Here is a 248372-nt window from a genome sequence, read left to right on the forward strand (position 1 = left end):
GGAGAGCATTACAGTAGTCCAGCCTGTTCCATATAAGCATGCATCAGTCTCTCTGTGTCACTCAGAGAGAGAAATGGTCGCACTTTAGTAATATTTTAATGAGCTTTAAAGTTCAGATCTGAGTCAAAGACCACACCAAGGTTTCTTGTTGGCTTGGGGTAAGTCAAAGAGAATTTAATTTTGCAACCAGTTTCTGTCTCTGAGCTTTAGAACCTTTGACTAAATTTCAGTTTTATCCTGGTTGAGCTGTAAAAAGCTTTGTGACATCCAGACATTAATATCTAAATTGAAAAAGGGAATCAATTGGTCCTTTGTCGTCATGGCCACATAAAGTTGTGTGTCATCGACATAACTATAGACAGCGATGCCATGTCTCCTGATGACGTCACCGAGGGGTAACATATATTGATTAAAAAGATGTGGCACTAAAATCAATCCTTGGGAAACCCCACAGGTTATTTTGGAGGTTTTGAGGAGTTATTATTAATTGCAACAAATACCTTTCTGACATACAGATAAGAGGAAAGCCAGTTAAAAACAGTTCCTGACAGCCCAATGTGATCCCTCAGTCTAATTAAAAGAATATTGTGATAAACTGTATCAAAAAAATTACATCAAGTAGTACCAACACTGAAGGTTTATTGGCATCTAGATGTATTTAATATTTTACTTAAAAATGGATGATTGGTCTGTAATTGCTCTGAGGGATCAAGGGTACTTTTTTTTAAAGAGACTTCATAAGTGCAGTCTTTAATGCTGTGGGGAATATGCCTCGTTGCATCGAGTGATAAATTGTAAGGACCTCCTCAGACACTGAATAAAAAAATAATTTTTTAAAAGGAGGTTGGGATTGGGTAAAGGGAGGACTTCATTGTTGTTATTACTTCACCATTGCCATTTCAGCATAAACCAGGCAAAAACTGTCCAGCAGGCGTTCACACTGTATGCTGGGTGTTTCTTCAGCTGTCACGGCATTGTGGAGTTGACAGATATTAGACCTGATGTTGGCTTCTCTTTGAAGTGGTCCGCAAATTCATCACATTTAGAAGCGATAAGATGGTTGCTATGGTCTGTAACAGGGTTAATGAGGTGATCGATGGTGTTAAAAAGCACTCTGAGGTTGCTTATGTTAGAAATTTTCAGGTTAGAAAAATATAATTGCCTGGCAGTCTGCATTGCTTTATTATAGATTTTTAATTTTTCTGACAAAATCTCTTTATGCACATGTAACTTATTTAAATATCATTGTTGGAGATCTTTTGGAATTTTATATAAATAAGACTGAACATTTATGAGGCCAATATGTTTTTCTAAGTAGTTATGCTGTAAGATGTTGGTGGATATACATCATTTTTGTTTGTTGTTGATTAATGTGTCCAATGTGAGTAATCCCATAAGGGATGGGTAAAGTTCTGTGTGCCTAATGCACACATTTATATTTATTTATTCATATTTATGGAAGTATACTGTACACTTAAAGTGTACAGGAGTAGTTTAAAATTCAAAGTTCACTCAGTCCAATGAAAATGTCTAAATTTAAAATTCAGGCTGCACTGCAAGGCAATGAATACTATGCATTTATCTGTTTTTCTGTATACTGTACATATAGGAATTTTGGTGTTTTGCTGATTAATGTGTCTAAATAACCCTAAATATGTCTAAATACCCTTGTCCAGTCAGGGTTGGTCAATTTAAATTACTGGACAAGAAAAAAAAAAGTTCATTATCATTTTATATTTTATTAATTCATTAATTTGACAATGAAGTCTGTACATTGTTTGGAAAATGTGTTTGTTTCTTATTGTGCGTTTTGTAATTTGGAGGAACATATTTTAAGTTGTCTTTGTAGCTATTGAACTCACAACTAAATCTTTATATTCGTCAACAGCATGGAGTTAAAATTGCTCATTTTAAGCGTGTGATTGACATGAACTGAGTAGACACTAAAAGGCCCAATATGGATTTTGAATGTCTGAGCACTCCAGCTCCACCCATTATGTGACCTTGTGAGTGGGACAAACAATCATTGCGCTCAGCTGAGAGGTACTGGTAAGGAGTGTGGGATGTGTGAGCTGATCTTGTCTGAATAGCTAAATAGCCCACTCACACAGCCCTCATTACATGCCGCATCTTGAAAGGGCAGAAAGGGCAAACCGATCATAAAGAGCAGTGATTATGACAGAGGGAGAGGGAGAGGGATGAGATACTCACTTAAAAACCATCAGTGTCAGCAGGCTAGGGAGGACAAGACAGAGGGGAGGCAATGATGATGAACAGCTACAACCAAGAGATCTTTTTCTAAGCCCTGTTATGGTCAAATAACTAAATCTGCATTGTAAAACCTTGAAAAACTTTTAAAATGTGCAAATGTAAACCACTTTATTGTCAACTGGGAGGGAATTTATCTCATGTTTATTTGATATTTTTGCTCCTAACCCCCTTCTTTTGGGTGAAAGCTTTTGATAGTCAGTGATCCATATTCCGCACAGTGAAATATTCTTCGACGGTTGCTGGCCTTTTTAAACTATCCACAGTAAGCGCAGAAATTAAGTGCAAAGTGCTGCACTGGCATAATATTACAGAATGTCAACAAATCCTGCCAAATGCATAAAGCGCGAGCCCTGTCTCTTTGTGTCAGTGAAGAGTGTCACGCTTAACTTAAGTTCAAAAATTCACTAAGAGCCAAAGCCAAGCAGAATAACTAAAAGATGATTCACTTGAACATTTTCAGGCTTTTGTTTCTTTTTTTCTTTGTCTCACCATGGACATGTTCTCCTCTTAAGGGAATTGATATTCAGACAGGAATGTCAGAATATCAATGGCCCTTACTAATGCAACTCAACATTTCTCATTTGGGATGTTGTCCTGTCTTAAAAATGTGGTTTTTTTTTCTGCAGTGATAGCAATCATGTCATTATTGTCCTAGAATACAAAGCAACTAGTGCTGCTTTTTCTTGTTTACAAAGCATCTTAAATTTGTGACACATTTTGGAATTTGAGTTCAATGGGCACTTTACAAAGAAACTACAAAGAAGCTACAATAATATCTCTGATGTCTTTACATTATCTCATCCAAAAAATCATAATTGCTTCTACAGATGCATGCTAATTTCCAGAATGAATAAAATGTCGAAAACAAAACATTATCAAGACTATAATATTTAGTAAAACACACCACTGGAAAAGCAGAGTATTTAGGTCTTATACTTCCTTTAAGGGTTTAATTAAAACAGAAATCAATTCAAAGAATAAAAGCCAACACACTAAAAACCAGACTTAAATCTTGAAGTAGATATCAAACCATTGCCATAAATCATAAAGCTGTGATACCATTATGTTTTCCTTCAACACTTTGACAATAGATAACATAAGATTAATATTTTATATGTTGCATTTCTGCTCACTGTGGGTGTTTGGTTTGAGTGTAATTGACATTTTTATGACACTGAATTCCAGCCAAAAAACACGAGTTAAAATATGTACATCTTCTTCATACTTTCTGGTTATTTTCCCTGGTTGTACACTCTTAGTGGCCCTCTGGGTAATAATAATGTTGCACGTCCCATCTTTTCTTCCCTTTGCTCCCCTCCCCTGAGGAAAATGAGCGAATGTGGCGGTAGAGCAACTAATTTGAGGCTTCCCTCAATAATCTATCGTCAATTTCCCCTCAGAGGGCTGCAAGTCATCAAGAATACCAGAGACGGCGAGCCACAGCTCCCAACAGGGCTCACAGCTAGGAGCTGACACCCTAAGCCTGCCTGGACCACACTGTCGATCTCTGTTTGTCTGCCATTCCCCTTTTCCTTTTCATTTCTGTCTGAGGTGTCTCTCACTTTCTCTGTTTCCACTCGCTGTGTTACTTTCACTCTTTGCTTGCCCTTTGTTGTTCTCCCTGTGTCTCTTTGCTTCTACTCTCCCTGCCTCTCCCTCTCTGTGCGTCTTCTCCTCTCTGACCTGCCTGTTAACCACATATCACAGCTGTGGGTTCAAAAGAGAATTCAGCACTGTCCTCCTCACTGCAGGGCCCTCTTCAAAATTCATTGAGACAATGACAGTGAGGTTCTGCCCATCTCATTAATGTGACTAGCTGGACAGCATAGCAGATTCCACAAGCATCCGAAAGGTTTTGCTTCTCCGTCTGTCTGTCTCATACTTTCTCTCTCACACACACAGAGCCTGGACACTTTAATGACCCTTTCTCTGACTGAATGCAAGAAAGCCTTTAAGGAAAGCAGACATGGCCAAGCACCAACTTACTAGGTTTGACCTCTGTGTGAATATATGTATATGATGCACTGAGGCCAAAAGTACAGGCAGTGCATACTAGAATAAGAGCACATCAGTGCATACAAATTCTGAAAGTAGCTTTTCAGCTTTGTAACAGTGTTGTGATTCTTCTCAAAGCTAGAGTTTAGACTCTGTTTTATGATATGTTTACATATAGATTTATGTGGCATTAGCTAGCCAGAGAACAGTTTTTTTTATCTGACAGAATACCAAATGAGTGAGAGAGATGGGGAATTAATGCACTTAACTGCTGAGTCAACAAGCAAGGAATCTAGCAGCTTAGTCACACAGACAGCAAGCAGACTGCTTGACAGGGAAATTAAAATAGGCAAGAAAGTCGCTACGAAGACCTGAGAGTGACGGAGATCGGACAAAGGGAGAAAGTGCAAGAGATGGGCAGAGGAGGGGACGGTCGTTGCCACCCTGTGCTCAGCATATCTTTTGATATGACAGACGGCAAACATAATTAGTCATCATTTTCTGTGCTAACCCTCAGAGTTCACAATGTCACAGCTATGCATATGTATGAGCCTGAGCCCTTCCTTTCATCCTTCCATTTGCTACCAAAGAGTTTGGACAGATTATGACCCAGTAAACATTTTTCACTCCAGAAGAAGAGCAGGGAAGACTTTCTCCCACTGGTGACTGCCATACCTCAGCATCACCCACAATAACTTTCACTTTCCTACCATAAAATCCATAACAGCCCAAGAACATAAGATTGTCAAAGCTTGGCTTATGTCTGCTCTGAATGTCAGTGCTGGAGAGTGAATCAATACAGCGACAGGAGCTGCCACATCTTAGCTATCTCTCTCCCCCAGATGTCTGTCAGCCACACTCAGCTGGAGGCCCTCCATTAATGTGCTGTGGAATAACATAGTCAGTGGGTCTCCATGCTTGGAGACAGGTGCATCAAACAGAGCTTGTGAAGTGTTGGGTCTACGAGTGTGTGATGCTCCAGCAGGTTTTGCAGCAGTTCCCTGGATGGAAATAACCAGCTCGGATCAAAGCAGGTGAAACATAATATTATGATATCATATGAGAGAAGCACTCATGGGGATGATTGAATTGTTAATCTTGTATGCATATGAGCGGATGCATGGAGAAACATTGGTGGACTTCTCAGAACATCTATACAGCACAGATCATGTTCATTAAGGGGTTTAGCTGCACTGCAGAGGGAGGCGGTTATGGAGGCTTTCTTGTATTCCCACAATGGAAAACTAATGCTGACAAACTCTCAACTTCAACAGCATCTGAAACGCTGGCTTCAATAGATAGGCTCTGTTTTATTTCAGGCTTCAGTATCACAAACAGCATGGCTCACTGCACTGGGGAGCATGGGATTCATAACCCAAACAAAACCAAACATTGCACCTGATAAACACACAAACGCGCACGGACACCCACAAACACGCACATCCCCACACACACAAACAGTCATAAACACAGTGGCAAGGCCAACAGAGGCTGGGAAAGTGCTTAGATGTGCATATGAGAGAGTAAGAGAAGCCAGATTCCTTCACTAGCCTCTCAGCACACGCTGTGCCACTTTCGTCACCAAAGGGGGACTGGGTCATGCTTTAAAACTTTTAGCTGCTCCTCTCTCGCTTTTTATTCCCTTTACAAACCTCCAGCACATCAGCACCCTCCTTGCCTGTGACCTCAAAGAGGCAGCAGGATGCCTCTCACCTTGCCTTTTTCTCTGAAAGCGATATCTTCACATGGACACGAAGATGTGCAGAGACAGACGGAGCTGTATTGGCCAGTCTCTGAACTCATGGAACATAAACTAAACATGATTGTTGCACATAAAGCTACAGGCACACTATGAGAGATAACGTCTTTTTTGAGTGTTTTCATGTGTGGATGCATGCTCGAGATCCCAGGTAGGGCATGAAAAATGCATGCAGGTGTGATGGTTGGAAATGTCAATAGAGAAATCAAAGCAATCAGGATGGTTCTCGAAGGGGATGTTGGTGTGATAAATCATGTTGTTCCTGACGGAGGAGGAGGAGGAGGGTGAGGCAGGCATGGCTGGAAGAGGGGTGCGCATGGCAAGGTGCAGTGTGCTCAACCATATGCCTTAGGGAAAAGCTCGAAGATGCACTTTATTCAAGGGTGTGATTCAGAGTGTGACTCTTGATGCAAAGTCATTTGTGACACAGTGACCTTTGCAGGGCCCCGTTCTCTCTGTAAGTTATTTCTTTGATTTAAGCCTTGTGTTACTGCCTCTCTCTCTTGGGAAATGATGACAGATACACCCATGGCCTCGAGATTAGCTCAATAGGACGTTATTGCCTACATCAGAAAAGCTGCTACACTGCAAGATCATTGATGGATGATAGCTCCTAAAATGGTTTTCCGGGCGAAATGATATCCAAATGCATTTTTTAGTAGCGAAAATGTTTTCTGTTGCTGCTGTTTCTGCACAGGGACACATGATGATTAAACGTCTTGGTTTTCATCACATAATATAGCTGGAAATAGCAGTTGGTTGTTTACCACACTGCCACTTCCCATTGCCAACTGAAGTATTACTTAAATAATGCAATGACCGCAAGCAGATGTGAATGTCATCTCAATAGCTAATACCTACAGTTCAAACTCCCAAGGCAGCCAGCCCTTCACCCTTAAAGGCTGGTGAATAACTAAGGCACAGTATCATTCTCCATGTGGATGCATGTGGATGAGAGAAAGAAAAGGAAGGAGTTATCTGAGGCTCCATTAACCTTGTTTGTGTAGAGGCACCTCCACTATCCTAAGCCCACATTGCGTGGGGAACCTCAGGGGACCCTCCACTAATTAACCTTGTGGAGACACCCTCAGTAGAGGGAGGCTGGGGCCAGAATAATAAGGAGGCCTTTGCCAGGCCATTAGCAGGAAGATTAACACATCCAACTTTAAAGTAGCTTTTTGACACAAAACCAATATTTGTCTGGACTGGCTTGGTCCGGGGTTTGACACAACTGAATTCTAAGTGACACGTGTGTTTCAGCCCCTCACAAAGCTCGGTCATCACACAGCCTTTTTCATGGCAGCTCTATTATGAGAAGGTATGGTGTTTATCTGAACATCTGTAAATAGAACATACATTATAAAGATGTATTTTTATTACATATCCTTGAACAACTCATTCTGTAACACATTTATTTTACAGTAGAGTTTGAGGCAAGAGGAGACTGCATAGCGTCTCTGTGCTCTTTGGTGCCAAAAGTGTGACAGTAATATGGTGCACATTTGGTGTATCAAGTCACAGGTGCATGGAGCTCACTATAGCATTCACTGGGGGAAGGCGGGGAAAAACCTTGATTTATTACAGTCTAACACAAGACTAACTTAGATTCATTAATTCTCCTGACCTGCGTATCAGGACTGTGGGAAGAAACCATCATGAACACTGGGAAAACATGTAATCACAAACTGGGAAACAAACCGAGGAGGGAATGTGTTGCTGTGAGATGTTATGGCTTACTACTAAGCACCATATGGCATAGGGCTGGGTTCTGTGCTGAAACATTTTCCCCGAAATGAATGAATGCATCTTTCATCAGCCTAATTTGCACATATTCCAATGTGGTATTATATAAATTGCATTTCTCAAGTGGGGTCTGTTGGAAACAGCACATCTCTTTAATTTAAATCCCTGAGTCTGGGTCCACATAGTCCACATTCCAATTGCAGCCCATGTGCATCTCCAGAGTGGATTGTATGTATTCAACTACGCAAGGACTATGTGGAGATGGTTAGGTTGGAAAGGGCTCTTGAATTTGAATTACTTCACAGAGAAAATACATATCTGTATACATACAAGGCAACACCAATAATTTCTGAAAACTTAAAAAAGGAAGTGGAATAAAAAGTTTTTTTTTCTCCACAGATCCAGTTATTCTCTCACCTTATATTGAATGATGCTCTCTCACCCTTTTAACACTCTTTGTATTAACAGGGTAAAAACTACACCTAAATCAATCATCCTTTCCTTTATCATTATTGAGACTCTAACATGATATGCATTTCAGGTAATATTGTCCAACCCTTTCATGAATGAAAATGACAAAATGTTCTATTATGTACAGTCATGCAGATGAATACAGGAAAAGCCGATAAAATAGATCCCTCGAAGATTTGAAAACTGCTAGCATAAACATGCATGTCTGCAAGCAGGTGAAAGTTAAGATCTTTGTCTGGTTTTATCTCAGATTGCTTGACATGCTGGATTTGTGCCAGTAGTTGCGTAATAAAAAATGCATACAAAGGTGAATGTGGCTCTGTCTCACCAGCTTTTTATCAGGACATGCCATCACATAACTTGTTCTGTGTATGATCCGATTCAGCCTTTATCTTTTTCTTTATTTCCCTTCCCTACAGTGTGTTTTACTCTAACCTTATCTGCAAAACACACCTGCACAATGTTTGGGTGTTTGCCACATCCCTATCTTGCATCCCTTCACTAAACTTTACAGCAAAATAAGGAAGTTTTGCACTTCTACCCAAGAGAAAAACAACAGAAATCAAAAAAATCCAAGACAGCATTTCGAGACTTCAAAAGAAAAGGACACAATGCATTTCAATCTCTTTCTTACTAACTCCCCCATGCCATTTTTTTTTATTCAACCTACACCCACAGGGAAAGAAATGTCATATCTGAAAGGTGACTGGCTGTTAGTCACACTTCAAAAGGAGCACTGAGGAGGTGGTCAAGGCTGAAAGCTGTAAAAATTATCACTTCTTAACCCCTCATTGATTTGGACGTATTTTATTGTGTTATGCAGCGTTGTGAATTCCTAAGGAAATGGTGCCGGAGTAACTTTGTACGCTGGAGCCGGGCGACAGCATGGTGCGTGCTCAGAGACCTTCTGGGCTTCATGCATAATGCTCTTTGTGTTTCCTGGGAAGGATGGACGAGTGACAGGGAGGACTGAGTCCCCTCCAGAATCTCAAATGGATTACGCTCACTTTCTCCCCCTTCTCATCTAGCTCTCTCCCTCTCTCTTTCATGTGATTCGCTGGAAACAGCCAACATCATTGATGTGGCCTTTTCCTGTGTGTGGCATGAGAACAAAAGAATTGCGCTTCCTTAGCATGCTATTGCTGTTCTTTCTCCCACTCTTTTCTCTGTTCATCCTCTTTTCTCCCTCCGATCTGTTCTTCTACCTTTCTTTTATCTCTCATTTTGAATGATTTATTTTGCAAGGATGTCTTACCTGTGCTCTAAGAGTCTTACGTGTGACTTCAAAAGTTTTCAGATTCATTTCAGTTATTTCCATTACAGTCATATTACAGTTATATTTCACATATGAAATTTGTCTGTTTTGTACATAATACCACTTATTTCTTTTCTAGCAGCCAGCCAGATATACATTCTTGTATAAGCAACACACCTTGAATAGAAAGGGGGTCGTCCTGCATTATAGTGAAATTAAATGAACTTGACATGTATAGCCAGAACTTCCAAATTCATTAGAAAACCCTGGTTCCTATTACAGTGGTCATACCATATTTCTGAATTTCATTATGCTGTGTTTCATTACATAACAGCACAGCACCCATTAGCCTGTTGCACCCACATTTATAACTCCATGAATTATGAATCAGTTTCCTTTCATCACAGTTGGAACGCTCTCCCTGATGTGCAAATTACACTCAGGAAAACAACCACAGCAGAGTTAGTTCACAGAATCCCAACCTCCAAACCAGTCTGCCTGGACTGCTGACGTAGCACAGAAAAACTTTAAAGTCACATGGTTCATTGTCTACAACAACATTGCATTGACCTCATTGGACACATTACTTGAACCCCTTCCCCTATATGTATGTAGTATACAATAGATTTAAGACAACACAATCTGGTTTTAACATTCTGTGGTTTGCTCTTTGACTGACATTAAGTAGGAGCTAATAGATAACTGCAGCCCCAACGTGCCCCTGGAGGAGGCCCTCGGGGCTGAGGATGTATTGACAGCAGATGTATACTCACAGCATTGCCCTGTCCACACAATTCCTCAAAGCCTGAGACTCCCTGTAGTGCTTTATAATGTTCTCAGATATCCAGGTCAGCCACTAGCTACATTCACACTCCATACAAGCCCATGAGCAGAGATTAGTGAAACATAAATCAGGGAAGCGAGAGAGGAATGGGCCCCTGGCGTAATGCAGAGGCTATTATGAACTCAAATGTGCACTCTTTTCAATAAAAACATAAAGTATGATCTGGCTTCAGGAGAGTCGAAAGACACTTACAAGAACATTAACAAGAGGTGTTCTCTGAGGTTAGGACACGGTTACAAGACCAGTTCTGATTCAGCTCAATGTAGTGTCAAGTTCAAATTTATAAGAGTGCCACGAAAGTGCCACGACGAATACAGCATCATTTAATTCCTATGACCCTGTGGCGACAATAAGAAAGATGTAGAAGATTTTTTTTAAAAAGCACACTGAATTGCATTTAAGCACTTCATAATATATTGAATTGATTTGATGTATTACTAATGTATGTACAACTAATGATAAACCTAAGATTAATTGTTCCTTATGTGTGAAGAGAATTGACTATTTGATTGATGGACTTGGTACTAGGAATGAGCCTATGAGAATATTAGTGGGGAAAGGTTTTACTGTACACATCCAATGTAGCCACACAAACACACATCTCAAAGTAAAAATAAGATGGTACACAAAGATCGAGGTGCTGGAGGAGTACATTTTTGTCCTGAAAAGTAAATTTGTCATAGATGCAACATAACAGGCACATAATGGGTTTTCTTCAGACCTAGAGGCACACCCTTTTATCCACTGTACAGGTACAAAGAAGCTTTGATGGTTAAAAGTACAGATTTCCTAACATTTCAGCATGAACTAAAGGTACAGTTACTGTAGTCAGTTAGATAGCACAGCCTGGATGGTGCAGGGGAACAAAGCACTCACCCACCACCGCAGAGACCTGAGATTCAACCCCAGGCAGCAGCGCTTATGGACTGGCCCCATCAAACTCAATCAGTTGGTGGGAAGTCACTGAGGGATCATGACCTATAGTCGCAGCAGTAGCAACTCCTACTGATTGCTCTGTACACACTGACTTCTTCTGTATTCACCCTGCCCAGGCCAAGAAAAAGGGCAATGACATTGGACAAATCTGCAAAACCCCAGATTATGTTCAATAACAACGTTTTACGCCCATTTAATTGTTTTTAATTCTCGCTTTTTACAGTATCCGAATATGGCAACTGTTTTATGGTTAAGGGTAGGAAAAGATAATGGTTATGGCAAATGAACAATGGTTTTGGTATGGTTTGGGTTAGACGACTAAAACACTTGGTTAAAGGTGGGGTATGCGATTCTAATCCAATACACTTTTTGTCAAATTCAATGAATATCTCCTCACGGTCTGCTAACTGCCTGTTCGGTGTGTGAGCCGAAAAAAAATCTGGTGTTTGTACACAGCATTAGTACTGTAAATGGGAAACAAACAAAGTGGCTTGGACCGGCCACACAACAGTATTCCAGCCATTCGGCAACAGGTGGCGTTCTTGCTCGTGCACAGTACATGGCGCGGTAAATCTGGCACATGCATGCTAGCATGTAATCACATTGTCAAGAAGGAGAGATGGCAGAAAACAGCCAAAGAGGAGAAGGTCAGAATAACAAAAATTGAAAAAGAAGTTTTATTATCAGTCAAATTGCACCACCATGGTGCTTCCAAAATTAAGATTCATGGGATTTTTAGACCAAAATGTTATAATTAACTTTCATGAACTGAAAACACAATGCGAAAGGGTCAACGTTCTTAGACGAAAATACAGACAGCACCCAAAAACAGGTTCACTGCTAGTTAAATGTACACAGTGCAGTGGATACGCATCTCCTCTATCCTGATTGACAAGTCGCCGTGGTAACGACCCTAGTGATTCAGACCAAAAACTCATTAGGAAACCGTTTACTGAGGCAATAAATCAAGTGAGAAGTAGGGTCATTTTCTCACAGACTTCTATACAATCAGACTTCTTTCTGCAACCAGTGGCGTCTCCACTGATGGCCATCAGAAAGAATACAGGTTTAAGGCACTTCTGCATTGGCTTCACTTTTCAGACCCGGAGGTTTGCTAGCACAGTGGGATTATTTGGATTTATGCATAATTTGAAATGCTATGCTAAGTAACATTACCTTCCTTGTTAGTTTAGCTAAACCTATGGCCCTGTCTTCTGTCACTGGCCCTGTCTTCTGTCAACTAACTCTAGTTATTACTCCATTGTGTTTTGGATGCTGTGATTGTGTGCTTGCATGTCGTTCATTTGACATTTTATATTATAATATTTGTTTTGCCACTCTGGATTCCAGCGTATTATCGAGTTGTTAGTTAGTGTAGTTTCCTTAGCATGAATTTGTTTGGCTGTTGAGTTCAAATATAAACAGTCTTTCTCCAGAACCGCTTACCCCACCTTTAAGGTTTGGGAATGATCTTGGTTATGGTAAATAAACTATGGTTTAGGTATGGTTCAGGTTAGGGAAAGACAGTAGTTACAGTTGATAAAACTGTGAACATTAGTCGCAGATTTGTGATGGGATTGGAACTCGAGTCTCCTGCATGAAAGTCAGACATAAAGATCATTATACTTCCTACATTAACACTGACTTGTTGCACTGGACCTATATTGCGAGGTGAGGAATTGTTTAATATGAAAATAGTTCCTAGGAATACCGGGCTGAATGAAATATAGGAATAAATGGGAAAAGGTGGGACAATTATTTTTTTCATTATTGCCTAATGTGACAGGTTCTGTTTAAAGGAACATTTTGTCCCTTGCGGTACATAATTATACTTTTCCAGGTATAAATAGTAAGCTTATAAAAATTACTTGCAGGAAAGGCTACCTTATGTATAAGGTTGCTCCAGCGACCATCTTTTGGTACAATTTTGCTGCACTTTTTTCTATGACAGTGTATAATCCAATCCTTGATTCATATCAATAGACCCTTTGTATTAAATAACTATGTCAGATTTGCCATCATTCAGACATTTTCACAGCCGAGCGTACAATCTCTATTTTATCCATGATGCAGGGCGAGATGGATGCTGATGTGTGCTCACAGAATCTCATCAGACGTGTCGTTCCACCTCAGCACTGCTCGTCTCTCTCCTTTAGCATTGCTCTGATTAGGCCTCCAAATTGGATTCAAGTGTGGTTCTAGCATTTTTATGTTGTTTTGTGTTTGTGCATCCTCCCCTACCCCTCCCACTCACGCTCCACCTCTCACTCTGCCTCAATTTTTCAGCTTTCTTTATTTGAACAAACTCAGCTTTCGTTACACCGAAGGACTGGCATTTCAGTAGACTGTGCCATTGTAAGACTATGCCATGCATTTCAGATGATGTGACAACAGAAATTTTCTACCATTGTGTGGGATAATATAGAGACATTTTTTCTTTGTTAGATTTGCAGTTCAGAAGTGAGGTCCTGTGAAGCCAATGAGTCCATAATTCTTACCCTACAATGTGTGATCATGGCAAATGAATGTGTGACACAGGTTACTGTACTATACAATATCAAACAATATCTCATTACTTAATCTATATGAACCCTCCTGTAATTAATATAAAATGCATCTGAGGCGACCTAAGGAAGATGCTACAGTGGTAAAATGTTTTAGAGCACAGGGCCTGTAGGGTAATATCAAATTAAAAGCAGCACATAAGTGCTGTTTTTATTTTTATTTTCCTTCCATTGGGCACAGAGAGTCTCATGTGTTACTTTCAAGGTGTCTGGGCATTCATAATTCATAACAGCATAGTGGTTCGATGATTCAACTCTTCACCATGTAGCTTAAAACTCTGCGAACACCTTGGTATACCTCATTGTTATGGACAGAACAGACCGGAGACACTGTGAAGAAACAGAGATCTTTATTGCAAACAATGGAAATGTGATGATGATAATGCTACCGTCCTTTGGCTGGGAGACGAGGAGCTCTGGGGTAGTTACACACTGGAGAGTGGAGACACATGGGCCCGGGATCTGGAGCGACACTCACGGAAGACTGGAGATGGTCGGAACTGGGATCGGGGCTCTGGAGTTGAGTAGGCATATAGCTGAGACATAGATGAGTCCGTGGCGTAATGGAGGCAGGCGAAAGAGTTCTGTCCTTCACTCAAACGAGACCAGACCCTGACTGAGGTGAGGGATGGTGTTTTATAGGGGAGTGGAGTGAAGATTAGGTGCAGGTGTGTAATGAGTGGCAGGTGACTGAGATTAGTGCTCAGATGAGGGAGTGCGATGTGTGTGGTTAATGACAGGTGAGTGTGACTACTGGCTGGTGAGAACATGACACTCATACATCAACATAAATCAAATATTCACTTGCTCCTTGTTGTTAGGACTATTATCTCACTGTTGTCCTTTCAAAAACAGAATGAATTAAGAAATGGCAAAATGGCATAGGCGTAATCCCTTCGTTAATATACAATGTAAGTATGACTGAAATGATCCCCTGCCATGTACACACCCCCACACCAATACAAAGCTTCCACAAATCAGAATGTTTCAAAACCTCTGATGGTTGCTAAATCTAGCACTTAATGCCTTTATTTTAGTCATATGCACCAGGTCTCCCACGTACAGATACTTTATTAAACTTGTATTTTTTTGGGCAGCTGCCAATCCACAGCCCACTGCTTGGAGAGGCACAGGAAAAAGATTCTATTGTTTTTCGAGGAGGGAGAGCCTGGAGGTAGGTGATGAGTGGGGTCACCGCCTGAACAAGCCAAGTGTGCTGTCATGTTGCCCTCGCCTCCACCACTCTGCTTCCATTGCACGTTTCTCCTGCTCCAGTACAGAGCACACACATATACGCAGCCACAAATTCTTGAATATATGAATCCTCATGCAGCACATACAAACAAATGTGCACAGAGACACGCTTCTCTGAATGCGAGCACCCTTACAAAGCAAAACAGTAGAGTTCTAAACCCAGTGGCTTTAGATTCATGTTTATCATGAAGTATGGATTATGTATATGTTGTTTATGACATTGATGATGTGAAGTGTTTATTTTGCAGATTTACCAAGAAAGTGCAAGAAATCAATGCACTTTATTTGACTGTATACTTTTAGTTTGGGTTTTTCAACCTTTGGCTCAAGACTCCATGTGTGGACACTTAATATGAAGATTGCATTGCTGGAGATTTCTAAACGTGGGTGTAACTATGTGAGGCAAATACTAAATTTTGTTGCAGCACAAATGCATCCAACGTGAATGGAAAGATTAAAATCTAGGAGAACAGGTGTAGATTCACTCTAGCAGCAGCAGATAACAGGAAAATCCTCCGTCAGTCTGGTACATCTGCCTGGGATTTTGAAGCTGCTGGCTCTAAAGACCTCTTTGCCTTTCTGGACTATAAGGTGCTTCCATCGATTTTCTGGTCGGAGAAAGATCTTCAGTTTGAAGATTTTATGGATGACAGCGACGATGCTGAGCTTCCTGAATCTGACCAGCATGCTCACAGAAATCATCTTGTTCCCCTGCAGCGGTGCGATAAATAAATAGTGAAATATGTGAATAAAATCGACATCCTCACGCAGCAGCACAAGTTGGCAGCAACATGACTGCTTGTATGCCTGTTAGCAGGTAGGTCCTTCCTCTCTGCAGGAAAAAAAATAGCTTATTGTTTGGTTGAATATTTTGGCCCACAACATCGCCCACACCATGGATTGTGTCTTGGCTTGGACCACTGTCTGTATAAGACAGCCATGATGGTTCTGGAACTTCCCTACCTTCCCTTCCTGCTCACAGCCCCCTGTGCTTCGGTGGCCTTTGGTGGTTTGGATTTGTGCCACTCAGTGTTTCTAGCGAACAGAGGACAGACCATGGCATCATGTTGTTCAAACACACTATTGAGTATGAACCCCCTAAAAGGGCTGGAAGCCATTACTTTGTCACGAGAAGAGCTGATAACTGAAACATCCTACCCCACCTGGAGGGTTGGAAGGATCACTATGCTCAGTGTATGTGTCTTTGTGACAACAGATGTCAGCTATTTTGTCCTTGACCCCATCTGCTATGATGTCACCAAGCAGAAGCATGTCAACAGCTGGCTTTTGTTAATAATTTGTGCTTTTCCTCATCGTTTGCCACCAATCATAATTCCTCTTCTACTGCACACTTAAATGCTAGTTCTATGAGCAGAGTTAAAGGAGCCGTCCACAGATTGTACACATGAAGATATGTTTATTCTTGCTGAGGAGTACTAATTAGCCTATGAAAATAAGTTGTTTAATGTCTTCTGTAGTTCTGGAGGGAGCTTTCAAAAGTTTGGGAAAATAACCCTGGTGATGTAATCAGGGTTTTTTGGGGGGGGGGTAATTTAGTTGTAAGGGTATTTTAAGCCATTGTTTGTGCTTGAGGCTGATGACAGTAGACTTTTTGTAAGAACATTCTGTGTTGAATTAAACAATAATAAACAATTAAAATTATTTCTATGCAAAATTTCTCTCCTTCAACCCACCTATCTCAGACATATGCCAGTCAGCCATTAAACGCACAACATAAGTAATCTAACACTATAAAAAAAACATGCATTAAAACTGGCATTAAAGGTAGAATACAATCTTGAACAGAATCCGAAATGTGAAGCTGAGCAAATAAAATTGACAATGGTGATAATAATTTGAAACATTTAATACCACTTAGAGATCATAAAAAACAATGAATTGCACCACAGTAGCGCTTCCAAAATTAAGATTCATGGGAGACCACCTCATATTTAATGTTTTTTAATCATGTTTACTGATTGCTGGTGCAGAATTCTCCAGGTGTGTAATTGTAATTCTGTGGCTCTTCCAGGTCCTGAAGGAGGGAGTGTTCAACTCTGAACAGAATCTATTTCATGTCTAATAAACACCTGCCGCGAGATTTGATAAAAACCCTCTCAGCTAAACCTTTCTAATTAAGAGGCATTGCCTTTTGCTGCTCCAATTCTGGCTCCCATTAATTTCTTCACAGTTCTGTGTGTCAGCCGTTGGTCAGTGGTTGTGGAAACTGCGCCTTCCTGCTCTCAGAGCACATTTCCTGCCCATGACAGCTCCTCTCGGGGGAGTGACACTCATTCTAGTCTAGTGTGGAGTGAGAGCAGAACCCAGAATACACTTCTCACAAAGTAGTAAAGCAGACTATACACCAGGGCCGAAGAGACTAGTGCCTCACCTTTACTTGACCTTGTATGGACTATAAGTTGCTCTCAGTAGGCAGTGGCCAGTTGCTGCACAGTGAGAGCTACAACACAGTCATGGCAGCCCCTCAGCAGCAGACACTGGACAGCTCTGATACAGACAATGACACACATGTCCCCTCAGGGCGGCTGAATGATATTACATGTTGGGTTCAGATACAGGTGGCAGTCTGTTATAAATAACTAAATCATCATAATACAGTAGTTGTTTAAGCACTGAGCTGTAAATAAATGTAACGTCATGGACGTACAGCAATTAAGGGAGTCATTAATCACAGCCAGACATCACCTATATGACACCATAACCGGCAAAATAAATTGTCAACGAATTGCCCAAAGATCAGAGGCGTTTATACAATAGAAATGTAATTTTGAGAGTTTCTGCATGCCACGTGAATGCCCTTTTTGACTTTCAAAAGAGAGAGCTTCAGGCAAAGGTAATTCATGCCAGAAAAGAAAAGAAAGAAACCTTTGTGCAGGCAAGAGAAAGTATTCTGTGACTCACAGCCTACTTTCCCCCGCTGTCACACACAAAAAGGGCTTTTTTTTACTGGGGCACAAATAACTCCACAAATATTCTATATTCCATAACTGGCTTGTTATGTATGAGCTACACATCATGATTGATTGTGTAAAATGATCAGCACTAGGTTTTCATTCATTCAGTCTTTCTCTGCTGATTCAGTGTCATCAGAGCTCTTTATCAGTATGCTTTTGGCAAAGAGCAGATTTAAAGGTTGCCAGTCCATCACAGTGCACATACTCACAATGAAATTCACACCTGTTGATGCATAAATGCAGGAGGAGCATGAAAACTTCAGCAGTGCTGCCCACTCAGCCTCTGCACAACATTCTCTGCTTTCATGAAATCAGATACATACATTAACGTTCTGCAGACATGCAGATTGTTGCTTGGTTACATCTGTAGAGATGTTTAGGCTTCGATACAGTCTTGTTGAGCCACTAACATGCTTTCTATGGAGAATTAATATGGAGGATTATGTGACAACAGGCAATGTGACTGATAGAATGCAAATAAAACTGCTATGTATGGAGCGCTGTGCTAAGAACTTGTATGTTATACTTTAAATGGGAGAAAGATTCTCTCTTGCTTGGCCTTTTTTTTTAGGTGTAAATCTCCTCTACTTGTGCCTGAGGTGTGGAACCTAGAATTTAAATGTTCAGAGACAAAAAGAGAGGCAAAACATTTCACAAGGTTGTAGAAGAAAGTCAGGATCCTCCAGGCGCTTGGTAATGTTCTGACCCCAATGTAAATCCATCAGTGCCATTTTGCTAATGAACTGATCTATGATTTACACTGTCAGTGGAGCTCATTTCCTGCCGCCGCTTCTTGCAAAATGCTGACAGCGCCTCTCTGAATTCGGCAGACCTTTTGTGTTATTGTGAGTAAGCTGATTTGTGTTATTCATCTTAAATCCCTGATCCAGTCTGGTTGTCAGTTGATAACTTTGGGTCACTGCATACACAAGGAGAAGAAATACTTTGGGCATAAAGTTTTATTACATAAAACCAGTTACTGAGCTACTCTGGGTGTGTGGTGTTTCCACACAGATCTTGTACTTATGTAAATAATTCATGATACATAATCGAGATGCCTTATGCAGCACATATTTACAATAACAACATGCATACAGCGGTTTTTCCAACTTTTACCTTAGTATTATTACAATTGATTAACTGACTATTAACGCTAAAAACAACAAAAGAATGCATAATTCCATAATAAAAAAAAAATCCCTGTGAGCTCCTTGGTCTCTGCTCATGTGATCACAAGGTGTCATGGGAAAAGGTAAGAGCTGTGGGACATCTGTGGGATAAAGTGAACATCCTGAGGTTTAATGAGGCTTAATGTTGCAGATGTCTGTCTCCTGCTGAGTGATGCCAACCTCACACAACCACCACTTTTTAGCAAGATGGGATTAACCAGTGAGGAAAAAAGGAAAATAGGAATGGAAATGGTAAATAAATATACCAGAAAGCATAGGTTTTCTGTTTCTTTTTTGAGCACTGCACAACTCCATCCACAAAATAATATCAGGCTTACATACAAAACTGATACTGACATCACAGCATTAAAACATTCTTAACGCACACAACTCCAATCACAGCTTGGATTTCCCATCCTAATGACTGAAAATGAAATGTCCCTCAGTTTTCTCTAACAGTGCCTCTCATAAGGTGTATTTAGAAGGAGAGCAAAGCAAATTTTCACCTCACTTTAAGCAAATTTAAATTAGCTGTAGCGATGCTGTTTATTACGATTAACGTTGTTCCTCAGCCCTAGATATCTTGTTAAAGGTACAGTTCATCCCAAAGTCAAAAATACATATTTTTCCTTACCTGTAGTGCTATTTATCCATCTAGATCGGTAGAGAGAAAATAGTTCCTACATGAAACTGCTCACAACAAATCTGTGGATTAACTTGAATAACCATGTCATGATTTCTGGAAAGAGACGTTGCTGTTGAGTTTTTCAAATGTGTTTTTTTGGCGCTTTGAGCACTACAAGCCATCTAGTGCCATCTAATTTCATTATATTCAAAAAAGGCAGACATATCTACAGCTGATAGCTCCAGAACTTGTCAACTCACACCAAAACAATCTAGATGGATAAATAGCACTTCAGGTAAGAGGAAAAATAAGTATTTTTGATTTTGGGGTGAGCTGTCCCTTTAAGCTCTGAATAAAGCCCAGTTATCGGTGTGTTGTGTTTACTGCACTGAAGAGGAATAAATCTCATTCAAGTACAAGTCCTTTTCTGCCAGGGCTTATGGCTTGCTATGACAACTAGCAGCTTTGTGTGAGAGGCACAGACTGGGGCTACAGTAGCCAGTCTTCTGCTTTTTATACTTGGCAGGGCAACTACTACCACAGTCAGGGCCCTATGACATCACGGTTAGCGAGGGGCCAGAGAATTTGGCTGAAACTGAATTTTCAAATCCAAGCAGACACATACAATCTAATTTTGAGCAGAAAAAGCAGTTATCACACACATTGTGTGTATTGTTTGAATAATATGCCAACAAGAATCTATGTGATTATGTGCACAGGGCAAACAAAAAAATTGAATGGAGGTCCTCTTTAAAAATGTAAAATGAAATGGGTAAATCAAAGCAAAAACAACATGGGGCAATGAGTCACTGCTTTAAACCTGATGGTATTTATCTCTGACTGTCATCACACTCAAAAAATGTAGAGCTGAGAAGGAGCACATTAAAAGGAGAAAAACCCTGGAGGAAAATGCAGCTAAATGCTCCAAAATTACAGATATCATCACGAGCAAGGGACATGTTTAGCATAAAAAAACAAACTTGCTAGCAGGGCTTCCCGTATGTAATAATATCACAGCTACCCTTCCCGAGTTGATTCTTTGTTTTAAAAAAAAATATATAAATGGAATCTACACTTAATCATGCTACATAGGAAAGCAGGAGATGCTTATGCAAGGAAATCATTTTGAAAATAAAGACCTGTATATTCATTTCTCTCAGGTGGAAGTTCCTGGCTTGACTTATTATCCCAGTCCGGCCCTGGCAAACACTGTAACCATTTTTAGACAACAGAGATTAATGCTAAAAAAATGGAAAATTACTTTAAAAGAGAGTGTTGGTAAATATTGTGGATATAGACAAAACTAAATTATGATGAGGTAAGTACCGGCGGTGAAAGTAAGTATTGTTGAACTTAAAATCATAAGGGTTCCAATTTCTAAAAGTGCTGTAGTTGATGCCAATTTGTCTTAGAATATGGAAAGTAAAACCCAGGAACACGCTTCATTTTTTTCAGAAAGTTGAAAGAATGAAAGATTGCATTGAGTTACAGAAGCTAGTGGAACAGACCAGCCCAGACGTGACGTCATGACTTCGGCTCTCTATAGGAACAATGGACAACACTACGAAAAGACCCAATTTGTAATAAACCAGAATTATCCTTTAAGTTTGACTGCAAGAGGATTTGTGTTTGCTCCCTATCATGTTTGCTATTAGAGCCTGCATGCCTCCCACATGTTCCATTAAATACTTTTTTTCCCAGATATACACTTTGTAATTCATCTTCAACATATTTTTGAGTGGCAAGTACAAGCTCAGGGCCAATATTAATAATTCCAATTCCCCACTCTCCCAAGGCAAAGAGAGAGAGACTGTCCTCAGGTCTGATTTTTGAGGCATTTCTCATTGATTGTTTTCACCCACAGAAACACTGTGATGAAAGTTAATGATGTATGCCTGGTCTTCCTACAACACTATTAATAATTTTACCGTGGGTGGCGAGGTCATGGTGTGAAATGGCACTGCTCCAGTTTGTTTGAGTGATTTCCCTAATAGACAGGCAGCGATGTGAATTGGAATATACTGTATATGTGTGGATCGCTGTGGCGATTGCATAACCCAGACAGACAGATCAGTGACGGGGGAACGAGGGAATCCTAACTAAATTTGGGGATAATGGCAGATGCTCTGCTGTCTGCCAAATGGCTCCTGAGAGACCTGTCTAGGAGGGTGGAAGAAGGGTCTGGGTGAGTGTTGAGACATGGTGTCTGATGACATGTCTTTTGCATGTTGTGAGAGTGATTCAGGTAGCTATTCTCACCTTTGCCTCGGCCTACTGTCCTGTCACTTTCAACCTCAGTGCACCTCCAGCTGCAGCACCATCATGGCTACCTTCACACACTCACAGCCAGACGCAGTAAGACACGGCTCCGTGTTGCTCGTCAGAGAGCCTCAGGGATAAATGCTCCTGAGTGTTGACAATGACTGTAATTTTATGAAGAGGGCGAGGAGCTGTGTCTCTTTATTCAGCTAACATGATTACAGACCTTCTCTTTGCCTGTGTGTGCACACAGTGTAATCTAAAAGCAACACCTGGGCCATTAGGCGTTGCAAAGACGGCATGCCAGAGTACTGGCACACCCCCAAAATGAATTAAGGTGGACTATTCAGGTCTGTACTGACCTTGGGGAGATGTGCATACTGGTTTCTGCTCTCGGAGAATCAAGCTGAATACAGTCTTTTGTTACCGAGTCACTGTGAAATGTGTAATGTATGTTAATCCATCTGGGATTGGGAAGAGGAGAGCCAGGTTCTGAAGGGACAAAATGATGGTGTTAAAAGAGAAGGAGAGAGGGAAGAGGAGGTATAGAGAGCAGAGAAGGAAAGGGAATTGGTACAACAGGACAGTGAAGGAGACCAGTCGAGAGAGAAAGAGACGTTGAGAAAATGATGGAAAGGTGACAGGCACAGGCAGAAACAGGCAGACAGACACAGCCAACAGAGGGAACAGATAGAGAGAGCCAGGATAGACAGGTGGAAAGACAAGGGCACATTCACACTGCAACTGAAAAGCCTCCTGATTCTGATTTTTGTCACACGTCATGAGTAACACAGATTTGATATTTTCTAGTCAACGTGATGCAAAGAGCAGCATGACATCTCTTTTTTTTCTGGTCTGAACCTGTCGACCACATAAAATCAGGTTCTGATGCATGTGACAGACACGCAACTTGACAGCACTGCCGTGACGATAAGTAACGTGTGTAATTCACTTGAGACACAAGATATGTAACTTTTAAAAGAGTAAAGAGCACATTCATACTTTTAAATGAAAAGTTAAATTCATATGCAATAGAACGCATCCTGACTGAATTACACAGAGGACTTTTGCTGCTAAAAGCCCGGTCAATCAATTCATTCCCCTGGTGTGTTCAGTGGTGGTGAACTTTGACATGCAAATTTGTGCTGCTGATCAACTGCAAGCTGTCTTGACAGTGCTGACCTTTGAGGGAACAGTGGGCCAGAGAGTCCAAAATAAAGGATGCTGTTGTAGCATATTATCTGTGTTGCACCATCCACTTTTTATCTAACCATCCTCTGTTGGAATATAAACTGCTCCACAAAAAAGGAATGGTTTGGACACAGTTATGAGAAAGGAGTCAATGGTACAAATACATGTTTTGAATAAACTGTGCGAACTTATTGTCCTGTTAGTGACCGAGCTAACAATACAGATAGAGCGATGTTGTGACTGACTAGCATGTTCCTTGCTAGGTAGCGTGTTAGCGGTTAACTCGCGGCTACAGTAGTTTACCTACCAACTCTGCGAATAGTTCCTACATCACCAAGCTTATAGAACCACATATTTTGGCAAGACGCGTACATTTTTTCAGGTGTGACTGCGACTCTAAACTGGATTTACAGTTTTGCATTAAGGGGTTACGGAGGTTATACACATAGCTGCCATATATGGTGTGTGCTTCCTCAAAAATGTAACTACACCAAGGGGTTATGACTGCTACAGGTATACCAGGTGGAGACAGCAAGAACTGTGATTGGTCACCATGGATTGCTTGTGTTTACTCCTAAAAGTTTTCGATACCAGTCGAGATTGTTGAGAGAAGTTGAAGAAATACTGAAGAAAAGTGGTTATCACCGCTATCACAGTGAATTGAAGAGTGTAAACATGGATATTGCACGTCAGTTGTCTCTTCAGAAATGAGACAATAGACAAAATGGAAGTTACCTGATGTAACGCGAGTTACATAGTCAGCTCTACACTTTTTAAGTGTCATTTAAGGGCACAGATGAAAATTAAAGGGCATAGGTATTTTCTTAAAGAAATAACATTATGCATCTCTTTTTTAAACATTAAACATATGCATAAGACGCAGGGACAAACTGACTTAACTAGGAGATTAAGCATTTTGAAACAGATGTGCTTGAGACTTAACTAAGGACAGGAATGCATTGTGCTTCATTAATGAATCCCTTTTCAAACAGCACATTATCTACTAATTCTTTTTAGGCTTTTGAAATTAGGGTTGGGGTCCCATCTGAATCCAGTATTGAATCCTCTTATTTAATCGGAATCTTTTCAAACCTCTTAGTGAACCTATTTATGTTAATGTTAGTGTTTAAAAGTTACTAAAATTATTAATAATTAAAACTCAAAAAATCCAGCTGAAATCTGTAGGTAGAGAAGACAAATAGTTTTGAGTGGAACCCTAATTAATGTTCACAACCTGTAGCTACAACCCGAAAATGTGATAAGATAGAATTAATTCAACTATCATACAGATTTTATATATCTTCTGGCGTGAGCAACCCCAATTTGGATGAACATTTTGTATCTTTACTGATTTCAAGAATTGAACTTCTCTGAAAGTTGGCCTCTGAGCCATAAACAGCCCTGTCCAGAGAACTAATAAGCTTTAGCCCAGTAACTTCCTCTGTCCCATGACCTTTGCCAGACTCGAGGCCACTAATGGAAAGTTGAATGACAATCTCTCGATTTACGGCAGGTCTGCTTGTCAAACTAATCCGATGTCCTGTTGCGATATAAGTCACACTATGGTGCAAAACTCACACAGGTATGTTGAGAGTGAAGCTAAGCCAGTTTATTAGCTTATGACCCTCACTGACTTGGTAAACTGAAACTCAACACTCCAATGGACTACGTTCTGGACTTCATCAATGACTTAAAAGAACAGAGAAATGACTTTGCCCTACAGAATCAAACTGTATTAACTAATATGTTGCGTTTAACCGACAGTATAGGAAGAATGTGAACCTTAATGTTTTCATGCTGATGCAGTCAAAGAACAATGAACCCTGAAATAACAAGGACTGTTTCTTTATATGAACAATGAAGTGTGTATGATATTGTTTCCAAAGTATGGCTTGCTATTTTGTGTAAGGACACAAAACAATTTTTCAGCGAACATGTGTGATAACGTCGGATACAGTTTCATTATTGTAAGTCCTTGCTTGCAACCCTAATGACATATGTCAAAGAATATTTTAAATTGATTTCTTGTTGTCGTAACCTTAATATTAATCAGTTAACATTACTTGATGTCACATATTAGCCTACTATTATGTGTTAATGTTAGCCTCATTCTACCCTCACTACAGTTCTTGTAGCCTCAGTGGTGTTTAAACTCTTTACAATAGTTAATGAAACAGGAAATATAAATATGCATTTACACCACAAATTAATTTATTATAGAAAATGTAAGTGGGATGCTGAATCTGGCAGATATCTGGCAGACAAAAGACATCCTGAGATTCAAAGATTACTGATATATATGTTCATTTAACTTGTGTGATTTTATTTGACTAATTAATTTACTGTTTACTGTTACAGATATATACATGTATAAACCTATATATAGAGACACGTGCATGTATTAATAATTCCTACTAATAATCTCCCATGACTTTCCAAAACTTCTCAGTTGCTGAACAGTGCCTAGTTTATTCATCCTAGTTTGTCCATATAGTGATTGCCATGTGTTTACACTAGATAAGACCACCTACCAAAATTATCATTCACTGCATCATATGGTGTCAAATGGTCATTCATTCACTTATTACACATGTGTGTTCATAGCATTCATTCATGGTTGCATTTATCCATTCATTTGTGTGTCTAGTAGTTATTAGTTAGTAGTTAAACTAACATTTATAAAACTTTCGTTATTGTGTGATTGTGTGTATGAAATATTCCAGTCACTGTCCCAACGAGAGAACTCTGTAGCAACTTCAGATCGAGAAAAAATTTAGTATTAATTAATGTATTAATTATTATAAATGACGATCAAGATCTTCTCCTGCTAAAAGAATGGTGCCCCGTTTTAAAATTAATTTAACATAAGCTAGATTGTGTTATTTAATATGAACGCTGATTTCATTCTGATAGCTGGAAGTGAGTATAAATTTGCTCCTTCCTCTAACCACAATTAAGGTCATTCAGTGACAGCTGATATGACCTGCCGTTTTTCACTTTAACTGGTGAAAGTGACGATCAGCCCCAGCAAAACCAATTAGCTGCTACCAGAATGTTTTGTACACTGAGTGCCAGGCCTAGGGATATTCTGACACCCAGGAATTATATGGAATATATTAAAAGCAATGTCAATATATAAACTCAAAATACTGAGTTTGTATATTGACTTGTTTTTGATATTATAATATTTCCCTGGAAACAAATCCAAATAAAATAAATAATATTCCTGACATCTCAGCCAGTAAGTCTACACAAATTTGCTCAGTTTTTAGATATCTGACAAATTAGGCTACATACAGTTAGCTTTTGTTTTAGCTTGTTCATAGCCATTTGCTATTAGCTTAATGAGTGTGCTGTGGCTAAAACATACCGGCGGTGAATGTGAATGACAGTCTGCAGGCAAAGCGGTTGAAAACATGTCTTTTCTGCAAGTTTATATGCGTGTTTAATGGGTGCTTTGCTAAAATACTCTTATTGGCTTTTTACTTGCAAAGGTTTAATTGCACTTACAGCCACGAGCATAGTTGTTGTTAACTCGAGTAAAACATTATCTTTCACTTCCTTCCGCCGCTGCATCTCTCTGTGTGTGTGTGTGTGTGTGTGTGTGTGGAGGAGCTCAGCCCTGCCCTCCGGCAAACACCGACACAGAGCAGAGGAGAGAAACGCAGAGGAGAGGCTGCATGTGCGATCATAAATTACACCAAAAACATATTTTCCGATCGAATATCTCACTCACTGGTTTCTTCAAGTAGCCTACTGATAAAATGCTCTGGGTTCTTTTATTTAGAAGCACCGGGTTTTGAGGGGCATCTAGGAACTCAGAGTCCTTCACACCGGTGCGCACTTTCACATTTGCACACTCATGCATATGCGAGTGGAATGCTTCTACTGTAGAGCCCTGGTAGTTACTGTGCGTAGGCCACCGTTGCTGTATTATCAAAGTAAATGGAAGAATGTAAACACATTTAGAGTTTGGAATATAATTAAAGCATGATACGACCTGATCACATACGATACATACATTTAGTGTTTCTGTGGCACTTTCAAGGGGTGAAATCCGACACTGAACTATAAATCAAAACCTACACCGTATGTATCTAAGGTGGGACTCCAGTTAAATCCTTCTTTTGGTCTGGTATGACCAGTAGTTCATGGTGGCTAATGTAAGCAAACTTTATTGCTGTGAAACTGACATAACTGGGTTAGTTAACTGACTTAATGTCTGGTCTCTACTTTGCTGCTGCAGTATGTTTCAGCATTTACAGTTATCCTTTGCCACAAGAGTGACTGCAGTTCAACAAGGATTACATAGGCTCTCTTTCACGTAGAGGACCATGAGATAGATCAAAGGAAATGAAAGTCATATAGCTGGCCTGCAGTAGGATTAGTACAACTGATGCAATGACTTTTGACAGTGATACTGTATATCCCAGAATTGATGTGAGCAGCTTTTCCAGAAACAACCAAATGTGAGCAGTGTTGGTGTGAACGCAGACACAAAGAGCCGATGGAAACACAGCTAAGGTTCCAGTCATGTCGCTCAGCTCATGCCAGCCCTTCCTGTCTCCACCTATTGAATGGGAGAGTGAGAGGCGCCTGGGCTGCACCAGCAGCTGTGGGATCAGGTGGCTCTTCTTCCCAGGGCCCAGGCCATACGATCCTGTTCTGCCGTCCTTCCTCCCTCGTCTCTCCCACAACTGATCAGCATGCACGCTGTCGCACGCTGTCCGCCTGCCAAAAAGAGTGAGGGAGAGGATTCTCTGTGATCTACGGCTGCCATGATGACTTTGAGGAGCCCAGTTGTTACCTCCCATTCTCTCTCACCTCACCCTCTTCCCCACAGTTGTAATCCTGGAGCTATCAGCGCGCGGAGAGTTATGCTCTGACCAGGGAGAGGGCATTTTGTCATAGAGATGAAAAGTGGGGAAAAAGAATGTGGGCAGCGGAGCCCTATAAACTTGTTTTATTGCATTGCAGAGAGGCGCTTCCGTGGAGCACATGCTTTTAATTAATGATACCCCCACCTGACCCTGCACTACTTTGTGCTGTACATCCAATAGCTGGAGTGCCATGAGCCTCAAGCAGAGAACTGCTTGGCACTGCATGGACTTGGTGCATCCACCCCTGAACTGAACAAATGAAGCACAATTTATGGCAGCAATATTTGCCTATTATTCTGAGTATGATCATCCCTTTAGTTGTAATGAGTTATCAAAACTTTCAGTGTAGAAGCGTTACCATGCTCGGGAAATTGCTTTTTATTCGAAAAGGGAAGTGCAGTGAAATTAAGGCTTTTGACCTTGATTTATATGATTTATCTGATTCAATTTCTTTTATTACCTGTAACCTGTCTGATGTTATCATTCTTTACACGAACAGTACTTTATTATCATAAACTAATACTTTTGACAATACAGTGTGGAATGCATTGTGAATGCATAGCTGCTTGTCAGAGAGGATGAGAACAATACATGGGATTCAGGTAGGGAAAGTGCAGGCTAACATCAAAGCCATCACACAAAAGACAGGAAGACCGGCCACATGAAAGATTGATGAGGCACTTAAAACTAAGATTAAAAAAGTATAGGGGAAAACAAAAAGGAATCTTTTATAACTCATCATAAACAACAGAGGGCCTTCGCTTTCACAAGAGAGCTCCTGAAATATAGATTACTAGATTTGCGACCTGGAATGACCGGCGTGCTGTACCAAGTCTGTCGCTCTCAGCTGTGATGGTCCTTGATAGTGGGTCATGTATTATGGATGCTACAGCACAAAGAAGTAGGAAGAGTTCCCTGCCCTCCACTGTTTTATTAATCCTCCAACATTTGATCTTAGACCTTTGACCTGGGATGTTTTTGTCAGATGTATAAACAACCAAAAAGATATGACGAATAGGAGGTATTTGCTTTGAATTGATGTCAGCAGCAATCGTTCTGTCCTTCCCAGTGGTGCAGCAAAAGCTTTTCAAACAATTAGAAAAGTTGGTCATTGATTGGATGCGTATGAGTCTCTGTTGGCATAAGACAGAGGCTTTATTGCTGCAGGGGGCTTATTTTAAAGTGTTCAGACAGTTTGGTGCCTGGCGTGTGAAATGTGGGATATCAATTTTGAAATCAGAGTCTTTCTCTTTCTTTCTTTCTTTCTTTCTTTCTTTCTTTCTTTCTTTCTTTCTTTCTTTCTTTCTTTCTTTCTTTCTTTCTTTCTTTCTTTCTTTCTTTCTTTCTTTCTTTCTTTCTTTCTTTCTTCTCTCTCTCTCTCTCTCTCACACACACACACACACACACACACACACAAACACACTGACAGATGTAGGCAGGCCTAGATCTGTACCTTGGACTCAAATTGTTTGCTTATCAGGCTTACCACTCCTAGTCTGTTGGAAGCAAATTGTTGTAAATGTTGTAACACAGAAGCAACCGTTTCCCAGGCAAAATCCAGAGGTTATCGAGGATTTCTAGTCAGCCTAGAAAAATAGCTCTAGGGATGGCAATGTGGGTGTGTCGGTCGGTCCACCACTTTGGTCCAGACCGAAATATCTCAACATCTACAAGAAGGATTAGCACAGACTTTTGTACAGACATTTGTGGTTCCCAGCAGATGAATCCTAATGATTCTGGTGATCCCCTGACTTTTCCTCTAGTGCCACCCTGTGGTCACTATTGGATGGATTGGCAATACATTTGGTACGAACATTCATGTTAGCCTCAGGGTGAATTGAAATTACTTTGTGATCCTTCAAGATTCCATATAGCGCCATCATCAGGTCAGAATTTAAATTTGTCTCATACTTTAGTTTATGACCAAAAACCTGCAAAACTAATTGTGACATTCCCATCAGCCTCAGCTGTACTATTGCTAATTAGCAAATATTAGCATGCATACTAACATGCTAAACTAATACGGTGAACATGGTAAACATTATACCTACTAAGTATCAGCATGCTAGCATTGTCATTGTGAGCATGTTATCAAGATGACATTAGCATTTAGCTCAAAGCACAGCTGTGCACAAGTACAGCTTCACAGAGCATGGCTATAGACGCTTAGTCTTGTTTATTGCTGCCCCCACTTTACCCCTCACCGTCAGGTCTTAACCATCTAATTACTCACAAAAATAACTACATAATTGCTTTCATTTAGCTTAAAATACTTATTAAGCTATTTATTTCCGTATTTTCATTTTAGTTATCTAAATGTATATATAATTTCTCTGCGAAGCTGTATTTAAATGTGCTCTATAAATAAGTAAAAAGACTTGAAGTCAGCTTTACAAAATTATTAGCTACATTATTAGATTCATCTTGAGAACCCAACACACAGAAAAAGATCTATACTAAATATTTATATGCACGGCATGTCATGGTCCGGCTTTGCCTCTCCCTCATCCCTAGTGTTTCCAGCTGTTCTCCCCCTTCCCTTGTGTGTCCTGTTTGTCCCCTGTTGATTTCTGTCTGTATTGGGGTGTGTGTGTGTGTGTGTGTGTGTGTGATCTGGTCTAGGCGTGGCCTTCATTCCCTCCCTCCTACAAACCTGCAACCAACTACCAATCAAGCCTTGCAGTCAAGCCTCCTGCACACCAGCTATCCATCCAATGATCCAGTTCCAGCAGTATATAACCCCGGCTCTCCTCTCCAGTCTATGTATACCATGTAAGTGGTATGGACATATGGTCAAGGCTTTGTCCTGGTCTGTCCTTGTGTCTTTGAGTACCCTGGTGACCTTTGTTTCTCCTTGTACCTCAGGATCATACTCACCTGTGTACCGTCTGCCTACGAACCTGCCTGCCAGTCTGTCTGCCTGGATTTACGCTCTTCTGTGTATTTGTTTGCCAATAACCTGCCTGCCTACCCGCCTAGACTCCGTGTCAACTCAAGACTGCCTGCTAAAACAGAAAATACCACTGTAAGATCTCAGTCTACCCTCAAGCAACTCTGCTATCTGTGAGTGAAATAAACTGTGTGAACGTTTGAGTCCTCGTCTGGGTCCTGGGCTTTCTTAAAACACTACACAGCATTAACAAAATTGCATTTTTTGTTCTTATTCATTTATTTATTTTTTATGTCCTGATTTTAAGTTCATGGTACATTTCAGATGACTTGACACTGATGGAAATACATCACTGTACATATCCATACAGTGTCCACTGACTAGTGTGTCCTGACAAGTTGGCATCACACTGTAGGCATGTAAATCCCCTTAAGGGTGGAATTAGTCATGTTAATAACAACTTTTTAATTCCATCAGATGGTAGAGAGAGGGAGATCGAAAAGCAGTTATCCAAAAGCCAAAGCTGGAATGAAGATCATGTATTTTTAATGCCCTCATGGTAAGATCAGACATTGAAAAGGGCTAAACATCTCTGGGATATTTAGTTCCTCTAAAAGCCACAAATGAAATGAACAAATGTTCAGGGTTATGAAGTAAACAGCGGTGGTAGCAACATCGGTGTACAGTGGCGACTCTGGAGGGAGGGAAGTTTGGCTGGATGTGACCTTTTTTAGATGGTTTTCATATCACCCAACAGGGCTCTGCTCATGTGGGGCTGTTTCCAAAGGCTATGCTTTACAATAGAAAGTGTTTAAAAGCATACAAGAACACTAGACATACTTATGGTTTTTAATGTTGATCTTTAGGCACTACATGCATCATACACTCCAGGTCGTGAGGGAATAAAGCGGCATTCATTGTGTTTTCAATATAAATATTATTTGAACTAGTGGCAGGTGTTTAGAGAACCTAAAAAATGAAGAAATATGTTGAGGTTGTACAAAGCTTTACCCAGTGTGCTGTAGTTCTGTCGCTTTAAGGTTCTGTCTACAGAAAGATGCCCATGAATAATAACAAATTCTGAATTGAACTGTACAACAATTTCTTTTCACTCATGTTCTTTTAAATGTCGTGTGTGTGTGTGTGTGTGAGACCAAGGAACAGTGTCCTCAAGATTAAAAGTGAAACGTGGCTAGGTTTAATATTTAATATATTGAAAACAAGGAAGGAATAAGGACATAGATATTATGTTTTTTTTTTCTTCTTTAAATATTTTCTTGGACTGAAAGACTGAGTAACTGCTGCAGTGGTTCTCATAGCTGTGAATATACGAATGCTGAAACTATAATGTACATGGAAACCATACAGTAGGTCTCATTACATTATAAGTTGTAACAGATTAAAGTGATATTCCACCTAAAATGTATCTTTTGAGTGTGACACACTCAACCACTGTACATTTGAAAGGTGAATCTAAAACTTTTTAACGTCATAGAAGACCTGCATAGAAAGCATGTGGCCAGCTTGTGGTCATGTCAGTTACAATAAATTACAATAGTGACACATTTTCATTGCAGAAAAACTATGGATGTAGGTGATTCTGCATGTGTGTGTACAGTGTGTATGTATATATATATATATATATATATATATATATGTGAATGTGTCTTTATAATTGCACATACACGTGTGAGACTAAACAATCCTATATAATCTTAGCGATCAAGTTGTTCCATAGTCGACAAGACGGAACATCTCCAGCCTGTAATTTTACTGTTTTCTTTGTCAGATACATATGTGATCACTTTGTCCTAGATGAAACGATTTCAAACAGTTTCTAAGCCACTGGGCTTGTAAGTTCTCCATCAGCATGAGCACAAATGTATAACCTTTTAAACAAAGGCTCACTTGCTCTGCCTCAGGCTAGACTTGCCAGTTTGCTTTCTTGTCAATTGGCAGAAAGGAAACGTACATAAGAGAGAAGTGTGCATAGATGAAGAAGAACATTTGTGACAAGTCAAAACTCTGACAGACAGACGCTGAGAAGCTTATAGCATTCTATTTACATGTCTGGAATACACATTTACACATCAAACACTTGCTCAGTTTATTTAAAAGCCATGTGCTTTCATAAGATGTCTCTTGTTGCCAGCAGAAAAGGAAATGAAAGCAGGAATTGTTTCTTGTAAGCATATTTGCACACAGAATGTGCACAAAAAAACACAGTAACACAAAAGAAAGTCCACATGAACAGGAGCTAAATGTGCCCAGTAATATGCATATGAAGATATGCACACAAACACAATGAGCTAGACTTGACAACAACAAACAAACAAACAAATATTTAGCTTTGATACCAGATATTCACACCAACATCTAGCCAAAGTCATTCCATCTCATTGCTTCATATCTGCCAACTGCTGTTGGCTTGGAGACTGATTCCAATAGACGGAAACTTTAGTTGCACACAAATACAAGCAAATACTGTTGTATTTTACTTTGCTGTTGTAGGATAAAAGTCTAAATCAAACATAGTTTTTCAGTAGGGCTTAGGGATTTTTTTAACCTATATTTTTTGTTCTTCATTAATATGTTTTAAAAAGCTAGTGGTTACTCACTTGAAAGCATGTAGGCATGTCTGTTAAGCAGATGGAGCATCTGTATTTGAGCATCTCAAGCCTTTAATTTTGCTTTCAACTGCATATGGTTAAATGGCAGATGAGCACCGCATTCTTGCCTATCACACATTTTCTGAAAACGCTGATACTTCATGTTCTGTGGATAGGCTTTTTAAACTTAACATGCTTGTTAGACAACATGTTTAAAATTCCTATTCATTTTCTAATAAAGCTTAAGTTTGATGGAAGAGGACCAGGTCATTGCATGAAAACGTTCAAGCAAGTCCTCCAAATTAAATGACATTTGTAACTGCATTTTAGAGCAACATTTGTCAAAGTCTGGCGTTTTGTTGACCCTCTATCCACCCTGACCTCCTCCCAACAAAGATTTGTAGGGAGGTCTCTAAAATAACGCCATACGATTTCCTCCTTTGCTCCCAACGGACAAGAATCAGAATTTCCACGGTCGCTAGGGGGCTTTGTCACTTCAATGTAAATGTAAAAATTATGTTGTTTTGCCGCACTTGCTGAAACAATTGATTCTGTCGTTTTTCTTGAGAGGAAAGTCTGAAATGTTTATTTGTGCCTTAGGTATGCATTTGTTGGGCAAGTTAACACCAGCTGAGAATCTTGTTTTTGTTGCTGTGGTGATGTGGTCGTGACATCGCCATCGGGTGTGGTTCCATGTGCCACATTTGTTTATTAATTAATGCATGAAGTCATGTTAATACAAACAACAAGTGTTCCTTGAATCCAACTAGGAATTTTAGCAAATTGAAATGAATTACACAGTGGGGTACATTATTATTTATTTTTTTTTACAGATGATCTGATTTGGTGGATTAGTCTTGTTTTACAGCTGTTTCTGGAGCTGGAGAATGTATATCGCATCATTACCTAACACTACTAACAACTGCAAAACAATGTTTTGTCTATTAGACCATTCTATAGCACAAATAGGATTTGTAAAACCACACATTTCTTTTAGCATACAGTACATTTCAAAGGCAATAGGTTTGGAAGCTTTGTGTATCTTTCATCCATGTGTCTCTGCTCTCCTCTCTGATATTGATTTCACTCCTGAGGCAAAATTGTTTTGGCACAGCATTCTTCAGCCGTGGACTAGAGTGAAGAAGTGTGAAAGCTTGTTTTGTAGCATGATGCTTTTGTTATTTTAACCCTAGTTAGTGCTTCACAGTGTAATGTGGTCTGAATTGCTGGTATTTAAAGACAGAGTGGCAAAGTATTTCCAAAAACATCATTGTAGACATGACAGGCCTGTACATACAAGTCATACTGGATCCAAAGTTGACAAAAGTAACCGCGTTTAAAAGCCTGAATGATGTTAGCCAGAGGGAATAACTACGGTCTCTCATTGTTTGTGTGCATGAGCTTATATTTAGTCTTCTATTATAGATCAATATGTTTTTCATGGAGCTGAGCAGCGCATATCACTGTATGGGCAAACAAAAATAATCCAATGTAATGTGTGTGTCAATGTAATGAATCATCTCTCTGACATTTAGCAACCTTAACCTCCAGCCTTTAACCGTAAGGAGCACAACAAAGCTCAGTGAGATAATGTTCTCCTCATGCATCGCTGCGTTCAAATCATGGGAGAAAAATCTTTGTGACTAACTACAGATCCATCTTCTAATGGTATTCATGTATGTTAATAACTGGAAAACATGCCTGGCGGCCATCGATCCTGAGCCAGTGGGCCCGGAGGCAGAAATGTCTTTATTGTATTTCACCTAAACAGCCCTTTCATCTTACTTACAGTATTGACAGGGAGAGAGAATGAGACATAGAAAGACAGAGACAGAGAAGCACTTACTCTAGCCTAATTTTTTCCTGATCACTTTATCCACTTTCTTCTTAAGCACATCTGTATTCAAGAGGACATTATGTGTGACTGTCCCCTCATAAACAATGGCGATATTAATAAGTTGTAACACCACAATTCATTCGCACAAAGAGATAAAACATTTTAGTTGTGACAGTCTTATATAAAACACAGAGAGAAGGTAGAGGGAGAGAGAGCAAATAGAGTTTTTATTGCAACGCATCCAAATATATCCAGGCAATGTGTTACCAAATATGCAGGACCTATTTATGTCAGTGAGCATCAGTGCATCCCACTTACAGACAGAAAGTGCTGCTTCGACTCCTCAGCACAGCCAGGCAAACAACGCATGTCACGGACATAGAGGAGACCGCCTTATTCTTTAGGGAGCTGCAGCCGCCTTTTAACCCCGATTATATGGCCAGATTACACCCCTAAATCGGATCTTCATTTCCAAGGCCAGAAGACACTAATGTGTAATGACCAACTCAAATGACCCATGACTGAGCTCGGAGGAAACAAGCCTCAGGGGCAGACAAGATTCTACTGAGTAGTCCTTATAGTTTGAGCCATTCAGTTATTTCCCACTTACTATAATGATGACTATGGGAAAGTGGAATCAAAGTTTGGTAAGACTTCCAATGTCTATGTGTAGTACGGTGTTATCACATTTTGCTTAAAGATAGTGTTGCACAGGGAGAGGGGCGGGGGCACGGGAGAGATAGCGAGATTGGGAGATGGAGGATGGAGATTGTGCTACATGCAAACTTTGTCTAGTTCCTCACAGGTGTGAAAGAGAATAGCAGCAGAAGGAGCAGAATGCAGAGACGTCAGGCTGTGCTGCTCGATGCTAACCGCTGTTGGCAATGAGGGGGCTTGACTCCTCCCACTCCGGGGCTGGGTGCCTCCAAGGAGGCTGCCGGTGATTGAAATGGAAATTCAGGAAGTAATGCTTCAGAGGGAGGAAGTGTGTCGCTCTCCCTGCCAGTCAGGCTGTCTGTTCATCCTGCGGTGCTTTATTACTGTCACTTTCCGTTCGCATTAACCCATAATCATTCATGGCACATAATCGCTTTCAGTATGTTCAGCTCCGAAATGCACGCGCAAGCTCCAAAGTTTAAAGGGTTGCAGAGAATTTTCCACAGCTTTTTAAAATGTTCTATCAAGAGAAGCAAAAGTTCTTGTTTCCTTTTATCAAACTATTAGATAATACTGAAATAGTTGACCAGAATTGTGTCATAACTGCCCAGATTAATTAAATGAATCAATTTCATTTGAATACAGTTTAATAAGATTTCCTGTTGATCCTAATAGCAACTATAATCATCCTCTAGCCAGCCTCAAAGAAAGCCTATAAATGTTTACAACATACTATTAAGTCATTTATTGAAGACTATAAACTTGTAAATATATTGTAACCTGACTGAAGCTGCTAATAAATAATGACTCTCAAGCTACTCAAGACAAATCTGTTTATATATTTATGTTTGGTTATGGCTACTGGCAAATTACACATATTAAATATCAACAGCACAGCATCTCTTTTCCTATTCATGCCTACTTCTGTCATTTCTATGTTGGTAAAAGGCAAGACATCAAAATCTTTAAATCTTTGATTTATGCAGCCCTAACCCTTCAGAGAACAAAGCAGCCCTGGGCTAGCAAGTGGTTTGACAGTGCAGCCTCAATACAACGTATTCAGTCTGTGTGTGTGAAAAGGTCATTAATGATGGGCACGGACTCCTCTGGTCCAAACGCCGATATCTCTTTATAGGGCAAACAGGCCTGAGCCAGTCCCTGCTGTGCTTCTCTGTCAAACCCTGGTGTGTGTCACTTTCCAAACAATACCAAACAAAATCACACACGTCGCCCCTCATCTATTTTGTTATAAAAGACCAGAAGCCTGCAAGCACTAAAGAGGGGGAGGAAAAGGGTAAATTATATGCAAAGTGAGTGGAGTAGGGGGCGTTTGGTTCACTAAGTTGCAACCTTGTTTCCATAGTGAACAATATCCCTCCCTGTTTGAAGAGCAGTGGTGGACAGGCAGGAGAGGATTGGTGCTACCCAGTAAGTGCAGTTTTGGTCATTAATAAGTGAAACAAGAGTCCACAGCCATGCTAGCGCCTCTGTGAGGTTGTACTGTGCTGTGCTTTGAGCTAAATGCGAATATCAGGATGCTAACATGCTAACAATGACAACGCGAACTTGCTGATTCTAAGCAGATATAATATTTACCATAGTTATGTTTATTGCCATGCCACCATTTGTCAATTAGCACTTAACACAAAGTACACCTGAGGATGATGGGAATGTCATTAGTTTTGCGGGTATTTGGTCATAAACCAAAGTATTGGACAAATTATCATTTTAAATTATACTTTTTGGGGTATTAATGTTTTTATTAGATGGGGAAACCAGAGAGAGAGAGATGCAATGAAAAGCCCCAGCCAGACTCGACCCAGGGTCGTTGCGGTTCATGGTCGGCCACTGGGGCACCCCACAAATGAAAATTTTGAACTGATGATACCGCTAGATAAAAAGTTAAGGGATCATTACAATTAATCCTTAGGGGGACATGAATATCTGTACCAGATTTTATGACAATCCATTAAATGGTATCGAGGTATTTCATTCAAAACCACAAGTGAGAAAGTGCTTAGAGAGCTGTAAATATCAGTGGAGCTGAATCCACTGAAAATGACACCCTCCTCTCTTTTCAAGTTGAAAAAGTTTCACTGACTTCACATTACCATGCATCCATTGCCACACTTCCCCTTTTTTATTCTCCTCTCACCTCTGCTCTTTTAAAGTTTAGTAGTAGTAGTGTTTTCTTACTATTTCTTACTTTTCTCATCTGTGGCTGCTACTGTCCATTTTTACCCAGCAAGCATGGATTTTGTTATTTGCAGGTGAAGGGGATGTCTGAAAGTTTAGACTGCTATGATACATATTCCTATAATTATAACAGCATTTAAATTGCTGTATTTCAGGTCATTTCAAGTCTTAATGACACTTTAAATTATAGTGACAGAACTGCTGTTGAAACAACAGTAGATGTTTAACAGAACTTAGAGCCTCACGCAGAGGCTCACATTTGGAGAGAAAAAGTCAGGGGATCATGTTCGATGATGAGAAAATAATTATTGAAAGAATATGAAAACGCAGAACAGTGCTGAGCTGAGGTGAGAGGAGAACAAAAAATGTGCTGTGTGGCAATGAATGCGTAGTAATGTTTCATGTTTGTTTAAAGTCCAAGACACACTATTCATGCTGTCTTATTGGATTGCTGTTTGACTGGAGTGTCTGGATTTCCTCTTGAATGAAAAGTGACATTTCATTACGAAGATGCCAGCTGTCAACATCCGCTATCATGTTGTTCCTGTTGCAGTTATTGCTGCTGTGGATACTGCAACTTTTATTGCTGTTGTTGTTCATTATGGAGATGATAATGATGATGCTGATTAGTGATGGATTTGCTAGCTGGGGTGGTGATGGGTGACGGTAATAGTGACAATAATGACATTTGATCATACATGACCTAATAACATGACAATACCGTGGTTGTTGATTCAATTAACAATCTTTGACATTTTCATGTCAGAAAATGTCTGTTCGCTGCTCTATTGCTGATTTAAAAAACAAAATGGTGACTGAACATATAGCTGTGTTAATTGAACAGTGATAGAACAAGAAAATGACACCATCTGCAGAAACTAAAGCTGTTTGAGTGACAAGCTCTCAGTAGAGAGCTAAACAAAAAAAAAAAAAATCACAGCAAAAGTTTATCTCACCATAATAAATAAATTATGCAATAAATTATTAGTAATACTTTGCAAAGCAATACTTTGTTGCAGTGTTTCCTTCATCATCTTCCATACAGTTGTTTACTTCAAAGTTGATTGCACATTTTGTTAAACTTTTTTATACAAGTTAAATAAATGAATAAATGAATAACAGAACAGAAAATATCAGAACAGACACAGATGTAGGGTAGAAGAGGGGGCATTGGGATTGGGGATGGGGGAGGAGTACCTGTTTATTGCAAATCTTGTCTGAGATATATCTTATTCCATTTTTTTGTGTTATCTCTGATTGTAAAGGTTACTTTTTCCATGTCCAAAATGTGTTCTATTGTTGATAGCCATGAATTTAGCTTTGGTGGATTTGGCTGTTTCCATGTCCTTGTCACCTGCTTTATGGTCGTCATGCGCAGTATGTTAAAGAGATGCATATCAGCCGATTTTTACCTTTCCTAGTAAATTAATACCCAAAGTGTTTTCCAGTTTCAGAGGTCAAGAATATACTTTAGGGTTTTCCTAACCTCTTCCCAAATCAATACTGGACATGTGAATAATGTATTTGTATTTGCTACTGTACTTGTTTCCCACATCCTCTCCAGCAACTAATCACTGCTAATGGATAACATTTTGCATACTTAGAAGGCGTAATAAAATATCTCATGCTCACTTTCCAAACAAATTCCCTCCAATATTTTATAGATAATTGAAAATTTTTCTTTAGCTTTATTTCAATTTTGAATTAAGTATTGTATTAAATAAAATTTTGATTTTCTAGTTTCTAGTTTTCTAGTTTCATAAGATAGCTTCTCACCTGTAAATACTTAAAGAAATGTTTTTGGTCTAACTCATGTTTGAAGGCTATCATTTTCAAATGAATTTATTATATGTTTTGTAAGTTGTGAAAGTATGTTACTAACCCCTTACCAGCCCAGCAATCTAAGATTTTATCAGATCTGTTTGGAATAAAATCAGGGTCGTGTGCCATTTCTCTGAGATATACACATTCACTGTTTATTTTTAGGGTTTTGCATATACGTTTTCAGTTTGTTACTATATCTGAAATACATTGGCTCTGCCCTGTATGTTATTTTCCCATTCATCCACTTCATTATTGAGAGAATTTGTGTTGCATGAAAATTATTCTGTAAATTTGGAACAACTAACCCTCCTTCTTCTTTCTGTTGTAGTAAGGCTTTAAATTTGAGTCTTCTGTCATTCCAGATAAAATTTGAAATAATTATATTCCATATATTAAAATGCAGTCTTGGTATTGGTAATGCTTGAAATAAAAATAAAAATTGTGGGAGAACCGTAATTTTTATTGTTTCTGCTCTACTTAGTATTCCGTCTGGTATTAATCTCCATCTGTTCAGATTCTGTCTTATTTTACTTTCTAAAACACAGTAATTATTCTCACATAATTCATCTAAAATTCCTACTAATATTGATGCCCAAGTATTTTCTTTTCTTTGTGTCCCATTTAAGTTCATAACCATCTTTCAAAGCTTGGCTAACTTGTTATCCTATTTTTAGTGATTGGCATTTGTTCTTATTTAATTTATATCCTGAGACTTTACCATATTCTTCAGTTGTTTTCATTCATTTATGCACTGATTCCAGTGCAAATAAAGTGCTAATTTATAAGTTTCTTTTCCTAACTGTATTCCTTTAATATCTACATTTTGTCTGTTTGTAACTGCTACCGCTGACACTTCAATGTATATAGCAGGAGTTTTAATCTATAGTCTTAATTTGATTTATATCCACTGCTTATCCAGTGCTTGGCTTTTTCATGAATTTCTTCCTAATATTGTGAGTTTATTAGCACACACACCAATAAACTGTTTTAGTTTTTTTTTTTTTTAAGCTGCCAAGATCACTGAATGGAATGTGACACCCCCAAAATAAGCAATCACGCAACAGCAATTTTCACAGGAGCTGAAATTAATTAGCAAAAAGGCTAAAAGAGGGGTGATGGTGAGATCAACCTAAAGTACAGAGGCGGAGGGCGGGTCGGGTTACAGATATAGCATCCAGTGAAGAACGAGACAAGGCAGCGGTGAGGGGAAAGCTGAGGGATAGGAAAATCAGCATTTCAATTACATGAAAGCAATTGTTTTTTATCTTGAGTGCAAGTTAATGAAACTAATTAGTCTTTGCAGCATGAACCCTCTGGCACGTCAGATAATCGCCAGAGGCTTAGATAGTGCCAGTCAATTTTTAGCTTACTGCAGTAGAGGAGAAAAACAAACAGGGCCTTATCTCTCTAGCAGGCATTACACCTGGGGTTTACATCAACTTCAAGACCTCTTTTCACCTTTCCAGGTTACTGGCCATTTACATGAGGTATCCACAACATAACACTTCTTTCAACTACAAGCCTTAGGGTCCTTAGAACAACTTAATTAGCATTTGATTGAGAACTCCACCAGGAAATTTGAATATCTATCTGGAAAAATACATAGCAGTCCTTGGGAAGCCAAGACTTCTATCTGCTTTACAAAAGTGTATGCATTGCTATGCAGCACAGGTAGACAGACCTGCACATTGCTATATCACAATAAGTGTATTAAAAATTTCACTGAAAGCCTGAACTACCTGGGAGTGAAGACACCTGCAGTGGGCTTGTTTCTGTGACTCATAGTGTCTGCGAAGACAGTGAATCAGAATCAGACAAGGCTGTAGTGCTGTGAAGGAGTGTGGAATTCACAGCATACACAAGGATAGACATATTATGTTCAGGCTTCATCTTGGAATTCTCTCAAATATGTCACTACCTTTCAAAGGGTGCTATATAAATCAAAAGTGCTTTTCAGTAAAAACAGAGAGTAAAAGTAAATAAAATCCAAAACATGAAATATAAAACAAATTTAAATAATTTAAACAATTACAACAAATACCATCAAGCAAGAAAAAGCCATAATAATAAAAGTGAGTTTTAAGGGAAGTGAGGAAATAAAAGCATGGATGACCTTTTCTAGATCTGTAGATAAAAGGAAATGACCTGATCTTGGTTAAATGTCTCAGTTGGATAAAGCAGGACTGCACCTTTTGGTTTAGTTGCAGCACATTAAACAGGTGTTGTATTCAAAGAGGGAAAGTGTTAATGATGGAGATGCAAAGACTGCGCACAAGGCCAAAGTGTTCCAGATGAGCTAGCAGAAACACAAGCAGAAATCTAAAGGTCTCTGGTGATGGTGTTTGGTCAACAGGCCTTGGGAGCAACACATAGAAGAGAAAGCGCAGGCCACTTCACATGTTAGACAGTATGAGCTGTGTGAGCTGTCCGTGGTGCTGAACTCAAACTGCAACATATAATAGCAGTTGGTGGAGAGCGGTCCATGGTACTGTACTATGATGCACAGAAGCCCTCTCATTGACAACTGAAACGATAACCCTTTTGTGTGACATTTAACCTGAACTTTAAATGTTCAAAGCATATTCATAAAACTAATAATTTACGATTCATGAATAATTAATCTCCTTTGTTGCAACCTAAGTTCATCTGGATTGTTATCCACGTGTTTCGATGTGACTGTTTAAGCATGTTAAATATGCTTCTAGCAAATATTTTATGCATTTGGTTTAATTTTAAAATTGATGCCTGCAGAGAAGTTGTTCAAAGCTAAGCAGACAAAAAAGGCCCTGAGTGATCCAAGGAGATTTAGAAATTAACTGAAAAGGTCAGAACTTTGTGGCGTTGCACTGTTAGATTGCTCGCACATTGATCTGACAAAGCATCACCTTGTGTTTCTTGTTTTAATACCAACTATTGATTGACTGACCTTCATCTATATAAATGGACACTACACTCAATGTGGCCAGCATGGATTATTTCCACTTATATGTGTTTGTCAAAGCTTAGAACCCCCGCCTTGCCAATCAATAGTCAGAACTGCATGGGGATCTTTCGATCCACATCAGAAAGTAATGAAAAACAATATTAGGTGCATTGGCTTCAGTCATATTGTGGAGTGCATGAGGGAAACAGTTCTGTTTTGCAACACTTTTTATATAATAATGCATCATTTAAATTTTTGCAGTTTTTTCTCATCAAGAGAGATTTGAGCAATAGTCAAAACCTGTATTCAATTATTAGCCATGTACTAACTTGCAAAACAATGTATGACAGTAATTACATTAATATGTTTCAAATATTGATAACAAATTTAAGAAAGGTGTATCTCTCAGTATTTGAGGTTGATTCATGGCCTACAGTGCAATTGCTTAAAATGCCCTGCTTTGATTGGACGAATTTATGGAAGCTTAACTACAGCCAGTAAAAACTGAGTACTTATTGAAGGGAACTACATAAAAACTTACAGGGTGAAGTTAGTGAAGATATTTGGCTCTGGTATCCAGTACATGGGAACCCAGAATCTAGAGGGAGATATAAGTTTGATGGTGAAGTACAGAAGCTCCAACTAGGTCAGAACTATTCCTGGTCTCCCACCATATGCTGAAAGGTGCTCCAGTATACTGGCATTTGTGAGTGGAAGAATATCAATCTAGCTGCAAATTCATCAGCTGGCACTATGGGTATACAAACCTCGGGGTGTTTACTGCAGTGCAGCCAGTGTCCAGTAGCTGGGCGGCCATCCAGTTCTCTAATACTGGGCCAGGCTAAAACCCAGTCCCACAAAAAAGAGAGAGATAGCCAGCATGCATATACCAGAGGCTAGCTATTTTATATATTCTTTAAAGCTGCTATCTAAAAACAAGGTGCCAGCTTAGTCAGAGCTTATTCCAGATGAATACATCAGATGAACAGTATCAGAAACATGTACTAAAATCTGTGAAATCTGAAAACGATTTCACCTTCATCTCTGGACTCGATTCATGTTCAAACCTGACATTAACCTAAAACCGCTGCCGCTGCTCCATCTCTCATAGCCTTCAGCTTTGAAACACACATTCACACACAAAAAAGGATTGGATCGGATGAGATTGGATGAGTCTATAAATGATATTCTGGAGTCGAGGGCCACACTGTGAACCACAACCAGGTTGCGTACAGAAGGCATGAAGAGGCGGCAAATGCATTTTTATTTTTTAAATACCAGGCAGTAACTTTGTACAACATTTTGCAACTGCGTAGGTACATCTCGTGAATACATTGTGGTTTTCTACTATTAGTTATTTCTGAGTGCTGAAAAGCATGCACAGAGTATAACGTACTGCATTTTGCATTTAAAGGAAAGAAAAAGTTTGTCATTTTGGGAAATACACTCATTCACTTTCTTGCCGAGATATAAATGAGAACATAATACGCCATGTCTGTACATTAAATATCAAGCTACCACCAGCAGTCAACTTAGCTTAGCACAAAGACTGGAAACAGGGAGAAACAGCTAGCCTGAACAGAGCCGTCCAAAGGTAACAAAATCACTGCTCCCGACCAAGAAATTGTCCGTTAACCATTTGTAAAATTGTGATTTGTCGTTTTTACACTTTGGTTTTTGTACAGATTAAATAAACGAGATATAACATGTTAATTAGTAAACTTTAGAGGTGCTGGTAGGTGGATATTGTTACCTGGACAGAGCCAGACTGTTTCCCCCTGTTTCTAGTCTTTGTGCTAAGATAAATTAGCCGGCTGCTAGCTGGAGCTTAAGAGTGGTATCTTCCAACCCGTTCTCATTCCCAGGTCGTCAAATACTGACGTTCTGTCAAGCCCTTTGGCGTCTCATACAGATGTCCATTCATCCAAAATTAACCTGATACGACGCTGTGAGCATCAGTCCCATTGGAGAACCGAGGACCTGCTGCCTGTATTTTCCTCACTGTTAATTCCCATGTTATGGTTTTCTTTCAATGATCCTCAACATTTCTCCAAACAAAAACATGAGTGTCCTTGGCTAGTGAAGGCAGGGAACACACCCAAGTTAAGTTTTTTTCCAACTTTCATTAAGTTTAAAAGAAAAGAACATGGAGTCTTAATCCATAATGAGGAACAGGAAAGGAAAACGTGCATGAGAAATGATATCAAAGTATGAATTAAATTGTGCAATAAATATGTCTACACTAGCCTAAATCAATGATAAGATGTGCTGTCCCAATCACCCAAATTTTACAAAAAAAGAAACAGGTTTTGGGTCAGTTTACACAAAAGGGCATGCCACGCCTCAGTGGAAAATTATATAACCTTCTTTCCTCCTCAAATCGGTAACATCTTCACCACAGAAATGTATCATGTGTTGGGCTAATTCTTTCAATTTATGGCAAGAAAGCTAACACAAGGTGGAAATTCAAAAACTGTCCCAATCACTGTTAATGCACCCTAACTCTTGGCAAGAAAGTTGAATAAGCGTATTTCCCAAAATGTCAAAGTTTTCTTTTTTAAAATGAGATGAAGAACAGCAACATAAGTTGAGACTTCATTGTCACTCAGACATCATTTGTGACACAATGAATGCAACACTGACTTATTACTCATGTACAACGCTACCTTTGTAACTACATGTACAGAAGAACATGCCACCATCACAGAAACTAACCATCCCTATCAACTTATTGTTTTTTCTCTTGGTATCTCTGAGATGTGTCCAGGATCTTTAATTAAGTCTGCAGTGTCAGGAGGGGATGTCCATATTACTCCTCTGACATTTCAGCTCCACTGATATGGAAACCAGAAGTGCACAGATTCCATTAAGTGTGCAGGGTGCGTGGCACGGGGCACCCGCGGGATTCCTAAAGTGGCATTTCCTCGGCCTGTCATATCCTCTCTGCGGGTAATGAAATCAGTTTGGCTCCTTCACTCCTACCTCAGCACTGTCTGATATATTGTAGAGTTTTAGTGGAAAGGGGGGGGGGGTAAAGTTCAGCAGGTACAGTGATGAGGACAAAAAAGTTAGAATTTTAAATTTATGTTGCTGTTTTTGAATCAAACACTCAAAGTAGTGATAGAAACTATGATTAGATAAAATAGAAGCAATTTCTTAATTAATGAGGTGTTTCCACCAAAGAAATGTATCTGTCTCATATTTTACAGTCTTGTTTATTTCCATACAAGATTATATTCAAAGCCCTACTTCTAACCAGACTCCCACAAAGTGCAGCACACCTGACTGAGCTCTCCATCATTCCCTTTTCCAGCCCAACTGCCTCATTAGAGAAATGTTTTCCTCACAGGTTCTATTAAAGGATAACATCGCCCGATTTCAGCTCAATTTAGAAATCATTAGATCCTCACTGCCAGGGTTTTAATATTTCCAGTGGAGAATCTTTCACAAGTACAGTTCTAAAATGCCTAAAACACGCATGGTTAGTGTTCCTAAGTAGGAAAAGTCTGATGCATCATAGTATCAAATCTGATCCCACAGAGACCTGTTTAATGTTTCTGAAAGGAGCATTGTCTTTGTGTGTAAAGTCCCGACCATTAAATGAACCCTAACAACACCATCCTGAGACTAGAGGGCTGTGTCAGCCAAGCTGTCAGAGGAGCAGCTGGATTCTTTCTGAGCTGAATCTCTTGAAGACAATTGAACACTTTGTGTGCTGCCTCACCGGAATGAAGCTTGAAGTGGGATTATCTGGTTATCTGCTATCTGCAATGACTGACTCTGCAGTCAAAAAACAAAAAAACAAAAATAGAACTGATGATAGCACAGAAAAATACAGAAGAAAGATTTTTTTGGGCTGCCACTAAATAGCTAAGCTAAGGAGAGGGTGCTTTGGGGTGTGTAAAGCTGAATTCCTTCAATCGTTCCCTGGAAATAAAACAAAACACCTGGTGCTAATTGCTCAAAGGCAACAACAGCACAAAATGATATGCACTCTTCAAGGCCACAAGGACACCTCCTTGTCATCATAAAGTAACAAAAGCCTTAGTTCAAGTGTAGAGGATTGTATAACTATGGCTTCAATTTGCAACAAATTGTTTTGCATCTTCTAAGTGTGTCTTTGGCATGTTTACATGCGAAGACCTTGCATAGCAGGTCAATAAAGGATGTCAACCTCATGAACTTGCTACTTCAAACATTCTCTACAAGGTGAGCATAAATCCATGACTCTGTCCTGTTTTTACATGGAGAAGCTCTGGCTAGGTTAAAAAATGGGCTGCCGGTTCAGCGTCCTAAATTTCACTGGGCCTTGACAGGTTGATGCCATATTTACTGTGTGAAATATAATGCAATGAGATGTGGCTATTAGAATGGCTGTAGCTCTTTTTGATCAGAGCCCTCTGCAGCACAGAGCTGTCAGCGGAGTTCCATGAGTTTTTTATTGGGTCAGAGATGCACAGCTCATCAGGGAGCTGGGGCAGCAGATAGATGGATCCTATGGGCTTCATGTACACGAGTCCGACACAGACAAGCTCAATAGGTCTGGATGTTTCTGCAGTGTTGCTTTACTTAATGTTTAACAACCCTTTACAGCGTGAAAACGGGTAATGAACACACACTAAACTTGTTTTCCCTCCTGTCAGATCTTTTGGAGTGCTTAAACGAGACATTTACATGTAAAACATTTGTGGCCTTGGAATTATAAGGTTCTATCTGCATTTAGAGTGGTTTTGAGATGTTGAGCTTCAAAGCTTTCACATAGCAAAACTGATACACAGCAAAGTTGACTTTTATTTGTGAAAATAGCAGCATGCTAAATATATATAAAAATCCTATCACATTTTTTAGAGCAGTTGTTTTGCAGATATAATCTTCTAATACTGAGAATTAATTTTTTGCTTGGAATCTGCTGAGGGAGGACAAAAATCCTGCTACAACAGTAGACAGTTTAGTCTTACTTTGTTTTAATGCACAAAATCAAAGAATTAATTGCTGAATGAAGTTATGATATTTTGGAAGGGACAGCAATTCAGCAACATAATTTAAACATTAAAACATTTAGCTGAATGAAAGACATTTCACTGGCAGATTTAAATTGACAATACAGTTCCTAAAGTTTCTCTATCAATTTCTGCTGATGCTTTATCTTTATTTTACATTATTTTTCTGTTTGCTGCTTCCCCTCTGTCTGCTGTTGGCTGTTTGTCTTTTCACTGCTCTTCTGGTCTCTACTTTTCTGCTTAGACATGCTAGAGTTGTCACTGTTAAGAGTATGAATGTAATCCCTGCCATCAGTTTTTGTCTACTCAAGTACACAAGTTACAAGCAAAAACCCCAGTTAACCTCCAGTTAATGTCAAGTTTAAAAATTGATAATAACATTAATTCTTTCTAACAAACATTAGCATGAGCAGTTAATTTTAGCAAGCTATCTTTCAACCATGATAGCTCATTTTAAAAATAAACTTCAAGGCAACTTAGTTGGCATCTGTAACAGTGTCATTTATAATGTCTGTAATAAAATCATCAGTTGTGAGGTTTCAAAACGTAAGATTTCACACAAGTTCATGATCTTTTCAGCACCTTTAACCTCAGTCACAGAGCAGTGAGGTGACACAGTAAAGAGGCGGAACCTGATTGGTCCCCCCGTGTACATTCTGAGCACTGATTGGTGCTTTGAAGATATAACCTTTTCTTTTTTCAATAATGTTAAACTGAAAATAAACCTACACAAATTGTTAATAACTTCAAAAAACAGTTTCATGTAAATAACTCCTTTTAGATAAAAACGTCAAATATAACCATATAATTCTAAGGTAATGAATTGAAAAGTCTTTAAAAGTCAAGCAGAAGTGTAAACACACCTGCAAACATATGCTGTATATGCATATACTGTTTTTTTATGCAGGTCACCACATGACAGACAGCAGCACGTTCCATTTCTTTGGGGATATTAGCCAGAGGGGAATAACAACATAGGCTGAACCAAATAACAATGAAATAACCGGCAAGTTCTCCAGCCCAGATCCAGCTCCATTGTGCCAGCTGACATTGACAGAAGCCCCGAGCCTTCCTATAAGAGAAGCCTCTAATATCTTGGAGCCTGCTGATGACTGTGCCCTTTCTTCCCCTTTTCCCCATTGTGTCCAATCCACAGATTCGATTTACAGGCCTTTAAAAATGATTCAAACTTTTACTGCACTGCTCACTGAACATCACGCCGCTGAAATGAAATATAGGAGGAACAAGGCAGACATATTTTATTTGAAAGTTTTACTCACCTCTAATGTCACAGTTGGTACACAGTGCGGGCTCAGACTTTCATTGTTTTAGTTTTTAAGCTCCATTTCACTAAGGCTGTTAAAATTCATTTTACTATTTTTACAGGGAAATGGGCAGTCTGACTTTTAAAGGACACTGATAGTAGATGAAAAGTTTTGAATGAAGAAAAGTCTTTTGATCATTTCCCTCGCTTTCTCCTTTCTCCAGATTAAGTGGATGAAAAAACAAAGCCACAGCAGTCCCTTTGTCTCAGCAGGAAATAGAGTAAGGCCTGAAATAGTTTAATTTGTGACAAGATGCCAATAGCACATAATTATGATGCATTTATTTGCTGTACTGGAGGTGAGGGAAGTGGAGGAAAATGGTTTGAAAGTTACCTGTAATGACATGCTACATTATGTATGCTGTATTTAAGATAATTATTCAGACCTCACGTTGCGTACATATACAGCAGACGATATTCATCCTTGCCCAGGGGCACTGCATTATATATACAGTACAGTAGGCTAGTATTGCATGAATGTATAGGGAGAAAGAGGTGCGAGTTGGTTGGTAAACTGCAGGTAGTGAGCAGTAAACACATTTCATCGCCTCTCATCGTAGCGTTGCAGTGAACTCATTGATCTGCTCACATGTAGAGGAGGGGCAGCTACTGTAAATCACACTTGGGAAATCATCTTTGACCTGAAATGTCACCAGTGGATTTCCACGTGTAAAATGGCCAGGGGAAATGAATGCTAAGGGAGGAGGACAGCCTTGAGAGGGTTGTCAGCATGGACTTCCTGGATTAGTGTTTGGGGATGGTGGTGCGGAGTGACTGAAGCTGTGTTTGTGGGTACGGGAAGTTAATTAATTAAAAACGCTTGTAATGCACCCTGCGCCGTCTCATAATGCCAATGCTGATGCGATGTAGTGAAAGAGGAGGTTATCTGAGCAGACCATGCCCAGAAACTCATTTCATTAGGCCGGCATACTCAATGCCTCTGTATCTTTTCTCTCTTACTGTTATTATCTGCATCTTCTGAAAATGCTGGACCATGTTTCTTAACAGTCTCCAACCTCCACCACTTAAGATTCATCCCATTAATGTCCAGAGCAGTCAATTTACCAGCTTGGTTTAATAGATGAGTCAGGAGGCAGGACTTAGCGGGAGATTGGAGCTGATTACGCCCGTGTTCTGTTCATTTGCACAGACCCCAGTTAATTGACTCCTGAGCAACGATCCATTGGACACACACTATCTGTTGCCAACCTCTTCCTGACCTGACTCATGACAGGGAACAAAAGAGCAGCGCTTGTTTAAACCAACTGGGTGTTTTTTGTCTGTGTATGTCATGTGGCATGTGCGCAGGTTATTTGTTTGTGTGTAAAACGGGGAGAAAGAAAGAGAAGAAGAGACAGAGATGTATTTATCTGCTGCAGAGATAATGTGCAGGAAGAGTAACAGGAAGAAGCAAGAGAAAAGTGAGAGGTAAGATTGATGTACAGTAGATAGCAGAATGTGCTTAATATGAGTCAGCAATTGATTCATAGCTCTATATAAAATGAGAAAGTATGCAATGAACATGTCTAATTCTCCGACGACACATAGACAGCTGCAGACTCTTATCTTACCAGTCATTGCACAAAATGTGATGGACATGCAGATAAAACACACGCACCATATATCGCACCATACTTTTCCATCTGAAGGTGCTTTCACACCTGTAGTTCATTTGGTCCATACCAAGGGCGAAAAAGGACACCTTGTTGACTTTTTGTTCTGGTCCAGTTCATGTTCACACATTTGCTTTTTACGAACTAACCAAGAGGGGTAAACATGAAGTTATTTTGACTGTCGGGTAACTCATTTATTGACTATCTGTCTGAACTCTTCTTCAGTTTCTGATGTATCAGGGAAAATCCCTGCACTCGTGCTGAAACGCATATGTATTTCCTTGGTTACAAAATGATCCTGTTGAATTATAGGCTACACATGGCTTTGGAAAAGTTCGGGACTCAAGCACTGCACATGAGGTTAATAGCTCATCATTTACGTCTGAGTTATCAGATTGGCTTTCACAGGCTTTTAATTAGCTTTTAATGAAGAAGTATGTACTGTGCATTGCGGCTGAGCTGACAATGGTGCTCTCAGTCACTAGTAAGGGGAGCTCCATTGCTAAAAGTTACTGGTTTGTTTAACGATAATGGTGATTCAGTATAACCAGTTCAGTTTAAAGATTTGCTGTTAAAGATTTGTTCATACATGTACTGAACACCTCCACAGTACACCTCCACCTAAATGAACTGCACTAAAAGGGCAAACGCTTTGTTTTAACAGAACCAAACAGGTTAGGTGTGAAAGCAATCAGTGTGTAAAACACACACACATCTTTTCTGTCAACACCAGCAACGAGTTGTCAAACCACACCTGGTAGAAAATTCATGCTGCTGCAACTCTGCCGTGTGCTGTAGTTTTCACTCTCACTATCAATCTGAAAGCATATCGTACAGCATTGACAGTGTTGTGTGACTATCTGGGATTTGAGAGACTGAGCTCAGCAGACCCTTGCTTAAATTTCTGCCAGGGGTCAAAGGTGACATATGAGCTTGTGACAGGTGAAGCAGGCACTTGTCAGCAGCTGTGCCACAGAAACAGAAGTAACCATGGCAACCCAGCATGAACATGTCAACTCTGGAAGCCTGAACAGGCAATGTTCCTCCTCTATCATTATTCTGCTATTAATATGCCAGCTGGAGAAAGTGCCACACACTACACTGCAAAACAACCAAAACAATAACAATAACACATCTTGTAGAGTGATACTGAACGATGCTGGAATCTATGTAGTTGTGCTGAGTCTAAATATTTTCCACTACTTTTGAACATGAAGCATGTATCTGGATCCAGTGCAGCCGCTTAGTGACTCACAATTTTGGAAGCAGGGCATTGGATTTCACTCATAAATGTTTTAAAATCCAGCAATATTTATGATCATCCACTTTTATGGCTAATCTATAGTAGAACCATTAGGCATGCATTAGTGAGCGGAGTATATTTGACCTAATCCTGGTCCTCACTGAGAAGTCAATAGCCTGCATTAAGCCTGCCTAAATAAAAACTATGGCCTGGCAATGTTTTTGCACCAGTCACTTGAGTACCACTTTCAAGACCCTCTCCCTCCACCTCCTGCTAATTGGGACATTCATAACTCGAACATGATCCCTCTGTGACTATTTTAAACCTCAGGGACACAAAGGAAGAGGCAGGGGAGGGGGAATGAGAGACAGACTAAGAGAGAGAGAGAAACAAAAAGAGGTAAAAACAGACAGATGTATTACTACGTATTACCTCTCCTTCAAATGACTTTTATATTTATGACTTTAAATATTATTTGAGCTACAGCTGGATTCTTAAAATGCTCCGAATGGGCTTATCAAATTTGTGTTTTGATAATTACATCAAAGTAAGGAGCAAATGTATAAAAACTGGATTAGTGGCGCCATGGCAGCTTCTATGAAAACAGCCTAATAGGCAATTCGGCGTCCTACTGAGTGCACTTCTAAGGTACAAACTAAGATGTGACTGTTACTGTCTGCAAATGCTACAGTGTTCCTTTTTTTGCTACTTACGTCTGAGTCACGCACAACCGCTGAATTTAACAAAAGGTCCAATCAAAGCATTCACAAAAAAGGACAAAATCTTCTCTACTAACTCCAGATTTTCACTCTTGAGAAGAAAGAGAAGTCTGTTGGCGTGGTTCCACCTTCTCCGCTTTGACAGCTGGCTGGTACAAACCAATGCTGCTGCAATATTGTAGCTTTGGGCGTATGTGCTGTGTTTGTGAGATAAATGGCGACATGTGGAAGACTCTCCACAACACTCCACTTTCTTTGTCACCTAGTCAAACTCTCAGGCTGCTCTGGATCAGCTGTCTGGCTGAGGTGAATGGAGACATGACGGGTGGGACGGCTGTCAGGAACTGTTCCCAGAAGCCGTCGGCCACTGCGGCTTATCACACCCTCAAGTGTGTTATATCTCTGCTCCTCTCATCACGCCCAGGGATCTACTGAGAAGTACAAAGAAAAACCTTCAGCAAAAATGATAGCCTCAGTTCAACCAAGATGTGTCACATGGCTGTCTCCCAAGAAAATGCACCAGATAGGTTTCAGTTATGGCAACATTGTCAAAGCAGGCTAATGAGAAGAGGCATGTTAAACTGCTTAAAATGCAAATGCCCTTTGCATTTTCCCAAGAGCTTTTAAGTGGTTTGAGACGTTACATGTCTACAATTTGAATCCAATTTATAGACATACTGACCCATGAAAATCACATGCAAATGGAGGATCAGTCGTGCCCAGGTTAAGTGAGCGATCTTGGTAGCGGGTAAGAACTTTACGGCTCACAAATAGCAAATGGAAGGCTGGATGAGGCCCACTTGAGTCCCTCTTTCTCTCTCTCTCTCTTACTCTTCTTCCTCAATAACCCAGCCCCGACATGAATATAAATGGAGACCGATGAAGAGCAGGGACCGGGTGCCGGTGAATGGCTTTCTGCTCGGCCTCCAACAGCAGCGCACCCCTAATGGGTTCAGCCTGACTGGATTCAATCATGTCCCCTGATACCCTCTGAAGAGGATGCAAATTGTCAGTCAGACCCCTCTCCGCTCCCTTCATGCTCCCCCATCTTTTGCTGCTGTCTTCACCTCGTTCCCAGTGATCATCTTGCCATCATTCACCTTGCTCTTACTTCCCATTTTCTCTTCTTACAGCCTTTTACATATTAGCCCTCCACCTCCTGCTTTCCTGTTCAGTCTGTCTCGATCTGCTCCGAAGATATTGACATGAATTTCATCCAGGTTGAATAATATAATGAATGCAGAGAAGGTCATATGCATGCAAAATTCAAGGGAAATATTGCTTATCTAGGATGCATGTTTGAGTGTTTGTGCTGCATGTATGAGTCTGTGGCATTTAAAAAAAAAAACATCCCTCCGCTCTAATAATGGGAAGATAAACAGAAGATTTCACATGAGAATTTCTATTATTTCCATTCAAGAGAGAGGAGTAACCGGTCCACTGACTCAAGAAACACTGGGCAGCCCAGTAAAAATGAAAGAGGATAATTATGTTTTTGTTTAATCCAACCATTTTAGGCAAACAGCAATAGCTAGGAGGAGATGACATGTTTTGATTTGTAAAGGTTAATGTATTTATTGGTTTGCCTCATAATGCAATCATATTTCATTAGCTTCATGTAAAAGCAATCAGACTGTGAAAGCTCTTGCTGGGAGGCAGGCACAATGAGGAGAAAATTAAAAATATTTCCACACTGGATGACAACTTAATCCGCCCTGTGGGCTACAGGTGCACCCTGCTTCCCTTCAAAATGGAGGGACTTCTTCATGAGTCACATTAGTTTGTGCTACACAAGGAATAGGCATGCTGGGGTGTCCTTATGGCCTAATGGTCTAAGACGAATACCATCTGACCGAAACTTGGTTGGATTCCAGCTAGGGCCTTTGTTTCCAACAAGTCATCATACCCAAAGACCAAAATAGGTAATTTCTCACTGTCTTTCAAAATAACGCAAATGTGTATTTTCTGATCTCACGCCACTATGGTTAAGGTTAGGATAAGTTAAGGCAACTAAAACTACATAGTTAAGGTTTTGGAAAAATGTAGGGTCATAGCTTTTTTCCCAAAAAAAGTGTTATTCTTATCTTTTTCTAAAATTCTTGTGAGCTACTGCAATAATATTTTTTACAAGGAATTAAGAAAATTATTCAAAACTTTATTGTGACGGATATTACATGTGGCTTGAATAACAAATGTTGAATCTTTTGGAATGATCCCTAGTTTTATCCCTCACTGTCCACAGTGATTACCATGTTTTTTAATGATTATTATTCAAAATGTCTGACTGACCAATAGGTTTAAGATGAAAGTGTATGGCGTTTCAATGCATAGCAATGATTGACGTTGAGGTTATATGTATTCTGAGCAGAGTCAGTGATTGGTGTTTGTATTCACCTGTTAACTCTATGTGATTTCATTCTGGGTGAAGTCACAGTGATTAGCGATTACATTCACCTGTTAACTTACCTGACCTACATAAGTAGGGATTGTATCCATGCATTTGTACGCACTGATGAATTCCGGACAGCTTAAAACGTTTTGTGTATTGCCAGACGGATGATTAAGTAAACTTACTGAATGACGAGACGGTGTAGTCCCTCATTCGTCCAGGAGTGTTCCATCGTAGAAAAGGTTTCAGTCGTAGTCATCTGGACACTGTTTTCAGAATCAAGACGTTTCGGCTCCCATCTCCCATGTTTCTTTGGCCCTGCCCTCAGGGAGGAGTCTTCCTGAGTGTCTGCTGTTTACCCTGCCTAGTTTCACCTGAAACTGACCTTCTTTTATTTCCATGATGGCCCAGTAATCAGGCCTATTGTTGTAAGAAACACAGAGTAGCTTAAATTTCTGAGTTCTCAGACCATCTTTACAATTGAGAATGACTTCCGGATGGGAGCCGAAACGTCTTGATTCTGAAAACAGTGTCCAGATGACTACGACTGAAACCTTTACTGAATGAAATATTTCTGAGTACGACCCTCTTTCTTTGTATGGGTCATAGCTTTAAAAAAAATAAACATTGAGTTGTCACAGTCAAACACTTTGTACGGCCACCATCCATGCATACTGACCTCCTCCCTAAAGGTGCGTTCAGGTAAAAAGCGAAACAGATTTTAGATATGACTGCATATAAAGTCAATGGAAAGAGAGTGGGTGCGAACATATTGAGGTGAAACACATCCGTGCTACTTGAAAATGTTTCAACTTGGGAATGAAAAATGTGTGATTATCTTGAGGCTTTCTGGCTCTACTTCATTAACAAACAGATGAGAGGAAAAGGAGAAAGACTAAATAGAAAACAGCAGAACGATAGTTCCTGGTACGTTCTGAGAGCAGAAAGACATCAAACTGATAACTGCAGCTAACGTACAGTTATTTCACTCGAATAAAGAGACTGCACAAACAGTCCAGCAGTCAAATTTGAAAGCAAAAATGTCCATGTTTTCTTTTCACGCTCTTCTTATGCGGTGGTTGGCGAACCAGCTTAGAGGTGCATATTGTTGCTTCATAGCTGCTCCAAATATATAGCAGAGACACTGAGGGATAGCTCCCACAGTGGAAACGGTATTGCCAAATCTCTACCAGTGGACACATTTTTACCGTCGCACAGTACATACACTGTCATATCGCCCAACCCTAGTTTCTATCATTTCACAGCTCACACTGTCAGAATCATTCACTAACATTTGAAACAAAGCTCATATGGAACAAGATGGTGCTGACATGATTAATGACATGGGTGATGTACTGCAATTAGCTGTGATGAACTGCAGGACTCTTTGGATACTCTGTAAATAATTGATTTTAAAAGGAAACATCAGATGTAGGCATTCCAAAACTACAAGCATCAGTGTCACTAGGTGATGTATGGAAACCCAGTTAAGAGCCCATTTCCCTCCCATTCCACCGGGATTGGAGAGGCCTCAGTAAATAACCACCACATTGCCAGAGGGGGAAAGGCAGAGAGTGGAGACGTGTTGAGAGGAGAAAATCTCCCGTACTCTCACCACCTTTCTTTCTCTCTCTACTTCATGCTTACGCTACTTCATGCATTAATTCTTTCTGGTTTCTCTCTCAACCTCCCCCCCGTCTATATGTCTCAATCTCCTTTGCTTTCTTTCCCTCTCAATCCTGCTTCTTTCATTCCTGTGTGCATGGCGGACGAGTGCTGAAAGGAAGGTGGAATTGGATGCCTCCCTCGCAGAGCTTTCCTTTGAGACTTGTAGGAGATTTGGTTTTGCTGGAGTGAGTCGTTACAGCTCACTGGCTCATCATCATCCCAAACATCAACTGTCTGTCATGGTCAGCTACGGCCCTTAAGAGTTGAACGCATTCAGGACAGCAAACATGCTTCTATCACGCCATTCAGTACATGTACTTGTGATATTACACATGATGATTCATCTAGGACATACTATAGATGTTCGTCATTGATGGTTGTCATTTCCTGTTTTGATTGAAGGGATGAACACACCATTGCAATGCTCCTCAGGGCTGTACTCAGGTCCTGGATTAAATTGCAGTCGTTTATCTAGATTTGGAGAGTCACTCCAACAGATGTGTGCTCTATAATGCTGCTTTCAAGTATGGCTGAGTCATTCCTAGTGCCTCTCAATAAAGAGTCTCCAACTCCAGTGAATCGTATTGGAAAATCCAATCCTTTGTGGGTGGAACTCTGGGTGTTTGGCATTCAGTAGCGGCTGAATTTTTCCTCAGGGCTTCACCACCGCTTTTGACAGATCATAATTGTCAGCAAAGGGAAAATGTTGAACACCCTTGTCTCATGGCTGATGAAAAAGGTTACTCCTCCATATTACACTAACCTGCTGAGTCACCAGTACATTCGGCGGCAGCGGTGGAGGCTGACAGCTCAGTTGTCCATTTCCCCCTTTTTCTTCCCCATCTCTCCACAGCAAAGCAACAGAGGGTTTAATCCCTTCCCACAGGTTGAAACCATCTCCTCTCTTATCTCCCTCTCTTTCTGCTTCTCTTTGAGTGACGGACAGGCAGCTTGAGCCGTTATGGAAGGCAGCCAGACAGGTCAAAGGTGACTGAGCGGAATAATCCCTTTATGAAACCCTCCTCCCCCACTGAAATAAAGCTGGCGTGAGGAAGGTCAGCGTGTAGGCTCTGTCCCTCCTCAGCATCAGCCAAAGATTGTACTGCTCTATTCACTCTCTTACCTTGAGAAGCACACAGCTGGCTTATCGTATTGGAATTGGCTGTGCAGTATGAATGCAGCAGAAGAGAGAAGCCAGATGAATGTTTGAATGGGGCTCGATTGTTAATGCCTGTTTCACTCTATCTGCCGCCAGCTTTTCTCTATCCTTTATCTCTTGTTTCTCTCTCTCTTACTTTTATCTCAGTCCATTCTTCTGCACATTCCCTAACTCTATGTGCAGGGAATTGAATCCGTCTCCTGTCTGTGATCTGTGTGTTTTTAAGATGACCTGAGTAGTGAGTCTTGCTCAAAGGGATCATGCCTTTTTGTATAGGTCAGCTTAGGATCAAATGTTCTACTGTAACACTGTGTCCAGATGAATACAGTAAAAAAATCTGTTGAGGAAACACTCCAGTGACTCTGAAGCTTGTCTAAGTCACCTTTAATGTTTGTTTTTGTTTTGCTTATACATTTCTAAATGCAGGTCGTAATCAAAATGGCAGATGGAAATAAAGACAAATTGTGTTGCTTTAAAGCTGCACTAATCAATAATATTATATTAAAAATGGAATAAATGTGTAATGTGAAGGGGTCACTTGTAATGATGAACCCACAGAGAACTATCACACAGTGTGTTGGCATCTTTCAGCTTGTTGTTGTGTTGGTTGTACGGCCGCAACTTTACAGTTTTGCTTTACTCTTACTGCTATCATCAACGCTGTTTCCAGCAGCAGGCAGCTGTTTTCAAAAAAAGGTCTAATAAATCCACCGTATGCTAGCTGCCCAGTACCAAATGGAGGACAAAGTTAGTGACTAGCTGATGAACAAAGTGGATTATTTACCAGCTAAAGACCCAGATACGTATTGTTACTCTGGCACATTTACTTTGTTTTTGTTTTTTTATGTGTCAGTATTGATCAATGTGCATTGTTCCCTACAAAATAAAAAAACATTTTCTCCTGTTCATCATGTGACAATGTTATCTAAAGGTTGAGTTCAGTTAATAAAAACAGCAAAGGTTAAGTGTATAGTTTGGCTGTGGCAACTAAGGTTAGGTCACTGAAAAATGAGAACAAGGTTTTGGTCATCGCTAAATAAGAAAGCTTGAAGGTAAAAACTAAAACTTAACTCAGCAGATGTTAGGTCAAGTCTAGTCATGTCTTTTTTATGAAATCCTTTTGTGGTAAAATTCATTTATTTTACTTTTCACAACTTTTGGTTCACTCTCACCACAGACACAGCAGACATCTGTTTTCAGTGGAAAAGCTCTGACGAACCAACTGTACACTAACCTGCCCAGTACCAAACATCAGAAAAACAAAGTTAGTGACTAGCTGGTGAACACAGTGCAGCATTTAACTGCTAAAGAGCCAGATATTTCTTTCAGGAGTTGTTGGAGACAAAAACACAATAAAACAGAGAGAATTCAAATGATTGGTAATGCTGGTCCATGTCTGTTAGATGTGTAAATAGGTAACTGTTTGCTTACATAACAACTTTATGAGGTGTTAATATGTTGCTATCTTGTTTACAGGTTATTGCAATGCCCACCAGGTGGCCAAAAAAAAAAAATTCATGCAGGTTTAAAAATCGTAGTTGGCTGTGAAAATAATGTAAATTGCATTTTTTTGCAGGGTAACTTAATATGGATGTTTACAAGGTACAGAGAATTCTCCCAAAAAGTCTCACTGACTCATTTTTTATTTGGTTAAGGTTGTTAAGATTTGAAATTTGATTCAGGTGCATATGGTAGCTCTAAACTCTAGTCTTGTCACTACACAGTCCCAATCTGTATTATCAAGCAGTCAAATTAATCACTCTCTCTTTTTCACACTGGCTCCTTGATTAATTTCTGACATCAGTTAACTAGTGTTGAGGAACATTGACAGCTGTCATTCTGAGGAGGCCTTGAGCACTTACATATCTATTACTTTTCCAATTTGAAAAGTGAAAAGAAGTGGGTTCCATTTTTGTTTGTCTCCTTGTTCTCATCAGCATCACTCTCTTTATCACGCTTTTTTCTCTCAGCGAGTCCCCTGTCTCATCAGTTTAATAGTGGTGTATTGAGCAAAGCATTTCCACAGGTGGTCTCCTTGGGCCAGAACCCAACCCCACTGTCCCTGGTCCAATTACAGCAAGAAGGAGAGGACATTTTTATTGGTCTGTGAGGGGACATTTCCATGGCTGCCATCGTCTCCAGGAGTAGAGTCGTCTAGCGCTCAATTACTCCTACATCCTGAACCGGCAAGGGAAGGAAAACGTCCCCTGCTGAGAACTGCAGAGTCCCAGCGCATTACCAACACAGAATTTCTGACCTACTTCAAACACAAAAACCTCACAACTTAGTTTCACTGCTAACTCCTGTATATGATTGAATATGTGGGGAGTATTATTCCCCTGCAGTTTGGTAGAGAGTCACCAGCACACAGACTCTTTAATAACATACTATTCCATAAAACACATAAAAAAAACATTTAAAGTAATTTCAATAAGTTTAAGTGCAAAGATGCCATAAGAAATAAATTATGCAAGATACACATTAATATCAAGTGAAAGCCAATTTAATAACAATAATATCTATCATTTGTAAAGGATTTTACGAAAAACAAAGTAGGCCTTCAAAAGCAATTTATATTCAAACAAACCAAAAAAAAAAAAAACCTGAATCCATGCCAGTGGATGTTTTGTATGCAGATGATCTGGTTATATTTCCTCCCTGCAGTGCTGTTTCTCAACAGTACGAGTGTACAGTATGTATGCAAAATGGTGCTGACTTCGATTTAGTTCCAAAAAGAAAAATGTAATGATAACAGACAAAAGAACATAAAATTTATTTTTCTTGAATTCTTTTTAAATTCAGATGGTCTTAATGGTCCAGTGTGTAACATTTAGGAGTGTGTTTTCATTACCTTAGAATAAGCTGTTTTTATCTACAGAGGGAGTGGGTCCCCTTCCACGGAGGTTGCCATGTTGCACCGCCATCTTTCTATAGTAGTCCAGAACGGACAAACCAATCACTGGCTCTAGGTAGGGCCTTTCGCCTTTTTCGCGGCCACCGTAGTTTCTCCTACACGCTTGGAACGGGACGATGATCGAAGCGGTATTCAAATAGCTGCAAACTGCAATTTCAACACTAGATGCCACTAAATCTACATATTGGCCCTTTAAAGTGAGCAGTGAATTCAGATGTCTTGGGTAAGCAATTCACAAATGATTTACTGAATGACAACTACTGAGTGCACCACTTGTGAATTTCAATGTTCTCATTTGATGTAAAAATCTCATGGCTTTCTAGATGCTGCTAGGTATAAAAAGAGCAGAGACTGACAGGTGCTGATTTGTTTGCCAAGTTTTATAGTGTTAGTCATATGTTCATCAGCATAAATATGCCCACATGCCAGACAGTAATAAGCAACCTCATATATAAATGCATGAGCAGATAGAGAACAGCATAATTGGTGTTAGCAAAAAGTACCTAAAGTACACACATTATATGTCTGAGATGTGGTGATGCTGATGCAGGAATGTATTTGTACATTTAAAGAATATGTGACAATGTTTTGGAGTTTTGTGTTGTATGTTATATTTTATTCATAATGGTATCTATGATGGTGGGATGCAAACTGCGATCTTTGGTGTTGAAGTTAGATGCTTTCTACTCCTATCCATACAACCTGACCTCACTCCCTAAAGACCTTTTACAGTGGGATAACCAGTAGGTGATATGAGGAGGGGATGCCATCCCCCTTGTTAGCAAAATGGCCAAAATGAATCCCCCTTGTTACCTAGTTGACCTTCCCCAAATAAAATATGTTAGTCTAGTCTGCCTGACTCATTGATCCTTTATCTGACTGAGGTTTGTGCAAGTTGGACTCTATGGCCCCAACCACGGCTCTGAAATATCAGTAGCCAAACTGTAATTTGTATTGATAAATCCATGCCGCTGTGTGTGGTGCTGAAGTAGCAGACGGATTTATAATTGCTCCTTTTTCTCTCAGTCTCGCCTTTCTGTCAGTTTCGTCTTAGATCTCTAATATTCTGTAAACTATATAGGCTACTATAAATACTCAATTCTATTCTATATATATATATATATATATATATATATACTTGTAGCCTATATACTCTTGTCTTTATTGAGTTTAAGGAGGTTATTAGATATCCAACATTTAAAATCCGCCAGGCAGCTTTACAGGCAAGTGAACTTTTGGTGTTATCCAATTTAATTTACAAATATATTTGCATGTGGACATTTTAGCAGTGGATGGACATTTGACTATGGATTATTTGGCTAAGTAGTAGCATACAAATACAAAATTGTAGAGGACTTAGGTCAGAACCAAGAGAAACTCCACAATTCAGAGTGTCAGTTGAGGATATAACATTATATATATAACATTCAAGTGCCCTTTAGAGAGATATCAATGACTTGAGAGCGGTGTCTGAGACTCCTTTCAAGGCTCAAAATACTGTGATCAGCCATAAAAGCAAAACCCAGGTCAAGTTGAAATAAAACAGTCCCCTCACCAGCATCAGTAGCATGGAGGAGATCATTAGTGAACTAGCCCAGACGCCAAATGAGGTCAGGATCTGGCAGAGAATGACCACTGGCAACTATGTGTATATATATATATATATATGCCCTGTACTAATGGGATGATAAGGGGCAGCTGTACTGACAGATGATTGGGTCAGGTGACGGCTAGGAATAGAAGATGGTATGCGAACTGCCCATCCATCTAACCCAACCTCCTCCTTAAGACTTAATACAATGATATAATGTCTTCCACCTTTACTTAACATAAATATAGACACCAGTGAATTAAAAATAGTCCAATTATAAAGGAGTGAAGTGTGTCAATGACTAATTGACTTGAATTTGCCTCTTGATGAAAATGAGAAAGAAAAAAAAATATTTGTTTATGGCTATGAAACAACAATTTGCTTTTGTGGAACTGTGTGTATCACTTCCTCTTAGAGTTTGTACAGACATGTTAGCATTTATTCTCACAGGATCTGCTGACAGAATAGAAAAGCTGAAGGTAAAGCCTGAGAAGTTTATGTGTGGAGAACTGTATATCCACTAACCTTGCCTTTTACACTTAAAATTCCAATGTTACAAATTGACAATATCCTCCAGCCAGGTTCCCTCAGTAATGAACACCTGTGAGCAAAAGCAGAAAAAGGACGCTCTGATAAATGTAAAATAAATTATTTCTACAGATCAGGCTCCTTCATTTCATTAATCATCTTCTTCCCTTCACCATCCACCACTGAGCAAGAGATGCCGCTGCATACTTCTTCCAAATGAATTTTCTCTACCTGCCTTAATCTTTCCTTCTTTTTTGCTATTTTCTTTCACTCCTTCTGTCTCTGCCTCCCTGTGTCACTCAACCTATCTCTCTGATAGATTATAGAGTGAGTGTCTATGGAGAGTAGGTTTACTAACACAACAACTCCCCTCATCAGATGAAGAAATGTGTGGTTTGCTCCAGTGAGAAATGTTGAGATGTAGGAATAATAGTGGATAAGGTCTCACTTTTTACAGGAAAGCAGAAAGCTGCTGGGGGGGCTTTAAAATGGTATTTTGGTACTGCTAGCGGGTGCATATTGAAGCTTGTTGGCTGCACTGGAAGGAAGAATTTTATTAGCCACAGGGAGAAACAGACAGAAAGAGAACGACAGAATGAGAAAGAAAGACGGAGAGCGAGAGAGTGATATTGGCAAACGCTGCTGTCTAACAGGGCTGCCCAGATCCAAACACAGAGTTGGCCAGTGATTGGTCGGTTGTGGTTAGGTCTTGGCACTGGCTGCAGCGACAGCTGTTTGGAAATGATGGAAGCCCCTGAGAAGGGAGACAGGGAAGAGCGGGACCACGACAACAATCCAGAATTACTGTGAAATTCTGTTGTCCCAGTCCATTCTCCCAACACAGCTCAGACTGACGCAAAATTAAAAAATAGGAGACTGCAACAAATCAACAAAAGGAAACAAATTAAGATAAAATGGGAGACTTGTGTTGGTACTGCACGTTGCTGAAAGGAATATGTAGTAATTGGATGCCTTCAATCTTAAGTTCTCCTCTGAGGCTTGTTTGTGGGCCCGTTTGATTTCACGCCTTCATCTCAGTCCAATGGGACAGATCATAAAAACATTAAGCGCTGAAGACAAAATGAAATTCAAGTGTGCATGCTATTAATGCTCCTTACAAAAGGAAACATCAACAACTAAGCACAAATACAAATAAGCCTATTTATTGCTAATCAAGCCATTTTGTGCAAATATAGCTTGACAGTGTAGAAACACTAATCAATGTGGTAATTACTCTGGAGTTCCTGCTTAATGTGAATCTGGTCACTTAACATGTGGTGTGCTTTACCCAACAGAGATCCAGATGGCAGCTTCACTGCTGATAACAGCATTCCCATTAGATTATTACAGAACTATGTGAATAGAAAGGCACAGTCCAAAGGCAAAAACACATCAACACAGGGCTAAAAACACATCCCGGAACAACTACCACACTGCTCCTATTTTTTTGCCCAGTTTTCAGCCATAAGAGGAGGTTTCTGTTAACAGCTACTATTTTACCTACTCAGGTACTCACATCACCCTTCGAGTAATCCAACAGATAAGTTTATCCGGATATTCATCATCAAGTTAATTAGTCTGTACTCCCCCACAGCACCAAAACTATCCTCACTGTCTGCCAGCTTATTTAGCCCTTCAGCTGTGCATTGTTGTGAGTAGCACAGGGTTCATTTTCTGTGAAATGTCAGACTGTGAGTGAGTCAGCCATGGCAGGTGCGTGGGATTGGCATATACTGTAAATCTCTTGTTAACAGTATAATGAGTTAAAGGGGAGCTCCTCCGTATGGAAGGAAATGTGTTGGAGGAAAACATACTCCACACAAACAAGACTTTCACCTGCCTGCATGGCTTAGGCACAGTGGATACACACACATGCATAAACAAGGACAGTGGATGGCTTTCATTCGGAGCCAGCAGATTCACTTTGTGAGCGAGTGACAGAAGGATGCTCACAGGGTCTTTCCGGCTGCCGCTGCCGATGCAAGTTTATTTCGGTGGTGGGAAACATCCAAAAGGGGCAGACCGTAAAAATGAATCCCCACTCATCACCACAAAAACAGGTAGAAAGAGTACAGCCAGTTCATTATAGATAATATGGTGATTGCAGAGCCCTGATGAGACACTCTGCCTTCTATTAAAAGTGCTGTGCTCGGAGCATATTTCAGTCTCACCCCTCAAATGCTGGAAGGCGATGACTAAAAGTGACACATTCATTCATCCTCCCTCCACACCCTCACACACATACATGTGCACATGGGTAGACTCAGACACATTCAGAGTGAGCTGAAGGCTATATACTTGCATGTCTCCTGACGTTGTGGATGGGAGGTTAAGATGTAAAGAGGGATGGGTTGATAAAGCATGCTTCATTTGCTGATGAAGTCTTGATGCAGAAGTGGGCAGTCTTGCTTTAAGACATGTGATCTCTCTCAGCTCTCTCTCTCTCTCTTTCCAGCTGGGCTACATTGTAATACACACACACACACACACACGCACGCTTGCTCACACACACACACACACACACACACACACACACACACGCTCTGCCTCTCTGACACAGACTCTCTACTTAGTGCGTTGGAGAGAGGACTGAGGCTCACACTATCAGCACAGCTTCTCAATGGGGGGACGCAGCCAAGAGCAGACAGAGCAGTCATTCCACTGGAGCCTTCCGCTGCACGCGTGAGAAGGAGACGACAAGTGAGGAGGGTAAATTCATCACAACATAGGAGTTCTACTGACGGAGAAGAGAGACAGTCTGAAGGAAGGAGAGGACAAGAGATTTGCTTGTATGTGGCTGATACAGCAGTGACATGATCAGCTTTCCATCCCTCAGATCCTGGCCAGTTTGTGACTTAGACCCCTGGGTGTTTTGCTTTTGGTGACTGTGTTGTCACGGATTTCAAAAGGAACTGAGCAGCGGGGGTCCAGAGGAGAGAATACTGAGGAAAAAGAACAGCATTTTAGCCCCTTTTGTGTGGTGTTCGGCTTACCTGGTACTGGAATTTCGGACGGGAATCCTTGGCTTCAAAGTATGGATGGATTTAAAGCAGAGGAGTGAGTCTGCTGGGCAGGCAGGCAGTGATTCTGACTGAGCTCCTTTCCTCCTGAACGCACTGTTCAGGTAAGGGTGTGGGACTTTCGAGGAATACCTCTGGTGTTGGGGGACGGGATGGGTGGGGTGGGGTGGGGCTTGATTTACTAGGACAACTTTATCTTAGGATACACTTCCCACAAAACACTGCTTATTGAAAAATGTCGAGTAAAGATGATGTGACTGTATGCAAGTAGTGAAATATGAAAAACAGCTTCTACTAAAAAACATCCTGTGCATCATAATACACATATTCTTTTTGACCAATATGTTATATACCTTTCAAACATGTTAAATGGGGCAAATATGTTGCATCCCTCACTAGTGTCCATACTGAAATACATACTTTAAGTGCATGGTATTTAACACAATTCTGTTTAAGATGTATTTATCAGACAGGGACCTGTATCATCTCGATCATCCTGAGTGGTTTACTCCCTTTTGTATGACACGCAGACACATAGCCTATGTTTTTGGGAGTCATCGCCGAAGTTGTCTCCACAGCAGCAAAAGTGCAGGCTGCGAGAAACAAAACGAGTCTAATTTTGTTAAATCAACGCTGCACGCAGGTGCATCAGTACCTTGTGCGCCTGCAGGCGAGTGTGCCGTTTCTACACCTCGACCGCATTTACTGTCTCACGCAGGACTTGCCAATTACGCATAGACGAGCTGTGCTCTCTCGTTTTACGTGACACTACAAAACTGAAAGTAAACTGCTTTTAATGTCTTTCCTTTTCGCATGGAAAACAAGATGGATAGCCTAACGGCATTTATAAAAAATGCTCTCGCGCTGAGAAATGAGGCTACAACCGCCAGAGCCAGAGTTTGGTTCTGTTTTCTTGAAAGCCGCTTTATTTCCCTCTGAAGTTCCTTTAAAATGATGCCCATGCTTGTTGGTTTTATTTAAAGTCTGCCGTGCGTCTTCCCCTCTGGTAAAACGCTGCTGGAAAGAACCACATTTTATTTTCGGCAAGAAAGCCTTCCGATGACCGGGAGGAGCTCAGAGTCTCTATGCAATATGCAGTTAACCATGCAAGCGCAACGATTCTTTTGAACATGCAGCCAGCTTGACGAACAGAAATACTGTGTGGTTTAAAAAAAAAGAGGAAAACACACCCGTGGGACCAGTTCACATTTCCACAAAACCGAGGATTATGGTGGATTTAGTGCAGGGGTGGGGATTTACAATGTGCTGTTAATAATTATATGCTTAATTTTCGCTGAATATCAAGCAGTCTCAATGTCACTGCGGGCACAGAACACACGGGCAACATTTAGTAGCCTAATGGCTTTTGTGGTCTAGTTGGAGCAAACAAGCAAGCAGCGGCTTTGGTGCTTTCAGGAAACAACGTATTGGATCAGGCCTGCTTCCATGGCACTTACTTCAGGCATTTGAAACATTTCTGTCTATACAGACTCCATATTTAAATGTGAAATTTCCTCGGTTTGAAGTTCATGTTGAAAAGACTCCCTGGGGCTCATAGTCTGCTTTATATTCTCTTGTGTATTAAGATATGGGAGAATCAAGATATTAAAGGAGTATTAGATTCACACTGTCACATTAGAGAGTCAGATTCACTCAGAAAGTCTGCGCCTAAAAATGACACATGAAAAAAACAAATGCAGTCAGGGCCTGTGATGTCTGTGATATCTGAGTGATACAGTGAGCGATTTTGGCGAAATATAATCATCTCAAAACTGATGGTCAGTCCAAGGATTATTCATTTTTCCAAACAGCCATCAACAGTCTCACTGAATAGGATGTAGTTGGCAGGGAGCCTAAACACACCAAGCCACAGTTTGCTTTAGAGGAGGTGGGGCTGATGCTTTTAAATTTCCCACTGCTGGATCCTGAATGGAGAGAAGCTCGAATAACACCTGGAAAGGAGGAGAGCCTCATTATTCAATAAGGGCTAAGGCGTGTCTCCATATGCTGGCCCTCACCAGCCATTAGGCAGTCGCTGAACAAATCTGCAAGAAGGCTGTTCGTGCTTAGAAACTGAAATTGATGAACTTTTAGAATATTCAAGGCTTCAGTGTTGCTGCTATTGTTGTTAATGGAACTGTAGTTTTCATGACATAGGTCACTATAAAATTATAACAGTCTAACAAAGAGATTGCAGCAGGTTATTTTCCTTTTTCTGCATCTCTTTATTTATTTTTGTGCGGCACAAGTCCTTTTCAGACTACAGCAGGTTTGGAAAAGACAGATATTGACAAGTTTAACTGTTTGATCATTTGTTTGAGTCTTTTGTCTGCAGGGTTTTTTCCTTGAAGCCTCTATCTTCTCTTTTTATTTTCATTCCGAGTGTTATAAGAAAATACCCACGCACATACCGTTGAATAAATCATACTAGTAGACATATTGGTCTAAATATTTCTAGGTGATATCAGAGTATATCAGAAGACATGTCAGTATACTTCTTTGTTTCTTTTCTTTGGCACATTAAAGTAAACACAATGTGTGTGTTGTGAATATTTATGGAGGTACAACTGTGACACCACTCTGTCCCTGTTTCCCTGTTGTTTCTCCCCTGCTGTGTGCCGTCCTGCAGACTCGGCCTTACCATGTCCTGGTTGTTGGCCATGTGGATTAGCCTCGGCTTCCTGCTGTTGTGCCAGGCCACACTCTACCAGACCATCCAGCAGCACCATGTGGCCCGGCCCGGTCGCACCGACATTCTCACCCTGGGTACGTGCACCTCTTTGTCAGATTTCGGCTTCACAGCACAGTGTTACAGTGCGAGACGCTGCTATCTCGATGGGGCAGGAGTTCTCAGCTTTGGCTGTTTTAAAAGCAACAGCAAGAGACTGCTGCAGTATGTCAGAATGATTTGCCACGGTACAGTACTGTAAACCGTACTCACAGTCATACAGGATCAGTATAAGGATAAGGGGAAGACTACTAATTATGCTTCTAATTGCATGTTATGTACTTATATGTAGTCATACTATCTACCCGTATCTATTTTGTGCTATTTATGGACGAAATATGTAGACTGTATATATTGTTCTTTGGCTGAGCTGCACAATTCTGTTTCAATCTGAATATTGAAACCTTGTTAGACAAAGAGCATCTTCAGTAGGGAGATGACTTGTGTGTGAGGTTAGGAATTCTTGACTACTACACCCTGAATCTTGCTGGCAGACTGTTACGAGTAGGACAAGCTGTAGGCAATAATCCCTATTACTGTGCTGGTAACCAAGGGAGCTTTGATCACTGTGGCTTAGATGGAAATGACAATTATGTTTCCCTCTTTTGCACTGGAAACGTATGGCAATTAAACCCGACACCTTCTGCACCGTAGGGGTAAAAGGGGAGGTTAGACGCTGAGGCGGATCTAATTCTCTGATTATGGAAAGCTTACCAGCATTGCTTATGGTTTATATGGGAGTGTTACGGGGGAAGGCAAAAGTTTTCTAGAGCAAAGCAAAGGCTTTCTTTAAGCTTCTAACAATGAGTGTGACTCCCATGATGAACCCTTGTACAGAGTGGTGCTGTCTCCAGAAGCCAAGCGGCTGTTAAACATTGATGCTATCTTCTGCTTGGTTCCCTTTGTGTGTGTGTTGCATTGCCAAGCAAAAACACAGTAATTGAAGCACAGCAAGAGGGGGGGGAATCCAGCATAGAATTCTCCATGCTTGTGTTGAACATTGGTGACTTTAAGCAGCATGTCGGAAAATTGGCTTACTTTTGCTGTGGAACAGCTGACACATGAAAATCCTGGCTATGATAGATAGAAAGTTCTCAAAGTATCCCGGTCCCGTTAATTGGAACAAGAGCGTGAGGGATGAGCGACAGAGAGCTCTGAATGAATTTTTAAAAGCTGGATTCCAGTTTTTCTGGCTTTTTTTTTTTCTTTTTGACTGGTTGGCAAGTCGAGCTTGGTGCCAAAGATGTACAAGGAAGTGCAAGGCTCAGTAAGTGTCTCTTGAATAATGCAGTGGTCCCAAAGGGGAAGGGAAAAGAATTAGAACCCCCCCACCCCCCACCCCCCAAACACCACCCCCGGCGTAGATCTAGAAGAGTCATCCAGGCAAAGGATAGTTATGGCTGAGAGTTTTCTGGAAGCTTTCCTGTCAGACGGATTAACTCACACACTTAATGCATACGACACTGAGGAGGGCATGGACACGCTCACACAAAATTCACACACCATTTTCTCACTGAGGCCGTTATGGTGTGGCATTTTCATGGGTCCTCTGGGGATACTGGAGCTGTGTTCAGGACACATCAGGTCTGAGAGGATGCAAGCTTACACTGTAGAGATGGATGATAAACACCCTCTGTTGATTTGATCTTTTTAAGTCTCAGATTTCATTTACATTATTAGACTGATTTAGGCTGAGCCACTCAATTTTGAATAACGTCACCTTGCGGTAATCAAAAGAGAGATGTTTTACAGTACAACAGCATTCACACTGAGGTTGATAGTCTGTTACAGTGTTATTTAAACACAAGTACTCTCCAGAAAACTTTTGAAATCAAACAAACTGTGATGGATGACAGCCATAATTGGTGCTGACAATCATAATCTCAGGATATGTTATGATAGTTTGCTATCCTCATCAGTAGGCTTCCCAGGGATAATGGTCTATCACAACTGGGCGCTCGAAGAGCACACATCTCTGTCTGTTTTTAGTTTTTTTCTGCTGCTCTGCAACTGTACAATTTACTGTATATCATGTTTTTTTAAGAGGATTAAGCTGACATCAATCTTACTCAGCCGTGGAGTGGCGTTAACCGATCTAACCAGAACTGCTCTCTTAGAATTGAAATGCTATGATGAATATTTGAATTAGAATTGATTTTATAATTTGAGAAGCTCTCTGGTTTCATTGAGGCCAGAACCCTCAGATATAAATAGATATGGCTATGTAGGACGTAGCAAAAAAAGAGATGTCTTGCCTTGAAAAATCCATTGGCTTTCATGTGTTGCTGTTTTCCATAATCAAATAATGTTTCTGTGTTTCTAAAAGATGATGAAAATATGTGTGATATACTGTCTGCCATACAGAAAATTAAGTTGTTAATGAAGCATGAGATATACATGATTCAAAATGTCTGTTCTGATAAACAGATTAATAGAAATAGACTCACACATGCCATCCATTTGCTGAGGTTATTGATTCATTATCTTTAAAATAGCTTGATGACAAGACAGGTGAAGCTGCTTTCCTGTACTTTTCAATGTGGCATGCTTTGCTACTGTATTGTCTTTTGGAAAGTTAGCCAAGTATTGAAGTGAAATAGGGGGTTGGTATTTTGTAAGAAACCATGTCCTAAAATACATTTTTGTGGATCTTGGCATGCAGCCCGACTGACTGTCTGAGAGACTGAGTGGTAGAGAAACTCACAAGCCATCCCACATAGACAAAGATACACAGACAAGGGGCTGTGTGGGTATCTGAGGGGAAGTGAAGGTCACGTTGAACTAGGTACAAATGTAATCCTCCAGCCTGTTGAAGCATCTAACAATGTTTGAGAAATCAGCTTATCTGCCTTCTGCAACAGTGAGCTGACTACTACAAGAAAAAAGTGACTACTGAGACAAAGTTTCAAGATCACATTTATTAGGTTTTTTTTCCGTATGTTTCCGTGACAAATCAGCATAGTCACCGCTGAGGCGAAGATTGAGTAACGAGTTGCCTGACTGCTTCGTCACCTGCTCAGGAAGCGGCGCCGCTCTCTTTCCCATGAGCCTCTGCTTCACATAGCCTCCCCTGCGTCCTGCTAGTGCGGCTGAAGATTGATGGCGGCCTGATTCTGGGCAGCCAATTCTGGTCTCTCAAGAAATAATCCACTACATTGACAGATGAGCTGAATATGACATGACACACACAAGCCCAGCTCTGCACTATCCCCGCCTGCCAACACAGCGAGCCGAAGTGCTCACTGCCAAGACTGCTGCTGAACAAACCAGGCCACTCTTGACAGCACGTAGTATTGGACTCCATCACAAGTCAGTAAAAGTGTAACCAATTTACATTGTCAGTGCATTGCTGGCAGACGTTACTGTAGATTTGGTGTCTTCTAAAGTTAAAATGAAAGTGCTCCCTTATGTGTTGTCTGCTCAGTGTATTACAGTATTGTCATTAATTTACGCTTAGCAGGTACTGTTTCTATTTACCCTTGTTCAGCTGAAGTATGCATACAGTAGCCACGTTCATAATGTATCAATACCCAGAGGGGCAGTCTGAATATAACAACACTTTAGCTGCTGCTTTGTTTTATTATGACTCTGACAGGGCAGTTTAAGAGAGTCTCAGATCTAATAGAACAACATGATTCCTGTTCCAGGTGCAGCTGTAAAACTACCTCCACAAGCCTGTTACGCTTTGATAGCAGTCTGTTGCTGACATTATGTTTGACCATTTTTTTTTGTCAGCCATGATGACAAGGCAGTACAGTGTATGTGTGCACTATTACAGAACTGTACTTCACATACTATTAAACCTCGTATTATGTAAGTTATCAAAGGCTGAAATGAAATGTAATTCAACTGTGAGTGGCAGCTATAGGCACGCTGATTTTGCGTGTACAAGAAATATGTTGCACATGACTGCACAAAAAGGGTTATGGGATAACTGAAAAGGCTGATAACTAATGCAGTGTTGCTGCTGTTATGTTTTCATCCATTGTTTTGTAATTGCTTGTAAAGTATAATCACAGATGATTGGAAGGCATTTTAATGAGCACATTGTTCAATGTGCCATAAAGCTCTCTCAGTGTAGAAAAACTCTTTGAGGTGGAAAAAAAACATGTGATTACTTTGATTAGCCAAGCCGCATCATATGATCAAACTAGAGCAAGGATGTGTTTGGTAAATTAAGAAATGCATGTGTGGTTTTAAGAACACAACCTGTCTAAATACTCAACCCGTTCTTATTCCCAGGTCGTCAAATACAGACGCTTTGTCACGCCCTTTGGCGTCTCAGATGTATGAGATGCACCAGACTTTCAACTAACTCCAACTGTATCCGCGGCAATATTAGACTCTCAGAGCAACTGCTCTGGCCGTCCATCCACGAACCGAGGACCGCGGCCGCCCGGAAGTATTTTCCTCACTGTTAATCCCATGTTAAGGTTTTCTTTTAATGATATCCTCAACATTTCTCAACACAAGCCTGGCGCGTCTCATACAGATGCTAAAGGGTACCTTGTGCGTCTGTATAGAGACAGAGCGCAATTAAGTCCCACCCACACTGGAGGGGAAAACAATTCATCGCTCTCCATTGACTTTGTATTGCGTGAAAGTGCCTCCTTGTTGCTTTCGTCTGCTAGCAAACAACAGAAAAATGCCTAAAAGCTGCTGTGTGGTGGGATTCACTACCAACAGGGTAAAGAACCCAGAACTAAGTTTTTATAAGCTGCTAAACCGAAAAACTGAGCTTTTAAGAAGACAAAAGTGGATACAGGCAACAAGACATGAGGCATCAGCAGGAAGAATGGGAAAACTGTGGGATCCTGACACATTCTGACATCCCTACGTGTGCAGCATGCATTATTTTCAAATTGTAGAGGTTGAATCTAAATAAGCTATGCAAGGCCTGGTTTTGATCTTTGTTGGGTTAAATGATGTTCTTACCTGGTGATTAGATCAAATAGTTATAAATATCAAAGTATTTCACTTCTGGCCATTCAGTGGGATCATTTCTCCAAGAAAAGCAAGGTAAGGAGAAGGGACACTGAGACAGACAATACTGAGTTTGTCAATATACCTTTTCCTCTCTGGTAGGGTGCTAAAATAATTCTTTGACATATTGAAATCTAATTTTGTTAGCATTTTGTGCATATTGTGGCACTGATTGTTTTCCCCTCCGGTGGGCATGGTTTTCAGAGTATGACGCGCTGCGCTCTGTCTCTATGAGACGCTAAGGGGCGTGACAGAGCATCGGTATTTGACGACCTGGGAATGAGAAGTGGTTGAAATACTGTAGTGCTCAACTTTAACTTTATGTGTGTATTGAAGCTCTAAGGACTGGGGTTTTCTGGAGAGTGGAGAATCTGACAAGAAACAGGGTGTTGAAATAAACCTTGAACTTGATTTAGGATAGCTGTCTTTTGGTAAATGAGGACACTGTAGAAGTCTGGAAGTCCCACATACACACAGTATGAATTGATTTTTTTCTTTTTTACTTTCTTTCCATTGCCGAACGGATGGCTGCTTCAGAAGACTGATGATTTTTCTGGCAGTGTTTGGGAATGTTAAGAAATTAGCTTAACTGGCTCACAAACTGAATGCACCGTTTTCAACTCATTTCCATAGTTCTCAGACTCATTTCAATAGCTCAGTGTTTGCTGTAATCTTGCTACTTCGCTTCTTCTGTGGAGGTGTAAGAGCTTTTATGAACAGCAGATCCATCCATACTAACAGCTTTCCATATAGTCTCTCTGTGTTTTTGTTTTGCCATTAAATGAGCTTTATTTACATCCCCATTAAACTGTGGGGACTAATTAGTATGAGAATTGATGGTGAAAGAAAATTACATTTGTCCCCTTAATCATATTTTTGTAAAGTGGATGAAAAGGAATTGTTTGATCTGGCTGGCAGCATTGGCTCATGTGGAAATACAACAACATACAGTATAAACCACATTCACATGTATACACAAACACACACACACACACACACACACAAACACATCCAATCCACTTACTGTCCAAGGTTGTGTAATAAAAATGATGTGGTTGCAGTAGGCATGTTTTCATCCATGCTATTTTGTTTGACCAAATCATCACTTGTGAATCATGTAAACCACCTCTTTAAGAGCTAAAGTAAACTATATGGTGATGGAAATTGTAAATTATATATATGACACAAATTTAATTAGAAACATAAATTTTTTGAACATGGCATCTACAAATCCTGTCTTTTGCCAACAAAGGAACTAAAATCTTATAATAAACCTCCACTTGGGATTATAATTGCTTTGAAAACTGTGAGCTTAGGTAGTAAGCTCATCGGCGCTCTGTGAGCTCACTTTCTATCACACAGCATGCCCTTCGCGGAAATGAAAGCAACCTTTCTAAAAACTAGGCAATAACTGCCTGATCATTGAGGTGCCGAGCAGCACTCTCTCCGCGCCCGGCCTCTTCCCCCAGCCCTCCATCCTCTTGCCCCCCCCCATCTCCTCGTCTCTATCGGCCCCTCAGACGATTTGTCATGGATCAGATGAGACAATTTGTCATGGATTAGTGCACTTAAATGTCTGTGTGATAGTGGAAGCAGTCACTGGAAAAGCTTAGGAATCCTATTACATTGCGTTTTATGGCCGGCGAGAGGAGAGGGAGGAGTAGAGGTTGAATTGGCACTTTCTGTGGCCTGTGTGCCATTTCTTGACTTTTTCCTCCACACATAATCAGATATTCACTTAGAGGTGAGCTCCACTGATGTGTCTAAACTGGGAAAGTAGACCCGAAGATATATGTTCTTTCTTGGTTCACCACTTTCACATATGTTGCCATTTAAAGCTTTCCGTTCTCACACAGCACATAAGCAGTTTACAACGATTACAGTGGTAGATGTACCACTCAAAATTCATAATCATTTTTGAAATAATTGGTCCTTGATTTCACACAGAAGTAAGCTAAACAAAAGCAGGCTTCGTATTTCGAGATGACTATCTTGAATTTTGTTGGCTGAAATGACAACTGTTGCTAGCTGATTTAATCAGCTGTAGCTAGCTAGCATAAGCTAATTCTAAAAAGCTAGAGTTGGTTGAAAATTTCATCACAAGTTGACTTTTTAAAGTTTCCGGATGATTTGTTTTAAAACAAGAAACCTTAAATATGCTGTTGTTACTCTAATACTAGCATTTTAGCTCCACCACAGTGGATGTTCCAGTCCTGAACAGGTATTTTTCTAATATTACCTCTAACCCAACAAAAAAATTAGCTACTGACATGCCCCTTGCCTTTGGAAATAATGCTAGGTTACTACTGTAGGTAGTTAGCTGGGCATGCTAATGCAGTTTACGTTAGAGCAGAAAAACACACACTTTAATCCATTTCTTATACTTTTGCTCTTGTTTTTCTGGTTTTGTTAACACCACTGTCCAAACTCCTTAGATACAGAGTACAGCTCTTATTAGACCGCCATGCACACTGCTTCTCTATGTGGAGAAATTTATGACGGGCTTGTCCTGCCTAGTTACAGTTGCTAAGCTGTGATTGGGGGCGTGGTTTAACGGTCAATTGGGATGTTTGCCTTTTCAAGATTGTGATAGTAAAAACTTTCCCCCTAACTGTACGCACTAATTTCACTATATTAGTGATACATTTGTAGCCAAATATGAGCAGTCTGTATTTTGACTATGAATGACTCACTGAGAAATAATCTATGTTTCTCTCACTGTTTCATATTCTGTCTTGGCAGAACAGATTCTGATTCACCTGTGGCAATACTGCCGTGTCATTAGTATTTATTTACTCAGCGGCCTTTCTCATCTCAAGCCTTAAACTGCATGTACTCTGGTGCATTTTCTCCCTCCTTAAATTAGATTAGATGTTTGTAGATTAGATCTTATTCTTCTCTGATGTCAGATGGTACAGGTGAAATTTAACACAGGTCGCTCATTCCCCCAATTATTTCCAGTAATCAGAATCAGAAATACTTTATTGATCTCCGAGGGGAAACTCTTTTGTTACAGCTGCTCACTATCACGTCAATGCACACAGGAATAGAAGTACTAAGCAAATCAAAATATAATACAGGTAAGATAAATTAAGTACAAAGTGGATATAAGTATAAAAGCTCAAATAAGTGTAAGTACCAAAGTGGATTTAGAGGTTGATAGGTTGATAAGTATGTACGGTATAATAATACAATGTAATAATAGAATTAATAAGTAATAATGAGTACTGTCAAATTAAGTTAAGTGTATGGAACTTAAATGGAAGAATATGAAAATAGAAAAACCAGTCACACAATCAAGGTGTGTTCAAACAAGCCATTTGTCTAGCAGTACCTTGAGATACACGTCCGTGTTTTACCGGTAGTCTATTTTCAGCTTTTAAATAGTCCTCTGTGCACTTTTTTCTGTCACGTTTTCCAACCCCTTGCAGCACATCCATTTTATTTATATTAAACAGAGTAGCAGAAAGTTACTGTATCATAGATCATTACAACCTTTATTTATACAATATCTTATGCAGCTTCTCTATCACCTTTAGGCCCCTCAAGCCCTTTAGTAGCGTCTCGCTGCAGTGAAATGGCTTGCTTATGTTAATGAAGCAAAGAGACACACTGCCAGGTAATTGTGATGCAGCAGAGCTACTTCGTGGCATCATTTAGAACCACTGCGGGGGACAAATGTTACTCATTGAGTGTTTTGTTTGCAGAGGACTTACTTTGCCCCAGCAACTCATTTACCCAGTGGCAGTCAAATTATGTTGTCTTAACCATACTACTAATTTACTTTCTAAATCGCTTCACACTGCTGCACTTTTTTTTTGTTGCAATCAATTTTGTAGAACACTTTAGTCAGATATATAAAATCGATTATTTTTGGCATTGATTTTTAATCACAGTTTATTTGATGTTATTTATATTTATTTTATTGATCCACGAGGGGAAACTCTTTTGCTACAGCAGCTCACTATCACGTCAGTGCACACAGGAATAGAAGTACTAAGCAAAAAATATAATACACTATAATACAGGTCAGATAAATTAGTACCAAGTGGGTATAAGTATAAAATTAAAATAAGTGTAAAGTACAAAGTAAATTTACCGGTTGATGATAAGTATGTACGTATAATACAATGTAATATTACAAGTAGTAAGTAATAGGGCATGAACTGTCAAGTTAAGTGTAGCCTATTAAGATTATAATGAGACGGTGGATATTGCACAGCAGTAATAGAAGTATGAATAAATATCAATAAATAGGGAATTTTAAACTGAAAAGAGTATATTGCACAGCAGTATTAACACAGAATATTGCACAATTATTTCAAGTATTTCAGTGATGTTAATGATCAATGTCCAGTTTAATGACTTAAGGAGTTAAAGAGTTTGATGGCCCCAGGCAGGAATGACTTCCTGTGGCACTCTGTGGTGCATTTTGGGGGGATGAGTCTTCCGCTGAAGGTACTCCTTTGTTTGACCAGCACGTCATGGAGTGGGTGGGAGACACTGTCCAAGAAGGCATGTAGTTTGGCCAGCATCCTCCTCTCTGACACCACCGACAGAGAGTCCAGCTCCACCCCCACAATGTCACTAGCCTTATGGATCAGTTTGTTGAGTCTGAGTCCGCTACCCTCAGCTAACAGACTCAACAAACTGATCCGAACTGAAATGTGAATAGACAACCAACAGGATCCAAAGAAAACATGCATATTGTCTTTGCTATATAGCTGGTTATTTCAGAGTGCCCAGAGCAAGTGTTTTAGCTATGCTTTTATCTTCTCTGGCTTCTCTTCTGACATGTTGAAAGATACACACATAGAATCACTGAATTTCAACTTTTGCCTCTGGATTGTTTACAGCGTTGTTCATTGACATTTTAGCCTCTGAAATATTTATAGATAAAGATCTGTATTTCTACTTTAAAGCGGCTATACTAAATATTTGAATATTAACAATGGATCACATGACTACGATCATACAAAAAGGGTCGCTTGTAGTGACAAACCCACAGACAATTAATACCTGACTGCAGTTTCCCTCAGCTCTACAGACTTTATAGCGACTTTCAGCTCACTGTTTTGGTTTTCCAGCCCACGACTTTACTGTTTTGGTTCAGTGTCAGGGCTCTCATAGCAATGTTTTTGGCCACAGTAGGTAGCTGTTTTCAGCGAAAAAGCTCTGATGAACCCACTTTAAGCTATCTGCCCAGCACCAAACAGCAGACAAACAAAGTCAGCTACTAGCTAGTCAACATATAGGAGCATTTAACAGCTAAAGAGCCAGATATTTCCTTCAGGAGTTGTTGGAGACCAAAAATGTAGCTAAAAGGATGCTGGATATAAATAGGAAACAGTTTGCTAACAAATTCGCAATATCAACTTAAAAGGTTATAATATATCAGCTGTGTGTTTACAGCTTGTTTCTGCTGTCCCTAAGTGGCCAAAATCACTTAATGCAGGTTTAAAGTTCATGTCTTTTTTTCTCCCATCATGTTACCCCTCTAAATGTACACACAACTCACTTACATACACTCACAAAATGTGTGAAAACCACATCATCTTTGCACCTTCTGTGTTTCAGAATTGTTTTCACACTCCTAATAACATGAAATTTGAGATGCACATATTCAATTTGTTGCCAAGGTGACTTGCTTTCTCAGTTGGGCCCATTGACTCATTCATTCGAGCCCTGACAGGGGACAAAAATGGATTATGGGGTTTGAAATTATGGAAACAGAAATCCTCTTGCTTGAATATGTCCCCACTTGTCAAACGAATGATTGAAAGTCTGTCTAAATTGCCCACCTGCGGTGCTCTGTCAGCATTAGCTGAGGTCTATTTGTCTTGTCTGATGTGTCTGGATGCATCTATGCGGCCGCTGTGCCAAGGCAGCACCGTATTGTCTTATCACAGCATTATCTGACAGCAGACGCTCTAATAATGGAACTTAGGTTGAGATGTCACAGTTACCTGTTCATCACTGCTACACAGAATACGACACATGAGAAGGACACAGCCAAATACCAGAATAAATAGACAGGATATCTTGTTGTGGTTTGTGTATCTTGTATTAAATGTGCCAGTCACTTGTACTGTATACGGCGAGAATGGTGACGGACTGTTGAAAATGTAGGAGGACAATTAGTATCCACTGGCCCTGCAATGTATCTTCATTTGCCACAGTATCTCCAGCACATGTCAGGTTCACTGAACATGGCTCAATGCCCTCATACCTTCCCGCTCTGTGCCTGTTGGCCAGGAGAGTGAGAGAATGAAAGATGAGGTGGCACCTGCATGTGTCTGTCTGTAGCCTAATGACCCAGAGGAGCTTTCTCTCACACACACACACACACACTGTCGCTCTCCTCAATTGTATGCTCTTTATCTTAGTTGTTGTCCGAACACCTCGTCTGCCTATTAGCTGCGCAGCTCATCTGCCTCAGGTCTTATCTCAATCTTAAGCTTTTACTCACAAACTCCTCTATATGTCAGTTTCCTCTATGGACTTGCCAAAAAAGACACGTTTAACTTCAATTATCTTGGGAAACTGAACAATGTTGGCAGTGTGTATTTGCAAGGAAATATTATTAAAAGCTCAGTCAGCCAGGCAGCCTATGTAGGATTTTCTCTTCCTCATCTCACAACCCAGAGGTTTAAGTGGTATGAGCTACTGAGCTTTTCCAACAAAAAGACCTTTTGACCTGCTTTCTGTAAGTTTTGTGAGTTGAGTTTAAATGAGGATTAATGCCTACTCTAAGGAACTTGTTCAGCCTTTCCCCTGAAGGCATCAATGAAAGTATGAAGATGGCATACATGTGTACAAAATAAGAGTGCTATTGGAACTGAGCTAATAGAACTGAATACCTTTTCACATGCCGTCTTTGATCATAACATCTTTGTCCTAGTGGATTTCAGCCCTCTCCCAAGGCATAAAATGCAAGGCACACATGCATGCTAAATAAAGAGAGCTGGAACTGTGCTGATGTATAACTGGATCCCTCACCTCATATTTTATCATAATATTTTCTTCTCTGTCCTGGTGGAGTTGAATCTGCATCAAGGCCTGTGAGCTTAGGCTCCTTCATGAAAGACAAACAAAAACATCAGTTTTTATAATCTTGCCGCTGAGCTTTTACATTCATAGGACATTCAGGCTAAGTCTGGGTGCAAAATTATTTCATCCCTCGCGGGGAGCTGCAATAGCATGTCTGTGCCCAACATTGGCCCTAAAGCAAACTGTGCAGGTTAATGCATGTTGTCCATACCACAGCAAATGTAAAAGCAGAAAAAATAATGCACTGGACATTCATGTTTAATCTCAAAATGCTGCTTTATTTTTCTTTTCTTACAAGCCACCCCCACCCCTCCCCCAATTGATGGCCTACGTTTCTGTAAATGTGTGACTTGGTGTTAGCGTGTAATGAATGAGCTGAGCCAGTGTGCTCTGCTCTTGTCAGGATCATGGGCTTTAGTTTCGCTCTCAACAGATGCAAAGAAGCGCAGTAACAGTGTGATGTTTCGCTGAAGAGGGAAGTACCTCTGGCTCACTTACTGTATGTTAGCTTTTAGTATTACATTCCACCTCTTCCCCTGTTTTGCTGAGTGCAAGCCTCGCATAGAGCTGCGCTCATATCTCGACACGACTCCCCCTCTTCTCTTAGGTACAATCAAAGTGTAAGTCTTTGATTTAACCATGAATAAAATAAAGAAATGTTTTGTGATACATTCTGTGGAGTGAGCATCACCTCTGTCTAGCTTGGATGCTACACTTTTTCTCTTTTTTACAGAGTGCATGTCAGGCAGAGAGCTGGCAGAAAGAGACAAAGCTGGCTCTGCCTCAGCACTCATATAAGTCACAGTCACTAGTATTATTCATTCATTATCTTAATCACTTATGTCATACGTCCACACATTTTATCTTCTGTCTGATTGCAGGATTGATGATGATAATTCCCTCCACATGACAGAGCATCACCTTAACATGAAACGTGGCTTTAGCAGGAGTTGCTGCTTCTCTGAGTTTGTTGGGATACAGAGGAGCTGTGCGCTTCCTGTCAGGGCAGTCACACCAGACCGGGTCTCTGTGCAGCAGCATGTTGTTGGAGTGATGTTATTACAGTTTTGGATGATTCACATGAGAGGGCAGGCAGGCAGACAGCATCGCAATTTTTTTCTCGGCTCTTCAGCAAATGAGAAATGTCACCCAGCCACAGCTGCAGCTGGGGCTGGCTTGAGGGGGTACATATTCAAAGAGCTATGACTATTTGTTCCACTGGTGTAATGTAGTTGGCGATATACACCGGAGGGCAGAGGAATACACGCTAAGAAGGGTTGGTGGTAAAGGAATACTTTTTTAGTGAAGAGGAAGAGGGAGGGCAGAGTGGTGAAGAATATGGAAACCCCTGAACAAGGCTCATTAGGGGCTGGAATGGATGTTTCTGACAGGTTGCTCTCTGCTCTGACATTGTGACATCCACCCTACCCTACTGTGTGTGTGTGTTGTGTATGTGCGTGAAGCTGTTTGTTCATCACAACATTGTGTCTTGGGTTGAGATCTACAAATAGAAAAGATATCATTTCCACTCAGGCACCCACTGAGGTGCAATAGTGTTATCACATTTTCAACCTTGAACCTTCTGTTTGATTGCACCGTAGCCTTTTGATAAATTGGTGTTAGATATGTGTCATACAGCTTCCAGGCCATAGAACACTGTCAGCCATCCTTACTTCTGTTGTCTTTTCTTACAGTAGAATAGCAGTGTCATTTACAGGAACATCCCATTTCCTGCTGTTTGTGTCTAGTTTATTTTACCTAAATAATTTTACAGTGCATGCCACATTCTAATGCTGTGTCATTATTGTTATTTACTTATCTGAAATTGCTTTCACAGGACAAACTTTACAATGTCAAATCAATCTTGAAATGAACTGCTGTTCTGGCTCAAGACGCATCAAATATAGATAAAAGGTTGTGGGAATAAAGTTTATGGCAGCATGTTTAAGAAGGGTTATTGATTGTGGAGACCATGTCCTTCTGTGAGAGACTGAAAGCACAGTGTAATGCAATCATCAAAGATGTCAATAGTCAGTGTATGCTTCTGATCTGGTCTGACCCCAACTATTAGGGCCAGGATGAGGTCAGATTTATCTTAATTCTCTCCTGTTTTTTCAAGCTGAGTTTCATCTTATTTATTTTTCTTATTTCACTTGTCTTTATTAATCAGAGCAATGCAGTTAGGGAGTTATTCTATTGTAAAAAAAAAATACTTAGGTTTTGGACTGCTGGTGGGATAATTCAAGAAATTTGAAGACGTCACCCTGGGGTCTGTGAAATTAATAAGAATATTGTTCCCTATATTCTGACATTTTAATAAATAAAAGAATCTGCAGATTAATTGAATTTATTGAAAATAAAATTTAGATGCAGCCCTAATTGGCCTATATTTAGTAGTAACTCTTAATGTTTAACTCAATTGCCCTTTGTATCACTGCTTGAGCCTTTTTAAGTGTAAAAAATCTCAACCAAAGCACAATATCCAAACATATGACACACTAACCTATTGAGCAAGACGTTTAATTGTATCAGTGTCGCTAAATGGTACATGGAACCATCCTTTCAGTATCAAGAAGTCAACAGTTTGTGTGATAAATGTTTCACCTACCACCGCCAGAATAGGATGAAGATCCCTGGAATTAACTCGAGTACCACTTCAGCACTGAATCAATGAGGGGAGATTTTCTGGAGCCTGAGGAGATGAAAGCCCCACAGTTGTGCCTAACAGACGTTATCCAACACCAGCGCTGGAGACGAGGGGCCGTCTTTCTCACTCTTTCGCATGCCAGAGGTGCGGTGTGCTAATGTTAGTAGTATTGGTGATATTGGATGGTGAATACGAGCCCCTCGTAAGGTCTTATAGGCTCTCGTGAACACGCCATCTCATCCTGAGGTGAATTGGATGAGGAGTGAGTACAGATCTCGTAAGTCCCCTCTAGGAGTCATGGCTCTCTCTGCAAGGGCACTCATAATAGGTGTCTTACACATGGGACAGCAGCGATAAAACAGCCTCATTCCTTTTCATGAGGAAGAGGGGATTATGTCTTAAAGGAGGAATGTGGCTCTCGTACTGTACAAGTGAAGGATACAAAACAACACCAGAGGCATAAATTGTTGGTTTAACATTAGTAATAGTGTAAAACATTTAATTACTTGCTAATCTTGCCAATCTCTTATTGTTAGTCAGGCAGAATGCTTGTGCCTATGCTTTGTGGCTGAATACAAGAGTGAAGACAATTAAATTCATGTTTTTTGTGGATGTGTGGTCCTGTTCAAGCCTTGCTGGCAGTTTGGAGAAGGCAGCAATGTGTTTGACCAGTGAGAAAATTTGGCCGATCAATCTCACGTCCGCTGTCCAACAACTAGACTGCCATCAATCATCGGTCACCCGTTACATCGCATTCCCAGCAAGATGCTAGTTGCCATCTCATAACATTTTCCTGCAGACGATTGCATGTCTGGCTGGATTCACCTGTTTGTGTATACTTGTGAGAAAGAGGGGGAAAAGAGAATGAGCTTATGTGAATTCAAAAGAACGAGATAGTGTCTGTCTGAGCCAGCCAACCAGCTTGCTGGGTTGCTGTTGCTGAAGCCTGGCCTGACAGAAGGCATCCATTTGATCAGGGAGATGCTGTAAAGGTGGGCCAGGAGCGGCTAAGAGAGGCTGTTCAGAATGGGTCTTAAATATGTTGTATGCAGGCCATACTTCCAGTCTGCCAGGCAGTTAAAACTTTAACCTTTTGAAAAGCTTACCTTCTTTTCCCCTACCGCTCCACTGATGTGTTGGCTGATGTGCCAGATCATTATCAGGACTGTCTCAGAGCTCACAGTGTGTATATTCATCAGTGTTTGCATGTGGACATGCCTGTGTGTATGTCCACACTTCAAAGGTAATTCTAGTGTTATTCAATCTTTATACTATTATCCACAAGACCTCTATGAGACCAAAATCACCAATGAATTTAATCTGAGATTTGTCTATGTAGCCACAACCTGATGTACATATGTTATGGCTCCATGCCATAACATATATTGTCCATCAAGACTAAGAGTCTACAGCCAGTAGCTAGTGGCTCTCTGAGGCTATACTTAGGCACAGCAGTGCTTTGGCATAAATGCTAACATCAGAATGCTAACATGCTGATGTGTAGCAGGTGTTTACCATGTTCACCATCTTAGTGTAGTGTGTTAGCATGCTAATATTTGCTAATTAGAACTCAACACAAAGTATAGCTGAGGCTGATGGGAATGTCACTAGTTTTGCAGGTATTTGATCACAAACCAAAGTAGTGGACAAAATGAAATTTTTACCCGACGGTGGCGTTATATGAAACCTTTCGTGATCTGACGGGGAACATGAACGTGTGTACCAAATTTCACTGAAAACCAAAAATTGTCAATTCATGGTGGCGCTAGATGCAAAGTCAGTAGATTTCATCCTCTGGTCACCATGAAACTTCATGGCAATCCATTCAACTTTTTTAAAGATATTTCAGTCTGGACCAAAGTGGTGGATGGACCGACCGACTGACATTGCCATCCCTAGAGCTACATCGCTAGCACGGCTAAAAAGTATTAACGTTGGAGAAAATAGCAAGAAACAGCTAGATTTTGAAAGTATCCAACCGAAAAAATCACACCCACCACCTTCAGGTCTCCGTCCAAAGCCACTCCCCCAAAACACATTTTCAGAGACAAGTAGGTAGGCCACCCATTTATGTCATTCGAGTCGAATGAAATGATTGGATGGGCTTAATATGGGCCTGTGACAGCCACAGATACTGGATTTAAACAAAAATATTCAGAGTATTTGATTTATTGATAGCTGTCGGGATGTAAAGAGAATATAACGAAAAAAGCTTCTGAAATACATTACCTACCCTAGCTTTAAAAGTGCATAACATAGCCATACTTTTCGACTGGTTAATCGAAGTACTGTAGCTGCCAGATGTTACTGAGCATGCTTGATGACGTGGTTTTGTTTTTATTACTGCTGATAAGAATAAACTATGCCGGCAGTGCTCATTGTAATAAAGAAATATGTCAACCATATTCAACAGAATGGCTTTTTTATGTGTTCTTAATATTACTTGGATGACGGTAATGGTGTAGTCCCTCATTCGTCCCGGAGTGTTCCATCGTAGAAAAGGTTTCAGTCGTAATCATCTGGACACTGTTTTCAGAATCAAGACGTTTCGGCTCCCATTCGGAAGTCATTCTCAATTGTGAAAATGGTCTGAGAACTCAGAAATGTAGTGATTTGATTTGTTTTTGGATACTTGCAGTAAAGCTGCTGTGTATAATAAAATCCTCATACTGTGCTTTATTGATGTATGTAGATTAACTTGCAATGGCTTCCGGATGGGAACGTCTTGATTCTGAAAACAGTTTCCAGATGACTACGACTGAAACCTTTTCTACGATTACTTGGATGATAATAGAGTTGTATGGCATGGTGTCATGGGTTATATCAGACTGTGGCTGTACCGACAACACATATTAGTCGGTATATTTCACTGTTTTGGTCTTTTCATGGAATTTGTTGACAATAATAAAAAGATAAAGTAACGCTATCCTTATCCTTTAAATGTGGGAATGTACTACTGTATGTGATAAAATAGCTCATGCTGGGCTCCAACCTACTTCTATGATTGATAAAAACAGATTTAAAGAGAACTATACAACCTTGTTTTCACTATTTTCCAGCACTACAACGTATGAGACAATGTCCAGCTGCTTTTAAAGGTGTTAGATTTGAATGGGAATATCTTTCTGCTGCATTGTCAAAATAGTTAGTTTTACTTAAGTCCAACACAGAACTTGCTAACTACACACAGTGTTCTTTTTCCTTGTACGCACATTTGGTATTAAATAAAAGGCGACATCTTAAGCACAGTGTGTTTAATTTTATCATGAGCCCTGTGATTGTCTCCCCTTCTTTTTCTCACAGATACTTGTCACGGGGCGGAGACATTTTCAGGATCACATTCGGCCCTTATCTCGTCACACTTGCAAATCCATTTTTAAAAGGTTAGACATTAATGGCAAGAATCCCCTCCTTCCGCCTCCTCCTCTCCCTCCCACTTCTCAGATATGAGATTACACATTTCACCCTGAGCAACAGACAGAAACTAATCCATGGCCCATGTGAGATATTAGGCCTATGCTCGCCGTGTGGCTGACAGCTCTGCAGGGCCACGTTTTGATATTGGGCATTTAACAGCCCACTGTAAAAATCCAGCTTCAGTTAGACACTGAACCACACACAGATGCACACACACTCCCACACACTTGCTTTTGCACCATCCATGTGTTTAAATGAAGACAGAAAAATACACAAATGTGCAAGCACATGCTTGAACTTTCACACACACTGACCCAACGCAGATGTTTCAACACTATGTAGCGTAATTTCGAGTATAGCAAATGTTAAATAGCAAGATAAGCATTGGGCCTATCAGAGTAAGTGTGATACGTATCCCATTAAGTACCCTATGGCTTCCACTTGCTCTCTGAATCAGTGGATCCTAAGTGGAGAAATTAATATTTAATGCCTCTGGTAGAGTGCCACAGACACTTCCTGGGTGATTGCATCAAAGAAGTAGGTATGACAGTTTCAAACCAATCTTTTGCATTTAAATTGCAACCTTGAATCCTTGAATTGGCTTATCGAAATCTTGAGATACATTTATAATCGCACAGTTTTTTTTTTTTTTTGCGCACAGATGACTGCATATATTTACCTACAGTACAGTACAGTACATGCATACATTATTCACACTTGCATGTCTCCTATTCTTCATGTGACATTGAATGGTTGGGCCTGTTGAAAAATTACAGAAACCTGAAACAAAGACTTGTTTGCCTGCTTTAAATAGCTCTGCAATCGGCAAAATTCACAGACAGTTTGAGGTGTAATGACGAAGAAGGGTCATGTTGATAGGAAATGTTGTCAATGAACCGCAGTAGAAATGTTTATGAAAACTGTTTAAAACTATGTTTAAATGAAAGACAGACTGGATTGCAGTTTTAAGAGCCAGGGGGGAATTTACTCAGCATTCATCATGCATGTCCAATTCATTAGCATCTAGCGCTTTATAAGGGTATCATAAATTTCAGATCTGAATTTTACATCAAGAACTTAGCCTTATTAATAAATTACCACCACACGATTTAGATTAGTGCAGGGTGTTAAAACATAGCATGTCTTTACGTTGGCTCAGGACATGAGCACTTGCGTGACACTACGTGTGGATGTGTGATTTTTGTGATAAACCAAGGGTCTGACGTTGAATTATTTAGTTATTTATAATTTTTCAGCCATGTTTTTAGTTTGACACGGATGTAAACAAGGCTTGTTGACACGGCTCAAGCCTCAAAACAGAAACAGAAAAAATGTGAAATTTAAGCATGCACATTTTTTTTCCTCTCACCATCTTTTCCCCTTATCACATGCTTACTTAGAGCAGCATGTAAAGCCTGCATATTAAAAGTACCAAGCTCTTCCTCTTTCCTGAGCTTAGATTAAAAGCTGTTCGCTAGATGTACAAGATCATATTAGTGGCACGTCTGTGGTCTTGTTTCCTTGAGACCCCGTCATTCAGTACCACATTGATTGAGATTAAAGTGTCTTTTGTCTCTTTAAAGAACAGCAAACTCCCTGCACAGCCCTGTGTAGAGCATAGAATAGATGCCAGTTGATAGACAGCCAATTTTCTATTGTGCTTCTGTTGTGAATACAGCCGTGAGCTCTGGACCACGTTAATGAGTTACTGTATGTGTGTTTGAGACACGAGCTAAAACCGAGCCAACACAATTCACAGAGTTGCAAAAGCGTGTGGGGAGTAGGGGCTGTCAGCTTGTGTGCTTAGACCCTCCATTCACACCAGTCTGCTGGTCTAAATCCAATTCATCAGCCCTTAATGGACTACACAAATTGTCTCTCTAGGATCTTAGTGGATGGACTAAGCAGGGATAGAGTGGCAGCATATGGCACATGTGTGTTGAGCACAGCATAAAGAGGCAAGGGCTGCAGAATTTTGTCATTAACATGTAAAAACATCAACGTTTTTGTATCCATAATTCAATTTAAATGTGTGTTTTTTTATTTTCTCAGAAAGAAGGGAGTTCCAGGCAGCTCAGAAGAATTATTGGCTTAGAAATCAAACCGTCACTCTGGAGAGTCTTTAATTCACACTGAGCAACAAAGCTAAACCTCACAAAATCAATTAGTGTCAATTAGTTTCCCAAACTGACATTTTCCTGAAGGTCTCAAGAAAAGTGTGTCTGCATTGTGCTGCACGTTTTAACTTGTGCAATTGTCACACTTTCCATTTCAATCACAGTTTGGACGAGCTGTGTGTGATACCGTGGTTGTGTGGCTGAATGTCACTGCACACATTTCCAGTGTACATGCACCTGCAACTAAAATTACAGATGGCATATTTTGATAGCAATGAGCGTCTGTCACAGAGCAATGTTCAGTGGCCGGTGGATTCAGCTGTGAGCGGTGTGGTAGAGATGTGAGAGCTATCCTTTCTGCTAAAATCCATTTGCTCCCCCATTTCCCTGCATTTGAACATGATCACACAGCTCACAGGGCTCAACAGCAGCAACAACAACAACACTAGTAAATTGTCAGTCATTTACTCAGGGGCAGCAACACTTATAGGCACTCCACCGGGCCTTTGATCCCATTTGTGAATGGTGTGTGTTTATGTATGTGTGTATGAATATAATACATACCAAGAAATAAGTTTTACTTTTCAGGAAGAGTCCAGGTTTCTCCTGAAATGGCACATAATAATAGAACTTTAAAACAGGAGCATTTACTGTAGAAATTTTGTTGAAAACACACCTTTAACTCTTTCTCCCCCACAATGTTTCTTTTTTGTTTCTCTGCTTGGTTTGTCCGCACTCTCTCCAGCTGTCAAATTACCACCTCTCTGACTTGTTTCACTACAATTGATTACTTAGTACAATTTGGGAAGAAGAGTAACACAGGTGGTAGACTGTCTCACTTTATCTGTTTTACTTCCCTCTGTGTTTTAAATGGAAAGGAGAGTGGGAGAGAATGAACCCATCTGCACCAAAATGACTCATCAGTCCCTTTCCAAGGTTGATAACATCTCTAACAATCTGGGAGCGCAAACAGTCCCCCAGCTACTACTGCTACAACATCATCCGTTGTCAGACAACATGCAGCAAAATCCAGACTGGACCACCTGTCAACACATAAGCTCAGCAAGGAAGCTGTTTTGCTTCCTGAGAAAACACCTCAGCTAATATTGGAAAATGTGAAGTTGAGAAGTTGAACTCACATGTAAAGTTGGATAATCTATTATTTTGACCCTGTCATTGGGCCTAATCATAATTTTGTATTGTTCTGAATTTGTTCCAGCTACTGTGTTATGAGAATCAGTCTGGGATCAGTGAGTTTTTCTCTTCAAGTGAGCTTTCCCTTCTATCCCTTCTTTGAATGAGGGACTCCTCTCCTCTTCTCTGCACTCTTGCATGCGGCTCTCCTGACCTTACTTCACGCTCCGCTTGGCAGGAACACTTAAAGACTTCTCTCCGTCCATCGCTACACTCTCTCTCCCTCTCTCACACCTTCACTTTCCCCAGCCCTGACATAACTGAGGGGATCGACTCTTCATGATTTTTTAATATCTCCCACATCTTGGGACTCCGTTACCGAGGTGGAGTGTTTTGTGTGATCCGTGTTTTCCAGACTGTACATCTTGTTTTAATCAGGATATCATCTCCCCACTCAGGTGTGCCCTCTCCTTTTCGCTTTCCCTCTATCAATTTAGTCTTGCGCTTTTCCTTCCACCTCTCCCTTTCCCTGAAGTGTGAGCATGTTATTCACTTCCCTGTGAGAGGACTCCCCAGGGCAAAGGTAGAGAGAACGTTTATGGCGGGAAAAGGGAAGAGGGAGCGGTTTGACTCAGAGGTCAGTTACGTGATGCAGAGTGAAGGGTAAGGCCAGGGCGGTGCACATTGATCGAGCTGAGCAAATCCTTTCCCGAAATATACATTTTTCATTGCCAAATCACAACTTCTGTTTTATTTGTCATCCTATTATCCACCCTTAAAGAAACTTTGACACTTGTGAACAAAAGCTTAGGCTTAGGAGGCTAAAAGTAAAGTGTGATGTTTTAGTTTATGTTCACACTATGGTGCTGTAACACCTCACTTAGAGGTGCAAGGCTGTCATATTAGCTCTGTGCCAACCATTCAGAGGCGCAGTAAACAAACTAACTTTGTTCCAAGTTATATTATAAGGCATGATGTTGCAGTGACAGCTCAAGCTAAAACTTGTTTGTGGATTTTGGTTTTCACACTTTTTTCTGTAGTAGTAGCTTAGATTTGAGCTTTTTGTGGATTCACTTTGAGGTAAATATTGTCATTTTAGGGATCAGAGTGGCAAATCGTGGACAGTATAGTCTATTAGGCTTTTTACCTCTCCGGGTCTCTTAGCGCTTTGGTGTGGGTTGGATCAAAAGCGCTCATCAGATCAGAAGGATGCCAGAGCAGGCTCGAACCCACATTGCAAAGGTCACAGTTCACTCCATTATTCATCAAGTTGCCATGCTAAAGCCTGGGGAGTGTTAAGAAAGAAAGGAGGAGGAGAGAGACATCGAGAGATTGATTTAGAGAGGCATCCCCCTTTCTATACCTGTCCTCCCACAGATACCCCTGCCAAAAGTCCTCCTTCGTTATTCCAAAAGCTCCAGCTCTCTTGTGGATAAGGAACAAAGGATAGAGGCAAAATGAATGAGGGAGCAGCAAAAAGAGAGAGGCAGAAGAGGGACAGCACCTCCCTCTTCTGGGGCCTGACACACTACTTAAAAGACCCCTTTCCTTGATTTAGCCATCTCTCCTGTCTCCCACCGCTACCACTCCTTTGAGATAGGATACCAAAACAGAAAGATGCCCGTAACTCCCCAAATATGACACCCACAATGCCACCTTGATGTCCACAGCTCCAAACACCACTTTGCTCCAAGACCCTCAACCACTGGCCAAGATGAATAGAGTTGCCTAGAACTGAGAGAATATTCATTTGGTAGGCTCCCCTGAAATGCTCGAGCCTTTCCCCAGCACCAGCAGCAGCTTGGCACCCAACAATCATTGTGTCATCTCACCCCTTTCAGTACCTGTTATTCTCTGTAAAGGATAGAAAAGAGCTGAAAACACAAAGCTGGAGATGGGGTGAAAAAAATAACACATTCACAATTTCCCTGTGAAATCTAAATACGTCTTGGGCCCTTGTTGTACATTCTGTTCAGCTATTGTATTCCCCGCAGAGCATATATGCTGTAGCTGTTCCGGGTTGTTTAATTTATTTATTTATTTTTTATGCGTGGACTTAGCATTGGCCTTCAGCAAAGCTCTCGCTAAACAGTGACCAGCCTCTCTAGAGATCTTGACGTCCTCGCTACCCAAGGGAATGTCTCAGGAAAGGAGCATGAGAGGTGAAATCTATAACTTAACACATATCACTTTTTTCCTATCCTCCCCCGCTATCTCTCCTATCCTATTAACACACACACACATACACACCACCTCCGCAGAACAATGAGAGAATTCTGTGATCCCCAGTTGTGCAAAAAAAAGCTCACTCCCCCACTCAACTTTTTTTTTTTTTTTTTTTAATAGCAGCATACAGTATCAGCAGAATTACTGCGGCTCGGCTTCGACGCTGCAGCAGCCTTGCTAGAGTATGTCAAGCCCAGAGGGGTTTATGGCTTTGATCTAACGCACAATACCCAGTGTGTGAGGGGAAAAAGTGTGCGCGCACACACACCCGTACGCAAACGAGCGCACGGCTCACCCGCAAATGCTCCTACAAACACATACACCTCTACAGACACACACAAGTGAGCACACACATCCCCTTTGATATGGTTCCAGGCTTTTAGTGGGTGATTAGGAGAGGCGACCCAGCTAAGGTCTATAGTGATAGGAGGAAGCAGGAGCCCGCTGCTCTTTATTTAGAGGAAACCAATACTCTGTCTGTAGATAGAGGAGTAATTATGCTCAAGGGTTGAGGGGAGAGAGGAGTGAGCATTTTGGAGTAGAAGCCAATGAGGGGAGGAGGATTGGGGTGAGGATGACGAAGACTGCGCTGGGGGGTTGATTTCAGATTCCCTGCTGTGTCACCCCCACAGACAGCAATTAAAATTCCTCCAGAGGAATTTAAATGTGTGTTTATTGTATATGTATACGTGTGTTTGTGTGTGTGTGTGCGTGTGTGTGTGTGTGTGAGGCTAAGCATATGTGCATTTACCTATGGTGCAGGGTGCGGTTTTGCATGAATTCATCCAGTGCTGCATAAATGCAGTCAAGGCTGCCACTGCGGTGCATGTACACATGCGTGAGAGTGTGCATACGCCTGTTTACTGAATCCACTCCAACACTTGTTGGTGGTCTAAGGGTTATGAAATATTAATGCCCCCTCTCTCTTAATGATTCATAAATTGTATTCCGATACTCGCCACTCTGCTTCTCCTCGCTACTTTCCACTCCCTATAATTGGACTGTTGGTTTGGTTAAGAAGAAAAAAAAGAGGGACAGAGTGTGGAGTGTGGAGCATGAGATGAAAATCAAGTTTTCCTCCCTCCTCACACATTTCAGCAAGCCGCATGCAAGCGCTGAGGGATCATAATGTCAGTAAATAGTATTCATGAACAAATGCTCTCCCAGGGAATGTGTTTTTAGCATTCACACCAGCACTGAACCGCGCTGTGTATTTGGCTGGAAAAACCACTGCAGACTGCCAGTGACACCTTACAAAACAGACAGGAAACGAGGGAATGCTTTATTTACTGTAATAAACCCTCCATTATAAGGAGAAAGTTCACTTTTTTTCTGTCTCTCTCTCTCCTCACATTAAGATATGGCGAGGCCTCACTCTAATGTGTGCTAATCTAAAAGAAACAGATTCACATTATGTTTGTTTTATTTATTTATTACTCAGCATCGATCGGAGCCGCAAAATCACCACTCAGGACTAAATGAAAAGAAAATAACCTTCTCACTCTATAGCTTATTTATCTGCTGTTTCTCTCGGTTTCCCAGCCTTGAACTTGTTCTCTTTTTGATTCAGTAACACTTTATATGATTGCAACTTTAATATTAGGATAGGAGAAAATCTCCAGTGGGAAGAGATTGGCTACTTTAGATGCTCTTTCTCTCCACCTAACTCTGTCTTTATGTGTTTAGGTGTCATACCCACACCTAAACACACATACAGGGGCATAACTGGCTCATCTGCAGGACCAGCTGGATGTCTGCTTACAATAATAGGTGAAGTAATAAACCGTAGAGGTCTCAGTGTAACTCAGAGCTGATTGGCTTTAGATGGTGACATCCACACTCAGTGCGAGCATACATTTGTGCTTTAGATGTGCTTTAGATGAGCTTTAACGTAATCTCCCTCATTACACACACACACACACACACACACACACACACACACACACACACAAACGTAATGAGGGATAAGCTGCTAAGGCTTTTGTAACAGGTGGCAGTTGCCATTCTTGTAGAAGTAGAAGAAAATAAACAAACATAAATTCAGCATGAAAAAACAGATGACCGTGACTTGCACAGTCACAGACCTCCTTGTAGATAAGCTACAAAGACATATACAAAGTCTTACATGTGAATGTTCAGTCATGCTCACCTTAGTGCAATGATTCCTCAAGAATTATCAGTACAGCTGTAATTCCCTGCTATATCTCTCTCATGAATAGAGAATGCTCTGAATACTACTATTATTATCAATATTCAGTCAATCATTTACACACTAGAATGTAACTGGATCTTACCATTCATACATCTAATTTATAGAAGACACTGCAAAACGCAATTGCATCTAATTGTGATTTTTGGAAAAAGAGAGCATCTGAACAATCATCCCAAAGATTTTGCAAGAAGCACTCAATAAACCAGGGCCACCTGGCTCCTCAATCACACCCCAAGCTCTACTGACTACAGCAAAGGTCAGTTCCTCTGAGAATCTATCGAAATGACTGGCTCTAGATATCTTTGCCGGTGACAGGAGCCTCTTTTTTCCTTTGCCTGAACCCACACTGACCAATGACTAATGAAGATTGATCCAGTATATTATGGACGTAACAACTTCCAGGAGCTAATAAATCCTGCCAGTGCTGTTGTACAGACAGACAGAGCCAAAGGGACACAGAGACAGGTAGGAAATAGGGAAGAAAATGCAGAAAAAGCGAGCTGTTGGGTTGCTGGTGCGGCCTTTTTCCCTCCTCATGCTGCTGATATTTTCCTTGGGATAACCTGAAGCTATGTGGGTCAAAGGTCAGGACTGTGGTGATCTGTGATGTAAGACCATTATAGTACTTGTTGTAGGGTTGGAAATGTTAAAAAAAAAAATCATAAAGAAAAAAAATTACGGAAGGAAACGTTGACATGGTCTGGTGAGTGCATATGGCATCCACACACGTGATCGCTATAATGAGCATATCACCAGTCCGTCGGCACTGATGGACTGGTGATATGCTCATTATAGGCTCGGAGTGGAGTGGCCTCCCACTTGTTCAGTGCTTTCATGTATTTCACCCAAATTTCACCCACGCACAAGCAAGACAATATAACATGGAAGGAAAAGCACAAGTGTCCACTGTCGCGAGGTAACGTTAACAACTGAGCATATAACATACGATTTCTTTCTCTGTGTATTTAACACACAGCTGAATAGGGAAGTTAAGACAAGATTCTCTCCAGGACTGTGTACACACATGGAGCTGGACAGAGCCATGCGCTCACAAAGCCATCTTCTTCATTTACACAGTATGGTCTTTTTTAATTTATTTCATTATAATTATTTTTAATGAGGCTAAGACAGAAAATAGATAGCTAGCAGGAAAAGCTTTTAATCACTGGGACAAACGTAAAGGTTGTCTGGCCACCAGCATGATGCAACATGGTGACATTTTTATCATCTATTCTTACGCAAGCTGTTACTGAATACAGTAGGTACAGTGCAATTTTTTATTGAGATAACTTACCAAAACCTCACTTTTCTTCACAACTCTCATCTCATCCTTTTCTCTCTTTTTTTTTTTTTGCACTGCCGTCTGTGCTTTCAAGTGTACAACACAGATAACACACAAGTCATTAACTGCCCCCACATTTTCCATCTTTTCCTCCCAAAATGAGACACAATGCGTTCTGAGGCATGCAACCATCTCCCTTCTTTTCCATCCAAGTGATGTATTAAAGCCAGCAGCGACCCCCCCCCTTCATCTTTCCACCCACTCTGGGGGTATGTTGTGATGGGTGGAGACGTGCTCAAGGCCCCCAGGCCCTCCCACATCTGGAGCCTGCCACTACCGCTCTGTTACAGCAGGCTCGTGAGCTGCAGTGATGACCACCACCCTCCTCCCGTGTCCCTGTCGCTGCCATCTCCTCTGGGTGGGTGGGGGTACACCTCCGCCAGCTGACATGGATGCTGTGCATGTTTATGTATGTGTTGATTCTAATAATGTTCAGTTCATTTATGTGCCAGGCTAGACGGTGGTGGACCACCATAATGCGACTTGCACTCTGACTTGCCTGTCTGCTACATTTCTGCACTGCCAACACAGGCAGAATTGACGGAGCATTGTCTGAGCATTGTCTTGTTTATTCACTCGCCTCAGGGTGTTCCAACACAAGCTGCTGCATAGACTGTAAATGCCTTCCCTGCCGTTCCTGTCGCTGCCTCCCACCTCCACCCATGTCAATATGTCATATTTATAGTATACACTGCACAGCATAATAGCAAGTGCTAGCTTTTGATTAGGTTGATGTCTCACGATAATGCACTTTGATGCTATGTATAGAGGGGGAATCGAAAAGGACCAGCCTCCCAAGACTCCCTTCACCACCAAACGCAGTCTGGACTGATGTTTCGCTCCATGTTTAAGATAGCAGAGGAGAGGGAGGGAGAGGAGAGCAGAGTGGAAAGGAGAGGTGAGGAGCAGAGAGGAGTGGAAACCTAATAGTGAGGGATGGTTCCGTGACGCGGCCCTACAGAGAGAGATAGCCCTCCATCTCACTTATCTCCTGTTTGCTCAATTTCCTCTGTGTACGACAGTGCACCTGGGGTCTGGCTGCAGCCTCCCAATGCTCCTCAGCAGCAGCCCCAGCGAGATAATAGCCAATCCCGCTCTCCCCACTCCCAAATCAGACAGGGCCAAAAGACCTTGTGCTTTGTTTAAGATTTTCCAATGAACAAACCCATGTCCCTGTGGCTGCAAGCCATTACAAAGCCAGACAGACTTATATCAGACTCCTTTTTGCCCAGCTAATAGCACAAAGAAAAAAATGAAAGCTCTGGTCACAGACAGAGGTCGTGTCAACTAAAAGGGGCTATTTGGCTATTGTGTGCTACGGGATGATTACTTCATAGATGATAAAGAAAAGTATTCCACTATGATTACCTTGTCAATAATCTAAGTCAATAATCCACATAGTCACCTCAAATCAGAGCATTACTTACAGTATGATTGGCTGTTAATGAGCGTGAATTGTGTGAGCGACACAACGCTCTGATAGCAGCGATAGCAAATCACTCTGTATACACAGTTGCAGAGCTGCCACTAATGCTTTGATGTCCTCTACCATTATCCTCCCACTCGACACTTTGTCTTCTTTGTGTTTGCTGAAGGAGTCAGATGCAATTATCAGATGGCTCTTGCGGCTGTGTCAATCAGTCTCCCGTCTCCTAGATACCTCATTCCTCTTTCAACTTAGACGTCATATCTGTCATTATTAAAACACAACAACTGCCTTTAATGACAAAGTAGCCACACTTCTCAGTTCGAGGCTCTCAAATTCATGTAATTGCTGAGGACCTCTAAGTTTATAAAAGACAAAAAATATAGCTGGTAATTGGATATTTTTTGTAGCATGTATGTCCAGAGCAGATGTGAATAAGTGAAGTGATTGCCAAGCATGAATTCTGAATTTGTTTTCTTTCTAGAAATGTTCAGCAACCAGTTTCGTCACATTTTATCCGTATTTGCAACACTAGCGTGGATCATTTTATTGGTAGATGTAAAACGATGATGCCTATTATGCCCGTTGGCCTTCCTGTGGCGTACCAGGCTGATACTTTGTGTAGACAGATCTGTATTTTACAGTGTCCGGGAGTGTCTCGGCCTCACTGCAGAAGAGATAGACCAAACACATAGACCGATATAGCATACGGTAACATCCCCAGAGTGCACTCTTTCTGGTCAAAGAGGAAAAGAACCGCAGGTTAGGAAATCCAAACCCTCAAAAACCCAAGCACAAATCAATGAGCAGAGCTGCCTGTAAGGAGTGCGCAAACCAAACAGCCTTCGACTTCCCGATTGCCGCACTATCAACATTTCATGTTGATGTGACGGGATAGGCAGCACGCTGGGAAAACCACTTGGGCCCCGTCCGTCATGGTCGAGACATACGAGCTGCTAAGGGGCCCTTAGAGATGAAAATACAGATATTACCTACACTCACTCAGGCGCACACGCATATGCAAACTGCACACTGGCACCCAAACACACATTCACATATACAGTCATGCTCACTCACACATATAATGAGCAACAGAGCTATCAGAGCTTGTAAGCTGCAAATCCATTTGATATGAGAAATCCGAACAGAACAACAGGATAATCAGCACCCTGATACGCAGCTCCTCTTTCACTGTTCTACAGTACTTCCACTTTTCTTCTTTTAATGTCTCCTGTTTCTGCACTCTAAAATGCCAAATCATTGCTAACCTACTTAACCCAGCACCTCCAGAAAGGGGGAGAGATTACAGCAGACTTTTATCCCTCAAGTAAAAACCACACTTGCCAGGGAGAGGATCGAGCGGGGTGGTTCTTTCTTAATAGGCCCCTCTCTAACTAATGCTCTTAAATGATAGATTAAACAAGGAGACTCTTGGTGGTACAGAGGGTGGTGGGGAGATCCAAGAGATCCGTGAGTGAAATCAGAATGAGAGACACATGATGAGGGAGAGGGAGAGAGATAAAAGCAGGAGTAGGAAATGCAGTCGGCTGGAGTTGAGTCTCAACACAGCAAGTCATTCATCACACAAATTCTAAATAATGCAGGTTTAGAGACACAAACCTCTTATAATGTTAACTGAAATGCTTTACCACATGTGGTCCACTTGCTAATCAATTACAGCTTATGGGATGAACCAACAAGCCAGGTTGGGTATAATGGGGGACAGTTTAAGCCTTTTATGGTACAGTGGATGTGGTTCTTTAAAGGTAAACCCTCAGTTTCAGAGTCATTAAGTCATTAAGAAGGAAGCGAAAGGATCTAGTAAGTTAGACACAATCAAACCAGGGATCATAAAGAAACAGATGGTGCTAGGCGGCCTGTTTACGCTACTAGTCTTAACTGCTGGGTCATTAAACACACCCACACCGGTACACTCACAATCACTCACATTAGCATGACTCAGACAAGAGAATTGAGCAATGTCAAGAGAAAGTCAAGAATGCTTGTTAGCGTTAATGGAATGCCTGCCGCTATTGTAAAATGCAGCACCATATTATTTAATGTTTTTTTCCTGCCATTGCTAAGACTCAGTTTAGAGATGCTGCAGTCACTGCTCTTGTCTCTTTACGACAGCCATGAGGTGTAAGTTAACTTTTTCCGTTGAAGAGAGGCACTTAACATTGATGTGTGCATGCTGAGATATTTGCTGGTTCATTTACTTGCAAGTGGACACGCTGTGCTCTCTCTCGTGTGATGTTGCGCATGTGTGCGTGTCTGTGTGTGCGCGCCTGTGCACAGATGCATATTCATCTTGTACGTTTTTGCATGCTGATGCATGCATCTTTGTAACTGCAACGTTTCAGTGCAGTACTCTGGTTACAAACACTTCCCTCCAACCTCCTAAAGCTTCTCATTCACTCTACGATATTCTGTCTGCGCCTCCCAGCTCATTAAACATGCCGGACTCTTTTGCCTCACAAGTACCGTTATCTAAGAGATGAGCAAACACACAAATAATGACTCATCCACATGTAATTATATCAGATTATTGTCACATTACAGTCATTGCATTTGATCGTCAACCTCCTCATTATCACATGTAATCTATGCAAAACCCCCATAACTGTCCTCCTGCTTTTACTTCTAGAAGGCATGTGCTTTCACACAATGTTAAATACAATTAGATATAATTGATGATGTTTCATGAAGACCCTCTCCACTCAAGAGCAGCCTGATGATTACTTACTCAGATGCATATTTCTTACAACGCCTGGCCACTGTGCCTGAATGTCACAATTTCTTAGTCAGTCTAGTAGTCACACTGACAATCCTCATACTCAGAAAATGTTCAAATAACTCTTGATTATGAAGAGAGGATACTATGAATTTTCTGATTCCATTATGCTAAGAGGAATCCTGTCAGAGACAAGGAAGCTCTTGTGTGATTTGCTTTTTGAATGATTGTCTAGGGTGAGCAAAATATTATTGGATATCATGGTAAAACAGAAAATTGTTGATGGAAAGAGAGACAGGCCAGAGAAAATAGAGAGTGCTGAGACAAGAGCATGTAGTCTGTTTCAGAACAACTGATACTGATATTGATCAAATGTTTCCTTGCCTATGTCAGATAAAAGACAGCACTGGATCTGAATTTAAACATGAATCATCCTGCGTGTGCAACCTACTTCTGACCCTCCACGTATTCAACATCAAAACTATAAATTATCAACATCTAAACTTTACTTATATGCTGGGTCAAGAGGTAACAATATATCATTTTATACTTCACAAAAAGGTGTAAAAATACATTGACTTTGCTTTGCTTGTGTAGTAATTGGCTCAGTTAAAAATAATACTTTGGCAACCAAAAGTGTTATTAATCCCTTTTATGGTTTTTAAAAGGACATATGTGCCTCAGAGGGCAGACTGCAGCTTTTGTGATAGTTAAAATCTATTAGACAGTCAGGCCTTGGAAGTGTAATTAGGCAGCTACCTGGCAAAATTCTCTCTGATGCCAAAGTTTTCAAAGCCCACCTTGCTTCAAAGCAAAGGACCCCTGAAGAAAGGAATCAATTAATTCATTATTTATTATTTACTGACTATACACCAGAATAAACAAAATCTTTTTTAAGCACCTAATGTAACCTCTAAGCTAGGCTCCTCAGAGAGTAAACAATGGCTGGTTTTAGCCCTCCATTTCTGCATCCAGTCTCTGCATTTCCATTCCATTGTGTTTGCTGCTTGCTGCACTCTGCAAGCTAGAAATGTTAAAAACATGTGCTGCAAAGCAAAGAACAATGTCTGCTGCTTGCAATTATATGACTTATTCATATGTATGTGAAAGGAAGAGAGGTATTGGAAGACGATAGATGGAAAGCAAAAAAGAGACAAGTGAAAAAAAAAATTAAGTGACTGAGACTTGGCACCACAGTCACAAATGGCAGCTTTGACTCTGACTCACCTTTGGGCAAGGGCCTGGTGGACATCTGGTGATGCAAATGTTGAGTGACAGCCCGTTGGCTAATGGAAGCTAAACAAAGAGTCCCCTTCATATGCTTGATGACCAGACAGAAACCAAAATCTTCCTTCCTCACCATGCATTCTCTGTCACACAAATATTTATATTTTTACAAAAAAAGGCACTCTCATTTCAGTGTGCTATGCATTGTAGCACATAACCGCTATAAATAAGCAATAAATTAGTTTTTCTTAATATTTTTAAACCTATCCGGGCATAGATGTTACTGTAGCAAACCTTTCTATGTGCAAATAATGAGGTTGTTTAATATTATTATTGTGATGTCAACATGATAAATGTGTTTTTGTTTAAGTTTAGAAATATTAGATGTTCCACTGGCCATCTTAAATGTTTGTGGTATTAGAACGTAATAAAACAATCTGGGAAATAACAAGTCGAAAAAACAAAATTAAACAGCAGCAGAGCAGAGCCAATCAGTGTCTTTCGAGGTGAAGCAAACTTTGCCTTTTGACTTTGCAATAAGTAAAGTCAAGTGAAGTCTTTTAACTCAATCAGCCATCTCTCAGCACATATTTCTAAGTCTGTTTGAAGATTTGGCTGAATTAAGTCATATGCAACAAGCAGCAAGCAAATGTGTGCAAGATTAAAGGCACATACACAATACTCAGACTTTGCTGATCACTTTGCATTCAGAAAGGATGAGGATACACAAGAGATTTGCTCATATCACTGTGCACTTCTGTGGGGAACTCCAACTTTTATTTCACACTGTAATTTAATGCTAAAGAGAGTATCAACATGCCGTCACAAGTATATGTTCTAAAGCCAGCAGGATTTGACATGATTGCTATCAGCTCTCACTGTAGAGGAGCTGCAGTAGTAGACACTGAGGAGTAAATCACTCTGTGTAGATGATTCACAGATGATAGATAAAGTATTCAACATCTCAGGGAGAGTGTTATTATTGTAAATAATGACCCTATCAACCTCCCACATTATGTACAAAACCTGTTCTTCAAACATTACAGCACAACCGATGTTGTAATTCAACATCAGTTGTGCTGTCACACTGCACCATTAATTAGCTAGAATCTTTTTTTCTGCCACACTACACCATTATCCCACAGGGTCTTCACCCGCTGAATTGCCAAGCTAGAAACAGAGCAAAATCCAGGGACACACAAGTTGAATGCAAACATGTGAAAATAACTCTTTATTTACTTGATCCTGGACGTCAGTCAGATTCTCATCCTTGCATCATCAGTTGTTAAGCAAGTGTGTTTTAATTGTTGCCCTTAGATGCTGAGAACCATGCAATGCTATGCAGTGCTGCAGATTCTATGCCCAAGGGTTGAGGGTTGCCATGGAGACAGATATCTGGACTACCTAAGTTATGATTTATAAAAACACCCTCAGGTATAGCCTAGATACTTGAGTCTCTCGGAGGAAGACACTGCTCGGCCACACAAAGTGTCTGGACCGTCAGGAATTAATTTTAAAGGCAGAATGAGTAGGATTTTCCTAAAAAACAATGTATAGACTCACAAAAATAATCCCTCTCAATCATCACTTATGACCCACTAGAAGTGTGTGGCGGTGTCTGTATCTGCAGAGAGAGTATCTGCCCTCTGCCTGTATTTTCGTATTTTGCTGTGTTCAGGACGTTTCTGGGCGTCAGCCTTTGGGCAGTGGATGTGTAGCCCTCAGCCAATAACAGCGCACAGGGTGTTACAGGGAGCTACGAAAATGGCGGACACAGCACCGAAAAACCCCTACAAATACAAGGAGGTGAAACGCCAAGCGGACAAAGCTCGTTCCAAAACGAGAGTGAATCTGGAGTTGGCTTTCACCCACTGGCGAGCACTGAAGGAGAGGATGGGGATGAAGAGTGACGCGGAGTCGGCCTGTTTTCTGTTGGACAGGTAGGAGCTGGCGGTTAGCTTAGTTGGCTTGCTAAAGTATTGGTGCTTCCATTACAACAAATGTAATGTTCCAAAAATAGTAGCTAGTAGTGTACGTACAAGTAGTGTACATACACACTAAGTCCTACTATCAACCAATGAAAAAAACTTTACGTTTTGAGAAAATAAACCCTGAGGTCTGTAGTGCTGAGTTAGAAAATATCACTGGTTCGGGCGGGCGGGTCGAACGAAAGTAACAAAGCAGCGTTCTGAGTAGGTAGTAAGTTATTAATAACTTACAGAAACATAGCGTTCATTCCACCTTCTCTTCCCCTCTCTCTCTCTCTCTCTTAAACACACACACGCGGTGCTGGATTCCAGCAGCAAGTGCATCCAGTGAGCGCGCTTTCAGCCCAGCAGGTGTGCTCGTTTCGAAGCACGTCGAAAAAGGTTAAATCCTGGAACTGTGGACTACTTTGTTTTTCTACACAGAGCAGCCAAACGCAAGGCTAAAAAAGATAGTATAGACCTACCCACGTAGGCTACTATTTTGTTAAAATTCACTGTTTATTTAGCCTAGATCTTCCCATGTGGGCGTGGGAGAAAGAGAGCACACTGGACAGCTTCCCAGCTGCTCCCAGCAGCAGGATCAGCAACTTGAAGAGCGCAGCAGCGCTCAGTCCTGACAAGTGTGCTACTATAATACATAAAGTTGCCGGTTTGCGGGTCGGGTCAGGTTTGGGTGGTTGATTAAAGCATATTTTTTTGGCAGTGCGGATTGGTCTTCATAACGGGTCAGGTGGGTGCGGGTATTAAAAAACCCTGACCAGTGCATCACTTCCACGTCGGTTACCGCGGAGTTGGCTCAGGGGCTGTAACCCAAGTGAACTGGAATCATTACGACCTCTTGGACCTGGCTCTGCAGAAATAAAGCTCAATGCTCAGAGCTGAGGAAAAGGAGGTCAGGGGCCAAATGGTGGCTGGGGAATGGGTCAGTGATTACAGTAAAAGGCCCGGTCGCTCATCGATCCCTCGGCTCAGGCTGGGGCGGGTGAACAACTGGTGCTCTTACAGACACTCAGAGACAAAAATGGAGCTGATGCAATGAAACAGGAAGAGATGGGGGCCAAGGAGAGGCCAGGGACACTGAGAAGCAGAGGCACGCACTATGAAGTCTTTCCAAATGAGAGTAGGAAGTACCATGTCAGCGAGAGTTGTGCAGAGACAACACGAAATGTGTGAAGTGAACCTGAACTGAGCACCCCTGGAGAAATGCTCTGTTCTTGGTCTAATCGTAAACAAAACAAAAAAAACAAAAAACTTAAATTCACTGCATTCAATTTGCTTCTTGTAATATTTGTGTACAAATGCACACTCTATGAATATAAGCTCTACCTTGACATGCAAAATACTTTTGACTGCACCAAAACTTTAATTACTTTCAAACATGGCTGTGATTATCTAGCTGGCAACCATTTCTTACTAAGAATCACAGACTAATGTAGTCCAGTAATCACAGCGAGTAGGGCCTATTCAAAAGCTAATTGCCTATTAGGATCAACTTGTTGCCTTGGCTTTTCCTATCCCGGTTATGAGGCTGAGGACTAAAGGGCCTGAGAAAAATATGAGGCGATGTTTTCAAACTTCAGAGAGAAGCTGTCAAGCTGTAATGGAAAATGCCAAATTCTGCAATGATGGTTTTACACAGCCAGCGCAACAGAAAATATTTATAAAGTTCGAGCTACTCCATCATGCTCTATGTGAAAAGACTCTAATAGAACAAAAGTACTTTTTCTAAAATGCTTACGCTAAAATAAACATCAATATTGTTTAATATGCACTTGAATGCATATACATACACACTGAAAAAATAAGCAATATGAAATATGCTGTTGGTTAAGAAGAATTTGTTTTATTTAAGTTATTATGTCTTTTTCATATTTGCTCATTCTGCAGTTCTCTCTGGTTTATACCATCTATATACACTAAAACAAAGAGTATAGTTAAAGTCACACGCATGTACACACAAAGTGGACAATCTCATCAAATTGTCCACCCACTCCCCCAGCCAGCCCCACTTCTTCTCTGCACTATCATTTTCCTTTCCAAGCCCTCTTCATCCCAGTCCCCATGCAGCCCTCACAGTCATTTTACCCCCACTGAGTTAATCAGAGGTGGAGGTAACAGCAGTATGCCTTCAGAGTATACACTATAATCTGCCTAAACACACACATGCTGCACACACACACACACACACACACACACACACACACACACACACACACACACACACACACACACTGCACCTGTACTTGTATAGGTTATAATCAGGTTGCTTGGCTCTCTCCTGGTGTGAGTAGAAGAGAGCCCTGGACCAGGGAGCAACAATCGGAGACTGTATTGGACTGATGATGGTCTGAGTGGTAATCAGTACCTGATGGTACTTACAGTAAGGGGCCCACTCAGCGCCTCGGCTCCTGGCCCCTACACCCCAGTGCCAGATACATATCATACCCCCCAACCACATCCATCATAAAAATGCAAATTGATGTATTTCGTGCTTCATACGCCTCCTTTTTTCATTTTACACCCTGAGATATCTCTGCAGTTTGATGCGATGTCACTTAAGGACAAGAAAATGATTCTGGAAACTGTAGATTACCATGCCTGTCGAATGATAGTGTATAAAAACAGCTACTACCAATGTTTCATCCCAGTGCCCAGAACGCAACATGAGTTTGAGCCAGAGCCACCCCCAATTGAATGCTCATGGGGATACTATATATAGAAACCATTTTCCATATTTCCTTTCATCAACACTAGGGCCATTGTCCAGCACATCATTTTCTCATCATGCAAATTGGCAGAAACTTTAGTACCATTTGCGTTGTTCATCTTTTTGGCAGAGACAGCCTGTTCACTTGATGGGACAACGTCACAAAGCTAACTGGAGATCTTTGCTTGTTTATTTGACTTCTGTACAATGCATTGTAGTGGAAACTGAAATATATAAAAATGAGAGATGAGACTGTGTGTGAGTTGATCTGCTGATGCATATTTATGAACTTAATGGCGCAATTTCATGTAAAGAGTGGAAGAGGAATATTCTTGAGTCTAAATTCAAATGGAAATATTATGTCCTGCTGGGTAAAAACTGTCTTTGTGAGATGAATAGTAACACAACTGCAAAAAATCTAACTTGAACAATTATTATAAACCACACAAGTCTGCTGCCCCTCATTGTTTCTGGGTGGGGGATACTCTTAACTTATAAATGTGTAAATAACTCTTGCTTCAGCTTAAACAATAATTCCACAATACTTATATATTCAATATGAGGAAAGAAGACAAACTCCAGCCAAACTGCCAGAGGCAGTGAAAAGTGTTTGCATAGTCTGGATGCTGTTGAGAAAATATAAATAAATTACTAAGTATAAATAAAGAAGTAGCTGATAAAAATAGTTTGATAGGGATGAGAATACAACAAGCGAAGAGCGAGTGAGAGAAGTGTATGTGCTATTGGCAGGATGCGGTACAGTGCAGGAGGACACAAAAAGGGGGTGAGGTGGTAGAAACAAAGAGGTAGAGGAGCCCGTAGCTTTCTAATAGATCAGATCTACTGCCATTAACTGCACCTGTGCTGTCACCATCATTTCTCTTTAAACCTATAAGGATGGAAAATGTAGCCAAGAATTCTGGCTGACAGAATCTCTGTTTTGTTGCTCACTAAAGCTTTGAGGCTGTGTTCTTTGGGCACTCTTTAGGTAGCATATTAACTGTAAACAAGTCGCACTAAATGTTAAAACATAAGGCAAAGGTATTGTTAAGAAGAACTTAAATTTGTCCTTTTTTTGGCCCTTCCGCTCCAGCAGTGCTCTAACAATGGTTCAGTCAGTTCAGGCCTGGGTCATGCAGGTTGGTTACCTGCTGAACATTCAGAATTTTTCTATTGTTTGTTTTAGTGAAAGTTTTGCTCCAGTTCTCGTTGTCATACATTAAATATGTTTTAACTAAATTTGTTGATACTGGCCAAGAAGTGGTGTAGTATTGAGAGTATCTTAAGTAAAAAATAGCAATGACACAGTGAAAAAACTATTTTGTTGGCCATGCATTCCAAATTTGACCCAAGTAAAAGTACATAAGTATTACCATCAAGTGTATCATAGGTAAAAGCACTTGTTATGCAAAATGGCACCATTCATAGTGTTATGTATACATTATTGGACAATTACCAGTGATACATTCACATGTGCTATACTTTATAGAAGTATAAAGTAGCATAAAATACAATTACCCCTACATTTGTACATAAGTAGTACTTGAGTAAAGTAAAGGCTGCATCTCTTTTCCCATAAGTAAGTGTGGCATAGTTACTGGGCATTTCTTTGGACTGATCATTGTATTAGTTTCAGTTATTTTAGATTTTGACATTAAGTGCAGCACAAGTTGTCTATACCTTTTTCAGTAGGACCCTATGCGGCTGGCTTTTTAATATCTAAAGATGTCAATAGCAAACATAGTAAAAGCCCTTTGACCAAGAGCAAAACTTTATTCAGACTCATGTCTTGGACTATATTGCTATTCCCCACTGCAGAACATACTTTTTTACAAATGCCAGTCTCAAAAAATGTTGGATCAAAATCTTAAGTGAGATTTTTTTTCCCCCAGCAAGTATTTTTTTTTTTTTACATGGGTAAAGTTGCCACAGACATCCAGACTTTCAGTGCTAGAAATTCCAGCATAGAAAAGAACTCAAGGGGGAGAAAAATGTCTCCAGGCATATTTTGTGAGGTGAATGATAAAATGATGCCCACAGGAAACAACATAGTTGCATAGTGAGCAAAAATTACACTTAAATTCAACCAAAGTTGTATTTCCCTGCTGTTTTCTTCCCTAGGCACTTGTCTGACACTTAATCCACAGTGATGTGTGTGTCTTTGAACATATTTCCACTCCTGCATGGCTCTCCCGATCTCCAACCACTAAAAGACTTGTGGGTATTTTTTTTTGTTACATGACCATAAAGGAGAGCAGCATTTCTTTCTCCATGTCTTCACTCTTAATTACTTGAGATCACTCATCTCATTTCTAAAAGCATCTATTTGCAGCACAAAGACAACAGCAGAGCTAATGCTCTTATTGTAGCGATGGAGGAGAGAGAGAGGAGGAGGAGTGTGTGCGTGTATGTGGTATGTCAAGTCAAATTGTTTTTACATTTCATCTTGTTGGCTCCTTATCTATTCAACTGTTTATCTGCAACTCTGCTGGGGTATGTGCAAGCTCCTGGCATGTGTCTATGTGTATGTTTGTGAGCAGCAACTGCCAAAGTAAGGAGGCAGGCATCTTGCTGTGTCAGGGGCTGTAGGGGAATGTTCAAACCCCAGTCAGCGGGGGACTGTGTGTGAAATACAGATGTTAGAAATGGCTCGACTGTTTGCCTATTGTTATCCCTGCTCTTTGGCTAAGAGAAGAACAGTCTTGGGTTTTGACATGACAAGGGAGAAACAGAATGATAAATTGTCCCACCAGCTTTCATCCAACCCACCGCCCCCACTCTTCCTCCTGCACCGCCGCCCCACCCTGCTGTAGATAGCATTAAAACAAACAGCAGATGACAAAGTAATACACAGACAGCTACACAATGAGCAGAGGAGATAGGAGTCCCCACCCTTTTGTCTCATCAGCTGCCACACAGGAAAACAGGGCATCAGTTAATAAGGCAAAAAGAGGGTTTCAACAGTTTTTTTAATGGGTTATTCCAGGGGGCTGAATGGGAGAAAGTAGACTGACAGTTAGAAACAAAGAAATGTAAGCACGGTTATGTGTATAGAGCTAGGAATATGCACGCTTTATGATGAAATTAAGACATTAGAGTTGTGTAGAGTGGAGCACTGTGTAAAATAATCATGTATTCTGAGATTTATGCTCCTCATGATAATGATTTTTACAACACGTTTTCCACTAGTGTTATATATACATACTAATTAGCCAGAAGAACAAAGAAGTCAACTCTCTGATCTCTCTCGAATGCTGACGATGGGCAGTTTGGCTACAGAAGTAATTAGTAGTAATTAAGTCCAGCATATAAGATGCTCAACAAAGTAAATTGTAATGTTCCTCTGTGAAATGAGGTCTGTTTAAAAAAAAAATAATGAAAAAGCTAGACACAAAGACCACAGATTAAAGTTTCAGACACATTTTTATCGGATATACGTCACTGTTTGAACTGCTTGTGTGGCCTCTGTGCAGACTCACACTGCATAAAAGAGGAGATAACAAAACAAAAATGTTTGGCAATAAAAATAGCATAGAACAGAAAGCCTCTTGGCTAATTAAAGACCTGGCACATAATGAGAACACAGTTAGGTGTTAGTCTGAAGGTGGGGATGCCAATACACTAATTAATCTGCAGAGACCATTGACATGGTTGTGGCCAATGTTGCTAATAAATCCATGAATTTTCAGGCAAACTGATATTAACATATGCAAAATGCTCTTATAGTGTGCCATACTTTAAGTATAAAGTAGTTGCTAAACTTTGCGTGAAAATTAGAGGTAGTCCTGATACTTTTAACTCCACATGCCCATAACCCATATCCGTCACATGCATTGCGCACACAACAATAATCCTAACACACAAAACTGTCAACCCACCATCTACCTCCTCAAAGGAAAAGGAAAAGATCTAAATTTCTCCACCCTGAGCTGCAGGAGCACTCAGGCTGATGTGTAACATTAATTTCTCATGATGTCAGTCAGCTTTCATCAGTGTTAAACTTTAGCATACCCACCAGATGACTGTCCGGGACAGACGTGGGAAGACACCGGAGGGCTATGTGAGAAGATGACTGTCCCCTCTGCTCTGGTGGTGGCATAACCCCCCCACTCCACCCCAGTCTGAACTGCCACTGCAAAAAAAGAAAAAAATAGAGTTGAAACTTATACATTTTAATCTTCTGCTGGATGCCTTCCCCTCTCTGTGTGGTCATGTTTCCCAGAATGCCTTCACTGGCTTTCCAATTACAGTAGAGAACAAAACAGGAGATGGGAACAAGAGTGTGGAATGGAAACACACACTGCCTGGGTGTGTGTGGGTATGAGTTGGTGTAGGTGTGTGTCTGGGCTGTGTGGTTGGTGCTATATAAAGGTTTTTTTTACTGGTATCCATGTGCAGTATTTAGATACATTATTATATAAAACAGTGATGTAAAGTCTTATGTAAATCCTAACAGTGATAATTGATTATGCTCTTCATTTAAACTGTGATCATCTTAGAACATACACTATTGCATGTAAAGACTGGAATGATGGTTGTAAAAATGTACATTTTATGAGGTTTAAAGTTAATCAGGATTCTGTGAGGGAATTAAGGCTTTTCCACACTGCTTTTCACTGTGTGCAAGACAGTGATGTCTGAATATTCAACAGATGTTCAGTAAGTGTGATGAAGCATATGAGCTGACTGCCATTATGCAGTGAAAGCACTCTGTTCACTCTCTTCTAGGTTCAATCATAATAGGTTTTATTCCTGCGCAGATTGAAGAGTTGGGGCAACAGTGACACAGAATTTGACCTTGTGCTGTAGATAGGCGATAGCTCCCACAGGAACGGAGCAAAGCTGTGTTATAGCAATGTGGTAGATGGAACTTAAGATGCTGTCTGCAGAGCTTAGCAGCTTCCTCTCCTCGCAGTGTTTGTGGGCAGAGCAGCGTTTCCATCCATCATGCATCACCTTTCCATGATAGCATAGCTTCCACAGCCTGCTAGTTTTACATTATGTATTGTGAGCCAAGTGGTCGTATGCAGGCTTATTGCCACTAAAGGAACAGCCAGCGCCTCTCTTACTAAAAGGATTTTTTCCCCGTCTGTCTCACTTGTTTGCCTTTTTGCATTTCTATGAAGAGGAAGAGGCTTTTAATGTAGCACATGCTGGTGGTAGAGAAAGACCTTCACTTTTCTAGTTTATCATTGCTTCAACAAATCCAATTGGCCATGGCTAGACAGGAGCAGAAATATGCCTCTGCGTTATCTTACAGTACTTTGAGCTCTGAACTTCAATGATTTTTTCTTTTTGGGTTGTGTGGGAGAATGTGCTTTCATCTACCACAGTGATATTATTGGTTTATTAAGAGCCTTGAATAATCCTTGAAATCATTCCCAAATGCTCTGTCCCCAAAAAATGGGAGGAAGGTAAAAAATGTAAAACAGTTATTCTATTTTTCAGATGGTGGATTTTGTGATACCCTCAGTCCACAGTCGCAAAACCATCAATGAGCAATGCATAGTGGGAAAAAAAACTCTTTGTTTGTTTCAGGCTGCTGTCAAAGAAGTCTTTACTGTGGCACAGTGGAAAAGAATATCGCCTCACACAGTTTCAATGAATGACTCAGTAAAACGTGGTTCACCACGTAATGTATAAATATTCAGTCAACGTGCACTCCCCATAGGGATCTATGTGGACTATCAATATGATGGATTAGTCTTTGCCTAATGGTGAAAAAAAATAATTACTCAAAGCAATAATTACACTAGCCCCATGCTGAATTACACAGCACACAGCCAGTAGATAAGATTTTATTGTAGAAGTGCTGAAGTGAATAACATTATACTTGAAGGACAAGTAGAGACGAACAAGCTTCATATTACAGATATTTTTCTGCCTCTTTTATTTCTTCATCATATTTCAGCTCCCCACGAGGAAATGCACTGTGGAAACTATGGAATCCTTTGGTTTCCCCGTCTCCCTGTTGAAGTCAATGGTTTCCCTGACTGTAGAGGGCCAAATGTTATGAGCACAAATCATCCATCCTGTAATTAGAGCTGGATCTCATATGTGGCAAGCATTAATTTGGTCAAAGTTGTCAGCAGGCAGTTATGGCTGTTGGATAATTGAGTGAAAATGTGAGTGATTTCTGAATGCCATGCCACATTATTACAACCTCTTACACTACATTCCTCTGGTGTGCTGCTGGACTGTCCTGCATATTATTGGTCACCTCTCTTGTGTTTTTGTACAATACACAAACACACACTCAGTGTTCTGTTGTTGATATGTTTATTAAATCACTGAAGTCAACAACACTAGCAGATTCAGCAGTTTAATAAGCCCGTTAATGGGAGAGAAAGCGATTTGATTATGACTTTCCAACTGTGGTGCTTTGGACCTCTGAATGAGCCTGTGTGTTCACGTATGCATGCAAGTTCATCATATGGTGGAGATAAGCCTGTAGCTTGTGAAGAAACAAGCAGTGCTCCAGTAATTAATTTATCATTGAGTGACAGTTAAGCTGTGGGGCAGAAGCTCGCCTGCCGGTGATAAACAGATAGGACTTGATTTATGTAGAAGTCCAGGGCATGTGCACTTATCTGTGTGTGTTTCTCGGTCTGCTCGTTTCATTTTGGCTGACATGCATGTGCGCGTGCTTATACATAATGCAGTCACTACAGCTGCTGCCTCTAGCTGTGTTTTTATTTATATTCTTAAGGTCTTTGGAGTCTTCCGAAAGTTGTTTCATAGTGAGGAGATCCATCAAGCCGATGCAGGAAAAACAAGAGAGGAGCAGAGGTCAATTGTGAGTGCGGTGCACATCAGAGGAAACAATGGTTGCTGAATTATTGAGTCCTTCCTGTCCCATCAGCCATATGTCCTAAGTCTAATGGGTTTTTTCTCTAAAAGGCAGTGTGAGAGAAAGGAAGGAATTTACTTTCCTTTTTTTCTGAGGTAAAACAAAACAAAACTGGGCTTTCCTCCTTAAGACAGGAGTCTCCTGCCTCAGCTTGTTTAAAAACGCTGCATTCAAAACAAACTCTTTCACTTTCTCTTTCTCTTTGGGTCATCACATTGCTTCAAACTAATTACATTTTACATTTTGACTGCATTATTTATTCAGAGTAACAGTGCCTGAACTGGTCTGAAATATTTTTGTGAAACACCCATTACGCGTGGGGATGAGGGTTAGGAGGGAGAGGGTGTTTTCATATACACATATGTATTGAAAAAGAGGCATTGACTGACCAGCCGTCTGACTGGCGCTGTCTGCAGCCATAGAGGAATCTGTCTGCCAGCTTCTTCGATTAATCCACACTTCCCCGGGCTGCTTAGATTTAACTCTCATCACAGTGCTATCAGTCGATATGAACTCACAAAGATACACACATGTTTGCACGCCCACATCAGAAATGTGTCCAGTGACGCAGACAGACAGTTGGTAGATACACGGTCACACACACACACACACACAGCCTTCACACCTTTCCGGAGCATGTGTGCTCCTGTGGGTTTTATTGGGTGGGCCGCCATCCAGCCATGAGTTCAGGAATCTGGTCTGTCAGCTGGCAGTCAGGACTCAGCAGGTGTCTCCTTAGCACAAAAGCGAAGTCAAGGGCCAATAAACAACCACAGCAGGAGAACCCAGAGCCAAATCAATATCTAGACCATGCATTCTCCCTGCACTAGCAGCAAGATCTTCTTAATCACATAAAAAACTTTGCTGTACATTCACACGCACCTCTGCCTCAGCGACATGGAAGTGACATGCCGTGGGCTGCAAATGTCTTCTCTGGAAACCACGGCGTCAGTCGGTACACTCGCCCAAACCTACAGTTGTTGTCCCCCTGTGTCTGTTTGGGCGTGATTGCTGTCAGGTCATTCAAATCAACACATGGGAAAAAGCAGCCCTTTTTCCTGCTCTTCTCTTCTCCCAGTATTAGCTGTTCATCTAATTCGCTGAACCGGTAATATTTTATCTGGTAGCATGCAATGTTCTCAAATGGAAAGTGTTTACGTCTTGTGGGTTGAATGCCAACTTGCAAAATCTGCAATTCTTCCATGACTGGAAATGAGTGGAATAGATACATCCAAATACGTTGGGGAGTCAGCTGGCTGGATGAAGTTTGACTGAGCTTTGAATGACTCACAATGAACTCAGATGCACTCAGGCCTGTGGTTACTATGCTGGTGGTGTTGAAAATAACTCTTTTAGCTCTCTGCATGTTAACTCTTTTGTGGACTATAAAGTGTGGTTAGACTCGTAGCACAATAAACCTAGCACCTATGAGAACAAGATATCAGATAAATCAAACAGTAACAATGGCTTTAAATAAGGCATGGGGATTGTTATGTAACCTCTCTCATAGTCATCCAGCAATTACAGGGCTAACTAATGTTTTACAGCACAGTATGCTTGGAAATATAAAATGAGAATCAGGGTGCAAAATGTGTATCCAGTTCATAGGGCTACTGATTGATTTCTACTCCATTTCCAGTTTATTTTAACACAACCTCAAAGACTGATTTCTTTCATGGCATAAACAGCATGAATTCATTAAACCTGTTCTTAATTTAATAGCAAGAATATAACAGCACATTACAATTTGCCTCTTCCTCAGGCCATTGTTGCAACTGGACAAATAATTTTACAGCCTTTATTGAGGTTATCTCCCTCCCGCACAGCTTTTAAATCTCACACATTAGTTGGTTTTACTGTGGCTGGAAATGTACTCTTTTTTTCCCTTCCTGTGGCATATGTTGTTAAATCATAACATATTCATAATACATAGCTGTAACAGCAATATGTGCCATCTCATGATAGCTTTGATTGATTCTTGTATGTCGTTAATAACGTTATGTTGAGAACGGAACAAAAAAGGCTTAATGACGTGGGCATTCTAAAAGGCAATAGTTTGGGCACATTTTGGATTTATTAACTAATAATTAGCTTTGCACGATGAACATTATGTATTTTGTGAATACACTGTATGTTCTTTTTGTACAGCGTTGTAGATTACAATGGGTCTCCCTGGTCCTAGCCCTGATGCATAGTGTTCTCCACTACTGGGGGCATAATGTTACTACCCCCTACTCCAGAACACGTAGACGAGTGGGAAAGGAGCGGCCCTGGCCCTCCAACAAACATTTTTGGCCTCCACGTGAGGAGAGGTATGCACACCGGGGCTACAGTGCCTAATTTTGCCCCAGGCTCTTTGAAAAGTGCATAGTGCTGAAATGATGTGTAATAAAATAACATAATCTACTTAATTTAAATGAAGTGCCCCTTAGATTAATACACAGTTTTCCACAGCTTTGGCCTTTTTGACCAGAGTAGATTTATTTCAAAAACATTTCATTCAGCCATAAATGAAACAGACCATTTTTTATTATATGTGGAGAATCTATCAATCACATCTGCAATCTAGCTGTGCAACACAGAAAATATGAGTAATTTTTTGCCAAATGAGTATTAACATAAGCTGCTGTTACTCTGTTTTTATTCTGCAATTTATTAATGGATGAAATGACATCTGCTCTTGGATACAATCCTAAAACAAACAGTTTTACACATAAATGTTATTTTTAAATGAATTAAAAGGGGGAAAGAAAGACCTGCGTTTCCACTATACCTGTAACCCCCCCTCCCCATAAAAGATGCTGGAAAAAAACGGACCCATGGTTTGACCTGATTGCTCATACAGGCAGAGGACTGACATTCTTCCAAATGTTTGCAGCAAACTTTTTAAATACAAAGTTGCTTATTCTCACACACATTTCTCTGCTTTTTTTCTGTTTGACAGTGACCTTCATCAAGACCACTTAGCTTATCTGCCACTTACGTTTCATATTGCAGTTCAGTAGACATTAGTTAATGGTTTAGCACACTGGAGCACTGGAGTAGGAGCTTGAAAATAGTGCCCCCTTTCATTAAATGGACAGTCAATTTTGAATTGGGAATCAATTCTAAATCGAATCCTGACACCAAGAAACAGAATCAAATCGGGAGATTCTCAAAGCTGTCCACCCCTACTGATTAGCCTACTTCCTGCTTACCTGAACTCTCAAAGCTTCACAGGAACAGAGATGCTTACTCGTGACTGGCTATTTTTTTTGTTGAAATATTTTTTGCATATTGGTTGATCCTTGTGTTCAGCTCACTCAATGAGCCGATAAACATTTACATTTAGTTGCAGTTTCTGACATGACAGTGATTTAATCCTAAAAATATCGCTGAACATCAACTTTTTTAGACAACAGATACATTTAATTAGTTTAATTATTTGTTGGATTACTAAACACTGGAAAAAGATTGCAGTCAAATATCTGGGACTGACCATTTTGTTTTGAGTAATCAAATTCTTTTACTGTTCAATTTTAAGCAATAGATCATTTGTAACATTAGAATTGTTATTAGTACAATGATTCATTATTTCATGGTAACGGATTTACATTGTACCTGGCTTGTTGTAATTAGTAAATAATCAACATTATTGTCCTCTTAAACAACGGCTAATTTTTTAAAGTGAAATCAAAAAATGTTTGACACTCTTTTAACCTGGAAAGATTAATCACTGACGACATTTTTCAACATTTAAGTCTCTGTGTCAGTGTCTTACACACTGTAACGCCTCCCTGATTAAATTTTCAGTGTCAACTCCATCCTTTTAGATTAGAACCGCTTGTTAAAAACTCCTAACTGTGCACATAACATCACAGAAGGCTTTAGTTCCTAAATGCAATGCTATGCAGAATGTATATTTTATATTTATATACAGTATTTATGGGTGAGAAAATGCTTTGTGGATATGAGCCAAGAACTTCTAAGATGGCTTTTCCTAGAACAGAGAGGGAGAAAAAACAGGGGATCCCTGTGTGGGATCTGTTTTACACATCATTTAACTGAGAAATTGTGTTTCTTTTTCAACATATCTCGGCAGCCATTAGTGAGGATTTGCCCCCGCTTGCTAGAAGTTTTGGTACTCCGGCATTACAGCCACACGGCTAACTGCCGTTATCACGACTTGGGATCCACCAGAGCCTGAACAATTACAAGGGTCCGTGTTCTTGTGAATATGTGTCACATTAAATCTGCTCTGACAGGAAGGAAGGAGGGAAGTGAGGACAGAAATGCTGTAGGGATTAATGTTAAGCTCGGAAGCCCATTTCTTCAAGGCATTAGCTGCTTGGTGGAGCGCTGAGGGCCTGACAGGGAACTATGACACGGCGCGTTGAGCCATTTGGGAGTGTTACAACTGAACACTCACATGTTTTCTTGGACACCAAGTGTGTGTGAGTGTAAACTACTGCACAGTTCACACACCTAACAATTTTACCTCAGAGAGAACACATACTGTAGGTCTGAAGTACTCAGAGGACTGCTGTGCGTCGACACACACGACCGATTTCGGTAGCGTTAGCATGTAGGACAAACCTTCAAAAGTTGAATTTTCAATCCAAAAAAATGTGTAACAAATTCATTATCATAACAGAGTATGGGATTTTAATAATTGGGAGAAGACATATTGTCAAAGACCCCAGGCCACCAAACATAGAGGAAAAATAGAGGTTGATAAATGATGCAGAAATGCATCAACCCACACCCGTCTGTGTTGTATGTAAATAAGTTTGGCCTACAGGTTTGGTCTATTTGCAGGGACGGAGCTCTAAAAACAGGCCAGAGGATTTCAGATTGGTGTTTTAACGGTGTGACCTTTGAGTGAGTTGAATACATGCAGACAGCAGCGTGGAGCCTGATGAATAGCTTGGGTCTTTTCCCAGCTGGGAGAGCAGATGCTGAGAGGAGAAACAGAACATGTTTTTCTATCCTCCTGCACTCTCTTTTTCTCCCTGCTTCTAATCTTATACAGTATTAGAGATGTGGGGAGGGGGTGGGTGGTTGTTTTGGGTGGGTGGGGGGGTATGGGGGTGTCTTGCTCAGGAGATGACACACTATTAACTCTCCTGGCGTTAATCTTAATGCCTCATGCTAGAGGACTATACACAATCCATTTTAATGCAATTAGCTCTTGCCAGGAAGGATGAGTTATTCAATGGGAGCATAATTGCATCCTCAAGTTTTTACACTGGTTCATTCCAGGGATGTAATTACTTTCATACATTGTTTAACACATGGCGCCACTGACACATAAAGTATGTACACACACTGAGGCACTCATGCAGACACATATACAGTCATATGAAATTAAGTTGACATGTAATACATCACACAATTTTACCTGATTATTCATTGTAGAAAAGTAGAATTGCCCAGCATCAGGTTTCATCAGTGTAGAATTCCCAAGCAGCAGACCCAGACGCACCGGGTCTGGAGATTGATGGGCTGGCTTTGGATGTGTCACCCTGAGGGGGACAACTGTGTCTTCCTGCTATCCTACAAAGCCACCTAGCTGCTTTGTATTAAAATCAGGATGACAAAAGCTCCAAACATTACCCTTTGATATTTCAGAGGTAGATAAAGTAGGATGCACAATACACATGCTGGCATTTTTCTTCCTCAGTCTGTTTACCCCTTCCTCTCTCTTGCCATCATCACTCTTTTTGGCTTTAAAAGTCTGTTTTGTCTAAAGTATTTCCAAGAGACTTGGCAATGGCAACACATCCTCCTACCCCACCCAGCTCTTTTTCCTGTGAGTTTTCTGTATATTTTTCTTTTTTTCTGTTTTAAAGTTTGTTATAGTTAATTGATTAGGTGTTTGTTTACAGTATGATAGCTATATGTGACAGATGGAAAATTTCAAATGAAACTGTAGCACGATTAGTTCATGTTTGAAGCTCAGAGTCGATGTCTCTCTCCCTTAAGGATAATAGACTTTGAAAACATACGGACATTGCAAGATGATGACATCTAGTTGAGAGCTATTGCATGGATACACAGCACAAAGAGTGGCTTCTCAAAACTTGATAAATTCTCTTGCTGCTCACGGTGAATAGCTTAAACACTAAGTCCCTGTTCCCTCTCCCTCTAATTGTGGTATATTACACAGAAGGCGAAGATGGAAGGCTTACAGCATTGTCCCTGCAAGGCCAGTGCTTAACCAGTGATGTCTGTGTAAATAAAGGTTCTGTGTAAATGGGGGGGGGGCAGGCATAAGCCCAATGAGCTGCCGCAAGGGAGATTGTTCCTCTGCTCCAAGTCTATAAATAATGGAGATGAAAGGGGAACTAGGCCTACAAATGATGTCAAGTGGCCCTGGGCAGCCCACGGGCCCCTGTCAGAGCCACAGGGAAACAGGCCCTATGTCCACCCATGACTCCAGTCTCATGCCTCCAGTTAAATTTGGCAAGACAACAATGTTCAGTCGTTAACAATGAGGGAGCTGATCAATTGTTATGCAACAGTTTAAATTTTCCTTTCCTTCTCCTACCTCTGCATTTTATTGAGCTAATACACAGCTGTGGCAAGAGACCAGAAGAACTTACTGCTGATGTAAAAGCTGGTAGCATTTGTTTTGGCATCCTGGAGCCACATTTGGCCTAAAGAGTTAACAATTATGCATGCTGCAATTAAATCTTTATTATATTAGTACTTAAAAAAGCACATAATCTTGAAGTTACTCAGACGGCCTTGGAATGGTAATTTCTCCCAGGTCCTGAAAAGGATGTTTTCACTCAAACCCCACTTCTCTGACATGGCTGTCGAAGGTCGGGCCCCACCGTGCTCCTGTGATGAACCATGTGCCCTTCACGGTGGCTCCCTCCCATGTCCCCATGCAGTCCGCGACGGCAGCAGGAACAGCATATCCAGACGCACTGACCCCTCATCTGTGTAGCAAATCGCTGACAAGCCGCTTTTTCAGGCAAACTCAACATATTTCCTGGTGTTGCCTGAGACCCTTGGAGGGCTTTGCCGATCCCCCACCCCCTGCAGCACATATGACCTTGACTGCAGAACCTGGAAGCTCTCTGGTATACAGACAGATGTCAGAGCTATCACTACAGAACTGCAGGCAGAGGTCACTGATGATGAGAGGGATGCACACGAAAACCCCTAACCATGTGAGGCACAGTATGACTGACACCTGCACACCTTCAGCCTTCAGGTAGCTGGATCTGTCATCCCACACACAGACATGACCCCTTTCCTGCCGTGTACCACACACCAACTACAGTGGACCGCACATACAGTGTATGAATGTGTACACATAGTTCAACCTCAGCCATCCGACAGTGCCTCATTGCCTTAATCCTAGACTGGCCTGCTCTTACAGCCATGTTTTTCACCCTTTCTCTTCTCCAGTAACTGCCAGGATTATTTAGATATGTTTTACCTCTAAGCTGAATGGATGCTGTGTGAATGCATCCACATGCAGTAAGTGTGCTAATGCGAGTGTGAGCATGGAAACATCTTTTCTGCCTATTATTTTATTCGGCTGCCGTTGCATTTCACACTGAAAATTGGCACAGAGGCCCAACATGAGGAGAAAAATTTACATGGCTGCTAGTGTAATTCTACATAATAACCCTCACCGTAACCTGCTTCACTGGAGAAAACTGACGCCCAGCCAGCGCTAGTGTGTCTATTATCGTGCTCTCGCCATGCTCAGGCACGTCTCGTGATGCAGACATCCCGCCAACTCATTTATAAATGATCTGAGAGTATGATACAGCCCTAGGAAAAAAAAAATAGAAAAACGTGTAGCTGTCCAAGTGAATTTCACTGACATGGTGCTTTATATAGAGCAGACTGGACTTCAGAGTGGAGAGCACGAGAGAGTGAATTCTGTTTGGTGTTGAACTCCACTGTTGTACCTTCAGGCTACAGTCGTGGACACACAAGTCCTACTGTGACATCCATTTCATTGACTTGGTGCTGCAGTATTTACCAGTCTTTTCCAGCACACTGTGTTAAACACACCTTTTCCCAGTTATTGTCTCCCTCACCAATCCTGGAACATATAAAGCATTTTCTGAAGATGACTGGGAGTTGACTTTCACCATTTCTGCTTTTAAACCTCTTCTTAAAACATTATTTTAAAAAGCTTTCTCTGTGAATTTTATTTTATTTCATCTTATTTATTAATATTTCATTATTATTGTTTTATTCTTTTTGATCTTTTTGTGAAGCACTTTGTAACATTGTTAAGAAAAGTGCTATATAAATAAATAAAGTTTATTATTATTATTATTATTATTTCCCTATAAATATTTCATTCTAGTAGCTGTGTTAATTTACAGCAGCACATGTTTGCATAATGATACTGCTGTTAGCACGAGCCATCTCTGGAGTAACTATCTGGAAGGGGAACGCTGTACTTGTGTTTTTCTCTGCATGTCCCAGGGAGGCATGTTGGGAATGTGACAGTGGCATCTCTTGTAAAACTGCTAACCCATAGCTCCAGATTTGGTAACTATATTAATAAACAAGCTGATACCCACATTAGCAGATCAACAGCACCAGAATAGAACAGAATGACAGAATGATGAGCATGGGAGTGGAAACAAGGCAAGCTTCAAGTCTCTGATGAAAATATATTGGTTATTGGTATCAGCAAGCTCTTAAGCATGCTAGAACCAAATACTTTTCCATCATCATTGCAATGAACTAGCATTTTTCCTTTATAATGTTTTAAACTCATCACATCTATTCCCTGTTGACCTGCTTATTACCAACAGTATCCATCTCGCCCCTCCTTTAACCAGGATGCACAGTGTCCCTGATGAAAACAGCAGAAACCAATATTATCTGTTGCCTGAACCACAAAGAAAGAAGATAAGAACTGAAGTTATGGACCTACAGTTCCAGCTCTATTGGCCACTCAGCAGCAGCAGCAGCAGTTTACAAGTGCTGTTGAAGGCATGCTGATCTGCACCATCAACAGGCAAGCAAAGTTACAGCTGTTGCAAATTTGACACCACCTTGAGGCAGAGTGTTACAAATGACTTCTTTTTATACCTGTTTTTCTTGTTATTGTGTGTGCATGCTTGTGTGTGAATAAGACTTAATACTAATTCCCATAGTGAATTACTTTTTTAAAAATGTCTTTATTCTCTGCCTGTGTGTGCTATGTGATGTTATCTCATCTAATCCTACTGTGCCTGCTCCAAAAGCCAACAGAGATAAGTGTCATTCCAAAAAGTTTATTTTGTACATGAAAATAGTTTGTCACGCAGCTGACATCCGGAGCAAAAGTTTTCCTATAGTAGAGCTGACATGACAGGTGGAAAACGGCTGTATTGAAATTGAAAAACTTCAATTGAGAGAATTGAAATTTGTTAAATTCATAAAAGAAAACAGTGCTATCTGTGATCCAAGCAGCTCATTCATTCAGCAGTTTTTATTGATAGTTAGCCAATAGGTCTGTTGTATTTGAACCATTCCAGTTTTATTGTTATATAAAACATTTACAGAAAATTCTCTTTATACCTAGATGTCAGTGTGGAGACTGTCCTCCAAAGAAAAACGACAGCATCAGTTGTTTCAGCAAGTTCCCCCAAACAACATATTTGTATGTTCAAGTGACAAAGCCTCCTAGCAGCTGTAGTAATTATGTCGGGAGCAAAGGAAGAAGCAAGGTGATGTTATTATAGAGCTACAAAGTAGATAAGGTCAGGATGGATGGGTCAACAAAACATCAGACTTTAACAAGGGAGGCCACTGTTTGTTTCCCGTTTCCAACCGACAGTCAGCGCTGGTCTCTTCTAACCACAACCACCATCATTCCCAGACCTTAACCAAGTGGTTATTATTGTAACCATGACGACGAAGCTCTACTAACCTTAACAAAGTAGTCATTTTAACCCAAACCACGATGTCTCCCTAAATGTAAGCAGGTCGTTTTTGTGCCTAAACCTAACACAAACCTTGTCAGATCATAAAACAGATTTATTTTTCAACAGTGATTTTTAAAGATTTTGGAAGGCACAGAAAAATTATGTTGTCCTGCCGACAGGGGCACCATATCAGAAAACACTTCTAATCAGACAATGCTTGTGTCGTTCTAAAGGGCACGGACAAACGACGTATTTTGTAGTTTAATTTGGAGGACTTGTTGCAGTGTGTCTTTCAGAGTAGAATGACTCTACCATGAAATAACTACAATGAAATTGTGTAGATGAGAATGCACCAGATTACTTTGTTACAGTGGCTCTGTATGGTGCATGCATGTCAGCAGAGAAGAGGGAACCTGTACTGGTACCAAAGCATATTCGTGCTATTTACAATTAAGGTCATTCTAAATTTGCAAACCTCTCTACAACCTGCTTGCAATGAAGCTGTCCTCTGTTCATTTTTGACAAGGCGATGTACCCCAGGGTAAAGCCAGGCACATTAACCTTGCCCATCCTCCTGGAGCACCTGCTGCAGGGTACCCTCCATCAAGGCTGCCCTTCCACCAGAGGTGTGACAGGTCCTCTGTCATACTTCAGCCTCACAACTCAGTGCTGAAGATGGATGGGTGTGAGCCCAGGTGAACTGCAGTGGGCCCATTCTGCCATTGTGCTGGTGGTTGCCAGCCCACCAGCTGACCAGGCTGGAGCTGACAGCTACCTGGCCCAGGCACAAAGCTGGATTAGGCAGGAGAGAGCAGCCAACACCCTTCTGGTACTAGGACCACAGGCCTTATGACAATTACTCAGCAGATCTGATTCTGAGAAAAATCAAGCCCAACTACAACATCTATTAACAGTGTAAGCTTGCGCCAGCTGGCATATATAGAGGTTGTGTAAACAGTCACTTTAAATACCCAAGGTGACTCCAAGGTGTTACCCCACTGCCTACTGTTGTCCGAGGGGGGATGCTGGGTAATGAGCTGACGTGATTGATCAGAGGTTGTTAAGGGACATCAGCTGGAGTCTAGCCAGTAATGCCCACCAGTCAGTATGGGACCACCATCAGAGGGCAGCTGTGATCGGACACAAGCTACAGGGATGTCCTGCATCACGCTGCTCACTACATCAGACCTCCAGAGCAAAAGGATCGGCGAAATCTCACATACTGTTTTTCTTTCTTTTCTTTTTTTTTGTTTGTTTTCAGGGGCTGGTCAATGCTGTATAATCACAAAATTTTGGCTGTGATGTGTTCAGATACTTCTGTGTTAGTGTCTATGTTTTTGTATGTGTAGGCAGCGTATTGTGGTGTTAAGCTTCCCATTTAGCAGAATAATTATATATTGTGATAATTGCATGGAGCCACAGATAATACCAGCTGTGGAGAATGTTAGAGGAGAAACACATTTTTTTCTGTTTTCTTGGTCAGCTCTCTGCTGCCTTCTTTTTGCGCCATTTTGTTTTCCCCCTGTTGTTTTCACACTTTTATTGTGTGTGTCTCTCAGGAGTCTGTGTTCATAGGCACACTAAGATTGCCTCTAAATGGACCGCTGGTCCCTCTTGGTAGGAGATAGAGTAGCCATTATTCAGGCCCTGGCCTCCTCCCAGCTTGCCTGGTCACCCATCCCCAGCTGAGTGACAATGAGGCTGGGCCGCAAAGGAGGCTCAGGGAGGCGAATATGACAGGGAGCAGGCGGCTGTAAATATGGATGGAGGTGCTGCTGGGGAAGTGTAGGTGGTGTTTGGTTAGAGAGGAGGAGGAGGGGAGCCACAGAAGCCTGGATCCAAGGACCATTGCTCGCCTGTCAGCGAGGTGGCAGAGCGGACAGACTGCCTCTGTGCTGAGCTCTCCTCACTCAAGAACCCAGTAACGCTTAAACACCATGGAACGTCCAAAAACGTTACTGCTCAGTGACTGCTCAGCACAGAACTACACATCTAAAACGCGACTTGGCCCAGGATCTCAACAGAGTGAAGTGTAACTAATATAGGAGATAATAAATAAATGTGGTCTCAACCTATTTCAAAACTCAAGCACTGTTAAAATGTCTGCCTTTGTTGGAATTTTGCGATACAAAAAGCAGTTCAAATAATCCTTGCCTTCACACTGAATATTTAGATTAAATATTGTTCTCATAAAAATCACTCATCTGTGGGTTAATGTTACTGTTGTAACCCACCAGAAAGGCACATCATGCTAATGATTAATTTTCCTTTTGAAGGAAATTGATAATACACTGCCTTGGATCCAGACGTATTGATGAAAAAGGTTCATGGCTGATGATGTGGGTTTTAACAATGACAACAAAATTACAATTCATGTCTCACCACCTTGGCTTTGGTTACAGTCTTTGTGGATATTGTGGGGAACTCTTTGTGGCTGTTATTAGAGCTTTATTCTGTGTTGAGCAAATTGAGGATATATCTGGGATCTGTAGTTGATCTGAGCTCCCAAGACTCCAACTGCAAACCCAGCAATTATTGCCACAAGTGAATCTTTCCTTTGAGGGAAATGCAGTCACTAGGCTCAATTCACAGGGAGCTGATACTATATACTGTGTGTGTGAGTGCATCCATGGGTTCACTGAAGGGTTTCTTTGCTTCTTTTTTTCTGTATGATGCTTTTCTTCTTAAAGGTTAATTGAATCTGTTGACCCCAGAAATACTTCTTTTTTTCCATTCAGGAAAAACACATATTATTCTCACTTCCAGCAAAGAGCAAAAATAGTCAAACTCAAAGCGATATGCCAACATTTTCTAGCCATACCAGAGTGGCATTTAGCGTTGTGTTGTCTTCAAAAGCTAGCAAAACGAGGTATGTATCTTTTTTATTTATCATTCACCGAGTTATCCAATACTGTGTAGCACAAAGAAAATGCACAAAACCTTCCTCATGCAACCCCACACGTAACTGTGTACAGCAGGTAGAAACATTTCCATGAGAACATTGGGTTTCCCTGAATTATGCTCCTCTCATCCCTACCATCGATCAGCATCTCTGTGTGACGGCAAGAAATCACATCATATTACTAGCCCTTCACTAATGTCGTTAGCGGATATTGTTCTGAGGCGAAGTGTGGACTTGCCCAATGTGATTAGGCCCTATGATGAATTTGCCCTGTTGTTTGGAGACTGTTAACTGACTAGAATGATTGACCTGAACCAAGAGCCTTCTGGGCATTTATTGATGTTCCCCGAGTGTTATTCCTTTAATGACTGCACTATGATCATTGCCAGCTTTACGGCTTGAAGGAAGTCAAGTTAAGTTAGCAAAGTTAGACTAAATGGAGTTTTAGAGGTTCATGGTCACAAAGCAGGGTTACTGTGCACACATGTGGTTTGACAGTGGTTACCGCAGTAAGTGTTCATTCCCTGGATTTCTGTTTTAAGTGAATGTTTATGATGACTGTAAGGGCTTTCAGATAGGTAAAGGAGAGCCAAATGCCTGGAGGGCTGTTTTTGTACCTCTGAGGATGTTGGGTCTCTCTTGGGTTGAGGCCTGGCATTTTTAGCTAAGACGGAGTTGTCAGGGTACACCATGAGTCCTCTAGGTTTATTTTCAGCAGCCTCAAGAGGTACACAAAAGAGGAGAGATCAGAGGCTTGAGAATTACCTAGAGTTTCTGAGATTCGCCAGCAACCATCCTTTTCCCTTACCTTTTTCAACAGTATATCTCCCAGTATATGACGTTATGTTTATGTGTGTGTGTGTGTGTATGTACATACTCTTGCAATAGCCTATGCCCTGTGTAGGTTGAAATGTAGTCTGTCAATCAGTGGGTATCTGTGCACTCAAGCAGTCCCAAGAGTCAGACCCTTACCTGTTAAATTGACTCCCCCAGGCCATTTTTAAGAGTGCTGGGGAATGTGAAGAAACATACAGCAGAACCATAACAACACTTCCGAACAGAAGATGGGTAGCAAGCATATCACCCACTCACCTGCTCACCTGCTCACAGTCTGCCCAACCAAGGATGGTTCAAAACAGCTGGGGTTCATGGCAAAATGAACACAGGTTTTCGCTGGAAAAAACAAGGCTAGACACTATTCACGTGTCTCAGTCTCTCAGCAAATGAACAATTTGCTCTGGTTGCTTGCTGTTTGTGGTTCGAGTCCGGCCGGGGACATTTGTTGCTATCTCTCTCTCTTCATTTCCTGTTATTTCTCTGCTGTCTTCTCGCTTATAATCGCATAAAATGCCCCAAAACACTTTTTCAGCTCATTTAAAGCAATAGTAACATTTATTATTCTTGCCACCGGTTTTGTCAGCCTTTGTAGGTAGACACAGGGAACTGCTTGATGCTATGTTTTCAGCTGTTCAGATTTTGGACTGACTACTGCAGTCCACTATTAATTAAGAGCCAGACAAGAACTCTGTTTATTCCATCTTCTCTGTTCTTTACATATTCCACTCCATGTGCCATCTGCACACATATGAAATGTCACTTTGTATAAAGCTGTCAAAAGCAAATCTGTATTGTAAAATGACTCATAGTCTCAGTTATCATCCATAATGCCTTTTTTATGTTAGCAATAATTGTCTGATGAGTTGTGAATTTGTTTTAATTGATTTTTTTTGCCAGCAATGATAACTGGTTGCTTGAGTTATTTACTTGTACACCTACAAGGTACTGTTTGATTTCTCTTCTTTAATACAATAGATATGTTACCTTTACAGTGTGCATGTGTGACAGCTGGTTTCTGCCATAGATAGCACACCACACATGTTTTCTCATTCCCCCTTTCTTTCCATGCTAAAAGCATTGCTTGTTAGCAGGAGAGACAAAGGAAAAAAGGAAATGCAAGAAAAAAGGGGGGGTGACTTATTGCTAGCTAAAATTTCATGTTTTCTCATTCACAATGAGTCACTACATTACAATATTTTGGCAATTATCTCTTGTGTTGCAAGTAGCCTTGTAAAAGCAACAAATCCTGTATCCTGATCCCTCTGTACCTAGGTGACAGGAAAAAGCAAGACTCTTCTGAAACATGGCACAGAGCATCAGAAAAACAGGCCATGCATTTGTTCCTTCAATATTAGGCCATATCCTTTTGAAACCATCTTCATTTTCTGTAATATGCTGCCCTGAAACAAAGACCTATAACCTTCCTCTTTAGAGTAAACAAACCTCATGCTTAATAATTCCCATATCCTCTCATTATCTTACTCTATTGAAAGTTTTATTGCATATACAATAATCAGTATTTTTTATATTCCAAGGTTAATAGAACACTTTTTATATGCATGGAAAATAAGATAGAGGATGTCTTAATTATATATTATAATTATTTATATGTGTGACAGCACTGCCCACATGCCTATCAGAGTGTGTCTGGCCCATTTGTTGCATGTAAGCCTGCCTATCATGTCCATGTGGTTGTGGTGACCTCCAATCCCCCCTCCATCCCACCACCCCTCCACCCACACACACACCGACAGACCACGACCACCACACAACACCCCAGATGTAAAGTTGCCAGCCAGCAAAGGAGAGAAGGCTGATTGTGGTACATGTTGATTTGAAAACAGCCATGAGCCATGAGCCGACTGATACTGCCCACACAGTGCAATAAGCTCCTGCCTACAGGTGCACGATCATTTAAGGCGGCACATTGTTATGATACAGTGGGAAAAGGAAACAAATACGCTGTACGTGCATGAAAAACCGCGTGAGACCAGTGAATAAGCTTAAACTGTCGTGACAGCCTTTACATTAAGTCTTGCATTAAACAGGAGGACAAAATGAGATAATTGAATACAAGCCATCAAAGTGCAGAAGCAAATTATTATTTATCACTTGTATCCTCAGTGTTTAAATGTGCATTAGTAAACATTGTCCAACTCAAGACACAGGCCATTGCAAAAATCATTGAATATGACATTTGTTATATATTCATGAATATATTACACATGATGAATGCATGTATGCCTAATAATGTTATTCGATTACAATGTATCATAGATGCTGTCATTTTTCTTATATCCTATGTTCCAGAAAATATAAATCTTAGAGTTACAGTCAGAGTGTTTTTGCATTTTGCTCCGTCGCTTTCAATTGTTGCACACACAGCAGGAAGATTATGGCTACTTTAACAATGTAGGGATTGGAGAATCCATGAATACTTAATAAGTGTCTGGTAAAAAAATGATGTAATGGTGATGTAAGCCACTGAAAGCCATTAGTCAGAAAAGTTAAACCTGAACCATTTTTTCTGCTCCAGTTCACCTTTTGGTAATATCCTTCTGAATCTTCTTTGTGCTTCAGTGGTATCGGTACATATAACATAGTGAATGCGTGGTTTAATTTGTGCTTGTCTGTGTTTGTGTCAGGAATACTTAAGTGGTTTAGCATGAAAACAAATGCAGACTGTCGAGATTTGATTATTCTATATGATGGACCAGGAAAAGGGCCTTATGGTATTCACTTTGAAAGTCTGTTCAACACTGATATCAGCCTTTCAACTGTTGGAATAAAACATTGCAGGTCCCTCGCTCAGTAGCCCTGAGCTCCGCCATACGTTTGCATACAAGGATCTGAGCCTTAGTGAAGCTGACAATATCACTTCATGACTCACTGTACGCACAGTGGCAATCCTTTGATCCCCATCACTTTGAGTGTTGGATGTGAGACACACGTACAATGGGAGGCATTTGGCCCCCACCACAGGGGATGCTGTGGTGAAAAGTAACTAAGTACATTGACTTAAGTACAATTTTGAGGTACTACTTAAATTTTCTGCTACTTTATACTTCTACTCCACTACAATGTTGTACTTTGTACTCCACTACATTTATTTGATAAATTAAGTCACTAGTGACTTTGCAGATTCGGATTAATAATACAAAATATAATCAACAAATAAATAATGACGTATTAATTACCCCCACCTTTGCCAGCTGTAACATTAAAGTGATGTTCTTATTAATGCATCAATAATTATAATCCAATAATATAATATATATAATATATTTTGATGCTAATACTTATGTACTTGTACTTCAGTAAAATTTTGAATGCATGACTTTTACTTGTAGCAAAGTATTCCACTGCGGCTTTGCTACTTTTACTGAAGTAATAGATCTGAGTACTTCTTCCAATTAGGGCAGGAAGCATTTAGTGATTCATGCAACATTTGACACATCCCAGTGGATCTCCCCTTCCCATCCTTTTTTCTCTTTCTCTCACTCTCTCTGTTCCCTTTCTTTCAATCAGTCCCTCTGTGTATGCGTATGTCTCTTACAGGCAGATGAGAATGAGACTCCTCCATCCTGTTCAACTCCATTAAGCAGCCAGTGTGCCTCAGTTCACCACAAATCATAATCTGCTCATGGAGAGAGGAACTATTTAGCATGGATGGGACTTGACGCCAGAGAGTCACATTGAGTTTAAGTGTGTGTGTGTGTGTGTGTGTGTGTGTGTGTGTGTGTGTGTGTGTGTTTGAGAGAGAGAGAGAGAGAGAGAGAGAGAGAGTCAAATTGAATTGTTTGCATGTCACACCTAACACACATCACACCTACACTCATGTCACCTCTTGTGCCAAACATGTATGGCTATCACTATCTCGCTGCAGATGTGACATTTCTTGGCACATGGGTGACTGCTTTTTCAATCTTTTCCACTCCAAAGTCAAAACACAGAGTGTGTCGGGGCTTCCTTCTCACCTTAGAAGATGGGGGGATGGGGGGTCAGATCAAGACCTTTGTCTGTGCAGACCTCACAGTGGGATACTGCAAGAGTTGTCAGCCACCACTGCAACACGTTATATTGATAAATCTTGCCCGAATTCAGATTTGACAGGCCAGCGTGTCACTGCAGCAAAAAAGTACTCCCCACATCTCCCAAGTCAACAAGATGGATCTATTGCTGTGCTGCTTTAGTCAAAAGTGTTCATGTGATTTCTGTGTTTTTGGAAGCTTGTCGCAGAATTTTTGTTGCTGGTAACAAGAATTGAGAGTGATTGACAGAGATGGTAGAAACGTACAGAAGAAAGAGATTGAAGGAAATACGGAAGCCAATGAACTGATTATATGTTGCTGTCTGTTTTCTCTTTCTTGCTCTTACCGTCTTTCTCTCTTCCACCCTCTCTAAGGCCATTATTAGCATGCATGAGTCTTCCGTTCCTCAGTGCTCTTGGGGAGGCTCTCACCCGGCCAGTTCATATTTAGTCTCCTGAATGAAACATTCATAACTCAGGTATGTGGTCTTAAAAACAATGAGTGCTGCTGCTTCTGAAAAAGCCTGCATCAATCACAAGCCTGGAGAAGCCAAGCATGAGATAAAAACAAGCGCCCTTGTCAAAGCAATTTGGGCTCACCCTGGGGGTGGCGTGGGGGTCACGGGCACACGGGTTCCGCAGTAGGATCCACAGGAACTAACAACATAATTTGCATTTTCCGGGACCACCCATGTCTCAGTGGGATTATTATTTTTGCCTTTCAGATGGTGTATCTCTTAAATACACAGAGTCATACAGTAGTACAGATTCATGTTAGCTCTGCCTGGTTTATTTTAAGCCTCCTTCAGTTGTGTAACCTATCTCTCAGCCCCCGCTATTTTTCTAAACACATTAGTGCTGAATTATGGGTATGCATCATGTAATTACTGAAGAAATGCCCACAGAAAAGGCTCTCCCAAGAGACTCAACCGTTGTTATTGTTGTTATTATTATCATCATTAGTGCTATCAGCTTGTCTGCAGAATAAATATTCTGGCTCTCAATTGTAGGACAATTGCTGATTAATCCAGTACAAACACGGCCTTGCAATTTGTGCCTCAAGAACAAGCACATAGAGTTCCTCTGCTCAGTAACCCCTTCTATCTCACACCACATTGCCCCTTCTCCCACTCCTTTGTCCTCTCCAGTGCTGTTGAATCTCTAATTAAACCACTAACAGGAGAAAAAGGGAGCACCCTGGGATGCTCTGATCACCCAGTAATAAACCTCTATGGGAAACTAACCCCCCTGGTGTCCAGTATACATAAAAACCTCAGTGAATACATGCAGATACTGGTGCTTTCAGAAAGTGGTGAACGGTGAACTCACTGCAGGCCTTTCCTTTCTCCTTGGTAGCTCTCTTTCAGTTTTGAAATATCAGAGACAGCTGCCACACACTTTAGCATGCAATGCAGGCGCTTTTTGGCTGTCTAAAGGCTCCCCAGCGCTGGAGAGAAGGCAGAGCCTCAAGGTCTCCTCTGCCAATGAAGAAAGGGAACAGGTGAAAACAGAAAAAGGAAATTAGTAACAGTCTGCTCAGCCACACACACGCATTGGCAATTGCCGTGTCCCAGAAGAATACACACATTCTCCAAAATGTTTGGCTTAAAAACACAATTTTGAACAAAGTGAAGCAAAACTAGGGTTATATGTACATACTTGAAACTTGTTTGGTAAAGTGCCAGCTGGTGTATGCAGCAGAGCTCGTCCTCCATTGAAAATGTGGTCCAAATGAGATCTGCTGCACAGCTTCAATCAGAAGTGAGGGTAAGGACAATGTAAAAATAGTGTTGGCAGTAGGCAAAATACACTCAAATGTGGAAGGATAGGTTTGGATTTTTTCAAGTCCGTCGTAATACAACACTAACATGCCACATGTCCTGTATGTTTAAGGAGTAAATGGATGCTGTAATTGTTCCTCTTCTCCATACTGGCCATGTAGCCATCCCTCCCTATAATATGACCAGTGGGTATCTTCCAAAGTTACTGTCTTTTTAGCACCAAATTCCTTATTTCTGTTTCCCCTGACAGTGTTTCTTTGCAACACCTGCAATAAACCTACACACAGCCTCATATTAGCTTTAGCTAAACTTCAGAATGTATTTTTGTGCTGAACGAGAACTGTGGATTTTGTCCCTTATTTGTTACAGTCAGATCTGGAGGCTGGCGTTTAAACCCACAATGATTGATTTTTTGGCCACTTGGGAGCAGGGGAGACAAGCTGAAAACAAGTTACGTTTTGTTTTGTTTTTTGCCTTTATTTGATAGTGGTAGTAGAGATACAGACAGGAAATGGGGGAAGTGAGAGAGGGGCATGACATGCAACAAAGGTTCCCCAGCCGGGAGTCAAACCATGGACGTTGCAGTTATGTGGTATGCGCCTACACATCCAGCAGACGCAGCCCGACATTAGCATCCATTTGTCATGTTTCTGACCACCTGGTGAATGTAAGTCAAATATTCTCTCCTTTTAGCTCAGTTTTTGGTTTCTAACAACTCCTGAGGGAAATACCTGACTCTTGAATGGCTGATGATGTCACTATGTTCACCAGCTAGCCTCTAACTTCGTATGTCTGCCGTTTGGCGGTGTACATGTAGCGTAAAGGAAGTTTTTAGAGCTTTTTCACATAAAAAAAAGGTGTCTGCTGCATCTGAAAAAGACGCTAAATTATATTCCTGGAAGTGTTGAGAATTCTTTAAAACACCATTTAGACAATCATGTAGGGAGATAAAAATTACAGAACATAGTAAATGAACAGTTAAATTAATCAACGTAATGTGGAAAATTTAAATATTTTTAGTTTTTTTGGTATAAAGTCAATCTTTTCTTTGCAGAGTGGGGTTGCAAGAGGGGATGTTTGATGTATTTCTAAAATCCTGGCTACGGCCATGTTTACAGTGTAGTTGCATTAGGAAGAGATCACTCCACAGCCAGCTCGTAGGAGGAATGATTATGACGACGATAACTTTTTCAACGTACATATGACATGAAAGAATTGTATTAAGATATTGAAAATATCTAAAATTATCCTATAAGGCCTTTAAGGAACTACCATGTATTATTTTTAGCCAACAAAGTCATTAATATGCATGTTTTCATTTATACAATATATGTCATAAATAAATACGCCCACCTTGTGTTGGCTGTTATTTTCAGAGCCTAAATATACAAAATCTTAGTCAGCATCATTGACCGTTGCTATTTTCCTGTTTCCATGTGGGTTGCATTCATGATGCAGGCGGATGTCACCTTAGAATGAGTGTAGGTGTTCAAGTGTTGGTGTTATTGAAAGAGGAGAGAGAGAGAAACAGACAGGGTCCAGTTGTGACAAAAGTGAGTCAGTCAAAGGAAACGGGGCTGGTTGCTGCCTTCCTTCCTCCTCCTCCTCCTCCTCCTCCTCCTCCTCCTCCTCCTCCTCCTCCTCCTCCTCCTCCTCTCTCGCTCTCTATAACTCTGTGGGGATATAGCTATTGTGCATTTCCTCTCTTGTTTGGCAGGTAGTTTTGCCTGATAAATGAGCAGCATTTGAATCGAACAAACAGCAAAGGAAATTGCCTTCAACAGTAAAACAGTTTCCTTATCCTTCTCTTCACTCCACCTTCACTCCTTTTTTTCTTTTAACTTTCTTTTAGCATCTTTGATAGGAACAGTTGAACAGGATAGGTGACTGTTTTTGGTGGTGCTAGAGAGTGTAGAGTGTAGGGGGGCATCTTTATGTCTGGCAAAATGGAAATGTTGAGAACTGGCACTCACATACTGTACCTGCTCCCAACAGAAGAAAGCTGTAAAAGCCCTGCTCCTACTGATGCCAGAAACAGGCTCATTTTCTCACTGAGATGAAGTAAAAAGAAATGTCTTTCAACCTGCATCCGCTTTTCTATGCTGAGAACAAGGGAAGCTTTCAGTTTAAGTGGAGTATTCAGGAGAAAGGGGGAGTGAGAGAGAAACAGACAGGGAGGAAGAGGGAAAGTGAACTAGGCAGCGAGCTTGGTTTCATCACTCATGTGTTGTGAGACTGTCCCACTGCTTTGGCTCAGCGATGCCAACTGCTCGGAGGAAAGCATCCTGCTGAGTGCTGTCTATTGGCTGCCACTCAGCAGAAGATTTGAGGCAACATAAAATGGACCATTTTGCATAATGCTAACTTCATTTCTGCTGGGGAAATTTTCTAAACTTCTCTGCTCTATATTGAAGTCAAGAAAACCTGCCACACTGTGTCATGACCCTATTTCTTTTATACTGTGTGTCAGCTTTTCTTGCTCCCAATGTGGTTTTCTTTTGTTAACCACTCACTTTTCTGCAAAAAGGAGCCACATGTGATGTGTTTTACCGAACAGGACTTGGTCAAAACCTAGTATATGGCTGGACCGTGTATGGTCAATGTGCGATATTCTGGCCATATTGTTATAAGGGATAGTCAGTGGTAGTGTCTATAACGTGAATTCCTGGACATTAAATGTTCATCTGCAATTTTCTGTAGTGGTCCCAGTAGTATCTGTGTGTACCGAAGTAGCATATCACATGACATGGTTAAGCTACGTTTGAGTCAAAAAATGTTATAAATGCAGTTGCAAGAACAATACTTTCCACGTATATCTTAAGATGTTTGATTTGAAAGAGAACGTATTCTAATTATCTAACCCTCCCTGCTCTTTCATTCGCTTCTATCTGCGGGATGTGTCGTTTTTCTATGACTCACTCTGTATGGAGTGATTGTCATTTGGGGTGCTTTAACTGCGCGCTCTCCCTCATGCCTCTGTGCTCTTGGAGAGCTTTCTCTCCTGCTCTGCTCTCTGCTGGACTGTTACAGTTACAGTGCATAACCATCGTCTCCGCTTCTCACAGCAGCAGGTTTTAGGTTGTTTTACAGTTTCATTCCCTCATGGTGAATATCAGGTATTGTACTGTCTCTGTGCCACCTGTGCGCATATTGTAATGCGAGGGATGAACCCACTAGCGATAGCCTCAGAGGGCTATGACTATACTCATAGAATCTGGACTTGCGGTACGTTATGTAACTAACATTCGCGCCTCTTCATTTTGAAAGAACAACGGGGAAAGTCCAACACTCGACCGACCAATGGAGTAATTTCCTCGCTAAGTCAGTCACAGATGGACTTTTGCATTTATAGGGCTGGCATTCGCTTTTTTGCAATCCATCCAAAAAGCCTTAGTGTTTCTCTAAGAAGTGTTTGTGTGCACGTAACCATTTGTGTGTAACTGTGTGTGTGTGTGTGTGTGTGTCTGTGTGTATACACTAATTGCCCCAGTGAAAGAGCAATTCCTTTGCAGCCAGAGCTTATCCCTTCAACATGACCCCTAAGTCAGAACTAAAAGGGTCACCAACACGAGACCTTCATTATGCCACAGCCCTATGCAAATCAACCGCACTGAAAAACGCCAGTGTTTCAAAAAAAAATAAAAACCCTTTCTGAAAAGGTTAGATGGGGCCCGTCCGCCTGTCTCTGAGTCGTCCTTTTTCAAGGTGAGCTCCCCAGCACCATCATAATTGAAAATTAAGTATTTGCCGCGGTATAATTAAATGGTGACTTTTGAACTCAAATGAGACCTCAAATGCATATTAAGAGATTAGGGGGCTCGGATCTATTCACACACACATGCTCACACACGCAGACATGCACAGTCAAACACGCACGCATACAATGACGAGGTAACAAACGGTGACAGCTTCTTAATTATCACCCTGCCCAAGTCGTTAAAGCACAGCCTCCTACATCACCTTTCAATTTCTACAGCCCATAAGTTCAGAGAATATCTCATTTATTTTTAATTAATTATCAGATAGCACCATAAAGGCGGTGGTAATGGTGAAGGAGAGGGCTAGACGGCTCTTCAGGGGCTAATTCAGTGGCTTAATTTGTGAACTTTGGGTTTTGTGTGAGGAGGAATCAAAAAAGTTGTTACTCTGTGTGTTACTCTTATGAAAGAGATATCTATTTAAAGCACTCTATTTTTGTTAACATGTGGACAAACAGTTGAAACTACACCATGGATATTTTTGCATCTAGTAGACACATGTACAAAGGGTCCCTGCATAGCAGCTTAATTGAAACAGATTAGTCATGGTAAGGCTTCTGGACCATCTTTTGAAAGTGCTCACCAAGTAATATTATTTTCATTTACTGACCACTTGCTACCTAATGTCTCAGTTCCAATTATCTCACTCTCCAGAAAACTGTGAAATACTATTATTACTTTCACTATTATAGATTCCTAATGAGTCATAAATTAAAGTGGACGATATTTTGATATGTGGAACAGAGAGAAAAATGCCGAAAGCCTTTTCCCATTTCAACAAATGGAATCATCAATGGAGTTTGATTAGTATAAAATTTTAGCAATGTTAATATAAATATGATTAATGATTATGGATGTAGGTATTTTTATTATCCATTAGTTTGATCGGGCTCACTTGAATTCCACTTCATTCCCCTTTTATTGCCGTCTATTTTATTCTATTCTTTTTCAAATCGTGATTGCCCCAGTTAAGTTTTGCAAAGATCTCTTCAATGCATATCAGTTGACAGGGTGAGGATGTCACACCATCTATAAAGTGAAAATGATTCTCACTGATACTGTATGTTCTATTTCCTCTGCTGTTGATGTAGTGTTTTAAGTTGTGTCAAATGGCTGATAGACTTCAGTCTAGTAATAGCATCACTTAACTGGGATCAGCACAAAACCATAAACTCACATCAATCACTTTACACAAACTGCGAGGGGATTGTTATGCATGATGCTTTGAGCTCAGCAGTGGTTTAAATTGATTAGCAGCCAGTGTCTCCTACTTAGCCAGAGAGGTCTGCTTTTAAAAAAAAATAACAACAGCTCTTAATCTTGGCCCCGAACGAGCAAAGAGCAAAGGCAATCAATAGCATTAGAATGTAGTTCCTACTCCCACTTATCTTGGTCTCATTCTGTAATACAAAGAGTAGAGAGAACAGGAGCCTTGAAAAGGCTTGGTGCATAATTCAAGCCAAATGTCAGCAAGCTATACGGTGATGTCAGGAAATGTGCTTTGGTCCACAGCTGCTCAGAGAACCCTTAGCGCAGCACAAGACCAGCCGTTCAACCGAATATGCCAACTTGGTGCTTCAACCAGAGACTGAGTAAAATCTTTTGATTTCGACTGGATTTTGGACTTAAGTGTTTTTCCTGCGGCTCAACCTTATTCACTGACTGCATGGGAAATATTTCAATGACATATTACACTTCATTTTGTATCTCTCGCCTCTGTCCACTGCTGTATAGCCGCTTGCGCACCAGGGATAAATCACTTCCCAGCCAGCTTATTACATGAAATGAAGGAATTCATCATGGTGACAGTCGGCCGTTGCAAGGCGTTCACTGTGATTTATCTGGGAGAAATTGATTGATTCATTAACACTGAATGAACAGTGCTTTGCGGTGGGGGAAGCGCGGCGAACCTTGCCGCATGCCACTGTATGTGTTGAAGGAACACGTCTCCAGTATGGAGGTCTTAGCTAGTGTCCCCTGTACCAGCACACAGGGGCTCCTATGTTTCCAGCTCAGCTCATTACCTGGCCAGTGTAGTCAGTGGCCCAGAGCTGGGAGCCGGGACTTTGTCGCAAAGAACAGAGTGTACCTAATTAGTTCATCCATATGCCTTCCAACATAATGGAGAATGCCTTAAGTTATTCTGATTTAATAGAGCTTTTGCTCAGAGACACTGCAAAATATAGTGCACAGGACTGAATTACTTCTGATAGCATGGCTGCTGCAAGACATATTCTGAGATGCCTTTTACAGTACAGTACAGTATGTGCACTGATCAACAGTAAAGCTTTGCTTGAGTGAACTGAGAAATGCCTATGTGGTTAACTTTCTATGTGTCCTTCAAGGAATGTGTGCGAAGTGCAGAACACTTTGTGTAGTTTCCAAGGCTACAGTGTACCAAAAGTGCATGATGGGAATGATGTGTTTAACATTGTTTAAGGAGAGATTTGACAGATGATTTTATGATGGCTAAAGTTCAGGGATTTTCATGCCTCCCTGTTGGCTCCCCTCTTGGATTGTCTGTTATGTCAGTGCTGCAGGAAGCTTTAGTCCCTCCTTCCATTTAATTGCATTAATGAGAATAATCTAATGGTTTCCTCAAGTTTCGATCTAAGGTAGTGATATTGGCCCAATTCCAATCCGGACCCTACACCCTCCCACTGGAGTGCACTCTCTGTGGAGTCACATTTGCTGCTGTGGAGGGTCTCTTAATTAAGGGGGAGGGGAAATACACTGGCAAGCTTTGGGACGCCCTCGCCTTTCGCCGGCAGAAACAGGAACATTCGTCAGCATGGTGTCCAATCAACATTTTTCAGATATTGTAATTAAATCTAAAAGATAATCTTATACACAGCATTGACAAAGATGTAGCCTAGGTGTATGGGCAATGACATGGCGCACTCATTCATGGCATAGTAAGCTTGTGAAAGGAAAAATGATTAATTGAATAAATAAAAACTAACTCCCACTCTTCTTTGGCCACGTTTCTTTTTTGGTTGAACATTTTTTTGTTTGCCATTCTTAATCTGATTAGGGCCTTGATTTTTTCGACAGTCCAATACAAAACACAGGCAATGAAGTCAAATAATTAAAATCTAGTCTTCTGTTATTCACGCAAACTGCATCTGGAATAATAGACCACACTTCTTTTGTGAAAAACTAGTATATACTGGTTTTTGTCATGGGTATATGACAAAAAGTCTGTATAGAGCTTCTTCTGCCTGGAATATGCTCCCCACCATCAGATGGATCAAAAACTCTCTTTCTTTCAAAAAGTCACTAAAACAAAAATTGATGAATCTCACATAGATGTTATTTGGATATGCTGTTTTGGAACCTTTTGTTCGTTTTTATTATTATTAATTTTTTGGTGCTGTGTGTTTGTGCTACTTATTTGAAGCACAAATGATTTTCACTTATTATTTATATTTGGCTTATATTGTAGTTTCTTGTCTTATTGATACTGTGATTTTAAATTGTTGTCTTTTTTATTGTTTTGTGTGGACCCCAGGCAGAGTAGTGGGGGCTGACCCATTTTCACTGTCATGTTTATCCTCCTAAAAGAGTTGCAAATAAATACAGTGGAAAAGTTTTGTTAAACTGTGTCCTCTAAGAAAAGTTTTAGTTAAATGTTGAGACAAGGTCAGGGAGAGACCTAGTCTTGATGAAGAAAGGAGAAAAAAAGGATGATGTGCCTTGTGATGAGTTATATGAAGAGACACAACAGTATGGTGAGCTTGCTGGCTGACAACCTGTTCCATCTGTCTTTTTATCCGACTTCCTGTTCCTCCGTCTCTTTTCATCCTTTTCATCCTTTTCATCTGCCGATCTCGTAGTGCTGCAACTGAGGCTTATTTTCATTATAGATTAATCTATTGATTATTTTTAGGATTAACTAATACATCACTTAGTTAAATCAATTGGTTAAATGTTAAGTCTGTAAAATATAAAAAAAATAAATGACAAATTGATCCAGATACCAAATTCCAAAATTATATCCTTAAATTCCATATTTTGCTAAGTCATTTAACAATATGAAAACGAGAAAAGCAGCATCTTCACATTTAATGTTTATTGTAATATGATGCATTTTGAGAATTTTGGGGGGGCACATAAACTCATTTGGACAGGCATTGCCCCCCTTATTTTCATAGCTATGGCCATCATTTCTGTTGGCCATGACAACATTGTATTAATCAAAATAAGATCTGAGAACACAGTGACATCATTACAACAAAGTAAGACAGGGAGAGAGACACATTATTACCAATAGAAATCAAAATGACGACAAATAAGATACAGGCCATTTGAAACTAGAATTTCCCTTTACAGGATTAGTTAAATATCAAAATTTGTCATCTTGTTCCTTCCTCCTACAGGTTCCTCTGTAAAAGATGGTGCTGTGCTGCAATGCACTGAGAGTAGGCACTGTACATTCCGAGTGAGAGCCTCTAGGGTTCTCAGGTTAGAAACTAGACCCAAGAATACGCCACAGTCTGTGTCTCACCCTGTTCCTCCGTCTTATCGAAGCTCCAGCTGATGCCAACAGAGGTGTGTAGGCCAGAGAGGGTGTGCAAAGCTGTGCTCGTGACGTCAACAAAAAGCTGCACTATTCTCTGGAGGCCACATGCCAAATTTGAAGGTGATTAATTAAATTCCAAAGAGAGCAGGCGGGTCTGAAGACATTTCTATTTTGAATGGAGTTGGCATCTGCCTCAGCCACAGCAACTCTGAGAATGAAAGATAGGAGACCTTTTAAACACATTTAAACAAGCTGCCATTGTATGCAGCTGAATGAGTCTGTCTGGTTTAAATCATACAGCAGTTTACTGTTATAAAATGCCATCAGTTGTGAAAATGGATAAATAATGGAGCTCTTCCAGAAAAGTCAATGGATATTAACATAGGAGTGTCATAGTACAGTAACTACTGGGGATTTACTCTCCTCTTCATCAACCATCTGTTGCTGAGCATTGAGATCTGCACTCTAATTTGATTTGTGTGTGAGAAACAGCTGGCAAATATTGTTATTGCATTTTCTTCCGTTTAGAGTGCATAGGTGTTGACAGATCAGAGCAATAATGTGAAAATTAATGTACAAATTAACCCATGATGAAATTAATCCAAAACACACTTTTTTGCAACAGTGTCAAGCAAAAGACAACCAGTACAATTCCATTACTTGCCATTTAGAAACATTTACTTGTGCCGTGCTGAATGCCTCCTTTGTATGACAGACTTAATTGCAATAATTACCACAACTCATAAGAGTAATTTTAGTCTAATTTGTGTGTGTGTGTGTGTGTGTGTGTTTCATGTTCTTATATCCCAGTGGGGACTTTAACCCGAATGCACAAAACTCATGGGGACTTGTGTCACCGTGGGGACAAAAATTGAGGTCCCCACGAGTAGAGACTGCTTTTTGAGGGTTAAGACTTGGTTTAAGGCTACAGGTTACAATTGGGTTAGGTTTAGGGTAAGGGTAAGGGTTAAGGTTAGGCATTTAGTTGTGATGGTTAATGTTGGGGTAAGGGGCTAGGGAAAACATTATGTCAATGACTGTCCCCCACGGGGATAGTGAAACAAAACGTGTGTGTGTGTGTGTGTGAGAGAGAGACACACAGAGAGGAGTTGATGAGTCTCTAACAAGCGGCTTCATCAGAGTGAGGAATGAGCTGCCAAGCTGGATCTTTCTTTTGACCTACCTTGAAGAGCGATGGATGGATGGATGGATGGGTGGATGGATGGATGGAGGGACACAGAACAGAGAGAAATAGGGAGAGCATCTACTGAAGTGCTTTGCAGAGGCTCCTTTCTTCATTGCCTGTCAAGGCAGCCTGTCTGTCTGCCAGGAGACGATCACTTATCTCCTAGCTCTGCTCCCACAGTCACGATTTGGAGCACCACCAGTACACAGGCAATGACCAGGGAAATGATGCAGGGGATATGACGGATAAAGAGGATACACACGGTGACTGCTGCTTTTGGCACCATGCCAGCCATATCTCTTCCTAAGTTGATGTGTTAAAGGGGGTGGGGGTGGGGGTGGGGGTTGAAAGTACAATCCACAGATGAAAGGTAGATACCCAACACAGTCTCACGGCAGTTCATGAAATTGTCACAAAATGTATCTATACGATTTATGTACATGGACACGAATTTTCCATTTTTTTTCGTGACACTCTAATGTATTTCAATTGGAATTATCTTTCATGCCTGCACCACGTTTTTTTTCCGGTAAAGTTTGCAGTAATAAATATGAATAAATATAAATATAACAATTGAGAATGACTTCCGGATGGGAGCCGAAACATCTTGATTCTGAAAACAGTGTCCAGATGACTACGACTGAAACCTTTTCTACGATAGAACACTCCTGGACGAATGAGGGACTACACCGTAGTAATAAATATGCAACATCCGGTTAGACTTTTAAATAAAGCTTGCTGAGAAACATTTCAGATGACGGTCACAGTTTGGTTTGTTTAGGAATACACCATAGTTTGGGTTAAAATAAATACTTAAAACAATCAACGTTGACTAATTTGGTTAGGTTTAGGCACTGAAATTACCTGGCTTGGGTTAGAATAAATAAATTCAATGTTGACTGTTGAGTTCACACTGGAATCAAACCCCGGTCTCCTATGTCAAAATCCTGTGTTTGACCCATCCACCAACCTCCTCCCTGCGTGGACCTTGTCGCTCTATATACTATGTTCGTCCTTATTAGTTTGAAAGTCATGCTGAGTGTCATGAAAAAAATGGAAAATTCGTGTCCATGCACAAATTTATAGTTTAGATTAGATAAAATTTTATGACTATTTCACAAACTGCCGTGAGACTGGGTTGAGATACCAGCATGGGAAAGTAGTTAGGGTGGACCTTTATGTACCTGAAAATTTTGTTTAACCTTATTTTTCTCCTGGATAAAATATTCACGAAATGTCAACACAATTCAGTTTTTCCAATGTATTTATTTTTCTTTGAAGGGAGATTTTCTCTGGTTGTTTTCTTGCTCTCTCCCTCCTCTTCTCTCTCTTTCTCCATCATAAAGCTCAGTGCATGCATTGCTCTAGCATTAGTATGCGCACTGAGTTCAGTCACACTTTGATGTGCAGCCACATGATTTCACAGTCCACCCTGGTGGCACAGATCAAATTTACAGGTATGTAGAGGCAAGACTGATGAGGAGATTCAGGTTTTCATTTCATCTCTACTTAAGGGTTTCACAGTTACAAGACAATATAATGCCCAAGGTACATGCACTGTATGTGAATATTGGGTGTTACTGTTGATACAAGACTCTAAAAATGTAATCATTTGACCATTTTGTCACCATAATTTTGCATAAGCGAGTTTTGAGGCAACAGAAAAATGCACTGAAAACTATTTTTAAACATTGAATTAATTCTATCTCTGTGTAAGTCCTCTTATAAGAGAGCATGACCTTGAGAATCAGCATGGACATGAGTTCAAAACAAAGTCATGATTCTAATCTTTATAATTAATGGGTACATGAGCCTGTCATTCATTACGGCTGATATTTAATCTCGTAGATGGAGGATAGTTTCTGTGACTGAATCATGGCGTATTTCAATTCATGATTGATTCCCTTCTGCAGAGGATTGCTGTGGAAGATGAAGTAATCACTCTCAGTCAAAAAAGAAAAGAGTGAAAGTTAGTGCTTTTTCTTTTCACAAAGCTCCAGCATTCAGCAAGTCAATTCAGTGTGTTTCCAATGTTACAACATTTGGTAAGAAGCCACAGGAAGCTTAAAAACATTTGATTGCATTATTATTTCTGCAAACAGAGAAAACATGTGATTCATATAAAACCACTCTTAATAAACACACCAGAATTCACCAGAATATGAAAGTATTGATTCGAAGAGATGTAAAGAGTGGGGAAAGTTTGTTGTTGTCTTCATCTCTGCGGGGATGTGAGATGGTGGCTTGTTAATGATAAACTCGTCAATCATTTTTGTAATGAATCATCTCACATATTGTTGCTTGGTTCGTGGTTCATTTTTCTCTGTTGTGGCCTCAACAATAGAAACAGATGAGACTGAGACTCTTCTCCCACTTGTGTTACCACATCAAGATGTTATCTCCAGCTTAAAAGCTTATCAAGCCGACAGTAATGATACTGAGTGACTGAATTGTGTGTTTTGATGGATATCGCTGTGAGTAATCTGATGCCAAATTGTGTTCCACTACTCATATTGTTCCGATTTTAGAGTCTGCAAACAACTACCATCCCCGTCTCCTCTCATTCTTACTGCCACCAACCCGCCCCCCCACCCATCTCTAGTCTCGCTTATAGTCATTTGTCATAGCTATGATTCATTCCCACAGGTAGAGAAATAGGTTGAAAATCCATTTTAGTGCTCTGTGACACATAAATAGATTATCATTGTCCGATGTCTATTTGGCCCCTAGTTAATCTGTTGCATATTGTGTACTGTGCTGTATTTTCAATAGTTTCCATTCTGCTCTCTGGTAGAACTGAGCAACTGTCTCTAAAGGTATCTGCAATGTTTTATGAGGGGGATAATTAGCCTCTACAGTGAAGAAACAGAACAGAATTAACAGTAAAGATTCCTTTTATCAAATCATTTTCCACACAATCGTTGGCTACGATTACATTTAATCATGTGTTGGGAACGTATGGAAAGGGTCCCCTCTTTATGATGCCTCTTTTATTGGAAAATAACTAGTTGGTATGATGTGTCGTCCGGCCACTTTGGAAAGCAAAAGTGTTTATACTGTACCTGTTCCAAATGGCCACACTTGAAGGCAGGGTGAAAAGACGGCTGAGAGGGGCAAGACACACTAATTGTATAAATAAGGGGATAACGTCCCACATTTTCAGACAATCTCTCCTGGAAGGCATTCATAGTGTTGCACTTATTTGCACACACAAAATGTGACAGAAATAGTTGGCTAAAGAATGAAATAAGAGCTTTAGAGAGCAGTTGAAACCCTACTTTCTCACCTCTGCACACCTGGTCAGTTACGGAAAGTCTATATATATATAGTCATTTTAATGGAAAATCAATTTATAAACTTTGCCAACCCTGGTTCAAAGTATACACCGTATGTGAAATGGCAAAAGTAAGAGTTAAATATTTATTTTCAGACAAATGTCCTCCAATGAAATTAGGGGAACCTAATGACAAATGGTGGTTATCTTAGTGAAATAATCCTTGTGGCCTTTGTTTTATCCATTTTTAATCTAATAATGAAAAAATGGGATTCATGTGATTTTTTTGTGTATGACATATCGTCTAATAGACAGGTATGAAAAAATGGCTGTTGCCTGATCAATTTAAATAAAATTTCTTCAGTCATGCTTCTCAATAGTCCACAACACACCCTTGTACAGAGAGCAAGGTCAGCCACTAAATGCCACATCTGACATCATTACTCTGCATTGTCAAACAGGAGCGTGTGTTTAGCATATTGATTTTCCTCCCTTTTACTCTTGCTTAGATTGATCATCACGTGGAAGTTGGTCTTCGGGAAAGTGATCAATGCTCTGTCATGCAATTATCATTTTACAAATGTGTCATTTAAAAGCCAATATCCATTTTAATAAGGTGCTTAGTGGAAAACTCTTTGTCATGTACATGTCAGGCAATGAGACTGGACTTAAATAGAGAATATAGGCAGTGAATAGTAGAACATGTGCAAAAGCTGTTACCTTTCGTTAATAGATCCTTGGCATTTGACATAGCATGCTGTACATGCTTGAGACTACTTTGGCTTAAATGCTCCTCAACCACTTGCATGGCAAAACAGGATCACTTTTCACAGGTTTCTACCTACATTTGCACTAACAGTCTGGAGTTATGTGTTTGTACAGCATGTGTGCATTTAAAATGCTGTTTGTGCATGCAAGTGTTTACAATAAAATAAATAATAAATCAGAGCGAACATTAACAGACAGACGTGAGCTGTGGCCAACTGCCTTAATGCTTAAAGGCAGCATTACAACATGCAAACATATTATATTATTATTATATTATATTAAGTATATAAACATTTATTGCATATGGGTCCCAGTTATGCACAATCATGCATCTCCCTGATTGTTCGGCTTTAGAGAAAGTGGGCAGATTATTAGCAAAGTGCCCTTTCTCTACATGCACTACTCTGGGAATGTTTGCATGCATCCATAATTTGATGGTAAGTGCCTGCTGATGCATTATGCATATTAGATAATGCATTGTGTGTAATCCAGGCAGACCTCACCTGAACCAAGAGCAACATGTCATTCCAGACGCCACACGTAGAAGCCCCGGTAAGGCGTGATTGCTGGTTGAGACAGCCACCATGTTCTCTGCATCACACCTCCTCCAATGTGTCATTCTGTGTCACACAATATTCAAAATAGACCTTCGACCAGACAGAAGCTCTAATGTATCATACGCAACAATCCTATATAGCATTTTAAAACTTTATTTTTAGCCATTTTCAGAACATTTTCCTTTCTTTGTCTTTTTTTTTTTTTTAGAAGAGGTGAACTAAAACTCATGGTCTGTATTCAGGCCATTTTCCAGGGCTCACAGCATCCAATTGTTTTCTACCAAGGAATGTCACTTTTTGAAGGCTGTTGTATGGTGCCGTTCAAAAAGGCAGTTTTGTGATTTTGAATGGACAATTTAGTTTCTCATTTCACCATCCGACTCTCATTTAGAGCGAGCAGTGACCTGTGTCATATGGACATTGGACAGAGGTCAGACACCGCCAACTGTACTGCAGGGTGCAGTAAAACACGGAGTGGTGCGGCCACACCTGCATGCTTGGATCTGATGGTTGTGTTGCTTTGTAATGACACAAGAGTGTACAGACACACAGACACACAGCAGAAGAGAGGAATAAAGTAAGAAAAAAGGAAGTGATAAATAGAAGTTTGCTGACTTTATGTAATGCATCTCTTTTGTTGGGATTCAGGTAGAGCAGGTTTGGATATTAGCAAAATATCAAATATATTTATGAATATTTATGAAATTATTAATATTATCAAAATGAGTGTGTGTGAGTGTGTGTGTGTGTGTGTGTGTGTTGGGGGGCAATAGAGAGGAGGCAATCCAAAATGGCGGGCAGGCACGCCAAAATGGAGGACACACTCTATTTGTCCTCAAGATGAAGCGTAGCTAGTTATGCTACCACGCTATCTGTGCTGTTTGAGATATATGTGTAGGTGTGTATATGTACGTGTAAATGTGTGTGGGTTAGTGAAGAGGAGAAAGAAAGAAAAGCACACAAAGTAAGGTAAAAGAGATCTCAAATGCCGTGGTAAGACACAATACCTTTCCCTTTTTCACACAGGAACCCGGCAGCGAACCTATATTCAACAGCCGTGTCACTGGGCTTTGGTTTGATAAAGCACAGTTATTTGCTTCCACAGTGGCTAAAACTAACACAGATAGCAGTCCAACAGCGTGGTACCGACACAAAAATGAAACGTACTAGGCACGAAAACACCGCCTGTTACTTTCCACAATTCACAACAATGAAGCTTAGATAAAATAACACACAGTTATAAACTCTGTCTCTGCCCACACAAGCCTCTTACTTGAGATCACACTTGATAGTGATTTAATGCGTCAGTCCGTTTGGATTATCCTGCGGAGTCCTTGCAGCCTGGGATGCTGACGTGGCCAGGGCGCTGTGCTGTCGGCGGGTTCAGCAGCGAAGTTGATCCTCAGTAGGCAGCAGAGGAATACAGCTGAGTCGACTTTTAGTGGGACTTCCTGCGCTCCGGTGATGGCTCGTCCAGTTGGAATCCAGGGTTTGGATTCAAGCTTAAATCTTTCACACAGGTATGACTTAACGGACCTGAGGGGGTTTGGCGCTTTTTATACTAGTTCAGGCTTTTTGTTTCACATGCAGGCCTCTGTTCTTTGTTCTCCACACGTGGTGAGGCCCAACACTTTATATGACTGTGACGGCATATATAGTAAATTCTGTACAATACTGTTTCTGGCACAGCACTACACTATTTTTGGCTTCATATTTCTGTCATGGAAATAGGAAAAGTGGGGTGTAAGTGAAGGGACACAAGCCATCTCTCCCCTTTACTACAGGTTTTTATTTTGATACTACATTTAAAATGCAATGAAACCCTTCTCCATACAAAATATAACTATAATTGACTACAAAATATAACTGTCATGCACATAAAAGAGTATCCAACAAAGTTATCCTTACACCTGAAAGACTCCAGAAGTAGGTTACATCCTGCATATATTTACCATAATCACCCCCTTTTTCCATTCATCTCGAAGGTAACTTCTGAGAACTTTTAATGTGTTTTCTCCAAAGCTGTGTTTTGGGGGTTTACCTGTCAGCAAATAGTTTTCATCGCTTTTCTGAACAACCATGTGGGTAATAAAAGCTTGAATTGACATTTAAGCTATAATGGTTGTCGACAGCCCCTGTAGTGCCCCTCCCTTCACTGGGCATGAGCTTGGCAGTGGGTCTTCTTGCAGCAGGCTGAGTCCATGACACGGAGAGTTATATATGCCAGGGCATTACAGAACCCTTCTTAATCCGGTTTGTCACGCTGCTCCCTCTGGACTGAGGTAATTTCATGGTGCTGAACTGGTATTGATAGAGCATTGGTAAATGAGGCACGCAGCAATCGTTAACTTTAATAACCATAAAGATGTGAGCATTGGAGTCATACAGGCCCTCGAGAGGAAACCCATACAGGTGATTAAGAATCGACCAGGGCCGTGGCCAGCAGCACCTCGCATCTCTTATTTGTACTAATGGAATTACCTGTTAAATATGTCAAGACTATTACCACCAATGGTGCAATTGCTGCGTTATACTTTTCCTATTCAGTAAACTGGAGCCGTGTCACCAAACTAAGATTTTTCTTTTTAATCTCTCTTTTTTTCCTGGCTTTCTCCTCATTTATCAAATCCATTCACAGTAGGTTTCTACAGTTGGATACACTGTAGTAGAGCAGCATTCAGTATTCTGTAGGACTTTAGCTAGATTCAGAAGTGAGCCATACCAGCAGAGGGGAAAAAAACAACATTGATTCGTGTGACTCCAGTATAGCTGGGTCAGTGGTTCCTGTCAGTCAGCTTGAGCTCTGGAGTGTCTTTCCCCCCCCTCAGGTTTGTGGTAGCTCCAGGCACTATAGCTGCTATGTCCACTTGTTTGTCTACTCCCAACACTGTGGGTGATGCTGCCTGAAGAGGAAAGTGAAATCCAGGCCACAGAAGGGTCAGTGAGAAACCAGCCTAAAGCCTTCACACTGGCTGAGGTCAGAGAAACCATACGGATTACTGCAACAAGGTGCTGATGGGCACTTGATAAATGAATCTACTCCAGCTCCTGATGCATCAGTGAGACATGGGTCAAGAGGTTTTTAGATTGGATAAGCAATGGTTAACAATGCCTGGGATTCATTTGTTTGTTATTCTTGGAGACAGCACTGTAAAATGTCCCAAAGCTGGCATCCCTCACACTTCTTCTTTAGAAGTGTTTAGTGGTGAATGGTGCAAGCCTTCCTCCTTGAGGCTACCTTTTATTATTCATTGGCGAGAGTCAGCTCGCTGTGAAAGGGCTTCAGAGTGAGAACAAGTGCCTGGGGATCAAGCCTTAGTGGACGATTTACTCTCCAAGGCCAGGAGAACTTCAGTGCCGCAAAGAAGTACTTCATGTCCAAACCATAAGAGGAATGGTGCCTTTTATGCTTTTACCAACAATGGGATCTTTCTCATGTGGAATACACACAGTCAGTGTCCATGTTAACACCTCCAGTCAATGACATGCCTAACAGCATAGTTTTAATGTGGCACATACACAGAAATATGCACTATGCATGCAGTCTGTCTGTGCTTTTCTCTTATCTTGCTACTTCACACATCTCCTCCATACACCATCAGGTGTGATTCAGAGAGCATTAGCACCGCAGAAGTGATATACTCCATTATGAAAACATAGTAGTGTGTTCTAATTCTACTCCTCCCAGGGATTTCTCTTCACATACAATTCATTTAAACTGGTCCTATTACAGAAGTAGAGGAATTTGAGCAGTAAATGAGGGTTGTGTAATTTATGATAAAAATATATAAACTGTATCACTTGCCAAGAGGAAGGACATGAAAAGTTGTTCCCTGGCACTTCCTCTAAGGCCTCTATTTGGAATCCACTCGGCGATGCTTTGTAACATTTTTAAACATTATGCTAAGTAATCAGGGGGAGTGTTCATGAAGTTCCAACTTGATGCTTAAGTAATGAAAAGCTCAATTCTGATGAGCATCATTAAACATATATGCAGTGGGACAGCTGGCCCACAGCCAGTTTGATGCCTTTGCTTGCTTCTTGAAACAGATCATTAATATCCTTCTTTTTTCTTCCCTCAAATCTGAAAAACATAAAACTAATCGGGACAAACAGAATAGAGCTTTTTTAATGTTGGACATATCTGACAACTTTTCAATCAGATTAATTTTATTATGTTTAAATCTGTGCATCACAAGTCATAAAAAGGGTAATTTTCCATTATGCATGATTTCACAGAAAGAAAAGTTGACAGAAAAAAACAACTCAGTAACAATCTGCTGCTTAAAGAAACTTTGCAGGGGTTTGAACTGACTTATCTGGCGCACAGTACAAAGTAAATTTGTTCACTTGTAAAAATGCATTTGGAGACTGTGAGAGTCTCAATTTGTCCTCCAAATGTGCATCATTTTCAGCAATAATTTGAAATGCAGCGCTCACTCTGCTTCTTGAATAAGAACTGAGTGTCACATTTACATTTCTTAGCTTTACACGTCTACATTTATTTACTGACAATGGGAACCGTAATTCTTGTTGCCACCTGAGATGTAAATTGACAATTAGAAGTACTAAGACAGTCGATAGCTGTCAGTTACACAGAAGCACTAGGAACAACAACAAGCCCACAAAAAAGGAGGAATTGTGAAGAAAGATGGACTGTGGTTGATGCAGCAGCTGCTTGTCTGGCAAAACAAAACAGGCACTCCAGCATGCACGCGGAAACGACTCATTTTCACCCGAGTGTGCACTGATTAAGTTGTTATGACGAGTCCTTGAGAGGCTTAAGTTTTCCCGGCTGCTGTGTTCCTTCCCTCGGCCATATGTCATTACTTAATAAGTGTAGCAGTGAGAGAAGCAGAGAGAGTGAGAGTGTAAAAAAGAGAGAGAGGAGGTGACAGAAATGCTTGCGGTGAGCCAATGATTACTGAGTGGCCAAAAGCCTTATAGTTGTTGACGCTGAAGCTGAGCCAAGGTGAGGTGGGATTTATTTATTTTTTTGTAATTGACGTTGTCACGACACCTGCATTTCTCTCTGTGTTAAAAAATTGCCAAATGCAGTGAGATCACAAGGCAGTCAGTTCAGTAAAGAACATTCTTTGTCATTCAGAGTATAAAAAGAAACTGTCACTTTCATTCCTGTGAGCCTGGAGTCTTTGGGTGAATAAACTGTCATGGGTTTGTTACTAACTAACGTTGAGTTTATGCACAGAATCATAGGTTGTGTGTTGTAGCTCTTCATGGTGACCCATCTATCTGCATGGATTTTATGGCACATTTTCACACTAGTTCTGTTAGGAAAGTTTCCCTTAGATACTTTTAATCCAAGGAGAAGAGAGTTCTCATCCTTAAAGCCTTTTCTCTCGTAAAAGTGAAATGTGAAATAATAAATACCATTAAAGCATAATGTAAATCCCACATTTGTTTAGCTTGTCTCTCAATCACATACTCGCACACTCTCCTGTCAGGCTCTTGGAAGCGGTCAAAATTATTTTCTCCGTCAATTAGTGTTTTTCCGACTGTCTTTTTGAGCTCCTCGTTATCTTTGACAGCAGTAATTCTCAGCTGCTTGACAGATGATTCGGTCCACGGTCCGTTTCTGTAGTAAAGACGTCGGGAGATGCTTTGGACTCATTTTCACACGTCATGAAATTATTTTCACCATGGCAGCAAAACACAAGCCTTCAGAAACTCCTATAGGTTAAACTGGGCTAACGAAACACTTTTAGGGCTGACTAACTCTAAAAGTCACACAATAAACGGACTAAAAGACGCTAGGCTTGCATCATCAAGGCTATAAAAAACCCATAATGCAACACTCTCTGTAGGAGTCGGTGTTACAGCAGCACTCTCTCCATTCAGAAAGAATATCTGATGTTCAACATAATTGTCTAGTCTTGAATTGAAAGACCCCCGCTTTTTCAGAAAAAGATCTTGTATATTCGGACCAATACGGTACATTTATGTAAGTGTAAAAAGTCATGCAGATGTGTACCTTTGCATTTTTGCTTTTTTTAAAGTGTCTGTAAATTTACAGACAAATACTCTAATATGAAGTATGGCTTTTTATCTTGAGCTCTCATTCCTTCTCCCCTGATCTATCTCCACATTTTACAACCATACCTCATTAACAGCTCCTAATTGGCCGTTGGGCTAAGCTGAAAACAATGAAGCATTGATTTCCTTAAACATAATCACCTCATCCAGTCATTTAATGGCTGCTGTCACTGTGGGCCGCCAAGAGAAAAATGACCAGTCAGTGGTCCCATCGATGCCCTTCACCTCCCCTCACCAAAGGCTAGAGTGCACAGCCACCCACTCCATCTTAGCAGGTTGGTTTAACCCCTTTAGCTGCTTGACAGGCTCCAAGCACTACATCCATCACAACCTGCAGTCATGTCTCAAGTTGTTGTGATCCCATATTGCACAGTAATGCACACACAGTTAGCGTTGAGCACTTGAGCGTTTCAGCAGTATATATGTATATTATGGAATACCAAAAAAATATCACATGCATAAATACACACACAAACTCATATGGGCACAGTCACAGCTCAGACAGATAATGGATGGTCATTTACCCCACTGGCTACCTGAATGGGATTATGCGTAGTCCAAGTGGCCATTTGTCGTCTAAGTGGCTCTCATGACTGGCCCAGTAGAGTCATCGGGAAGCCATTTACGCTGCTCTCTCCTCCACATACCAGATGGTTCATAGTGATCACGCCTAATGTCCACCTGGCTGATGGCTGGACCTCACCCCCTGGCTAAAACACACGCAAGCATTGTGCTTATGTGTGTGTGTGTGTGTGTGTGTGTGTGTCAGGGATAATCCCGAACTATGATGGCAATAATCAAAATAATATGTTCTGTCCAACTTACTTGTATTCAGTCAGATGTCTAAAAGTAAGACATACACAACAAACACAACAATATTCCACTGAAAGATCACTTTTGTCCTCCAAATCAGCATTTTTACAAGCTTAAGCCCCACCAACCTTGTATTCTTTAGATTACTGATTTTAAAAATCGTACCATATTTTTGTACAATAGATTGTTGAATGTGCCATAAGGCCAACAATCAGTTTTCAAAAATCATCTGGCTATGACTCAATAGGTTATTATTGTTCTGTTTTTGTTTTGAGTTTTTTGATTATTATAACTTCAGAAGAAATCTTGATTTATAATTGAAGTGTAATGTAATTTACAGTTTTCGTAATCCTGCTTGGGCAAATTCTTACCTCATGCTGAAACAGGTGTCAAGCTGAATCCTCCCAACTCCTGTCCAATGTTAAAGTCATATTGTGCAGCCTTCCCTTTGTGGTTGGCTTCCTTCTAAACAACAGTAAGCCTACAATGAGGAACCTGACTTGTGATTCATTTATTGCCCAGTCATGTGTTCAAAAGGTTTAGACTACTTCCTCTACAACTTTTGGATTGGAGCATGGCTTTAGTTCAGCAGAGGAAGTTGCACTCAAATCAGCTGATTGGCGTCACAATTTCATTCATGTACATGTGTCATTTGTCCTTAAACTGGCTACCAGCTGACTCGTAACATCCAATTCCATTCATACAAGTTTATCTTTATAAACTTTATAAACAGTTCTCAATATGACTATACCCTCGAACACTCCTTGCTGCCACAACTTTTATGTTATTTTAGCTTTGGTATTGTTAACTCTTATGTATGTACTGTATGTTTACAGCTATGCCTGATTATGTACTATATATGTGTTACAGGAAATTAGTTCTCCCAGCATCTCATTTGCAATAAATGGTCAATTTGTAGACTTTGAATATTTGATACGCAAACTTGCTTTCGTAACTTAAGTCTCACTGAAGAAATTAATCGAAATGTCACAGATCAGGAAAAGTCACGTCACATTTAAACAAGTGATATGAATATGGGGGGGTTGCCTTTTGTTGTCCCGTGTCAGATGTGCTGGTAACACCTCTGTTGTGTTAACCTGCAAATCCGGCTTTGAAGCTAGCTGAGGGGATTCAACACAATTCAGTATTCTGTGATGCAACGCAAAGTCCTCACTTATTCAGAGATCTCCTTTGACTTGAAAGCAAGTCTGCAGGTCAGGAAGCTGTCAGTAAAATATTCAACAAGCCAACACATTGTGGGGTTTGGGGTTTTAGCACACTCAAGGGATTTTTCTCCTCACTTTTATAGTCTGTGTTCTGCCTCCTCCTGCCCAGAAATATCTAAAAACAAGCGCCGAGAGAGTGACATTAATACTGCACGACAGCACGGTCCAGCAGGACTGCAAATGTTTGCCTTTTAATCCAGGACTCGGCGGCCTTTGGTCTGGCCACGGCAGACATTGATGAGAATGGGAGAAGAAAACTGTTGCCAAACTTGTCGAGGCTGCTGGGAACTCAGTTCCGTAATTCATGACCCGAGCCATTTCAAACATTTGCACAGCCAACCCAGCCAGAAAAACACACACTGGTTGTTGTCATGCCAGTGGAAGCAAATGCATCTTTCACCGCAGCAGGATGTTCTCTTTAAAACTTGGTACGGCCGAGTAAAATGAGGCACAAACAAGATGAAATGTGGTATTTGGTTGTCTCCCCTTTTTTTGCACTCTATCAATTCTGTGGATTGGAGAGGATAAGTTCAACCCTCCTCTCCTCTCCTCTCCTCTCCTCTCCTCTGTCCGGGGATGAGCTCCAGTTTAATTGTTGGACGCTGGTGTCTGTTGCGGTGGCTGTCAAGGGAAGATAAAGAGTTTTTCCTGGGGCGTAAGGAAAGGGGAGAGCGGTGATGGAGGGCCTCGCTGCTGCAGCTCTGCTGGCTGCATTAGCCCCACGCTTTATAATTGTGTGAAGGGGGCACTTCCAGTGGCTCCCTCATTACTCACTGGCATGGCCAGTCCCTGGCAGCCAGACACACCTTGTCCTCTAGCTCTCTCTCTCTCTGCCTGTCTCACTCATTTCAGGATGTCCCTCAGCTCCATCACCCCCTCTCCCTCCCCTGGGCAATCCTCCCTATTGTTATTTTGACCCACTACCGCCATTGGCGCATATCGCCTTCTCTTTTCACTGAATTCTTTTGACATCCTCCTTTGTCAAACTGGGACCTATTGTATAGCATTTGCTCTGACTGATGTCACCTATGCTTTGGAGTTAATGCTTTAGTGTCGTATAGCCTAAGACTGTGTTGGCTCAGTCATGGGACTCAAAGGTGTCAGCCATCTAAGTCTATGACTGAAGCCTATGACTACCAGGTCTACACTGGAGAAGATCACACAGCAGATTCATCCCTTTTTAATCATATTGACAACATATGGAAGATATCAAGGATGCAAAGGCAGGCACATTAATACATAGCGAGTGGATGATGTGATCTTCATCATGGGCTGATTGGTATGGAGTGAGGACAGCCAGCACTGAGTGAGAGGCAATTAGAGGACATAATTGAGATGCCTCAAGGGCCAATTTGTTACACATACTTACAGTGTAAGTGCCCAATGATTGTACTGCAGCGTGCCTCAAATGATATGATGTGAGATAGCCGAGTTTCCCTAAGCCTATCTTTCATTAACATTATTGTTGCTTATTTGGATTTTTGATGTTGATAAAAACACATGTATAGTCAGTTAATAAAACGTTACAGGACCTTTCTATGTGGTTGCTTCAGTTAATTTTCAGTGACATGTTTCCTGTACTGTACCTTTGTGTCTGTCTATCTGTCTGCAGAGGGAGGTACGTGTGAGGTGATTGCCGCCCACCGATGCTGTAACAAGAATCGTATTGAGGAGCGTTCTCAGACAGTCAAGTGCTCCTGTTTACCGGGGAAAGTGGCCGGGACGACACGCAACAAACCCTCCTGTGTGGATGGTGAGGAAGTCTTATGTTTTTAACATTGTGCTGCTGCTGACTACTTATTACTGAAGGATCTTGTAGGGAAAAAGTCCTTGTCTTTTTGAAAAATGTTGTACCCAGCCCAGTATCCCTAGGAATTATGTACAAATTACATCCAACATGCCAACATTCAGGCAGAAAGTAACAGTATTGAGGCCTGCGTGGTTGATGGGTTTGTAGCGTGTTTGACTTTCATGCAGGAGGCCGGAGTTTGCCTCTTGTCACAGATCTGCAATCAGCATTTACGTTTTTATTAACTATAATCATGATCTTTTCCTAAGTGTTTTTGTTGCCAAATCTTAAACACATTTTAGCTGCCATAACTACAATCTTTCTGTAACCTTAACCATAACGTAATTGCCATGTGTTTGTTATTGCCATATTACTGAAAGCAAGAATTTTAAAGACATTGGCATTGGATGTAAAAAGAGAACTGTAGTTTAATCCAAGGTTTATCCAGGGTTTTGCGGAATCATCCAATATTGACGTTCTTTTCTGCCAATAGAGTTGGTTTTTCCAGTAGTCAGTAGTTCTACAGTGCTTAAGTTTCCTCATAAGAACACTTTGCATATTTCTGGTATAGAAAATAATATTCATGTCAAATTAACAATAAATAGGACACTGTCATGAAGTTTCATTTTGTTAACAAAATTATATTGCAATGAAAGATCATCTGAATAATAATTTTGTAATTTGCATTTAAATTACAATAAATCAGGATATAATTCTGAAAATGTTGCGAGAAATCCTAAACTTTTACATGAGACTAGGAAAGAAACCTGAGAAGAAGGTCACTGCATATTTCTACTGATAATTATATTATTACTTTGACTATACATGCATTATTGAATAATTACATAAGCGATTTCTCATTGGCTCATTCTGTCTAACTAGAGCTGTCTACATGTGCGATATAGACTAACGTTACATTTCAGAAACAGGTTCCAAGGTGAGATTATCATCAGGTTTGAATGACTTATTTCGAAAATACTTATTCTTCACATGCTTTAATAAACACCTCAGACAGTACAGCATATTCCAATTTAACTTTCTCTGCTGTCTGTCTGTGATTTTCCTATAATAAAAATACATTCAACCATTAAGAACTCAGTAGTGCAATGCTGCTGGGCATCATGGGAGATAAAGGATGATCCAGTTGGGCTGTTGAACACCTGAGCAGGGAGCACGTTGCAGATCACATTGCCTAAGGCAGCTCAGGCTGATGGAAATGAATAACTAATAAACACAAGTCAGGGAAGCTCCAGGCTAGTGCACCTGAATTACCTCAGCTGAGAAAAACAATCACGCAGAGGCTGCTCCATGGGAAAAAAATCCGACAGGAAGTCACAAGTCTACTGAGACAGAACTGCGATGCCCCCATCACTCCACGGAGCTCATTTATTGCTCTTCAGTCTCAAAATTATATCACCCCCACCTTCAGCAGAGATCAAAGTCATCTCTCTGACTGCCCTCTCGCAAAGAAATGACACCAAAATATCTTCATTATAAGGGATGTTACATGAAGGGCCAGACAGGCTCGCTCAGTGGGCTTCACAGGGTTGGTTAGCCACAGCTGACACTCAAAAAGATCCTAGAACATGAATTAGATATCAGCCAAGGACAACACAAAAGAACTTTCTCTCGGTTTGATAAAAAATTACCCAAAACCCTATAAAACTTTTCGCCGTACACCTGAATATTTAGTCCTTGAGACATTTTGTTCAAGAAACCGATGTGTTTGCCCTGTGGTTGGAGGCATCACCTGAATGAAACATTTACAGAGCGCTGACCGTGAGATGCAGCTTTTTCAGCAGACTGTGGTGTCCTTGTACAGAGAGACACACAACCAGACACTGTCTCCTCTGCAGTACCAAACAGACAAGGGACAACAGACCTAATAAAATGCCTGAAAACCTTAACATCAGACTGAGACATTTTCTTGCCCACAACTAAAAAGTAAACCTCAGTCCTAAAGATGAAAACCATGTAATAATAAAAGGGGAGGTAAGGAAATCCAAAGAAGTTGCCAGTAGAAGTTGGACAAAGATATACAAATCAAAAATTTCATTATATGGACTGAGGAATGAAGGTGGAGAAGGAGGAGATGTTGTTAACACTTCATGCCTCTATGCTTCAGAGTCCTTGCTGTTGGTGTATTGATTAACAAGCACGTATAGAGGGAGTGGTAGTAAAAATGGAAATGACAAGTCACTGAGCAGCAAGCTACAGTATTGAGCTCCACTACACCACATTGAAAGAGTTAGGATTACCTGACCTCTTAATTTTATTTCCTTTAGTTGGGGGTCCTTTCCCTACACTCTTGGATAATTTTCATCTGCTTGAAAGTGAATTAGGCTGTTTGTTATTTATTTAACACTGAAACCACCACGGGATAAGGGCTGAAAGGCAGGCTAAATAATTGTGTGATTATTCATAAGTGCTCATTTATAGTCAGAAGTGTCACACATTGCAAAGACGCCATTTAATTAAAGCATTTTTTTGGTAAGTGTGGAAATAAATGGACACACGAGGGGGGCACTTTGTTCAAGGGTTTAGATTATCTAGGAACACTATACCTGAAAGTGTTTGTCAACTGGGCCCCGCAGGCTGCCGTTGCACAATGTGAGGGATTATAGACTTGTGGAGTCAGTGGTCTGTCCCCTCAGCAGCGCACCGGCCTGGCCCAGATGGAGCTTTCTCCCCAGGTCCCGGCGTTATTAATGTTCCGTCCAGATGAGGAACGATGCCGCAGCCCAGCTCATCTCGCCACCCCCTGGGGGGCACCTGTCGCCACTGTACCATACACAGGTTATGTTCTCACAAAAAAATACACAGAATAGCCAGTGCTCTTATAGAACAAATCAAAAGTATATCTTCAGAGGTCATTTGGTTTGGACACACATACAGAGCCTGGAGGAATGAACACTCCTTTAACTTTGCAGAAACAGGCAGTCTCCCTGACATGCTGTATTATCAGTCATTAGCATCAAACTCCAACATCAAAGCACACAGTGAAGATCTGTCCCATTGTCGAGTGTTTACTACCTCATGAATACGAGCCACATGGGATTATTTCAGTTGCTATTGGTAATTGTTTGGGTTGTTATTAATATATGGGGTTGTGACGACAGCTTGCATTGGGAGGTGTCATGCTCAGTGGGGGTCTGCTGTCTGATTAACCCCGTAGTGGGAATTGATTATTAGCTTTGACAAGGAGAACTATGTCCCAGTTATGTCAAGGCCAACAAGGCTCTTAGTGAAGAACATCCCTTTTAACAAGTCAAACGCTCATATCTCTCCAGCCTCGCTGGGCCAATCACATGCACTCAGATTAGGCGCTCATCACTGCACCACTGCCTTTATCCCAGTGTATGAGACATGTAAGCCTCTAGCCACAGTATGGACATATACATTCGCGCGCACGCGCACACACACACACACACGCACACACACACAGATACACACACACAGACACACATACATATACACTCATTTACTCAACACACGCATGTAGATGCCCTAATATGCACATGTGCTACCACTTTGTGTTGTCATATAGCTGCTGTAGCAGTAAACTCTTTCAACAAGAGATGCACACAGATGCCCACTCGCTGCTGATCACTGATGGGGAATGAACCCTTCTGTTTGGCTGCAGGCGCGTATAGCTGAGCATGACAGGTTGTCATGGTACATTTGAGATACATCCAGGGGGGAAACACACATGGACGCTACTTGAGGGGAGGGACAAGAAGTGCTGCAGTTCTTCCACATACATTACTGGTCAAACAGTTGCAATCAGAATATCATCAGCATGCTATAGTAAGATGCACAGTTTGTCACAATCTTTAAAACATGCTTGTCTCATTACAAGGAGGGCCACCATTGTTATCAGCAGGAATATAGTTTATCAAACAAAACACTTCCTTATTGGCAGCAAACCTTGTTCTTACATGCGTTTTGTACATAAAAACATATCTGACCTGCAAGAGTTTATTCATTATTCTACTTGCTTGCATAGATAGCAAAGTCCAAACTGATGACACCCAAGAACAGCCAAGCGAACATCCTCCTATTATAAAAACCGCAGTTTAGCTCTCATATTGTTCCATAGCCCCCCCTGCTACTGTATGTTGTTAGCAAGACGCAAACCTGCTGCAGATACTGCCTGAGGAGAGAAAGAGCACATCATACTGTATAAACACACAGGTAGACATAAGGAGAGACTGACAGTGAAATCCTCCTGGGTCAGAAAGATGTTTTTGTCTTAGGAGAAGTTGAAGATAATGATTGTGAAGCAGGTTTTCTCCTCCATCTTTGTCACATCCCAGTGAGCTCTCACAGCATTGACGATGTGATTAGACTCTCAACCTTTAACCTGCCAGGAGAGGATCTGACCCTCAACTGGAAAGGTTGAAAGGTCTCCTTAGTTTTGCTTTTTCTCTCCCTCTCCCTCTCTACAACAATCATATTTCCTCCCTGCTCTCACTACTGGAGTAACAAGTCTGCAGATGTGCTGAGAGAGAAGTAAAGAAACACAAGGCAGATCTGTGTCAGCTGTGTGGGAGATGCATTTTTATAAATTGCTAAAGGAAAGGAAATAACTACACATTGTTCATTCATTAATAGGCACACACATACACACCTACTCACAGACACACACAAAAGGGAATCATAACATCAAACGAAACATTAAGATACTGTATAGTTTAATAGCAAATACCATGTATGTATTTATTGTTGTAGTACTTTTCCTCATGACTGCCAGTATTTTGCATTATCCCTGATAAATGTTGCTGTGTGTAAGTGTAACTATACATTCCAGTATTACCTGAATGAATCTGAGGTCATGCAAACCCTTTCTGTGGCATTTCTAATAATTAATTTAAATTCTAAAACCATTCTGAAAGTAATCAAATGAAAACACAGGAATTATTCTTCAAGTCTGCGGGTGAATTTCAGAAAATCTGTGTGATTAGAAAGCCAAACGATATTTTCTGAATAGCTAATCAAACCTTAGCTCTCTCTTTTCTGAGAGGGGCAAAGATTAATGCAGAATAATGACTGGGTCCAGGTCTCAGTCCTGCTGTAATTATATACTTGCTTCGTTTGCTTCATGCTCCTGTGACCCTTTGAATACCTTACTGCTGTTGCACAATGCTTGAACTCATACCTCTGTCTCATTAAGATGGAAATGTATTTTTTTTAATCAAACAGTTCACTGTAACTCTTTTTGCTTACTTGCATGGTTATGTGGATGAATGACTGATTGATTGGCTGTTTGGTTAATAACCGAGTAATAAGGGCACTTGCAGAGCCCTGACATAAACTGATCAGGTAAAGGGGAAGAGACAAAGGACTTTCTGGTAGTAGAGATGTATGACAGTGAAAGAAAAGAGCTGAAGCTGGTTGTTTACCATCATTTTGTGGGAATCATCGATCCTGCACCCTACACTGTAAATTTAACACCAAAAAATAGCATAAGAATTTAAAGTCTAATTGCTTTCTGCCCCAGATCTTGACTGAAGGCGACTGATTTAAGTGACTCACCAAAAAACAGACACTATGGCTGACATCTTTGGAAGCCATCGTTATGCTTTGATTCATTTAAGTCCACAGAGTGCTGTGCAGGCCGCTCCAAGTTAAAAAACATTAACTATTCATTGAGCCCAGAGACACGTATTCACATTTTGACACAGACAGAAATCAATTCTCTTCCTCATCCGTCAAGGTGTTCAAACATTCTGCTACCTGGCAGGGACGTGTCAGTGAGTTCAATCCATCACAGAGCCTGCTCACCAGTGATCTGACAGATACACTTGTAAAAGGTCCATCGCTTCATGTTTTTCAATCAATTCAAGTCCCACTTTCGGTTGTTTGTCCATCAAGGCTAAACTCTCCAGCCTGCTACATGGCTAACATCTTGAATCAACCACTCTTTCAGTCCTTGTTTGCTGATTATTCTAAACCCATCTGTCATCTTTGACAGTATACAGCAGCAACTTTATGGTAACATGAGAGGATTATGTTGATTGGTGTTGGTGCTTTAAATCACATTGAAGGCTTTCATCTTGTAAACAGATGGATCTGAAAATTAATAGTTAGCCCAAACGGGGTAGTTGGGACAGTGGTCAGTTGTCAGTTCCCCCTCCTTTTGCACTCCCCAGCAGACACAGAGGAGCAGTAAAGTTTGCTGATGTTGGAACAAAGGTTGTACCCTCTCTGCTGACGGTTGTACTGGGAGTAGTTAAAGTAAAACGACTGTTGGAGGTCAGTGGTCACCAGAGAGTGATGCATGGATCCCGGCCCAGAGATGGCTCTTCTCCAGTGGTCAAGGTCAGAGCCAGATGTCCTGGCCTGTGTACAGCCACAGACATGAAGTGTGTGTGTTCACATTAGGCTCGACTATCTGTTTTTTATCCTCGTGGCCATCAGACCAGACATGTCATTAACAGTGTGTTGTCAAGTTTTCTTAGAGGGACCTGCTGTTTTCCTCATAGACTGACTAAAATAGATATTTAGGGCAAAGATCACATTTGAACATGAATATTTATAAGATGTATTTCATAGTCACTGCTCATTAAAGTTTTACTCTCCTTTTAGTACAAGATGGGAAGCTGTCAAGATATTAATTAGGGTGCATTTTTTTAAGATGGTGGATTATCCACATCATCTGGTCTGTGCTGTGAAATAATTGTAAAACTTTTTTTTTTCTTTTTGAACACAGACCTGGAGCCCTACTCTAGTTTGCAATTTCCGGATAACACAGTGCAATTTTTCAAAACTCTAGTAATCCAACTTTGATCTTATGGGCATAGTATGCAGACAATAAGGAGGAAGCGCTCTCTCTGGTTGGATATTTTATTTTCAAGCTAAAGAGTTATGAAGGCTACATAAGCACAGCCTCATTTCATTGATTTATTTAGGGACAACACACATTAATCAAGATTTCTGTAAATGTGCCAGTGTTAGCCAGATGTTTTGAAACTAATGAGGTGATGGTTACAACTTACAGACAACAAGACAGCAACAGCAACAAAATAAGCATTCTCAAGAGTGCACAAACCATGCAAAGCAACAGGAAACAGCAAAACATTAGTACAATAATGCAACAACAATATCCACTTTTCGGTACATGTAGCTATGCAAGCAACACGAAGCAACAAAACACAGTCAAGCAATATTGATTATAACCATTTTTTGACACAGGCAGGCATGCAGAGCAGCAATAAGCATCCACAACTTTTAAAATGTTGGTATTAGGCAACTTTATTGATGTCACATGTGGTGATGTGTAAAGTACCCCTCCACTCAAAAATGTGTTTTTCTTATGTTTATTTATGCTCCATGTGCACACATTTCAGGGCACAGAGGATAAAGTGAATTCAGCGCTGTGAAGTACAGTAAATACCTTTCAACTTTCATACAAAGCAGCTCTTGTGTTTTAGCAGCTCGCGTGAGGCAGCGTTTTAATCTCCTGCTTTGTTTTTGCATCCTTTTTCTCTCTTTTCCTGCTTTCTCTCTGGTTCCATTTGAAGGAATTGATTTTTGCTTTGCAGGTATTATTTCACCATTTTCAATTTCAAGTGGATTCTGTATTCCCATTGTTGAATATAAATCCTCCTCGGTTGGTGGTATAATGAAAAACAACTTCTCCATTCCCCCTAGGTCTATAGCGAGAAGAAGGTACCAAACAGAGTGGCTGTGTCGCACCACATCACCATCACTCAGTAGAACTGATTAAACGCATCTCCTCACACCTAGTCATAATTTGCCACTTAACGAGGACTTCGTGCATAGTTGTGGTGTTGCACCTAAAACACAGCTGAATGTAAACATGATTAATGATGTGAAATGCATATTTAGCCCATGGATTAAGATTGAGGGAGAAACAGCAAGATAGAGGCAGCACAGTGGATGATGGACCAACATGTGGTAATTAGTGGATAAGGTAAACAGCCATAGGGGGAGCCGAAGGGTGGGTTCACAACCCATTAGTGGATGCTCTCATTCTGGTGTTGAGTATCCTCAGGGCTCATGGAGGGAAAAGCGAAGGAGGAAGTCAGGAAATGCAGCAAGTTCACTGAACAGCAGTGGGGTGTTACTCTATGACCAGTCTTTTTCTGGTATATATTTGTGTGTGTGTGTGTCTGTGTGTGTACCCGTTCACACAGAACCGTAGCACGCTCTCTGCTATGAGGGACTGCACTTTAACCGTCCTCTTTCATCAGTCGGAGATGGCATGTTGCTCATACTCACAATTGATTGGTGGTTGGCCTGTAACCTTGGCAACACAGGCTGGAGGGGAAAAAATATTTTTCCAAATGGTTCCAAATATGGGTTTGGAAAATGAAATGATACTGGTTTAACTCATTGCATTCACCCAGTCATTTGCCCTTCACATCCTCTTTATGTCAACGTGATAAAAGGAAAGATGGTCTTCTGAGATTTAAACTGCAAATTTTATGACAACATACTACATGCTGAAAAAATTCTGGTCGAGGAAAAGATGACTTATCATCTGAAAAACTGGTTAGAACTTTTCACATTTGCTGTCAAAAACATCATACGGAGTACTAGGGGTGGGAAAAAAAATCGATATTGCAATATATTGTTGTGCTCTCTGTCGCAATAAATAATCGATACACTAACGCCCAATATCGATATTTTATTACAACACAAAATGATTAATTTACCCGTTGTCATTGTCACTGTCACTACCCAATATCTACCATTCTGTTTGCGGGGGCGCTGTTCGAAATAGGGGTAAAGTGGCACAAACAGCGGCCGGTGAAGAACACAAGTTAACTAAACAACAGAGAATTGCAGAAAAAAGAGAAGCGAGAAGAATGGCGGAAAACAATAAAAAACTAATCAAAGACCCACCCGCTAGTTTCCACTCTAAAGTGTGGAGACACTTCGGTTTTACGAGACAGTCGACGGAAAGGCACTGGATAAAAACTATGCAATCTGCAAGAACTGCTTTGCAAAGATAAAATATAACTGCAACACTACGAATCTGCAAATGCACCTCGTTCGCTATCACGGTGAACTACTCTCAGGTGATAATGAGGGTAAACCAAGTCAGCCGACAATCACTACTGCGTTCAAAGCAAAGCTCCCTTTGGGTCGCCGAGGGCACAGAGTATCACTAAGTCCATCGCCGAATTTATTTGCAAGGACCTTCGCCCTTACAGCGTGGTCGAGAATGATGGATTTTGCAGAATGTTGACAACACTGGAACCGAGATACGAGATACCGAGTCGTCGGCACTTTACAGACAAAGTCATCCCTGCATTCAATGCAGATACCAGAGCCAAAGTGGGAGGGTGCGCTCAGTACGTTTCAGTATTATGGTTTACACATGTTAATGTTCATGTTGTTTTGTAATGTTCATGCACTTTTATCTGTCTAGATGTACAGTGTTTACATTTAAGACCAGGAGGCAGTGAGTTATGCAAATGCATATTTCTTTGCACAATGTTGGAAATGTTGGCATTAATAAATGCATAAAATTTCCTTATTTCCTTATTCCTTCTTTTTCTTTTCAGTCACATATATCGTGATATATCGTTGATGAAATTTTTTCCAATATATTCAATATCGTAGATATCGCGAATCGTGATATTATCATATCGTGGACCACATATTGCCACAGAATTGAATCGTGAGGTACCTGTATCGTCCCACCCCTACGGAGTACTGTGAAAAACAAAGAAGTTCTTCACACATCATGGTTAATAAATGAATCAGAACTTGACTTTGAAAGAATGGTTTAGATTTGTGCGCTATGATTTAATTCAAAGAGAGGTTTCCACTGCAAGACATCTGGATTTAACAAAAAGATAAAAACTCTAGAAAACTATAACATATATATGTGTATAACTATGACAGTGTGTTACAAGAGATACAGATGTTCATCTCACATACATTATACATTACAACATACTGACTGTGGTAAGTCAATTAAGAAGATTTCACTTGTACAGGATCTATATAAGATTTCTTCTTTCGCATATCATGAAAGGTGTTTTTTGGTATCATCTAACACCTAAAACATATGTTCAGATTGTTGTGTGTTGCACACACACACACATGCTGCACACCCAGAGACATGTGTTGACGATGAGGAAAGGAGGGAGGGAGATCTTGATGAGATGAGAACATATTTGTTTTTGTCAGATAGCTGGAGGAATTCAGTCGATGTTAATGAGAAGCAATTAGTTTTGATTAAAAATGAGATTGCTCCCCTACATGCAATGTAGCTATATCAAAACAAAATAATGATTAATTTCTGTTGGTATAAGACATTACTGTCAACAGCAAAAGTACCCATGCAGCAACGATACAATTGCTCTAAGGCCAAAGAGGAGGAAAAACATTCATCTAGAGACTCGGCTGGGTGTTCCTCTGGAGTTGCTTATAATATAATGTGTGGGTGCTTGCGTATGTGTGTACATATACAAGTGTGCCTGTGTAGAATATGTACACAAAATATGTTTGCGTGGGAGGTTTCTTGATGTGTTCAACTTTTTATGATGATTCCGTCCATATTTTAAACTCTGGTTACTTTTAAACTAATTTAAGGTTATCTTAACTTAAATCTACTGAATTAGCTACTTTTCATTACATTCTTCTATTTTTTCTTTTGTCAGTATTATCAGTATTTGTATTGGCATCTATGGTATGTGCATACATACATGAATGTGTGTGTACACATTTCTCTAAACTAATCTGCTTTGTTTCGTATCTGTGCTCACCTTCCCCAGCGTCCATTGTAATCGGGAAATGGTGGTGTGAGATGGAACCATGTCTGGAGGGAGAAGAGTGTAAGACTCTGCCTGACAACTCTGGATGGATGTGCTCCTCTGGGAACAAAATCAAGACCACAAGAGTGAGACCTCAAACATATTCACACACACTTAAGCACAAATGCATCTACCTGCATGTACAGACCTACACTCACAATGCACACGTTCATGTACAACACATGAAGCATATGCCTGTTGTATATGTACTGTATATGCACATTTAACCCAGGCATACACACATTTGTACACATATAACAAGAAACTGTGTTTGAATACTTGGATTAAATGCTTTAACAAAGCTTCTCTTCCAACTGCCGGCTTCGTTTTTTAATTGATCTTCTGTCATTTAAAAATCAAAGATGCACAGTGTCAAACCCGCAGGTCAAAAGGATGTGCACAAATCACACTGTATAGAGAATACTCAGAAAGCACAGCACATCTGTGCCCTTTGTATAACAAGGTGGATTCTGTTCGTGTAAGCAACCAAGCCCATAGTAGTAAAGAACAAACATAAAGCAGGCAGTAAACAAACAGGTGGGCTCTGCCTCAGGCCACACTCCTCTCAGAGATAAAGTTAACAGCCACTCTGCTTCTCCACTGCCTTTCAGCTCTGTAAACTGACTCCGAATGCGGCATGCAAAAATAATGAAGGGAGTTAAGTCCTCAAAGCCAGTAGTCCAGCACTCTGTGACAGCTTGATCACCCGATTTGTATTCATTTAATTGACAGCCCCCCACAAACCCCCGCTCGCGATCAGCAAACCCCGTCTTCTCTTAGTGCTTGGTGACAATGACTTTGAATAGAAGCAGAGACTAATGTGATGGTAGGGAGGAAACAGGGAACAGCCAGTGAAGGTTAGACCACGCAGAGCTTCCCAAGGTTGTTCTGCAGATTTTTATGCCAGCAGATAGACATAAAGCTTTCACTGGGCCCCTTCACAGCCACCACAGGCCCAACATTTTCAGAAAGAAGTTGACCGAATGGGGTCTTGCCATCCTGTCAAGGTAAGGTGTAGTATTTGATTCACTCTAAAGAATGCATCTCTAATTCTCAGTTCAGTCCTTTGCACAATTTGAATTAAGTAAACTTGAAATCATGATTGTCTTTACATAACTTGGGACAATTCATTTTCTTTATTCTCTTGAGATACATTAATCAAGATTGTACATGTCTGCACACAAATGGAGAAAGAACATTAATACATATGTATGAGTAAAATGGCTTTGGTCTAATATTATCAAAACCTTAAGAGAAGAGGGCCAAAAGGTCAGGCCTGAAGCTGCTTTTCTACCCAATACACACGTGTCCTTTTTTCTTGACCCTCTCTTTGCAGAACACCCAGCCATACTCCCCTTTTTAGCTTCCGGAAGCAAAATGCAGAGGATGCGTCAACAGAAATTGAGCTGCATTCTTGCTTCTGTAAAGGTTAGTCTTTTTCTCAAGCTGTTCTTTGTTTTTGTTTTCCCGTCTCTCTCACATCACTGTAATGCACTTGAGTGTCGGGCGGTAGGAGTGGGACCAACTCATGTTCAGTGACTTCTCATTAACCCAAATACTCGAAATAATCAAGTGTGTGTTTACATGCTGTGCATGATTAGGCAGGCGTGGCACAAATACTGAACGCACTGTAAATATTTATCACCCAGCACAGACAGTGCACGCATAAATAAAAAGTAAATTGCTGCATTCTCATATAAACAGTGGCACATGTATCACTAAAACATATCAAATGGTACATAGATGGGTAAACATGCATATAGACCTACTGCAGCGGCACACTCATGGAGTACTGTAGAAACACACACAAAGAGACAAGTCCACCCCTTAGCAGAACCCTGCTGTCTCTGAACACTGTGTAATGGCAGAATCAGTCCCTCTTCCTTTCATTGCTCTTTGTTCCATGTCCTGTTTTTGCTATCAGCCACTGTGTGGGTTTGATTACAGTGCCTTGCACCAGTCTGCCAATCCCATTAGTCACTAATCTGTGACATGCTACTTGCTCCTCTCTGTGTGTGCTCCTAGTTGTGTATGAACGCACATGTTTGATGTCTTTAATATGTCTGTTTGTGCGTGTACGCTCACATGTGTGCATGAGACCCCCGGGCAGGCCTTTTTCCCTCTCCGTTGTGTGGCTTCTTATCAGAGGCCACTTGGTATCCTGATCCCCCTCTGAGGGTCTCGCTGAAGCAGCTATCTGCACACAGCATAGCCCACAGGCTACATGAAAGGCCTTTTATCCTGCACTCTGCTCTCCTTTTTAATCAACATTCCTCATTCACCTGCCTCTCAGGCCAAATTGCCTCATTTGTATTTGTTCAGTCACAAGCCAGCAAGCCCACAACACAGCATTGTTTTTTTGTTTTTTGTTTTTTTTGTTTTTTGAAATCTCAGCCATTTTATTTTACCTGCAGATTTTCATTTTGCTCTGAAAAGTGTCAGTGAAGCACAATGAGGCAGGCACACACACATGTTGTTCACCCGCACACAGACATCACCATCTTTCATAAAAAATTGGCATGAAAAGTAAGAAGCCAAGCAAAGCCAGTGCCTGACACCCATGTTTCTTCTTTTCTTTCTTTATGTCTTTCAGAGAGGGAGCCCTTCATTGCCTGTTCTGTAGCAGCAGACAAGGCAGGCCCTTTTGTTTGTGGAAGTCACAGTGAGAGCGAGGCTGGGGAGCACCTTCCAAAACACTCGCCCACCATAGATCTGCATTACCCGCTCCACTCGCTAAATAGATCAATCCATTTCTGCTCCCTCCAAACAATTATACACCTTAACAGAGACAGGCAGAATGAGAGAGGTTGTAATGAAACCGTCTTCTCTCCCACTCGTTCTTCTCCCCTGCTTTTGATGATAGTGAAAAGAATTACGTTCATTTGATAGCCTAACCTCACTGTTAGTGTGCTAGACTGAATATGAATTTGTCATCAGTATCAAGGCAGGAATGTCATACATACGTAATACAACCCTCATCAGGCATTCAAAGAATTTTAATGCATTTTTTAGTAATTTCACACTGAAACATAACCACTCATGTACAGTAGTTGTTTAAACTGTATAAGGCCACTGCATTTCCACTATGGGTTATGTAATTGTTCAGAATAGTGAGTGCTAAGCATTGAACTCAAGTGGACACCCCAACATCTTTCACACTTTACAGAGTGTGTACCACTAGTTCAACATGATTTACTTGCTGTTCAGAGACCCACATGTCCCTTATTAAAAGGAGCGGAGGGCACTTTTTTTTTTAGCAAAATAACACTGTGACAGGATGTAGCCCATCTGTGAGACAGTTTCAGAGCAAAAGTGACCTGCCAGCAGATGCATCACCATCTAATTTGTCAAATCAGGAGGCCGCACTCTGCAGGTGATCAAAATGAACTCCAAGCAGCCATACCACATACAGTTCAACTTCACAGAGAAATCATCTGTTCCACCTCTGTGTTTGACAACACTTCTCCTCCTCCTTCAGTCCTGTATAATGTCATCATGAAGACGAACACAAAACTATACACAAATGGTAAACAGTGTGGGGGTTGAGATAAATAATAAAATACTTTTTTGAAAAGTATGAGGTTATAAGCTGACAGATGCAGTCTAAGCTGCCAAGAATGGCCAGATTGTCTTCTTTATGACATTTTTGTACAGGTTTAGGGTGGAGGAGTTCATTGCAAGTGCTACTGATTAATTTATACCCGTTTTCTTTGCTTTTTTCATTGTCAATGTCACATTAAATGGATCTTGATGTATTTTGTTGTCTGGAGTCTTCTGTTTTTAGAGGGTGCTCTTTAGTGCTGTTTGAAGAGGTTTCTCACCTGGCATGATTGATTTGTTCAGCACTAAATGAGAAAGGGGGAAAGGGTAGGCTGTGTTTGCACTAAATTCTTTTGCTAAGGCAATTGTCCTTGGCTCCTTTTACTAACTGAAGTCTGAGTAAATTGCAATTTAATGCGACCAGCAAATTAGAATGCAGACGACTTAGTTGCCAGCAAAGATGGGATAGGTAGGAAATCCTTGAGCAATCCGCTGCTACCTGCTGCACTGTTCATTTGAAAAGACAGAGGACAAAAAAGAACATAGGACACTTTTAGTCACACACACATGCATGTGGGTTGAAATGACAGCATTTGCATACAACCGCTCTTCTCCCACTAACAAACCTCTGGTGGATTGTGCCTGAGATAGAGAGTGAGCCATAATGTGTAACCTGTTACTGCTCTTGTTCTGGCAGATGTCATTCTCTGCTCCAACATTTTGATATGTCATTGTACAGTAGATGATACAGATGCAAATGCTGGACAGATGAGACAAGAGGATTACTTTGTTTAAGGATCTTGGGGGAAAGGGACCAAATCTGTACAGAGAAAGGCACCGTGACAAAACCCGAAGGAGAAATCAACATGTTAAATCTGAGACTTAGAAGCTATTTAGAGCACACAGAGAAACGGCTACGGTGGAGCTACCTAAATAGGCATGATGTAGTCGGCAAAGGAGAATATGTCAGTACTGCTAAGTGTTTCCTTAACATGGGGCTGTGAGACAGCTTATTTGACATCTGTCTTAACATGTCATTTGGTCTTAAAAAATTAACTTTCTTTAAAAAGAATCTGTCAATGGGGTTCCATTTTTTTCCAGTGATCCTTCCCTTGTTTCAGGAACTCTCTAGCATCAGTATCCTCAAACAAGGTAGACCTAGGAAGTACTCACACATTCCTTTGCAAAGGCTGTGCATCCTGTAAATTTGTTATTTTAGTGACAGGAAATATTTAGACACTCTTGAAAATCTGCATCGGGATCTCGATCTGGAGCTGCATCGAAATTCAAATGATAATGGACAATCAGAGGGCACATGTCCCAGATTGGTCCCAGAAGTGCAGAGGTTCATGTTCCTGCACCTGGACTCAGGTCTGCACCTAAAAAGAATACCTGTTCCTTGACCTATGTCTTAACTCCTTTACAAAGACATCAAATATTTTAACAAATTTTTGAGATACTAAGAGCCCTGGTAACTAACAAACACGCTAACAGGACTGAAAACATACCCAGATGATGGAGAAAAGGCAGAGCTGCACTTGACACTTGATTCTAGAAAATTCTTGAAGTAAGTTGATTTTCATTCAAAACTGGTGAAACAGTTTCACCCCAATGGCAGACTTTTCCAAAGAAACAGGTGTATGACTCCGAAATGAACTACAGTATATTACTTACAAAATAATACGACTTTTTGCAGTTTATCAAAGACTTTTGTCAAATCAAACACTGTCTACCAACAATACAAAACATCAGTTTTCTGGCAATGTTTTCTGACAATGTCTACTCAATGTTGATGCTAAATTAAACCTTGATTATAATGCCTGAGAGTCTCCGGCTTCTCTGATTGTTCTCTGAAGCATAAGTAAAATATACAAATAACACACAATACGGTAGGTGAATGCAGGTGCACACAATTCTACCCACAGAAAATGGTTAGTAAAATCATTTGGCTCTCTTGCTAGCATGTCCAACATATTGGAGCTCTGAGACTCTGCTACAGCTCAGAGTCCCAAGCAGCACCCTCCCAAATCAAATCCACGCACCTGGCTACCACCTGCCAAGCCTGCTGGAAATGTCATGGCTGTATTTCTTAGCTGAACAGGATTATGGGATTTCTAATTGGCCCCACAGTGTGCAGGGGACTTCAGATTTATTCACTTTACAATCTTAAAGCAGTAAAATAACTGGAAAATGTGATGAAAGTGAGGTAAAGAAATATTCTGGAAAAAATGTACATGTTTTTTGCTGCATAGACGGTCATAAGAGGGCAAGGAACTCGACTGCTTTTACTGTTGTAGACATCACGCACACAGTTTTTATTGAGCTTCAGGTTGAGCAGGATGCTGAAAACAGGACATTCAATAGCAGTCTTAAGGTTGCACAATGTACCATTGAAATGTGTCCAGGTCTGCAACTGAGGCTGAATAAGAGTCCCTGAATCAGAGTCACGGAGAGACAGCTCAGACTCCACAGCGGGTGCCCTGATCTCATTTAGCAATGCCAAAGTCATTTTATCGGGTTGGAGGAAAATCCTCAGCTGTGATTGGCTGGCTTGGTATGAAGGTGCAAACGAGGGGGGGCCGGCAAGCTGAGGGTGGAGGGGATGTGGCTAAAACCATCTGGGATGGAGTCAAAAATATGCCAGAGTCAATTTGTGAAGCAGACATACACAGCATGGAAACACACCAGGGTTTTTTTTCTTGCACAAAGAGCTTTCCTGATATATCCCGGTATACCTATAAATGCCGAACACACCTCCATTTTCAGCGCTGTTTCCACTCGTATGAGCTGTCTGTTTTTGGTAGCAGCAGGAACCAGGAAGTGAGAAAGGGCTGTACAAAGTCTCCACAGTTCAAAAGACTCCCCTTGATTTTGAAACACGCAGATGGAGCAATTCCTCTGGGTCTAATCCTCGCACACTTGTATGCCTTTGTTCTATCTAAGTGTATATGTGTTTTCTCTCCTCTCCTTTTCCTCCTCTGTGTTGCAGATTCATCCCAGGACCTAACAGAGAGCTCCCATTGCAGGGCTGCGTGCCAGGCTCTTCCCCTCATCCACCCTTTCTCTTCCCACCGAACGGACTAAAACTATTACATCCACGGCTACTGACTGGATTACCTGGGACCACAGAAAGAATATCCACCCAGATAAAACAGCTTTGCTCACGTGGTGCCAAGGATTTGAAACCAGACTAATCCTCTGTTTGATCAATGAGCCCCATGTTGGTGACTCTCCTCTTCCACACAGCTGTGGCCAGTTTCCGACCTACTCTCTCTCTCTGTTTCCCTCACTCTCTCCCCCCTCAAAAACTGAAACAGCTAAGAAGGGGTTATTTAGAGGTTGTTAAAACATTATTTGATAGATACTCGCCCCGCCTGAAGGTAAACCAGTTGAGGAGCTTACATGGACCTGAACATGAACACAGAACTGAAGGCACAAGGAGGGAAAGACCTTGATATGTTATTTCTGTGTGGAAGGCATTTGTATTTGACCCACTACCCCAACAGGACGGCCTTGTTGTGACTACCCGGAGGAGATTTGGTTGAAAAACACTGGATTTTTTTAGTGACAAAGACCACTAGCACCCTATAATGAGTTAATGAAGAATCTTTGAGAGGCTTTAGGGTCAGTCCTCATGGCCTCACCTTCATCCTTCATGATGGACATTTTGACTTTTATTCGAGGGCATGTAAATTCATGAGCACTTCTTTTCTTTGTTATGTAAGATAATTTGTGTATATATACATATAGAAATACAAGACATATAACATGACAGATCCAAGAAGCTGAAAAATATATTTAGGACTCTATTAGGAGCTCAAGCCCCACGGTGGAATATTGATCAGCCACTGAATATAAGTACAGTTCATACTTATCCAGAGGCTGATGTCCCAATATGGTGTGTATAGGACTGCTTAACAGAGTCATAAAAATAAGTATTGGTCACTTTCGTCATTCAGCAATGTCCTTGGTTAAGCCAGAAAATGCTTGTAGTTTCTGTAAAGATGAGGAAAACACTGTATAGAACTGCCTCACAAAATAAAGCAGGACTAACAACAACCCCTGAGCTTTCCACTCAGATACAGTAGGGACATGGAACAGCAGCAGAAAAACTGGGACCATAATCGGACAGTTAGTGTCTATTTTTGTTGTGGAGAGTGGTCATGGGCGACTGCTTGACTGTGTTTCTTGTGTAGATCTCCCTCTCGCACACCAGAGAGAAATGATTTATTCAAAATAACAGTGAGAAAGTATTAGTCACAATGGAGAAACATACAGTTATCCCCAGTAGATATAAGTACATTACAGGACAGCCTTATGAGAAATAAAAATGTTTTTCTATACTGATACGCTGTCTCCCATTCCTTCATATGGTAACTGATATTTTGAAAAATGTTCCTTTTATGGCAGTTTGATATGCTGTAATATGTGGGTGGAAGATCTAGTCAGAGTTTCATTTATATGATATGTTAACATTGTGAACAGAGTTTTTGCTTGAGTAAACAAGTAATCAACAACAGCACAAGGCTATGTGAAAATGACTTACGGGCAGACAAACATACACACATGGAGTAAACACACAAACAAATCTGTGATGCTTCATTTATACAATTCCCTTGGTGGCAGAGAGGATGTATCAGAACAGCGCATTCAATTCATTCATGCAATTAGAATAAAGATTTCCAATATCGTGCCAGGCAAAATTCCAGATGATTTTCAATATCAACCTCCTCTCTCTGTCGATATGAGATTCGTTTCTTCTCCCAGTGGACCCACTAGTGTACATTCATCATTTAGGAATTTGGCTAGTTTCATGGAGCCCGGCGCCTCGCTGAGCAGTCACAGAAGGTATGAAAAAGACAGACACATCAATCTCCCAGTGGTCTTGCCAGAATCATGAAGGAATATGCAAAGGGAGAGGGAGAAGGAGCGCGTTTTTTTTCCTCCTCAATGAGCCGTTCCCTTCTTTGTTTTCTCATATCTAATAGGATTCACTGTCCTGCAGTCTTATTGAGTTTGTAAAAAAGAAAATGAGTCCGGGTGTGAGTTTCTGTGTATGTACGAAAGTGTCTTTGGGTGCTTTTTTGTTGCTGTAAATGAGCACATGTGAGTGTATGTGTGCATTTGCCTGTTTTACCATGCTTCTGTGTGTATTTTTAGAGAGGGTACCCAGAGTCTGCGAGACAGGCGTCCCGCAACGACATACTGTGAAGATTATCCCCAAATTCAGTGCTTGTGTAGAAAATCAAGGGATTTCTCCCTCACTACTTATGCAAGTTATAAGTGGATTTTTGCTTAAAAGGTGCTTGGGGATCAGAAATGGAAGAGGTGCTTTTTCTTATTCTCTTTTATGCACTCCTTAGCTCTATCCAGAAATTATGGAGTCGTGCTGTGGAGGGGGGTCCTGCTCCACTTTAGGCAGAGCAGAAAGGAACACAGCATGAATAGATAACAGGGTTCGGGTCCTGTGCAATCTCATAAGAGAGACATCCATCAAGTCCTGCCGACCTCCCACCGAGACACAGAGACAGCCATGTCCACATCCCCCTGGATGGCTAATCAACGCCTGACAGCAAGGACAACCTTTTTCATACAGCCAAGACGTGTGCTGAAGATGCCGGACAGTGTTGTTGTTAAAACTTGCATTAGTAACTTCCAAGGGTATCTCAAGTAAAACACAAACTTTTGCCCTGAGTAGAAGTTAAATGTTTGGCAGCTTTTAGTAGGAGCCTCCACTCCTCTTTGACACCACTTCCTGTCTTTGCACTTTATCACATTCATATTCTTTAAACATTTTGCATAGCAACCTATAATTTGTGGAAAGGGCACACTCCTTACCTGTGGGGGCTTTGCGGTCTGTAATTATAGTCATTATGGGTATGAGTCACTGTGAATGTCGCCTTTACAATTAACATCCACTGGAGCTGGACAACTAAGAGCATCGCAAAATCATTAATGACACTAATGACATCGGCCATTATTACCAGAGGAACATTTGCCATGAAAAGTAATGATATCAGACAGTCTTATGTTGGAGTAGATTCTTGATCCTTTTCATCACTGCATATAAGAAATGGGAAAATGACATGTCATTATACACAGTTACAGCTAACAAACTAACTAGCTGATGAAGATGTGACCCTTTTCAAGACCACAAAGTCATCATAAAGATCCAAAAGTTGATCTGAAGCAGCCTACAGCTACACTAAAGTCTGTAAAACTAAACAGCAAACAACATGTAGTGAAACACACCAGTGCTCTGCTGCAACACCATTGTTTGTGACAAATGAACACACTCTGATGGGTACACAATACATCACTGTCATAGTCCCATGACACTGCGCCATGCCCGCCAACCACCAATACACTTGTCAGCGAAATGACTTGCCAGTCTATGATTGTCAGCAGCTGCCATAATGACAATTTATTTAGGCTATCTGCTGCTTTACCATTTTCTTCACCTTATTTCCCCTCATGTTTCAGCCCAAAGTGTAGCAACTTGCCCCCATCAGGGGAACCACTGTCGTCACAGACCAGCCTCTCTGGGAGATTTCAAACTCCACATTTTCCCATTAAACAGAGAGCATTTTTCATAGCTCTCAATTGTTTGCCACTTGAGACTGAATAACTGAGAGCTGGATTTGGAAAAGAGCGGAATCAGGTAGAGAAAGGAGCTAATACATTGTTCCGAGCCTGAGCGGAGTACACAAGCACGCCGTGTATATTTTTGTAAGTCACGTAGATTTAGTCTTATTCAAACCTCCAACTATACATCTCACATATTACAGAAATATATTGCATAGTAATACAGAAATGTACTGAAATGCTCAGTCATTTGTTTTCATGACCTTTTCATGGTGGCACACAGGGGATGCAGAAGCCTCTCTGGTCACCACAGACGGTGTGAACAGTCTGCTGTTGTCAGAATGGGACTATCACACAACCGGATGAGGACACACAACACACCTTGCAGGCTTAAAAAGCACTTATCTGTGAAATTTGAAAACCAAGAAATGCATGTGGGTTTATTTTCACATATACCATAAAATGGAAATCCCAGTACAAAGCAATCCGATAAAATAAAGAACACCTTTGTGTCCTAGTGTAGCATTGCATTACATCATAGTCATTACATCATCAAGTTTTTTTTGGGTCACTGGGTATATTTATTTATTTGTTTGTTTATCTATCCATTTACCTATCAGTTAGATATATTGTTCTTTCAAATTTTGTTTAAAATATCACCTTGCTGCATAAATAATTTCAATTTGGGAAAAGGTATTTTCTCCTATCAGTATATTAGAAGATTTGTTATGTGCACAGGTATGTTAAAAAAAAATGAAAATGTATCGTGCCTCTAATAACCCGGAATAGATTGTACTTTTTTTAGTGGAGGTCAGATGAAATTTCATGTTGTCTGTCCAAGTTTGGAAAGTTCACAACAGCATCCTGGCCTTCAGGCTGCCTGCCAGAGACAAAGTACTATGTCGTCAGTCCAAACCTGCCCACACACACAGTATGCTGCAGTGAACTTATCTAAAGTTTGGACGATGGAAAGGAAAACTAGAGCATTTGTCCTGCCTACACATTGACTGAAAGGTTTTGCCATGTCACTGGGTTCATTCAATATCTCTCCTTCACTCTCTGTTAAGTTACCTGTGTTTCTTAATCGATAGATTATATTCTGAAATGTGAGTACAGTTTTAACCAATAGTGCTGTTTAATAACAACCTGAAGTTGTATCACAATCTTATTATAATATTAATATTAATATTATAACAGGTTTTGCCGCAGTATACCAACAGCTCACATTTTATTTCATGTGACTCTGATGATTCTCACGTGACTTACCAATTTAAATAAGAAAAAAAAAAACCAAAACACTATCAAGCTCACTTAATTCTACAAAGAGAAATTGTAATGAATTTAAACTGACCTTTAAACTCTCACCCTTTAAAAAAAAAAACCTGTTAAGATGAATGTCTGTGTTCATTCATTACCCAGCTCTGTCTCAAGGACTTCTCAATAAAAGTCATTTTCATTCTCTTGCCTTTGAAACTGAATCACTGTCCTTTGTCATTAAAACATATCACAAAACAGCAAGCACGAAACCATAGCCACAATAATTCATAAAAACCTGTAGATTTACAATTTTATACAATTCAAAACATATTGAAAAGATAAACTAACACTGTTTTGAGACGACATTGTGTTAAATCTGAATATTGTGACATGTTCAACATGTTGTTATTTTCCTCTCTCATGCCAGATACTACTTGAGATAGTTCAGAGACATCAACACTGATCATTTATAATGGTAGAATAATAAGCTGCTAAACACAGTGGAGCACTCTTTTCATTTTGCTTTGCAAATAAATAGGTTCCAGATTTACTGAAATGCAATTGGTATATTGAAAGTGTACATAGTGTTTAATGCACTACCTTTGTTTTTTATTTATTCTATGTATGTAAAAACTCATTAATGGATTATTAACACACTGATGCAGTAAAGTTAGAAACAACTCTCAGCAGAGTCTTTAGTCTGGGTTAATGATAAAGGTGAATGTCTAATGGGTGCAGGATGAAATCGCTTATCCCAATTCCACCCTCAGCCAATGAGCTGCTTCGTTCACTGGTATGCAAATGAGAGGCACAAGGGCAAGCAAGGATTGTGAAGGACATAGTCTTTGGACTAGGAGACAGAGCCACCCTGGAGGGCCAGGCATGCCTCATTTAGATTCAACACTATCATTTCACTTAGGCAGGTGAAATCTAAGTGCCATGCTTGCACTCCATACAGTGCCAAGAACACAGAAGGCATTCCTTGCATAAGCTATAGAGACAATTGTGTGTGACTTGTAGTCGTTTTGCAAGTCGTGTTGAGGCTATCAAACCAGAATTTAGTGTGAATTACCATAATGTGCTACCCAGGCCCTCAATGCATATAACTCAAAGCAGCCTACGGCGTTTAGCAAATCACCATAACCTAGCAACAAGCGTACAGACACACAAGCACACAAAAGGGCAGAACACCTTCCTTTATCTAAGTAGCCAGTATGGCAAACCTTGCTGTTAGAATGAAATGTTAACATGAGCATGGTGCAGAAATCAATTTAGATGTTATTCCCACGACAGTGCCTGGGGTATGACTGTCCAGGGTATTTCTATTTTGTATTACCTTCCCCACCTTGTTTTTCCCCAAGCTATCATCCCAAATAGAATGGTGTCTGTGTCTCAAGGCGATGGCCATTGATCCACATTGGAAGTGAGATACTACTGCCTGAGCCATCGGTGCAATGCATTTTTTTCGTCAGGCCACATTGATGAGTGCAAGCAGACAGACAGACAGACGATACAAAATGTCCTGCTGTAACACATGGCTGTGTTAAAACCAGCTGCTATGCATCACATGCTTTCCTAAGGACGGTAAATTACCCATGTCATTAAATTGTGCTGCAGCAGCTCTATACATAACCTGATCCCTCCAACTATACTATCTGTTCACAGGATTAAAAAGCACCAATTAGAATTAGTGTACATGAATGATTATGTCATAGGCACTCACATCTCATAAGCATATGAGCGTGTTCTGTTTGATGTCAGAACAGTTTGGAGGATTGCACCATTAATGGTCATAGTTTTGACATACTACATGAGAGCCATAGAATATCTGGCATATAAAATCTGGCATGCCAATTTAAAATGGCAATGATGCCTAAACAAATAGTATTTATAATAACATAGATGCATAAGAATCAATGTGAAACATCTAAAGAGTGCCCTGTTTACTCTTTGTCCCTCATGGATCTATTAGGGAGAAATAGTTGACAGCCCTCTGGATAGATGCAATCCACTAGGACGCCTCATTATTATATCACATAGTTTCATATTGCAAGTAAACTTATCCCACTTTCACATTCACGACTAGTTACACTCACCCTCATACAAGAGAATGTCCAGTGTCCAAACTTTACATCAGAACAGCTTCTTCAAATATACTGTAGTTCTCCAAAGCTACTATTAGAGATTGAAAATTGGTGACTTTGGCAACCAAGTGACTTGTGTAGCATTAGTATTTTTCTGTATTAGTTTCTTTGTTAGCTGTCACAATGTTAACTTCCAACCGTAACGTACCCTCCCTAGCAGACAGAAGACAAATAGGCCTGTGTATACAGAATACCTGTAAGTGACATGAAGCTGTCATAATGCAAAATGACAAACTCAGTAGAGGCACTGAAATATAAAGGTGAGGTTATTTTTTCCCACAACATATGTTCATCAAGAGCCAGTCAGCGTTCACGGTCTCCACTCATATTAAATGATGCTCACTTGACTAGTGTTGCGTTAAGCTTTGAAACTGCTTTGGCTAAAAAAAATTACCTAAAAATACATTTTTGTTGGTAAATATTTCACTAAATGATCTAACTTTTCTACGGCCAAAATCAATATTTATTAAAGAATGCTATGTCAAAGAAGAATGATACATCAAAAGCAGAAGCACTTGCTCTTTGAGTTCACTATTGTGTTCAACACTCCAGATGTTGTTTTGCAAAGTTATGAAGTCAATTTTATTTGTTTAGTCACCAAAGCCGCACATACCCATAATATATTCCTGAGTAAAAGACACTGTTGTACACTTCCATAATTTGCCTTTACGTAAATGGACTGCATTTATATAGCACTTTTCTAGTCTACCGACCACTCAAAGCACTTTACAACACATACCAACATTCACCCATTCACACACACATTCACACATACACTGATGGCAGAGGCTGCCATGCAAGGTGCCAACCTGCTCATCAGGGGCAGTTAGGAGTTCTTGCCCAAGGACACTTCGACACTCTCTCTGAAGGAGCCAGGGATCGAACCAGCAGCCTTCCGATGACTAGACGACCGCTTCCGATGACTATGCCGCCCTTAGCAAGTTTTTGAGGTGCCTCAAAAAGTAACATAATGCTCCATGTCATTGTGGCTCAATGATGGTCAGTGGGGTGCACCTTTCAACTCGACTGACCACCTATATACTGAGCTGCCCCCTCAGATGACCCCTGATGAAAGCTACTGATTGCCTATTAGAGTGTGCATCATGGTAATATAAAATGCACAGCAGCAAAAACTATGTTTTACTGAAGCCATCTAGTACATATGAAAGTTCTGTGCCGTTCACATGGAGCAATTTTCAGTATAGCAAAGCTTTAATGTGGAAGGTTCAACTTGAGTGAAACTGTGATCCCCAGATACAGTGCACTGCAGGCCAGTTTGGGGATGTCCCCTGCCACCGCTCTCATTTCATATAACACTGGCAGTGCATTTTCCTGAACTGCTCAGAGCAAAACTATTTAAACTCGCTCCCCAAATGAACAACTTAGTAAATGAATGCGTGGACTGTCATCGATTAAACAGCACACTCCTTCTATGATTCATTGGCAGGGTGTGTGCACTCAGCCACATAATCTCTCTTTTTCATTTCAGCACCTCCAGAGTTGCCTTCTAAACACAAATAATGACAGTGGCAGCAAAGCTCTGCGAGCCTATCCACGAGCTCATATGAAATGTGTTGATGATTTGGCGGATTCATAATTTTTGCTACCCGGAAGCACAGTTCTATGCTGCAGCAGTCAGATATTAGTTTTACTGCATGCTAAATAGCAATATATTGATATTACCCAGGCTATATGAGAGCCAAAGAAATTGCATCGTTTAAGAATGCTGGTACTTTTAAGAACATGATATTTTGTCACTGTGTGGAGACACTAATACATAACATAAAGTCTAAACATGATCATCTTTGCCTTTTGTTCATATCCAGCAAGGCAGCCATTTGGTCAAAGGCAGCTCAAAGACACCGTAAGAATATGTCTATCTGTTATTACCACAATTCATTCACTTTAATATAGCAAGAATTGAGGTTACATGAAACACTAATTCCTGATAAAGTTAACTCAAAACTAACTCCAAGATGATGTAATGTCTATTTCAGCCATGGTGTGGAACATGGCATGTAACTCTCAAGCCTCTCCCTGACTTTCTGTTGTGTACTAAATGAATTACTTATTACATTAATCACATTCGCCTATATTTAATGAAATCCATTTAAATACCCCTGGTTGCACAAATAATTTGTGTAGCCAGGTTGAAAGAGTTGGGAGTCAAAGGCGGCATAATTAGACGGGACGATTCTGAAACCTAATACAAGATGTAATTAAGGAAATTAATAAGGTGCCAGCCCCCTTTCACTGGGTGCTCCGCCTGATGATTAATCACAGCCTGGGCTAATTTGATTTGTGACAAGGAAAGGGATGACTTGGTAAGTCAGTTAGGAGAGCCCGGTTCAACAGCATATGACATTAATAAAACATGAATAGTGGGGGCTCAGAGAGGAACGAAAATCCACTCGTGATCCACATGAAGCGATTAGATTAAAGAAGTCTTTGTCACAAGGCTATCTATCCTGGAATTGAATCAATGCCTCTGATGTTAAATACTTGTTATCACTGAATAATTGGACTCAACACCTTTATAATTAAGTGTTGACCAGAAAATTCTCTAATGGAGGTGAAAAGAAGGTAAAACTACATTCCAGACATAATGTGAACTTTTAAGAAGCTGAAAACAGTATGTGACAGATCCAAGCAGTAAGAGTAAAGGATGAGGACAGGGCATTAATAACTGCGCCACTGGATTGGTGGTGCAATACTCCTTCAAGGACACAAAGAGCCTGCCCCATGGTTCAAAAGGTCACAAATCATAAAACATCATGGAGATTAAGGTTTATAAAAAAGGATTGCCCCTGTCTATTGCTATGCTGTCATTGTAATATGACACAGTTCACCTCCTGCTCTTTCCAGGTGATGCTGAATGAAAAGCTGAGAGCTATATGTCATATACATGCAATAACATACAGGCACACACAAACACAAGGCATGGATGTAACTGTAATTAAAACAATTATCCATTTGCCGACATATGCATATGTGTTCACACACCAAACACAAGAATACATTCTCTCCCAGGAGCTTCCTGAGTACTCCCATTGTTTCCAAACCACTAGTTCCCCCTTGGTTTAGTCTCCCAGGTTAACAGGGCCAGGGCCTGACCCTGGAGTGTGCACGTGAGGAACCAACCCTCCGAGGACTGCAGTGAGACCAGCCGCAGAATGAGAAATAGTCAACAGCCATTAGAACCAAGTCCCTGTAGACTATGGTGACTTGGGGAGTTTGTCATACACACGTACAGCTGTGATCCAGTGCAGATGCTGCTAATTAAGATGTCATAAGCGGAGAGCATTATGCACAGCAACACCAGCTCTTTATCCATTTCATATATAAGATGTCATCTGTGTGCTGAGACATGCATACGGTATGTTGTAATTGCATATTCATGGGTATTTATAGAAGGGACATTTATCAAGGTTGAATCAAAGCCTTCTGTGATTCAGTGAGGGAATGTGTTCATTATAGGAATAGAACTCTGTCACACAATAACTGACGGACAGACTCATGTCATGTCATCACTGGGGGAAAAACAGGCACTTTTTCAGGGTTTTCATAAAAATTGAATTCCTCCATTTAAAAGGCTAGAATATTTTACCTATTCCATTAGTGGATGGAATAGTAGATTTATCGTAGAAAAAGTTTCCACTCCCATCTGGAAGTCAAGACTTCCGGATGGGAGCCAAAACGTCTTGATTCTGAAAACAGTGTCCAGATGACTACGACTGAAACCTTTTCTACGATAGAACACTCCTGGACGAATGAGGGACTACACCGTCTTCAGTAGATTTAGTATAGTTATACATGCACGTAAGAAATACAGAGACGGGATAACTTAATTCTCTCTTAAACAAAAAACAAAACAAATTTAAAAAAAATAAAATATGGGGACACAGCTTTGCAATAGATACACAGTGCAACTACACAAACAGTATCTGAAATTTATGGTGCCCTGTCCACTCACTTTTTAGTAATCAAGCTGCCAAGGAAAATGTTATCTTAAGCATGAATGTTGTGGCCTTACAAAGCCAGCCCACATCTTGTGAGTTCAGTTTCCTCTACAAGATTTAAGCCTGGAAAACATCCACTAAGGGATTGATTTAGCCTAGTCAGATATCTCCTGGACCATTCAGCTAACTGTTGGAGTGTGCATCTACTCATGGATGAGAGGCTCGTGCTCGTGTCAGCACAGGATGTAAACATTAATGGCGTCCTCCTCGGGTGAGCTGTAAGGTTAGCTAGTTCGGTGGTGCTGGGTGAGCTAGCAGTATCGGTTAGCTATAAACTAATCTCCACAAGATGAGCAGATGCACGCTTCCTTCTGTGCGGTGACACAGTTGGCCGGTGTTTGATAGAAAGAAAATAGTTCCTACATGAAACTGCTCACAACAAGGTCTGTGGATTATCTTGAGTAACCGGGTCAGGATTTCTGGAAAGAGACATTGCTGCTGAGTTCTTCAAATGTATTTTTTGGTGCTTTGAGCACCACAAGCCGAGTGCCATCTAGTTCCATTATATTCGAGAGAAGGCAGACATCTCCAAAACTCGGCAACTCACACCTAAACAATCTAGATGGATAAATAGCACTACAAGTAAGAGGAAAAATATGTATTTTTGATTTTGGGGTGAACTGCCCCTTTAAGGAGTAATTTGACAATAATGCCAGAGCATCAAACCATATATTTCCTGTTTGAACATTGGCTGCAAGGACTAATAAAAGCCTATTTTACCCAAACAGATGAGTGGTTTGAATTGATGTCTGTTTGACAACGGCAAGTATCATTCACCTGCTATACAACCCATTTGAAATTATATCTGTCTTGAGCTAATTTACCCATGGCTTTGCCAGACCTCAGTGACAGACGCAGAAGTGTGGGCTGGCTTTGACAGGCTAGAGATGATGGCAAGGACTATGAAAAATAAGGGTGAGGTTATAAAAAAAAATGATGGACATAATTAACTGTATTGACTAGACATGATGATACATACTGGAAGTCTATACACATATTTTCCCCAAGAAATGGATGAAGCTGGAGGTGGAACAGGCCTAGCTGTCAGAAATACAGCATCTAGGATGTGAGTAGGTGTAAATAGCAGTCAGGCTATCTGGCTGAGTTGTGTCATGCCCTGCCAGTTGTAATAGAGATGTGAATGCCCCACTGACAGCCAGTAGTTACCTAGCCAGGGTTGCTCATGAGCGGAATATTTACTTTAGGTTGAGGGACATCTACAGCATCAGTCAAGCATAGGCATAGCTCTAACATTTACCCTGAGCAAACGGCGAGATATGTCCTATGAATGAAAGTCAATATAACTGTCTGCTAGACATACGGACTGGCAGACACACAGTCCGATCTAGCCATGACTCAGTCCACTGCCTCCAACAGCTTCCTGCAGTGATGCACAAGATGTGCTGGCAGACACTAAAAGGTCCATATAAGTAATGAATTCTACTCATTTCAGTGCAGCGAAGAGCGCTGATGCTCCAAATTATAAGTCAAAATAAACTAAACATTAGGTTACATCTGCTTCACCTCAGGGACAGCCGAAAAGCCTCATAATTAGAGGGCCATAATTCAAAAGAAAGCACCTGTTTGAACCCCTTTGACAGTAGGCATCTTCCCTATTTCTACATTCGCTGGCTGTCTGCAGTCTGTGAGTGTGTGCAGGGGTGAATGTGTCTGCCTGCGCTGTCTATTTTTCCTTTATCCCAGATGTCGGACACTAGGGCTGCAGCTTGGCAGTGGATGCAGATGCAACCACTGACTCTTTGGTTACCGCCACCAGCCGAAGCCCTTCAACAACACAGTGCTCTTCCTGGCAGCGGTTGGCAGGAAGTGTTGCCCTTAGTGACGTGTACAAAAGTTCTTTCTCCTGCCAGACTGTGCATCATTACGCTGGTGATGCTGTTCAGGATAATGTTGTGCGGTGACCTTGCCACAGACTCAATGTTTGTTCTTCTCTGTTACTACAGATTGTTTTATTAATGTAGAATGGTTTCTCCTATTTTGTTGTCATGCCCAAGTTGTCTTCAGGTTACTTCGGATGTGTTTCTTGCCCTAGTCAAGGGGTTGTGATTTTGTTTCCATTTCCAATGCCAGCCTGTGAAAACCTATGAGACAGTAACAGTGATGAAAATAAACTTGACAACCGAAGTGTCCTTGATTGAAATATTGAACCCAACAATGTGCACAACCTAGACCAAAGGAGTGGGAAAGGACACTTGGAAAAGGCCCTCCAATCAAAATCCAGTCCACTATATATGTGTGTGAAGAATATATACCAGGACCTGCATTGTAGACCTATGCAGAATTGTTTCAGTAAATCCATGTTCAATAACTTAAAACTGCAGTGTGGAACTTTTGTCTCCCCCTTCTGGCAGTGAGAGTAATTACACAAACACTATTGACGTGCTTATGATGTATGCCTACAGGTGAGCTCACCCCAGGCTTCTGTCAGAAATAGTTAAAAAAAATCAGAAACGTTTCTTGGACTCCTCTTAGGTTTTTCCGCCATAGGCTCTGCCATACTCCTAGTTGCTGGTAGCCTTCTCCATCGCTGTTGTAGAGCCATGTAGAGAGAGAGTTGCATCATCTCCATTCAATTTCAATTCAAGTGGCTTTATTGGCATGAGTGCATACAATAAAATGTTGCCAAAGCATATCAACACAAACTATACAATCATAATAAACATAAATAAAGAAAATAAACAATTCTCAATAATATTGTTATTTACAGCAATGGTGGACCATGCAGCTCTCTACGTGGCTCTGGGTTGCTCCCCCCTTCAGCTCTGGCAAACCAATCGTTGCTGGTTGACGTAAAACGCAGCACTACCGGTGCACTAGTGCGGGAATGTCGCCACAGACACCAGATTTAAAAACTCTGGTATACCGCAAAATGCAGAGAGATTTACCTGGCGGTGATAGACTTAATCAGCATTGTGTGAACTCGTTTGGAGGACGTTCATTTAAATGTAAAAGTCCCGCACTCCAGCTTTAACGTCATTTGTCTTTTTTTAATACAGTGCTGTTTTTCTGAATGTCAGGTTTTGAATGAAGCCTTTAAGCATCTTGTAACTTGCTGTAAAACCATCATACACAGGAATGTTGCATTTTGCGTCCTTTTCATTCCTGTATGTTGCTGCTTGTTGCTCTCACCACAGCTGTGGCAGAAATCTTTTGAAAATATGGGAACGGCAATGTGTTTGGCATTTCTTTAAAGGAATGGATTGCTAAAGTGCAAATTAGTTATAGGTGATGTTTATGCAGATAATACAATAAACTTTAGCCTATATGTGCAAATACAAAATAGAAAATGAAAATCTTTGGAATAAAGTCAGTAAATGTCACATAATAATTTGATATTTTCATTCTTTTTAAAGGTGCTGGCTTATTTTAGACATTGCCTCTTGAATGTTCAAAACTACTTTATTTAATAAGTATGGTTTTCTATCATGTCTCTTTTTATGTGAAGATGCATGTATTCTATTCTCATCTTATTTTTATTTTATTTTATTTTACGTTAACTATGGCATTGTATCCCTGTTTTATGTTCGTTCTGTTGTTTTTTATGAGAAGCACTCTGTTCATATATTTTCTTAGTTGTAAAGCAATTTGAGTTGCATTTCTTGTATGAAAGGTGCTATACAAATAAAGCTTATTATTATTATTCTTACACCAGCATTGGTGATCACAAGCAAACATGACAAGTTGTTCAAATAAAGCCTCAAACTCTCTCAAGGACTCTTCATTTCCTACAGCTTACATCACATATAGCCACATATCCCCCAAAACACTGGAGGTTTACCCAAGGACAACTGTTCACATGTTGACATCTGTCAATACAGATAACAGGGCAGACAGTCTGATCTCATGGGCTTTTCCTGCATTTACACTGCTGTGGACTACACCATTTCACACAAGCAAAGGTGTGCAGAGTAATAATGAGGAGATGGTTTATGACTTTCCCTGTGGACATTTTATGCTATTACACTATTTAATGAGCAGTTATAGTTCCCTTGATCATGGCCCAGGGTTTCCTGTGCACTACCTGCCAAACATACAACAATCAATTAAAAAGGACCCTCCTCTCATGGGTTTAAATTAGCAGCAAGATAGAGAGTGTAATGGTAGGATCCATGAAGAAATGGCAAAATTACAAAGATAATTAATGATATCTATTATAGAATTCCTTTTTGCCACTTCTTATAGAGACATCAAGAAGGCTTCCTATCATGCTGTTATGTGGGCTTTAAAATCTTGTCTGAGATAGCTGGTTAATTAGATTGTGAACGCTGTGGGGCATCGGTGAGAATGCACATGCACCTGGCTTAAACTCCACTGATGAATCTTTATTCCAAACAAGTGTTCCTGCACACTTGTGGGCATGTATGTGAATGTGGTTCTAAAACAAAAATAATACAAAACACAAACACATCACTTTATCTGCATTAACAATAAACTAGGAAAATTTCTATAACTACTATTGGATTTACACTACACCAGCACAATTATTAAACTTCAATGAGGCAATTGGTCTCCTCATCTGATTGGCTGTTCCTTAACTAGCTAATTAACAACAGGGGTGAACAGGGGTGCTCTATTGCCTGGGTCCAGACCTTTGACTGAGTCTGGTCTGGCACAAGCAGCAACCTCCAGGGCTGAAAAGTGAAGCCAATGCGGAATTGCCTTAAACCCGCATTTGTTATAATGACCAGTAGGGGGCGACTCCACTTTTTGCAAAAAAGAAGTCCAATTGTATAGAAGTCTATGAGAAAATGACCCTACTTCTCACTTGATTTATTACCTCAGTAAGCGGTTTCCTAATGAGTTTATGGTCTCAATCACTAATTTAAAGTCTTCTTCAATACAACATGATGTTCATTTTGTAAATTATGATCCCATTTAGAGTAAAATAGACAATAAAGCAGGGCATGCTTTAGGGCGTGGCTACCCTGTGATTGACAAGTCGCCACCACTGCGACATGTCAATCAGGATAGAGGTTATGCGTATCCACTGCACTGTGTACATTTAACTAGCCTTGAACTTGTTTTTGGGTGCTGTTGGTGTACACTTTGAATTTGCCCCTTTCACCGTGCATTTTTCAGCTGAAAGAGCAACACAAATAAGATGACTTACCTGCAGTCAAGGATGACCTTGTCTCCTGGCCAAGTATGACATCCACTTGGGATCCGATGTCGGCATTGAGGCGCCTCCAGGTTATTGTACTGATGAACACTTCCCTCAGTTCAGCATGGACCACCCCTTGATGTTCATGGCACTCTTGTTACAGACTTTGCCATCCCCACTGTCCCCATCAAGTCCTTGTCTATCATCAAAGGACAGAAATGTGAAGGTATCTCACTTCTTTCAACAAAGAATCACAATGTCCTTTTTGCCTGTGTCCCCTATCTTGTTTGTCTCAGCCCTCAGTAGCTTTGGGTATATTAGCTGTATTCATATTCCTGTTAGCTGCAATGATGTGTTTGCGTAAAACAGGTAAAACAGATAATTGCAAAATACTTTGCAAGCACAGAATAATGTTAAGTAACTATTATCACTTATATATCCAGCTTATTATATATATATAATTAGTTGTTCATAGATGACAATGTGTTTCTATGCCAACATTCAGACACTTGGGAATACATGTCTGATGCCCTATCCTTCCCCACACAGGGCCCAAGTTTTCTAGCTCTGTCATCTCTCATTACAGAATAGCTGATTGTATCAACTCAGTAATAAGCTATTAGCTGATGATTGTGTTCTCAACGCTCCTTTTGTTACAATAAGTGTATTAATTATTGCAGATGTAATTATCAGCCCATTGTTCCTCTGTAATTAGGCTGTCACTAATGAATTTTAAGAGCTTCGCCCCATCCAAAGCTAATTGATTCCTCTGACTCTCACTAACCTCTTTAGCTGAAAATGTTGCCATTACTGTGGCCGTAAATAGTCTCTGCACCCCATCTGTTCTGTGGCTCCACAGTGACAACAGCCTCTATTTTGTTATGAGCTCAACTCTCACTTTCAGTGACCCAGAAATGTTTCCGGGCAGCTCAACAGCCTGATAGGCAGCTTTGTTTAAGCCAGCCTTGCAGCTCACCCTCATCACCACAGAGGTTAGTGAAGGATGTTCATACTCATTGGAAACACACGTCAGCAGCAATGTCTAGAACATCAGTCCCTTTGATCTCATGAAGGGTTCCTTCAAGTTAATGTCATTGGTTGGCACTAATCTGCTGCCATAGTGTGATTCTGTGACTCTGCAAATGGAGGTGAGCCGTGATGCAGACTTTATAGTCTGCTACGTGCTTTACTTCCTTAACTGGCTGTGTGCATGTTTCTATGAGGACCCTAGTTTCGATGGAGTCTCTCTGTATGAGCATAGTTCTTGTTAATGAGTCTGGCTACGGCCAGTTAGGGAAATGAAGCAGATGCTTAATTTTCTCTTTCTCCTCTCCTCAGTGGATTGGCTGACTTTGGGATATTACACCCAAATTAGTACTGTGAAGTGACAGTTTTTTCTCTCATTAGCACAGTGTCAAGTGTGAATCAAAGCCTCTACAAAATCCTGTCTCAGTTTTATCCAGAAACACCTATCCACACAAACACATGGACTCCTGAGTCCAACAGTCATTTGACCTTTGGCAGGAGGTGTGATTTATTCTGGAGCCACTTCATGCACATTCCTACTACCAAGCTAACCTCTGTGTATACTGAGTCTGCAGCACTAGCAGCCCTAAAGGGCTGTGGCTCAGATATCCTTGTCATGTAACACCTAAAGACAGTCAAAGGTCAGGTAGTGAAGGAACAGAAGGGCCACAGATGGAGCTGCACCAACTGGCCCTGCTCTGCCCCAGTGCTGTCATGTCACCACGCACCTAGCCCCGACCATCCCACCATCTCGCCCCCTGGGGAGCCAGACCAGCTTCTTCACACATACACAAGGACACACAGGACCATACATGTACTGCTGGCTACCACATGTTAATGCACACATTGCCGCACACAACAGCTGAGTGGATTAATGAGGGGGAAAATGCATTTCAGTCAGATTCCAAGGAGTTTAAGTGGAGGTCTGCTAAGTGTGTCCACAGTGACCCCCAGGCAGGATGGCGAGCAAGGAGGGATAGCAGGTGGTGAGGGCTCTGGATAGCATGGCATCTCTCGCTCTCTTTCATAATGTCAAGCACCTGGCTTTCTGCCAGTGTTAAATGCATTTCTGTGTGACCAAGAGAATAAAAATTGTTTGTTACAATTTCAACCAACAACTTAAAAAGCTTTTGCTTCAGTACAGTAAAACATTTTAGCTATAACAAACATAGCAAAAAAGCAACAGCTGTGAAACACATCTGTTATAGCTGTATCTTTTAGAAAAGGTTCCTCACTACGTTTGAGATTTTCTGCATAATTCCAGAGTGATTAGTCAGCTGTCAAAACTGTGGTCAGTCCAAAACATCTCTGAGGACATGGGTCTCTGTGCAGGAGGTCCAGGATGTAAATGAATGATACATTACCGCTGGCTGACTAACTGACATGGAGCTTGTCCCACACTCTAATTTTGAAGTGTAGTCGGGACTACATATGTCAAGTGCATTTATCATTAGCAGAGGGCTTAAACTGTAAACAGGCCACATCATTACCAAGTCTAATTACATTTGGGTCCAAGGTCTCACTGCAGACAGACACAGGCACTCACGCAAGGGCGCACTTACAAACACATACACACAGTTGTCCAGTGCAAGAAATAGGGTGAGAAGAGGCAGAAAAACAGCCTTGACTACACTAAAACAATGGTTAAAAAGGGTAAACTTTTAAACTGGCTGTTGGAGAACTGGAAACTGCACAGTGAAGCTGTTGCTGCAAATATTAATATTTCTTACACTTGGATTGTTGATCCTAACCTTATAGTGAGCAAGCAGAAATGTTATTTTCTGACATCATTTGGAGCCCACTGTTGCAACTGGGAGCCAATATGCGTATCATGCTAGAGATTGGAATGCAGTAGTATGAAGTCAGTCAGTGTAACTGCAGAACACCTCAGTATGATGCTCTCTCATCCCAGTGGCAGCGCTGACTCTCTTGGCAGGAACTATGATCTACAGTTCAAGTAGGTGACACCAAGAAAAACTGGCGGCGGGTTTGACAGGACCATGTTGTATTACATCTCGGACTTCATCAGAGTGGAATGTCTAGATAATGATTTGATGCACAACACCATGATTAGCACTGACAGCCTGATGACAAGAGTGCTGTGACAGCAAAAGTTGTGGTGAGAGACTCACAGGGCGAGAGTTACGTAGACACAGAGAGAGTGATGAGAAAGAGAGAGGGAGAAGTGGAAAAAAATCTTTAACTAGTAACAAGAATAGGTCCCATAACAAAGTCTGACATGGAAACATCTTAATCAGTGAGAAAAAGTGAGAGAAGGGGTGATTGGGAGAGATGTTTATGTGGTAAATACAAACATCCATTACAGCAGAAAACAATCAATATGCACTTTCATAGAGCCAGCTAGCAAACAGTGAGACGTTCCCTGGTGCTTGATAATGCCACCAAAATTATTTCCCCCCTCCATCTACCTTGTTTTTTTCTCCAGCCCCTCTTCTCCTTTCCCCATCTCATACACCCTCACCGCAACAATATGTCATGCAATGGATATAATTGCAATAATGCAATTTGGTTTGGAGGCGGATTGAGAGAATAATTGGACTCAACCCCAACGAAGTGACAGGCTAATGATTTAGCATGGCCACTGGCTATTGTGAGAAGCGGGCGCTTTCAACGCTACTGAACTAATTTCCTCTGATGATGGTCTTAGCGCGTTGTCTTTGTGTCGGCACAGAGGAGCGCATGGCCATGAGGCGGACAGCTAGATGATGTAACCCACCCACCCAATGCCAAACAAACACATGTCTCTTGTCTGAGAGAAGCCACCCACTGTTCTCAGTTACTTCAAGCACAAAATGGGCCTCATTTGAGGTAAAGATAAAGCAAATCCCAGGGCAAGACAAAGTCTTTCCTCAGACACATGAGCTAGGAAACCAAAGAGAGTTGCCAAGAGGAGGGAAAGCATTAGCATAGCCATCATAGCTAATTGCAAAGTGTTACGGTAAGGCATGACCAGGACTTTAAATTACTGCAGCAATTGCAGTCAATTGGGTATGAAGAAAAATGGGAATGTGTGTGGCTTTGAAGTAGAAATTCTTCTGATGTCGTACTGTACAATATGCAAGTGCAATGTTTGTGATGTATTCTGATAAAAACAGGCAATATACAGTCAAAGCACCTGATGGTACAGCTGTACAACTTTGTTCAAAGATAAATTTGCATTTGAATAGAGCAAATGTCCATCACTTGCACAACAATAACAAGGCGGCCACGCTTTTACCAGTGACCAGTATAGAGAAATGTCACATCTCGATACCTATTCTGTTTGATGAGACGAGAATAAGACTTCAAGACATTTTCTCCTACTTCTCCAAAGTACAGCTCAAGTGAAAACAACCACAGATAAGCTTGTTTCCCAGTCTGCGGACATGATATGAATGTGAAGTGTGCAAAGTCAAAAGAGCCTGTGAAACAGTGTGTGCTTGTGTCTGTGTTTGTGTGTATCTACACATTTGTGTAGTGCATGTGTGTGTGTGTGTGTGTGTGTGTGTGTGTGTGTGTGTGTGTGTGTGTGTGTGTGTGTGTGTGTGTGTGTGTGTGTGTGTGTGTGTGTGTTTGTGTTTGTTGGCAGACTAAGGCTTGAAACCAGTCTGTTGAATTTATTTATATCAGCTCATTTTATGAGCCCTGCAGCTGGCGAGATGAAAGGGTTACCACAGCAAAGATGGTGTGTGTGTCTGTGAGCATGTATGTATGTTTCGGGGTGCGAGAGCAGATTATTAATAACTTTCATCCAGGTAAAGTGGGGAAATCTCACACACTTATATCTGTTGTTTTCTGACATTTTGTGCCAGAGGCATACAGAATGAAATGTTTTGCTATGACAGTGTTCCTCTCTCTACCCTTTTACAGACACACTATCATTTTTCACATCTCTCTGTCTCTCTATCCTCTTCCTGTTTGTCTATTTTGTTTCCCTCTTCTTTTTCTTGTGCAATTTGTCCTGCATCTTTCTTATTCTATCTTTTCATTGTTTTATTTCTCTCTCTTGCTCTTTACAGCCATCTGCTCTTTTGTTTTTCTCTGGCTATGTTGTTGTCATGCACTGGCATGATGGCTTACCCACCATTTCACACAGAAAAGCATTACAAAAGGAGAACATAGAGAGAGGCTGAAAAGAAATGGAGGCAGACAAAAAAAAAAAAACTATACCTGGCATGCATAAAATCACCAGGGCTGGGCCAGGTGAGGGCAAAGGGAAAGAGACAAGCATTTATAAAGGTTACCAGCCCCCCCACCAACCCCACACACACACACACACTCACACACTCCCTCTCAGCCAGAATCAATGCTCCAAAATCCCCCAAAGCCAGATCCTCTTACATCTTATCAATTATTCAACCTGCCTCTTTTGTACAACCACTCCTGTTTACAAGGACTGCCTGGCCAATTGTAAATGTTTGCGTGCCCGCTGAGCCCCCATCACCTTCCAACCACACACGTTGATTACATAGTGATTTAGCTCAATTCTGCCATCCCCCACCGCTCCCACACCACTCGCATCTGCGCTGACGGGGCATCTGTCAGGTTGGCACAGAGGCAGCCGTAGAGGCGGATAACCCTGAGCTCTGAGGGCAAACAGGGTAGAGCGGGAAGAGAGACGCCAGTCACCGCCTGTGGAGCTTGTTGTCTGGGCTGAGGTCTGGCTGAGGGCACGGCATCTGGCTGCCAGTCCCGGCAGATGTGCAGCCACGCTCAGGAGGCTCTGAAAATATGTGTCTGAATATCAGCCTGCTCTACAGCACCAGCAGGATAGCTGGTGGACAGAAAATATGAGTGCCATTTCTCATGACATGCCTTTAATAAATAAAGAGACATGTTCCACCTCCTCTACTAGCGCACATAGCTTTCTGGCAGGAAGGCCTGAGGACAAACTTCTCCAAAGTGCTCTACCAGCATGCCTCTGTAGCTCCTTTATCTCAATGCATTTTCTCATATATGAATTTTCTCATCAGTCTTTCTGAAAAACTTAAACATGTTCCTCAGGTAGTCTGTCCATATTCTAAGCTAAATTGGCATCTATTATGCTGGATATTAAACTTTGAGCACCCATTATTTTCAAAGCTCACCTATTCTTTTGTTTGCAACACATCCCATAACCGGTGGCGCACTGCAAAAACCTCAAAGAAAGCTGAAGTCCTGATGTCATATCCAGGCTGTTGTTCCACTAACCTCTGTAATGGCTGAGTTATGCAATCTCTTTTTGAAGGTTTCTTTCATCTGTTTTTCTAAATGAGACATGTTCCTAACATCCATTTTCTGATAAATTACTATTTGTAGCCTTTGCTATTAAAATTTGAACCCTTTTCAAAACCCCCATGCAAAAAACACCCTCATGTCATTTTTCCAGCTTTTTCACTGTAATTTCTGCTGTCTAAAAACTATGCGCCATGGTAGCTTCATTATATTTTGCAGAGATCCAGACACCAACTACTCATCCTACACTGATATACTACTTAGCCTCAGGTTTTCTGAATGCCAGTTAGTTTGTGGTAATTTTATGAAACCCAACTTCATTTCATAAACATGTTTCAGATGCAGGAACAGAGGCTAGCTAGCAGAGGGGGCAGAAGTTTGGCTCTCGATTATACTCCAAGTACCACAACATTGTAGAACTTGTGAGGTCTCTGCTTGTAATGATTTTAAAGTTGTAGCAGTGGGCCAGAGAAGCAGCGACTAATGGTCTCTGTGTGGTTGATCCTCCCTTGTTCTGTCTCATCACTCTCCATACCTCACCTGCCAGGGAAATTTATGAGGATGCTGTTTCTCCACTCAACATACCAGACAGGAGACATTTTCTGGCAAACAAACCATTAATTTGGTAAATAAGTTAGGAGTAGCACATTTGAATAATTAATTATGAATAATGCATGCATATCCGTTGTTGTCATTGGCGGAAACACTTCCTAGTAGGCTATTTCTCAACTTAGCATAAATGGTGGCTGTTTGTATGACAGTTAAATTCATGTGTCATCTTAATGTTTCTCTCTGTTGTTGTGTTCTCCCATGTCGGGGACATGGGTGACAGTAATACATGTGTGACAGTAAAGTAAATGCAAATTCTTCAAATCAGAAACAGGCTTTAAATAACACTGTTACCATACTATATTCACCAGCTGAGCGCCACATGCCACACACCACACTATAGTCTCTATAGTTACACGCTCTGCAGTGACAGCAAGCAAGGCTTTTCCCCTGCAAGCACTGCAACCCATCATATTGCCATGTGTATATCTGTGTAATCTTATGCTTCAGTAGGGAAAATTAAATCTGTCACTTAAATCTGTGTCTTGCGTGTGCACCACATACCACATAATACAATGGAGATATTGGGCATCGAACTGCATATTGCTGGTGTCTGATAGCTGCTGTGTACATTATCAGTGTTACGATGCATTAAGTTCTTCATATTTTTTGCATGTCATAGCATAAAGGCAGACAAAAATACATTAACACACAGATATGAATTGCTTACATTGACTGTTCAGTTATTCACACCCCCTTGTGCAAACAGGACTACAGCAACCACACATACATACAGTATCTTACACAAATACATAAAGGGTATATACAGTAGGTGCTCAATACAAATGACACAATGGTAGCGGTCAGTTAATATGCATGTTTGCAGCTCCTGTACCCACCCAAACACACATACACACATGCACGTGCACACCGCAGGGCTCCTCTTTATCAATGCTGCTCAGTGCTCACATTGGCACCGACACATGCATTGCCAAGACTGCCAGGCTACGGCCATGCTAATGTAGCCCGGTAGTCTAACAAAGGCTCAGGTCAATGGAGCCTCCAGTGGCTAATTGCTTCAGAGAGATAAGTGAGTTTGACGACGCAGCAAGGAACGGCTCAGCGAGAGGAAGCAGTGAGGGAGAAGATGTTAATGAATCCCCCGTTCACTCCACCGTCAATATCGGTCTGTCGCAGGCCTGCCGCAAAATGAATATTAAAGACACTTTTGATTGTTTGCCCTTTTTTTGCTTGGTTTCATTGAATTTTAATGGGCTGTGTTGTGGTGTTTTTGACACATATTCTATGCTGGGTAAGAGAGTGGAGCTAATGCAATTAATCCCCATACCATCACCTGACGGCTAACCAGCTGTGGTAGCCAATAAATTCACGTGACCATGTTGCGCTAATTTAATGCGCTGCACTAGAATACTGAATGAAGGGGACTGACTGCATTGTGTTCTCTAGCTGAGTGATGATAAAAGGCCTCAATACAGTTATATGGGGTTTGAATAATGTATTTTTGAGAGCTTTTGTGCACACATCTGAGCACATTTGGGTAATTATGTGTCACAGTTATTGCACTAAAAAGATTTGATCTCTTGAAGGAAACATTTTGGCTTGAGTTAATTTGTTCCCTCTGAAGTGACAGTGACAAGACCAGCTACTGCCATCCGGCACTGATAACGCCGATCAGATCTTCTTCATCAGCTAATCTCCCTCTGACTTATATTAAATCAATGTCAGACAGCAAGAGGTGGAGCCTGTTTCCTCTACAATGGCTAAGCTTTTTTTCCTAGAGCTGACTCAAGTTGTCACACATCTCTCTGCCTCTGACAGACTCACTTCATCTGAAGATTACCATTCTCACTGAACATGAATCCTGAACCCATATTTCCTGGATATGGCTGGAGGCTAATACAAATTGGACTTGACAAAAGATGATGCATAAGCCAAGACGACAGTGTTTCATCCCTTTATTTCTCCCTCTCTAGGTACAGATTGTGTGAATTGCCGACGAGTGTGATGATGGACTATTGGAGGTGTTTGGTTTGACGATGCAAGTGGCCTCTCGGGAGCCACCCAGGCTTAGTGCATAAACAAAGACATACTTAAGATACTCTTCACACACTCCCCCTCTCTCAAACACTACAGTTATATCTCTTTATTTCTGTTTTTTTCTTTTTGGTAGCTCGTGTTCTTCTGTTTTCCATTCTCACTCAAACTGCCTGTCCTCTCTCATTAGCATATTATTCTAGAGTAATGTCCTCCATGCTGTTTGTTTGCTTCTGTGGGTCCTGCCCTCTGGGTCCCACCAGTTGCTAACCCATGGAGATGAATGGTACACTACAGACACATCTTCTTCCAGTTAAAAACAAAAATCTTTTTTACACTGAAGAATGTGTCTGTAAGTACAATTCATACAGTGAATAGACTTATTTCATTATTTTTGAAGCCAGCTGGTAACAAGGATGTTGGCACTGGGTGTGAGGGTTTTTTTTAATACAAAGAACGGACAATGTATAGACCCATGGATTAGCACTGATGCCTGCGAAATTTGCATGCTATGTAACATCTCATTAAAGGTGAATATGGTAATACGAAATCCCTCCAAGATACCTTGAGGCCTCTTAGCAAGTTCAGTCGTCTTCCTTCTCATAAATTGGCAAAGACATAGGAGTGTGTGTCTGCTCTGCTGCAGGGCTGGATAGCCTGCACGGCAGTTGTAAATATATATACGATGCAGATTTTCTTGTTAAATAGCGGTGACCAGAGATGAGCTGTGAGTCTCTTCCCTGGCAGGTTGAAGCGTGGTTGGAACTGAAGGTGGAGATGCAGCATCAAACCCCAGCCACCAGGGAGCAGCGCAGCGCAAATTGTCCTCAAATATTGATTCTGCAGCAGAGAGTCATGTAGGACGAAGGGAGCAAGGCGCCAGGCTCATCTACAGAATACCAAACCTCTGGGGCAGGGAGAGAGAGAGAGAGAGATGGAAGGAAGGAGGGGAGGAAAGGAAACAGAGCCCTCGTATGGTTTGATTTTGCACAGCTTTTGCCTTATGTTGGATGTAATTAAGGCTTGTCGCTTTCTCTGCTGATTCCAGTTCTCCCACATCAGTGTGTGCATGTGGGTGTGAGTGGGTAGGAGGGTGGTGAAAGTTGTGTTTATGTGAATGTAGATGTATTTGCTTACGTGCAAATGTGGTTGCAGAATGTCATCGCATCCCCACTCTAAATGGACCATTGTTGCTGAAACGCAGCACAAGGAAAGAGAGCATTGTGGTGTGACTGGCCTAACTGCAGTGCTGCACCATAGGCCTAAAAATATTCCATGTCAGTGGTCCCGAGAGAAGCCCAGTGCTATCCAGGCCTCACAGTAATGAGAGAGTGGAGCTGCCTGCCACTGGTAGCCCTGCTGTCCCCCAGCTCCCTCTGGCTCAGAGCTCAGCAGTGGAGCTGGAGAGGCAGCGGCTCAGTTCCCACAGATTTATCATAGCTCACAAAACAGCATGCCTGAAAGCAGAGGCTCTCATTCGCAGAGGAGCAGGCCCCCAGCGGGCTAACCCCGGGGCACACTGACCCAACACATTCACATATCAGAGAGGCAGACAGATACAGTTTGAGAAGACTTGCACTTGGATGTGTGTCTACAAGAGAAAAATATGGATTTGGAAAGCATCAGAACAAAAAGCAACCTACTAGTACAAACAGCTGAGAAATAAAGTTGTAGTGTGTGGGACAGAGTGTGTGGAAACTATTTTAACTGTGCCATCGTTTGAATGATACGCAATGTGGCGGAAGAGAGAGAGAAGGGCAGAAGAGAGGGACAGAAAGATTCAAAGAAAAGGGGGTGTGAGAGGGAGAATGGACAGAGATAATTGAGAGGTGTAAGATGGTTCTATGCGGCGCTATACGCTGTTGTACTCAGTGCAGTAATGATCGAGGGGAAAAAAACATGTTTGCAAAAGTTTGACCTGCCATTATAGGTGGCAATTATTTCAGTATATCTCACTAAAGCATTGAGCATTAAAAGTGTTAAAAGTCTCCTATTCATACCACTGTTTTGTATTTAGTGCTTTTAAAGATTAAGAACATGAACATTAAGAGAGAGAAAGAAGAAAACATTTCCAATAAAGTGAAATAACAACATAAAGACAACTCGTCCTCCTTGTTTGAACATTTTATGGGCCTCTTTTTAACAGTTAACATAAGAGATGTCACAGACTGAATATAATAGATCAAAGATATATAACTTTGAAGGCTGAGCTTGGAAATGTTTCTGGGCAAAAATGAGACACACTTTGCTAGTTCATATTGTACCAAGCTGTATGTAAGCGAGACTCAGTAGTATGAGCCATTTTTAACCAATAACTACTCAGAAATAATGGGGCGTAATACATATATTTATCTACTTCAAGTGTCAGACATTTTACAAAATGCTCACCTTCAATTTCATGTAATATCCACAGCAAAAGATGGAAGATATCTAGAAAAACAAAACATTCCCAAACGGTTTCAACTAGTGCAAATATCTTACATGAATTTTTAATATGTTGTTATGATCCTACGCAGCAATTCCTAATTAGAACTGCAAAATGACTCCCCCAAAACAGTCTTCATGGTAGTGACTTGACCCACAAGAGCAATTTGATGCTAATTTGCTATTTGCTAGTTATGAGCTGCTTTCTCTTTCATTTCTCCCAAATCATCTCCACTGTCACCAGTATCACCTCTACATATTGACAACGCTTTTAGTACACATCTCACGCCCATCCACAAATGTTTTGATGCTTTGAAATATATACTTTGAAATGCTTAATCAGTGTTTGAAATCAACCATTTTTTGATCAATCCACACTTTGTCCATTAAAGGAAAATAAGAGTCCATTTGTGTCCAAATGTACCCTGGGTGTCCATGATTGTAGTCCATTGGTCTCAACAACCAGCATACTGTATATGCTGTATGTCTGGCTCCATGTAGCCAAGTGTATATAGTTTGTGATGAGTACATTTTATCCCATTGTTTTGTGATGGATAGCCTGACAGCGGTCCTTTCCTTGATATTTTCCCCATCGTACAGTAAACATGTGTGAGTCATCCGTCCTTTCCACATGGAGAGTTTCAGGTTTCCTCGTGACTCAGTGGCTCTCTTGCTATCGTGTGACCTAAAAAGAAAACAATACCACAGATAAGAGGAGAGAATCAGTGTCACAGAGATGTGTAATTACATGGAGTGACGCTCTTTCTCTCGCGTCACACTCATTGAATGAATGTTTCCATTTGAAAGAGCCAATCAGAGGTCAGCGGAGAATATTCCAAATCAAACCATTTCCGCTCTGTTTCTGGATCTATGTCTTTCTCATTGGATTGAAAGTGTTTGTTTCCAGCCTAGCTGACTGATTGCAAGGACCAAGAGTGTCTGCTAAAGCTGGATTTTATGTCTCGGAGCTGTAATGGTTTGTTTACACTTGGGCAGTAAGTTGAAGGCATATAATTGGAGATGTATGGAGCCTGTTTTCCATCAACAAACCCTATCCCATGTGCATTCATAATGAACAGATATGCTTATAATATTTTTAAAAAAATCCTGTTTTAGCCCTGAAACTGCTGTAAATGTTTTATCATAAAGCCAGACATATGAAATGGGGCATGTGAAAATATGTATCTTATGGTGCAGTGTCTTTGCTGTTCCTTGTTAAACAGAGTTCCAGTGCCTTGGTCAGGCAATCAATGTATCTTTCTACTGCACACCTACGCTGTGTGGGAGTGAAATAGATGGACAGATACAGGTCATCATGGTGAATGAGATGCGAGATGAGAGGTGGTGAAAGGAGGTCATGGGTAAAAAGAGAGACGCAGGATAGAGAAGAGAGACACAGAGGGAGTGAGAGAGCAGGGCCGTGCGAGCAGTTGCCAGGGAATCGATGTCTCATTGCAACTATCTTCAGTGACATCTGCCATCAAGTCTCCAAGTAACACCTTGCAAATGCACAATTAATGTCCACTGATGCAGTCAGCCATTGGCTCCTCATTCTTCTCTCAGCTGATCAGCTAGTCAGACAGGGTGGGAGAGAAAGGGAGAGAAGAAGAAGAAGAGAGATGGCAACGTGCAACAGAATGAGGATAATTGCACCTATCAGTCCCAGAGTTGGTGTTAGGCCCAGGGTCATTAATTCCACTGCCTGTGACTGAGCCCAGTAGTGCCTCTTTTCCTCAGTCTATCCCACTCACCAATTTAATTATGACTCTTAATTGTAAAGCCTCTGTGGAAGGTCCTAGCTATAATGCATTCTAATGAATGCGACAGATGTTATGCTGTTATGCTATCTCTCGAGCAATTACTCTTATGGCGCCTGCACCGCTTCCCTCACAACTGTTTCTTTTTTCATATTTCACCTGTAAATAAACTGCACCTGCTCCATCCCCCAACATGCACTCTGGCGTGTATATGCACACACCCGAGTCGTCAGTCCCGCAAATTAACTTTCACACTTCAACAGCTTACAAAGGGCCATGAAGGAGCCTCATTTAAATCAATTTATCTCATCTGAATAGTGTCAGATAACATGGTATCACACAGTGGTTGTGTGATGTAAAGAGTGTACGGAGGTCTTGTGTTTTCTCCATCAGTTTTTTTTGTCACCCTTGCCTGAGGAGATACAGTAACAGCAGATTAACAAATAAGGCTCACTTGGGGGCTTGCTTGTTGATTAGCTCTGTATTTTCTCTGTAATTTTTTATTGATTTTTGAAATTAGTGCTTAAATTAGACTACACTCATTTGTGGGCATCTTGAAGATCCAAACAACCTTTGTTTATAAGATTATCTTTAAATTGCTTGGTAAGCACTTCTGAGTTCTTTCTTTTCATATACACTCATTTTTAGTATTAGTAAGGTTTGTTTACCAGACACTAATTGAGGCAAGATGCTTCACAGAAAAAATATATTCAATTCAAGATCAAGGTCATTTCTAGCTACATCAAATGTTAGTCAAGCTGGAAGATGCTCAGTAATACATTTGTTTGTTCTTTCTGGACATCATTTGTTTCCCTGGGGACTTTTTGATGTGAACACATCGAGGACTCTGCAATAATAGGAGTTGGCTAGATATACATATAGGTGACACTGTGCAAGCACATAAAACAGCACAGGCAACAAATGAAAGGAAAACAGCACCATGTGTGAGTTGACAGATGCAGAAAATGTACACACAATTGATTGATCAGTGTCAGTAATTAGACAGACATTGAGAGAAAGAGAGACAGGCATGCAAACAGGCCCACACTTGTATGCAAACATACGAGCACAGACAGGAATTCTTCTAACCTTGGTGGTTTTGACTTTGTTGCCAGTGCTGCAGGACCAGCCAGTCAGGTCAGGCAGGACCTTACATTCCTCTCCGTCCATACACGGCTGCATCTGGCACCACCACTTCTGGGCTACGATGGAGGCTGGAGCAGCAAATGGAGGTTTAGTGGAAAAGAAAGAGAGCAATTTACTAAATGGATACTATGATATGATGAAGAGCACTGGATTGATGACAAAAAGCAAGAGTAGGGCAGTATTTACAACACATACCACCATTGCCTACACAATAACTCAAAAGTACTGTAAAATTTTCTTTATTTACATAGCTAACATAACAACCAAAATGATGGTAGCACCCACTGCATATTTATATATTTAAGTAAATGTCACCAGCGCGGTCCATGGTGCTGATCCTACTGCTGGGACTATACTAGAATCTGCGGCAAGGCTGCAGGCCCCGATGGAGTTAGCCCCGGGGTGCTAAAAGCCTGTGCCCCCCAGCTATGTGGAGTCCTTCAACATGTCTTCAACCTGAGCCTTCAAGGGTCCCTGTTCTGTGGAAGACATCTTGCCTCATTCCTGTGCCGAAGACGCCGTGTCCCAGTGGCTCCAAGGACTACAGACCGGTGGCACTGACCTCCCGCATAATGAAGAACCTTGGAGAGACTAGTGCTGGAACAGCTGGACTCCCTTCAATTCGCCTACCAGCCCCGGCTGGGAGTTGAGGACACCATCATCTTCCTGCTGAACCACATCCACACCCACTTGGACAAGCTGGCAAGCACGGTGAGGATCATGTTTTTTGACTTCTCCAGTGCTTTCAACACCATCCGGCCAGCCCTGCTGGGTGAGAAGCTGGCAGTGATGCAGGTAGATGCCCCCCTCATGGACTACCTGACTGGCAGACCACAGCATGTGCAGCACTGTATGTGCAACACTGGGGCCCCTCAGGGGACTGTCCCCTCTCTTTTCCTCTTCACCATTTATACCACGGACTTCAGCTACCACACAGAGTCCTGCCACCTTCAGAAGTTTTCTGATGACTCTGCTGTGGTGGGATGTATCAGCGGTGGTAATACATGTGGTGGCAGCAGGTTGAGGGTAGTGGATGCTAACAGACTCAACAAACTGATCCGCAAGGCCAGTGGCATTGTGGGGGTGGAGCTGGACTCTCTGGCGGTGGTGTCAGAGAGGAGGATGCTGGCCAAACTACATGCCATCTTGGACAGTGTCTCCCACCCACTCCATGACGTGCTGGTCAAACAAAGGAGTACCTTCAGCGGAAGACTCATCCCCCCAAAAAGCACCACAGAGCGCCACAGGAAGTCATTCCTGCCTGTGGCCATCAAACTCTTCAACTCCTCCCTCTAAGTGTAGTCTGTATGACCCTAAGTCATTAAATTGGACATTGATTATTACATCTCTGAAATACTTAAGATAATTGTGCAATATCCTGTGTTAATACTCCTGTGCAATATACCCTTTTCAGTTTAAAATTCCCTATTTATTGATATTGATATTTACTCATACCTCTAGTACTGCTGTGCAATATCCTCCGTCTCATTATAAATAAGCTACACTATTACTTTATACCATATTATTATCATCAACCGGTAAACCCACTTTGTACTTTACACTTATTTTATTTTCTACTTATACCCACTTGGTACTTAATTTATTTTCTGACCTGTATTATAGTGTATTATATTTTTTTGCTTAGTACTTCCATTCCTGTGTGCACTGACATGATAGTGAGCTGCTGTAGCAAAAGAGTTTCCCCTCAGGGATCAATAAAGTATTTCTGATTCTGATTTCTGATTTTGATGAACAGCACATGACAAACACTGTGGTTCTGTTCAAACCTCCAGTATCTCTGAGTAGTCATGTGTTTTTTCATCTGTAACATCATTATTGGGATTTTCACAGGTGCTAAAATGTATAGCAGTTACCCTTCTTTCATTTTAATCAGATTAATGTAATCCCTCAACATGGGATATTAAATCCTTTACGGAATGGGTAAGCATGGCATCCACAAGAGAAAAAATGAAAGTAGACAGAACAGGGGAAATATGACATAAGATTTCACTGTCATACCTAGGCAGAGGTCTTTGCATAAGGTACTGTATTGTCACTACTCCCAGAGGTGAATTTGTGTGAATTTTGAATTATTCCTATTGCGAAATACAGAGAGCAAGAACAGGATTATGATGAAGCAATAAAACCGTCTCGTCTTGTGTATTTGAGACAAGAGACACTTATGTTTATGATCTATTGTATGATTTTTGCACTCATAAAAACTCTCTCTGAAACTCATCTCTCTTGTATGGAGCCCGGAGTGGCCATAGAGAGAAAAATATATATATCAAGGCCCAGCGTTGTTCAAGTTCACACTTCACAAGAGTTAGCTCAAAGTTCAGTTCACATAGATTAAAATGAACTAGTTCACGTTCGTAACACACAATTTAAAATTTTGAACGATGTTCACAGTACCAAAAAATGAACAAGTTCATGTTAATTTCTTCCATTTCTTTCCTTGACAATATGCTGTGTTTGACTTGGGTGGAGTATCTTTGCCACTGTTGACTTGTGGTCTTACCCTTTAATGATATCTTGTGATCATCATTCACTCACAGATATTTCCCCGGATTGGTCGGATGCTTCAGCCCATGTTGTTTAAAAAATCTATGACCCATCAGATTCTGTGACACAAAACACCAGCATGCCGGGTGACGTAAAACACAGTGCGTGAGCGTTGTTAACTCTCACAGGAGTGAACGGCGCTCGTGTTCACCTTCATTAGCAGCAAACGGATATGTTCAGTTCACCAAAAACATGAGCACGTTCAATGAACAGCACTCTTTGAGCGTGTTCATGCCCAACACTGTCGAGGCCACGTTTTAGTACATTGAGCGCTCAAAATGCTATTGCATGACGAGATACAATTCGTTCCCACGTTTCGATTAATTCGTGGGCAAAACGCTAGTAAAACGTTGACTCTGTATTTTTTTCTCTCTCTCTATGGCCACTTCGGGGCTCCGTACTATTGCATTCCATGCAGTGTTGTGAAAAACATATTTGTTGCTTTAAATTGATTGAAAGAAAATTTTCACAGCTTCAGAACTTGGCCTGATCCACAGTTAATCCAGTGTTAAAACCCAAAGCTTTCTCATGTCTTAGCAGCTGACACTCAAATCTTCCAGATCATCTGACCCACTGTCTAGACAGGAGACAGCCCGACAGCTGAGAATAACTCAATTCCCTCTCTCCTAACTCATCATCCATCCATCCTCCTGTCTCAAGTGTGGATGAATGGAGGGATAAAAGAGTGCACCCACTTCTCCAACTTCATTAAACTGGTGGATTGATGGTGTTTAGAAAGAAATTTTTATCTCTAGTGACTATTGTTTCCAACAAAGGGAGGAGCTGAGATGGTATTGGCAGGAAAAGGGCTTTCAATTGCATAATGCAAAAGAACATGGACAAATCCTCTCAAGCATCATGTAAGAAGAAAACACTGTGACTAAGAGAAAGAGAGGGAAGAGGGAAGAAGACAAGGCTAAATAATAGGTGTTCAGGAAGAAAACATCTTTGTAGAGTGGAAATGGGCAGCAAGGGGAACTGAGAGGGGCAGAGAGAAGAGTGGGGAGGAAAGAGGCTGTTTGAGGATGACTATCACCGAGTCCAAAGGAGAAAGGAACAGATTAACTAAAGAGAACAGAGATAAGGTAAGTAACAAACTGAAGCAGAGTGGAAAATAGGCAGCACATATGCAACACCAGAGACAGGAAGCTATGTAATGAGAAGAAGGAAGCCAACAACAAGTTGCCAAGTCACCAAAAGAAAACTCTCACAGCTATCACGGGGCATAATGTTGAACACACTGTTATGATGCATGAGCTCAGTGGCAGTAAGCGGTTCTAAAAACCAATGGCTGTGTAATGCTCGTTAATGTGGCCATTATGGTGTCGACGACGGTGCTTTGCACTGCAAGAGTGTTATTTAGAGCTAATGGGCATGGCCTGTGAGTGTTATTATAGAGTTAGCGTTCCCTGCAGCTTATCTCATGCTATACTGGGAGGGTGGGGCAGGCATGATACATAAGCACCTGCCTGTCAAGTCAGAGAATTATCAGGAGCTGGTACAAGGCCTGTGATGTCATGGATAGTTCAGATGTTGGACAACACTCACAGACAGGTCTCAACAGGTCAATGATAAAACGATTACAGAGGCACTTAGTGTGTGTGCAGTAGGCCTACTTAATTCTGAGATCATCACTTCTGGGACCATATATTTTTTCATGCCCTACTAATAGTAAATGTGCAGAGGATGGTGGTGGCTGCTAGACTAGTTGGATTCACCCTATTACTGTCTGCTGTACAGATGGCCTACAAAAGTCTCTTTCTGCATGACTGTTTCTGAAAGTATAGCATTTGATTTCCATTCTGAATGGACATCTTGAATTCTGCTTTAAAGGAATAGTTTGACATTTTGGGAATGTATGCTTATTTGCTTCCTTGCCAAGAGTTATATGAGAAGATTGATACCACGCTGTGTGGTAAATATGAAGCAACCACCAGAAGCCAGTTAGCTTAGCTTAGCACAAAGACTGGTAACAGGAGGAAATAGTAACAAAGCTACACAGGTTGTTCATTATTCCCAGTCACATAGGTTGACTCTTGAAGAGAAGAAAATACTTGAAAAGCATTATTAGCTCAGGTACTTGGAGCTAAGTTGACATTGACAGCTTAACACTTTTTTTTCAACAAGTAAATGTGAAAATGAATCATTGCCAAGTTTTTGAAATAGAAAGAAGCATATTCTCCAGGAAAACCTGTATAACACATGGAATACCTCTCGGCTGCCTACATTGCATCAGTCTCATTAAGAGTCTACATTTATATTCACATAAGGTGCATATGGTAATTAAAAAGGTTTACAGCTCAGGCATTTCATCAGTTACTATTAGCTCATTACAATGGAATCTGCACTCAAAATGGCTCCCTTTTAAGTTATCTCTCAAACTTTCAGCGCGGGCTCAGCTGAGGGCAAAAGTCTAGACAGTGCTTTGCTTAAGGTGCAGGTGATTAGGCAACACAAGGGACTGAGGCTATGTTATTCCCCAGGTTCTCGCCTAGTCTCTCGGGTTCTCTAAATAAGGTCTGCGGAGGTTTCACACTACGAGGCTGCCTACAGCTCTGTCTCTCCTCCTACTGATCACAACACGTCAATCTAACCCATACCTGATATATGTCACTCATCTTTAACGCCCGGTTGCAGCTTTTCATTTTTGTTTGTGTGTGTGAACAAGTATGTCAGCTGTATAAGCATTCTTCCCATTACAGCTTCTTTTCATTTCCTCCTGCAATGCTGCCTGAATTGTCATTGTAATGTTTGTGACATCAAGTGGACAAAGTTGAAATTGCAGGTCCCCTGATCCGCACGTTCCGCACATAATTGAATTGTCTGTATGCTAAATTATTGCCATACTGGTGTGTGTATGCAATGCCTTGGTATCAGCCAATTAACACTTTGAGAATGCGTGCCATGTTCCACCTCCGCAGGTATTTTTAATGACAAACAAGACCCCCCATAAAAAAGCTTCAGACTTGATATATAGTCTTGATATGTAGATTTATACAATAAAAATGTTCCCACCCTTTTTTCCTAAGAAGGCAAAAAAACTGGCATAATTTCATGTTCTGTTATACCTCACACTATAGTAATACTCACACTATAGTAATGAGAATACTCTACACTAAGGCACGAAATGATCCGACAATGACATGGAAAATGTATTTCATGTGATGAAATTGAATACATCACCACCAACTATGCAAATTCAAAGGGATTTCCTTCACCTCTAACCATTTCATCTCAAGTAATTCAAGTCACATGAGAAAAAATAATAGATTAGCCTTTGATTTAAAAAACAACAACAACCTAATTCTATGACTACATATCCCATTGTATCATTCAAATGTAGCCTGTTTGATGTAAGGCAGGGCATGCTAATACAATATGTGCACTCAGGCGTATGTCTGTAAGAGTGTTTGCACATTAATACTTTACAAATGCACTGCCTGAATGCACTCATTGGAGCAACACAAACTGCAATAGGGAGTTTACTTTTACTGTGCATCTGTGTGTATGTGCCTGTGGGTCTGAGCAATTTGCATGTGTGCACGTGCCTGTTGTGCACATATAGATGTCGTCGTGTGTTTTCTGTGTGTACATGTATGCGGTCCCCACTGTGCAGTAAGTGTCAGGCGTAAAAGCACAATCACAAGCAGACCCGTGCCCTTGCTCCCAGGTCATTAATATTTAAAGGGAATATGATGTACCTTCACACACACACACACACACACACCCAAACAAGAAGTTCAGAATCAGAATCAGAATCAGAAATACTTTATGGGATGGACCCAGAGGTATGGAAACCCTCAGGCATTGTAACAGTTCCACTCAGTGATCCTGGAGTGCAGAAGCAGTTGGAGAGAGGCATCCATCTCTTTCTACAATGATTTACTAACACACTGTATCTCTGTTGCCGCGGCTCACACAGCCATGCCAGCACACCCAGGTATGCATGACGAGAAAACACAAGTGGAAAGTGCAGCGGAAAAACTGTCAGAAAAAGATTATACACAGTGAACAGTTACACACATACACAGGAACACACTGACAAAATGACAAAAGCATGACATTATGGAGCAGATATTATAGTAAACAACAGCAGGTGGATGTGTGCTGAAATACTAAACTAGATTTCTTTGCCCAGTAATGAAACACAGTTTGTCTGTCGCTGAGTTCAGCAAATCACACACCAAACCAAATCCACTCATCCACCGTTTTTATCATGTCTCTGTGCTGTCTGTCTTTCTCCACCACCAAACACACTTTCATGACAATGTCTGTGGTCCTTTTTTACTGGTACTCAGAGAACTCCCAGATACACATATATGCAGAGTTGGCATGTTACTCTTAGTCAAGTACATTACTGTACTTAAGTACTTATGTACTTAAGTTTGAGGTACATATAGTTAACTTGAGTATCTCCATTTTGTGTAACATTCTTCTTTTACTCCACAACATTTCAGAGGAAAACCTTTTGCTCTACACTACATTCATCTAATGGTTACAGTAACTAGTTTCTTTGCAGATAAAAGCAAAGAGGTTCCTTTAATGTGGCACATTGTTAAAGGTTAAACGACCCAACAGTATTTAAAGTGGTTCCATTTAGCTCTGCATGTACAACATTAAATTGCTCCTTACACATAAATGAATAGGTAGTTTGAGTAATAATGAGTACCTTTACATTTGACACTTGAGTACATTTTGATGCTAATACTTACATAGTTTTATTTGCATACAATTTTAAATGCAGACACGGACACAGACCTACATTCATTCCCTAGAGGTACTCACAAGCCCAAGACATAACCAAGACATTCCTCACTAACCATGTGAGTTTAACCAAACTTGGCAGAAACCAAATTGAGACAAAAAACATTGTATTTATCCTGAATGGTACTGCAGTGAAACCAAACAGTGGACACACATTTTGTCCTCACTTGAACAAGCTAGTGTGTTCTCCAAAAAAAAAAAACTAATTTTGTTGGCTATTATCAATTCTACCTCTGAAAAGTCTTCACACTGTGATTTAGACTTTTCCAAATCACCTTACTATTTACAGCACTAACTCTTCATTCACACACAACACTACCACCACTTATTCTAACAGAAAGTAAAAACAAAAAGAAGTGTGTTTCGTGATCAAGGAAAAGAATGTTGTGATAAATGGAGTTCACTTGAAAAAGTTAGTCTCACAGGAATGGGCCCCACCGCGCAGCAGCCAGTAATGGGACCTGCTGCCATTTACTCCTCTTTCAGCCAGCATCAATAATGTAACCCCATTTACACTATGGCTTTTCTACAAAGCCTGGCTACTGAGAGAGGTTTGTCTCTTTCCATCAGTGCTCAAGCCTAAAATGTGTGTGCGTGGATGTGTGTTTGTGTGCGTGCTGGATGAGGTGAGATCTTTTGTAACTGTGATCTCAGAGGTCACGCATGACTCATGAGATAAGTGCTGCTGAGCACTGGATTTTGAAGTGAGAGGTGGCGAGAGGTGCGATCTGAATAGGAAATTAGAAAACCTCATGACTAGTGTGTGTGTGTGTGTGTGTGTGTGTTGTAATGGGGAGAAGGAGAAAAAGTGATTAAGACCATCAAAAAGAATTTATCATTAAATGACTTTCAGTAACACAGTAATAACTGTCAGTCTGTTAGCTTCTCGGTGTCATTCCTTCCTCTTAGCAAACTATACCAAGTCTTTAAGAAGAAGTGAACAAACAAAAGCAAAACATCAGGGCTATGCCTATTCTGAAAGGTTAGCTAAGTTTCACATTATTCTTTATTTATCCCAACTTTCATTACAGAGCCAATCATTTTTGCTATGGTTGCCTGATTTTATCATTATCAAGCAATTGTTCCCATCTAGGAACTCATCAAAGAGGTTCAACAACAAATCTACTTTTTTTATTGGGCGAAAATAGTGCTGAAATGAACTAGCAGGTATGTTTGTGATAAAGTCATTTGAATGGGAAAAGCACCGTCTACTGGCCACATACAGGAATAGCAACACACGGGATTGAGGTGGCAAGTTGGGTGCTACATGGATAGCTGTGATTACTAAATATGGAAGGTGCTTGGACACTTGGAGTACGTGCATGCAGCGCAGAAAGTCAGAAGTGATTCACACTGAAATACGAACACATGAGATTTGCTCGTTTCATCTCAAAGGAATAAAATGACTCGCTAATAAAACTAAGAAGCAAGCGAAAGTGAGCAGATTAGAGTGCAAATGAAAAACAAGAATAAATAATAGTTAATCAACCCAAATGTTGTGTTTTGGGTCCTGGAGACCCTGGGCCCTCGTTAACAGCACAAAAAAACATATTTAATATTGTTTTATCTTGATACTTCATGACTTTTCCTAAATGTATTAAAATTGCTTATAAACGTGATTTTGAATTATTTTATTTTTGTGTTGTAATGTTTCAGAAGTCCGCTACAGAAAATGATGCATTACTTCTGTTTGGGGTCTCAGAGAGCCCAGCTGTAAAACAGTTTATTAATAATGAATATATATGTGTTCAAGCATAGCCCATATAACATAAAAAATGAAATTGTTCCTTAGTTGGTGTAATAACAATGCTATGTGGTAATCTCTGTATTTTGTCAATTTTTTTAAATGTGTAGACGCAGTTTGTGCCAAAGAGAAGGGTTACCACTAATACTTTTCTACATGTTGGGTTTTAATAAGGTCAAAAGAAAAAAAAATAATGCAGTTATAATCTTGCAATTATTGTTATTATTTTTACCCATACAGCAGAACTGTCTATGGGACCCCAAACAATGACGAAGTAAAGCCAATGTCAACAAATCACAACAGTTATTATAATTTCTTCAAATTTCTCTCTTGATAATTACCATATTATTCTTTTACTGCATTAGGGTGATAATGTGCTGATATGCTCATAGGGAACAAACAAACCAAAAACTGCAAATCTGATCAAGTTCCACTTCATCACAGCGGCCACACATCTCATCAAAGTCTCTATTTGTGTTGGTTTATCTGTCCTTCAGTGAGTGTGGCTTCAGTTTCCATCCCCCGGCTGACCTTAACAGTTTGAATAACCCGTGTGCTTCGGAGATTCACTGGCTCTACTCACATATGAGACAACTATGTATTTTCCTCTGGTAGGGGGCTAATACAGCGTGATTGTATCGGGTTGGCTGACACTGTGTGTGTGTTTGTGATCTCAGCGGAGCGTCTGCAGATGATAGGGGTCAGTGACACTGCTTGTTTCTTGCTGGGCAGGAGCTCGCGGAGCAGACAAACAGGTGGAACAAAGGTCTATGAAAACGACCCTCAGCTTCCATCTGTCTATCATCAGTACACTCATCACTACACAGACACAGCACGCATTAACAGGCACAAACACACTCAAACTGCATATGTACAGTATATGCTTGCTGTGTATGTGTGAGCAGAATTCCCTGGATAAGTAATTAATGAATTAATTAATTTGCTCTATATTATGAACAACATAATGATTTGATATCATGAAATCTTCCCTCAAATATCATGTTCTTTATTCTTTATTATTCTTTATTAGGATCCACATCCACAAAGCGGTCGCTAGTCCTCCTGGGGTTAATGTCTGGCGTCTTGACCTATAAAAGAGATCAGAAGAAAATACTTTCTCCACCATCTGTCGTATCCTCAAGTGGCCCGACGAGATAAGAAATGGAATGCTGTCCCAAATAAAATCAGGCCTTTTAAACTGCAGTTTAAATTTCCAATCTTAAGGCCGAGGCAGTCTTGGCCAACAGCTGTTGTATATTTGCTTCTCCTTTCATACGGCTCGGGGGAATAAGGAGGCAAGGGGACACTGGGGACTGGGCTTCCATTACCTGCATTAGTGGCTTTAACCTTCCAAGTGTTAAGGCAACATTTTATTGTTTCTTTTTTTATATATATTTGTTTGTCTCCCTGTCTCATCCTTGTGTGTTTCTTTATTGTGTGGCTTTGCCAAGAAGGATAGAAAGGCCAGGTGTCATTTGTCCATCAGCTTTTCATGTTTCCAACCACCTTTAAAAGGTTTAGCTCTGTTTGTGCTAAAAGAAGAGAAGTGTCTTCCTGTTTTGTGCCATAAACTTTTTTTAAAAAATCACACAGAATTTAACCTGGCAGCAATTTAAAGTAAAGTGCAACCTATTAATCTTCACTGTAATGGACTCATTTATTTATGCTACTAATATCTCAAAATGAAGCTGGTAATGATTTGTTTTAGGTGAGATGTTTCATGTAGCAACTTTAATCATACAAGATGATTAAAAGCATTTTTAGCCTCTTTGACCCTGTCAGATTCAGCAGTGCGTCAATAATTGCAAAAACATGTTGTGCAGCCAAGCACCGTCTAAACCTACAAAACATAATATTAAATTCTTGTCATGTTCCCAAGATTTCCAAAAAATGCCAAACAGGTTCTGGCAGAACTGCAGAGGCCCTGCTGCAGAATTGTGGGGAAATGTGTATAAAATGACCTACCAGACTTCTCAAATATTTCTCTTTGATTTAATGGTGCAGCCATAAAAACACAGCATTCTGGATTTGAATATTTTCCTGACTGGAGGTGTCATATAGCTTTAATGAAGTATTGGGAAAGGTTCAAAATATACAGTGTATTTTCTTACAGTGTGAAATTATAACTGCACTGCTACTTAATAGTACATTTAAAGACAAACGAAGGGTTCAAGAGGTTACTGCAGCTGCAGGTGAAGTGGCTGGTGCAACTGCTACAGACTCTTTGCAGCTGACCAGTATAACCAGACTTACAGCAGACTGTTGGACAATGAGCAGCTCTCCTAGAATCATTACCATGTTGGTGATTTGCTCAAGAGAAAAGTTCTCCTTCAAAATACTGTAGTGCTGGTTTTCATAACATAGTTTCAATATGTGATGACAACTTCTGTCTGCTGTAGCATTTTTTTCCTCACACATAAATTGATATTTTTACAAAAAAGGAATACACATCTTGGAACCCTATCCTTTGAAGAAATGTTGATGTCTTATATCATTAGGGAATTACCTGGATTGCGGGGCTGCAAATACAGTACTTCACTAGGATATATGAATATAAACATTCACACACACGAACACACAGGGTTGCAGAGTCTTTACCTTCCACACAGGAGGGTCTGGCTCTGGTGGTGCCAGCAACCTGCCCAGGGAAACAGGAACACTTGACGGTTTGAGAGCGCTCCTCAATCTTATTCTTATTACAGCAGCGATGGATGGCCACCACCTCACATGTCCCCTGCTTCACCTGGTATGAGACTTGGAGAAAGAGAATGAAAAAGAAGAGGAGAGGGGAATTATTCGCTAAAAATTCATCGACTTTTCTGATGGCTTATTAATGTTTTGATGGTTTGTTGCTGCAAAAAAAAAATACTTTTAATTTAAATAAATGTGTGCTGCAAATAACAATCAAATATACACCACAACAGCTTCTCTGAGGATTATACAGATCTGCTGAATTATTTACTTTTGTATAAACTCCTCAATTTATTCCAGTCTCATATTCTTTGATTCATAAGTAAACACTGTTTAGTGATACTTTGCTTTTATTCTCAGCACAGTGCGCTCATTAACTTTGACACAGAGGCGGCTCTCTTGTTGTCATTGTGTGCAGGAGGACAAAAAAACGAGAGCAGGAAATGTTGAAAAAATTAGACATTTCTTTGGACTCCTTTCAGACGTTATAAACCACTTGATCTAAGCAAAGAACAGACATGCACATTTTATGAGGGAATCATTTGGTAGAGCAACTCACTAATAGGATAAATCCTTATGGGGTCTGGCCAGAACTCATCACTGTTAAGTGTATGTTTGTATATCTGTGGGTGTGTATACACATATACAGTATGTCTGTCTGTGTGTGTGTGTGTGTGTGTGTGTGTGTGTGTGTGTGTGTGTGTGTGTGTGTGTGTGTGTGTGTGTGTGTGTGTGTGTGTCTATATGGATGGCTGCATGTCTGCACCTGCATTCACACATCTCTCTTTATGTTTTTATCTCTATGTGTTTGTGTTGGCTTCACTGCATTTGTGTGTCTGTGCATATTATCCTGAAAGTCATCATTTATATGAGGATAATTGCTTTTCACCTGGCACCACTTACACACAAACAGCACCTAATCTCTTGATTATCTTCACACTTCCCTGGGGACCTTGGTCTGGTTAATCATAACATTCTCTTGACGGTAATGGGACAGAAAAACATGCTTAACTTAAAGTATATTTTAACCCAAAGCTTTCTCTCCAGTGGCAAAATGTGTCTTTGTGTGTGTGTGTGTGTGTGTGTGTGTGTGTGTGTGTGTGTGTGTGATGTTGACTGAAACAATATGCTTTTCATCAGAATTATTTCTGTTCAATCAAAGTTTCAAATCTCTCCCTTGATTATCCTCGCTCCTCCTAAGGGAAATGTGGTTTGTTATACAGACTAGTCTCCAATTTGCAGCGACAGTCGTGTATGTAGCAGTTTATAACATAACATCATTAAATCTGCCACATGTGTTTGTGCATGGTCTGTTAACAGGTTTTCTTCACATACAATACAAAAGCACAAGGATGCTGCGAGGATAATGTGTGAATAGGCTTATGTTGTGTGTACTGTGAAACGTCTATGCTAATGTTACACACCCATGAATCTCTTAGGAGGAAGGTTTTGTGGCCACCTAAAGGAAAACAGGCCAACCACAAATGTTGGGTAAAATGTTTAGTATATCTAATCTTTGCTTATGGCTTCTGAACAGATTCCAGCCGCCTTATCTTCGCTCTCAAAGCTTGTTGTGCACTCCTGAGAGTCTTTGGCACCGTTTCCTGAGCACAGAAAACCCTGCTGGCGACATTACTACCTATAAGCCTCTTTACAGCCCTGGAAAAACCTTGGTTATACTGTACCATAAGCCCAGATTTCATTTATGTACGTGACTTTACCCAAACTCCAAAACTTTTCATGCTCAGCCGAATGAGCTTTACAGGCAGGCACAAAAGTGCGCACACACACACATACACACACACACATATACACATACACAGCTTCAAACACACAAACACAGCGCACACACACACTCTGTAGAGGGTTCAATTTCTGCAGGCCATGGCCCCTCTCATCCTTTCTGATTTAAAGTTTGTTTGTTCTCTTCTCCAGAGAGCCCCATCAATGATCCCTGGCTCTCTGAGGGCACCCCTCCGCTATCATCCCTCCACTTTCATTTCCCTCACTCCTCTGTCTCTGCCTCTGTCTCCTGAGGCTGGAGCAGCTGCCGGATTACCCCCGCACACACACACACACAAGTACATACAGCCTATATCTACTGAATATAATCTAGAATATAATAAAACAACAGAACAGAACTCAATATGACAAGAATTATCAGTGCAGACATAATTATATCTAATAATCACAATGAAAGCACTGAGTAACAACGTAAAAAAATTAAATTCAAACACAATCAAATTGCCTTTGTTTTAATCAAACTCCTGCCCTCATCATTACTCTGTACTGAAAACTAATTCCACTGTTAGCGCAGAGCGGTGGCTGGATAAGACTGGTCAATCGGCTGCCCCCATCTCAGAAATAGGTAGCTTGTTAGTGAGAAAGAAAGAGAGAGAGGGAGTCATACAGGAGAAGTGGTGTCACAGGCAGCAGACAGAACAAAGAGCGACTTGCCCCTGCTGGCATAATGAGGCCAGAAGGTCCACAGGTCTCTTCTCTTTATTGGGCCAGGGCTGTTAGTGCTTTAAAACTGTAAAGCTTTGAGAATTTGTGTGAGCAGTGGAAGATAAACTCACCTGAACTTTACTTATGTTCCTTTTTTGTGTCTGTCCAGCTTTGTAGGCTAATTTAGATCTTAATGAAGTATATATTAGTATGGGGTTAATTGCAAGGTATAAGAGGAAAGCCTACATGCTTCTCAAAGCCAGTTTGGAGGGTTTTCTTGTGCAATACAATGAAAAAAGTCCATGGTGCAAACTGCATGCAGAAACACATGTTTTACATTGATGATGATTTGATGGTTTGATGACAGGTGATGGTTCTTGTTGCAGTTGACAAAATGTTTCTGAAATGTCACTTAGTATATTCGCCTGACAATTTAGTGAAGAAATTTACTAAATTTTCAGTAACATTTATATCAGCCTGACAAGTTAAAGTAAATCTTATCATGCAGATATAAGAGGCTGCAAAAGAGGGTTAAAGTCGTTGAGTGTGAGTGCAGACATAATCACTAACTGAGTGTGCATATTAAAGCTCCGACAAATTATTTAGACCTGCACAACTAAGCTAATTGAAATTTATATATCACATCATATCTCAAAATATGATTTCATTAACTTCAGTATTTTTTTAAAAATCAAAGAGCAACGTCAAAGTATTTGGCAGTGAAAACCTGCTTTCAGTCTGGTGATGAGGTGATGTTGTCATAGAAATGCGAGTAAAGAACAAAACCAAGATGTGAGCAGTGATAAACGTCTTAGATTAAATTAGTGTTTTACATCAATGGCATCCTGACCTTGCTTTCATAATGAACAGCTGGCATTTTCTCCCAGAGAAAAGAAAAAAGTTTTATCATGCTGCGCCAATGATAATGATTTGAATGAATGATCATTTCTGAAAAGTATAATAAAAGTAGTTGGATACAATACATACAGTACATGCATGAATTTGCCTAAATGATATGTGAGCTTGTAAGTGTGGGCCTGTTTCTAAACAGAAATGTACATCTTTGAAGGAGCAGCATAGCTATGAATTATCCCCTTGAGCATCCAAGGTATGTAATCAATCAGTAGAGGTTAGAGCCATACAGAGTTTACAGCCAAAATCTATTTAATGTGGGAGAAATAAACCACCCACTCTTGTTGCCCAGAAACAAGATGTGTAAAGCAATTTCTTGTCTTTATAGCATATAACACTCTTAAAGATTTCATAATGTAATTCTAATAATTTAAAGTGCATAATAAACATATTTCCGTGTATTGTTTGTGGTGAATTGCAGTATACAGATGTGGCTGGAGCACTACATATTCAATTTAACAAGACTAGGAGCCTACAGCCACGCTAGCAGCTCTGTGCGTCTGTATCATAGACTGTATCGTCTGTACATGCTGATGCTGAAGTTTAGCTGGACCAAAGTGGTGGGTCGACGGACAGACAGACCAACATCGTTATCCCTACAGTCACGCCGCTAGCGTGGCTAAAAATGGAAGTTGTCAAAATTGTCTCAGTTTTCAGATTTGTTTCATTTAGAACAAACTGTTCAAAAATGCTTCACAATCAGTGCAGCCATACTAACCTGCAAAAAAAAATTGTCCACAGCTGTCACATAAGAAGTTTTCAGTGAGTTTTCTGAAGATGTTCAGAGTTCCAGGAGTGAACAGCATAAAACAGGGTCAATATCTAGCTGTGGCCAAAAAGTCAAAGTCTGAATCGAAATAGTACAAGACCAGGACAAGTCCCAGACATCAGAAAAGTGGTCTGGAGTGCAGACTGAAGTACAGCAGCTTGACTGTGAGGCCTCTCAGTTTTGTCTTCCCTCCACCAACCCCTGTTCAGAGCGCTGCTGCCTCTCACCCCTCATCTGCTAAGATTCATGTGCCGAGCAGTCAGCCTCCAGCTGTATACACATAATAACAGTGTATCTAATGTCTCAATGTTGCCTTTAAACCATTCTGTTATGGCCATCTCAATGTAATAGAGCCCAGCACATGCAGAGATGAAAAGACTCAAGCATGGCTAAATGCTGCTATTCCTGTGGCAGGCAAAGGGAGGTGGGGTGGGAGGTGGGCTGGTGGGGGTGCCAACAGTAGCTGGCCAGCTAAGAAACCAAGCTACCTTGAACTGATGGTTTAGTCAGGCGATTGATGTATTCTGACAGACACAGGCGAGCAGGAGCATCGTGCAATTTATCAAAAAGCTGTGTCTTTCCTCTGTCAATACTTGACAAGCATGTCCACTGCTATGAAAGGCCAGATATCTAGCAAATCTGTCAGAGGCAGCAAAGTCAGTGTAGAGGGGACATACTGTACGTCTCTGTAGGAACAGTAGGAACACACAGGTAAATTTTGAGAGAGCAAGATTACAGCAATCAGTTGTGTGTAAAAAGGTGGGAAACCGTGTCAAACATCTTCCCATATCCTCTGTACTGCAAATCAACATATTTACATATTACATAGTTGCTTAATCTCCTTTCTTTCTTCATTTGCCCTCTTAGATCACTCGTTGCCCTTCCTTCCCCTCCTCCACTTTTCTCACTTGTTCCATCTCCTCCTCACCCTGGTCCTACACAGCCCATCAATCCTTCTGACATTATCAGTGTTTAACAGGCCCACAGGCTTTATGCTAATTATCATAAGAGGTCGCTGGTACGGCTGAGTACTCCTGCGCAACAAATCTATCCCCAATAAAACCTGCTCTCTAAGACCTTCACTGTGCTGTTTTTTAGTAGACATCTTATAAGCAGCCTCAGATAAGGACACACGCCGACATATAAACATGCATGGATGCACATACAGTGGTGTCTACAACAAGCTTGCTTATAAAAACGTAAAGTACACGAGTAGGGCAGTAGCCTCGACTGTAGCCGTTTTCATGCAGAAAGAGCCGAGTATGTTGTTCCTCACATGAACCAATGAGGTTACACGAGGTCCCACTAACACATTTCTTCATGAATTCATGAAGAAATGTGTCTTTCTGGGAATTTAAGATATCATTTGTGAACAACAATACGTTGAACCAGGGATTAGCAATTGGTCCTTCAAACCGAAAAAATCTTGTTTGGTTTGCTACGCATGCTGTAACAAGCTGTGGAAAGTTGTAATACCCACTATTAGTTTTGCACATGGAAGTATATCACTTCTGCAAGCTAGTGACTGAACTGCTGGTCTCAGATAATCAAATGTCAAGCATTCAAATGAGAAAAAAAGGGCATATGAGATTTTCAGTGCCCAAGATTTAATTGTAAAAATACACGAGAGTTTCTCAGAGCTGTACGAGCACAATCAATCATTTTATCAGCAAAGAAAGTCTGAAATGCAATTTATTGTGTGACCTGCTTATGAATTGCTCCGTGTAATTGTTATGAAAGACAGTAAAAGGCTAAATGAATAGCATTAAAGATCTTTAAAGCATTTGTTGCTGCATGTTTGGCAATACCTTTCACAATTTTCTACACAGCCTTGTTCTATTTGTGAGAGGGCTGTGAAACTGTGAAACTGGCAGTAAGAGTAATGACTACATTAGTTGATCATTTTTCTGTGCAGAATGTTTCAGTGTTAAGATATGGACCTGAAGAGGAAAAAGCACTTTTCTGTGCTAAGTAAATTATATGCATTTTGTATGTGCTGTAAACTGCTGTTATGGGTAGTTGGGACTGAGAGAGAAATTGACCCACAGGGATTATTTATGTCCATGGCCATGTCCATCATTAAGTGATGAAAAACCTCACAGCTATTTGCTAGTCAATGTAAGGCAATGAGGGCTACGGCCTTTACAGTCACCAGATCCCAACCCAGTTTCACACCTACGGAAGATTTTGGACCAACGTGTAAGACAATGCTCTCCACCACCATCTCCATAAGACCAAGTGATATAATATAAACTTTCATCTTCAAATCTATTTTATGACACCTGTGACTGTCTCTGATGCTATATGTCCTTTTGTTATGTTTGACTTTCTATCTGCGGTACTCTGGTCTCTCTTGCAAAAGAGATCAATGAGATTAACTGAGTAAATAAGGGTTGTATATATTAATGGGGGAATATCTTGTGGAGAAATGGTGTTCATCCCTCCAATAGAGTTCCACAGACTTGGCAGGGAGCACTGAAGGCTCGTGGTGGCCTGACTCCATACTAAGACACTTAATGCGACACCTGCCAGGTGGCCATGTGTTGAAAGAGACACCATAACTGTGAGCAGGAACACATTTGGTGGCTCATTCTATATCTTTTCTTCCCATGAGAGTGCTGCCAGAAAATAATATTTATTTTTTTCCACATTTATTCAAAGTGACAAATGTCAGTCATATCATGTCTGCGTGGTTTTTTGACATTCATTCCATCCATTCCCATTATAGATTTGTTTTTGAGGTGAGTTTTCGACAAAATGACAGATTGCTTCTGAGAATGACAGTGAGTAAATGAGACCAAGATTTTTTTTTAAATACTTCTAGATGAGCATTTTTTGACCTCTAGAGCCACCATGTGGCAGCAAATGGTACATCACCGGCAACATGGATCAAACAGATGCCTCACTGACCTATCAACAAAACAGGAGTAAAAACACTTAAGTAGAAAACACTGAAAACGTATCTAGCAGTCATAACGTACAGCCAATTATTTTTCAGCCTCAAACTGCTGTGTGTGTGTCATGTTGGTACATTCACAGCCAACAAGACCTAAACTTCCACCAATTAGAGTAAACCCTCTAATAAAAAGCACCAGTCGGTTTGGGAGCGAGTCATCTTGTTTCACAGCAAGAGTGAAATAAGAAGGGGGCGGGCACCCATGCTGACCTTCACAATACACAGGGCCTGCAATTAGTAGTGTCCCTGCCGTAAGCAGGCTGCCTCCTCTCCGTCAAAAGGAAACTAATACAATCACTCACAGCACAGGCTGGATGCTGGTAGCATTTCTGTGGCACATAAAGGTCACCTTGCAAAACACGAGCAGTGAGAGCGTAGAAACCAAGCGATAATTAAGGAAATTGTCATAATTAAGTGTGAGGAAGAGGTGACTTGGGAGGTTGTCGCCAACAAGTCGAGGCGCAAGATGCTGTGACTCAGCACAACTGTCCCTGTAGGAAGCCCCAATGAAATATTAACACAGCTATGTTGGTCATTTTTTTGGTTGGGGGGAGGCTTGTCTCCATGACTTATGGAAATTAAAGATAGAGAATAGATTTAGCTTGTGGGCCTCAATTAAGTCAGCGCTGGCTATGGTGTCTGTCTTTTTTCATGGATTTCTCGGGGAAGTGAAGTGGTGCTTTGGTTGAAGGGGGTACTGCAGAGCTATGCATATTAATGTAGACACTGGCAATTATGAGCCTGAGGATTGGAAGTCATGAGCCTCTTCTACGAGACACAGGCCTACACCCTAATTTATGGCAACCCTAAACCACTGAGAATCAGACTGCTTGAGAACAACAGCCCTGAATTGCTGGATGTCTACAACCACTCTGAATAGATCAGATCACACCCACACTGATCTATTTGTGTTGACAGCTGCTGACAGCTTAAGTGCCATTTGTATCTGTACAGGCTCGACCATTCAAACAGTGGTGTGTTTGTATCCAAGCCCAAAGCGCGGTCTCGTCTACATTACATTATGTCATACTGAGGGACAGAGCAAATTGTTCCCGCTCAGCCCACTCCTCCAGGATCGGGATGACTCAGTCAGCGACATGCTCAGGGAACGTGTGTTTTACCTCTGCAGTGACAGTGTAATTAACCTCTCGTGGTGTTGGAAGGGGGGTTCGGAGCAAGATCTGGTGTACCTGTCGGTCCCCGATGGTTACGGTTGCCAGCGGACACCGGGTCAACGCAGAGCATCACCAAGACAACGAGGAAGGCCACCTGCAAAGGCCAAGCTGACCTCCCCCACAGTTTCATCCTGGCAGAGGGATAGAGGAGAGAGAGGGGCAAAGAGGGAGCAAAGGGGGGAGAGGAGGGCGAAGAGGTTATGAGAAGAGGTTAGAACCCCCACCAAAAAAAAAAAAAGACAGGAGGACGAACAGCACAGCAGACAAAAAATATTGCTTTTCGAACAAGCAGAAACAATGTGAGAGGTGAGCCAGCAAAGGTCAAAGGAAAAAATGACAAGCTCGAGAATAGAATAGACCTAAAAAAAAAAATTCTTTTCCACCACAGACACACTGTGGGTATAGTTAACTCACCAGCGGCGCCACCATGCTACCAGCATGCTTTTATGCCTATTAGTATCACATTAGGATTAACTCTTCCAATTTTCTTCTGGCAGCAGTCAGTTACAAAAAAGTTGACTTCATGAGTCATGACAAGTTACAAAGAAACATTATGCTCAGCCCAGAAATAATTGTGGATTAGGACTGCAACTAATCATTATTCTCATCACTGATCATTCTGTATATTATATTCTTGATTAGTCGATTAACCGTTTTGTCCATAAAATGTCAGAAAATAATGAAACCATCCCTTTCCAATCACTTTTACAAGGTGATGTCTTTAAATTGGTTGATTTGTCCAACCAACTGTCCAAAACTAAAAGATATTCTGTTAACTATTATATATGACAAAGACGAGGAGCAAATTCTCACATTTGAACGAGTGAGCAGTTAGCATTTTATTGCTAAAAAAATAACTGAAAGGATCAATTATCAAAATAGTTTCTGATTCATTTTCTGTTAAGCGACTAATAATTTCAGCTCTATTGCGGTTTGGATGTTTTTATTGCTGAAATGACTAGGTGATTAATGGATTTAGTCAATCAAACTGAATATTAATAGACAATGATAATGGATTAATCGTTTAAGTTGTTTTTCAAGCAAAATTGCTGGTTTTTGGATCCTGAAATAATAAAAGTGAATATTTGCTGCTTTTCTGTTTTATATCCATACAAATTAGAATACATCTATTCTGGTCTATTTTCACTATTTTCTGACATTTTATAGACTAAACAATTAATCATTTAATGAAAAAAGACAGATTAAATGATAATGAAAATAATCTTTAGTTACAGCACCAGATGGTTTTTCATATTGTTATTTTTCTGCACAGGATTTCGTCTCACCTGTTGGTCGTCACTGTCTTCTTTGATCTCTTCCACTCAGTACCTCCTCTATGGACAGGGTGTACAGGCCATGGCTACATTCACTCACACCTCAGCCCTCCTCCTCCTCTTCTTTCTCTTCCTCCTGCTTCTCCTCTTCCTCCCCTCAAACAGAAGACACCCCTGGAGAGAGGAGGTACAAAGACACTCGGTCAGAGAGGTCAGTCTGCCCTGGGGTTCCTCAGTGGCCTCCAATGGCCTTGTATGAAGGTCTATATACACATACACACACACACACACACACACACACACAGACACAGGGGTAGAGATGTGAAGGCCTAGATTCTGTCAGATCCATTGTTTACAATAGGTTCACCTACCCCCAGGCTGAATGTGATCCCCACTTTCTCTCTCTCTCTTTCTCACGCACACACAAACAACTCACACACATACACGCACGCCCTCATATTCACATGTGTACTTACATCATGTACATACACACACAGATGGACACACTAAAACAGTGTACATAACAGTAAAACTTATATTCATTCCAAAATGGGTGCACATAACAAAAAAGCTGCAGAACAGCCACGTAGCTAAAACATTCACCGGCAGCAAATCAGATGATCAAACAAGCCATAAACACAAGCTGACGTTCTACACACACACACACATAGACACACACACACACACACACACACACACACACACACACACACACACACACACACATACACACATACAGTACATTTGCACAATGTTTGCAAGGTAAATTCAAACAGTGTCGGAGGATGGCAGAAGAGACTCTCCCTAATTACAGATGAGTGACAGCTTCTGATGCGTGTGCACTTCTACACATTCTCTCACACACACACACACACACACATCCAGAGTAAATTACCATCCCGCAGTAAGAGTGTGTCAACACACCTCTCTTTACAAAGGGACTAACACTGCAATCTAAATGAAAGACAACAGATCACATTAATAACAAAATGCTCTCCCCTCCTCGAACCTTCATTATTCATCATGACTCATTGATATGCAGCTCAGTCCGCTGCTTTACTCAGGAACATCCTGGGAATGTGTCAGCTCCAACCAAGCCTGATACCTCCACTGAGCCATCAGTGTAGTGCCACTGCCCCCTGGTGGGGAACAAACCAACAGCAATGGCCACGAATGAGTCAGATCGAGAAAAGATTTTTCAGGAACAAGCAACATATTTCTACGTAAGTGACAAATAAGCAAGGCAATGAAAGTGAGACAAAGTTAATGGGTACTGTTTGTGACTCTTAACAAAGATGAATAATCTTTCAAAACAACAACAGTCAAGGAGTGACCCAGGTCAAACAGAAAAAGATAGGATCATAAGGAGGGAAAAAGAGAAGGGGAGGGCAGAAAATGAATGTGTGGACAAAAGGAAAGACTGGAAAATGAAAAAGCAAGAATTTTAGGAGCAGTGGGGAATTTAAAAAATAACAGTTACAGGATAATATATTATGTTAGCAGAACGTTACACAGACTTCACTACACTGTACAGTGTAGTGAAGTCACTACACTGTACAGTGTAGTGAAGTGCTGTACCCACATAACAGTTACACACATTTTATTGTGTATTTTAAATTTGCATTTGTGTTTATTTGTTTGTGTGTAGCGTGTATAACTGTGTCCACGTATTTGTGTGTCTGTGTGTGTGTTTGTGTGTGTGTTTCATTCCACTACAGTATGTGAAAGTATGCAAGGTGCATGTATCATACATATATCAGGGTGATTAGGCATGCTGCATGGCAGCACAGTAGCCCATTTCTTATTCTCTTTTTAAAGGCTGGGCTATGGCACGCATTTTTATCAGCTTTGTTCTCTGATACACTCATGCAAAGAGCACAATAGTGCATGTGTGTGTGTGTGTGTGTGTGTGTGTGTGTGTGTGTGTGTGGTCTCCAGATGCAGCTCAGTCTCGTCGGGACTTCAGGGACAAATCTGTCCCATCAGTCACAACGATGTTGTCACCTCTACTGGGTCTCACACGTACACGCAGATTGTGGCTTTATAACAGAGTAATGAACAGGTTTTTAAAAAAACACAAAACAATCTGTGCTAATGTGCATGAACAGACCATCTCATATACACACATTTTTATACCAAACATTATATACTTATTAACATTCATGTTAAAAGTCTCAAGTGTCCCTGGGGGCATTATGTTGAAGAAAGCAGAGGTGTGTGTGGGGCTCAGCTGGTCAACGCGGCTGTGAGGAGTCGTTGGATTTGGCAGCAGTGAGGACACACACACCCACACATTTGCAAACACAGCACAGACATGCTCAAGATTATCTGAGAACATCAAGTCCCGCTCTTTCTAAAATTATCCTTCCTCCTATGTCACTGTCTCCACCTCCTCTTGTTCTGTGTGTCTCTGTGGGCCGAAGGGCTGATTTGTGTCTTGCAGTAATCACACAGGAGTGACATGGAGGCTCATTGACATGCAATGAGACAATCCCACCTTGGCCACAAATATATCTTTGTGCCCTGCATCCAAACAGCATCATCTTCCAAGCACTCTCTGAGCACGCACGCACCCACAAACATACGCGTACACACATGAATTTGCAAAATGATATATAAAATGTCAGTGACCTTACCTGACCCATCAGGATACATGTATGCCACGCATCAAAAATCAAACAGTGAGACACTTTCTGCATGATGGGGACGTTAATGACACTCTGCTGTTTGTCAGTCACAGAGATGATATCATTTGTCAGGACAGTAGGCCTACAGGACGTTCCTGTTCAACAGAACTGAGCTCCTGCGAAGAATAGAAACTGCACCATTACTTGATAACCTCTGTGTCACCTGTTTAGTATGGAACAGTGTTTGTCTTTGGGCTTTTGCGAATATCACTGGTTTATCTTTCTTAAATGGACATGTTATCTCTGATTGGGGTAATTGCATTTCCTAAAGTGCTGCTTATCAGACTTGACTTGAAAAACAGGTACGAGATATGTATTTGTGAAAGTCTGATTCAGATTGTTTGACAAGATAGTCTCGTCATCAAACTATCTAATTATTGATTTTGCCTCAGTAGCCACCTAACGGTCATTAGGTTTATCCATTAAACACTTGGTTGATCCACAGCAAGATTTCTCAACAACTGCTGGCCAAATTGATCTTCAGGATGATGACTTTGGTGACCTTTGACCTTTTGTCTGGAACACGAATAATCTAAAATTGTAAGATTTTGGTCAGTGTCGAGGTTGAAAAAAAATGGAAAACTACTGCCTAGAAATGTATGATACTTTGTGTAATACTCGACAAAAACGGGTTGATGACCCCATGAGGTTTCTTGTTGTCGAGCCAATTTCACTGTTGTGAAGAAGAAATAACAAAGTCAAAATGAGCAGGACAAAATTAACATAGAAAATACCTGAGCATATTTATACTCACATTGGGATACATTCTTTTAAATTAAAATAATCGTTTAAGGCATTTCTGGTACAGCTCTAAGAATGAAGAAAAACATCCTATACTGTTTGTCTGTCCTTTGGTCTCGGTTATTTATTTTGTCTCTCTCACACACTCTCATATTGTGAATGTGCTTTACAGTTAGACTGATATATTGGCTGGCTGAATCAATGGACCAATAGTGGCCTTTAATTAAATATCAGATATGTTGCACTGTCACATACTGCCAGCTGGGTTATGTGCTGAGAGTGATGCTGCTACCTGACCACAGGTACATACAAACAGTCTGTCTACCAGCAATTCAATTTTCTCTGCACATTAAAATTATTGCTACTATATTATTACTATACAATCTATTACTGAAATTGCTTCTACTACCATAAGATAGATACAATGGATCCTCTACCCTAACAGCAGCTAACTCTGCTAAAATAATTCAGTCTGATGTCCCATGATGCTCTAAATGTTTTGGAGGCTTTTTTTTTACACTGACAAGAATAGTTTTGTGTTCTAAATACTAACGGGTTTATTTGGAATTTAAAACTGTTTACATTAAATACAAAATTAAATAAGCTAAATAAATGTACGGATCCCAGATACAGGAACAAAAATGTCAGCATGGGCTTTGTGGGCTTTGAACTCCAGTGTGCATGTGTGAAAAATAGAAAGGCAGTGAGATTGAAGACCACACAATCACACCAGTATCTCAGTGTGCTGATTTTCTGTGCCCAGACACAGACCAAGCAGACAAAAAGCATATCAGTGTAAAACAAAGTGCGTCTCCCTAAGGCGGAATGATACTGAGAATGAAATGGGCGAAAGCACAAAACCCAATGGAATCTTATGTGAAGCGTTTCAGATTTCTGCCGATATGCAGAGTATTAACATTCAGTTAGGGTGTGTAATGTTCTGCTTCTATATATTTGTCTGCCTCCGACTCTAAATCATTACAGCATGCTGCTCCTCGCCATTTCCTCTGGGTCGCTGGGCAGATAGAGCGGGTGTGTGCCCACACACAAAAGCACACTCTCACACTCAGAAACACACAGGAACTTAAATTAACACACAGTATGTATTCAGAAGCCAGAGCCCCTTACATTTTTCTATTCCCTTATGTTCAGCCTTATGTCTCTCACTATTGCTCTCTACAGTATCCACACCTCCGTGCATCTCTCTCTCTCTCTCTCTCTCTCTCTCTCTCTGTCCCCCCTCTCCTCCCTTTATCAGTGTGCAGATAAGTCTCTCTTTCTTCTCTTCCACTGTTTTCTGTCGGCTGCAAACAAAGTCAATACCCCCCAACTGCAAGTTCTAAACATATCCTACCATTTATTCTTCTTCACCTTATAAAATAATACATAAGCAGGCGTGTGTGTGTGTGTGACGCCGTGCAGGAGTGTGTGCGTACATGTGCGTGTGTGTGTGTGAAATTGTGTCAGAATGTGCATATTGCAATTGTACATAATTTACTCTGTTTTAGCGTGATTTGTATACATGTTTATGACAATGTTTCTACTGATATCATGTGACACAACACTAATATTTCTTACCACTCACATACTACTGATTCTTCTAGCACACTACAATATTTTGCAGTAGTTTTTTTGGGGTAGTTACATGCCATAAATATGTACTGTATGAACAAATATTCAAATATAATCTAAGCAATTAAGTGGAGGATCCTTTGTTTGGTGAAATGGCCAGGTGAGAAGACAGAGAGGAGAGAAGGCTGTCAGTGAAAGTCTGAATTCAGGACCATTACCTGGCTCGGGTATTGACTGCAGAGTTCAGAGAATGGCCTTGGCACTAAGGTACCATTACAGCTCAATTGATCGGCCTGCACTTAAGTCCAAATCCCACCTTGTTGCACAAGCCATCGTCTCAGGATCCGGTGACCACGAAATATATGTGTGTTTGTGGAGCTTGGTGTGTGTGTGCATGTGCTCAGAAAGTTTTTGTGTCTCTAGTCTTTGGTGTTTTCCAAGGTTGCTCTTCGTCCCCCCTCTTATTCTCTCTCTACCAACTCTTTCTCAGCACTCCTCTCACTTCCTCACTCTCTCTCTCTCTCTCTCTCTCTCTCTCTCTCTCTCTCTCTCTCTCTCTCTCTCTCTCTCTCTCACTTTCCCCCACTTTCATGGATAAAAGTCAGAAATGATCAGAGTTCCAATGTGTGTTTCATGTGTCTCAGCAGGGAGTCTGGACCCACCTCTCCAGCTGGTAGACACATACAAAAACAACAGCAGACTCATGCTCCATTCACAAACACTCACATATCCCCATTTAGTTCACACATGCACTTCTTATCTACCTATGAACTAACAAATACACTAATACACAAATTTCCACATAAACACACACTTATACAGATCACTCCTCTTGCACAGTTTACACAGAATGAATAGGAGCATTTGTTTCGTGGTCGGTGTTTTGCTGTATGTACCTGTCACATTCGCACATTGCTAGCAAGTCTCATTAAAGTCTTTTAACAACCTCTCCCACTAAAGCAGAGGAGGGGGAGAGGCAGATGTAGGCTGTTACTTGTTTTATGGAGGGGGGGAAATAAGCACAGACACTAACAGGCTACTAAGCATTAGCTCGCTAACACAACATGTCTGCGGCCACGGCCCAGTCCCTGGTCTCCTCTTTACAAGTTTGTCGTTTAAAACCCAGACAGCCAGCATGGGCCGACATAGATCAGAGCAACCCTCCTCAGAGCCGCTGACAGACAGAGGCAGGGCCCGGGCAGTAAATCCGGCGCACTCTAATAAAGCAATAAAAGGCCATTAAAAGTCAGTGTCCCTCAGCACTGGAAGATGGATGGAAAGGTGGAAAGCAAAGGAGACACTTTTAGATGGCTGTACACACCCACACACATTTTGGTAGGTTTTCTTCCCCTCTCCACTCGAGACAAACTAGGTATCTGCAATATTGATGCCTTTCTCCTGTTGTTACTCCTCTTTTATCCTTGCTGGCTGCAACTTGCTTTTGTGATAAAAAAAAAAGCAAACACTGTGATTTAGAATGGTGAAGCATAATCTTTATGTACTGTTCTGCTCACTCAGTAAGCTCTCTGTCTCCACCACTGATCTGCCTTCCTCCCTGCGAGGTCTACTGCAACGTTTCCCGCTACAGTGATTTCATTCCAGTCATTGTGCATGCACACACACTTACACATTTCATTCACACTATTATGCACAAATGCAAATTTAAAGTTGCTTCTCACATCCTGGCTTTGCTATGTTACTAGTACCAAAGCAGCAATACCAGACATAATGCAAAATTTAGGGAAGCCTACTCTTTCATCTACAGTGTGCTTTTTTCCTTTCTTTCTTTATCTTCCCTCTCTTCATTCTTTCACTGCAAGCATCTGTTCTTTTCAGTAGTTCTCATACTGTCCCCAAGTTTTTCTTCCCTTTCCAACCTGTAGAGGCATCCGAAGGAGGAGAGGTATAGAAGAGAGAAGTGGTGAACCACAGCAGGGCAGGAGGGAGACAGCTCAACCTAGCCAAGTAATAAAACAGGTTTCTACACACCCAGTCACTGATCCTTGCTCCTTTCTGTACAAAGAATAAAAAAAGAAACAGACAAGAACAAAGTGTGCGTGTGTGTGTGTGTGTTTGTGTGTGTGTGGCAGTGTATTACCAACTCCGACAGGACCCTTCCTCTGTGGCTGCTGGTATCAAATGGCGGCCCAGAGCCAAATAAAAGCAGGCTGAGGCCCTGACAGCGAGTCTCCAGAGAGCAGCGGCCATTCATTGTGCTTTGTGCCCAAATTATGATTAATGGAAAATAAACAACCTTGATGCAGAGCCCACTTTGATTTTCTATGAGCCTCCGCCTTGCTGTAGTTGTAGCAACTTCTCTGGCCAAGAGAAAAGCGCTGGACAAACACTCAGGGAAGCTCAACTCTCGGCCTCATGACACTTTCACACAACAGCTTTCAAATCAATGGACTCACAGATAGAGAAGCTGCATCCTTCTCTCTCACGCACCCACAGACACACACACACACTCTCTCACACTATCTCTGCACACCCGTATATGCACAGAACTCATATATGCAGACAAACCGACATCTTGATTATATCAGTCCCCTCTGCTGCTAATGACCAGCTTGCGCGTAATTATATTAATTACCGTACGTGCCACGCCTGTCAATTGGCCAGCCAAAGGAAAGGGAGAGCTTGATACAAGTAGAAAGGAGAAAAGGAGCGAAAGGAAGGGAAGGGAAGGGAAGAAACCTACAGATGAATGAGTTCAGAGAGAGTGATCAGAGTGGGAAATGGCAGAGAAGGAGGGAGGAAAGGAGAGGGAGAGAGAGGGTGTGAAAATAGAGTGTGAGAGAGCGAGCGAGAGACAAAGACAGAGAACGGGGAGAGAGAGGAAGCCTGATCAATTGTTCATTTTACAAAGTCACTGAGACGTGTCAGCAGTGTCAATAAGTGAATTAATTTGTCTGTGGGTCTCTGGAGCATGACACCATATCACTCTGCTCCCCTGAGACTAGCAGGGCCTCTAATCCACTCACACACACACACACACAAACACAAATATACACACACTCACAAACAGGCACACATACTCGAGCAGTCTTACAAAGCAATTCCATGCAAGGATCATACACGGATATCAGGAACAGATATGCTGACACGCAAACATTTTCATACAAATGTTCTACTGCTTGTAGATGCATATTCTCGCAATGCACACAGACATTGGTTTTTATAATTTGGGAGGACATTGCAATGACTTACATTCATTCCCTGGAGACTTACTCTAACCTTAGCCATAACCACTGCATGGCTAAGCCTAACCTAACCCCAAAAAACAAGTCCTTAACCCAAAATATATGGATTGTCCTTGTGGGGACTAACTTTGTGCTCCCAAAGTGGAGGTGAGTCCCTCATAATGTGACTATATGAAGAGATTTGTATCCCCACCATGTGATTCACCTTCAATTACATGAATTCAAATCCAACTGAAAGATATTGCTTGATGGCAAACCATCGATTCTCAGTTATTTCATTGAGGATGGAATATGCGTAAACATGTTAAATCCACTTCCTGGATGATTTACAGTAAAGGTGAATTGACTCTACCTATGTACACATGCACACACACACACACACACACACACACACACAGACAATAATGATTCATCCTTATCCGAGCAGCCATCCTCAAGGGAGGCCATTGTCCACTGGTGACTGACATCAGTCAGCCATCTGCTGGCTGCCTGCTGTTTTCATTACAAAGCCATCACCTCCAGCACACACACATATAAACTGTGCACATGGACAAAGACATACAGATTTATACACACTCACTTCCTCTCTTCCCCTCTCTGTTGTTTTCTGTCTCTTCCTCTCCTCCATATCCTTTCACCACTTCCCCCCCTTTCATGCGCTGCATCCCACAGGGTTGAACCCTCTTCCCCCCTCATGAGGTGCAGTGTTGTTTGAGGGCTGCTGTGATGACCGCCCCAGGCTCCGCCACCGCCGCACCGCTCCCTCACCACGGCTTCACAGTGGACCCACGCTGCAGAGCATGCTGGGAGCTTTTCATAATCCCACAAACACACTAACACTGCCACACACTCACACTGTCGCTCACGGTTACCAGTACATCTGCCAGCTGCCAGAGGGGAGCGAACAGGGACACACTGTCTCTCGCAGAGACACACATAGACGGACACACACACACACACACAAAACTACATATACGCACACAAGAGTGGAAGCAGCAGATTGCATCCAAGGTGATAGATAGAGCACTGTGGGAAGGAACTGTGCCTGTTCAATTACAATCATTACTATCACTTCGGGAGATTTGTCATGGTCAAAGTGAGTTGGAGCTGTGGAGAAATCACCTTGAGGCTTGTAAAGTCGTGTTACTTTCCGTTTTCACGAAAGGGTTACGACGTCCTCAAAACTCCCTCCCAATTGAAAATGACTAAAAATAAACATAAATGAATTACTCCAAAATTCCAAACAGATGTTTAAAAAATAATCCTACAACGCTACATGACTGACTCTTTAAAAGCACTTGGCACATAAAGAACAATAATCCACTAACCTGCAATCTGCCAACTACTAAGCTATGAGAGCAGTGCATTTGAACGTGGCTGCTGTGCCTTTCACTGTCTTCTCTGGGCTGGACAGGGGAAGGCCATGTGGCAGTGTGAGCTGTCAATCAAAGCAGGACCTGTTAGATGGAATTAGAGAGAGTCTGGATGGTGTGATGGCGCCACACAGGAGACCGAGGCCTTGCTGTCACTGATTGACCGACTGACAGCGAGGAGAATGGAAGACAAGGAACACACACAGCTGCGGAGCTCCAACATGAGACCTCCACTGTTTGGACCAGTTGGTTCCTACTCTTACAAAATGATTGCTCTGTGAGAGTAGAATTATCTTCCACACCTTTGCTTACAGGACTTTACACTTTAGAACGCTTTAAGGATCGGATAAACTGTGTTTTTAGTTAATTTTTATTGATATGTACAGTGATATGGGTGAACTATGACCTTACATATAGTTACTCCACTGTGTGGTGCATGATTCCTGTCTGTGCTGTGTTGGTGGTGATAATGAAAAAGGGATGGCAATGATTTTATGTAAAATGTCTTCAGATAGATAAATACTATACTACTATGGCATAATATTAACCAAAAAGGCAGGCAAACAGAATTTAAGTACATCCATTGATACATAAAGAATTAAAGAAAAAGTACCTTTATTTTTCTCAAAAAGAGGAATGAGAGTACAAACTACTCAATCAACGGGGAAATTATAAATTACAAAGGGATTTTAATTATAGCCCAACCGATACTTGATTTTCTAGGCCAATATCAGTATTTAGGAGTTTAGGAGAATCTGATAACGATATGTCAGCCAACAGTAATGTTTGTTAACATAATCACATAACGTAAACGATCAATCGTGATACAGATCGATTTGATTTTTTCTTTTTAAAGAATTGTGAACAAGATACATTAAGCGGGACATTTTACAGTTGAAAAATACACTTGTTAGTGCTCTGATGTACAAACTATGTAATGGTGACACTGTTTGTGAATTACCTAAAACCTAGTTTAGCATTTCTGTACTGCAGGTTGTTAATTATCAGCCGACATTTACACCGATACCAACGTAGCTGCAATAAGCTAATAGCAGCCGATATATCGGCCTGGCCTATTCATCGGTCTAGCTCTAATTTTAATGTGTGATGTTGCTCCTTTTAAAACAGTGCTAAATTAGGACTGTAAGCACTAAAACAATTATTCAAATTGAGATCAAACTGGAGTGTATTGACTAAATGAATGGTTTGTGGATTCTTGAGGCAGACTGTTAGCTACAGAAGGGAAGTGGACAGCGGTTTTCTTTAATCCAGTGGGATTTTTTTTTTTTTAAATCATTCCTTGTAGTAATTGAGCCCCCATTATATTCATGGAGGCCTAAACTCAGTGGATCTAGTGTGAGCCACCTACATTATGCATCACATCTGGCCTGTCAGCAACATCTGAACTTTACCCTTCTTTTTACCATGAGTTGTGATCTCTGTCCAACTGTGGTTTTGTGGTTGAGACAAGAAACAGATACACGCCATGCTCACACTCATTGATCTAATATCTCTCTTTCCTCCATTAGAGTTGTGGATCTCCTGTTTGAGAAGAGACCCCCTGGGTGTATTTTCTCTGAACCTGATTTCATGAGGGTGAGTGAAGGCATTATCATCCACTGCTTCTGCATGACGCCTATTCATGGTCTCTGACTCAATACACCCAGAAACTGCCCGAGATGAAAAGCTATCCAGGACACTGTCATTTACAAATGAGAGGCCTTTCTCCATCTCTCTGCCCATGACATGAAAGAATGCCTCTTCTACTCTCTTTTCTCCTTTCCTCCTCCTCCTCTCAGTCGGTAAGTATCCATTCATCACAGTCAATCTGTTAATGCCAGTGTGTGTGTATGTGTGTGTGTGTGTGTGTGTGTGTGTGTGTGGAGGTGATCTCCAATCTGTCGTGCTGCTGTCACCTCACCAGTCCTACATGCCTGATCCCTGGTTATTCATCTAGCATATCATCAAAAACGCCTTTCACACACACACACACACACACACACACACACACACACACTCACACTCTCACGCACACACACACATCATCATCATCATCGTCATCATCATCATCATCATCTCACAGTGTTTTCTCTCCCTCATACATGAACAAGCACACAGATTCACAAGATTCCATTGTGCAGAGTTCTTCCTATTGCTTACACACAGACACACACACACACACACACACACACACACACACACACACACAGACACACACACAGGTAATTTCACATATAGGCTCTCTATTTCTCCCTTTCTCACACACACACACACACACACACACACACACACACACACACACACACACACACACACGCTATCTCTTTCCCTCGCCTCATCTCTCACAAATATTTTTTCTGTCTCTCCAGCTCATTTCTCTCGCCTCCCTTGCTCTCCCTTCCTCGCTGCCGTCCGTCGCCTCTCTGCTTGGCCGTGTCCTCATGCACAATCATAAATGCACACAATCCATTCCCCCTCAATCCCAGCCAGTCATCCTGAACAGCCCTCTGTGGGGTAAGTAGATAGGAGGCTGTTGAGACATGCAGAGCCGAACGGCCCTCTGAGGATACAGGCTGTCCCACCGCTGGGAGCTACTATAGGAAGAAGGGGGGCGAAGAGGAAGGGTCCAGATGAGAGTGAGCCTGGAGCGAGGAGTAAATGCTAAGTGTGTGAATTTGTGTGTGTGTGTGTGTGCGCACGCGCGTGTGTGGATCTGTGAAAAGTGCAGTGGGAGGGAGGGAGTGTGGGTGTGAGGAGATGGAAAAGGGTGACAAAGACAGAGGAGAAGTCATCCACTGCGGACAGGAAAAGCAGCACAGCCAGACGTCACCTGTGCCTCCCTGATACAGGTGTGTGTGTGTGTGCGTGTGTTTGTGTGTGTGAAGGACCGCTGGGTGACAGGGGGTCAGGTTGAAGAGAGTAATCTCCCCAGGATTAAGAGTGCTGCTCCTGTGTTAATGTGACTGTCAATGAGAATTAAGTCCCTGGACCGATCCTCTCCACCAGGCTCTCCCTCTCTCTCCTCTCCTGTCCGCCCTGTCTCACTAATGACACCACTTTCTGTGGAGTGCCAGTGCCGCGCGCTAAAAAACAATGGAGAAATAATTACACTCTTTCAATACAGTACAAATTGCAGACCTGAGCAGCGGGACAGCGAGAGATATAAGCAAAGTGAGAGGGAGGGAAGGAGGGGATGGGAGAGGGAGGGGTGGAGACAAGAATGACTAACAATTACAACACGATAGGGGTTGGGTCTCATTACTGCGCCCATTAACATGCACCAAGCAATTTTCCCCTCTCAGTTTGTGTGTGTGCGCATGAGAGAGAAAGAGAGGGGGGGAGTGTGTCTGTGCGTGGTGTGTGTGTGTGTGTGTGTGCCTGTGCGCCCAGTAGTGTGTGCCCATTAGGTTCTGCAACACACCTCCCTGCCTCCGTGCGCAATCTGCCCGGAGAACCCGGCGGCACTTCATTTCTCTCCCATATGTCTGAGCTCCGCGCGCTCTCCTCTCTATTCCAAGCCGATGACGATCCATGCAAAGCGATTAGAAGGCGCGTGAAAAGAGCCCGGTCAGCGGATCAGCCTCGCAGATCACTCAATAGGTACTAAGCAGCTCCGACCGATGGTGAAACACTGCATCAGTCTCACCTCAATCTCCCCTGCCCTCACCGACAGCACGCGCTACACACACGGTCAGCGGAATTGACGTCCGTTCGAATCGGCTCATCATGTGTTCCATTTTTACGCATGGCAATCACGCGCCGAGAAGGAGAGGAGTCACTGGGAGATCAGGGAGGTTTGCGCTGTAAATCCTGCGGTTCTTTTAAGAAATCGTTCCTAAGCAAAATGTGTTCGCAGCGCTCTCAGCCAAGAACATCAAAGTTGCTTTAGGCTCGCCAGTCATTTAGTGAGTCAGTCAGCCAGTCACCACCCATTCTCTCCCCGCTGCCTATCTACAGCCAAAGTCACCCTCTGACCCCATCCTCGTTTCATTAGCCTATTGACCGTGCGCCATGAAAAGACACAGGGAATTAAAATGCAAATCTATAGCCTACTAATTGAATTTGAATAAGAAACACCACCTTACCCAAATCTATAAACTCGATGACATGATCACAGGGAATTGTAAATGATCCAGATTAGATAGTAGAGCGCTTTGCCACTTTCTGCTTCAACTCCACTGATTTTGTTTTCCACTAAACGGGGCAATCCTTTTGAGCCTCCTTTCCAGTTCCCGGACGCCGCGCACAAACACACTGAAGCAGAGGTGAGGAGGGCTACGCCAGATTAACAGCCCTCCGGAGCCCAGAGAGAAAACAGAGCTCGCGCAATAGCGATGTGGTCCAATCTGCCATGATCTCGCCGCGTCCCATCTCAAAACCACACTGAGGAGAAAGTCATAAAAAGTGCGTAATTCCCCCAAAGAGACACCGGGCTGATGTTTTTGGCGAACACTCCACACAAGTTCATCCCCCTGCGCGCGGCTGTCACGCAGAGGCGTTATAGTCGCCGGAGAGATGCTGATGAGAGTGATGGTATAGCGATGCGGGAGTGATAGTTGCGCTCCCGTCGCTCCTCCCGAGCAGGGATCGATTGGACATGAGAAATGCGATGCGAGCCCGTCTTCCCCATTCAGAACACGTGCAACAGCGCCCGCCCAGTTCACCAGCTCCCAAGTACACCCCCTCTTCCTCACTGATGTCATGTCGTTTACAAGTAGCCTGGACTGTTGGGGTGGAGGGGAAGGGGGGACAATTCTGTGCCAGTATGTCCAAGGAGAGATGACAGCCATTCTTAGACTGCAAAGAGTTCATCTTAACAAGTCATTCGGTGTCATTTTTTGTCACCGTGACATACTTAACATTTCCACTCGTTATCGTTAAGTTTAAATGAATTTTCAGTCTCAAAACGCGGCAGGTACAACGGCAGGTAATATAAAGAGTCCAAGGTCTCTTGTAGAGTTTGCTTAATAATGACCACAGGCTGGAGGTCATATCTTACACTTCAATTTCACCACTTCATTACTTGTGTATAACTTGTGCGTGTGTATTTACGTGTGTGTGTGTGTGTGTGTGTGTGTGTGTGTGTGTGTGTTGAGGGGGGCGGGGACTGACAGGTGCTCGACTGTGGATGCGCCGATGACCCTTCCTCATCACTTAATCACCTAATAGTCCACCTCGCCTCTACACGTCGATTATGTTACAGATGGTGTCTGGATATCAATACTTGGTCCCGTGCTGGGCTATACGCACGGATGGTGTAAATCGACCCCCCCCCCCCCAAGATGTTAAACAGAATTTAATCACCGCCGCCTCTCCGTTACGCACCAGGAGACGGCCTATCAATTATTCCATCCCTAGAATATTCTAGTGTGTTGATGGCGATTGATTGCTTTGCGCTGTATTTGCAGTCGTTAAGACTAAGAGGAGGTCGATGTCTGCTAACGACCCAAGGTGAGGAGTATCCGATACATTCAGATGTCTTCCTTGTTTTCTTGTTGCCAGCATTGCTGGGCCATACGGTGAGACCTGTGCCAGTGGAGTCATTTTTGTGAAGGAGTAGTTTAAAAATGCCTGCCTTTGAACTTTTAAACAAAAGAGCTATGCACCATGAAGTGTAAGGGATTTCAGGACTGCAACATGGAGCACGGGCATTTATCTTTGCATTAATCTCAGTGATCCCTGCCTGGCACTCTCCTCAACCCCTTATGACCATTTTACCACCTGTGCCTGAGTGAGAAAGTGCTGTATGTTATTTTCAACGGAGGCTTGAATCTATTACAAATCGATCTGACTTTGAACTGAGAACAGATTAGTCATTGATGTGGGACTGAGGTACATGCAGCCCTTTAGTTGCAGGATTCAGATAAAAACATTAAAGTGAAGTAAAAAAAAAAAATCCTAGTTTCAGCACCACGGACAGAGCCAGACGCGCTGCCTATAAACGCAGCTCCAGACTGGCCTGTCTCTGTGCTTTTCTTTGCGCTTACTTTGCTGTCAAGTAGCCAATCCAGTCTGCAGACAAAACAGACAAAAGTAGTTCAACTGTGTGAAGTGTGAGTGAACACCAGAAAGTTGATAAAACATAATATATCCTGTCTGCACCGGCAAGTGGTTGTGTCTACAGTACTGAACCTGCGTGTCAATGGGGGATAAGAGGCCTTGTATCTTAAAGTGAGGCAGCTAATGGATACAATAGCCCATAGCACTTATCTCATCTATCCTTCCTCAGAGGGGCCAGATAGTATCAGAGGAAACCACATCATGTGACGTAAACACGGACTTTTAAAGTGTGAGGTTGAACGGTGTGAAATTTAATTTACTTCCCTTATACTTACAATTCTAGGTGTTGTTACTGAGCCATCAGTTTCCTTAACATGTTTCACTGTATGTATCTGTTTCATTATTTCAATCTTAAACAGGGATGGCAAGTTAAAGGTTGCAGAACCATCCTTATATAATGCGGTATTATTTTAAAAGGTAAGAGTATAGGCTTAAATCCTCTTGGCGTGTCGTGTATCAAAGTAGCGGGGTTATAGGATCTCCTCTGGGATTATTCCCCCAATAATCCTCGCCCAGGGAAGAAAAACATTAAGGAAATATTTGCTCATAATTTGAGCAATATTTCTTCCTCCTAAATCGATATTCCTGTATTAATCCCTCTGAAAGACACAGTTTTCCTGGTGTGTGTGGGGGGGCGGCGAGGTAAAATGAGAGGATTCTGATTGATTTGTCTGAGTTCAGTGGTGAGAAATGTTTGTCTTTTGAGATAAATTAGGTTATGCTAATCACCACGTTATAAAACACAAAGACAAATGACTGTAAATTCAGCTTTAGGCAATAATCACATAAATAAAGCCAGTATATGCTGGTCTGGGACACGCAGTTGTGTAAATAATGGTGCAGAGTTCAGAATACTACTGCCGATTTGGCTGTTCCAGTGGAAATGTCAGACAAACTCAATAAGGACACTAACAGTCAGACAAAAGCAGCTAAAAAACATTCTAAATTCTTAAGTGTGAATCACGGCTCAGACGTGATCTAATCACTTTACTCACAGATTCCACCTCAGCCTTGCAATCAGCTCTCCTGTCCTGACGCGTCTAAAGCCCTTTTCAGGGCGACAGAGGAAAGTAACGCAACATCTTTGGAGGAAAACGCGATTACTTACAGCACGACGAAATAAGGCCTCCCAAACAGGGAGCACTCTGGGTGGTAAACCTCTAGCGGCCTGAGGCAGTAAATGTGGAGCCTGTTCAGTAATGATAGGTGAGAGAAAGGATGCCTGCAACACCACCAATTACACAAGTGCACAGACGCTGCGCCCTGGCGGCCAATGAAGAAAGTCTAAGGTTATAGTTTGCGCGCAACGACCACGACACACGAGGCGGAGAAGGTTTTGTACTTGAGACTTTGCACAGTGTTTTCCTCACGCTTCTTACTTTAAGTCGAAAGGCTGGTTGGGTGATCCGATGTGTTTCTCACGCTCTGACGTCTTCTGTTCCACGCAAATGCTCCATCTTGAACACCTCCAGCAGGCAGGCTTTGCGCTAAAATACAGGACTTGGTCATCGATTTGGAGCCGCCATGAAGGTTAATGAGAACAGACATCTTGCCCCCCCCCCCACACACACAGCATAGAGATACTTCATTTCTTTACGAGGTCACTGGCAGTAACCCGAGCAGGGCCATAAATAGTGTCCATCCCAGACAGGCCCGGTGTCTGTCAATACTCAGAAAATTCAGACACAACATCCGCAAAGAGCGGGCAGGAGCACGACTGCTGACATCAAACTTGTGATATTGGAGCAAATACACTTAAACAAACATTGCCTTCTTATGACCCATTGGATATATTTGGGACTAAATTGTTTCTCACTCTCTACATTGTTTGGAACAAGTCTTCCAGGGACGCTCACACAGCGCAGGGTGAAGATTTGGCCTCATGTGTGGTGTTATACTGCCCCCGTGTGGCTATGGTGCGTCACTGTTAACTTGGGTAGTTTTTTTAGGTCATCCAGATTTATTACGGTGACAGTAAAAATTGAACTAGTGTCCTTTTGCGAAGAGCCCTTTCCCTCCTTAGACCTGAACTCACTAAAATAATGAAAGCCACAGCAAAGAGCTGTCTGGTATCAGCAAGAACTGGCAAGACAGAGGCTTCAGTTTTTCCCATCTAAGGTCAGACTTCAAAAGATGATTGATTAAATTAAGTTGAATTAAATCTCTGATGCCTAATATGGCCAGCACAGACAGGAAGGCATGCTTCAGCATTTTTTAGAATTATTTATTTCAAAATATTAAACAGCTTCTGAATATGAAATTGCCGACATGTCAAGCAAAGCCCTGACCAGTAAGGTCTGACTGAGTTCAACATGGTTTCATCGATAAATAAAACATCAAGCTCACAGAGAGGCCAAGGAACACGAAAATTATCTTCTGATCGCTCAAAATACTCTTGTGCATTGCATCAGACTGCACGCAAAGGTAACGGACAACAGCAGCACCCTCAGTGAATCATGAACATAGACATCAGTATCAATGGCATATTCCATCAAACCAACAAGACGTACATTTTTTAAGTAATAAATGTTACAAATTTAAAAGAAAACCATGTAAACTATAAATAAAAATGCAAAAATAAAAGGTAGATTTCAATGCCTGCCAGATATTTTGATATTTAGCTGACGAAAACATTAGTTTCATTATGTTGCATGAAACATTGGAGTATTGAATTTTACTGACAAATACTTGAATGTATGTTTCACAGTACTTACTATTAAAGTATTGCTGTACTAGCACACATACGAACGCTAATACTGGTATAAAAGAAAATCCCTCTTGGCAGTAGGAGTGTCTCACTTACCTTCTGTCTTTTATTTTAGTAATTATAGTTATTAGTGTTTGTGATGAGCATACCTTAAAACCACGTGAATTCATATGTCAAACTAACTGCAAAAAAAAGTCTGCAACTATATGCGTGAATCCAGCAGGTGAATACTGCACATCACATTAGAATGGTGTATGCTGGCTGTGCTCAGAAACTCTGGTGTGACTGTCAACAGCTCTGAAGAGGCTCGCATCAAGGTGACTCTGATCAAATGTGACAAGATGTCGCATGTGAAGGGACGCCATAACAGCTGCTCATTAGCTAACTTTGTCGGCGTGGAATGAAGTAGATGCAACAGAGATAATGAAAAAACATAGGACACATCTTATCGCTCTCCAGATGCTTCAGCTGCACACGCCTCATCTTTTAACTGATTTGACACTAATAGAGCTGGTGAAAGCTATTCAACCCAGAGTTGTCCGCCATACTGCTTTCACTCATCCAGACCTATCGAAGCAGTGGACAGGGGGTGACAAACACTCTACCAGACCACTGATATCCACTGGTGGATGCATCACCATGATTTAAAAATGACTGCCAATGTGAAAAGGTCTTTAGATCACAACAAACAGCAGGCACATGTTACAAGTTCTTCAGCAGCCAGGTGTCTGTGACGTCTGAGACTCTAGAGTTCCTCATGAAGGGTACGACGCTGCCATTTGGGATGGTGTGTGACGTAATCAGCTGCTTCCAGCACAAGGTGCATGAACTCCCCCACATCAAAGGAGTAATTGGTAAACTTCGGATGGTCCCCGAGGGTGGGATGGTGACCCTGAGAAAAGGAGGAAAATGTATACATTAAAAGGACTTACAAACACAACATAAAAGCATAGAAATGTGTGTGTTTGTGTTGTCAGTGTGTCCTCGCAATTAGATGATGAAATGGAGTCTGTACGTTTGTTCTGCTGTGCCTATAATTGCATATAATTAAACATGTGCATGAGAGTTTAAGTGTGTGTATATGTGAGATGAATTGAGAAAGCTCATGCTGAGGTGCCACGGAGCTCATGGCTGGTACGGGAGTTTCCCCTACCTCGTCCTGTGGGAGCACTTTGTCCATTTTCTGCCAAGTCACGTATCGAATGCCCCGCAGCCGAGCCAAATCTCGATAGCAGCTCTCATCCTGACAATTATATCTGGGAGGGACAGATGCAGACACTTTATCTCTTGCTCTCCTTGGTCTGCCTCACTTTCACTCTTTCTTGCTCCATCTTTCTCTCTCTCTCTCTCTCTCTCTCTCTCTCTCGCTGTATGCACACTGTGGTTCTCGCTCTGTGTCACTCACCAAAATGCACACAAAACACTCCCACACATGCTAACACACACACACACACACACACACACACACACACACACACACACACACACACACACACATTCCAATCAGCTCCTCTACCCAGGGTAGCCAGGTGTGATGAATGCCTGGTTAATTAGAGAGTATTTCACAGTCGTACACTTAGTGTCTGAGGGGTACTTTGGGCACAGCATGCTGCAAAACCTAACGCTCTCTCTCTCTCTCTCTCACACACACACACACATACATATAGGCAGACAAAAAGTGTCACTCACAGCTCAAAGATGACAGCCCAGTCAGGGAGGAAGAGGAGGTGTGTGAGACCCGCCCCGTGCATCCCTATAAAGATGTCAGAGTTGTGGGTGATCCTCAACTGCACCAGGAAGGGAACATCCCTGAAAGACAGGCAGGGAGTCACACATCAGTCATCTTCAGTGTGTAAACACTGTCCCTATTACACAATTTAAAAAGCTTAACACTTTATTTATTCTTATACAGAAAAGTTACATCCTTGACCAATGCTAAGCAGCACTGAATAGCTCCTGTAGTAATGTAGCAAGCACTCTATAACTCACTTGTATTTGTAGTCCACCACATTGACCTCCAGTAAAGGCACAGTCTTGAGGGCATTTACCAGCTGTAACAACAACAATGGGACGTGTACTCTGATCAATGAGAGAGCAAACAAATATGGGCAGTGGCCATATAAATCACAAGCCTTTTTTACTTGTACTCTTTATAGCAAAAAAGATCTTAAATAGGCACTTAACAGATGTGGGTAGTAAATCAATGGTGGAAAGGAGGAGCTGAGGGAGCGGGAGAGTTGTATAGAGTGAGAAAGACAAATAGAGGGAAAGAGAAAGATAGAGAAGAAAGGACAAGGAGGACAGGTGGCATAACAGGATGGAGAGAAAAAGAGCAAGTGCAAGAAAGTAAGAGACAGAAAGAGGGAAGGAGGTATTGGACTCACCTCCACTTGGTTTAATATCCTTCTGTATTCTGTGCTACGTGCCAGCAGGGTGACACGAACACGCCCCTCCTGAAAACAGCAATGCACCCAATAATCAATCAGCCAAGGACAGAAAAGATAGGCGGCTGGGAAAACATGATGCTCATTCAAAATAACTAAAAAACCTCTACTTAAAATGTCTCTTTTATACAGCACAGAGGAAAGGACAAATTAGCTAAAATCACATGCAATTTTTTTAAAGTGGAATCAAAGGTTTTCTTTTCTGATGTGCTTCTATCAGTTAATACAGTATGTACTAAAATGCTTCTTTTTCTATATTCTTCTACTGCCACCTTGTGTTCTGAAAGAGAATTTTTTGAAGTATCAACATTTGTAACATATGGGAATAAACAATAAGGATCATAATTTCACTATCCTTAAATCAAAGAAAATACACTAACAGCAACTTACAACCTGTGTAATCTGCTGTACACAGTTAACCAGCCAAACTATAGCTAAACACCTTACTATAAGCAGTGGACATGTACAGTATGCATTCCACACACACACACACACTCAAACAATATTTTAAAAAAGCATTGAAAAAGATGCCACTCTAAGCATTCTAACCAGAGCAAATTATGATGGGGGAGATAGGAGGAGAGGGGCGGTAGGGGCGGATGAATAGGACACAATAGAGGAGAGCAGTAGTATAAGTCTCTGGCTGTGCCATTAATCTAGGGATGAAAGGAGGAGCTGGGGAGAGGGTCAGGGCCAAGAAGACCTCTCATTCAGTCGCCGGCCTGCTATCGCTAACAGCCGCATGTCTCGCTGAAAAGCCTCTTAGCATATTTCGACAATTCATGTTCATGAGTAATCTACAAGACCTTCGCAGGTAGGATCTTTTATCTCTACATAAGAACATGCAATACAAACCGTGAGAGAAGTTAGTTAACAATAGTTTAATCATCATCTTCCTGTTCCTTCTATTCATATTAGGTCTGTTTATGTGTCTGTGATTAACAGAGATGTGTGTTTGTGTTCCCACTACTCTTTCTAGGGCTTCCATTTAATAGACGTAGGTGGCCCCTTAATGCGTTATCCAAACAGGCATTCCCGCACAAGCTGGTGGAACACGTCGGTGTACTTTTTACCATCCCAAAACACCCACCAAGCTCCCTGGTTGTCTAGTGGCTAGGATTCGGCGTTTTCACCGCCGAGGCCCGGGTTCGATTCCCGGTCAGGGAATGTGCACTTTATGTCTGTGAATGGAACTGCTTCTTGGAGGTAGTAATAATGATTCCTGGCTTGTTTCAAAGACAGTCTGTGTACCGTGTGTCTTCCATGATTTGAGAATGTCATGAAAACATACGCCAACAACAGGAAAAGAGGAAATGTTGACACCAGCACTGAATGAGAGCTGCTCAACAACATACTTGCTGCGCCGCAAACTGCAGCCTGAAAAATTACCACTGAGATGAATCATCACCTCTCTGACAGTATCTACAGAAAACTAACAATGTAGGATTCGCTAAATAGTAAGTATTTCTACTCTATTTAATTGTATTGGATTATAAAGGTGGTCATGAAGCTGGGAGGGAGCCGTTTTTACGGTCGCTGGAGGAGTGTCAGGGGGTGTGAGAGGTGCAGTCGCAACCAGGCTTGGCTTAGCGGTTTGTGAACAGTACAACTATGCAATATAACAAAGAATTACGTTATTATGGGTTAAGGTAAGCATTGTTGTACTTCGGCAAAGTAAAAAAAGGTTGCATCTATCAATCACTGGTTTAATGCACCACCCAGCGAGCACACTTAGTGACCCGAATCAAACACACCCACAATGTTGCGTGACCAACAGGTGACTTCTGCGTTCACTTAGGAACTTTTACCGTCAGTGAGGTGTGTGAGGCCTGCCTGCTGTTTTTGACAATAATCCCTGCCACAGTTGTGACTGCACAGCGCTCATTCAGCTCAAAATGTTTAAAAACTTTGAGGAGCGCAGTGGGACAGAGAGGCTGACTGGACTGCTCATATAATGCTTTGAGAATGAACGAGCAGAAAAGTTGAACCTAGAGCAGATTGTGGAGGACTTCGCAGCTCACAGAATGACGTTCAGACAGGTGAGTACAACAACAAACCCACTGATTGTTGTAACTCACTGTACAGAGAAGGACGTCAACGTTGCTAGGCCACGTAGCGTTGCGTGCGTGCGCTAATAGATAAAAAATGATTGCAAAGGTCACCATACTAAGAGCAAACGGCATAGCGCCTTCCCTGACCGG

General features: G+C 41.1%; 3 protein-coding genes, 2 long non-coding RNA genes and 1 other non-coding gene across 13 annotated transcripts in view; 3 read left to right on the forward strand and 3 right to left on the reverse strand.

The window, feature by feature from the left end:
- The first annotated feature begins 29906 nt into the window (after positions 1–29906).
- LOC122864803 lies at positions 29907–31248 on the forward strand. Its single transcript, XR_006375303.1, has 3 exons — positions 29907–30077; positions 30706–30963; positions 31057–31248. It is a non-coding gene; the product is annotated as an uncharacterized LOC122864803 (long non-coding RNA).
- A 34509-nt stretch (positions 31249–65757) lies between these two features.
- On the forward strand, positions 65758–175137 carry LOC122864792 (chemokine-like protein TAFA-1). 5 transcript variants are annotated; one of them, XR_006375299.1, is made up of 6 exons: positions 65765–66399; positions 68925–69061; positions 156279–156419; positions 167210–167334; positions 168585–168676; positions 173778–175137. XR_006375299.1 is itself a non-coding variant. In XM_044172467.1 (5 exons), the coding sequence occupies exons 2-5, from the start codon at positions 68938–68940 to the stop codon at positions 173793–173795; spliced, it is 408 nt and encodes a 135-aa protein (XP_044028402.1). In that variant the 5' UTR covers positions 65762–66399; positions 68925–68937; the 3' UTR covers positions 173796–175137. The 5 variants fall into 5 exon arrangements, 1 of the variants encoding a protein (XP_044028402.1); XR_006375300.1 differs by lacking the exon at positions 173778–175137 and adding an exon at positions 169842–171003; XR_006375297.1 differs by having other exon boundaries at positions 65758–66399; positions 167210–168676.
- Positions 140324–153932, reverse strand: LOC122864799. The gene is made up of 2 exons (XR_006375302.1): positions 153812–153932; positions 140324–142277 (listed from the first exon to the last, which is right to left on the reverse strand). It is a non-coding gene; the product is annotated as an uncharacterized LOC122864799 (long non-coding RNA).
- Positions 175138–200867: 25730 nt separating the features above from the next.
- tafa4b (TAFA chemokine like family member 4b) lies at positions 200868–242419 on the reverse strand. 3 transcript variants are annotated; one of them, XM_044174126.1, is made up of 6 exons: positions 242400–242419; positions 225397–225558; positions 224126–224241; positions 215758–215913; positions 204030–204154; positions 200868–201868 (listed from the first exon to the last, which is right to left on the reverse strand). In XM_044174126.1, exons 3-6 carry the CDS (start codon positions 224238–224240, stop codon positions 201857–201859), a joined length of 408 nt encoding a protein of 135 aa, XP_044030061.1. In that variant the 5' UTR covers position 224241; positions 225397–225558; positions 242400–242419; the 3' UTR covers positions 200868–201856. The 3 variants fall into 3 exon arrangements, with proteins under 3 accessions (XP_044030061.1, XP_044030053.1, XP_044030071.1); XM_044174118.1 differs by lacking the exon at positions 242400–242419 and adding an exon at positions 239046–239584; XM_044174136.1 differs by lacking the exon at positions 242400–242419 and adding an exon at positions 238382–238573.
- Positions 242420–243223: 804 nt separating this feature from the next.
- Positions 243224–248372, reverse strand: part of eogt (EGF domain-specific O-linked N-acetylglucosamine (GlcNAc) transferase) — a 17982-nt gene continuing 12833 nt past the window's right edge. For both annotated transcript variants that reach the window (XM_044168166.1, XM_044168176.1), the window contains exons 12-16: positions 246112–246180; positions 245717–245778; positions 245417–245536; positions 244881–244983; positions 243224–244619 (exon numbers count right to left, since the gene is read on the reverse strand). In XM_044168166.1, the coding sequence (XP_044024101.1) occupies positions 244473–244619; positions 244881–244983; positions 245417–245536; positions 245717–245778; positions 246112–246180 (501 nt within the window). In that variant the 3' untranslated portion in view covers positions 243224–244472. The remainder of the gene's footprint in view (positions 244620–244880; positions 244984–245416; positions 245537–245716; positions 245779–246111; positions 246181–248372) is intronic.
- On the forward strand, positions 247267–247338 carry trnae-uuc. Its single transcript has one exon. It is a non-coding gene; the product is annotated as a tRNA-Glu (tRNA).

Source organism: Siniperca chuatsi, linkage group LG2, assembly GCF_020085105.1.
Source record: "Siniperca chuatsi isolate FFG_IHB_CAS linkage group LG2, ASM2008510v1, whole genome shotgun sequence".
NCBI lineage: Eukaryota > Metazoa > Chordata > Actinopteri > Centrarchiformes > Sinipercidae > Siniperca > Siniperca chuatsi.

Coding starts and splice junctions, on each gene's coding strand:
- LOC122864792 (XM_044172467.1), top strand. CDS start 68,938: ATGTCCTGGTTGTTGGCCATGTGGATTAGCCTCGGCTTCCTGCTGTTG. Junction 69,062..156,278: donor CACCGACATTCTCACCCTGG/GTACGTGCACCT, acceptor ATCTGTCTGCAG/AGGGAGGTACGTGTGAGGTG. Junction 156,420..167,209: donor CAAACCCTCCTGTGTGGATG/GTGAGGAAGTCT, acceptor CACCTTCCCCAG/CGTCCATTGTAATCGGGAAA.
- tafa4b (XM_044174126.1), bottom strand. CDS start 224,240: ATGAAACTGTGGGGGAGGTCAGCTTGGCCTTTGCAGGTGGCCTTCCTC. Junction 215,914..224,125: donor TAACCATCGGGGACCGACAG/GTACACCAGATC, acceptor TCTTTCTCCAAG/TCTCATACCAGGTGAAGCAG. Junction 204,155..215,757: donor CAGACCCTCCTGTGTGGAAG/GTAAAGACTCTG, acceptor TTGCTGCTCCAG/CCTCCATCGTAGCCCAGAAG.